The 288358-nt window shown below is 35.0% G+C and overlaps 1 long non-coding RNA gene across 1 annotated transcript; it reads right to left on the bottom strand.

Moving 5' to 3' along the window:
* Positions 1–182333: 182333 nt before the first annotated feature.
* Positions 182334–182940, bottom strand: LOC131574753 (uncharacterized). The gene is made up of 3 exons (XR_009276571.1): positions 182832–182940; positions 182668–182750; positions 182334–182565 (listed from the first exon to the last, which is right to left on the bottom strand). It is a non-coding gene; the product is annotated as an uncharacterized LOC131574753 (long non-coding RNA).
* Between the last annotated feature and the right edge of the window lie 105418 nt (positions 182941–288358).

Here is a 288358-nt window from a genome sequence, read left to right as displayed (position 1 = left end):
TCAATGCTGAGCTGAAAGTCGTAAGACATGTAAGGCCCAGGTTCAAAGTGATGCTTGTAACCTGACATGGTATATGAAACACGGCCCATAAACTGTAAATAGGCTGATTTCTTAATATCCTCATATATTTAATATCCATGTAATGTTTTATGCTGGAGCATAAACAATTTAATTTTGAAGATCAGCTGTATAAAATTAAACATTTAAAGCTCAGGAATGGGTCATTCACTTCTGAACATTTTGAATTTTCTGAACATTTGTATATTTTTTTTCTTTATGATTCTTTTAGAAAGAATCTTTATATTAATTTTATAAATTCTTATAAAAAGAGTCCTTAACTAGCTATTCCCTTCTAATTGTTGAAGTTTGCAGTTCAATCTGTCACCTGTTGAAATAGGCAAGTATGTCTGGGGCAACAACAGGCATCTCATTAAGGAGATTAAATGAAAAATTAGAAATAACCTTTAAAGAAAGAAAGACAAGTTTAACACCTTTTTTCCCTCTGCTCCCCATGACTATAATTCATACTCATTTCCTTAAGGTACCAGTCGGTATTTTATGAGAAGTGCCTTGACAGAGAGAAAGATATCATGTGTCAGGTCACCTTTGTTTTCTTCCTTTGCCACTTCCTTTTCACCCACTCTGCTCTATATGGCTCAATTAAAATTTATGAGACTTAGCTGTATCAAGAGAAGGAAAACTAGAAGCAACTTTCATTTGTAATTTCTGTAAGGCATTATGTATTCTGAAAACTGTAAGTGGAAGCGTGTGTTGCTGTGAAGGTTTGCCCTCTATTTGAAGAGTATGACAAGCCTCCTGTCAGAAGCTTAGTCCGACAATCACTGAAATAAATGGGACTGTTATTTTTTATTTAACCAAGTGTATGTTCAGACTCCAGCAATGAAATGTAGAGCACCACAGTTCAGTTTCTGATTGTAGAAATGCTTTTTAATCAGCACTGATCCACAGCTACCTTCTCATCCTTCTTCAGATGTTCAGTATTCACATTTCACATTGCTCAGTATCACTGTCAGATTCTTTCCTCAGAATCAGCTCCAGTTCAAGCACTTCATCAAAGCTTCAAACCTTTGAATTTACAGTTTTCTTCAGAAGCATGGTGCAGTTGCAGTGATAGGACTGAAAACTTGGGCAAAGGTATTTTCTAGGTGTTAGAGATGAAATGTGTAACCTGTATGTCCTGCTGTCCTCTGGAGGTCAAATAGTAGGGTTATAGGATGGAAAGGGCCTGGAAATAATCTACTTCAAACCCTATGAACTGTAGGTACATGTCCTGTACAGGGTCTACATCTATTTCATGTGACCTTGTATATCACAGACCACATAACACTTTCTACCATCCTGTGGCAAACTGAAGATTTATGGTAAAGGATCAAAACTCAAAACTCTCAAACATACAGTACTTCAGCTAGAAGGCAGAATCTGTATCTGTGCCATGATTCCTGCAGTCAGAGGATATCTGAGAGACAAAATCTTCACCATGGCCTTTTACCCAAATATATAACCTACACATAGCATTTCTAATACATGAGTTCTCCAGTTAGTATTTGTCTTGAGGTGACCTGTTATTTAGACAGTGTATGAGGAAAGTACTCCTTTTGGATAGGGAAAGAAGTTTCCTTCATAGAAAACATTACTTTATGCCTCCCAAATGTGTAAGAAAAGTGAAAAACAAGAGCTCATTTGAGTCAGGACTTATGTCTTAGTGAGCTTATCAGTTCACTGAATGAAGAGTTGTCTGCTCTGCATTTCTTCAGTTTCACATAATGTACAGACACAAAAACCCCAGTAAACTAAAATGGAACTTGTTAAGCTTTTCATGGCAAATAGCATAAAGAGAAGGATACAATAACATTTTTAATATTATTAAATATCTGATTTTTTAAAGAATCACAGTTTCGCTTTTTAACATTCAGTGCCATTTGAATGTTTTTGCAGGAGGGAATTTTAAACGAAAGGTAGGACTATTTTTCTTTGTCAGCTTAAAAAATGAAACCTGTGTACTACAGATGTCAGCTATGAAGTGAATCTGTCATTCTAAATCGACTTGAGGTGGGTTCTTTTTGCTAGTCTTTTGATAGGAGACAGTAATAATACAGTAATTGTTTGAAGAAATATGAGTAATATATGTCATATTGATTTAGGAAACCGTTAAAGAACACAGAAACCTTTTTTTGAAGTGATTTTCACACTTGTATGTAGGGCAAGCCCTTAACTGAAAATATGATTGACAGCTGATTAACAAGGAATATCACTCTCTCGGTGTTAAAATGGCTAAGCTACGAGAGTCAGACAACTTATTGAATTAGAAAAATAATTTTAAATAGGACTTTAACTCTCTGCACAAAATTCTTTCATGCTACAAGAAACTTGTAGACTAAATCAGCTGATTAATACTGATTCCTCCAGTAGTCTATTAAGTGTGGACAGGTATAACTATGTTCAAATGTTGATATGTCATCATTTGCACATGAAGAGGAGGAGTAGGTTGGCAAAATTTTCCCAAAGCACCTCTAACTTACATAAAATCTGTAATTAAAGAAGCATCTCTAGACCTCAAGATTTGTATCTTAACAGGAAAAATAAAACCTTAATTTTAAAATTCCTTCCTTATGATACATAAAATATACCAGTTTGGGTTAGAATACAACTATGGGATTAATCCTGCTAAAGAAAAAAAAAAAAAAAGCAAGAAATTGACACTCTAATGCTTCCTTACTTAATCTTCATATATAATTTATTCATCATACACTGCAATTGCTAAATCATTTAAGAATAAATTTTCAGTGTAAGAGGAGCATCACTGTAGTTAGATCATTATGTATTTCCAAGAAAATGCATTACTCTAGAAAGAAGGAAATATTTTTAGCTTTCTTATCCTCAGTTTTTTTGAGCTATCTTGTTTTTTCTCTCTTATGTATAACCTTCATCTTTTAAGCTTTAATTCAGAAAAGGCTTCCAAATTGCTAAGTTTAAGCATGCATTTAAAGATTATGAGACTGAAAGTTGTGTTTTTTGAACATGGTTAATGATTTTACTAAACAGCTATTATTTTTACAAGTTAAGGACATACAGAGCTCTGTATGCTTGCTGTCCTTGGATTAAAAGTCAGTCATTATACCTTTCTTGAATCTCTGTGACAGTATAAGTTTTCTGCAACGTAGATGGGCAGACCTGTACTAACTGTTCTCCAGATAGCATAATTACTAAAAAAGTCACATGACTAAACACCCCACCTATTAGACTTTGCGTGTTTTAGTTTCTGCCTCTGGTAATACTCTTACCTAATTTAAATCACTAAGAAAGTTGTCTACTTAGTTTAAACTTGACAGCTGTGTGGAATTCAATTCCCAAATCATTGAGTCTAATGACATTTTAAGTATTTTGGTATGCCCTGTGGTATGCTTTCAGCAACAGCTCCAAAGGGGTCTTTTCAGTTGTGTCTGCCAACCCAATCTTCATGTCTCATGTCCTACAACACTTAAAACAGAGAATCCCTGTTTTGAGGAAACTGAATTTATCTTGGCATCTTCAAAGGAGATAAATTGCTTTCTGGAAGTGTTTTCTGTTTCCAAGGGATAGTTAGAGCTTGGGACTACTACTTTGGAAATGGTGACTAAATATTAGGTGACTGAAATTAAGTGAAAAAAATTTCCTTCTATTCCTTGCATACACCTGGGTTAATAATCAATCTCTACTCTGAGACATAATTATATGTTCTATATAATTATATATTCTAATAATACTGAAAATTGTATGAAATACAGTGCACTAAAACCTTCAGTAAGGTATATAAAATATTAATGTGAAGAATTGTGTGTATAATACTATAATCTTTTATTTGAATGCAAGCTAGAGGTTAATTTTAGTCTTCAGCTTCTAATGGCTATATTTTGTTGTCCAGTTTACTGGCTTATAAATATGGCACTTGCTCTAAATCTATGTTTCTCAACTTCCTCTAAGTAAAATATGAAAAACTTAGGCATGAGATTTACATTAGAAATTATATCAATTTCCTGTGATGATAATGTATTTTTTATATGTATGTTCTAAGAACATTAGAGAGAATATTTCAAAAGCTAGGGAAAGAAGAATAGAACAACACAAAGTTATAATTTCTTTTTGCTTAAAGTTGCAATATTCTTTCCAGTAATTTATAGTATCTATATTTTAACATTATGTTTTTGCAGTAATACAAAATTGTGGTTTAGTTCTTAGTAGGTGATCAGGACCTAAAATTAGAGGTCAATACCTGGCATTTCAGCTATACCTGAAAGCTACCTGACCAAGAGTAAGAGAAAGGAAAAATGGAGGAGTTGGTACTTTGCATAAGAATGTTAGAGTTTCTAGTTTTCAGATTTTATTAATTTTATTTTAAAATGCTACAGTTTCCCAACTTTCAAATTTTTTACTTCTTGCAGAATGTTCTAATAAAATCTTTTTCTAAAGTAATGGAGAGACATATCTGAAAATTTGTGTCAATGAATTTTAAGGGATTTTTCTTCTTTTTTTTTTATTTTGTAAGAGAAAACTTAATCTTATATATCTGTTTATTCCCAACTCTGTCTTTTAAAATATTCTCAGGTAGGCAGATCCTGAGACAGCCTGTTTTTGCTGAGTACCTGGTAAACAAAGGCTCTCACAGCAGCCCAACTTCTGGGAACCTTTCAAGCTTTACTTCTTCCCTGGAATTGGTAGATCTGTCTAGTCCTGTAAATATCATAAACTCTTCAGTCCTCAGTGACAACAGAAGAATAAATCACATTTGCTTTTTCTGCAACATGCTGTTTTGGGGATATGCTGTTCTGAAATACATTAAGATAATGTAAAATGCAAATTACTACTGCTTTTCCACCATTTTCATAAATGCCTTGTCCAATTACCCTCAAACTTTCTACGGGAAAAAAGAAGTCATCTTCTTTTCGAGTATCACACAAGAGAAATTTCTAATAGAACAGTCTGAAGTTAAAATTAGATGTAAAGGCCCAACTGAGCTTATAATAGAAAGTATTACATACAACCTTAGCCATGGAATGACTACCACAGCTCAGTAATACCATCCATTTCAGAAAATCATAAAGCTTTAGAGACAGACTACCTGACAGATTATTTGGGAATGGAGAGCAAAAGTACTAGCCAAAAAAGGTCTGTGTTTATCACCATGGTGATATTGCCTTATATTGTATATTAGGAAAAAATCTTATGCTGACTAACTAAACATTGCCCTATTTGTGTTGAAAATCTAGAAAGCCGGGTACTTTGGGGACTGTTTACTGAAGTCAGATGAGCAATTCCAGGTTTTCAATTATATAACATATGACAAAATACTATAAGGATCTAGCTATAATTCACATATTAACACAGTAATTTTTCAGTTTTTGGCTAAGGTGCCACCACTTTTCTCACCTTGGTCAGCTCCATATTAATCACACTTATGGTTTGTAACACATCTGAATATCTTGGACAAAAATTTGCCTGTGGGAGTAAACAGCTTTCCTCCTACACTTATATGCCTCAAGTTTGGCCTTAAGAGACCATTTTTATGCAGTTAACCAGGCCTGCATGAATTTCACTTAAATTTAGATATTTAACTTAAGTGGCTAAATTGTGATTGGCACTGCTACAGGTCATTCAGATCTCCACTGACTGTGTGAGGAGCTGACAGGAATAGGGCTTGGTTCAGTACCTAAAACTATCTGGGATAAGTATTATTCAGTGTGCCCAGTCCTCCCAAGTCAGGTGACATGTGAATAGGAAGAAAGCAGTGTTGACTCCAGTCCTCAATGCAATATCCAAGACAGCTCTGTTTTATAAATAGAATTACCTTTCACTGCTGGATTAAACCTGCCTAGATTTACTATATTTATCCCACTGACAGGCTGAGTAGCGCAGGTATGCATCTGAAAGCATCTCTCTCTTAGCATCTCTCAGTTACTGACTGATGGACACAGTGCTTCTTTCTCAGTTTTAAATTAAATCTTTAGTCATGTGAAATTTTTGTTTTGTTTTCTCTGCCATATTTTTAAGACAGGTGGAATTGAGGACAGAGGCAGTCTGTGGAATTTTAGGAACTTGTGGAGTAGCAATCAGTGGATGTATGTCCAAGTGGAGACCAGTGACGAATGGGCTCCTCAGGGGTCAATGGCATGGACAGCGGGATTGAGTGCACCCTCACCAAGTTTCATGATGACACTGAACTGTGTGGTGCAGTTAACATGCTGGAGGGAAGGGATAACATCCACAGGGACCTGGACAGGCTTGGATTATGCAAACTTCATGAAGTTCAACAAGACCAAGTATGAAGTCATTAACATGAGTAGAGGCAATCCCAAGCACAAATGCATCAAAAGCAGCACGACCAGCAGGTCAAGGGACATGATTCTTGTCGTCTACTGCACTCTCATTAGAGGGACACATCTCCCATTGGCCAAATGGCTTTAAACTGAAAAAGGGTAGACTTAGTTATGTGCTGTAATTATAAGGAAGATATTCTTTACTGTGAGGGTAGTGGGACACTGGAACAGGTTGCCCAGAGAAGTTGTGGATGTCCCATTCTTGGAGGTGTTCAAGGCCAGGTGGGATGGGATTCTGGGCAACCTGGCCTAGTGGAAGATTGGTCTCCATGGCAGGGAGCTGGAACTAGGTGATCCTTATGGTCCCTTTCAATGGAAACCACATTCAAATTTTCTATGATATGTTGGAGGCTATGCATTTTGCTCTTTAAATATGTACGCAGTGGTACCTGTGATGGTGTCTCTGTTGTAGCTGAGCATTGCTAGCAGGTACATGTAGTGCTTGTGAATGACTGAACAAAATGAGGGTTTAAATTAGCTAGTTGTTCTATTTTGTTGAGGCACCAAACTCTTCCTACAGTAGTACAGATTTAGTGGTCCTTGGATTTCATTAATTTTCTGGTTTATATTTCAATATTCTTTTGTTTTCTTAAGCATTCATGGAGTTTTAATCTTATTTTCGTACCCTTAATGGCATCAATACAACAACTTTCAGTCTATAAAACTATAGATCTTTCTGTTTTCTTCAATGCCAAGTGGGATCCTACTGTTCAAAAATACAGTAGATTCCAGGTTACCATGAGACATTATAGATCTTTATGTCATGAAAGTAATTTTTGAGGTAATTTCTGTCTATACAGATATCACTTCTGAAGTTGCACCGAATTTGAGGTGATGACAAAGACAGATGTTTAAAAATGTTTTTTTCTTAAATATAATGCATTTATTATTAATAAGTAGATTTCTCTTCTTGTAGGGATTCAAAGCACATATCTATTGCAGTTAATGGAACAAGAAGAATGTTAGAATTTGAGATAATTTTAGTAATAATAACAGATACTTAAACTTGACAGGAAATAAAAAAAGTTTGGAAATTTTAGGATGCCATTTTGAGAATAGAAATATTGGAATCTCTTTGGCTGGAAGTACAGTGATTATTTTTGTTATGCTCATTATATTGTACATCTACCCATGCCACAGCACTCTCAGCATGAGTCTTTTCTCAGCCTTGTTGTTCTGCTCTTAGGTAATTCACTCTTTCTTTAATTTTGCTGACTCCCATTTCTGAACCCACCAGACTAATTTATCTCTGGATATGGCGCTATATGTTTTGCTATGACAAAAAAAGAGGAATTACTGATGGTCACAGCTGGTAGCTTTCTATAGCAGGAAGACTGAGAGATTAATTCAGATCTAGAGGAAGCAAATACAGCTTTGAAATGTATTGAAAGCTATTGACCTGTACTAAATAAACAATAGTACACACATTACTGATGCCTTTTCCACTTGGAACTTAAAATTAAATAGTTAAAATTAAGGCCAATCTATGTAGTGCTCAATAAAGCTTTACTATATGTTTTGCTATACAAACTATCTGTGCAGATAGATTTTTAAGTCATTTTTACTTCTCCTTGATTCTGTCATACATGTTATTTCAGTTTTATTCTATGTTACATAGACCACCACCACCAAGTGGTGCACTTGAGAATTTCAGGCCTTGACTATATGAATAATCTGAGTGAAAATCATATTTTTTTTCTGAGGCTGGCAATTTAGAATCAATGAAAAGTGGTTTGGGTTGCCAAAATGTTGACTTTTTAATCATTTGTATCAAGATTGTGGTACTTTAATGCAAAATAATAATTATTTTATAATTTATATGATACATATATATATGTTTATATGACTACATCATGCTGCCCTGTAGGAAGTATTCAAAGGCATTATGACACTGAATTGTGGTTTATCTACAACCATCCTGAATAAGAAGGGATATAAGACTGGATTTTGTTAGTATCTGTAGCATCCACTTTTTCTCTCCATCAGCTAGGCTTACCTAGAATGACTCAGAATAGCTCAACAGCCTATTCAGATAATTTACCTGCACTCTGACACACTTAAGTAAGACATGCGATTGTCAGTAATTTACCTGCCAGTGTAATTAGTTTGCTGTATTAACTATAAATATGGCTCACAGTGTATTCACTGTAGCACACTGCATTTAACTCTTCCATGGTCAGCTATTCTTATGGTCCTGACCTGAAATTAAACATACTGCTGATCATAAACACCTGTCTTACAACAGATGCCTGTTTCTCTCTATCAACCATTTGCCTGGTTATAATATTTATAATACATTTTCAAGTTACTCCCTCTCCCACTGGCTTAAGATTTGAGAATTTCAGGTTGTAGTAGACTGCAGTGATTCTTAATCATAGGTTAAGAAAAAAAAATACACAGTACAATAGATAGCAATTGTGCTGTGATAATACTTTATGCTTCTTCATCTGTTTTTTTTAACTAGTCTTATACATTATTTCTAAAACTCTTATCTGCAGCATAATCATGCCTGGACACTTTCTATTCCCTCCATCCCTCCTTCTAAAAGACTTTCTTTCAACTTTTGCCACAGCCAAAATGCACAGTGCCTCTCTACTTCCATACAAAGATGTCAATGGAGAAGCTCCACTGGACCAACATGCACCTGCAGAACACCAGGCAGTAACACCTGAAGGAACTTGCCCAGGAATTTGAACTCTGAACACATGTTCTTGTGTTTGTTTCCTGCAATCACCAGGTCTCTCTCCATGATTGTATTTATACGCACACATATAAATATCAGACCAGTAACAAATGGACTAAGAAGCTCCTTTAATTTTAATAAGTAAATCTCAGAAATTTTAGTATCAAAAGAAATAAAAGTATTTTTTTTTCCTTTTTTCCCTCTTATATCAGTGAAAACCCCTTTCAGTATATGCTAAAGATGACATTTCAGTTTTCAAAATTTGGACCTTCATTGGCATTGTGATTATTTAATTATATTCAGTATGCATTCAGTCACTGGCATGAGAAAGAAAACATCTTTTAGAAAGTGTTGAGTACATTACCACAATATTTGTATCATCAAGGACTTTGAAGCACAGACAAAATACATGAAACAGAGGAACATTCGCTATTCACTGAAGAAGCACAAAGGAAAATATCTATGCTTGCTCCGTAAGTAAGGTCAAAATAAGCAGAAGGTAGAGGGAATTCACTGTCAAGTCTGATGTGCAGAAAATGGAAATTGTTTTTCTAAAGTGCTAGTTGTTATTTCTAAAAAAATTAGTTTCTTTTACAGATGCATTTTGTAGAATTCTCGTAGTTAATAAACAGATGGCTACATAACAGATTTCAGCTGGAGAGTACCCATCAAGGGACAGAAGAGTGGAGATATGACCTTGCATTTTGAGGCAGGAGTGGGAGAAAAAAACAGTGTGCATCCATTCTAAGTACCTGTCTGGAAGCCTGCAAAGTCAACTTGCTTCAGTGAGCATTAGAGAAACAATAAGTGATTCAAGGAGTCTTCAGGTGACTAAATATAGAAGGTACCTTAATATCAACCAAGGAACTCTCATCATTAATATAATTTTTTGCCATTATTTTAAACTCTAAAATAAATAAATAAAGCCCTTTGCTTCATTTTTGCAACAGACTGCATTGTTATATTTCACAGCTGTGCTGAGATTGACAGTAATATCACAGGAAAAATTAATATGGGTTTGATTTGGGAATGCAGATACATAAATGTCCGTGATAAGGCTTCAGAAAGGAAAACAGTGGTAGGTGTTTGCAACAATGCTGTACCAAGGGTTGTGCCTTTCTTAATCAAGGGGGTCAGATGAAAAAAAAAAAAAATTAATATTAAAAATACTGATTTAAGAGTCTGTCAGCATCTTGAAGTACTTTTCAGCAAGTATGTTCCATTATGAAAACAGCATTCATTGAAAGAATATGAGAAAATATTTTTTATTCAATATAAGTGGTAGCAAGAATGACCAACCAATAAAATCCTATTGATATATTGCATTACTATAAAATAATTTACTCTATAAAACATTCTTATACATTCTGATAACAAAGTGGAAGTTTCATTCTCCACTCACTGTTTCAGAAAGCCTTGTGTTTTTGTCTCATGAAAGCACAGAAGCATGGCATTTTAAAAGGCAAAGATGTTGACACTTGGTCAGATAAAAAAGGATTTCTCTTCAACAGCAATAGTTTTCACACTTTTCAAAGCTTTTCTTGAGGAACTTCAGAAAAAAATCCAATGTGTATCATAATCAAGTAGAAATTTAAACAATTGAATCTTCAGTATTCGTCATCTTTCTGAAGGCACACTTAAAAATTTACTACTTTTTTCCCAACTTAATAGTTACAAGAAAAAAAGAGCAAAACAATTCTGTAGCGATGGTTTAGATATTGATGATAAAAAAAGGGTGATTTAAGCTATTAAAGCAGGAGTGTTTGCCATCTGGAAGAGCTATATACTATATAACATCTGTTGATCTCAGTCTCCAGAACATCACTAACGTACTCACAATTAACAAAAGCAGTGACTATGTATAAACATAGGTGACCATTACTGGAAGAAACACTCTACAACAGATGTAATTTTGATACCATGTAATTCAACAATGCTCCATGCAATATTAATGGCCCTTCACAACTTATTCTAATTTTAAAATTCATTACTAAATTATTCAACAATATATAAAACAGATGTGTGGCACTGCAGCATCCAAGTTGCTGTAGCTGTTATAAAACCATGTTTTTACAGTCTGCATGCAATTTGTCCTTCAAGTTTCATACAGAATCAACAGATCTTTCCAGGTGCTATGACTCACCTTCAGTTTCCTTATTCCCCTGAAAGGTTTCACTTGTGCTCCCTTATTATCTCTTTCAACACTAAATGTCAAGCTTTTATGGTTAGTTTAATTGGTACTGTTGCTCAAAGCTTGATAGGCGTATATTATAGGAAAACAGAAAACAGAGAAAATGTTTTATTTTTCTTGCAATACCTATTTGCATTTGCTAGACGTTAGAACTGACTTCTTTGTCCAAGCTTCCTTTGTCTTTCTCTCAGAAAATATATGAACAAGGAACAAACCTTACACTTTTGAAGACTAATCCAGATTTCTCCTATAGGTGATAACATGCTCTTGGATGCTTTTTGCACCTTCATCTCCCATGAATGTTGTGGAAAATATTTGGAGCAAATTACATGACCTGGTTTATAATTCTCTATGACAGTTTTGGTAGCAGTAGAGGAGAGGTGTTTTTTTCCCCCATTGTGTGTGAATTGATGACAGGATGACATGACAGAAAGTTTGGTTGAGCTGTTTGTCTTAATACATAGAATAAAAAAAGATGGAGAGATATTTGTCCAATTATAGTAGCTGAAACATGAAAGCTGATGAAGTAAAACATGCAAAGCATAAGGCCGCAGGATAAGGCTGTCCAAAGTACAACATTGTATACCAGAAAAGAAGGAAAATGAGTTTTGGTTTGAAATTATATATTCATGTAACTTCCTTTAAAATCCAAGCTCTGCACCATAACCAAATGCAAAAAAACTCTAAACAAACAATCTGAATATATATGCCTAAATATGGTCAGGTTGCCACTTTACTTAGTTTGTTCCTAAACATGTATTCATTCATGTGTGGGTTTGGTCTATTCAATTTCAAAGTCTGTTGAGCACGAGATCAGACTCTAAGTATGCCTAATGAAATCGCAACAGAGATGCAAATCCATTTTCTTCTGAAGTGCTTAGGTTTGATCTCTATATTGACTACTAAGATGGAAATCTTACTACACTAGTCTCATGTAGTTACCCTGTTGTAGGTATCATCAGTAGTGACAGTTCCAAGTTAGCTGCTTTGGACTGGGTCTGGCTTAAACTGCTTTGCATAGTTTAAAGGCAGTACAGACATAATGCTGTTTAAAAATGTGTTTGAATGTTTTTTGTTGATCAAGTAAACACTTCCATTGTTATGCTCTAGACATGAAGCAAGACTTCTGCAACATGGGAGTTAGCTAGAGTGCCTTGTGATACACAGCTGCTGTGCAGTAACTGTGCCACAGCACAGGTTTGACCCAGTTGGCAGTGTGCACCTAGAGTAAAAATATGCCCAATGCAAGATTCATTCTGTATAATTTCAGAGAAACATCAGTTCTGTGTCTAAAGCTGAATGAATTACCCCTCCCCATTGTCATTAGGTAGAAACTGGAACCCTCAGGAGACTTTTTTTTTTTCTGATTTATCTTAGATATCATTGGGTAGGATGAACTTCGTCTTAGAGCTGTTTGCAAAGAAATAGAGGTTGACTAGGACAGACATAGAGTGAAGATGCCTAAGTTAGTGCTAATAAATTCTATTCCTGTTGCAACCCTTCCCCACCCAACCCCATCCCTCATAATCAGAATTATTCAAATATTTAAACTTCCTCCAGTAAGTCTATATGAAGCTTGGTATGCTTCTATCATATAAACCCTAATTTTGAAGTGCCTTGAGAAATGTTACCTTGCTTTACTAAATTGTTACTATTCTTGTAGGAACCCTGAGGTCCCTGCCAGTGGCATAGCATTAGAAATAACATCAAGTAACTTATTTACTTTTTTTTTTTTCCCACCTAGTACATTAGGAGTGAGAAAGATTTCTCTGGAGAAAAAAAAAAAAAAAATAAACCTGTCCAAAATGTGGACAGGTGAGGAAAATATTACATAACATCTACAAAATCTACCTTTTTCTTTTTCCTTTAATAGGCAATATAGGGAAAATTGCTCAGCTATAGAGTTAAATAGGAGTAATCCCAAGTGGTGGGAAGAAGGGCACTTCATAATGACATAATCAACTGAAAGAGCATTTAGAAAGAACAGACAGCTGGCCCAGTCCAAACATCAACAGCCAAGTGGGAGAGTTTGTCATTCTGTAAATGGCAAAATAACAAACACCTGACCTGAAGATAATAGGTTAATTGCTTTAATATTACATTTTGCATTGATGTTTGTTTTAACGTTGTGATGGATGAAAAGAGGTCATTTTTAAAAAAATTCAAGCCTTCCAGATCTGCAAATGCCTGCCCAGTGGCCTGAGGAAAAAAAATCTCTTAGGTGACAAAATGAGTTGCATGCAAATGACAAGTAGGCTTGATGTGCCCTGAAAGCATTCAGCTTGGAGTGACCTGTGATCATAAATTACTGGCATGCTGCATCAGATCCTAGACTTGTAATTTCATCAAGATCAACAAGATGCAATCTTGAAAACTGTTTGCATGATGTGAGGACGAATTGATGCCCTTGTCCTTCCAGACTGCTGGATCTGATGCTCAGGAGCCTGACTACTTTGTGTCTCTAAGTAGCAGTATAGAGCCATTGTAAATAATTAAGTAGAAATTTGTTACCCTTTTGTCAAATGTATTTCTGATGTTACTCTTCATTCACCTCCATTAAGAAATCCCTTGATTAAATTTTAAAATCTTAAACAATTTAAAGGGCTGAGAGCACAGGACACAAACTATAATCTGAATGTTTTGCACAGGAAAGTCATATTCTCTCTGGGAGAGAAGAAAATAATGTCAAGTATTTAATATGCAATCCCATAATTCTCTTTCAAGACTTTCAAGATTTGATTACCAACTCAGTGGCTGGTGCTTGTAGGTCATTTATTTTCTCATTTATTTGCTTTTAGAGATGCAGAATTTCCTCCTCAATTTACTTACAAATGTTTCTATGCAAATAGAATGTATGGCTGAGAACTTAATCCCATGCAGTTGTATAAAGAGAATGCATATAGAGTAGTCCATAAAATCTGGATTCTTCAGAATGCATGTTGCTGTTCCTAACTTCAAATCCTGAATTCTATCAATAAACATATGCTAAGTTTTCTGAAAAGTTTAAGAGACATAGCATTCTTAATAACAAATGGTAAAATTAATTACCTTTGTCTTGTTTTCTGCATCTGGAGAAGTGATTGGTGTTGCTTTTTTAATGATACACCTCTTCAAATATATATATGTATATATATACACATTTATGAAGTACACATTATCATACATGTCTTGAAGTAGATATATAATATTAATAGTAGCAAAAGTCACTTACCGTGCCTTGAATAAAAATTTAAATAATAAATAATTCCCTCCAGGAGGAAAAAAAAAAATTATCAGGACTAGCGAGTATTCCCACAGTAGAGTTTAATTTTGGAACAGAGGACACATCATTGATGTTAACCTAAGGACCAAAAAATATTGCTGTGCAGACCTAACTGTTCTCACAAAAATCAGTTGTTTAGAGATGATGAGTAGGAGGGATAAAATGATTATATGGGATGGAGTAACCCTGATATGAGGAAGGGCTAAGAGAATTGGGATTGTTCAGTCTGGAGTAGGCTTTGGGGTCACCTAAATGTGGCCTTCCTGAAGGAAGCCTACTGGAAAGATGGAGACAGGGTTTTTACAAGGGCATGTAATGACAGGGCAAGGGGGAGTGACTTCAGACTGTAAGAGAGTAGGTTTAGATTAGATATTAGGAAGGAATTTGTTGCTCAGAGCATGATGAAGCCCTGGAACAGGTTGCCCAGAGAAGCTGTGGATACCCCACCACTGGAGGTATTCAGGGCCAGGTTGGATGGGGCTCTGAGCAACCCAGTCTAGTAAGAAGTGCTCCTACCCATGGCAGAGAGTTGGATCTAGATGATCTAAGGTCCCTTCCAACCCAAACCACTACATTATTTTATGGTTCTATGAAATAGATAATTGTTTTATTTTGTTTCTGATTTCCTTAAGTTTATACACTCAGTCATAAATAACACCATCCCTTAAAGGTACATAATTTCTTTTACCTCAGTCCAGTGAAGCAATAAAAAACATTCTAGTACAGTACAACACTTAAAAAACTCTCCCATGAATAGCAGCTCCTCAGTCATTATACCACATTTACACTCCCTAACTAAAATGCTGTGAAAAATGACAACTCCCTTTCATAGAACTGTTTACTCCCTCAGTAATATCTGAGCACCCATTTAGAAGATTTGTGTCATTAATATATATTTCAGACAATGTATGCACTCCTTAGACCTTATATTTGAAATACATGTGCACTGAGTATTTGCATACAGGAAATGATCACTCATCCAGTTTTCACATCAAACAGATCTAATTACATCTCACAGAATTATTTTCCTAATTGCATGCTCTCATTTCAATATTTTATGATGTTGGGTGAGATGCTTTCCCCCAGTTAAACTTTATAAAACTCTCCATAAGACAAGTTTCTCTGCTTCTCCTCTGCCAACATTTCATTTTTCCCTAAGCTTGATCCACACTGTCCCTCCAGCTAAGTGCATATAGTTTATTCTGAAAATATAGGCTGTTTCTAAGAAAACCTCAAGTAAACCTACTTATGTAGCACTCTAGGTATATCTACATCTTCTAAATAAATGAGCTGACTACACAGACAACATTTTCAACGTCTGTCAGAGGGCAAGCCAGGCTTCTATACTGAGCTTCAAAAACATGTTCAGCAACTGTTAGTGGCTGCAGGCTGTGTAATGACTACCACAGAGAACATTAGAAACCACAAGCTGAGAAAAGCTACAGGCACGATGGACTACATTATGTTGTCCAAAGTATGGTAGACATAATAGCTCAGTAACAGAAAAAAAACAGCCTTGTATGTTACTGTCAGAGTTGTGCTCCAGCAGCAGATCTTACTTTTTTAGTTCCTCCACAGGGAAGTCTACAGTTCTTCAGAGCTGCAATTGCATAAAAATATTGGTTTAAAAAAAACTTCAACAAACTTATGATATCTGAGGTCCAGTTTCTACTCTGGACACTGCTGATCTAAATTTGGCAAGCTCCGTTGAAGTCAGTGATTATTTTTGACAGAAAAGTGGGCCTGTGTTATGCAATAGTTCACTAGTTGTCCAAAGAACTTAAAAAATCAAGGGAGTGATGCCTCTTGAATGGGATGATATAGAAAAATGAATTATTTTAGGGCATTTGGTATTCTCTTTGTTTAGAATCTTTAACTCACTTACAGTAATTTATATTGTAATGTTGAACGTACAAATAAATATTTCCCAGAAGAACTTTTAAAATAATCTTTTTGATCCAGTTTCATAAAATTTTAATGCACAGATCTTCAAGTTGCTTTGCAGTTTCAGTATTGGAATAGTCTATAAAGTACCCGCAAAAATTGTAAGCAGATACCGTAATCCCAATACAGCTCTGTGAGCTGTAAGTAAGTTTGCCAGTTTGTAGCCACAGAGATCTATACCCTTGACTCATAATTGGGGTGTGGCTGAGCCAAATTCCAGGTCATGTAACTGCTTTCTGCCCCCTGAAGTACATCTGCTAATTTTAGCTAAATAAAGCATTAATCTTCCTTTTTGCTCCAGACAGCTGGTTTGCTAAGTGTTTTCAATTATGTCCTAGAATCCTTGTCAGAGGTGGCTGGGCCTTGCTTGTTTTGATTTGTTTATGCATGTACTATTCTACCATGGCTAATAATTTCCAGAGTAATACTGCCTCTTACTTTGTTTGAGCCTCTGCTGTTATTCACTTATTTATAAAGCAAAGCCCTTACTCTTTGCCAGTTATTAGCAAGCTGTGGTATGTGCACTGCTGAGAGATAAGGAAACCTTGATGTCATAGGCACTGATTACTGGAAAAATGTGACATAATTGATCACTGGTCTACCTCTGTTGCCTAGTTACTGTGAAATAGAAGTTCTTTTGGGCAGAATGTGCTGTCCAGCGCTCATTTTAAAAAGAAAGAACAAAATAAAACAGATGTGTGAACATGATTTGTTGGCATACACGGTTGTGGAATATCCTTTTTTAAGTATATGGAGTCACAGAAGAATATGAATATGTATATGTATAAGTATATGTATATGTATACACACACACATATATACACACACACAGAGACATATTTTTCACTCATTCATACATGCATACATACATACATACATATATATATATTTATATACATGAGAAATGTGTATGTAATCACAAGCATGTTGGCCTGTGACTGTGCCACCGGTTCTTGGTAACTTCTTGGTACCTTCTATTACCTCTCTTAGTGGAACCATTCATTGAGGGTGATATTGAGAATATTTTAGATGAGTTTATCCCAGCAGCCTGACTTCCACTGATACTACACTGTGAAAGCTTTCTCACTGTGCACTCAATCCTTATTTCAGTGGTAGTTTCTCACATTCTGGCATAGGCATTCTCTGCTTATAAGCATTTCTTTATATAAGTAAGTAACAGATATATTTTCTTCGCTATTTCTGGCTGGCTGCAACACTTGTAAATGCATTATCATAAATCTCTGCATGTATATGTAAATACTATCTTAAAAACAAGAAGAAAAATCCTACTAAGGACTCAGCTCCTTTAAAATCTGAGCAAGGATGGGTCTCAGTTAAATTTACAATATTTAGAACGCGAGGTTGTATTTTTTTTTCTATTTATAATTATACCTTTGTGAAAACCTTGCTGCTTTTAAAAACATTGTAAAATTTTTTTATTTTTTTTAAGTGTTTAAATATTTTACTTGGTTTAATCTCAGAATGAGTCCATTAATTTACATAGCCTAGTTTGGAACCCTGTTTCCAATCTGAATGGAAGAGGTTTTTTTGCCTTTAGAAAAGCAAAACCAGAAAAGAATATTTAGAAAAGTAGAATAAAATAAGATTGTCTTGTTGTTTGGTAGGTGATTTAACATTTGAGCCTCTGTTATTTGCATATCAAAATAAGACATAAAAGCAGCTTGAAAACAACTGCAAAGCAGTAACAAGAAGCTGTCTACCAAAACTCATATATAACTCCGACTGGGATAGACTGATCTATTGTATATATTTATGTTATTTTTGGAAGCACACAAAAAAAAAAAAAAACCTCGCGTTGGAAACACCTGAGATTGCAGCTCATTGTAACTGCATTTGCTCAATACTGATTTTTTTTTTTTTTTGCATAGAATTTTCTGCTCTTGAGTTTCAGTTCCTCTAGAGTTTTCTGAGCTGTTTTCTGCAAACATTTTTTTTTTCTTTCTTTTTTCTCTTCACTTGCCTTTTAAACTCAGTTGAAAACTGCTCTTCCTTCTCCTGGGGACATAACTGCCCTTTCTGGGTATTGTTTAGAAATGCAACTCTTTTAACAAATATAAAGGCAACATTAGGCTGTACATTTTGTTTCTAAACTGAAACAACATATGCAGCTAACTCTAATTTGCTATCATTAAAGAAGAATGAAATAAGTGGAACAAAGAACTCTGTATACAAATCATAGAAATTCACTTCCACCTAGACACATAGTCACATAGACCAGCTGGTATAAATTGATATTTCCTTCAATAGACCTCTATCAGGTGACACTAGGCGAGCATCTGGCATCTATTTAGAGGATAAAATATGAAATCCATTTGCTGTTTCAATATACATCTCTGCTTTCAATGGATAGAGGGGTTGTTTGAGTGGGAATATCAATCTTCATGTTATTAGTCAGCAGATTAAAGCTAATCTGAGAAGCACTGTTGATTACATACATATTTGGATTTTAACAGGTTCATGGTTTTGCAAAACTGTGATTAATTATATGCCTGGCTGGGTGAAATGGGATTAAATAAGTCAATAATTTATTATGGGAATTTTCATCGATTTAGTGTGCAAATCATCAGTAATAGCACTCACTGTGCCAAAGAGTGAGTCAAGCTGAGCTCATTGAAAAGTCTCATATAAAACTCGACTCTTTAGGATAGTTCAGACACATGATTGACAACACTTGAAATTCATATAGCTCATCATTTTGCTCTGCCCTAGTAAGATATTGGCCTTTTTGCTATGAAGTCAGAGAATTATTACCCACACATTTTCCCAGAGATGACTCCTCTGTTCCATACTTACACTTGTGGTATTCTTTTAATTTTCATTTGCTTAGATTTTCAAGTCTTAATTGCTGGAAAAGAGTAATTGACATTCTTTTAACTCTCAACAAAAGTGGTGATGTTTTGGGGTTATGTCTTTGTCAATGTATGATTCCCATTTGTGTTTTGTGAATAGGCTGTTGTGTTTTACACTTCATTTCAAAGGTAACATTTAGTGCAGCTTAAAGCATTAATTTTAAAGCAGGAAGTTGGCAGGTAGAGGAAAGATTGTAGCTGGGAAGCCTTGACAGAGCAATCAAGGGCCATCAACACTTAATGGCTCTACACCAGTGGATCAATGTGCTTGCTAGCAGCAGGGCCATTGACTTTGAACAACTCTGCCCAGAAGTGGAAAGGGTGCATGTTCGTGTCAGAGCTGGAAAATTTGCAGCATAAGCCCAGGGGGTTGAAAGAGTCACAGAGTGTTTTAAAAGGGGAAAGCTTTTGGTGCAAATAGGGAAGTTTCTCCTTCAGTAGATGGGTACGCAGTTCAGCCAGGCCGGAGGGTTGTGGGTCTTGAAGACACAGCCTAAATCCTGAGTTCACTGTCTTGCAAAAGGAACAGGAATGGTAAATGCTCTCTGGGATATTGAATTTTAGGTACATTCATGCTTTAATACTGAAATATGAAAGTGCATATGCATATTTGAGAAATTGTATAGCTGAGTCAATGGTTCTTCCTTTCCCTGTGCATTGTGCTTGAATGTTACCATGAAGAAATCTGACTACACTGCCTCACAGAAAATTTTTCAAAAATTTCCAAGTCAAATTTTTCTAGCCAGCTGTGTCTCAAGGAGGCTCAGGCACAGGTTTTACAGTGTTATCAGAAGCACCATATGGTGTTCCATTACATAAAGAGGATCTGACTTGATTGTGCACTAAAAAAGTTTATCCGAGAAAGTTGCCTGGAATTTATGATCAGCCATTAGTTAGTGTTAGTAAATGTAGAAATGTATGGGATCCAGATTCAATCCAGACCTGATAGAGGGCAACTGAAATCTTGACAAGTCTGTGTATCAGAAGAGGGTATTTGGGTTTTATATTTACATGACAAAAAACCCAAACAGAAACAACAACAACAACAAAACCAAACCAAACCAAACCAAACCAAACAAAAAGCTCCAAGAAAAACAAAAGCTAAAAAAGTTTAGGAGGTTTAGGAGGTTGTGCACAGGTGCGTGCATTTTCTTCTGACTAGCAAAATTCAGTGGTGTGACAGTTGCTTAGGTAATTGAATATTTTATTTAAGAGCTGAAGAAACACCAGGCAAATGGACTATGAGGATGAAATTCACTACTTTGTGCAAAATGTCTGTGAAATTGATTGTCTGAAGGCATGTAATGGGTAAAAGGTACACTAGATCCACAGACAGAACATGCCTGGGAAAAAAGGTTGTTAATGGAATGTGGTCATTCGAGTGGGACTGTTTCAGGAGATAAGTATGTTTTCAGCACTGGATTTCAAATGATACATCACGGAAAAGTACAAAGATTGACTGCTCTTAAAAAAAAGAAACATTTATATAATACAGCCAAACCCTACAGCTTGTGGGCACTGATATCCCATCAACACATCACAAGCTTTTTATTTAATTGAGCGTGATTTAGGAAAAAGTATTTAGAACACAGTCTGCTCCATCACATCAAATCAATTTAAATTAACAGACCAATGTTTCAGCTGTAAACTGATCCTAATTGAGGACAAAATGCTAGAAGTTACAAGGCACCTCTTGCAAGCTTTAAAGAACTTTGATTTCTGTTTACTACAGAGGGAGCAGAGTCATGATCCACGTTTTACACAAAAAATTGGGATCTTTGTAGGTTTTTTTCAGGTTTTATGCAGTTACTCTCACCGTAAGGTCTGTGTTTGCTGCACTTGTAAGTAAATGTTTAACCAAGTCTTAGGTAAAAAATCTGAATAGGTATTGATTAGGTATGTGGTGAAATCAAGTGTGTTATTCAATGGATCATTATTTTTGGTGTTATTATCCAGTGACATTATTTAAAGGGATTTTTTCCTTTGAGATTGAGACAATTAAATATAGCTCCAGCAGAAGCAGTTATTATTGAAATCCTTTTGTAATATTTAATTCTCTAATGCTATTTGAATATTTAACAATAACAACAAGAAGGAAATTCCCAAATGATGAGTTAATCTCATTTTCTTATTTTTCTTTTTTTCTGTTTTTTTTTTTTTTTTTTCTTCCCTCCAGCTAAAATTCAGAGGAAGAAGCAGTTTGTTGGGTCAGATTTAACAAATGGATGTGCAGTCCCTGTTACCAGGGTTACAAATTATGGCCATCTTCTCTCAAAATCATAGAAACAAGACTACAACAAACATAAATTACCTATAATTTTCTTATTCCAATAATTTGAATTCACATTTCCATCACTGGGGATGAGTAAAGGAAAGTATGATTCATATTGCAGTGAAAAGCTATTAAGGTCTAAGATTACTTAGGCTTTGAGTGAAAGGTGCCTGTTACTATAAATGTGGAAAGCTAAAATAAAATACTTGGCTAGATTAGAAGATGCGTTTAAGATCTTTGCAGCTATTGGAATGGTAATGTGTGTTACTATTTGACATTTTACCATCTTCCTAAATTTTCTATTTTGTTATTAGAACATTGAAATCAGCCTCATTTTCAATCAGGTCTAAGTATTATGGGTGATAACCCCCCACAGAAAAAAAAATTAAAAATAATTAAAAAAATAATAAGAAAAAAGATTTAAATAATTCTTATACCTTCACTGACTTCCTGGTAGTGAGCTAGAAATTACCTTAAACATGAGCCATGCTGTTCACAAACTAGGGTGTCCTTTTTTGAGGATTTATATTCATTCCATGGAGAAATAAGAGCCAGGCTTTTCTATCCTGGTCTACCTTGAAGCAGAGGGAAGCGGTGTATTAAAGAGATACTTCCTGCAGCATTTTTACAGCTGTGTACTTAAGTGCATGGTGTGCCTTTAGCCAGTGGCCTAAAAATCAGGGAGTTTATCCTCACTCTGATATTTTAGAAAATAGAAATCTGTCTTCAGAGCTTCACGATATTCATGGCATTTCCTGCTGTGTTGAGCTGCTTCATCACTTCACACATGGGTCATGAGTGTGAAGGTCTTTGCCCATTCTAATGAAGTAATGAAGGCTTATGGCTTTGGTACAGCATGGCTCATTTTAATATCTTGAATAAAGGAAGGTGTTTTGAAGCTATGACTCCTCCTACCCAGGAGAGTTCATCTTTAATGTCTACACATCTGCATCTGAAATATCAGTGGACTACAGGCAAAGAAATTTAGAGTTTGAGTCCTTAAGCAGAAATCACATCACCTGGGCTCACATGAATCACAGTCTGAAGTTTTGTGGGATTTTTTTTCTGTTGACTATAAGGAGAGTATGGAGCAGCCAACTCAAACCAAGTATCTGAGTTTGATCTGACAGAACCAGCTGAGAAGACATCCCACTGTGTGATGGCACCCTCCACTGAGTTGCTGGAAATATCCTAGTCTTGGGTCAGGTCCAGAATCAAGACTAGATTCTTGACTAGATATATTAATATCCTATTTAATATTTTTTCAAACAAACCTGGCCTAAATATTTTAAATTGAATGGTCTTAAGTTTAAAGGCATTATGAATATAAAATATTTCATAATACTTAATCGCTAGTGATAAAACAATAAAAGAGGTGATTTAAGAGTAGATAGCCTTCAATATAAATTTATATACTTAAAAGTATTTACTGGCATGTGCATTAATAAATGCAAGAAATAATGTTTCAAGTGCTTTGATTTTTTAATGTTCTGTTTTTATGGTCTGGTTTTGACTGTTAATTTCAAACATTAGTATTTCTATTTCAGTTCAGATTTACTTCTTTTATCTTCAGGGAAGGAAGGGGGGAGGGAGGGAGGAAGGGAGGAAGGGAGGAAGGAAGGAAAGAAGGAAAGAAGGAAAGAAGGAAAGAAGGAAAGAAGGAAAGAAGGAAAGAAGGAAAGAAGGAAAGAAGGAAAGAAGGAAAGAAGGAAAGAAGGAAAGAAGGAAAGAAGGAAAGAAGGAAAGAAGGAAAGAAGGAAAGAAGGAAAGAAGGAAGAAAATCAGTTTCTAAAAAGTCCTAAATACTAGTTTTCCAGTACTATTCTACTGCTTCTTTCTCAAACAGATCAGATGAATTAGTTAAAATGCATTTAAATAAACAGAATACGTTTTTTTTTTTATTTCTTCCACCATCAAATAAAGAATAAATGTAAGAATTTGTGACTTTTATTCTAAATAATTAAGTAGTTTGGGATGCTGAGCATTAATCACTTCAGGACACTAAATAAAGGGAAGAGATATACTTCAGTGGTGGTTGTAATTTCATCAGTTTATTTTATGTCCCTTCCAGATGCTCAAGACATGAAAGAGCAAGAGAATATTTCTAGCTTTATGTCCTCATTCTGATTTGAAATTTATTAAACATATATTAATATATTTTAAAAAGTTCTAATTGCTTTTCCAGTAAGACAGTCTACAAATAGTGGACAAAGAGATTTAATTTCATAAATAAGTTCTTTTTTTTTTTTTTTTTTTGCCATACGTGGGCTTTTTTATTAAAGTATTTTCCATCATAAGTAAATTAAAAATAAAATGTGTCATTGGATAAATCTTTTCAGCTCCTGAATGCTGGTGAAAAGAAATGCAGTAAGCTGAAGTGTAAGAATTCTGGCTTGCAACATGAAATCCAGCTTCATTATAGTCGATGAAAAGCTCTGCTATTGATTTCTGTATTGTCCATATTTTTCCTTAGCACCATTTGCTAACAGGCACTTCCATAGCCAGGGGAATGTTTGCTGTCATCACAAGAGTAAGCAGAGCAGCAGTCTTGTCACTTGGGTGGGTGGAAGGAGCCTGAAGTATGGTTAAAGCTGAAAAGGGCCCAGACACTTCATGTGCACCTACTGACTGCAGCAAAAGATGAAGCAAAGTGAGGTTTGGATTTTCATTTTCTCTCTCTGACAATCATTATTTGACAGCTCAGACTCTCTGCAACTGCTGTTGAAAGCTGGATACCTTGTGCCGACCTTGGCTTTCAAAGCACTGAGCTTCTGTGTTCATGTACATTTTTATATCAAGTAGTATAAAGCAGTATCTTGAAGCACCTGACCTGTGGCTTTATTATTATTCCCTTGCAGCTCTGGGTGGAGGACTTGAAAATCTTTTCCTTTCTTAGCTTGCTTGCATCACACATTTAAAGAATAAATATAAGCAGAACTAGTTCTGGCTGCAATTGTGCATAGCTTACAACCCAAATTTGTCTAGCTATGCTCTGTTTTGTTTAAAGCAGCTTATGTTCTCCTCTTTTGGGAAATAAAAGCTTTTCTACGATGGGATAAAGGAGAAGACACTGTTAATTACTCATTTTAATTTTCAATATTTTTTTTCAAAAGAGCAGAGTAAGAACAACCCGTGTTTACAAAAGAAACAAAAGATATTTATTTTTAGCTTCAATTAACTGTAGCATGGACACCTTTTAAAAGTTCCCTTTTCAGGTACGAACAAACCTTTTAGACTGTCTTACAGGGAGATGAGAAAACTTGAGCTACAAATAAAACTTGACGTTACTAAAGACTTAAGGATCACGGTTCATTACTAGTTTGGAAAACATTTATACCAATATTTAACTTTAGTGGACGTCCTTGGGTTTTCTCAAAATGCTGGCAGTTTCCATTCCTAATTTAATCTTTCTGATGATATAGGAATCACTGTGTTATGAGTATTTTTCTCTGCTTTGTTTTACACTATATTCTGCTGATGGAATTCACATCCAGTGCAAGCCCTACAGTTTTATTCCCGAACTCTCTATCTGGGCTTGATCAAAGCTACTTTGTGACTTCTATGTGCCTGACTCTCCCCAGATGTAATCAAGAAAATTAGAAAGAGGAGAATGAATAACTGAGGAATTAAAAAAAATTATTGACCTCCTCTGGGTTGTACAAGGAGGCATTGGTTCAGAGGGCTTCTACCATATCCCTCACTTAGAGGTAGCTATTGATACTGTTTCAATAAATGCATAAGCTTGATCTGCTGGTAAAGAGCTTTGTAGGAAATTACAGTTCTGTGCCATATATTAAAAATGTGTAAAAATTTTGGTTGAAACATAGATTAGATTTTATTTTTCTGACTAGCTACTCAGGTAGTTGAACTGAAATGATGAAGTAATTAAAATTAAGTGATCAACGTAGTACCTTCAGAAATCTGTTTCCAAGGTCTTAAAATTTACTAAATGCAAGTGCAGGAACAACTACATTCCAGCTACAGTGATATTTTCCCAATGACTGAAAACACCTTTATGAACTGAAAATAAAAGAACTGTATTTTCTTCAATACAACAAGTATCTTGAATTGTTATACCAAGCTATTAGCTATTTTTAAATGTTAGGGAGAATGTCTGAGGCAACACAGAGCTCCATGAACTCCAAGACACTTGAGATATTTTTCTTTGTTTTAATAAATTTTGGAGTAGTTATTTATAAGTCTTCAAATTTCTAGTTTCTTCTTTAATACTAAAGCTGAAATTATTTTCTGGTGTAAAAGCCTTTAAAAAAACAAATACATATATATTTAAATTTCAGTTAAATTTATATTAAACAAATACATATATATTTAAATTTCAGTTATACTTCAAAGATACATGGAAAGAAAAAGATTTTCAAATAAATATCTAACTTATTGAACAACTAGTCACCAGCTTTATAGCACTTACACAAATTTTAAACAATTCAAGAAGTTGAATAGTATCAAAGTTATACCAGAGTATCACTTTAGAGACTGACATTCTAAACTTGCTCTAAGCACTCTAAAGTGACCAGCTAGTTTATGTTAATAAGAATCTTCAAAATCTGTTATTTTTCCCTTCTTCTTTACAGAGTATCTGGGTGGAAAAAAAAAGCAGTCTAAATGTTATGAAGCTTTGACTTCTGTCAGTAAGATGGCTTCAGAGCTTCCTTATGCTCAAAAAGTATAAAAGAAAGACAAAGAACTGAAGTTGGTATGGGCAAAATTCCAGAGTACTCAAGAAAACAGTGTCCTAATCAATCTGAAAGTGAAATATTGGTCAATTAATACAGAAAGCATATTTAATTAGGATGAATCATGTAAAAGGAAATGTTGGGTAGTCTTATTTTTGTAATAATTATATTTTCCCTTTTGTTATAGTTACAGTTCATAATATATAAGTAGTAAAGTTGTCTTATTTTCCATAAACATTATGAGTTGTTCTGCTAGTTAATTCTCAGTTCAATATGAGCAATGTTTGTTAATTAATAAGAGTCTAAATGTAGGACTAATGATAAAAAATCATTATATACAATAAGGTACATACACAAAACCTATTCAAACAGCTAATACCTAGGTGTCCTAATGTGAAAAAATAATAGGAAAAGGTTTTTTTTTTGTTTTTTATTTTGTCATACAATCATACTCCAAGCACTTGTTATCTAAACTCTTAGAGATACATAGTATATTTTCTTAAGAGACTAAAATACTAACAAGTAGTTGTTAGAAAATGAAAAATCTCTTCACATTTTATTCAATACATATTTAATAAAGTGCTTGCCTGTAAAATATATCTGTAGACAATATACAGAGTCTTTAGAAAAACACACTTTCTCCAATATGACACTTTAGATGGTATGACTTTGCCAGTGTGTCTCTTGACAGCTGATCAACAACTGACGTGAAAAAGTGTGCTGGAGACTAATTTTTAACCATTCTACCTTTCTTTGTTTGAAGGTGAGCAAATATTGACTGACTGTTTTCATAATCCATGGTGACCAGAGGTATACCTGCTACCAAAGGAGAATAATCATAATATTTTGTACATATGAAGGCACGGTAGCAAGAGACACAGTTTTAGCTTTGGTTTCTATGCCTGTATTTTAGAATTCTATAAAAAAGCATACAAAACTTTGAAAAAGACTATTTGGAAGGGAAAATAGCCAAAACAAAATAGAAAAAAAAAAACAGAGTTTCACTATGTAATGCTGTTAGCTAACAGCAGCTGTCATTTCAGGGCAAGCAGAGAGCAGGCTTTTGGCAGACCCATGCAGAGTTTGGACTTTGCAGATGGGGACAAGGACTTTTCCTCTACTGAAGAACTATATTATCCACCATAAAGAAAAGTGTGCTGGTGTGAGAAATCCTCATTAGCCTGCTCTGCATAGCAGGTGTGCTGCTGCCAGCTGTGCCAGCTGCAGCTTGGTGGTGGCCCTTAGAGTCAAGTGCACACACAGTCAAGGTAAAGCACAGCAGCAATCAGCTCTTTTGTGATAGGACTACAGACTTTCAGATAATCACCTGTAAAGTTTACTTTATGTAAATTATATTAATTTTTTTTTTTTTTACTAATATGCAATGCCCAAAAATAACAGAAATGTAGCTGGAAACAGTAATTCAATAAGAAGTTTTAAGCAGTCACAAAAATTCCAGGGAAATTATGCTAGATAATTAGCAGCAAAAGACAGCATATAGCATCACTAGCTTTCCAAGATGTAGAAGTTTTACTTCAGAAGTTTCATACTGCCAAAAAAAGTGTAGCTGAAGAAATGAAACTGCAGCTGATCTAAAATCACATTTGCAAGAACTAGAGAGGGAATCTTCTTAGTGGCTTATTGCTATTTATGTTGTTCCATCAGTCACTTTGCATTATTCCTCATGTCAAGGTGTTAGTGTCAAAAATTGCCTTTTACTCATGCATCCTTTTAGAAGGTAAGAAAGCTGATTAACTTATTTAGGAGGTAATTACCTATACAAGAATTTAGAGTTAGACTGTCGCTGGATGGTTCACGTATACTCAAAGGGAAAGAGAAAAAAATATGAACAGCCATTCTCGTTCAGTTGCTTCTTTTTAGGCACATATCCTTATCTCTACTATTAAAACCAAACATTTCTTCCACAAAATGTGCAATCTGAATATCAACATATGTCATCCATGACAACATTCTTAGAACAAATAAAACTTCTGCAGCTAGCAGTAGTCCTTTCCTTTCCTTTCCTTTCCTTTCCTTTCCTTTCCTTTCCTTTCCTTTCCTTTCCTTTCCTTTCCTTTCCTTTCCTTTCCTTTCCTTTCCTTTCCTTTCCTTTCCTTTCCTTTCCTTTCCTTTCCTTTCCTTTCCTTTCCTTTCCTTTCCTTTCCTTTCCTTTCCTTTCCTTTCCTTTCCTTTCCTTTCCTTTCCTCACCTTCCCACACCTTCCCTTCCCCCCTTTCGCTTATAAAGTGCCCATTTTTCTGGACCTGTGAGTTTTCTCATTTTTGTCATACAGATTCTCTCCTCATCCCACTGAAGACAGGTGGGATGAACAACAGAGTTGGGGCTGGGTTGCTGGCCAGGATCGACTCACCACATTTACTTACTGGTTTATGTTCCAAGCACAGCAAAGTACTAAACCTAAATGGGACACAGCCCATGCAATTGAATACTGGTGGCCATCTAGCTTATGTTTCCAAATCAGCTGAAGTTCTGCATTTTCTGTGAGACACAAAAATCTGATAGAAACTCAAAGATACTAGAGGATACAGAATTTACTAGAAGACTGCAGGCTGTGAAGTTCAACTGTATTTGAGAGGCCTCAGAACACGTGGAATTTAAGACCTGGTGCACTGATGACTAGATGAAGTAAGTGCTCTCAATGTCTGCATCTGGAGGGTAAAAGTACTCGTTGCACAATGGGTACAGTGATATACAACCAGATACAGAAGTAATATTGATTTCCTTAGGCAGGATTGTAGCTCCTATGGAACTTATTAGGACATGTCTTGTTTACTTTGTCTCTGATGATTCTGTATTGAATAATCAGAGCAGGGAATCAAGCTGACTTCAATGAGTCTTGGATTGGGTCCTGAAAGACTAAATAAGAAAGTTCCTTTTATTGAAAGTACACAATGAATCCTTCCTCCTGAATTCATTAGTTATTCTTTACACCACACCTGCTTCTCTAACAAAGATTGTCCTTGGTACAGTTAAAATGAGGAGAAAACAACAAACAAGCAACATCTTCATTCTTGGCATAGAAAGATGCTGTTTTGGGAGGTAAAAATAGCACCGAAGAGGATAGTGCTGCCTTTCTTACTGCTTACATTTATATTCACAGAAATACATAAGTGAAATATTCCATTTACTGCAATCTTTTTTAATGCAATGCAATCCATGTTTTGTATGAAATGTAATATCTATTCAGACACATTTTTACTAAATTTGGTGTAGGGAATAGGAGCTTAAAATCAATTTTTTTTTCCTCACCTTAAATCATATTGACAAACTTGTGTGGATATAGCTTTATGTTGTCAGCTGTCTGCTGGCACCTTATCAGGTGCAACCACGAAGATGCAACCAATTAAAAAATGCCTGTTCAAGTTCATCATGGTCTCCTCTTTTTTGCAGTGAGACACTCAGCTGTATGTAAATGTCCCATGATGGAATGAAGGCTGCAATGGATAGTTCTGTTACAATCCGTCTCACATCTTGGTTTCTCCAGCAGAAACTGGTGTAAAGATAAATGGTTAACTTAGTTTTCAAGGACATAAAATTAATTTTGTGGCCAGGCTCAATGCACAGTATACAAGTTTCGTATGTGAAACATCCATGTGTCAATATTATTTTTTAGGTAATTATGGGTATGTTGAGCAGGCCAAATCCTAGGAAACACTGAAGTATTTAACTCTGATTCAAGTCAGTAGAAGTCTTATGGCTAGATTTCAGCAGTGATCTAGGTCTCAGTCTCCCTGACTTAGATATAATTCATGCTTGATGAGTCAGTTTTGGCTTTCAGACAGAATGGCTGAGAGAACATCTCTTTACCCCACTGAGACACTCTTAAATATCTTGCCCTCATTAGTAGTTTCTGTTTTTCTTACTGTTCACTGCTGGGTAAGTAAACAACAGACACCATACTAAATTCACTGCTTTACTAAGAAATAAATAATTAAGACCCTTCAAAGAAACTGTTCAATACTTTTCAACACAGCTCTAAAAGTTTACAGAATATTTTCTTTTAGCAGAAGGAAAACCAGTAAGAGGCATAATCCATGATAGAGCACAATCATTTTTTTTTTCATAATCTTGTCAAGATTGACAGCTAAAATTTCAAGATAAAAGTCTAAACATTGTTGAGGAATTCCTTATTTCTTTGTGTCTCTTAGGACCTTGCTAAGCTAGTTTTCAATCACACTGATATCAATTATGGGCAATGTCTGTCTGAGAACAATCTAGGTTATGTAAGACAAGTTGAGCTTATCCCTGGTATGCACTCTAATCATCAATACCTGGAGCTGCTCAAGCCTTTTTACCCTTGGAGACATCTAAATTCACTTTTTCGACTTGAAAGGTGCAAAAGTTCATCAGATCATTGGATCTCTCTGCCTTCATTATAAATACCACAGAGACTTCTGGAAACCTCTGCCAAAGACAGGAAGTACTCCTTATTTCACTGGAAAGTTATCTATAAAGTTACTAGGCACTATATAGTTATTAGACACCAAAACTGCAACATGCACTGCTCATGTACTTTGCTGTTGTGTGTAGATAACCCAGTGAATACCACATGTTGTGAAAGGCTCAGGGTGCACTGAAGTCCAGTGGGGGTCATAGGTAGGTGATCAATATTTACTGTACTTCTGGGGCTCTTAACAAAGATTTGGGTGCATGCATGACTAGAAGTCTGTTCTCAGTCCTTCCCCTAGGCAAAGGTAAAAAACACTTCTTTTTCTGTGGTGGAAAAAAAGGGCCACTCTATCCTTTGTTGGACGTTACTGATACCTCCCCATTTCTACCAGTTAATAATATTTTTGGCCTCTCTCTAATAAATTTCAGAAAAAAAAAAATAAATCACTCTAGTCAACTTAAAATACCATAACCTATTTTATCTGCTAACTAATTAAGAGAGTTAACAAATGTTAGTAGGCAGAGAAACTCCTTAGTTGAATACTCACATCAGTGAATATGATTTGTTCCTGCATTTTGTCTTCTGAATTCTGATTAGCTCTAACAGAGATCTATCCTGCATTCTGGCTTCCAGAAGCAGTATGGAATTTCTGTTTTAATCCTGAAGTGGGGTGCCTAGCAGCTGGAGAGAATTACGTGATCAGATGTATACTCTGATATTCATGTTTTCTCAGTCTCTGTCTCCACCAGCCTCATGAAACAGATCATTAGGATCGCCTTTATAACTGTAATACTTCTTTGGACCCTATGTCCCTTTAGCAAGGAACATGATTCTGGAATATATGTATTTAAAATATAAGCTTTACAGCCCCAAATATGAAAATCAATAATTAGTTTTATCTGGCTAGATACATTTTAGCTGAACAACATCCTTTATTTTTCCCTTAAGCTTATAAAAGCTTTCGTAATTTTTATTTCTTCATACATAAATTTAGTGATAATAAGCACACCATTGGAAGTTCAGAATTTTTGCATTTTACTTTTCATTACTTGTATTTTATTGTTAATTCTGCTTCATCTATAACAGTAGATGTGCACCATTGTTTCATTTTAAATAAGGAAATGTTGCAGTTGCCTTAGTGTGATAGTTCACTTATGTTCAATTTTCCACTGCTTTGACAAAAAAATTCACCTGTATTAGGGGTGCTGCAGTTGTTCTTTTATCTTTATAGGGCTCACTGTAGCTGCCTGCAAACAGATCCAACTGACTGTATTAATTTTTACTTTTTTTAAATGCAAATTTTCTTAGCCTGTATGCATTTGGATAAAATTGATATACTGTTGATATTTCTGAGCTCTGAACTTTGCATTCAGTTGATACTGAGTACCTTTTCTTGTATTACATTAGGATTTTCAGTCAGAATATTTCTGTACTTTCTATAGATTGAATTATTGTTTATAATATAATTCTGCTTGAATAATTTCTAAGTGTTTTGTTAAGGGCTAATTTTAATTCAAGAATCTCTCAGATCCTTTTCTAGTACTTGATCAATTCTTATAACTGTTCAGAGATAAATGTTTTCTTTCATCTCTCAAGAGTTATGGCATCAAAAATTTTGTTACACTGTTTTTATTTCACAGTTTGAAACGCTGGTTCCCACGTGCTTAATTATATGGCGAATGCCAGACTTCTAAAATTTCTTGCTTATTAAAGAAGCCCTTATCTAATTTAATGAGAAAAAGAAAAGAAAGAAAAGGGCAACAAATGTAATGGGGCCTGTGATGATAAGACATAACATTTCTTCCTTTGTGTCCTGCACTGGTGCTAATTCACCTGGGTATCTTCTCCATTTTCATGGATTTTTCAGCACAGAGTTTTTAGCCTCTCATTTCTCTACTTCAGGCCACTTTGATGTTGGTAATTTATTAGGAACTCTCATTTCTTCTTCAGTTTTTACCCCATCCAACCAAAAATATTTAAAGGAACAATTTTCAATGCCGCAAAAGTGATAAGTACCTCCTAGAATTGATAATCTAGATTTATACAATAGAGCAAATTATGGAAAATAAATCAAGTTTAGCATATTCACCAAAATACAGGCTTCTTTGGGAATGTATTTTTAATGAGGCCTGCTGCAATAGGATATGGGATAGCATTTTTAAACTAATAGAGGGCAGATTCAGGATAGATATAAGGAAGGCATTTCTTATTCAGGAAAAGGATAGTTACAAGCAATACTGAATTTATGTATGCATGTTTCATCAAAAGTAGCAAATATTTTCCTTTTTAATTACATTCAAAGTCACAGGACTAAACTGCTTCAGCTATTATGGTATCTAAGTAGTTGGCAGCAGAAGCCGAAAAGATGAAATTTCAGCTGAAACTGTATCAAAGCCTTCCATGTTACTCAACTCATACTGTACAACTCGTACACATAGATAAATGCACAAAACTGTGTCGGCAGTCATAGCTCCTAGTTCCTGGGGCCCCATAATAATAAAAGAAAATAAGTCAGCTATTCGTAGACTACTCTATATTTAAATGTTAACAATAGTGTTTTTCCTCCTTCCTGCCTCTTATGCTCATGTCATTTTCACAGAGAATCACTTTTCAGGCCAAGTTGTTAAACAATTCTTGCCTCCAGCTGTCACAGGTAAGGGAAAGTCCATCCTTTGATGGATTCTTATTACTTATTAAATATTTAATAAGCTCTGAGACTAGTTCAAGGCTGTATTTCATTCTTGCCGAGTAATTTTGGTGCTTCTTGTCAAGGAAATAATGCAGGCTGAATGAAGGGCACACAGCACTAGTTAGCAGTTTGCATACATGTCAGTAACAATAACTTACCCATGTATAATCAGGTGAGGTTTTTCCATTTTAGCTTACAACAAGTTGCATTTTAAAGTATTACCCTGAGGGAAAAAAGTAAGATAGAATAGATGCAGGAAACAAAATCCAATAATATCTAACCACTGTGCTGAAAAATTGAATTTTAAAGGACTTTTTTTCCCTCTCTTTTTTTGTGATTGGTACAATTTTAGCATGTTAAGAGCAGTAAATAAGGTCACCAGGCTCAACAAGCAACCTCCTGTTGTTTGCCTTATCTTTATTTTCTTGATTTTCCTCTCCATTCTGTCAGCTCCTTGCCTAATAAGCATTGACTTTCTTATTTCAGAGTCTCTCTAATATTCTGAACCAAGGATTGTAATTTTGAAGGTCTTCTTTATCACCATGGCAAAGTGATAAAAAAAAACTTCTGAAAATGCACCCATTTTTAAAAGCATACTTTAGAGCTATTGAAATAATATTATAGGTGATTCAGAACATATGAAGGATTATTTTGTTTTATCCTGAAACTTTCGTAATTAACTTCAGTTTACTCAAAAAGTATCAATCTACAGTGCCACTCTGGTGCTCAAAACCATTGTCTAACCACAGTAGGGAGTGTGACCATTTTAATTAATTCAGTCAGAATCATCATAGTTAGACTAAATTACTTTTGTGCCTTGAAGAATAGTTATGGTCAATAGAAACATTAGCATAAAGATATAAAACAAACGTATTGAATAAAACATACAATATTTGTTGTCCATACAGCAAACATACAATGTTTGCTGTGGATGTTTTATAAATAAAATTTGTATTTTAAAATTCACACCTATTTAAATACAGACAATAAATGTGGCATTGAGTCTAACTAAGGAAAAGGATTCATAACAATGGTAATAGAAACTTTCAGTATGGATACATTTGTCATAGGATATTTACACTTTTGAGGAACTAAATCAAATAACAAAAAATATTATCAGGAAATAGAATATAGCGTTCATTTTTGGGCAGTTTATTTGACAATCTATGGGTTATCATTAGTAAAAGTTCTTTTAATTCCCTATTAACAGGTTAAAATTTCCTATTAAAAAGTATAGGGATAACAGAGTCAATTAGAGGAAAAAAAATGTTGAAATTGTAAGTGTCAATATATTATTTAATAACTGTCAAAACAGTTCTCTATTTCTCTTTTAGACAAAGTACCATACTATTTTTGTGAGAAAGTACATTTTTGCTCAATGTGAAATTGGATCAGAAATTCCTGTATTACAAATCTGAAGCATTGTAACCCAGTAAGAGCATTATTGCTACTGCATGTGACAGGCTGCAAACCTAGGACAGGAGTGCAAATGGAGACACAGTGATCACAGGGGTCTGGAAAATGCCAGCACCAGGTGACAGCAGACTCCAGTATCCTTAAGCCACTCACCACCATTCAGCAGCTTCCTCAAAGGAATGCAGCCTTGGGAGAGAGGGAAAAAGAACAGTTATAGGGGTGACAAAAAAAAGAATAAGTATCCATTACATATAAATCACCGCATATGCAGTAAATTCAGGGGTGTGGTGCACTTGAAGGTAAAAGGAAGATGTGGAATGTGACGATATATGTATGTCTTTGGTTACAACGCAAGATGTAACCAAAAATATGTATTCTATTACCAGCTGTTAAAACCAGGTGAGGCAGTGTTCTTTATGTCTTCCATGACCCATCCTCCCTCCAGGGCGATATCTTCTGTTACTGGGCCATTGAGTCAGTCACTGCATGACTGATAAAATTACATCATGCCATTGGGATATGCTCCACCCAGGGGGAGGAGCCAAGCATTCCCACCTGGGTAGAATCTGAGACTTGGAAGACCACAGTCAGCCTTTCTCCACTTCCCAGAGTAAGACCGTACTAATTTACACCACCAGACCTCTAGAAGAAAACTAAACCCTTCTACAGGATCATTGCTTCAACAGATCAACATCTGTCACTGCAGGAGGACTGCAGCCACCATTTAATTGGACTGCTACCAATGCCCTGAGCAACAGGGTGTCAGGTTATACTCTGACTCTGTCAGTGCTTTTATTTTTGTGCTACTCTATTTTTATTTTAATTTTCCTAGTAAAGGACAGTTATTCCTATTCCCATATCTTTGCCTGAGAGCCCCTTGTTTTCAAGATTATAGTAATTTGAGGATGGTGCTTACATTTTTTTTCATTTTAGTGGAGGTTCCTGTCTTCCCTAGCAAACACTTGTCTTTTCTGACCAAGACAATGTATGATAAACAAACCTAGGAGGATCCTAGAGTGAGGAGGAAAAAACTATTAATATCTAGCACCATATGTCCTCCATCATTGGTATATTGATGATTTAATACCTAAGACCCCCAAGAACTGAAGCAATTGATGATAGGATACAGAGTAGAAGGCTTAGCATAGTGCCAAAGGGGGAGTAGATTCTATAGAGCTTGTGTATACATCATTCTACTTGCATCTGATTTGACCTAGAAATGTTAAAATCAATGCAACTGGAGTAACAGTTCTTTGACTACACTGTTAATAGTTTTTTAATATTAATCAATTTCAGCTTTGCATATACAATGTATTTTTTTTTTTTTTTTGCCCATAACAAGGCTATTTCTGTTATTGGTGAGAATTCAAGTATTCCATAACCTGAATGTGACAAATTCAAAGGAGAAACATGTAACTAGGATTAAGTATTTTGTATTTTTATTTTGGTTTGTTTGTTTGTTTGGGGTTGTTTAATACTTATCAAATATGTGCTTGAAAAATATTCCAGCTGGGATATATTATTTTCCAAATATTTGTTACCATAATTTTTTTTTAAAGGAAAATAATTCCAGACTTCTGCTTCTCGTCTCAAACCTATTACTTCTGTCATCTTGTTCTCAGCTCCATAAATTTCAGTAAATTGAGACAAATTTTGAAAATGGACTCTGTTCTCTGCAGGTACACTTGGCACTCAGTGAGTCTGCCACCTCATTATATACCGGTAATTAGGCTGAATATGAAAAACAAAATAGCTTTATATTTTCTCCTATCATCCATGACTTTGTGGGTTTGCATGTAGGAGCCTCTCTGCTGAAACAGACTTCAGTGAATAACAATTGTGCTTGTGCTATATCCATCATTAGCTTCAAAATTCTATAATTTGTGTAAAGGGAAATTGAGAAAGTATAAAAAAGGAAGATTCAATGTAATATTCTAATAATGAACTCTGGTTTGTCAGCACAAAATACCTTGATCACAGTGGCCTAACCACATCTTCTGAAGTAAATGGAGAGAACTGTTTCTTTGAAGCTTTTCACATATCTTCAATTTCATGCATTATTTCTAGAACTATATCCATGAAAATATGTAATTATGTGGTTGTAACTGGGCATATCTGATCTGTTAATGTACTGCTTCTTCAAAAAGCATGGGGCAAGCCCACAGAAAGTAACATTCCTGCACTCTGGATCACATGGAAATGTCTGAAGAATCTGGTGTTTTCTGCCTGCTCCCAGTCCTGTTAGGCTCCTGCCCACCAGGGTGAGGCACCTGCAGCTAGAGACAGGATGACAGAGGCCAAAAAAGAGACCAAGTAACAGCTCCTGAGGTAAGAATGCAGTTCTTCTAAACAATAAATATCTCAGAAAAGCAGGGAACAGATGCATTACTGCTCCTTGTGGTGAAGGAAAAAAATATACTTTTTCTAGGAATTCAGAGATGATGCAGAGTTTGTCCTAACTCAGAAAGCCCCTGATTGGTTTCAAAATTGACAGCAAGACAGAGTGACATTGTTCAGAGGCTTAGATTGATAAGCGAATATCTGAAAACTTCTTGTGCTCTGATTTGAAGCTTTAATGGTCCCTCACTTTTTACAGATTGGGATTAAAAAGCATTCTGCTGTTTATATGTGTCTATACTTGCGACCTCTTTTTTTGCTGTCCCTGAAAAAGTGTTAAACTTAACTTGTTAGTCTCTTTGAATTAATATTTATAAATATGGGGAAGGGATCCAATGAAAATCAAAATGAAGTCTGCAAGCGAGCTTTGTCATGTGATGGCTTTGTAGGATCAAAAGTAAGCATAATGTATCACCAATAACTTTGAATTTTTAATTCTACTATTGTCCCTTTTTACATGAGACATCGAAAGCTTTCAGATGTTGTAGGTTAGTATAGTAAGGAGGACAACATGTTGAAAGGATGCAATGTTTTCTTTAGGTAATGCCTATAAAAACCCATGCATAATATGGACTTGATGACTAGTATAAAAATGAAATTACAAGAGAAAATTCTCTAGCTTACTGAAACAAGTTTTCTTCACTCATTATGCCCCAAAACCTTTGCAGTCCTTTCTCAGAACTACATTTAATCTGATGGTTAAATTGCTTCTTTCATTCTCCTCCCTCCATTTTTTTTCTGTTTTCTTGGCTTTTAATCCTTCTCAATTTTTTCTGACCCCTGTAATTTTACCATTGTATACCAGCGGCCTCCATTCAAAAAGCTCAGGTGGCTAGTGACTACAATTATTTTTCTTCCCTAATAAGTTTAATAATTTCTGCTGGGTTTGATAAAAAATTACAGTGTATCCTACTGAGTAGGAGAGGTTTAATCAATTTTCTCTACCATGTGCTCACAGAGTTTTTCTTTTGAAAAATTTCTTTTTCCAATTATTGTATGTGTACAAATAGAACAGTCTTCTGTGACTTGTGCTATTAAGCATTCTGCAGGGTTTTTGTTTTGTTTTTTTTTAAGCAGACTGGGCAACATCAGCCATGTAATGAATGATTAAAATGCCTTGGGTTTGTGTGCAATAATATAAGCAGAGGCTTTGGGTCTAAGTGAGATAATTTTCATATTCTGTATATTGTTGTTCCTTTAGTTTTAAGATCATTGAGGACATTGATCATGTGGAAATTCTGAGGTGAAAGCATCTGCTTCATGATTAAAAGAAATCCAAATGAATATACTCTAAAATAATTTCTAAGAAAACATATATAAAGTAATTAACCTCAGTAGAATTGCAGATATTCTGTCAGAGAAACTGTAATATATCCCTTGCATAAAGAGCTTGTATTGTAAGGTAGAGAGAGATTTACCCAGAAGCATTTGAGAAATGCAGGGAAACAGCACAGTTTTGGCTGCTAATTAAAAAGAACATATACAATAACAAAAAATTAAAAGTACAGTAAATTGTTAGGTATGATCAGTTATCACAGGCAAGGACAGATAAGCAAGTATTGAAAACCGATAGAATGAAAAGCAACAAACAGAATTTTTCATTGTATACAGGGGAAATATTAGTTGGTGAATGACCATCACTATGAAATGATGCCATTTGGATGAAAACAATGACTATTTGAATAAACATGCTAAAAAGGAAGGATTAAAAAATAAAATGTTTAAATATTTACTTTAATTAATAATTAAAATCATAAACAACTGGTGATAAGGAGAACTGTGGTGTTCAGGATTAGGAGCCGAACGCAATTTGACAAGAAAAATTTGTGAGAGAAAGGTAATGTTTACTCTTTTTTGTCTCTCGGATTCTGGAAGCATCTGAGGATTTTACACATTTGAAACCTTCACCATATCTCATGGGGACAGTTCATCTTTACTTTATACACATTTATTGTAAAAAGGGTCTGTGCTTCACAACCCTTATGTTGATTGTGCTTCAATCAACATAAAGCTTCACAATTATGTTAGATTACTTTGCCTATGTGTTCTGCACTAGCAATAAATGAGCACCAGGTGAAGGTGTCCAGGTGCTGATTTTCAGGGGTTGCAGGGAGGCCCCTGTGAGGAGCACAGGTGGTTTCAGCCACCTCCCAAGGCTGGAAGCAGCTCTCTGCAAAGCACAGCTGAGCCCCACAGCCAAGGTAGTGGTACCTTGGGGAAAACATGTTTTAGAAAGGGCAGAGCATAAAGGGGAATGAGGAAAAAACAGATGAGTCATCTGCAGGCACCAAAATGAGAGAAGGCAGAGAGGTGCTCCAGGTGCTGGAGAAGAGATTTTTCCCACAGCCTGTGGTGAAGACCATGGTGAGAGAGACTCCCCATCCTGCAGTCCCAGTTTTTGTGATTATGGGACAGTTTACAGGACACTTGCCTGTTGGTAACAGATAGGGTAAGCCTATCTCGCAGGGGAAAAGGATCCTCATACAGGAGTTAGTGGGGTAATTGAAAGATATTGAAGCCACTGTGCAGTGCAAAAATGATGACATAGTACCTATCAGTGAAATATGGTGGGACAACTTGCACAATAGGGGTGCTATAATGGATGGCTAAAAACTCTTCAGAATGGATAGGCAAGGAAGGAGAGGTGATTGGGCAGCCCTGTACATTAGGGAGTATTTTTGACTGTCTAGAGCCTAAGGATGGTTATAGTAGCATTGAGTGTTTATGGGTAAGAATCAGAGAGTAAGCCAACAAGGCAAATATCATGGTGGAATTCTGTTATAGATCACACAACCAGATAAAAGAGGCAGAAGCAATATTCTATAGAACCTAACCTGGCTACTGTGGTAAGATGAAATAAAAAAAAATATCTTTATTTATATATATTAGTAGTGAAAGGAGGACTAAGGAAAATCTCCATATTTTTGGGGTCCATGATGAAACATCATGTCAAAGGATAAGGAAAAGTCTGAAGCACTTAATGACTCCTTTGCCTCAGTCTTTAGTATTAAAACTCAGCTTTTATCTGGATACCCAGACCCCTGAGCTAGAAGACAGAGGTGGGAAGCAGAATGAAGTCCCATAATCCAGGAAAGAATGTTCAGAGGCCTGCTGCACGCACAGGTCTGTGGGACTGGATGAAAGCTGTGTAGAGGGATGTGGACAGGATGGATTGATGCTCCTATCCCAACCTTGGTAACAATACCATGCAGTACTGCAGGCTTGGGACACAGTGTCTGGAAAGCTGCCTAGTGCAAAAAGACATGGGGCTCCTGCGTAAGAGCTGGCTGAACACGAGCCAGTGTGTGTGCCCAGGTAGCCAAGAAGGCCAGTCGTATCCTGGCCTATACCAGCAATAGTGTGGCCAGCAGGACCATTGTCCTGCAGCAATTGTCTCCCTGTACTGGGCACTGGTGAGGCTGCACCTTGAACCCTGTGTTCAGTTCTGGGCCCCTCACTAGATAAAGACCTTACTGAGGTCCTGGATCATGTCCAGAAAAGGACAACAAAGTTTATGAAGTGCCTTATGAAAAGCAGCTGAGGAAGCTGGGGTTGTTTAGCAAGGAAGAGACTCAAGGGAGACTTTAAGGGTCCCTAACACTATGGGAAATGAAGTTGTAATGAGGTGGGGATTGGTCTGTTCTCACAAGCAGCAAGCAATAGAAGAAATGGTCTTAGTTGCACCATGAAAGGTTTAGATTGGGTATCAGAAAAAAATTCTCCACTGAAAGGGTTGTCAGGAAGCAGAATGGGCTGCCCAAGTAAGTGGTAGAGTCATCACCTCTGGAGGTATTTAAAGGACGTGTGGGTGTGGAGTTTGAGATTCTATTCTGTTCTATTTGTAACAGTTAATTTCAGGGAAGTAATGGAGGCAAGTCCTGCTATAAGAAAGAAAGTTTTCAGGAGTGTTGTGGGACAAAAAAATTACAAAAATTCAAGATACAGTGCACATATGAGATATAGAACAAACTTTTAAGCTGAAGTTGCTTTTTGATTAGTGCTTAAGCACGTAAATGTTAGACTAGAATTATTTTTTTTCCTAAGAACTAGGTACCCACAAATGAAATCAATGAATTCTAAACCTCTTTAAAATAGGTCTTCTTTTATTTACATGTCTACACTTGGATTTATCAAGTTAATAATTACATTGAAACAATTCACAAAAGTGTCAAACTCAGAACTGTTTCATTTCTATAGAACAATTATAAACAACGTTAAAGGGTTGTAGACTGTTACATCATATTTTTTCTGTGCCATAAACTAAAAAAATTTATCCAGCTCACTGAAGGATATTCTCACAGAGAGAATTCAGTGATGTAACGTGCACTTATCTCCCTCCTTAACCCACAGCAGAGTATACGGGACACCACTAGCAGCCTTGTGAATGATGCAGCTCATGAGAACATGAGCAGGAAAGCAAGTATTTTAAGCACATACAGAGATAATAATTTTTCATAGAGGTAGTGTGGTGTTCAGTCAAAAACTGAGACTGCCCAGTGTGTTTACTGTCAACCCTGTGTGTAGCAGTGGGCCTGTGCCACTCAAATCATCCCTGAGAACAGGTGTACGTGCTTCCTGAAGAGGATGTACCTCAGCGTCCCTCACACCCTCCACCCTGCTGTGGGTTGTGCCATCCACCTCTCTGTTCATTCTGTGTCATCCTTACATTTACAGGCAGCTGGTTAGGTGATGTTACTTGCCTCACACATTCTGCAAAGGTTTGACACTTTAAGATGTGAACACTGGCCTACATTAAACCACTGTAAGTTGTTGGATTTTTTTCCACCACACAGTCACTAGTCTATTTTCTAGCTAGCTCTTTTTACTTTTCTGTGATTAATCTGGATCTCTGAAGCTTGTAGTTTTAAGCTGAGGCCTGTCATGTAAAACTTGATCAAAGTCTTGCTACAAATCCAAATAAAATATATTATATGCACAGTCATTATCAACCTTGCCTGTAAAACGAAGATATAGGTACAAAAATCTTAGACTGTAGCAATGTATCTGCAAGCATTACAATGTGATCTGCTACAGAGGGCTATTCTTTTGATGTTTCACTTGTGGTATATATTGTTCCACAAATAAGGTAATCCTTAAAAATTTTTACTCTGCAAAGTGTAAAAAGAATGCCAGTGTAAGTCTAACATAAAGACATGCAGTTTCTCTTTAAAAACAGTAGTGTTTTGGGTTTTATTGTTATTGTTTGGGGGCTTTTGTTTATTTGCTTGATTCTGTGTATTTAAGATAAAGAGGTTTTTTTTTATTAATTTTTTGAGAAATATGACAATTAGAACTCTTGTGTACACTTGTGTGTTTTACAGTCTTGTTACTGTGAATAGTAAAAATTTTGGTTAGAGAACAATAGCATTGTTCTATGTATCAGGAAGCTTGTGAGAGGGATTTCTTTGGTACGTAAGTCAGTTGGAGTCTTTGCACAATTTTGAAATTATCTGTGTATTTTATCTGTGTATGTGCATTGTGTCAAAGAGACATGAAAAGAGTAAAAGAACAGCACAAGAAGAAACTCAGCTCCTCGCTGTTGTTTTTAAGCTTCTTATTGCTCCTGATCTCCTAGGTCCATTGTTCAGCAAACTGGCTCAAGGAAGAGCTTTTTGTCAAGGACTGAAAAGTGGCATTTTGGCTTTCACTGTTCAGCACGGCAGGGACAAGTGTGCTATTTGAGGTGGTACTAGAAAGGAAATTACCATTAGCACATTTCAGTTCTCCTACAGGTACAACTTTATAGTTCCTTTAAAGTGCCTTCTCCTTTAGGAAAGGATTTTTTGCTTTATTCCTGTCAGGATAGGACTACACCATTCTAGAAGTCGTAGGCTGGATCTCTGTACTGAGCCAATATCTCCTAATCATACTAAAACCACTGGCATAATAGACCTTGACATCTGTGAACTCTTTCACATTGATGTTAGTGGCTGATTGTGAATGAAGGCAAAAACTCTACCCTGCAAAAGAAAATCTTATTGACTGGTTCACCAGAGATTCATGGAAAATAAAAGAAAGGAAGAAGAAGAAGAAGAAAAAGTACCCAGCAATTGACATCTATGAATACTAATTATTTTTTCCCATAATTTCTAAACTTTCCCACAACTATCTAGAAATGGGATTGCTGGTTTTGTGCTCTCTATGCCTCTTTCCCAACATGTACTACAACTTACTGGTCTTGTTCTGCTACTGCAGGTGTCTGGAGATTTGGTTTGTGATTGGGCAGAACAACTTTGGCTAATTTGTTAGATTTTTCCACATCAAAAATTGCACATTATTGCCTCATAATAACCCTGGCTTACTTCTCTTGTTAATATTCTATATGACAGCACTGTAACACATCATAATTATATTCTATTAAGGTTTTATTCTAACAGTCAAATACATACAGGCAGATATGTGGAAGTTCTTGTTTTTATCAAAATTATTGCAAAAAATTTCTAAGTTCTCATATAGTGTGAGCTGACACACACTATATGAAACTAGGAAACTTGTTGTCTACAAATAAAAGAGCATGTATCAGTGATATTTTTGAGTGTTAGGAAGATAATTTGAAGAAGGTAAAAGGCATTTATGGGCACAGACTAGAGCATGCCCCAGTCCTGGAAATTATTGTTGGTTCTTCACCAGGGTCCCAAATTATTATACAAATATTTCCCTAACACAGGAAATATTAATGAAGAATTAAAATTCTTAAGATATCAAAAGATCTTAGACCTATTGATTGATAGCATCAATATTGTTAAACCTATATCATCAGCTCATGTTTTTATAAAGTAAAAAAAAATTAAACCAAATTTGGTTCACTCATTATTGTTTTTTTGTAATCATATATTCACTGTTAAATTTTAATACTTGGTGAATGTATGTGAGGGAACTTATACTTACAATAATGCTAATAGCTGACAATAGTAATCATTGTCAGTTTAGAAATAATGTAGTAAATTCATACTTAAATATGTGTCTCCTTTATACAGATAAATTCCAGTTTATAAACCAGAAGACAAAGAAACAGAATAATGAAGTGACCTTAACACTGTGTATGATAACAGCCAGCCTGTGATATAGCCTTTCTCTCCTGACTCAAAAGTCAGTGTTTTGTGCAGTCTATCATACTCCATGATATACTTAGAATTCTTGTTTCATTATTGTTAAAAAGAATTATTCAAACCAATACTTATCTTACTACATACCTCAGTTGTTAGCAGACTGAGTGTACCAAAAAAGATGATGAGTACAAGTACATTTCTTTGTAAATTTAAAACTCTTGGTTTCTGGACTCTGTCTTGAAAAAATATCATGGACAAAATGTCTTATAGTTTTCTGAAGATAGTTATCTCTCAAGAGGTAGGGTTCAGGGCAAATCTAGGAGATAAAGAAATCAGACATTTATAAATAGTATTGAATGGAATGTAATCTATATTTACATTGAATAACAAAAAACATTAAGTTTATATATATCTAAGTAGTGGGCTTTGTATTTTATAATATTCCAGAATTTGAAGTTCTATGATTTTGGATCTGAGAGATCAAGCTCTAAAGCCTCTAGATTTGGAGTTCCCAGTTTATAAGCCTGTATAAGACAATGTAGAATCATAGTTATACAGCTTCTTCTGTGCAGGAAGACCACATAATAAACTGTCATCTTTTCCATGCTGTGTAAGAACTTGCAAAGGAGCTTGCAAGACTGAGCAGTGATGACCCAGGTGAAGCCAGAAATTAATTGGTTTCAGGTCTATTGCTAATAAAAGGCGCTTTCTTATTATTCAGCCATTCTCATTTTTCAAAATTTCTTCAAAATAATTTAATCTGATCATATGGTATAACATGACGAGTCTCATCCATGTTATCAATTGCTCTTTCCTTATAGTTTCTTTATATCTAATTTTCAAATGGTGTGGCATATTAAAAAAATTGTGTTTAATCTTAGTGGTAGCTTAACCTAAATGAGTTTAGAATTCCTTTGGGAGTATAAAACAGTTCAGTTCTATCTTTTTTCAGGGAAGAACCTTGCTGATTTATTTATAAAATTCAAAACCAATTAAAATCTCCTCTAATTATTAGGAATTCTCTATCTTCTCTAAGGGAATTAAAAAAAAAATAATTAGATAACAGCAGAGAAATTGAGTATAAAGAATAACCATAGTAAATTTAAGACATTATTAGGCAAAAAAAAAAAACTTCTGGGAAATTTGCCCACAGTTTTGATGTCTTCAGGTTGCTAAAATTATCTGTATTTTCCATTTCGAAATACATCAGAAAGGAATCAAAAAAAAATGCTTATGATTTTTTCCCAAATAATACAGACTAGAGAATCTAAGAGAGAAAAAAATGCATGCTTTCTAGTTTATATTTATCTAAACTTTGTAAGAAGTACCACCTACACTGTAGCTACAGTACAGCATAGTTTAAAACTGTTATGTAAGAGTCAAGTTATTCAAATGAAAAATGAGTGGTTAAAAACTGTTTCTGTAATCTCTGCAATGTAATTACCCTCCCTGGATTATTAAAGTCTGGCAATATTTTCACGTATTCCTTTGGAATCAATTTATTAATTAAAAAATTAGGCCAGCTCCACTGACCTAATTAACTCTAATAAAACCAACTAGGTCACAATTAAGATTCTCCTTTCACATATGTATTTTCAGTCTCTTTAGTGCCATTTGTAATTTAAGTCTGGAGGGGTAGTATGATTAATTCTTTCACACTCTGTCTATTACTGTGTCACCTGAGCTGCTTATGTAAAATAATGTGAGTCCCACGGCTAACAAAATCAGGGGTAAAATATTTGAAATGCCAAATCATAGCATCTGTATTATTCATGGCATTTGTGGTCTCTGTGGGAGAATAAAATCTGTGCTAAATAATGTGAAGAATCTTATAATCCTCATTGCACTGTCACTGCATCTTCCAGGGAAACAGAAAGGTTACTGGTTAACAAGAATTGAGCTTCCAGAATTTGTCAGCTGTCAGGCTGGGAAGTTACTGGGTAAGTTTTCTGCACTGAACAGTCACATTTAAAAAAAAAACAAAACAAAAACAACTCTATCTGCACAACAGAAAACACACATCATGTTACTTCCTGATGAAATTAAAGCAGTATCTCTACCCAAGCATAAAGAGTTCCAGAGAAAGACCAGGTTAATATTTTAGTTTGGGTTTATATTTACAAAAATCTTGTTGGACCAGGATGCTGAGGTGTACAAATAGCACTCCACAGAAAACTCCAGGGTGTTTGCAGTAAGCTGTATTTGTCTTGTGTTCCTTTGCAGTTTGTTAATGGGGGAAGATAGGTCATGTAGGTGATCTGTTATCCAACTTAGGCATCTACTTTAAGAGGGGATAAGTATCTTTATTTATATGTTTATTTACCTTTTCTTTCTGAGAGATGTAAAGTAGCCTAGATGAGAAGGCTAATCTTCCAGATAGTTATTATAAATTAAGAAGGCTATAGGAAGTTAATCATTATAGTAAATTAATCATGCTTGTTATAATCTGATCATTTCTTGTTCAGAAGATATATATGATAAATAAAACAACAAAATAACCTTGAAATAACTCTTGAAGAGAGTGACCTAAGGGAAAACAGTCAATTCAGAAAGACTTAGCTAGAAAGCCTTAGTTGTAGAAAGAAATTTTGAGAAAGAATACTTTAGATTGCACAGGTGATGTCAAAATTCTTTCTGTCAAGTTGTTAGATGACTCAGGAAATTCCAAATAGCAAAATAGTGATCATCTGGTGATTTTGTCTGTATGACAGCAAAAATACCAGCAGAAATATGATCTCATGGGACATTTTACATAGGTCCTAAATGTTGCTGTTTCTAAAAGTTTTACTAGAAGAAACTGAAAAGGCATGGGAGTTGATTACAATGAAAAGTACTGCTGGTAACAATGTCACAAAATTCCTCACTTGGTCCAATATGACTGAAGCACTGCGGCAGTCGGGATCACCTTTTTATATGATGTAAACTTTGTAAACTATTTTCTTCTTCTAGCATTCATAAAGAGGATTGTCGTGCTGCATGTCGTTTCTTCTAAGGACACTTCATATAATTAAAACCTCCAATGTATGAACTGAACCTGATTTTGGCAGACTATTTCCAGTTGTTCCACATTCTTATCTGTTTATTTACATTTTTACTTATTTCAGACATGGGTGTTATAATTAAGTTCAAGATTATGCATGACTTAACAGCACTAGTTCACATAGTATATAATTATGAAAACAATTGGGAAAAAAATAGAAGATCAACCTTCCTTTTCATAAATCTAATAAAATATCACAAATCAATAATTTTATAATGAATTTCACTTCTCTGAAGAGTACTATGACAAGTTGAACATGAGCCAGCAGTGCCCTGCAGCCAGGAGGGGCAGCTGTGTCCTGGGGTGCACCAGTCACAGCAGGGATTGTCCTGCTCTGTGCTGGGGCGGCCTCACCAAGCCAGGTTCGAGAACAGTTTGGACAATGGTCTAATCACATGGTGTGATTTTTTGGGGTTGTTCTGTACAGGGCCATTAATTATTGAAAAGAAAATTCTGCTCTTCCTGCTGCTTCTTCTTCTTACGTACAGAGTTTAAACAGTAACCTGTTTTTTTCTGAAATAAGAGTGATGAATGTAATAGCTGAGTATTGCAATTAAGTAACTTACTCTAGTGTATCTAAGGAATTAAATATCACTAGAACCTTATATCTTAAATTTTCTGAATCCATAAACTAACCTTTACTAGTCACTACTCTGAGTTAGTGATCTGCGCAAGAACATTTGGGACTGGTGGTTTAACTGGAGATTTTTCTTTTTTGCTTTGCTTTTTATTCTTTTGCTAATTTCACACTGACTGAGACTACATAACATACTATTCTGCTTCTAGAGTAGGTGTCATTAATTTCAGCTCTCCAAATGTTAAAAGTAACACTTCTTTACTTTGTATTAAAGACTTACTGTTCCTCAGGAGGGCTACATGCAGACTGCCACAGTGAGGAGAACTATATCTGACAGAGAGTATGCTCATTTTACAATCAGTGAAGAGGAATAAAAAACTGAAGAACATGGATATAGCATCCTGACATGTACAATCAGCAGAGATCAGATTGACTCTTTATTAGAAAGTCTTCATTGACTATAAGAGTAATTTTTCAATATTTTGAAATAAATAAAGTATGATGCATAAAATTGCTGAGGAGGTTCAAGGCAGAAAGAAGAGCAATACAAATGTACTGCTGTAGACAAGATTTACTTTTCTATTACAAAGTGTATATGATACTGGTTAGGGATTTCTTTTTTTGTTAAAAGTCATATCTGGTTCCCATGAAACTATAAACCTGAAATAATATATTTCTATGCAGACAGTGGTTCTCAAAGTTTTGAAAATTAAATCCACCTTTGCAGTGTCACATGCTTTTATGTGCCACCTTCTGCATATAAATTCAAACTAATCACTTTTTTTCCTTCATGACCTTACGTTTTATTAACAAATCACTTAAGTATAAAATTAGTAATTTTATTTCTGGGAAAGATCTTACATTCACTTTTGCACTTATATAAAAGACTCAGTAACTGCCACCATATTACCATTTCTCAGATGAGATGACAGCAGATAGGCTCCTGCAGATGAGTGAAGAAACACAGCATTGCATAAGAACGCAAAATAAGAACCATTCAATGATTAAGAGCCATAAAAAGTAAGTTAAGAACCATGCAGTTTAATACTTCCTTGATAGCAGATAATAGATGCTATCAGAAAGAGTGTTGGAACACAAAGCTGTAGTGTAGGAAGCGCAAAATATCACTTCCTTTAACAAATCTTGCAATTCATGCCTGTTTTTCTTTTTTGAACTTATCTGATGACTTTTGTAGTTCATATGAGATTTTGCCATCTGCTACATTCTATAAAAATCGGTTCCACAGTTTAACAATGCATGGAGTGATAAGAATGTCCCTCTTCTTTGTTGTGTTGACGACTTGTCTGCAATATGTTGAAGGGATGACTTAAGTTGCTCACAAAGGCATTTATGCTTGGGAAGGGGAGAGAACACTGCTCCCCTTTCTGAAGCTGTTGGGTAAAAAAAAATTGTAGCTCTACAAACCATTCTTGTTATAATTTTAGGAGTTTCTCCATAAATAAAAAATATTACAATAGACATTGGAAAGTAGATATATTTGCCTAACATTTCCTTGAAAACAAATGCCTTTTCTTTCTTTCCTTAAGACCAGAGAGTAAAAAAAAAATCAAGAAATAAACATTCTTAAAATTTAAAGATGTCTTAATAAGTTTGTTCTCTTGTACAGATAATAGAAAATGTTATGGGTAATTGATGGAATAAAATGTAGAATGAAAGACTTATGAAACAAAATGCAGAAAATGCAGGAAGTACAGTACTTTCCTATGAGGAATACATTTAGAAATTACAATCACAGTAATCTGAAATCATCAATGTAAATGTGTAGAAGTAAATAATGCTGTTCAAATTTCAAGAAGGAATTTTTAATGCATGAAGTATATAAAGAATAGAGTTTTATTTTACCATTCCATCACTATTTTTTTTTGACAAAAAATATTCCTTTCAAGAATGATGTAAAAATATGTGCAATTTAATAGTTGTGATATTCAGTACCACAAAAGGAGAAAACACAGGTTGTTATTTAAAAATGTGAATGTATGGTGTGTTGTCACTTTGGCTGAAGCATTGGCAAAATAGCTTTGCTCTAGCACTTGCTTTTAATAAATTACTGGCATTATTATAGTGAAGTGAAAACAATGTTCATGCTTTTGCCCCTATTCACCCACCTTACAATACAGAAGCTGTAATTTTTTTTCCTCTTGTGCTGGGGCAGTTTTCCAAGTAGAAGAACTCTAAATCTTTGCTGTCCCATAAATATGTGAACATAAACAGTGATTTATTGCAATTTAGTTCCTGTTTTGGTGGAGGAGGTTTATGGTGCTGAGAAAACTCATTAATCTAATTCACAGCTCATAGTATAAACATAACCTTTACAATATATAACAGCAGGAATTATGTGTGGTTAAGATTTACTGTTTGTGTTTTTGAAGGAGAAAGAAGTGCAAACTTGCTTTGCCACTTCCGGTTTTAATACTCATTGATTAAGTTGAAGAATGAATATGAAACTGCTATAAATAACAATTTATGTGCATTTGGCTTTTGCTGGTTTCAATTTTAATATAAATACTAAAATTTAGAAGCTGTGAGAATAGCTTACTGGGAGTCAAACAAGCAACTTTAAAAGTGTAGCACAGACAGAATTGTTATTAACCTGTTCATTTTTTACAGCACTAAATCTACTTAAAATACAGATTTCTGAAGTTCTTTCCTGAATATTTATAAAACACAAGAAAAGGTAAGAGATTAAGTAACTGTATTGTAGTAGCGTTAAATTGCTCTTTAGGTCTTACATAGTTAGGTATGCATATTTTATTAGGATTCATACACTCACTGAAGTGGAAAACCTCAATTTTAAATCTTAAGAGGCTGTAATATAATAATTGTAATATATTCATATCATGTAATGCTATTATGAGTTTACCTATGCTTCCAGTGAATTTTAAGAGAGAGTTGTGATGCTTGAAAAATCAGCGTATTTTTTGTTAAGTGATCAAAAGAACTATCGAATTTTGGTGTTTCTATTTTCACTCAATATGCAGAAAATCTTGAATAGAGATCACACCTATAATTATGAAATCACAACATCTTTTTTTTATACAGGTTCTGTGATGTTAATGTGTTTCTTGTGTTTTAACTTATAATATTGTAGAGAATATTTTGCAAAATGTGTATGTGATGTCATTGGAATGTGGCATGGTTAGATATATTTAGTTGAAGTCTTGAATAAATTAAAATTTTATTAAGTTAAAAATATATTATCAAAACCTCTTAACCAATCAAAGCATAGTTCTTTTAAGGAGCCATCTTCCCTGTATAAGACATTATTTTAATAAAGAATTAATGAAAGTGGAGCTTATATAAAATATATGCTTTCATTAATAATCTTGATATACTGATATATTATTGTGACTAATAATCTTAAAATAATGTATTTTACTATTCAGAAATTATGAGAAAGCTCGGAATCATTACAGTGATAAAATATTGTGCAAAATGTGATTTTCATATTGTAAATGAAGCTTCAATTTAAATTCACTAAAATTACAATAGAAATTCCTATTGGGAAGATTTTATTATTGAAATATTATATGAATAAAAGGTAATTCATAAAACCTATAATTCCTTCAAATTGTAATCAAATGTTGCTGAATAGAGTCTATTTTATAAAGAATGTTGATCACTTATAGTTCATCTTTCTGCTAAGATCATTGGTGGTCTCCTTGTGATGAGAATTTATTTCTCAGTCACATCTTTGCATTTGTAAGATGTATGGAGGGAAATTATATTTCTTTACATACTGCTGCACAATTTTTCCTAATTATTTTCTTTTATATGGTGACAGTTTCTGCATCATACAAGAAAAAGTGTCTTATAATACATCATATGATAAATCTTTATATAATACAATATGAAGTGTCTGCTAGTGTAGTACATATTGAAGCAATGTAGCTATAATATATTATTTTATTTAAAATATGTACATTAATTTCTAACTTAGCTTTTATTGATACTCAACTTTCCTTCCAAGATCTGAAAGGAAGAAACAAATGAGAGCTATCTCTCAGCAGTTTTTAGGAAGAAAATACAGTGGTGTCTCTCATACCATGAAAAACAACAGTGATATTCTTCAAGAAAGTATTACTAAAAAAGGGGAAAAAAATAAAGGACAAAGACACAATTTTATAAATTATTTTGTGACTTATACATTTAAAATACTATTTTTTTATATGCCTACATATTAATGTCTTTTTGAGTACTTTTTGAGTGTATAGTATTCCAGAAGTTAAGCAGACGATGTTTGGATGACTCTGGGTAAAATTTCTACACATACAAGGACACTGATGACATATAATTATTACAAAATTAGAGTAACAAGATGATTTAACCTGAAATTCAGTAGAAGTTTTCAGTTACTTTCCTTAGAACCTACTTTAATTTTCCTTATTAAAGCTTCATATTGGAATACATAAACTCTTTTATTTGTATTAGTTAATTGTTTACAATATATTTAACTATCATAAAGTAATGATCAAAGGAGGCCTTTAAAAATATCATTACAGATATTCTACAATCTATCTCTGGGGATAAAATTTTTCATTAAGCAATGGCAGAAGAGCCCATTACCAATTCTGGATAAAAATATATTTAGTTTTGATGGACTGAGGTCACAGAGAACAGCTGACCACTTTGCAGAACTGTGAATCCTAACCGTGAAATGTTTGGCAATGTATTTTTCAGATTTAAAACATAAGGGCCTTGCACTGACCCTCAATTGTATAATCAATAATCACGTATGAGCTATGATGTAGTAATGTTGAGAGTCCTGCTAAGGAATTACAAGACCCTAAGTGAAGAAGTGTAGCTAACAAGAAATGTTTTCTTGAATGCCAAATCTACTGAGTGAACAATCAAAACTGAACACTGGCACATTTCAAAGAAATGTTTTATATAAAGAAAGCCAGTCTAAATCTAACAACTCAGTGAAGCATTCCAGTATTATAATAGCTATAAATCCATAAATTAACTCATATAGTGTTATACAAATCTGCAAGTAGGTTTCCCAAATACATGAAAATCAAAAGAACACAATTCACTTCTGCTTTGCTAAATCAGGCCCAGGCCTAATGATTCAAACCTGAAGATAAATTATTATGTTCAATGGAAGACATTTGTATGACAGGCAAGTACCATTTGATGTAATCCTACCCACATCTATTCCCATGGTTCACTAATTCATTAGTGAAAATATTCAAGCTGAAGAAAATTTAGAGCATATATGCCAATAATATGTTTCAATGTTATGTGCATCAATGTCTATCACATATATTGTCTCTCGCAATGTCCATCCGGACAAAATGTCCAGCATCAAGTTAGGCAAATCCATCATACATTGGGTGAACATTTGACTGATGGGTTGGACTCAAAACATTGTAGTAAATGGGGTTATGCCAGGCTGGCAACCAATCACCAGTGGGGTCTCCCAGGGCCCCATTATAGGGTCAGTGCTCCTTAATTTTTCATAAATGATCTGGTGAAGGAATCAAATATCTATTGAGTAAGTTTGCTAATGATAGTAACCTAGGAGGAGTTTGAGGATGGAGACGTCTTACAGAGAGATTTGGACAGACTAGAGAGCTGGGAAATCAGCCAATTTATGAAATTTCACAAGAGCAAGTGCTGAATTCTCCACCATACATACAAACTGGGAGACAAGAGGCTAGAGAACAGCCTTGCAGAAAGAGACCTGGGCAGATTGGGTTGTTGGGAAGTTGAATACATGTCAACAGCTGTCTGAGCAGAGAAAGGGCCCAGCTGTGTCCTGGGGTGCATTAAGGACAGTATAGCTGTCTGGTCAAAGAAAGCGATTGTTCCTCTCTACTCTGCATGCTTGCATTGCCACCTCCAGTACTTTGTGTGGTTTTGACCACCTCAAGCCCTCTGAGAAGCTATTGAGGGAGCTGAGGCTGTTTAGCCTGGAGAGACGGAGGCTCAGGAGTGACTTTATCACTTCCTGCAACTAACTGAAAGGAGGCTGTAGCCAGGAGGGGATTGGCCTCTTCTACCACGTAATAAGTGACAGGATGAGAGGAAATGTCTGCAAGTTGCAGTAGGGAAGGTTTGAAATGAAATATTATTTTTTCACTGAGAGGGTTACCAGGCATTGGAAGATACTCCTCAGAGAAGGGGTTTAAAAGATATTTAGTTATGGCACTTAGGAACATGGTTTAGTCATGGACTTCACACAGTTAGATTTACAGTTGGACTTGATGATCTTAGAGGTCTTTTCCAACCAAAAAAATTGATTAATATATGACGAGCTCTAACAGTTTGCAAAGACAGGTTTGCTTCTTTTAGGTCTAAAGAATACCTGAAATCAGTCTATTAGTTAATTTTTAATACATTTAATACATAATATCTCTGACGGTAAAAGAATCAGAGATAATAAAATTAAGACCATTTATGGTAATAAAATGAAGATCAAACTTCTAAGAAATAAAAATACAATTATATGAATCTTTATAAAGGACCACATTTTGAAAACTTTTCTTTATGAACAAACCCCATTCACTTTCCATGGATGATAATTTACTCTTTTGTTCCCTTTTTATTGAGTCCTGACACCTCTTTCCAAAGAACCATTAAAAAAGGTCTTTCCCTAAGTTATTTTCCTATGAGCAAACAAGAGCCCAGTGAACACTCATTCTGTCTAAAGTATGCTGATTTACTTTACTCTTTAACATTACACTGATTGTCACATATAAATATTTTCTATTAAAAGAAATATGGGCGTGTGACACTTATGCTACATCCACCCCTTACAAAAATTAAAATACTTGACAGCAGTTTTTGATGGATTCAAAATTTCCATCAAAGAAACATATCACCAGCATTCTTTTTTGGATCATGATATTCATATATCCTAAGAAAGGCATACTGTGGGTTTAATTGAACAGCATTTAAAAGTAATTCTAAGGGATCACCAACTGTGTCTTCACAACTCTAGTTCTAGGTGGGAACATCATGTAGGAGTATAGATTTATCTTTTAAAGGTGCCTAAGTTGCTTCACTAAATAAAGAGCCCAGATCTCTCCAGCTCTGAATATTCTCTAGAAACTGATACACTAGCAGTGTTACATCATTCCTCTTATGCCAAGATCAACAGGCAACAGGATATTCAGATTATTTACTCTTTGTAATATTGAGATAGTAATCAATGCTGGGTTTGTTTGGTCCCATTTCTGTCCTTTCTATATCTGAAGGCCACTTTTTATGCATTTTTCCTCTTCTAGAATTTAAGTCATATCTTTCAACAATTTGCTTGGAGTGAGATTAAGCTCATGTACTCCTAGACAGCTGAACATTGGTTTAAGCTAGTTGTGTAAACATTCCCAAGAGGGATAAGAGGGCCATTCATTCTAACTGAATGAATATATATGATGACTGGTTTTTTTCTGCATCTCTGTATCACAGTCCTGACCTTGAATTATAAAATTAATGCAGTTTCATTGAGCAGCTTCTATATACTTCAAATTAAATACTTAAAATCTTCTGACCTCCCACATTACTTTCTCATGTTTTTTTAGATCTTTTCTAAGCCAGTTTTATCCTCCTTGATTTTTCCAAGAAAAATTGGAAGAAAGGAGCAGAAAACCCCTTCTTATTTGTTTCTGGGTTTTTTGGGATTTATTTTGGGCTTTTTTTTTTTGGTGTGTGTTTTGGTTTTGTTTTGGTTTGGTTTTTTTTGGTTGCTTTGTTGCTTTTGTTTTGTTTTTTGGTTTTTTTTTTTTTTTATTAAAGTAAGCTGACAGGTTTTCCTTCTTTTGTTAATCAGAGATTCACCAGTATTTCAGGCTGAGCTGGATTTTTCCCTCACCCTCCCGCCAATAACTTCAATAGAAGATTCTGCAAAGCCTACATTCTGCTTGAGGTAGGCTCCTCTTCCTGTGCCATGTACCCAAGCTGAGAAGGCATAAATACAACTGACGACATTATATCTTGGAGAGAGACCATGGAAGGGACATTTTTGTCCCACTAATAATAGACTGGTTGATAATGACTAGTTGACTGGAGTTGATAAGGCTCCAGTGACTCTCAGCTGCTCTTGCACAGGATATATAAGACCTTTCTTTAACAGGTCAGAGTCATTTTAGAATAAAGTTCAGAAAGATATGTGTAGCCACTATTTCTACACTTTGTCTGAAAGAGCTCACAATGTACATATTTCTACACAATATGAACACAATAAGTCTATCTGAAATGATGATAATTCCATGTAAAGGCATTCCTCCTGGAAGTTGGAATCTTCTTTATGTTCCCATCCTAAATCCAAAAGCAGATGGAGCCTTGATCTAGGTTAGTACAGAGTTAAGAGTTAATAAGAGTTAGTATAGCAATAGGAATGACAGCTTCATACCTCTGTGTCTGTAATTTGGTAGGGATGATAATAACAAGGTGTATAAACTTGGTTGTGTCTGTTCCTTTAAATTCTTGGGTGCAAAGTCCTCCTTTTCATAGAGGAGAAGTGCTGTTTTCTTGTAAATAATCTGCTATCAACTGGAAAAGTTTCCAGACTTCTCAGCTCCATCTCTAAGGATAGCTTTGTGGGTTGACTCCTGCTGTTGTTTCTTGATTAAGGTTACAGTGTATCAGTAGATTTTTGTGTTGGAGACCAAGAAGCTAAAATGGACAATTGTCTACCTCTTTCCAAGGTCTCTGCTGTTGTCTTTGAAGAGAAAATCTGACTTCAAAAATAAATTCCTAGTACTCTCAAAATAATTTTCTGTTTCAGAAGTAGTGTTGGTAGCATTACTTGACACATGTAGCTAGTTGTTTACTCTTGACATTGTAGTCCTATGTACTGTTAATGGTAGAAAGCTGTGTATTGTAGGTCAGGTAATTTCTTCACCTGTCTACTTTTGTTTTCTTTCTCATCCATTATCTTTGTTTCTCCTCTTTTCACCCTTGGATAGCTGATCTCCACGAAGAGAGAAGCCCATATAGCTCATTATTTCACGTTTTCCTCCTCACAGATGGTAACCCCACCTGCAGATCTGCCCTTTTTATGCCATTGCTAACTTCATGCTCTGTTTAAACTCTGTTATGTTTGCAACCAGGTCACCTGCTGAGGGAATGGCTACTTCTGACAAGACCAAATCTCCTATTGAGCAAATGAGCTACAGACACAGAGGCCCAATTATTATTAAATGTTAGCATAATTGTAATTATAACTAGAGTGTTTCATTATAATACAGCTGTTGAGGCTTTAATGCATCCCTGTAATGTGCAATATTAATAAGCTGTATAGAACTGCTGACTTTACAATTTTCTGGATCACATTTATGATAACAAAAGAGGATATGAAAATGAATTCACTACAGGAGACCTACTGTGTTAGTTACTATGATTCACAAGTTTATTGTGGTAATAAAGCAACATGAGACAATAACGTTTGGAACTGAAATACACTAATGATGCTTCATATTGTTCCAAAAACATTATGCAAAAGTGGTAAAAAGTGTTATGTCTTGCAGATAGTCAAATGCAGCAGATGTCACATTGCTGAATAAAAGTGAGAAAGACAGTAATGTTAGCCCCTGAATCATTTGCTGCTTCCTTCCAGGTCTTCCAAAGTTAAGAGAATGATTAAGTTGGTTGGTTGGTTGGTTGGCAAAAAAAGGGAATTTTTATTAACTTTTACCAATTTATAAATCAATATTTGAGTGACAGACTATGTCTTCTTGTCTTCAGTAGAGATTTTCATATCACATATGTAAACTTTAGTTCTATAGACCTGTATAAAATGTACAGCAGAGTAGTAGTAAATAAGTCTTGCAGCAAAGCTATTCTGTGACTTGTAAAATATGTCATATTAGTGAAGACTGGAGAGTAAAATATGCATTAAGTGTGCTGAAGCATGAAAAGCATGATGAGAATCATAGAAAAATCCTAATTTAAGATTAAAAAAATTATAAAAATACACTATCTCAGAACACAAGGACACTATGGATATTTAATAATAGGCAACTTATGCAAAAATGCTGAAAAAAATACTTAATCATAAACTGTATTGAACAGTAGAAAATTTGCAAAGTCAAGAAAAGAAAAGAAATTTAAATGTAATATTTACCTGAAAATAGTGGTAGATGTAGAATCTGATGTCCCTATACGCCACTTAAAATATGAGGAAAAACAAAGTTCAAGTGTCCTGGGGAACTGCTTAAAACTGTAAGTTCTTTCATTCACTGGACATCTACTCAAGTAGCTAGTTTTCATTATTCTGAAAATGTCTTCTGTACTTAATTTTGTTTGCCAACACATTTGAAATGTGTTTTTTGTTTCTGAGATGGGCAATTTTTCTCTAATTGTAAAATTTAATATCAGACTACAGTTAGCTCTTAAAAAAGAATAAGGCTTCTACAAGCAAATTTGGAACTATCAATCCTGAATAATTAGGACTCAGTTGTATGTATTATTAATCAGGCTCTTTCCTTTGGTTGGTCTTGCAGTGTATACACACTGGACTTAACAGTGGCCTGATATGAAGTAGAAAATAGAACAAAATTCCATGCAATTGTGGTTGCAACCCACTTTTGATTTTATGGAAATGACTAAATCTTGCCACAAGAGCCTCTATGAGTGAATGCATAATGAAGTAGATTATTAGGCAAAATGTGCTTTTCTCCACTCTTGTATTGAAGAGGATTAGATAAACTGAGTTCCAAAAAGCTTGAGATGGAAATTTCTGGTAATTTTCCTGTAGGTCAAACAGTTCAATAATTGATCTAATTAACTGAGTTTCTTTTTGAAAAAAATATTGTTTGAAGATTTCTTATACATTGTAATGGTTTAACCACAGTCGGCAGCTCGACCTCACACACTCACTTACTAGCAGGACTGGGGAGAGAATCAGAAGACTAAAAGTGAGACAAATCATGGGTTCAGATAAAGACAGCTTAATAGGTAAAATACAAGCCATGTGCTCAAGCAAAACAAAACATGAAATAAATTCGCTGCTTCCCAAGGCCAGGAAGGCCTTCAGATATCTCCAGGCAAGCAGGGCTCTAAACATTCTTCTCTTTATCCTTCTTTCCCCATCTTTGTCTGCTGAGCATGATGCCACATGGTCTGGAATATCCCTTTGGTCAGTTGAAGTCTATGTCTTCTCCACAGTTCATGTGTACCTCCAGCCTCTTCACTGGTACGGTGGTACAAGAAGCAGAAAAGGCCTTGGCTATGTATAAGCCCTGCTCAGCAGGAACAAAAATGTCTATTATAAACACTGTTTTCAGTACAAATCCAAAACACAGCCCCATAGCAAGTAGTCTGAAGAAAATTATCTACTCTTCCCCAGCCAAAATCAGTACATATATTAAATGAAATTAAAGCTGCCTTATCTGGATGGACTGTTTGGCTGTTTGCTTGTCTTCAAAGGAGTTTTTCCTGTGACTCAACGAAGAATATTATGTTAGATAATCTGAATTACCTCCATGGGGCCAATTTACCTAAAATCTTGGTGAGGTAGTTTAACAACATGCCTAAACTAGGATGCCATAAAAGAATACAGTAGTTGAGTTGGAAGGAACCTTTAAAAGGTTCCTGCAATAAACAGGGGTATATTCAATTAGAACATGTTTTTCAAAGCCCCATCCAACCTGGCCTTAAATGTTTCCAGGAATGGGACAACTAATGTCTATGAAAAACCTGTTCTGGTGTTTGACAACTGTCGTTGTAAAAAAAGAGTCTTCCTTATATACTGTCTAAATCTGCCCTCTTTTATTTTAAAACCATTTCCCCTTATTCTAGTGTGGCAAGACATGACAAAAAAGTTTGTCCCCATTTTTCCTCATAAGTCCCCTCTAATCACTGAAAACCTGCATAGGTCCCTCCAAAGCCTTGTCCACTGATGTGGTCTTTCCATCATAAAAGGCCACTGAGTTGGTCAGGCAGGATTTGTCCTTGGTAAAGACATGCTGGCCTGTCTAAATTACAGCCTTGTGCCTTAGCATAGACTCCAGGAGTTGCTGTTCCCAAGAACAGAGGTGAGGTTGTCAGGATATTGCCCAAGTTCCTCCATTCCACTCTTATTAAAAAATGCATGCAATCTTGAATTAATTGTCAAATGAATGTTATAAGATGCAATAGCCCATCCTTCACAGTGCTGACCAGTTTGAAATCTGGTGAGCCTCAAAGGACCCTACCATTCTTAGACACTTCTTTCTTCATTGATTATAGAGCAATTCACAGCATCAAAAGAAAGATGAAATAAGAACTGGAAAAGAAGACTGAAGTCTTGAAAAATTTCACTAGACTCAAAAGTATTTGGAAATGTGGAAGATTTAAAGTTCACTTGAAATGCGTAATAAATGGGTGGCAGCAGAAAAGAAGACATTTAGAGGCAGTCATATTTCTAAAGCAGCTATTTCTGAAGCATTACCTGATTTTAATACTGCTCAGTTAATTCAAGCAGAGGAGGCTAATTCTATAACTATTAAAGATATGAGAGGTGCTTAGCTTCATGTAAAATAGATGGAAAGGTGCTTTTAATAGAGTTTATTAAAAGAAAAGCAGAGAGAAATTTGTAATGCATCTGTGAATGAGATCTCTTCTTGCTATTTGGGGGAATAATTGGAATCCCCTATTATAAAATAGAAATAGAAAAAAAAATAAAAATTGGACAAACAAACATTAAAAGAACCTGACTGAAAACAAATCTGAGATAACAAAATAAGCAGAATTAGCTAAGCAAAGGAAATTACCTGAAAAAAACTGAATATGGTGGAAAATTGAAAGGATTTTTAAACTGTTGGAGAATGTACTATGAAGAATGATATTAAAGTAGAAAGATATGGGAAATTAAAAACTGGAGCCCAGTCAGAACTGTGCACAGCAGAGAACAAAGCCAACTCATCACATTTTGGAAAAAAAAAAAAACACCAAGAAATTATTATGGCCATAAGAGATTGCAAGTATCAAAACAGAACGTGCCTTATTTACAAAGAGGATAAACTATCATTGATTTAGATGACCTATTCCTAAATTAATATAGCAATGAAAGAATGGATAAAAGCTATATAGGAACTGTACTAATTTGAGTGATACAAAAGGCACTGTGGTACCTGAACTAATTAAATTAGTACTGTTAAAGAAATCCATAAGTAACAAAAATGAGACAGGATAATTATTTGTATCTTAACTAGATTATTTTTTCCACAAATCTAATGATATGTTTGTATAAATATATGTGCCAGTGTATGGAAAAAAAAATATCTTTTTTCATTTGTCACTCATTTGACTTCAACATAAATCGAAAAAAGAAAACAAGAAAACTGCTGAATATGCAGATAGCACAGAGGAAAATTCTGGAAAAGTTCACCATACTATAAAGTAGAGTTTAAAAAGGACATTTTATTTTAATTTTGATACCAGAGATTGAAGAGAAAATGGGTAATAACTTGATATATTTTATTATTGTTGAACCATAGGAAAAATGCAAAACCATGGAGAAATTACTAAGAAAGCTAGGTACTTATGCTTATAAACTCAAGAAAGAAAATGCCTAAAAATTAGCTTTTTAAATTTAACTGCAATGGAAATAGTTTTTGAGAGTTGGCTGATATTTACTGACCCAGTCCTGGCATATGACCATATAAAACTAGAGCTCATATTTGTGCACACTGTATGGCTTCTTGGAAAGTGCCGTTTCCTCTGACTGCTGTCTGAGGTTCAGCTCTTGTTGCATATCACTGGGAAATGAAGAAGATTTATTTTATTGCATAGACACAGATAATTTTTGCACAGATGATATTTTGTTTTGAAAAGCATCAGTAAAGGAATGTGGCCTGGGACTCCAGCCAGTTTTGGAGAAAGCCATAGCTTCTGGACTTAATCTAAACAAAAAAAACCAACAACAACAAAAAACAAAAACAAAAACAAAAACAAAAAAAAACCACAAGGAAAAAAATTAAGGTTTTGTTATTGAAAATATACCTGTGAAGAAATTAAGATGTAAGAGAAGATGACAATTAAAGTGTTTTGATTCTCGGCATGTCTTCTATTGCAGAGAAGAAAGGAAAACCCCAGAGTGCTACAGTGCAAATTTGCCCAATAAAGATCATATACAAATTCTAATAAAGAATGTACATGAATATAATAAATTATAAAAAAATATTTATTTATACTATTTTATAGCATTACATAGCTTTTCAAAAATTAACTTTAGCTGTTTAGAACTGTTCTGATAAATGGAAATTACTGTATTCAAGTAAATGTATCTTTGCAACTTTTCTGGTGGCAGTTTAGTTGCCTGTGAATTTTTTGCAATATACCCAAATTTCTGCTTTGACTGCATTTCCTTATTCATAGTAATACATGCATTGTAAAAAACTTCTTTTTCATGATGGCTGCTCTAAATGCCATGGATTATTTAAACAACTACATTGTATTGTGATCATATAAAGAAGATAAATTTGTTCTTAGTGTTAGGTATGAAAATCTTTAATTCTAGGGGAAAACTGGTAACTCAAAGTCATTGTGAGCCACTTACTGAGATTCACTCCTGAATTTCTAAGTGTGTAGACAAATATCTTCCACTACAAATGTAAAGATTTCTACCCTAAATGTACAGATCAGACAGATTCTGCACTTCTAGATCCAATATCTGGAACAGTATTTTACTATTTTTTTTAAAAAACATGACAACCTAACCTTTCTGAAACAACAAAAAACCTCCTTGTACAGTTCTTGTTTTTCTTTCAGGATATTTGGTCATAGGCACACAAAAATGCAGTAAGGTTCCATTTATAATATTAATTTGTAATCTTTGAGGTAAGTAGTTGCATATTTTTCAGGGCATTTTTCAGATCACCTTTATATATCTTATCGCCTGAAAAGGAAGAATTCATTCATTAGGAGAAAGTCAAGATATTAAACAGAAATCATCAGGAGGTCACTGACCATTTCCCCTTTGATTATGGGAGCTTCATTGCCTTTGTGTTCCTGTTTTCCTGCTCAGGAAGCGGGGTAGCTGGAGAACAACTGGTGTTACTATTAAAGACCATGTCAAAAAAAACCATTTTCCTCATCCCTTACCACTGTCTTTTCCCACACTCCCAATAAGGGATGAAGATTCTGCTTTGTCCTCCTTTTACTACTAATCTATTTGTAGATTTTGTTTTTTTTATAGTCTTTCATAGCAGTTGCCAGATTAATTCCGATTTGAGCTTTGGCCCTTTCAATTTTTCTCCCTGCACAGCCTCATAATATCCTTGTAATCATCCTGAGCTGCTTGCCTGTTCTTCTGAAGGTTATAGATTTTCCCTTTTTGCCCTGAGTTCCAGCCAAAGGTCTCTGTTCAACCAGGTTTGTCTTCTCCATTGGATCGTCTTTTGGCACAAGGTGATGGCCTATTCCTGCCCCTTTAATATTTTCACTTTGAAGAATGTCCAGCCTCTCTGGATCTTCAAAACTGCCTCCCAAGGGACTCTCTCAACCAGTCTCCTAAGCGGTCCAAAACCTGCTCACCTGGAAGTTGAACACAGAAGTCCTGTTAGCACCCCTCCTTACTTCTAGAATAAAACACTCTCATTTCAGGATTGTTGTGCTCAGGACCATCATATCAAACACAAGTCCTTCTCTGTGTGTAAACAGTAGGTCCAGGAGAATGTCTTCCCTGGTTGGGTCTCCAGCCAGCTGTATCAACAAGCTATTTTCTACATATTCCAGACTATTTCCTCTCTACTCTATTGTATTTCAAACATAAAACTTGTATGTTGAGGTCCCTCATGAGAAGCAATAATGAGACTTCTTACATATGCTTATAGAATATTTTTTTCTGCCTCTTCATCCTGGTTGCCTCTACAATAGACTCTCACCATGATATCTGCCTTCTGGGCCTTCCCCCTGATTCTCACGCATAAACACTCAACCCTATTGTCACCATCATTAAGTAAATATTCTGAAATGCCTGACCTGAGTAAAGTCTTGGGGGAAAAAAGAGCTTTTCAAGACAGATGGGGCTCAACTGGAAAGAGTCTGGAGGTGAGTGATTTCTACATTAGAAAACACCATCTAGCAGGAAAAGCAGATCTGGAGATCTTTAAATGATTTGTCCTTTTTGATAATAAAGTATCAGTCAGATCCTTAATAATGGTGGTACTACATCACAGCACTCAGTATTTTTAAACTACAGGTTTTGTAAAAGAAAACACTTTTAAAATTTTAATGTTGTTGGTTACTGGTTAATATATGACTTAAAAGGTTGTTGTGAGAAATAATAACTGGTCCAGCATAGCTGGGCCATATTTTCCTTTCTGCAGAAACTCGTGTTGGGTACCAGTAGCCAAAGCTCATATACTGAGTAAGGTAGTCTGCTGAGAAACTTAGCTTCTAGTGATTTATAAACAAAAATTCATCATTTTTAAGGCTAAATAAATGTAAATATGAAGTTTAAAAGGTTAATTTCTAAAGATATTTAGGATTCAGTCTTGAGTTACAAAACTTATGACTCTAAATAATTTCTCCCTGTGAAACCAGGAGACCCAGGATGTTTAAGAAACCTTAACAAAATCATTTTATGTCAGTGCTTAAACAGCTGGATTGAAGTAAGAAGTTAGTTCTTACTTCAATCAGTATGAGTAATTCAGTATGAGTGCTGAAATGTCTTCTTCTGCCTGAGAAAAACAAACAAACCACTGAGACCTGTCAGAATTTTTGTTACAACAAAGGCAATGGTAAACTAATTATCTTAAACTAGTTATCTGCTCTATTATCTTGGCAATACATGAATAACTTTGTTGGAATCAAATTGCCTAGGAAAACAAAATAAATTTTAAAAAATCCTTACGATGTCCCCTTTGCTTCTTGAAGAGCAATTGTGATCTTTGATTCCTGCTTTACATATCAGATCCCTGACTTACGAGTCATGCAAGTGTGTCACAACATCCTACCATATGTTGAGCTACGTTGGGACTATGAGAGTGTGAATGATCAAGCACTCACTTGAGATGACTATAGAAGATGTGTTGTAGTGGCAGTATCTGTCAACTTGGTTTTCATTCCTGTCTGAAAAAAATAATTTACATTTTTAAAGGAACGATACTAAAGCACTGCTGGTTTTGAGGATTTTTTGAAATTTCTTTTTTTTTTCCCTTGGTTGTCAAAGAAAGTGGAAAATTACTATAAAAGGGAAGAATTACTAAAAGTGAAGAATCCAGGTTTTTGAATTTTTAAATATCATGGCATGATTATTCTAGTTGCAGAAACCATCTATAAATCTAAAATGACTGAAAATATCCTTCTTCCGTGTACATAAAAAGTCAAAACATTTACTTTCAATATATATGGGTTTTATATTTGATTAAGGAAAAAAATCCTCATCTAAGACCTCTCAGCTGGAAATTCTTGTCAGAAAAGGTCTTCAGTGGAAGTATTTAATGGTATTGTCTCAAAAGAAGTATCCAAACTGAAACTGGGAAGTTTGTCGTATCAAATGTATAGCTAATATTTCCCCCATTTGAAGAAAATAGAATATATTAGTACTATATCATAATAGCCAATAACAGAATTTAGTTAAAAAATATTTTTTTTTGGTTTTAAATTGTTGTCCTCTAGTTACCTTTTTTTTCAAATTAAACATTTTCATTTTACAAGCACTTTTTCTGTAGTAGGTGATTTTCCAGGTAGCAAAAACACACATATATTTAATTTCTGATCTCCAAAATGAGCAACTGTTATCATATGGAGAACAGCCTCTCTACATAAACATAATGATTCAGGATGAAAAGTGTCTTACTCTAACACACATTTCTGTAGAGGATAAAATTGCACACAATGACAGTAGCTAAGATGAAATTGCTGCTAATTATGAACATTTTTTGTGTGTTATAATTTAAAATTGAGAGTTAATAAGGCTGAGAACAACAGCACTGTGACCAGTATGAGAAAATCCCTAGAACTCTTGTTTATTTCAATAAACAACTAAAAGGGGCTAGGTAGTGATCTTGGGATTCAACTAATTTGAAGCATCTCAAAACCATTGATCTACTCAGATTTCTGAGAACCACATTTATTGGCTCAGTTTTGTTACACAGATTTTTTTTGGAGCACCAGGCAGGTTCCAGAAGTACAGTTTTAAACCTTATAGACATGTGATTTTATTCATCACTTCAGTCAGTGGTATCGAAATTTCATACTGAGAAGAGTCAGGCCAATAATTACTGCATTTCTTTGAGGATGTCTGTTAACTGTCCCAGTTGAAGACATAAATAGATGGATTAACTGCTTGTCTAGTTACTGTCATATATGCAACCACAGGGTTTAGAAAGGACAGTGATATAACACCTGGAATATTTGATCCTCAAAAGACAATGTCTTCAAGACTGGACCCTCAATTATTTATGGCTTATGTACTAAGCATATTTGGTGGTTTAATTTAAGGTTACTTTTCTGCTGGATGAAGAGGTGTGAAAAGAGAATAAGGAATGTCTCTTTTTTTTTTGCTCTTGTTCTGTCACAAGGCTTTTTCCTATAATGTATCTACTATCTAGCTCATAGAGTATGAGGAGAGGCAAGAATTCATTATTACAGTTTTACTACTCAATTGTAGACCACTCAGAACTTGCTTATAAAAACCAGGTGTATAAATAAAATAATGATACATATCTCCCTTTGGTGTTTCATACTCTTTGTCTTAATTTCTTCTAAACCAAGCCAATTTAGAAAGTAATAGAACTATCTTTAAAATATATTTGCATATAAATGGCAATATAGAAATATTAATTTCTTCAAGAATCAAGGAGAATGAGATTAAATCATTAATCAAAAATAACAATACACGTAATTTTATTTATTCCATTAAATATTCATTGAATTGTAACAGTTTATTGCTATTACTTAGCTAAATTAGATTCAAAGAGATGGCCAAGAGGTCATTGGCTTCAAAACCCATAATAATCCTTTCAAGCATTCATTCCATAGGAGCACTTAAAACTGAGCTTTAGTTTATTATTGTGATAAGATCATTTAAAGTTTTAGACAGCTAATGTGAAAGGAGCTGTAATAACCTCCTGGCATGTTTAAAGATCATATGCTAAGAATATTCTACAGCAGAGTACTGAAGAATTTTTCTATGATTTAATATAAAATTGAAAATCTGTTGAATATCTGTTTCTGAGACAAAGTATTTTCAATCTTCTGCTCTTTACTTTGTAGCTTTTTATTTGTCTAAACCACTGCCAGATTTCTTGGTTTTATCCAGCTTTAACTTCTATATTTTAACTGTAATCTCTTCGTTATTAGTATGTGGGCACATGTATGCAGCTTTCATTTTGGTCAAGGACTCAAACTACGTAAAAGGAAGGTTGAAAAAACTGATATTTCCTGTCTCTATCAACATAATGAATGAACTAGGTGCCCTGAATGACACCTTTTTCTTTTTTTTTTTCTTTTTTTTTTTTTTTTAAGAATGAGCTAAGAAAGCAATCCTATCCTAATGGGAAAAATACAAAATCCAAGCATTGTGAATTTGTGAATGACTGTTTGACTGTTTTATTGACCCATAACATATTCACTAACATTAACTAGGCCAAGTGTCATACAAAGCAGTCTCAAGCTTTCTGGCTTCTATACTCCTTTTTCACTTGTTACCCACCTCTGAGACTCAGAGCTCCCTTTGGAGGAGAGTGCTTGACTGTTGGAAGTATCCTCCTCATGAATCAGAAGCTATTCAAGACGCGGATGTTTAATATTCTGAGATCATCTCAAGCTGGCTCAATTTGTCTCAAGAGGGCTGTTAGTGTTTAAGATATCAGTGTCATAATGCCAAACTTGATCTAGGGAGGCACAGTGAGGTCAGAGCACCAGAGCAGTGGCATGAGTCATTACTGAAATGATGCCTACATGGCTGCTATGGTTAAATGTCCCACTTTTTGTGGATGTACAATGACTATCACAGTGCAAAATCCTACTTACACAGAAGAACATAACTATTTAATAAGCAGTGCTGCTGCTAATTTTTAAATAAGTGATTTAGGAGTACTAGGTTAGATTAAGAAGTTGTTCTTTCAACACCTTTGAGAGCATAATGGAGATAAAACTCTAACATGGGAAATGAGGTTACATAGATATATTGAGGGCTGGAAATGAGATATGAGATCTTAAATTGGTCTATAGTTTATGCTGTGTAGGTGGTTTTGTCATAGATGTCTTTTGTCTGAATTTTTCAAGTATTATGGATTTTCTTTTTCACAGTTCAGCAGTAGAAATATTTATGGATACTATGTTATATTCACATTTACATCTAGAAAAGCATTCAAAATTCTGTGTATTTCTATTAGAGAAAACAAAGATGTTACCTGTGTCTTGCAATTTGAGGAGATATGGAAAATTTTTCTTTTCCTGGGAGAGATGATTGTGCAGCCACTCAGCCTTCAGAAGAGTTACAAATGTTCTCATCAATTAGCCAAAGTAACTAAAACTTCTTAAGGCACATCAGATTTCTCATTCTAATTTGGTCACTGACTTTGCTTATATTGCTGTCTTAAACCTTGTCCTAAATTCCATGTTAGTGGATATGACATGGTGACAAAATATTAAAAAATTAGCATGTTCATATGGTCAGTTTTTTTCCTAGGTTTTCTCCAGGGCATTGGTCCATTGACTGTACAAATTACACTCATGTTGTCTTACTCCTGTGCTGAGAGAGCTAGCTTTCTCTGGAGTAAAATTTGAGCATGGTTTAAATGACAGCTTTCAATAGTAACTCATGGACATCATCTGTGTAACTGACAGATGTTAGATATACTGGGTATGTACCATGTTCTTCCTTTTGGCCTGGGAAAACCGCTACAGCTCTTTAAACACTACATACACATCCACTAGCTCTTCAATTTACATTGTAACTGGGAGGAAAACAAGATTCTATACCCCAGCTTTGTGTTTTCAGACAGAATAAAAAGAGCAAATTGAAACTTAATATTATTAGTTTTATATTGTTGTGCCTGACATGAGATAAATTGTAAAGAATAGTGAAAGGCATACCATAGAAACCAAGAAGACAGTGGAACAACTGTTTCGGCTGTATGAGCAGCTATTTAAATATGGTGTACTCCAGCAATTACTTTGAATACTGCATTCAAAACCTTATTATGGATTTACAGCATTTGAAAGATGAAACCTGATACATTCAAATAGAGAAAAGAATACTTATGAATAGCACTTTGGCAATTCAAGACATTTGGGAGCTGACAAACTTTATCTGGATTTGATAGGGTTTTTCTTTTCTCCTATTTCTATTACATTATTCTTGAGGGCTATTTGTAAGAGAAAAGAGCTGAAAAGATAAATTTAATACTGAATTTTTTTCGAGACCATTTATTCTGTATTAATGTGACCCCATGCTGCTGTCACGGCCAGAGAGACCTATTATCACATGCTGAATATTATTTGTAGAAGTTACAACTACCTGGGGGCAGCATTAATTATAGCACGCAGTTTAACCTCAGGAAAGATAAAAATCAATTGGTGAAGCTTGAATGGAAGCCACATGGCTGCTCTTTAATTCATATTAGAAAAACAGAATTTGTCTTCCTAGAACTGGCTACTAACTGTATGGTTTTAAAAGATAACTGTATGCTTTTAAAAGCTCTTTCTCTGTTTCTGAAACACTAAACAATGGCCAGAATCATTTATGAGGTGTTATGCACAAAAAGAATCTCTACCTTTGTAATCCCCACCCTGAGGGATGAGACACAGCCTTTGTAAGGTATCTTACTGCAATTCAGACCTAACTGTACTGCAACTGTTACTGTAGTTCCACTTCAATGATAAACTAATTGATTGTTTAACTGATTTAGAGAGTTAAGCTAAGGAGTGAAAGATAAGAAATAAATTGCCTTGCATTGGAATATAGTCTGTGTGCAGATGTTGAAAGACTAATCACCTGAAAGGATGCAAAAACATTTGTGGATAGCTACAAGAAGGATGGTTAATGCACTCCCTGAAGGTATGCAGTTTTTCGTAGAGGTCTTCAGTTGCCAGAGAGCCTAGCCAATCTAATTGTAATTATAAAAAATAACTCTTTACCAAAGAGCAAGGATAATTTGAAATATGGACCGCTGCATTGTTTCTTCCAGGTTTTAGAAGCTGCTGTGACTATATTGGCTATATTGAGCTTGGAAATGGTGCAAAATTGCTAACACTTCTTACTAATTTAGAGCAGGTTTTTGAACTAAATGAGTATTACTCAAGTGAGGGTTAAAGCGTAAGTGCAATATAAACATGTTTTCAGGTGAAATGAAGTAATTTATTTATTGCTAGCTTGTGCATTTGTCTTTGCCTGACCTCTAGCATGTCTCATATAGGTTGAAATTAATATTTCTATAATTTTGAGCCATGAAATACTAAAATCTTTCAAAGGAGCAAGCAAGTATATGTTGTCTCCCAGCTGGTTTAGAATTGCAGAGCTTAAAAAAAAATAAATTTAATATACATTAAATACATTAAATTTACACGACAACATTATAACATGACTTAGAATTTAATTAAATTACACAAAAATATCTTAGGGATTTAGGAAAGTAGTCAAGAGGAGTAGAAAAAATTCTATGCAAGATATACTCCTTCTAAATATATTTTAATATTTTTGAAGCGATTGATTCCAAGTTAGTGGAATTTTTTTCATTTTACATGTTTTTAAATTGCAACTTTACATTGTTTTTAAATTGCTCTAAATGTAATGATTTTGATCAATTTTAGTTTAGACAGGTGTAATTGAGATTTGAATAAGACCCAGATGTGCACCCATGATTGCTGCTGTATTTGGCAGTAAGTTTTTGTTATTTCTTGGTCAAGTTTAAACAATGAAGCCACCTCATTTCAAGACTGTGAAACACCTTTTTTGTTACTGTTTCCTCCAGGAGCTGTAGCAACACTGTATGACCTACCCTAATTGAGAAGATTAGAATTTTCCTGAAACATTGCACTTTCTATATGTCAAAATTGTTAGCTCTGGTAGAAAATTTTCTTCAGTTCTTGGGCTCTCATGCAATCAGGATCAAGGATCAGACAGCTGGAGTTAAATTATATTGTTCTCTTTTATATAAAGATTACAAAAATATGAAGAATAGGGACAAGTAATAGAACAGTATTACTTTGTGCTTATTTGTATATTTGTTTAGTGCTTGGAACCAGTCATTTCAAACCACGATATATTCCTGTGAAAATACCTTCCCATTGGTTTGGCTAGCATTTCAGATGTTTTGAAATAAATCTGAAAATAACATAAAAATTCACCCATTCTTTCATATTGATACCCATAAATACCCTCATCAAACTATGGTGACTGAAAGCATTGGAAGCCATCTGCTTACAATGAAGAGATACCTAATATAAAATCTGTTTTAGGTGGTGATTATAAAGGTTATTCCAAATGCTCTTTGTTGATTAGTTGAAGTCAAATCATTGTGTGAAAATAGGCATCAACACTTCTAAATAAAGTTTCTAATAAAGGTGGAAAGAGATTTCTTCAAATCCTTCAAAATGGTTTTACTTCAAAGTGTAAAAAGCCTCATATAATTCTAGTTTAGAAATAGCCTAGGATGTTCAACCTACCCTTAATGCAATAGGTGGTGAATCGATACTTCTCTTCCATGTACTTTCTTCAAAGGTGTCATGCTTTCAGATTGTTAATACCCTAATTGATGTTAATTGTTTAGATGTGAGTAGACTGTATGTTCTAGGCTTTCATAAAATATAATATTGACTATTCCATGTAGATATAATCTTATGGAAAAAAAACCCAGTAGAACACTTTGCCATTTCCAAGACTAAAATTATCTGTTTTCAGTGAGCTGTGACTTTGTTTTGTTATGTACTCCTTCAGCTGGTAAGGAATGACATCACTGTTCTTTAATATCTTTCATGCAGCTTTGTCTTTGCAACAAAGAGTTCTCTCGTGATGTCTGTTATATTAAGTTTCAGAGGGATAACATATCACATATCACAATTAACTGATTATTCCCATATATTGCCTCCTTTCTCTAGAGGGGTTACTGCAATTATTTCAAGTGTAAGACACACAGCAATTTGTCTTCCTGGTTGAAATGAAACATTACTTCACAGGTACCTATTTCCAACAGCAATGAACTTTCCTTCAATTAGTCTAGACTGAATAGTCTCTGATAACCCTACTGTGAAATTACTGAAAGAGCAGACAGATATCCAGCTTTATTTTCAACCTCATCTCTTCTAGTTGCAGAGAAATCCAAAGAGCATGCCATTTATCATATCCTAAATTAAACAGCTGGAGAGCTGCTATAATTTTTCAGTGGGCTGTGTTGTCATTTGCAAGGTTACTCAGAAATCCTTTGGTAAATGAACCACATGTGTATATGCTGCAACTTTGTTTCGCTGCAAAACCACACATTATCCAAAGTCTACTTCCAAGCTGATCTACCATTTTCATATTGTATCACAAAATGAAACACAGGAGGCTGCATGTCAGCAAGCAGTTTTTAACTGTGAGGGTGTGTCCTGGTTCTGGGCAGGACGGAGTTCATTTTTTCACACTAGCTGTGTGGGGGCAGAGCCTGGAAGCGTGTGGGCATTTCTACATTGTTATTCTATACCACCTCCCAAAACTGCCATGGGGTAGAATAAGTGACTCACTTATGAGAAGGTGAAAGGCATGGATTATGGCCAAGAAGAGAATGGTGGCCTGCTAAGGATCTGCTGCCATTTTGTCATTTTCTTGAGTGTTGCCTAGCACCAGGTTGGTCGGTGAGCATCTTTGCATGTAAATCACCCTGGTTTTGTAGGTTTTTGTTAATAATAATGATGGTGTTATTGTTCATTTTCTTATCTCACTGCTGTTTGCCATATAATTTTCTTACCCCTGCCTTTTGTATGTCTCACCAGAGGGAGTGGGAGGAAGGGAGCAGCTTGTGGTTTTCATTTTAGTGGAATCTGCAATTAGAAGGAGCTGGAATTATTAGAAAGAAGGACAGAACTGACAAGAGAGTAATGATGTGAAAAGTGAAGGCACTGGGTCCATAGGATGCAGCATGTACATTCACTGCTGTTTAGAAGCAGCTGAAAACTTCTGATTTGCAGTCAGCTATATTCTAGAAAAGTTTAGCTCTTTATGTCAGTGTAAGATAGTGTCAATATTTAGTCTGCTAATGAGAAGTATATCAATATATGAAATCTAGATTCCATTAAAGTCATCTAAATCTGTGCTCCCCTGAAGCATGTTTAACTTGAGTAGACTTGAATTTAATTACAGACATTTAATAAAAATGTAGGTAAAAATTAAATGTAACCTTGTTAGGCTTTGATGGTTGAAGCATTGAAATAATATAAATATTTGGTATTTCAAGAATAGTTTTCAACAGACAAGAGCAAAATCTTTTGCATATGTTAGTGCAGATAATGTAAAAGATCCACACATTGAAAGACATAATGAATAATACAGTAAAACAAAGTAACGCAATGTAACATAACATAATGTACTATTTCTAGAACTCAAGTATTCATTTGTTTTTCAATCAATAATAATCAATAAAAATTGAATAATAATCAACAAAAATGACCAGTCACGGCATAAACATTCTGAAGTTCACATGATAAATCTTTTATACCTGTAATAAAGTTTTTGTGGGGTTTTGGAATATTTAGAGCTGGAAACTATTAGTTTACACTCCACATTTTTTTCAGTAAACTCCTGGGGGATATATTTAGATTTGCTTGTACTTGGTTCAGCTCTACCATTTATAACTTTGGCTCACGCACCCCCTTTGGTCACAGATATAAGTCAGAGCTGATTCATATTTCAGATGAACTACGGATAAACAGCTTGCTATTCTGTTTTTGTAGGAGGTATTGGAAGTCCTGTTCACCTTGCCTTGACACTCAAGCTTCTGTGCCAGTGAGTCTGAAAGTTGCCTTTTTGCATTGCTGCAATTTTGAAGCCTAGAAAACAGTAGCCTCTGATTGTGATGAAATGTAATGCACATTTCTGTGTTATTTTTTATTTTCTCCTATTTATTCCACCTTTCTTGGGAGTCTGCTTCCAACTCATCACTACAGTGCTTCTTTGGTCACAGACACAAACAACCCCACAAATGTATTAATTTTATTTTCTGCTCATCCAGTTGCTAGGGGATCCAAGGTAACTTTATCCTGGATATATCTGCAATCTACCCATATTTCAGATCATCCTTTCTTTTGATTGCTGTGCAAACTATTGTTCCTTAAGGTGGAAATTTTCAACTTCAGCATGGTAGCCTTTCAGTTATGAAGTCTGCATATTCTGAAAATGTCTTTCTTATTGTTTGGGAAAGAAGTCTCTTATTCTTACAATTTTTTCTATGTTAGGCAAGAACACTGAACATCAAAAAATTTGTAATTATAGGTGTTGTACAGGAGAAACATTTCATGGTTGCTATGCCAGCAAAGTTGGAAAGATAAACATCATGTTTCAGAGGCTTGATTTAGTCAGAAAAAATTAGAAATTATTCTTTTTTACACCTACCTTAGATACCAGTAGTTTTCCTGTCCTACTAAAGAACCTTGTCAGAAGCCTTTCACAGTTTCTTCCTCGTTTATATTCTGTTGCATCCCCTTATTTACAGTTCCATTATTTTAATTCACCTTTCAAGCAGAAGTTCGGTTGCAAATATGTGTTCCAAATGCATCTTGTTGACCTTTCCAAGACTCATGAATAGATGATGCTGTCAGTCAGATATATTTTAATGATAAAGCTAGACAATTGGTCCTAGAAAACTCTACCAGGACAGGGGATCTTGACCGTTATGGAGCAGCATGATGCAAAATATTCCTAGGAAGTTTTTGGGTCTTACTGTTTGAAATAGGAATTCCAGTATAAATGGGAATTTCAGTATAGAAGTGTCTGGCAGCACACGTAATAGGAGTCCAATTTGTGACAGTTTGTTTGTTTGTGGTTATGTTTTGTTTTGTTTTGTTTTGTTTTGTTTTTTTTAATTAGTGTTTTGTAGAGGTCTAGTTACAAATAACTTGTACAATAATTAGTTCTGAAATATGACTTTTTATTTAGTCATCAGCCTCAGTACCAGATAGACATTGACCCTTTTTAACTCTCATATCTTTGGAAACACATGAACTAAAGAACACAATAGTTGAGGTATATTTTTTCCCCTTGCATGACAACTTATATTTGAAGAGTTTTCAACAAAGAGTTCTCTCGTGATGTCTAAACCTATCAAAATAAATTAATGAAGACATTTCTGAGCTCGCAAAGACTATTCTTTAAGAAACTACACAGTATTTAGACAAGATTTATTAAAACTTTGGTTGAAATGACAGCTCAACATCCGCTTCAAAGTAAGTTCAATTAAATTAGCATTCCATCACAGGATATTAGTTTCATGGTACAGAGAGAAATTACAGGCTGATATTTGCATATATGGAAATATATAAGAGGAAAGATGCATGTAGAAAGAGGAGCAAGCAGCAGTAATTATAACATTATGTTGTTGTTATAACTATCTGGCAAGATAAAATAGTTTTATAAGTGGTCTAAGTGAAAAATTTGATCTACTGAAAGATCAAAAATTGCCTTGCTGTAATTTTCCTCTGTCTGAGTTTTCTTAGGTTATTAATTTCTTGGTCAAAATGAAAAAAAACCCAAAAACATCCCAACCCATCACCTTCAAACAGAAATACAGCAAAAAGCCCCTAGAAGATAGAAAGCTATGAAGCTTTCAAGAAAACAAGAGTTTTGCAATTACTTCTATTAGTTTTTTCTAGAAAAAAGGAATGAAGCTAAAAAGTGTTGTGTTGTGTAATGACTTCAAAGTGTTTAAGTGGGATTTGTCTCACTAACTATAGAGTTTAGATGTGTCTATCTGAGCTTTTTATGCAAGTCTTCCCTCATAGTCAATAAAATCTTGTTGATATAAGTCAGTAGAGATTAGGACATGATTCATTTAGTTGTAAAACAGGCATTAAAACTGTCTAGCATATCTGCTTCTTTTTATTCACTGTTAAGAGACATTACATGACTAAACTGTTTTTTTAAACATATATTAAGGTTTGTATTCTAGGATGGGACTTGGACATCTGGATTTATCCCAGCAATTAGTATTGCTTGTTTCCTCTTTTTTGGTGCCTTGATGTTCTCACTTGTTAAAAGTATTTCTCATATTTATGTTTTTTAAACTCTCTAGGACAGATGGATGCAAAGTGCTACAGAACTGTCAAAGTTTGGCTTAGATTGGGAGCCATCAAATCATATGTATTATTTTTTAATTTACCAAATTAATTGGTAATATTAGGACCTGACTTTCCATTCCCAGAATATCTTCACAATATATTCTAAGATGGGCTCTCTAAACCAGCTTCCATTAAAAAAATATATGAAGACTGAATTGTCTACATCATGTCAAATCATCATCATGTCAATCATCTAGTCATATATAGAATTTTTTCAGGGAAATGAAATCGACATCTTCTGATACTTATATTTGGGGAATGTGCAACATGATAATAACAACGTAATAAGTCTAAGTACTCTTAGAACACCTCAAATATATGCAATAAAGTTTCTCATGGTGTGAAAATGTTCCCATTCTCATTTCTGTTTCCTCTTTGTAATTATTGAAAATCATGAGCTAATTTTTATCATCCTGGAAAAGGTTAATCCTATTCAGGTACTGAAAAATTGAGCTGACCAATAACAGAGACCTTATTCCTTTCTTTCACATTGTTTGCACTACATGCAACATAAAGATGAGGGAATTGCTGGGAGAAATAGGACTTAAGATATTAAAAAACAAAAATGTGGGAACACTCAAGGTCAGGTTAGGCAGAGTTTTGAAAAACTTGATCTAGTTGAAGATGTCCCAGAGTATTGCAGGGGAGGTTGGACTACATGACATTTAATGTTTCTTCCAAACAAAAGCATTCTATGATTCTATGAAAAACTAATAATTCAGCATAAAATTAATATAAAGTCACAAACCACTTGACTAATTTAATGTTTAGAGTATGGCATGTGGATATGATGAAAACTTTGGCATAAAATATATCATAAGAGTATATTCTGAACTGTATTTAAGAGAACCAATGATCATTTGCTCATGTCTAAAATCATCACTTAAGTCCCTAAGCTCCTGAAGGAATTTTAAATTTTAGATCTCTATCTGAGATGAATAAAAACATATCCTCTGCTGAGCTGTGGAAGTAGATGTGAGAAGGGGTCTGACAAATCCATTTTTATGTTTTATTACCATTTTATTACCAGGTTGACTGCTGTGAATTTCAGATCTCATCCAATATAAGTAGAGAGGAAGTATATAATTTAATGTTTGAATGTATTTCACTACTCATCAGACACATAACTTTTTAGGCCTTATATTTTAGAGTGACTTAGTGTTTATACAGCCTTTTTAATGGGGTCCAGTGCCTGTGTAACAATCTCAGAGCTCACATTCAAGGCTTCCGGTGACAACAGGTCACATCTTTGTGCTCAGTTGCAATGAAAAATAAGGGCATTTATCTATTTATTTGTCTGTTAATTTTTCTGTTTAGAAAAATGTAAGAAAATTATTCTGCTCTGAAGTAATGGGATGTATTACATGAGTGTGATATGGATTTGGCAGCAGTGTGAGTTACAGAGTTACTTCTTTTAGAATATTCCAGAAGCTTCCTCTATGACCAATAGAACTGCTAGCCAAAACTGAGCCAATCAGCCATAGCAGTAGCACTTCTGTGATAACATAGAAGGGGAAGAAAATCTTGTTCGTAACTTCAGCCAAAGGTGAGGAGTGAAAGTATGTGAGAAAAACAGTCCTGATGCCAAGGTCAGTGAAGAAGCAGGGGAAGGAGGTGCTCCAGGCGCTGGAGCTGAGGTTGCCCAGCTCATGGTGAAGACCATGGAGAGGCAGACTGTCTCCCTCCAGCTCATGAAGGGCCCCACACCAGAGCAGGTGGATACACAAAATGGAAACTTGGATCCCATGGAGCAGGCTGCTGGCAGGATCTGTGCCCTGTGGAGAGAGGAGTCCATACTGGAGCAGTTTTGCGGGTAGGACTCATGAGCCTACAGTGGATCCACACTGAAGCACTTTGTTCCTGAAGTTTGTTCCCTTCCCCATAGAAGGGAACCATGCTGGAGCATGTCATGAAAAACTGCAGCCCGTGAGAAGAACTCATGTTGGAGAAATTCATAGAGAAGTGTCTCCTGTGGGAGAGACATGGCAGAGACAACATGATGGCCACAGTTCCTGTGATGAACCCCCAGTCCCTGTCCCCTTGTGCCTCTGTGGTGGGAAGGAGGTAGAGAAATCCTGAGCTAAGTTGGGCCCATGAATAAGAGAGTAATGGAAAGGAGGATTTGGTTTGATTTCTGATTTGGTTTGGTTTCTGATTACCCTACTCTGACTTTTGATCTGTAATAAATTTAACTACTTTTCCCAATTTGAGTCTGTTTTGCTCATGATAGTAATTGCCGAGTGATCCCTCCCTGTCCAACGAGCTTGACCAATGAACCTCTTGTATTTTTCTGCTTGTCCAGCTGAGGAGTGGGAGTGATAGAGAAGTTTGAAGGGCACCTAGCATCTGGCCAAGGTCAACCCACCACATGTGGCTTACCTGCTACAGTCTAACTCTAATGCTGTGATCAAATTCCTAAAAACTGTCTACAGGTTCTCTTTTAAAACGTTTCCACTGTCCTAGATAATTACATTACATAAGTAAATGTGTTTTCTAGACTTTATTATCAAGTTTCAGGATGAACTATGTCTTGCTGAACCAGAAATTGACAGAATTCTGACATATATGTATTATTTTATATATGTAAATTTCTTTTATAGATATATATGTATGTATATGATCACAAGTAGCCAATCTGCTTTGACTCTGATAAAGGAAACTCTTTTACTGGAGATCTTTGTCGTCATGTTAGAGGATCTTTCATTGCAGCTGTTGCCTAAACCAACTTCCAGATCTGAGAATGCAACGATGTATCACTATAATTAGACCTATAAATACGTGGAAATTTTAGTGTCCTCATTTCTTTTCTGTGATAGAAGTTTGGGACTACAGTGTTTTTAAAATTAATTATTTGTTTCAGTTAAATGAGGAAAAAATGAGATTTTACAAGGTTTCAAATACACTGAGTTTCTGTGATATTCCAAAGTCTTGGTTCTGCTTTTAACAATATGTAGAATAGAAAAGTGTTTTTCACAGTTAATGTTATTTTGTATAATTTCATATTGCTGCTTTACCTTTAGAAAATTTGGAATTTGGAGAAGGAAAAGAGCAAAGCAGTAGCACTCATTGGAAAAGGTGGGAAATGCTTGATTTTTACTGTATGTTTCCGATGCCATTGAATAGCATAAAATGTAAAAGAGGGAGAGACAAGGAAACCTCTCTCTTTGTAAAGAGAGAAGGAAATTTCTCCGTCTTTGCATTCCAAAGTACTTAATTTAAGATTTTTATTATAAAATTTTTAATGAATGACTGTTTTTATATGCATTTTAAATTCAATCAGATTATTGATTAGTGCTAACATTAGAAACTTCCAGTAATGCTTCTAAAATTAATGTTTTCTTAATGAAAAGCTGGCACTGGGAATATTTGTGTGTTTATATCAAAGAAATTACTTTCACATCATTCACATACACTTTACAAGCAATATTAGCAACTTCAGGTGTGGATTAAAGAAACAGTTAATTGAAAAAAAACACCATCTTCACCCCCACCTCTCAATGTTTCTAAAAATTACTATAAACTAAGTATATGTTAGAAAAAGGTGTCTTAGTCAATGGCAGTTTTCTCTTTTTTAAAGATGGTTTAAAGCCCAGGCAAAGGAAGAAAAAAAAAAAAGAGCCTCTAACTTCTTTAGAGGGTCTGGATAATATTATTTGGTTTTGAGCCAGAATTGTTGTCTGTACTGTTGTGCAAATGTGTTGTGTTGTGCTCTTGCTTTTCCACCCATCTAGACTACAATGTATTGTTCTTTCTCTGTATCCACAAGTTTCCCTGCAAAGGAAACCTTAGTGCACATAAAGATGATGCATGCCCAGGTTTCTTTCTGGCATGCACCTAGGATGCTTCCAGATCATATAGGTTGCAGGATTGTAGAGCATGCCTGCCCTGTGGTGTTGATGTGGTCACTATTTATGAATTTTATGTAATTTGGATCAGGTTAATTTTTATCTCTCATTCAACTTTAATTCTTGATTAGTTTCAGAATAATGAATTTCAGAAGCACTGGGTAGCTGCAACTTACGGGAAAAAAAATAACTTCATACTTATCATGTATGGGCATGGACCAATACTTTCCACATATTTATATTTAATGATTTGCTAATAGAGACTACTCAAAAATTGGTCATGTATATTCCAGTTGTACTCAACTAGTATTACTTCATTCCTTTTTTGTTTGTTTGTTTTTTTGATGACTGGTTTCATTTAAAAGAAAAATTGGTTTGGGTTGTTCATATTTGCTTGCAGTGCTGGTTTGCATCTCATGAAATTGCTAGGCAAGATTTATATGAAAGAAGTTTTGGATTTGTCTTTGTGTAACACAGTAAACATGCCAGGGAAAACTGAGAAAGGATATGAGACCAATCCCATTTATGTGACAGAAGCTAGACAGGTTCAAGGTTAGGGGAAAGCAAGGACCCAGTAAAGCAGCAAGTGCTGCAGCCATATCATCCAAGAACAAAAAACAAAGAACTGGAAAAATGAAGAACCACTCACTGTGGGAGGAGATAAGGTTAAAAAATGGCTAAGAAACCTGAAGGAGCACAGATCCATGGCACTTGGCAAGATGCAGCTGTGGGTCCTAAGGGAACTGGCCGATGGAGTAGTTAAGGCACTATCTATCATATTTGGAAAATCATAGCAATCTGTTGACATTCAACTGACTAGAGAAGGGGACATGTAACCCCCATTCTTGTGATGAAATGAATTCAATTATGTTATTTATTTTAATTAATTAAAAGTAATTCTAAAATTAACTTTTTAATTAGGTGGGGGTTTTTTGTTTGTTTTTGTTGTTTTTTTTTCAAGAAATTAAAGGAAGACCCAGGGAATGACAAGCCAGTCAGTCTGGGCTGACAGCATACATTTCTGGGTCATGCCAAGTTTTTCATCCACCAGTAGTTCAATGTCTTCCTCCTCAGGGCTGCTTTCAATCCACTCATTGGCCAGCTTGTGTCTGTGTTTGGGATTGCCCTAATCCAGGTGCAGGATTTTACATTTGACCTTGTTGGAATGCATGAGGTTTTCTGACGTTTGAAATTCAGGCAAGGGAAGACAAAAATCCCTCTAACTTCTTTAGAGGGTTTGGATAAAATAATTTGGTTTTGAGCCAGAATCGTTGTCTGTAATGTTGAGTAAATATGCTCTGTTGTGCACTTGCTTTTCTACCCATCTAGACTAGACTGTATTTTATGTAGTTCTTTCTCTGTATCCACAAGTTTCCCTGCAAAGGGATCATGAAGCTCATTCTCCTGGCAATTTTGTTAAGGCACATGAAAAAGAATGAAGTGATTGTTGACAGTCAGTATGTCTTCACTAAGTGCAAATAATGCCTGAAAAATTTTGTGGTCTACCGAGATGGGGCTACAGTGTTAGGAAGAGCAATTGATGTCATGTACCTGGACTTGTGCAAAACACTTGACATTGGCTCACATAACATCCTTGTCTCTAAAACTGGAGAGATTTGGGCTTGATGGTTGGACCACTTGGTGGATAAGGTGTTGAAGTGATGGTTGTACTCAAAGAGTTGAGGTCTACAGCTCAGTGTCCGAGTGAAGGCAAGTGACAAGTGATCCTTCTCAGGGATCAATATTAGGACCAGCACTCCTTAATGACTCTGTTGGTGACATGGGCTGTGTCATTAAATACACTCTCAAGGAGTCTGCTGGCAACAGGAAGCTGGGTGCTGTGGTCAACACACTGGAGAGAAGGGATGGCATGGAGGGGGAACCTTGACAGACTAGAGAGGTAATCCTGTGCAAACCTCATGAATTCCAACAAGGTCAAATGTAAAATCCTGCACCTGGATTAGGGCCATCCCAAACACAGACACAAGCTGGCTAATGAGTGGATTGAAAGCAGCCCTGAGTAGGAGGACATTGGTGGATGAAAAACTTGGCATGACCCAGAAATGTGTGCTTGCAGACCAGAAAGCCACCCATACCCTGTGCTGCATGAAAAGCAGCGTGATCGACACACTGAAAGAGATAATTCTGCTCCTCTACTCTGCTCTCTGGTTCTCATCTCAGGTATACAGCCCTGGGACCCCCAAAACAGTAAGGACACTATTGGACCTGATGAAGGGAGTGCAGAGGAAGGCTATGAAGACGATCAGAGGGCTGGGTCAGCTTTACTAGGGAGACGTGTTGAGAGAGTCGGCGCTGTTCAGCCTGGAGACAAGAAGACTCCATGGAAACCCTATTGTGGCCTCTGATTACATAAAAAGAACCTACAAAAAAGCTCGAGAAGGACTTTTGACATGGGTATGTAGTCATAGAGCAAGGGAGAATAGCTTCAAACTGGAAAAGAGTAACTTTAAATTAGATAGGAAGAAAATCTGTACTGTGAGGGTGGTTAGGCAAAGGAACAGGTTTCCCAGAGAAGTTGCGGATGAAACTCCATTCACATTCCTGTAAGAGTTCAAACGCATGTTGCATGGGGTTCTGAGAAACCTGGTCTAGTGGAAGGTGTCCCTGTCCATGGCAGGGGGTTTGGAACTAGATGATCTTTGAAGTCCCTTCCAACCCAACCCATTCTACGATTCTGTGAACTTAAATAAATGAAGCAAGGTAAATTCTGAGTGGATTCCAATTTCTTACTGAGCACATCTGAGATCCATCATTGTAATTTAAATATCAGTATCAGTCTGTTTAGATCAGTAGACAGGTAAAGACAGCTGATAAAGGCATAATGTACTAGCTTTAATAGTGGCACAGAAATAGTGGCAATGAACTAGGGAAATTACTTCAGATGATCACCAATAATTTTAATTGATGAAGAAAACTCATCCAGTGGAAAAAGCTAATTGGCAAACTCACAAGTAAAAGTGATTTAATGTGTTCTATGGATCAGAAAATAGGACCTGGCATGGAGTATTGACTATTAGTGCAGCTGTTGTGAAGATGATCTGCACTGGAAAATTGAACTGAATAAACCACCAGAGAGTGAGAGTTTTGGGAAAAATATCACTGTATTTTCTGCAAAAAATTTAGGATTTTTGTCCTCCTGTAGTAACCACTACTCACATATCAAATCGTTGCAAAGGCAGTGTAAGAGTCAATAAGAACAGACAGGGATTTGTGAGAATTCAAAATATTAAACTAACTGCAAAAACATGAAAAGAAGATCCATCCTGTCTGACACTCAATCAAGACGTCTCTGTTCTCCTTTTGTTAAGTCACTAACAAGATGAAGTGATTGAAAAGGAGTAACTATACAGATGAATGAAAATAAATTAATTGAAAATGATCTTTATGATTTGTTTTATAGAAATCAGCGTCCAGCTGGGAAAAATAAGAAAGCCCAAGTCACAACATACTTGCATGTTTTCTAGGCCCATAATACACATAATACATAACAGGAGGCCATAAAGCAAAACTTTGAGATGTGACTGGAGTTGTTAACTTCCAGTGCAATAGATGTAAATGCTTCCTAAATATATTAATATCAGTAGCAGATAAAAATATTTATCCTTTTAACATTGTACAATAAGAAGTGGGACTCTTCTTATCCACATTCTGATATGCTAAAGTCAGGTGTCTAACACCTCTTTCTTCCTTGCTACAGGAAGATACTGAGCATACAGCGGATGTCTATCTAATTTTGATGCCTCAGCTTTATGTTAATAAAGCTAAAAGTGATGTATCCCACATTTGGTGTAACATTTTTGTGTAACTAAAGAAATTCTGGTATTCTTCATTGTTTGACAGGTTTTAGGAAGTGTGATGAATTCACTGGGTACATTTGACTAATATTTAGTAATGAAATGTGGCCTTATCTCTTCTTTTCCCTCTTGTGAGGTAAAACCTGAACATGATTGTTTAAAATATTAGACTACTCAAAATGGATCATAAACTATGAACTACTATCAAAGAATTCAAGTTTTATATTTTGTTGCTATGAGCTAGCTACCTGCTAATAATATTGCAAGTTGCTTAGAAGGAAACTTCATTTTTCAGCTATGATTATCACTTTATATTTTATGACTGAATTAATAAGTCAGATATGCTATTTTATGCAAAACTAGCCAAGGTTAACTGGCAACTGAAAAAATAAGCTGAGATTGTGCATGTATGCAGAATATCAGCACAATTTCTAATGTGTCAGGTTCTATGCTGGGCAGAGCACTTGGATGAAAGGGAAATGGATGGCTGATGACTAGCTTGGCATTTTAGCTGAGATTTAGAAAGTCCAGAGCAAGAACCAGTTTATAAATGCCAAAGTCACTTACAGTATAAGAACAAATGTATAAGTTCAAGTCAAATATTTTTCCTTCTACTGCTGACTCTGTGCTATAAACCTTTCACCCCACTAGGACTGATGAATAAATACAGTGTTTAATGAGACATACTATTCTAAAAACGATCTAGCATGTGTTCTGTGCAAAAGGAAGTAATTAAGGCCTGTATATTTTGAAACAGCTTACTGAATTTCAATTTAGACATTCTAATAATTAATTAGATATCTCCAATATGTTTATTGACATTCAGTACTTCACAGTTACTCGAAATGATGTAGCTGATTGATGACAAAAGTCAATTTCTGCCATCTTATATAAAATAGCATCTAATTTTAGTTCTGCCCCACTGAAAGACATCCTGTGGAGCAAATACTTGCCAATAAAGGTGTCAGGAGGTAACTCAATGTCTTTTTATTTGTTTAAAATGTGAGATTGGAGAGGATACAGGCATTTACTACTGGCTTTATATTCATCTGATCTGTTATACCTGTGGTTGGCTATCAGGTAAGCCAAGTCACTGTTTGGCTTTAAAATCCTCTGTTAAGTTGGCTTGATTTGATTTAATCTTGATTTATTTGAAAGATCATTGATTTTTCCTAACTGTGGGACTTTTGTCTCCAAACTCTACAGTGCTTTGATCTGGGTTTGCTGTTAAAAGCCCTTTTGTAAAATAAAGTTGTGGTTAAAAAAAAAAACCAAAACAAAATCAACATTGTATGGAGGTTACCTGGACACTTCCCAACATGACATTTTCTCTGTAAAAGTACTGTGTGAGAAGTAAACAGCAATACAAGAAGAAAAATGTCCTTTTAAAAAGCACAAGCCTGCTACACAAGATAAGCAGAGGGGATAATGAATGTTATAAACCCTGAAAATTACTGCTTATTTTAGAAAAGTTTATATGTCAGAGAGGAAAAAAAAAAAGCAGATTAAAAGAACAGAATGATTTGTGTACAGAAAACTATAGTCCTTTTCCCAGTTAAAAGAAGAACTAACTTGAATTTTATCAATTAACTTGTGTTTCTCTACAAAGAGGAACATTCTGGTATTGCTGTTCAGGCTACCAAGTACTACATATTGTCAGCTCATGAGGGATGTTACTTAATTACAGCACAAACTTGTTGGGGTCTTCAGCTAACCAGTAGGTAATACTGAGTGAATAGGTTTTAATTAGATTACCAGAATTCAATCTGTAGAAAGCAGGAATAATGGTATAAATTCAACTGGAGAAAAATATAGCTGTGAATGTACAGAAGAGGTGACTTATAGGATAAGAATGTTTGTTCAACTGCCTTTTGAATTTTGAATCCTTAACGTCTTTCTTGTCAGTGTCAAGGGTTTTCAGCGGTACGACACTTGGCCTCTAAGGCAAGTAATCCCGAACCCATTTCAAACACCACTGTCAGATACCAATGAATCAAATTTTCCAGTCCTTCATCAAACAACACTCCTTAGGTTTCTTCCAGAGTTTTTCCAGTCAATGGCAATGGATTTTGACCTCATAGACTAAAGTACTGGCTAAGGAAGTCAGCTGGTTTGTTTTGCTGTGTTTTAATTTTGTTTTTCACTAAATAATCTTCTTGTGTTAATGGGACATGACTTGTGCTGAACTGTGATCCTGCTTAGGTGCGTCCAGTCTCTGTACACATGTTCATATAATTTCAAAGGCTCACAAACTGAAAACTACTTATTTTGCGAGTTCAAACAGAATAAATTATGCATCTACATGTTCATGTCCACAGAAGGGCTATAATTGCACATAGAAGAGGCATTGTGAAAAACCAAATTTGTGTAGACCTTGAATTCTTATCTCAACAGTGACTTATTCTAAAAGCTTGTCCTGGAATTCTTCTTCCTGACTGTCTGAGTTTTTCTGCCTACTGTCAGAGAGAGAGAGAGGCTGCTGTTCTTTATTCTCAACACAGGAATGGAGACACATCTTTATGCAGACATTCTTTTGCCTCATCTTTGATTAGGTACTATAATATCCAGAAAAATTGTGAGTGCCAGCTCCTCTCTGATGACTATTCAGAGTATAAAAAGTTAGGCTGGATGTTTCATCTTAAGGAAGCTAAAAACATGTCAGATGATTCTAATCAAACTAATAATCAAATATATGTATCAAAAGAAAGCAAAATGAAACTCCCCTTGTATTTTATTTTCCTTTTAAAAGAAAAAGTTTTAAAGAGTAAACCTTTTTTACAGTGTTCAAATATTTTCCTTAGGCAGATGTCTGTGAGCCTAGATTATGACAAAATAAAGCATACAGACCTGTCTTGCACTCGTGGCAGAAGTGTCAGACCTGACTGAAAACTAAACTTCTACAAAAAAATAAGGATAAAATAAGCAGATGAACCCAACAACAGGGCAGATTAACAAGATGTATGATAGGCAGCTGTGGGACTTAAAGGTCATCCCTAAACATGAAGCACATTTACCCTTTTAACTACAGTGCTGTGGTCTTGTTCAGGCAACAAGCCCTTGAGATTTCACAGCTATCCGTCTACACTGAGTTACATTGCTAATTTAAATGCCTAGTGATTATGCTGTGTTATGATATCAATTGAAAGGTCAATGAATTCAGGAAATTGCTTTCTTATATCTTATATGACAGTCTTTTTGCGATTTTCAACAAAAATTGGACAGTTGATTATTTTCCATATCACATAAGACAACAATCAGAGAATGTAATGATAATATTCACAGAGACACATGATGTACTTGCTACAGGTTTTAAAAGCACAACGTTAATGGATGTAAACAAAAAATAATTGAGGCTCTCTTATAGTAAACATTAACTCAATTTCATATATAGAATAAGGCAGATAAAAAATACAAAATTGGTTTAAAAGCTCCCTGGTTCCTACATTTTACTTTCATCTGCATTTTAGAAAGCATAAAGGGGAAGATGTGAAGATGTATGTGAAGAAATATGGAGAAATGTGTTACTACAATGTTTACAAATATTTGTTTAAATCCAGATGGGTGTTTACTTGGTGTTTTCAACATGGGTTTTTTTGTTTTTCTTGGTTTCTTTTGGGTTTTTTTTGCAAGCTTTGAATAATTACAGGAACAAATTTTTCTTGTAGGGATGCTTGGGGAATACTGGTTTTTTTCTGTAGATACCTACCCATATGAGAAGAAAGACATTCACACATGGATGGATGTATTTGTTATTTGCTGTTTGCTATACTCTACTGCTCTTTTAGTGGTAAGCTATATTGAGTAGAAATATTACTATGTGATAGTGATGACTAGACATGCACAGAAAATTTTAAATAGCTATGGCAAGCAATCTGAAGGTTGCAATTTTTCATATTTATTGTCCACTGAACAATTAAAAATAAGAAATTTAGAGAAAACTAAATAATGAGAAAAACTATATGTGATGAAGGGAGATGGGGACAACTGACTCGATTATCAGAATCCAATTTTACTGTGGATTACATTCAAAGAAAACTAGTAATTTTTTACTACAGTGATTGAGTTAAACATCATACAAACATACAAACATATATATACATGTATATATATACATATATATATACATGTGTATTGCAATCTTCCCCCTGTCACCAGGATTGATTCAATCTTCTTGCAATCTTCAAAGCTCTGTTTGTTCTTGCAAAGGCATCCTGGCTATCAGATCTCTTATGTTAATCAAGTTCAAAGTACTTTCCAATTTCACCATAAAGAACTATTAGCAATCAATGGAAAAATAGGCTGTTGCCTGCCCTGATGATTTATTGATTTTAAAGAGCTTTTTGCAAACCAATTTGATTTTTTCATACAGTTTTTCTGATTTGGTCCTTTTAGAGCACTGCGTTTGGCAACCACTATGAAAAATTGTGACATTGTGAGTTCACATCAATTATTGTATGAAGGTCTACTTTGGAAATAATTTTATGTGGAAAGTGAATAATCTGTGATTTATTATTCTAGTTCACTTTTAGAGGTTAAAATTTATTTACTCATAAACTGATCCATTCTTCAGTTACAGTTCCTTTCTCAGAATTCCTATATAAAACAATTTGTTCACTTAAGAACTCAGAAGAAGCTAGGCTTTTAAGATCAGATCTAACTAAGCATTTAAATTATGTCCTTAATTTAAACATGAATAATGACTGGTTATCACTTTGCTGCACACAGATTTGAAATATTTTTCTTTCTTTCTCTCTTTTTTCCTTTTTCTTCCACAAAAATGCAATTCTAAATTTGCCATGGCTTTTTTATGATACTGAATTTGTGATTCTGCTTTTTGACCACTGTTTTCAGGATAGCCCTCTTAATGGTCTATGCTGCTATCGTTCTTTATAATCTGTATGTTATTGCACAGCAATTAAGATGAGGAAGCCTTCCTTTATGGGTTGTTCTGGTTTTTTATCCTGGTGGTTTTGTTCTCCATGCAACATCCATTTATCAGAAGGTGGAAGAAAGCATAAAAACAAATGTCCTCCCACAGGGGCAAAGCAAACATATATTGAAACAAGGACACAGTTGTGGATGCTAGCTTTGGAACAGGCTGCAGGGAGCTGCAGAAACTGCAGGCCCCATAGCTTTCTCAAGTCCAGCCTGAGAAAGTAGCCTGGGAAGTTTTAAGGAGGAATCAAAACAATTCTTAGAGACAGAAAACAACTGCCAGGTGCTGTTTCCCTGTCTCTTGTTGTCTTTGCAAGAGAAAGTCAGAGGGTGTCATTCACCACTGACCAATGATGGTGATGTAGCAGTTTACTAACCAATAAGAGTTTCCTTTCTGTATTTTCCACGAACCAGTCTATAAAAAACAAGGCTGAAGCAATAAACTAAGGAATTCTCCTGTTCTGACTCCATGAGAGTCTGTGTCATCTCTTCCCAGCCGTTCCTTAATAGAGCGACACATAGTGAAAAATAAGTAGTATGAAATTATGAGACAATCGAATTACATCTCTATTGATTTGGTTTGTCTCAGTTGTAAACTTCTTATTTTCTTTGATCTGATCCATTCACTTATGTACTTATGAGCTGAATTATATTCAAATCTGCAATGGTGAAGATGCCCCTCAAAGATGAAGGTATTTGACAAAGCTGACTCTCTCATCCAGTGTTTTTCACCTCCTAATTCTTAAATCCAAAGACATCCAATTTGAAGAGAGGGACGAACACTGAAGAAAACTGTGATTTTAAAACACTTTGTCAACAATTAGACCTTGAAGATTGTAATGTAAACTGTACCTCTTGATAGCAAGAATGAGTCATAAACGATGCATATATGTAATCGAGTAAATAAACACTCCAACATAAAGATCTCTCTTGAAATATTTCTTTCTCATTATCAACTCTCACTGTAGACTTTACTTCCTCAGTCAGTTAATAAAGTGTTTTGAGAAGAAAAAATAATTTTCCAGAGAGGCTGTACACATTTGCATGTGCCACCAGCGTATTTATCCAAGAGCTAATATAAGTCATAGAATGATAGAAATGTAATGCTATAAGAAATAGCAATTCTGACTGAAAAACAATAAACAGTTCTAAACTAATTTTATCTGGCTTATGTAAGTAATAATCAACAATTCATTATAATAATTCACTGAAAATGACTATCATTTGAAAGTGTGAAATATTTGTGGCACAGGATTACAAAATCAAAAGTAATTTGGTTTACAGTGGTAATTAATTTCAGTTGAACTTTATGTCAGGTAAGCTACCTGTTGAAAAGTAAAATTTGAGTTGCAAACAAAAGCTACAACAGCACAACTTTTATTGTTTTCTTTAAAGTGACATTGCTAGTATCTAATAGATGCTTTCATCCACCCACTGAAGATTACCAGACCTCTGCATTGCCTATACTAAACATTAAGATCATAGAACTATTTGTGAACCTGACTACATATTTGTGACTAATGAAACAAGAATACTGAATTCTGAGGGTATTCAAGGTATAGAATATAGAAACAAAGTGGTTTCCTTGAACTTTCTTGGGGTTGGCTGGATGTTTTAAGTGATCTTGCACCTGAAAGTGTCCTAGTCATTTCCAATACATGATCATGAGGTAGAGAAATCACACCTATTTCTATGCTGAACATTACAAATTCTCCATTAGCTCTCTCCAAAACATTAAAAGCCAGGCAGGGAGATGCCTGTCTGCCTCAGAGATATTATGATGACCGAATACACAAGTCTAATCGACCTGCACTGAGCCTCATCAGACAAATTAACCATCTGTCTGTCAGTCTTCTCCAGCCCTTATTTTCAGCATTGCTTTCATGGAGTACCAGTATTTTCTGCAGGCAGGATTTTTCACCCTCAGGCCAGTAAGCCATACAGTGCCTTGTGATTGCAGAAGTCTTGGTTCTACAGTATTTGGGGTGCTAGTACGTGTCAAAATAAGACTTAGAAACATCTTACAAGGCAAAATTATATCACTTTCTGTCCATAACATGGAACAGATCCATGGAACAATTTCTAGTAATATAGAATCTTGTAAAATTCAACTTTTGTGTCATGCAACATTTTGTAATGTCTTATGAATATACCATGATGGTGTTTAAATTTATATATAGGTGTTAAGATGACATTTGTTTTATCATAAACCATTCATTTATAACTCTTTAATCTGAACACAGGATCTTGGTTATACCTTTTAGTATAGGGAATCCTTCATGATTATTGTTAGAATAGTGCCCTGAAGGGCTCTTTTGAAAAGGTTAAGCACTTCCAACCAAGTTATAGCCTGTCTTGACTTCCAGATGTAACCATTTCTTTGAAATTAAGTAACCTACTCATTTTGTATTTTTAAAAATTTCTATGCTCTTTTAAAATCATAATTGCTACTTTGCTTAGTAAATTTTATTTGGTCATTAAATACTAAAATGAGTTAACGGCTTTCACTTTGATAAATCATCTTGTTATGAGTATATAGCTACATCAACTGGCATAGGCAAAAAGGTGATGGCAAGTAATATGAATACTTAAAAAGTACTTGCATAGTGAAATCCAGTTTTTAGAAAATCATATCTATTTTGCCAGAGGCAGCAGTGCAGAAAAAGAGAAAAAAATCATAAAAAGAAAAATTCTTGAAATAATCAACTGTGAATATTGGCATTTCTTTCACAATTGTTTATAGTACATTATGATCTGAAACAGTGATAACCATAGTAATTTTTACAAGGTCATGTTTCTTGTGAAAAAACAGCTTAAAATGTGAATGCTAACATGACAGGTAACTGGGTGCATATGTGTCTAAAAATACTGATAAAACTTGAACTGAACAAAAGCAGCATGTCCTGAATCCTCCAGTTGACAAGTGACGTAAGACAGAACTGCAAGTCCGGAAGACGACCTTGTACTGTGCCTCTATACACTGACTATTGAGATTTAGGAAGAAGTATTCTCTCAAAGTGGATAAATATCTTGATTGAAGGAAAAGTCTCGGACGTGGGTGAGTACCATGGAAATCAGAGTACTGTGTACAGACAAATGCCAGGGAATGGTCTGGGACTTTGTGAGATAAAACACTTTGTGAGGCTGCTCCCTGTGAGTAGCAGCATGGCAAGAGCCAACATGAATTTCTGCCCAACATTCCTGGACCAGCTGGGATGCCCCTGGCAGGAAAAATATGTCAAGACCTATTGAACATATGGCTGGAGGGGACTGACTAAGTGAGGGAGTGAAGGAGTGAGTAACACTAGAGTAAAAGCTCTAATCTTCTTGGTTCTTAAACAAATCCCAGGATCTTTAGCCACTGGGGGTTGCCATTTACTCTGTCCTTGTCCATGAAAAATCCTAGCTAACTAGACACGAACCTCATCATTATTTTCCATAGTCAGACTGCCGTGCCCAAATGTCCCTGTTTTGACTACTCAAAACAACAGGTTCAGATTATGTCTGATTCAAGACAAACTGGTTACACCCTTAGTGATATCATTAGTCATTCAAATATGTGAAATTCATGAGCTTTGAAGCACTGAAACTGCTCACAGACTGAAAGAGAAGTCATCTACCCCTTGCTGTAATTTATTAATTTCCATCTGAAATTAAAATTAAGAACTTTCCAGATATTTAATTCAAATAGGAATTTTCTGAAAAATCTGTGCCTGCCCAAAATACAAAACAATATTCTTGCAATTTGAAATATGGTGATACATACAAAGTCTGGACTTGGGGGTGCTGGTAGGCGGCAAATTGACCATGATTCATCAATATATATAGGGTAACATTTTACTCATTCAGAGCTTTCACTGGAGCTCAGGAGCTGGCTGCTGCATGAAGAGCTGCTTCTTTGTAAGAGGGAGCATTATGCGTCTTGGACCTGGTCCAAAAATGGTCTTGAAAGGAATAGTAATTTTTCCATTTATTTTGGTGAATTAACATTAGACTCTTAAGCAGTGCAGATTTTAATTCAATGTCCTGTTTAATTCTGTGTCCAATGAAGCATCTAAATGGGAATTCAGACTTGGTTTCGGGGTTTTAAAGAAGCAGTGTTGAGCTCTCAAGGCTCTCAGCTTTAACACTTCTCCTGTCTTGTTTCATTCCAGTCAGTTATGTAGATTACCAATATCAAAATTTCTCACTACTAGAATGTTCTTGCAAAACTCAAAGAGGAAAAAAGACAACATGTTGGCAAAAAATGGCGCTGATGACACAGTAAGTGGAACTTGAATTGCCAGGTGAGCACTAATTTAGAGAATACACATTATAAGACATTTCTTTGGGTATGTTTGTCCTTTATTGCAATGAAACAAGACTGTAACCATTGTTATTATCTTAAATGCATAAAGAAGGGTTAATTAAGGACTTGAGTCTAATTATGTATCAGGTGCTTCAGAGAGAAAACCTTTAAATACTGAATAAGTGAGAATAAATTGTGAACAGTATTGCTTCACTCTAACTTCTACAGCCGTTCCACTTGACCAGTTGTGCTCGGAGTCTAGAATAAGGCCCTTGGTTTTATCACAGAGACAGTTTTGTTCTGAAGGAACTAGCACACCAACTTCATTATGACCCAATGTAAGCTGCTTACTTGTTCTCTGAAATAAGAGAGTTAAGTTTCCTTACTTACAGTGACACTACACACTGGGAAAGTCCCTTCACACCACCTCAGGTAGGGCGCAATTCAGTGTAATTTGATGTGAAGTAATGCCGTACTTCAGTAAATACACAAAGTATACACAGTATACCTACTTCATATGCTTCTACTTTTGATTATTTTTGAAAAGTGTTTGTCATCTTCATGTTTAGAAACAGAAAATATTTTATTTTTTACAAAGTGGGGGATTAAGGATAACTACAAATATGCTGTGTGCTATTTCTCCATCTTTGGATGAAAATAGCACTAGTGTATTGTAAATTTTATAAAAGACAGTCAAAGATTTAAATTGTATTTTTGTTCTAACCTGAAGGTATGCACAGCAACATACAGCTTGATAATTGAAAACTGCACATGCTAAAGATTAAAATTAACATAGCAATACTTCTGTTTACTGAATGTGTGTGGCCAGCTCCAAGATATTGTGACAAAATCTCCTTGGTGCAGCTGGATGATCTCGATGACAGATCTTAGATTTGGAACATGGCAAAAACACTTCTCTTAAATTAATTAAATGTATTTGATTTTTTATGTTTTTAATTACTAGATCTGTCATGCATCAGTTTCATCAGTTCGGAGAACCTTTGAAACAGATCGCAAATACCTTCGACATGTTGTCATTACTATATGGAAAAACTGCCTTCTAAAGCTGATGAGGTGAATATGCATACTTCCTGTGTTCCAGTGTGATACAAATCTTCTGCATATCAGGAGTCCTGACTGACTGTTGGTGAACACTGAGAGAATCCACCTTTTCCTGAACTCTAATTTTGTAATCAGTTGCTGCAGGTACTGTATAGGCCCAATATATCCCTTTAGATACAGCAGAACAATTTACAAGGAAATATGATATTTGTTTCAAAGGTCCTGCCATATATAGAGAGATGAAAGAGATTACATATACATATTTTTCAGAAATAGTAACAGATGCTCACTTGTTGCAGAAATTTAAAAGTGAGGAAAAAGTACTACGTTCTCTCAGGGAGATGGTGTGATTCTTGTGGTTGTCCCGTGCAGGTTCAGGAGTTGATGATCCTTGTGGGGCCATTTCAAATCAGAAGAGTATATGATTCTATGGAATTCATAGCTAGCTATGCTGATACAGGTTGTATCTTCTTCTCTGAGGTAGAGTTCCCTTCTACTAACTTTAGACAGACATTGTTTTACTTTGCTGTTGACTATTCCATTTCTCTAACACCATCCCAGAAGAGAGGAAGAATACAGACAAGAAGTTATGACTGCTCTAATATTTTTAAAAAGTTTTCCTACTATCTGATTGTAAAGGATTCCTTCACGTTTCTTGTGACTGAGCTCTGTAGAACCACACAGTACAGTATAAAGTTTCCTCCTTACTTTCTCTTTTCATGAACATTCATAATGCAGATCTACTATATTTCATTATTTTGTAATTTGAGACAGTTTTCCTTTATTATTTTGAAAAAGGCTACATGCTCTATAAGGGGCAAATATTAAATTTGCATTCTAGTTTTTAGGGTCATTGCTTTTTTCTTTCCATGAGTATGATGTAAATGAAGCCAGATTGCAGAGATTTTGAAACTTAGAACAGAAACTTTAAGTTGAATAACATCCCTGTGACCTCATTCTACGCCTGTTGTAAGTTTCATGGAAGATCCATCAGGGAACCATATTACAATCATACATCCCCTTCAAATAATTTCCAACTGATAAATCATCCCAGAGCCCCAGACATGCAATCTGATCAGAACACAGCAGTGGAGTTTTAGAGCTGAGATTCTAAAAGGTCAGTGGAGTATAAGTGCAGTAATAGTGGTAGTTGCTAATATCATTAGTAAGTGAAGGTTTTTCAAATAACCTAATTTTAATATTTATCTAAACCAAACATCAGAAAATTGCATGGAGAAGTATAAATCATATTGTCTGATTTCCATTTTCTTACAAAAGGAAATACAATTTAAGATTCTATGAAAATTTTCTAAACAAAAGTAGACCCATTTTTATCTACTTCCATTAACAAGCATGGGTGGAAGAAAGGAAAAAAAAAAAAAAGCTGATTTTCTTAAAAAATAGAAATTTATTATGTATCACTTTGCCCCAAGAAGAATTTTAACAGCTTTTGTTACAGCATGCTGCTAGAGATTCACCACAATATATAGGTAGTACAAAAGGATGAGAAACTTGCTTTGTTTTATCCCTCTTTAGGCCAACATATGTCTGTTAATTTAGATGAGAACTCTATTAAGTTGAGTAAATTCATGTAGATCCAAGGCACACCTAACAATAGTGTTTTTGCAAAATTGCAGACAAGTAGGGTTGTGTGATAACAGAGCCTTCAGCTACAGTTTTCCACAAACTGTGCCCTTCTGGGGTAGCTTTGGCTCCAGAACTTCCAGAATGCAAGCACTTCGAGACACTGACTACAGGCTGACATCCTCTCAGTGAAGAGCAGATTACACAAGAGCTCATATAGAGAGGTGATATGAGCAGCTGAGTAGGTAACTAGCATAACTCAAGTTGTACTGGGTTTATATGACAAGGTTTTGGTAGCAGGCTGCAGGGGTAGCTTCTGTGAGATGATGCCAGAATGTTTCCCTGTTGTTTCCTCATTCCCAGAATGAGCCCTTGCCAGGTGACTCTAAGACATACCCGCTGGCCAAGGCCAAGGCCATCAGTGACTGTGATGCTGCCTCTAGGAAAACAGAGCTAAGAAGGAAGAAAAACTACTGTGCTACTGAACAGCAACTGCAAGAGAGGAGTGAGAATATGTGAGAGGAACTACTCTGCAGACACCAAGGTCAGTGAAGGAGTGGGAGGTGTTCCAGCACCAGACAGAGAATCCCCTGCAGCATGTGGTAAAGACCACGGTGAGTCAGCTGTGCCTCTGAAGCCCACGGAGGTCCACAGGGCAGCAGAGATCCACCCACAGCCTGTGGTGAAGAGCCCACGCTGGAGCTGTTGAGTTCCTGAAGGAGGCTGAGACTCCATTCAGCACCACAGCTGGAGCAGGCTCCTGGAGAGACCTGTGTACCCCTAGGGAAACAGGAGCCCATGGTGGGGAAGAGCATAACGAGTCCTCTCCCTGAAGAGGAAGCAGTCCCTCTGAGAGGCTGGGGGAGGAAGGAAGAAAACTGGAAAGAAGGAAGGGGTGGGTCAAAGTGCTTCAGAATGTGGGTTTATTTCTCATTACACTCCTCTAATTTGATTGGTAATGAATCAAATTAATTTCCCCAAGTGCAGTCAGTTTTGCTTGTGGTCATAAATGCTGAATGATCTCCCTGTCCTTATCTGAGCCCACAGAACATTTTGTCATATTTTTCTCCCCTGTCAAAATGAGGAGGTGGAACAATAGAGCCAGGGTCAACTCACCACATAATAAAGGAGGTATGTAGTCTTTTGGGACAAAAGCCAGAGTCAGTCTTTCCACAGAGCCAACACTTACCTTCTTTCCTGTCCTCTAACTACTGAAAAATTGTTCCCTCATGGAACTGAGTTGTTCAAAATAGTCTTCTCTCTTTCCCAAAATTCAAAATTGTGTTAGATAAGACAATCAAGTCTATACAAGTTCTATGGGTTAAATAATTTCCAACAAGTTTACAGACCTCTCACAAATAGTTTGGTGTAATATGAATCCCAAAACTTTTAAAATTAATGAAAGAATTCTTTGCAAGAGACAAAAATTACTGATCAACTCAGAATGAGCATCACATATTGTAAGACTTTTCAAAGAGACAGAAGAATGTATAATATCCGCTCTTTAAAAGATTAAACTCTTCCATGCAAAGATATTTTAATTAGAAAGTTTCTGGGATTGCTTTGTAAAATATCACTGCATAACTTGAAAATTTACAAAATAAATTAGGAGTGTGATTAGGAAGCAAAGTAGTATAAAAATTTCATAAAAGTAACTTGAAAGAAAAGCAATAAATTTTGGGTTTTATAAAAGAAAATGAGCAGGAACAATGTCAGAAGTTAGTGAATATGTGATATAATTCACCGTGGAGAGCAGAAGGGAAAAAAATAGGAATCCAAAGGGGAACACATATTGGATAACTTAAGACATTTGTGTCACAGTATCTACATTTGCTTTACTCATCTTACTCATGTAGAAAAACAATTCCAAATGCTTAAAAAATATATCTGCATGAGTGGAGATTTAGTCTTCTTAAAGCAGGCATCCATCTATACTGACTGATGGAGTACGGAGCAAAAAAAAAAAATGACAGATGCCTATGTAGCCTCAGGTTAGCTTAGCGTAACCTTATGTAGCCTCAGGTTAGCTTAGCGTAACCTTATTTAGAAGTCTGGTACTAAAGAGAACAAGTTGATTTTCAAAAAGGTGGTGGTAGGATTATGTCATACCTTTGCAGTAAGAAAGAGGTTTCTATGTATAGGGATAGGTTTCAGTTCCACATAAAATGACTCATAGCTTAGAGTATCCAAATCTGCATGGAAGTGAAAGGAGATACCCTGCTGTTGCTTCAGTTGTGTCCATTGATAGAGGCTATAGCACAGTTAATCTAAAGCAGTATTAGATATCTTTATTTAGACAGTTCTACTCTCTGTGTGAGTGACTCCCCATGGGTGGAGAGCTGAAAGTTTGTTTGGCTGCTACAGGCATATTGCATCATTGTAACACTGCTGAGCATCCTATTTAGACTATTGATGATGATACAAATGAATGGTTTTCTAGGCTGTCTGTTCCTTCTGATCTCTACCTGAACCAAAGGAATGTGTTGCATGACATCCAATACCCATATCTGTCAACTGAATCTCACTATAGATGCTTAAGTTCCCATTGACAGGACTGTAAATCCAGGGATCATTTCATTACTCCATTCATAGCTTTCTAAGGCAAATTAACATGTCCTTGGATATCTTACCTTGCTTCCATCTACCATATTGAAAATCATATTGGTTTTTGAAAGCTGTATGTTGAATCTACCATAATCTTGGCTGCCTTGGATGCCCTGAGGATGACTAAAATGCTCTGTGTCAATACCCAGGGCTGCTGAGTATGAGTATGAGCTGAATCAAGCTGCATTAATAATAAGAAAATGGGTATATGTACAGACTGGGGAATGAGACACTGGAGACCAGCACTGAGGAAAGGCAGCTGAGGGTCCCAGTTGACAGCAAGTTGAACATGAGCCAGCAGTGCCCTGGCAGCCAGGAGGGCCAATCCTGTCCTGGGGTGCATCAGGCACAGCATGGTCAGCCAGGCAAGGGAGGGGATTGTCCCGCTCTTCTTTGTACTGAGGCAGCCTCACCTGGAGCCTTTGTGTGTAGTTTTGGGCATGACAATATAAAAATATACAAAGCTATTAGAGAGTGTCCAAAGGAGGACTACAAAGATGTTAAAGGGTCTAGAAGAGAAGCTAGTCTGAGGTCATGTGGTCTGTTCAGGTTGGAGAAGAATAGGATGAGGGGAGACCTCATACCATGGATAGCCACATCATCCTCACAAGAAAAAGCAGGGGATCAGGCACCCATCTCTTCTGGTGACCAGTGGCAGGAAATTTTTCCACAGTGGCATGAAGCTGTGCTAGGAAGATTTAGATTGGATATTAGAAAGAAGTTTTCCATCCAGAGGGTGGCTGGCCAGTGAAACAGGTTCCCCAGGGAAGTGGTCACAGCTCCAAGCCTGAGTTCAAGAGGCATTCAGACAATGCTCTCAGGCCCACTGTGTGATTTTTGGGGTTGTCAGGTGTGGGGCCAGGAGTGGGACTTGATGATCCTTGTAGGTTCCTTCCTACAGGATATTCCATGGGTCCATTAGGGGGTGTATTGATGGTCTCTACATTGACAAAAAGAAGCCAGCTCTCAGCAGAGATTGTAAGAAGAGAAATTTTCATTTTGGGCCTCAGCAGGAAAATCTGGAGATGGGCTACTTGGAAAAAGAGGAAAGGCATGCAAGACAGTTTGCATCCTCACTGAACATGATTTGTGAGACATTTACAGAAGTGCAAGTGAGGAAGAAGAGCTTGACTGGGTTCAGTTCGGTTTCCTACAGAGACTACTGCTTCTGGACAGTCTGTAGAGGCCAGAAGCCTGGCTGCCAGCAACTTCTGCAGAAGGCCAAGGGTTTCCTGTAGCTCACAGAATCACAGAATTATAAAATGGTTTTGGTTGGAAGGCATCTCAAAGATCATCTAGTTCCAACCCCTCTGGTTGGATGGCAAGGATGCCACCCACTAGACCAGGTTGCTTAATGCCTCATTCAAACGGGCTTTCAACATTTATTTCCACTCATGAGTCATCTGCAAATTCTCTGGGCAAACTGTGGCAACCAGATCCTGTGACACAGAGGGCCTGTGCCTGTGTCGATTTCCACATGTCTCTGTTGTCTCAAATGAAGGTTTATGGTACCAGATCATCTTGGACCGAGAAAAAAGACAAGGTAATATTTTTGAATACATGGAAAAAGCTGCACTGTAGGCATTTACATCTGTGTGAGAAACAGTTTAAAATAGGTGAAGACAGAAAGCAAGTGTATATGTGAAGGATCTTTTGTAGTAATGAAGTGCTGAAAGATGATGGGTGAATAGGTCTTATATGTATCAGAAAAACAAGCCCAGGCTGAGAGGTAGGCATTAACACTTACAAAGTCAGGATTCTCCTGAAGCATCAGGTTCAGGATGGAGTGTCAGGCATTGTTAGGGCTGTGAGCAGGAAATTGACACATCACTGTGAGTGTCTAGAGAGAGAGAATTGACAAGATGAATTAATTTTAATAGCAGAAGGGGAAAGAATAGATTTAGAGGAGGTAATGAAGAACAAATTGTTTATGAGGAAAGATGGGGCAGACATTTCTATCCCACGAGATAAGAACTTTTGTCACTCATTAAAAAAAGCTTTATTCTTGGACTGAAAACTAAACGGTTGCCATGCTATTTCTGGCATTAATTCAGTGATTGGCAATGTCTGTTTTAGGTAGCGGTACCTCAGTTCCCTCTGGTCAGAACAGGAAATTATAATGCTTTAAATAATTTTACAACATATTCATGTAAAATATTACAGAAAATTTTCTAACTTCACTGACTGATTTTTGGCATATATATGCCAGTTAAATTCTGGAAGAGGCCAAACTGAACAGTATATATAAAGTTGCTAAACATTACTATTTGAAATGCTGAGAGGAGTAACAAGTAATAACCAAAACAAACAAAAAAACCCAAAACAAAACAAATGCCAAACAAACAACCACACAACCAGTTAAAATAACAGACTAAGCCTGTTTTAAACTGATTTAAAATTCAGTTCGAGGAACTAATCACACATAGACAGCCTGCGGTTGTGGCTTTTTAATCCAGTAGGTGTAAAATTGAAATCCTCACATTACTATGGGAGAACTATTTTAGGTAATTAGGGCAAAGCCTGTGTAAGATGTTCTAAACATAAAACATCCAGGGTAAAGAGCTGTGATCAAAATAGGATGTTATAAACTTTGCAGAGTAGAATATGATTTTAAGTGAACTACATTAGTTTTGGTCAGTTTTACGTCATGATTTATATGATTTTCTTTAGCACTAATACAGCAACACTTTTAGTCTTCAGTTTTTACTTTTTATGATTCCTTATCACTACAAACACCATCAACAGCAATCCTCAGCACTAATTGTGGATGCAACTTTGAATCTTGGTTTGCCCATCATATCCATGTAGAATCTGAACTTTGCTGTGGGTTACTGACAAGTTTTTGAGCTGCTAGCTTACTGTATACATCAAAACATTGAAAGAGTTAAATTGCATCCTTAAGGAACTTTTCCTTGTACTTGGGTATTGGGTTCAGCTTCCAAACTGTAGATTGCAGATGTTGATTGCAGTTAATTAAATTTATTTGTCTCAGCACACAATTTTACATGCATTTATGTTGTTATCATTGCAGTCAGTGATGATCTAGCAATAACTAGTGAAAGCAGTTTAGAAAGCAATTCAATTCACTAGAAAATAGATATTTTTGTTTATATGCAGTTTTCTAGTATCTATTAACTAAAACCCAGCCAGATGTATAAATTTTGATGTCTAAATATAATTATACAGTATCTTCCTCCGTGGTACTTAGATGTAGTTGCTTATTTCATCTCTCCATGTGGAAAAGTATCTTTCTAGAGGAAAGATGGTATTTTCTATAGGAAAAAATGTATGGGAAATGTGGGGGACTAAATGAAACAGCTTTCACCCCACCGGGAGACTTGATACTGCAGGACTGTGGGATAACTGCCCACAAAGCACTTACATAAAAACATATAGTGGGGGTACTACAGGTGGATGTGGATGAAAAATTCTATTGTCGTAGTAAAAACCCCTAACACATATTACAGATTATTATATTTAATAGATCCAAATGACAATTATGTAGTTAAAAGTCAGTAGAAAATGTTATTTTCCAAAATCAGAGAAGACTGTGAAAGGCTACCATGGCCTAAAACTGCTGATTATTTGTTTTTGTAGATGTTACATCCCTTTAAGGCTTCATAAGGCACCCAACCCATTGAGAAAAGGAGAACTTAAGTAACTCTCTGCATAAGCAAAGCTCAAAAGGAGAAGAGTAGCAGCATTATTGGTAGTTAGATTAAGCTGCTGTACTGATTTATTTTTTAGTAATGCAGTAGCAAGCTGACTCTGTCTTGGTGATGTATTCTGAGAACATATTCAGAGAGCTCAGCATTCATAAAGATTTATGAGCAAAAAGATGCAATTTAGGGAGAACTAGTACAGAAACCATTTAGTGACGGTAAAGAGGTCAGTAGACAGAGGACAATTGTTGCCTAGCACTAGAAAGGATAATGCAAGGTTCTCCAATACCACTGAACCAGATATTAAGGCCTGGCTTTTCATTTAAGTAGTTCAGGAATTCAAGGATAGATGCGTATAGACATCTCTGAGTAGCTGACCTTTCCTATTAGCAAAATTTCAAAGTGGTAAAAGTTTGAGTTTGCTAATGTAAAAATTTACAGTGATGATAATGAATAGATATTCTTCAATTATCATCAAAGTTCTTTCAGTATGAAATCAGAAATATCTTCTCAATTGCTTTTTTGAAAGAATTTTGTTCTTACAAAGCATATAGATTTAAACATTTTTAGTGTGACTATATCACATATTACAACTTCTTGTTTCTTATGTATGTTTTGTTTCATAACTAATTTAAACCATAGGAAACAATCAATTTGAAACTTGTGCAATCATAAGACCAAGAATGCTTACTGCTACCTTAAGCTGTAGGTCATGACAAGCACTTTCACAGACAGTTGCTTTGTAAAACATTTTATAACTGATCAACAAAATTATCTGTCATACAAAAACTTACAGTACTGAAAAGTCAGTCAGGTAAATTTATTTTCATACATGATTTCTTCATGGCTTACCAAAATTAGTAATTGATTTTGTTTTAATTTCAACTGATTTCTCTGGACTCAGAGGAGGAGGGAGGTACTTCTTGTCATGAGATCACTATGAGATATTTCAGTTCATGAAGAGATAAAATTTTGTTTTATAATCTATCTCTGTTTTAAAGATTAAGCAGCCTCTAGTCTATTGTTTGTTTAGGTATAGACAAATTAGTAGATGTCTGAATAGTGTAGAAAGGTTTCTATGAGCACAAAGAGTCTTGGGCTTTCAATATGTTTAGTTAACTGAAAAGTAGTCATATAATGGTTTGGTTGGAAGGGATTTCTAGTTGTATCTAGTAGAAAATTTACAGTTAAAATGAAAAAAAAATATCATTGCAAAATTAATATTTTTCCTAAAGAACTTGCTACAAAGGTGCAATAGCAGCTTTCAGATTTCTAGGTTATGTTTTTTTCTTTCAGAGGCACCTTGAACAGCATCTGTATGAGTAGTTTTATTTAATTTATGCTGATCTTTCTACAGATATGTACAGAGAGTGTAAAAGCAAGCCTTTTTTTCAGGAATGGGAAAAGGTTGCTTTTCTGTGAAGTAGAATCAGTAGATGAAGTAGAAAAAGTAGAATGGTTTGGGTTGGAAAGGACCTTAAAGGTTGTCTAGTTTCCATCCCGTCTCCCATTACAGGGACAACTTTTCACTAGACCAGAGCTCCATCCAGCCTGGCCTTGAGCCCTTCCAGGGGTGGGGCATCCACAACTTCTCTGGGAAACCCATTCCAGTGTCTCACCATCCTCATCATAAAGATTTCTTCCTAATATCTAACCTAAACCTACTCATTTTCTGTTTAAAGCCATTCCCCTTTGTCCTGTCACTATAGATTCCTATAAAAAGTTCCTCTACATCTTCCTTGTAGGCCATTGTCAAGGCACTGCAATTGTTCACTCTTATGGAACGGTTAAAGCAAAGCAGAAGGCTTCATTCTGTTTGCAACATTACTGCCAAATTATAGTAGCAATAATAATATATGCAAATACATATATGCACACGTACAGAGTGTGACATCTCCTTAAACTGAACTGTAGCTGACTACATAGAAAAAGGAACTTTATGTAATGAGGATTATTATATCACCAAGGCCAGGAGCTTGACAGGATTCAGAAAGTAATTTGTCACCAATGAGAAAATCTATAGGATTAAAAATAAAACCTAGTAATTTAGATAATTTAGATAGAATGCATATTCCTTAGGCCTCTTGTAAGAGAGTTAAAAAGACACTGCTTGGGGCAAAGAATTGGAGAATTTCTCAATTAATTTCTCAAGAATTTGCATAAAGAAGTAATGGGCATTGAAGAAGCTCCTATTAGAAGGGGTGCTGAAAAAGTGGAAATTTAAATCTTCTGGTGTGTTGTTCTCCTGTGCTCCTGATTTTAGTTTCAAACTCAAGTCCCATCTCAGCATGAGAAAATCATTGTATAAGACTTGCAGATCTCTTAATAGTCTAGAAGTGTTGTACTCTCTTGACACTCAAATACACCAAAAGGTGAAGACAACATAAATGACATCTTCTATATGAGCACTTACATTTTCTTAGTATTGGAGAACAAATGCTTCCTCTCTAAGAGAAGTTCAGTCAATCCCTGCATCATTACAAAGTTACAATATGAATAATAAAAATTTAAAGAACAGAGTCATGTGATTGATTTTTGGTTCTTTCAAGCACAAATAGAGCTGCACAGCACTATAAAGAAAAAAAAATAAAACCCAAACCCCCCTCCCCCACCCCAGCAGATCTAATACCTAAAGCCTGTCTTTCTGAATTCTGTCACAAACTGAAATGAGAACAGGAATATAAAATATAGAAAACAGGATGGCGACTTTTGGAGTTTGAATCTAACACGTTATTGTCCTCAAGCATGAGCCACACACACTGCTGTTTTATACAACTCTTTCGTGTGGAAATGCGAAATTCTACTAAAAAAACAACAGAGGGTGTGAATACAGTGACCACAGAAAACTCAGATTTTCCACACTGCTTTAATAATAATAATAATACAGCTCTGGGGGACCTTCAGGCACTAAGTGCTCACATTATCAGTGTCCATTGACAAAGCCCAACATAGTATTAGTCCTTAAACTACTTTTTCAATCACTGTGATCAGTGACATCATCCTTAATGCATAAATGGAAAAAAATGTGACAATATACATATAAATTTTTCAAAGCTTGCCGAAGAAGCCAAATCTCTCTAAAATCTAAAATTTTGTGAAAAGACTGAAACAGGAAAGCATTAAAAATTGTAGGCATTGTCTAAATGATAGTGGAAGGACAATAAAAGTAGCAGGACCTGAGTTTGAAATTTGCAACATATATCTTTGTTTCAGCTAGCTTTTCTGCTCTGACTAACAGAATTTCTTTAAGATTCAGACCTACATTTTCCAAGGGTACAAATTCCAATTTTTATTGCTATCAAGAAAATAAGGTTCTGAGCTGAGAGTGGGAAAAGAGAGACCTGGAGACTTAATAACTTAAGATATTGGAAAGTAGGATATAGGTAATTCCAACTTTCTGATATCAGTTTAAGGCACTTGCTACTGACTGCAAGTATTTGTCATTGGGTGGCTATTTCCTTCTTTTATGTGAAATAAAGTGATGACACTGTTTCAATGTCAGATTTTTCTTTATAGATGTTCACATCACAAAAAACTTATTTTCAGCAGTGCTCTTAGAGGGGGCTTTCTTTCCTAAATGGTCAAATTATTCACTCATTGTCATCTTGGTGTCCTCCAGGAAATCCAGATCCTTTCCTGGGAAGCAGGTTTTCATCTTTTTCTCCCCCAGCATGTACTGGTGGATGGAGATATTCCTCCTCAGGGGGAAGAATTTTTTGCCTTTGTTGAACTTTATAAAATTCTTTTCAATCAGCTTGTTCAGGTCCTTCTGAATGACAGCAAAACCATCTGGTGTATTAGCTAGTCCTCCCAGTTTTGTATTGTCCACAAAATTGCCACGGGTGCACTCTGTCTCATCTTCCCCATTTTTAATGAAGTTCTTAAGCAAACTCAGCATTGAGGCTTGAGTACAGCACCAGTGAGTCCATTCAGGCTGGACTTCACACCTCTATTCACAACCCTTTGGGCCCAGCATCTCTGACAGTTTTCAATCCACCTCACTTTCTGTGTATCTAGCCCATGCTTTGCCAGCTTGTCTGCTAGGCTATTATGAGTAAGGGTCAAGAGATCTAGTAAAGTCAAGATAAGCAACATCCAGTCCTCTCTTCATATCCATCACACCATTCCCCTGATCATAAGAAGTCTACCAGAGCGGTCACATTACTCTGTCTTTGGGAAGCCATGCTGATTCTTCGCAATCATCTTCTTAACCTTTGTGTGCCTGAAAACCGTTTCTGGGATTATTTTCTCTATCTCCTTGTTAGGGAACAGTGTGAGACTGACTGCCCTGTCGTACTCTAGATCTTCACTCTTGCCTTTCTTCAAGATAGATGTGGCATTTATGTTTCTCCTGTCCTTAGGATCCTCTTCCATTTGCCATAACCTTTTAAAGATAATCAAGACTGACCTTGTAATCGCATAAAACAGCTCCCTTGGCACTCATCAGTGCAGCCCACCAGATCCTATTGACTTCTACATGTCCATTTTTTTAAAATATGTTCCCTAACGTCTTCTCCTGAGAGTCTTTTTGCGTTTAGACTTTCCCATAGGCCTCATGGACCTGAGAATCCTGAACCCTTATATTACCAGAAAAGACTGAGGTACAGTGATAATGAATATGTCATTTTTTTCTTTATGTTTTATCACTAGGTTCTTCTCACAATTCAGTAGTGATATCACATTTTTCCAAGTCTTCCTTTTGTAAGTAGGAAAGCCTTCTTGTTGCCCTTTACCAGATTCAGCTTCAAGTAGGTTAGGTCTTTCCTATCTTCATCCCTGTTTGACCCATATGAGAATCCTCTGCCATTGGCAGGGATGCCATTCACTAGGTGATGTAGCTCAGAGCCCCACCCAACCTGGCCTTGAACACTCCCAGGGATGGGGCTACCACAACTTCTCCAGGCCACTTGTTCCGGTGCTTTGCCATCTCTATTCTGATGCCTAATCTAATCCTAGTCTCAGTTTAAAGCTATCTCTTGTTCTGTCCTACATGAGCATTTAAGTAATGTCTCTCCATCTTTCATGTATGTCCCTTCAGGTTCTGGAAGGCTTCAGTTAAGTCACGACAAACCACCTCTTCTCCATGCTGAACAGCCCCATGTCTCTCTGCCTCTTTTTGTAGGAGAGTTGCTCCATTCGTCTGATCACCTTTGCAGCCCTTCCCTGAACTCTCTCTAATAGGACAAATCATTCTTGTGTTGATACCCTCACCTCTACTCTGTCCTCATGAGAATCACCTCTCTTGACCCGACAGACACACTTCTTTTGATGCAACCCAGGATGCAGCTGGCCTTCAAGGCTGTGAGCACACACTGCTGCACTGTTGATCTATCTTCTTGGCAGTTCTTTAATTCTCTGCTTAACTGGTTGTATTTCAGGAGTCCTCTGACTTTCTTGAATGTTTTTGTGATTCCTCATAATTGTAAGGCTTGTATACTGATGAAAAAATCAATGCTCCATAAATACTTTATCATCTTCTGGTTTCTCCATGACCTTTCCCCTCTTCTGAGACTGTTGTCTTCTTTTCCAACTGTTGCTCCTTGATGACAGAGTTGCTTGTTTTACATAACTCTGGCCCTGAATGTTGTGTTCTAATCCTGTCTTTCTAATGGTTTAATTCTTTTTTTTTTTTTTTTTTATGTTTTAATGACCTGAAGTTAGAATAAAAAATAGGTTCCACTTGAGAGGGTTCTAGGTCAATAAAGATGGAGTTGAAATAATACAGGTTTTCTACCTAGAATATTAATTACAAATGCCTTGAAACTGGTGCATTCTTTTATATTTCTGCACAGTCTGCTGAATAAGTAATACAATGTGTCTGAAGCTGTATCCTGCAAGAACTCTGCTGCTTCTAAAATATTAGGTCAAAGATCAGAAGTCAGGCAGTGCAAACCATAATGATGAACATGCTATTAGTTCATAAAACAGGTTAATTAATGTTAAACACTTATTTTGGCCTCATTTTAATCAGTTTTTCCTGTCACAAATCATCAGACTATATCTTTCCCTGTGAAACAACTCAAGGTTTGTTTTGCTGAAAATATTGGTGTTTGAAAGTAGCATAGTCAAGACTGTAACTTTTTTAAATTTCTGTGTTTCAGACTCCAACAAAGACTATTTATTTTATTTAAAGATTTTTCTTAAAATGTCACATTTACTCAGAAATATTTTAAATAAACACATATTAAATAAGGGACATTAAATTTAAAAGCTTTAATTATGTATGAATAGTCCTATAAAAATTTTGATAAAACATTTCATTGTCTGTCTTAATGTTAGTTAAAGTTTACAACTTTAACTTCTACCTCTATCAAAAATGTTTCAGTGTCTTAAATTTCATATAATTCTTATTAACTATTCATTTATTTTAGAAGAAACATAATATGGAATGACATAATCTGGTAATAGAGTATGCATACTGTTCTAGGAAGTTGCCCTATGTAATACAGTAAATGACAGTTTCTGAATAATAGAATGAATCCATGAAATAAATTGCATCTCAATAACATGAAGGAATTATTACCATTAAAGAAATATTAAAGAAATAATCAGGGACACTTCATTTGTTAGTAGCTTTCAGAGAATCCAAAGCAGTTTAGAGGTCAATGAGGTAAACCATACTTTTTTCCTTCTTCTCTTCTGGATTCTAGATGGTCATATTTCCTCCCTTCAAACTTATAAATTGATGGAAAACTTATTTTTATCCTTTTGCATATATCCAAAATGGCTGTGCAAGCAGTCATGGATCAATCTGTTAGCCTGAACCTCAGTTTTATTTATAAACTAGACAAACTATGTATGCATTATAGGAACACACAGATATAAACGTATAGATGACCCAGTATCATGCCTACTAAATCTTAATGGGATTGAGCCTTTCATAAAAGGCAGTTGTAGATGAAATATGTAAGAAATATGTAATAAACACTAAACACTCACAGGAAGATTTTTCAGTTTCAAAAGAATTACACTATCAATGGGCCTGAAGGCTGAACTAGAATAAGATTCTCCCTGCCTACAGATCTTCCAGTTATGCAGTGATGAATTTCATAGGTCTGTGATGGGAATGAAAGCCATGGTCTCATTCATCAGCATACTTAGTCTGCTCTGCTTGGAAAGGGTAACTATGCACTGCAGGCGCTGTTCGTGTTTTATATTATACAGTCACTGGATGAAAACCAGAGCTAAACCTGATTCACAGGTCTACAATTCAGATCTTAGGCAGTAGAGCATTTCTTATGTGAAGATGATAAAATCATATAAGTATTTTATAAAAGATAAGCAACTTATTTCCTTTACACATAACTTTGTACCATTGGAAAAATACTCTGGCATTATTAAGTATTTCAGAAAAATGTGGTTAATAAGTTATATTTTGCATAATAATTTTCACTTGTTCTTGCATGGTTATCTAGAAACTAAGGGGCCAATCAACGTATATAACTTCCCCATTATTTTGAATAGAGGAGTGCAAAAATTTGGAAATGGGGATGGGGGGAGTAGAAGGATGGACTTTTCTTATGCCAGGAATTTTTTTTTAGGACTTAAAATGTGCTTTAGAAATGTCATTTACAGAACATGACTGGAAGTGAGATTGCAGTGCCAGATATCACTAAGCATAAAAGCATATTATATAACTTTTATAGCTCTCTTTTGTGCAATGCCTTTCTATGCTGATTAACTAGAAAATTCTATCATTGTCATTTTGTGGCCCAGAGTGCAATGTGATGTTATTTAATAAGATGTATAACCTTCCTGACTGCCTAATCTGGTCAGTGCTGTTAAATGGGGTGTATATACATCATCATGATTGTGGCAATGTTTTTTTGATGATCTAGTTATGCTTTCTAAAACATTTCAATGAAAGACATGTTGATGTTGTTAAAAAGAAAAAGAAAAAAAAATCAAAAGAGAAAGAAGAGAAATGTATTTAACATTAGTTTCATACCTCTCTTTCCATAACTTTATAGTACATTTACTGAGTCAGGAAAGAGAAGGATAGCCTTTAAAACTACCCAGGAATTAAAATCAGAGAAGCCAGTCACAAGCTATAGCATTCTTCAATTAAATTTTAGGGAAATGTAGCAACCATAATAACTGTCAGAACCTGGAAGGATTGATGTCTCAAGACTCTCTGGGATGTCTGTGTGTGTGGGAGGGGGTACATCAGGCCTTGTTCACTGAACTACCCCATACCCCCACTAGAGACTGTCTCCCCATCCTGCAGAGCTTCCAATCATTGAATCATTGGTGCTCCTGATGCAGAGCTCCACTCTGGCCTAACTCAGCTCCTGAGTAGCCCAATGACTGAAAGTCCCTCCCAGGGGGATGGCCCAGGAAGACCCAGAGGCATTTTAAGGCTGAGCATGAGACAGGAATATGTCATGACTCTCTACAACTTCTTGGAATTTCTGTCTAAATGCTGCTGGAACTCAGGAATTAGTAGGTATATTTATACTTTTCCATACATTTTCTGTCTTCTAATGCTCACTTCTTGGAACATTTGGATTAACTAATATCCACCATGTTTAAAGTAACAACGTCAAACAGGTTTAAATTTTGTTAAGTTGAATGGGCCAAGTTATTACTCTGAGAAGTGTTTGATGCTGATTGTATGTTGTACTAAACCCTTTGCCAAAGTTCCTTGATTTTCTGTAGTTTGCTAGTAAAGGGATTTTGACCTCTTGAGACTATGTAGTTGGTGTTTGTCCTGTGTGCCTTACCCAGAGTACTGGAGCCTCTGTCAGCCCTCTTCAGTGAATTGTCTGAGGAGTCTTACAGTCCCAGAATGGCTGGGAGGGATGTTTGGAGACTATCTAGTGCAGGTGGTTTTGGAATATCTTTAGAGAAGGAAACTCCCCAATGTATCTGGGCAGCCTGCTCCAGTGCTCTGTCACTCTCACATTAAAGAAATTTTTCTTCATATTAAGGAATGGTACAGTTAATGAATGTTTTCTTTCTAGTAAGGTATGAGGTAATTTCCTGTGATTGAGTTTGTGCCCATTGACTTCTGTCCTGTCACTGGGAAGAACCATTGAGAAGAGTCTGGGCCCATCCTCTTATCACACCTGCCCTTAAGACATTTGTATTCATTGATAAGGTCCCCTCTCAATCCAGGCTAAACAACCCAAGCTCTTTCAGCTTTCTCTTCCCTTATGAGATAGGTGCTCCAGTCCCCTAATCATCTTTGCAGCCCTCTGTTGGAATCTCTCCAGTAGTTTCTTGTCTTTCCTGAACTGGGGGTAGAACTGAACACAGTACTACAGATGAGGCCTCACAAGGGCTGAGTAAAGGGCAGCCTCGACCTGCTGGTAATGCTCTCCCTAAGGCATCCCAGAGTTCTGTTGGTCTACTTGGCCACAAGGGAACACTGCTGGCTCATTAACTGCTTGTTGTTCACTAGGATCTCCAGGTCCTTTTCCACAGAACTGCTTTCCAGCAGGTTGGCCCCCAGTTTATAGCGGTCCAGGGGGTTATTTCTTCCCAGATGCAGGATCCTACACTTGCTGTTGTTGCACTTCATTACATTTCTCTGCCCAGCTCTCCTACCTGTCCAAACATGCTAAGGATACACCCTGTCCCTTGATCCAGGTTATGGATAACTTGAACAAGACTGACCCCTGGGAAGCACTGTTTGCTACATGCCTCCAGCTAGACTCTAACTGATCATTACACTCGGAGCTCTGGCATTCAACCAGTTCTCAGTCCACCTCACGGTTCACCTAAGCCACACTTCCTGAGTTTTCTATCAGGATATTATGGGTGACAGTGTCTAAACCCTTGCTGAAATACAGGTAGACAATATCCATGTCTCATCTACCCAACCAGTCATGCCATCATAAAGACTATCAGATTGGTCAAGCATGTCTTTTCCTTGGTGAATCCATGTTGACTACTCCTGATAACATTTTTTTCCTGCGCATACCCAATCTTGTATGTTGATGTGCAGGTTGAGCTGCTCCATCACCTTTCCAGGGATGGAAGTAAGGCTGACTGGCCTGTAGATTCCTGAGTCCTCCTTTGCCCTTTTTGATGGCTGGAATGACATTGGCTTTCCTCCAATCCTCAGGCATATCTCTTGTTCTCTGTGACCTTTCAAATATGAGGGAGACTGGCTTGGCAATAACATCTGCCAGCTCCCTCAGCACTGGTAGGTTATCCCACCAGGGCCCTTGGATTTGTGGGTGTCAGATTTTCCTATTTATTCTCTAACCTGATTTTCCTCAAACGAGGGGAAAGGCCTTTCTTCTGATTTTACCTCTTGTCTCCAGGGTCTGGGATTCCTGAGAGCTGGCCTTAGCAGCTAAGAGCAAAGCAAAGAGGATATTCAGTAACTCCTCTTTTTCTGTCTCCTCCATCACCTTATTCAGTAGCAGGCCCACAATTTCCCTAGTCTTCCTTTTGCTACTGACATACTTGAAGAAGCTCTTCTTGTTGTCGTTGCCATCCTTTGCTGGAGTTAATTTCAGGTAGCTTTCCTTGTTGCATCCCTGTACACTCTGGTAACATTCCTGTATTTCTCCCAAGTGTCCTTTCCCATTTTCCACATTCCATAGTCCCACATTTTCATTTTCCACATTGCCACTTTATTCTTTTATGTTTTTTGCAGAATTTCCCTGGTCATCCATCCATGCTTATCCCATCCCTTTTGCTTGATGTTTTACTCGTGGGAATGCACCAATACTGAGCTTGAAGGAAGTGATGTTTGAATATTAACCAGCTCTCTGGGGCACACTTACCTTCTAGAGTCCTAATTAATGGCATACCATTAGTATTAATGGCATATATTATATCCTATATATAGCATATATTATATATCATATGGTATATATGGCATATATTATATCCATTATATCCTATTAATGGCATACCACCACATAGGCCCTTGACAAGGTCAGAGTTTTCTCTCCTGAAGTGGTGCTATGTACTCCCCTAATTCCACCATCTCATAGTCCTGGCAGGCAAGATTGCTCCCAGCCTTCACATCCGCAACCAGTCTGTCTTTGTTAGTACAACAAGCCTTTCCTCATTGGCTTCTCCACCAGCTGTGTCAAAAGTTATGGACAGTGCTCTGGATGAAACTCCTGGGCTGTGTGTTCTTGGCTGTGCTGTCTTTCCAACAATTACCAAGGTGAAGTTCCCTGTGAGACCCAGTGCCTGGGAGCATGAGGCTGTTTCCAGAAGTCTTTAGGAAGCCTCATCAACTTCCTCTTCCTGATCAGGGGCCTGTACACCCCTAACAGTGTAACCGTGTTAGGCTGGACTTTAATTCTTGTCCATAAGCTTTTGACTCATTCTTCATCCTCATTTTATGTCTTCTACTTACTGCTTCATTGCTCATTTGTAAAAACAAACATTTGCCATGAAGACATAACTGCCAATTTAGGCTAACTAAGACAAATGAGATAATGAGGCCAGTGGCAGCTTTGAGTTGACAGATCCAGCTGAGTGCCCAGCTCCAAGCAGGAAGCTTTCTTTTCCTGCCAGAAGGTCTATATGCTAATTTTAACTAATTTGCTAACCTTGGCCCTACAGTGTTTGATAACAGAGGAGCAAACCATTTTGTTACAGATGTGACATTAATTTGGATGTAAACTAAAGCTGGAACAGATAATCTATGCGATCACGAAGCAGTCACCAAAAACATAAACCCATGCCTAGTATACATAAATACAAAAATATTTAAGTGTGAAGGACAGATTATTTAAATATAAGTGATAATGAATGAATGACAAAGTTGACAGTAAATATGAAAGAAGTAAAGCCACTCTATTCTGTACCTTCTTATACCCCTTTGGTTGAATGTTGATACCCTAGCATTAGAAAAAGAAACAAAGGACTTTCCCACATTTCAGTCACAACACAGAAGACCAGTTTGACCTGATACTCATTTAAAGGACTGTACAAAGACAAAACTTCACTTTATTTTGAAACACCTTCTCTAATCAATTTCCTTCACTATTATTTTTGATCAAGTTTTTTTTCTTTAAGAAATTTTTTTTTTCTTATCCCTTTCTCAAGCTTTATAAAGAAAACAAGTGGCAGGAATATTGTTGGGGATTACAGTTAGGAATAATATTTGGGGTTTTTAAAAATATTTTTATTGTTTTTAAAAGTTTTCTTAATAAATGTTTTAATGACAGAAACTGCATTTGTAAGTTCATTCCAGATACAAGGATGAGAACAATTGGTGAGAAATGCATTTTCTAAGCGTCATGTACATCATAGTACATGAAATAACAAATTCCTCATTAATTTGTTTTGCTGGTGTTGATTGACAATTGGCTAAACATGAGACAGCAGTGCCCAGGTTGCTAAGAAGGCCAATGGCATCTTGACCTGGATCATCAATAATGTGGCCATCAGGAAGGGATTGATCCTCCCTACTTGACATTGGTGAGGCCACACCTGAAGTCCTGTGTTCAGTTTTGTGTCTCTTGCTACCAGGAAGACATTGAGGGGCTGGAGAAAGCCCAGAGAAGGACAACAAAGGTGCTTAAGGGTCTGGAGCACAAGTTGGATGAGGGAATTGTTTAGCCTGGAGAAAAGGAGGCTCAGGGAAACATTACTTTATAAAACTACCTGGAAGGAGATTGTAGTGAGGTAGATGTCAATCTCTTCTCCCAGGTAACAAGATAAAAAGAAATGGCCCCCAGCTGTGTCAGGGGACAGTTTAGATTAGGTATGAGGGAAATTTCACAGAAAATATTGTAAAACCATTGAGCCAGATTGCCCAGGGGAATGGTGCAGTTATTATTCCTGGAAATGTTTAAAACTATGTGGATACAGCACTTGAAGACATGGTTTCATGGTGAACATGGTAGTGGTGCTAGGTTGATGGTTGGACTTGATGATCTTAAAACGTCTTTTTCAAACGTAAAGATTTTACTTTTTTAGGCTATCAAAAAGATAAGAGGCATATTATCAACATTTTTTTATCCCCTGTGCATTACAACACAGCTGATGTGCAACATTACTTAAAATGTTAGAAACAAAGCTGTCTATTGCTCCTAGTCACAGTGGAGCTGCGAGTGAGAAGTTGTGTATATTGATCAAAGACATTGTCAGGCCTTAAACTAGGGCACCTCAAAAAAAAACCAAAACAACTATTACTTGTATAATTGTTCAGACTTCTTTCAAAGAATTATCCACACAGATAATTTAAATATCTAGAAATGTAATGTCATTTGACTTCTACTTTTAATGTGGCCATTACAAAGCTCTTCTAATGTAGATCATTAGAATTAATCATTTTCTATAACTAATGCACTTGAAACATATATGTGGCTTTATGCTGTTTTGCTAAATGAGCCACAAAAAATATGAGTTTTCCTTAATGAATAAAACCCCAAACATTATATCAGGTAATTATATATCTGTCCAGCTATTTAAAGAGAACTTCTTTATATTTTAGAATTTGGTAGTTTTGATTAGTTTTCCATAGTTTTGCCCTAATCTACTGTATTTTAAAAGTTTTATAAACTCAATAGTGAAAGAAATTATTGATGTTCATCCCAGTGTGCAACAAAAAGAAGAATGAATTCTGTATTTTAAATAACAAAGTTCACTAATGCAATGTGGTTTCTGAAGTATTTCCTGCAATGTCTTATCTTCTGAGAAGTTTAAATGATTATTTAATGTTATAGAATGAAAATCAGTATCCGTTATTCAGATTTCTAAATTAGATGAATACAATATTCCTCTGCAAACCTTTCAGTACTCTTGCCCTCTTGCTTGAAAAACATGGAAAACTCAGTCATTTACTGTGGGAGAATAGTTTTCCTAGGTGTCCACAATTCATATGAATGTTTGATTCCAACACTAGCTCTTGAGGGAATAATTGTGAATTCTACTAGCTTAACATTTGTGAACTGTACTGATTTCTGTTTTGTTGCTGTTGTTGTGGAAGTTGCTAAATCTTTGTAGTTTTAAACAATTGCATTAATAGCTTGTAATTATTATGTACATGCTGTTACCATCATTATAGCTCATATCAGAAACACTACTGTCAAATAGTGATTATTGAATACTGAGACGTGCAAAGTTCAATCAGAAGACCTCCAACTGTCCTTTAAGGACAAGGAAACCTCTCATTACAGTGGGAAGGACTGAATGGAAAATGCTTATCAACTAGCATTTCATGTTGTGCAGTGACTTATCTCACAAACAGGATTAATCTGGTACAGCTGTTGCCTAGTAACTTGAGAGGAAGTTATATGTATAAATACATATGTATATAAAAAAAATTTAACTGCAGAAGTCACACTACTCAAGGTGTATATATGATGTGTCTTTATATATCAGATAAGAAAAACTTTAAGATAACAATTATCCAAATACTTAAAGTTTTGAAATGAAATAGTACAATGATTTTTACAGTGATTGGAAATGAGCACATCACAAAACAAATATTACAACTGCTTTGAGAAGGATGACTGTTGATGTCATGTTGTGTTTAGCATGGTAAAGAAGAGCAGATTATTCAAGAGTGACTACACAGCACAGTACAATGATATAGGTAGTTTAATTTGTAATTCAGTGTGATGATTTGGAAGACAGTATACTCCAACTTTGAAAAGGGAGGTGAGGTTCTATCAGTGTAACTTTGTGTTTTATATTTACTGTTCTTTAAATTCTATGGATAATTTTGTCAATCTTACATGTCTCTTGTAATATTTTTGATAATTTCTTTTCTCAGTACAATTAAAAAAAATAGTAGGCTAGCACTGGGAAAAGATTACTACATCATTCTTGGAGAAACAGTTGATTTGTTGATAATTTTCTATTTAGTTATGGTTAAAGTTCTAAGTTAGGGAATTTCAGTACTTTTAAAATATACCGCATGAATTGTGTGTATAGTTTAAATTGTAATAACATGATCACTTATGTTGGGCATTATCATAGTTCAAGTAAATAATATCAGTGTATTGGATGCCAATTTACTCATAATTATGTAAAAAAGAGATGTGGCATATCTAATTTCTGATTTTTTTTTTTAGTACACTCTTTACCACCAATAATTACAGAAATCACAGTTAGATTTGTAATGAAGAATTAGTCTGCTGGGTTTGTTTTATGCTCTGCTTGTGGACAGTGCAGTACAATTTTAAATCTTTGTTTCTTACAGGAAACAAAATTGGAATAAAAACTCTTAAAATGCTGACACATTCCTAACTTCTACTTTTTAAAATCCAAATGAACTTTGGATTCCCCTAAATGCAAACTGACAAGAGCCTCTGATATTTTCAAACAGCTGAATAATGCCTTGTGACAGATATCTGTTTTTCTTCTGTTCTTGAAAGAAGTACAGTAGAGAGAAGATAGAAAGCATCTCTTACCTTCCCTGTAGCAGTGCTATTTTGTACAGGGAGGAAACTGCAGAGATAATAATCATGAAATCCTAAGGTATTTGTCTCCATAACAGCAGAGATTAGCATTCAGTTCAGACTAATTTGTGTATTGGCTGTTTTTTTGTGGTAAAGATTAGTAGATGTGTTAGAAACTAGAAAGTAGTAAAAAAGTTTGGAAAATATCTTACTAAATTAAGACTGGCTGATCTGAGTGATTAGCTAGCAAACAGCTGACTATGTTAAATTTCTGCATTTGGATGAATGAACACTTAACTGTAAATTTGTCTTTCACTCTGAATAATCTTGAAGAAACAAAATAAATATTGTGTGGAAGTGATCAGAAAATGGAGTAGAACAACTCCCTTAAGACAGAAAAGCACAAGCTGGTAATATATGACCTGAAAAATGAAGGTGGGAAAGATTCATAAAATTATAGAATGGCTTGGGTTGGAAGGGATCATACAGATCATTCTAATCCCTCTCCTAAGGATAGGGACAGTTTCCACTAGATCAGGTTGCTCAGAGTCCCATTTAACCTAGCCTTGAACAGTTCCAGGGAAGGGGCATTCCATTCTCTGAGCAATATGTGCCATTGCCTCAACAACTTCACAGGAAAGAATTTTTTCCTAATATCTGATGTAAACCTACTTCTGTCCAGTTTGGAGCCATGTCCCCTTGTTCTGTCACTACCTGACCATATAGAAAGGTCCTTCTCCATCTTCGTTGGGGGTTAGGTGTTCCTCCTTTTGTTCCTTCTCACCTATAAAATTTTCCCCATTAGTTGTGGGAAAACTTAACTGCTGGTACTTGGTGGGTGCTTGAGAAAAAGAGTTTGTCTGGGCCCAGGGGGAAGGGGGGCAGGTAAAAAGGGAGGGCCAGAGTAGCTGTAGGCTGGCTGGCTTCTTTGGCTTCCGAGCAGGACACACTCGGAGCTGCTGTTGCTTGGGGAAAGGAATTCACCATCACCCAGACGGAGCTGCTGCTTCCCTCTTTGTTGGTGGCCTCGCACCCCCTGTCCTGCCGGGACGTGTGGCAGTGCCAGGCACCACCATGGAGCTGCTGATCCACCTCATCCACCAGCCCAGGATCTCAGCTCGTCCCTGCTGTTCCAGCTGACTGTTTCCTTGGAGCCCTGCAGGAGCACTGGGACTGACTGCCCGAGGGGTTTGTGAAAACAAAGCCTCTCCTCCATCCCGTCTCAGCCGAGAAAGCTGTCACGGGGTCCCTGGTTCTGTTTTCTTGTTGATGCTGTAGTTATTGTTGTTTGTTTGCCTTGTTATACATGCTACTAAATCTTGTTATTCCTATCCCCATATCTTTGCCTGATTAATTTCAAAATTATAATTTGGAGGGAGTTTACATTTTTCATTCCAAGGGAGGCTCCTGCCTTCCCTAGCAGACACCCGTCTTTCAAGCAAAGACAATCTTTCTTGTAGGTTCTTTGTAGATTGAAGGATAATTTGTTATATTACTAATGGGAAAAAATAAAACAATCCAAATTTAGAGCATGATTTGCCACAAATTATTTTATAAACCTTCTATACAGATCATATCATTAGCGCAGATGAACCAAGGTCTCTTTATCATTTGTGAAGAGAAATATAATTCTCCAGGGTTCATTTCAAAGGAGTAATTTTATATGCCTATTTTAAAATTAATTGTGTTACTGCCTCTAACTGCACCTTTCTCATTATTGTCAATAAATGAAATCTAGGCTCAGATGTAGGTATCAAATATCATGTAATGTCTAGCTATCTGAAGACAGGATGTACCCCTGCCTGGTTCATATTACTCATTTGGAATATTAGAAAATATATGCTTCTGGAATCAACAGACTTATTGAAAATGAGGAACTTATTCTAATTGCAAGCCCCTATTTACTTTGGATAACTTCACTTGTTCCATATTTTCTTGTTCAGAACTGAGCAAAAATAGCAGAATCAAAAGAAATGAAGTTAAATTTCTAGTTTTCAAAGGGGGTACATATATAATTACCTTGTTAGGAAAACATAAAATTTTATGAAGCAGAAGAGTTCGGATGAATGAATGCCTGTGTACATTTTGGTTATATGTGAGGATGATAGTACTAACAGTTTTTTAGGCTATCTACTCCTACTTTTGGTAGAGCTTATAGCTCTAACAAATTTTTGCTGTTCAGTTGGATGTTTCAAGCTGAGTGAAAGACTTGGAGATATTAGTGGCCTCTGTAAAAAGGCACCTCTGATGACTTGCCAGAAAACATCTGTGCAAGAATCCATAGGGGTTATCACCATATACATGTTGCTGGTAGGGTTTGATTTAAGCTCCTGCTGCTCTCTTGATTGCCATTATTACTGTTTGATGGCTTCTGACCAGGGGATATCACTGTGCCAGACGTGTAGTTTTGTGTTCCCTCTGCCTTACTGGTTGACCACATCTACAAAGACTTCGTCCCCTGCTAGCACTCCTTGATGTTAACCAACTAACCTGGAAAAAAAATACGGCCTTTTTCTTATTTTAATATTGTATCTTCATACTTGTAATAAGTGTAATGTTAAGTGATGTAGAAGTGGCAGCCTTCTGTACTTTTTCTTTTTCTGTTTTTAAAATTTTCATGAATAGAGGGGTGTCTTTAGCCAGTACTCAGCTTCCTAAGCAATTAACTCCAGCATTTGGTGTATACTGATCTTGAACAAAGGTGTGTGTGAAAATGAGTAAAAAGAAATTATCTGAGAATTATACCTACAGAATAGTTTTTTCTAACACCTAAGACAGACTTACATTAAAAACCCATGTTGTTCTGAAATTGTTTTTATCAAAGGAATATATTTAATCTTGAAAAATCATCTTTCAACAATTTTTTTTCTTGACATTTCAAAATGAAGTGAGGGCTGCTATCTCACATAACACTCTAAGGTTTCATGCTGGAGTAGAGGTGTAGACAAACTAAAGCTGTACCATTCATATTTTGGCCAGGCTGCCTTTAATTCTAATCAACTGTGTGCATTGTAAATGGATGTGTAAAATGTAAAAGGAATTGTTGTCTTGCTTGACAAGAGCTAGGCAATATCATAGGTTATGATTTTAGTGTAGAGATTTCCTTTGCTATATGTATTTCTTTTCTCCATAAGTTATGTTTAATTCGTTTTTGAGATATATTTTTCTTACATGAAGCAAGTGTTCAGGACCAAGTGTAAATTATTTGACATATATATTTTTAGTACTGTGTAGTGGCACAGCTGTGTTACTGCTGTCCTGCTCATGAAGATCTTATTCTGCTCATGTTCACACATTTGCTCATACTTGAACTATTTCATGGAATCATGAAAAAGCAGAATTTCTCAATGCTTATAATACTAAACAATTTAGGAAAGAACCTTCTTTTTTTTTAAGGACTATAACGAGGTCCTTAATGCTTCAAGTCCATGACTCATAAAATTTGGCTTTGCATGTATTTCTGCATAAAACTTAGAAAAAAATTGTTTTCATTGGTGGTTATGAAACAAACATGGTTTTTCTGTAAAAAAAATGTTTAGTTTTATTTGAACCTTTCCTAGTGAAGTAGGTAAATAACATATCCTTTTTATGTTGTGGTTTGTTGGGTTTTTTTGTTTGCAGTTTTTATAATTATTAATTCAACAATAAGCTATTCAGAGCAAAGATTTACTTTCATAAATGTTTACTACAATTGTATCCATCAAATTGTCATCATTACTGTGGTGCTGTAATATAGTACTTGTACCAAGTTGCCTGTGTGCTTCCCAGAGACCATCAGAGTTTCACTGTTTCCAATGCTATCATATTTAGTATCACGCATTTCTCCTAAATTTTCTTTTGAAATTTGCACCTAACAAAGAAAACACCTATCTTTTGGCATTTCACACCATGAAATGAAGCGAGGTGCTTCTTTCTTCCCCAGTCCTGCCCACAATATACAAGCATGCACTTAATAGAAATTAAACAGATTAACAGTTTGTCTCTATGTTACAAATCACCAGATGCATTTCTTCATTGAAGCATCAGTAATCTCTGTCGAAAAATGTTAATTCAAGGTATTCAAAATAACAGTTTGGTACTTGGGCTGATACTGCTCAACATCTTTGTTAGCAGCATGGACAGTGTGTTTGAGTGCACCCTCAGCAACTTTGCTGACAACCCCTGTGGTGCAGTTGACATGCTGGAGGGAAGGGATGCCATGACACATGTGAGATGGGCCCACATGCACCTTCTGAAGTTCAGCAGAGCAAAGTGCAAGGTTCTACACTTGGATCACAGAAGTCCCAGGCATACCTACAGGTTGGGAGAAGTGGCTGAGCGCAGCCGTGTGGAAAAGGACTTGGAGGTAACGGTTGAAAACATGAAGATGAGCCAGCACTCTATGCTCATAGCCCACAGAATATGTCGTAAGGAGAGTGGCCAGCAGGTGGAAGGAGGTGATTCTGCCCCTCTACTGTGCTCTTCTGAGATGCTACCTTGAGTACTGCATACAGTTCTTCTGCTCCCAGCATAAGAAGGACATGTAACTGATGGAGCAAGTTCAGAGGCTGGCCAAAAGTGTATTAGAAGGTTGGATCACTTCCTCTGTGAAGACAGGCTGAGGGAGCTGGAGCTATTCAGCCTTGAGGAAGGGTGCATGGGGACCTCATATAAACACTTCAGTATCTGAAGGGGACCTACAAGGAAGACAAAGAGGGACTCTTCATCAGGAACTGTAGTCATAGAAAAAGGAAGAATGGATACAAACTGAAAGAGGAGAAAAGGAGAGGTTAGATATTAGGAAGGAATTCTTTACTGTGAAGGTAGTAATTCACTGGAACTGAGGAGGCTGTGGACATCCTAACCATGCCAGTGTTCATGGGGAAGGCTCGATGAGGTATTAAGCACCCTGGTCTAGTGGGAGATGCCCCTGCCCAGGGCAGGAGATGCTGAGATTAGATGATCTTTAAGGTCCCTTCAAATTCTTAACATTCTATGAGTCTATAACTCTATGAAACCACCAGGACAAATAATTAGACTGTAGCCCTGTTTCCAAATATTTTTGGAGCCTACTGAGTGAGCCATTGTTCAGCATTTTGCCTCCAACCCAGTTCTTCATAGAACACTAGAAATCTGATTTAAAACAATGAGAATGCCAGAAGTAGGCCATTTCTAACTACTGTGTATTGAATATTTTTTTGTAAATACTACATTTGGTATAATTTCTCTTTGTGTAGCAACCAATTAAATATTTCTATACAGAGGCACTAGTTAGATATTCTTGTGGATCACTACTGAGTGTGGACCTAGAGCTGCATTATGAATTCTTCAGACTGATGAGAAAATACACATGGAAGTAAAAAACTAGTCTCAGAACCAGGCTAGGGAAAGGAGAGAGGGCCATATCTGTATGCAACCATTTATCTCCTAAAATAAAATCTATAATTTCTTATCAACTGTTAAACTTCCATGTACATTTTAGGGAAAAAATTCAACCTTTGGAAACATTATTTCCATTATTCAACACAGTAAGTAGGGAAACACATAAATTACCCAATAGAAAATAGCAGAAGGAACTCAGGCATTTTCTTCACTGCCCAAAATTCACTTATTATTTAAGATGGCAATTCACAGGGTGAAATTTTCTCCTTTTAGGCTGACAATCTTTCTTTGGAAAACTAGATTTTTCCCTCCCCTCTGTCTCCTTTTAAATGTCTGGAAGTGTTAGACTTGTCCACCTTTCATATGATAGCCTAGAGCACACATTCAAGATGTAACAGATCTCATTTCTGTGGCTTCCTCACCCTGAGGCAGTTCAAACCTGGATTTCCCAGGAGAGTGACTTAACTAGTGGAAAGGGAGGCAGATTTCTCCCCAGCTCTTCTGACAGAGCTTTGACACTACAGCTAAGAATTGAAGATTTATGGGATGAGAGAGATAAGAAGTTTCTAGACTCTTAACATGGTGATGGGACTATTCTTCAAAGAGAATGACTTTCTATTTGTACTTTATTTGTATATTAAGAAATGGGAAACACATAAGCAGAAACCAGATTTAATGATCTTCTTGTTCCCAAATTAGAAGTTCAGTTATATGGTTACTATGTCTTGACCCCTCTTCTATCTTCCATATGATTCTGAAGGATTTCATATCTGTCTGTGTGATTCTATAGATTTAGCAATTGTACAGAACATGCATTCCTTCTTTCCCAGATGGATGGTTAAATTCTTCTCATGGGAAAGCAAATAATAAGATTTGAATACAGGGGAAGTATTTAGAGACTTAGGAGAACACAAAAGCTAGGATTTTTCCACCTTGAACGTAAACTCTAATCACTAATCTGTTATGCAAAACAGAGCACAAAAATTTACTATATATGTATTACTGCCCCTATATATTACCAGGTGTTATTCCGCCAGAGATTTTTAAAAAAAAAATAAATTATGTGACTAGTGCTCTGAGCATAATTAGCTCTTATAGCATGAGTTAGCTCTGGTCAAAAACTGGTTCAAACACTTGTAGACTACAAATTACTTTGTGTAAAGTAGTGATAAGCAGAAGAGAGCTTTGGCAATTCTAGTCATAACCAGGCACAACTCTGGGCCTGTAGCACATTTTATATCTCTACCTGTTTGCCAAGTACCTGCAGAATTAGGAAGGGTTTTCTGCTTACCACGTTTGTGGCCATCAGATAATGGTTGCAGAATAATGTCAACTATAAATTAAAATAAAAAGGAAGTCTGCATATTGACTGGTTCTTCAAAATTATATTCATGTTTCTAACAATGTACATTTAGAAAGCTGTTTCAGAGCCAAACAGGCTGAAACTAAGGATGTACTAATTAAGGTATACAATTGAAATATTAGATAGATAGATCAGAGAGAAGTGGATGGAAAAAGTGTGTTCCTTAAACCTTGTAAGGAGGTTGTGTTATATATTTTTTTTTACAGTAAAATTATATAAAATTCTACCAGATCACTTACTAAGGCTCTCTCAGAGACAAAAGTTGGAGCCAAAAATGTGTTACTTAAAAAGAGTGCAACAGAAAGATGAATTAAATCTTTATGGTGAGGGAAATGGAAGTTAAAGAGACGTCCTTCAGTATCAGGAATCCATCTATGGGAAGATAGTGTTCTAAAAGAGAAAACAAGCTTCAATGTTTCCAACAGGAACCCCTCAGATATGATATCCACATTAACAATGTCCATCTTTTGTGTTCTTAATGGCAGAGTGATCACACTGTGCTTACTTCTGAGAAGTCTTTATCTCTTTGTTCCAACTATCAGATGTTCCTGAGGAGGGGATGTTACAAGTCAGACTGAGTGCTTGAATTCTGAGAGTTGAGCTGAACCATGGGAGCTGCCTTCTGAGGCAGAATACAATGTGGTGAAACCTTGCTCAGAATGTGAGAGCTAACTGCTCCAAGAGATGCAGCAGATACTGTGAAGTACAGAAAATCTAACTGAGCATAATATAAAAAAATCATACTGTATGCAGATCTGTTTTTTATCACAGATTTGTGATTTTGGTTAAAACTTAGTTTATCAATAAAAATGTTGCTGTGGTTTTAAAGCAGTAACTAAAAAAATTACTTATTTCTTGCTGTGAGATATGGATTAGAACAAGAGCAAAACAGGCTTAAAACTTAAAAGGAATAAAGAAAGTTTATTAACAAAGCTACAAGAATAAAAACACCAGAATAAACTTCCAGAAAATCCCCACTACCTAACCATTCTCTTGTAGACATGACAACATAGAGACAAAAAAACTTTGGAACTTTGGTGGTTAAAACAGTCTCAATTCCTGCTAGAGTCTTTTCATCAGCCTTTGTAGAGAAACAGAAGTCTTCTTCTGCTAATCTATGGAGTTTCTCATGAGAAAACTATTTTTGTTATAGTTTTCTATTTCCCCGATGCTAGCTGCCTGGAAATCTGCCATCCGTTCACTCCTCCCATTTCCCATCACTCCGAGGTGTGTATGGGCCACGAGTCTAGGGATGTCATTTTTAAGGATGAGTTATTCAAAGGCAAAAGTTCTCTTCATCTGTTTCTGTGAGCTTCCTTGGAAACAGTTTTCTCATTGCCCTCAAGGCCTCAAATCTTCGCCTCACTCTGTTCCAGCACCTCACTGTATCACAATTACTCTCTCTTTTGCTCAAAATCCACACTTTGAACACTCTATTCCTCCCAATACACTCTGTCATGAATTAAAGGAGTCTTTTCAAAACACTATTGTCCATCTCCATAGCTTTAACAGAAAAATATTTCAGCTTATAAAGCATCTCCTTATTCTCTCTTCTCCATCTAAAACTTAACTTTTTTCCTCACTGTCTTTGATGGTTTTATGATGTCTTCTTCATGTTGATTCTCTCTCTGTCTCTCTGGGAAAAAGGAGTAATCTGTGTGTTTTATCCAGGTAGTAAAAGAATTGAAGTCTTAGAAAAGCTGCAAGAGTTCATAGTGTCAGGTTTCAGTCCAGCAGCAGAAACTGAAACCTAAGCCCGGCTGGCCGGCTCTGCTTCTCCCCCCTCCCCGCCCTCTGCAGCCTTGTCCGGCCTGGAGCGGGGGGAGAAGGAGGCCAAGACAGAGCCTTGTTACCTCTTCAGAAGCCAGAAACCAAAGAGAAAAAGAGAGCTCTGACTTTACATCTTAAGGTGGGGTTCACAAGTTGATCTCACTTTTTAATGGTCAAAACTGCCGTCAATTCTTAGAAATGACTGATAATTGGTCAGGAGAAAAGACTCCCATCAGCCACCAGCAGCTTCAACTTCCTTAGCTCCCAAAACCTTAAAGGTAAAGTCACTCCATGACAAATGTGTAAATAAGAGAGAGCATTTTCTATAAATGGGAATATTTGGGTCACAATTTATTACAGTTGGTCTGCTTGATCTGTATTATCAATAATTATATTTTCTCATTCAAGTACTTAAACTTTTGTAGAAGAAAATAGTCTCTGCTTTCTTTAATCAATTAATTATTTAGATTTTATATATTGACATATCATAGTCCCAGCAATATCAAAAATATCCTGACAGTTTAACTGTTGTGCTACCTACATGGTATAAAAAGATAAGGAGAATGAAATATCAACTTTGAAATATCAACTTTGTCTTTTTAAATTATATTTCTTCAGGGACTATATTACAAGCAGATTCTGCATGACTCCTTTCTTACATACAAATATAAAATGGAAATTGATGCATAAGCTTTACCAAAAAATAAAAATGAATATTTTAAGACAGCTTATATTGTGCACATTTTTCTGACTGACCGTTCATATTCTTAAAGCATAAATTAATTTCAGTAACTATCTTCCCTAAAGCACTCTAAACTGCCAGCTCATGGTGATCCAAGTTATTTGCTCTGAATAATTTATCTCCACATAATGCTAACATAAAATTTGGTCTAGCAATTAGCATGACAGGGTTGTTGTTGTCAGATACTCCTCCTGTACACTGAGACTGATATACTCACTGAGGATGTGATGGACTGTTTAACAAGTCTATCTGCCACTGACAGAAGCCTGCTCTGGTACCGTTCTGTGAATTATATAGGTCAATGTCTTGTACAGCTTGCTTAATACCTTGAAAACTGTCTTTATGTACTTGCTTAAATAGGAGATGGAAGTATGCTTAAGCTGAGTTTGCATCCCCTTTGTGCTAGATGTCTGTAAATATTTCATTGAATAATCTTATTGGCAGGATGTTCATGAAAGCAAATTTTAAGCCTGCATTAAGGAATATGAAATTTGGACTTTAAAATATGAGTATTTGTTCCTTGCATTCAGTTCTCAGAATTATACATCTAATTATGAAATAGACGTCATCAGACTAAAGTAGACATAAAAATGAGGAAGATACTTTATGAAAATAGTCTATATTTTACTATTTTCACTATTTCTCTGTGTTTTGTAATTTTTCAGCACTCTCAGTCAAGTCAGAAAAAGTAAGGAAAAACAATATGAATAAAAGCAGAATGAAAACAATATTAACGAACATGTTAAATACTCTTCACTTTAATTTGAGTCTGGTATAATTTATCTTTTAATTTTAAATACCAAAAGTCAAAACACATGAATTTTTTTCCAACTCCTCCATGTTAGGAAACTGAATCGCCAAAGATATCTCTATTCACTTTACTGTGAAGCAGAAAAGAAACATGACATTTCCTTGAAAACAAGATACAGACTACTGGGGCAAAAGAGAAGTTTGAGGTCACTCTTGCATGTATCACATGACAAAATAACATGACTTTCAATATTGTTTCTGGGGAGAAATTTGTGTGGGTATGTGTGTGTGTGTGCAGTTGCATGGGTCAGTTGTAACTGCATATTACTGATGCCTTGGCATATGTTTTAACTAGATAAAGCACCACTACTTTTAAGATCAGAAGACACAATTGTAGCAAATTGGGAAGGAGATTTATATGCTATTGAACTTCTACAGATTAACTCAGCTCCAAAAAATGCTGAAATAAGATTAATACCTAACTGAGAGGAAATACAGAAAAGGATATCTTTTGCAAGAAGATCATTATTTAATGTTCCAGTACTTGATTCCACACACAGTTTCTTCAGTCTGAAATAACAAATTGGCAAAAAGTGATGCGATATATTACTATCTATGTTTTGTTTTATATAAAGTATTACTTTATTCTAGGTGTAAGCAACTATGTTTGTTGCTGTTCATGTGTGCTGTTTGTATTTTCTGAACACAGAAGCTGTGTGCACATAAGAATTTCACAGCCTACTAGAAGAATTCCAAGTGCAGCCACAGAAGAAAGAATATAATTAATAGATGCCTGCACTGTTCCTTAACATCTGGCTCTGCATATTTCCCTGATTACAGCAGGGGATTTCCAGGAGGTAAGCTGTGCAGAATGGATTTGAAATTTTTTGTTTGAAGGCAACACATCTCCACTATGACTCAGACTGCTTTTATTACCATGTCTGGAACTTGTCATTAGAGCTTTGATTAAGTTCCCATTTCTAGGAGAATGAGAAGAGTGTGGAATGACAGTAACTCAAGATTTCTAGAATCATTAGCCTTTTTTTTCACTTCAGCTAGTGAGATTGCATGCCAAGAGATGAAGTACAGAATGCACTGACTGCATCTATTAGTGACCTCTTCCTGACAAAAAAAGCAAGCCAAAGCAAATCAGAAGCCCTGTTGGTATATAACTTCACCAATCAAAGAAACAATATGTAACCCATTCTTTAGATCTGTTGATAAACATTCATTCTTTAATTTGCAAGCTCAGGTTGTTTCTGTAGTCAAGTGATAATAGATGACTTCTTTTCTTGCAAGATTTTACTTCCTTTTTAAAGGAAAACAATGAAAGAAGGCTGTTTAAAAATTTCAAGAAAGATTATTTCTATTCCAATATCAAGTATGCTGAATTTAAACTAATTTTCATCCTTTGGACTCAGTAAAATTATCAGTGATTTATTTTTCTGAAAAAGAGATCTAAATGTGAGTCCAAACTTCAGGCAGTTTCAATTCATGAAAGGCTATTAATCAAAAGATTACAGCTATTCCATAAAGATAATTATGGTTTTCAGTTAGGTCATGACATGTCATAAAACAACATCAAGGGAGATATTACCCCTTATACAAATTACCCTTTTGTTCCTTTCAGAAGGATCACTGATGACATTTAAGAGTTGCAAGTGAATTCGATATTGTTCTGCTGCATGTAAATATGTGAAAGTTGCTAACAGTGTGCTTGCAAATGGAGAAGAATGAAAAATATGAATAATACATGGCAAGCCCAATGCAAGTGTAGAGTTATGTTGTCTTTTAAATGGAATCTATTCAGATTTAAATATCTTCAATAGATCATAAATGCTTTTTGTAGCCAACTAAATTTAACAATTTCCTGGGACCAAATGGTTAACTAGCCTTATGTATGCGGCATATTTCTTTCCTGTGTATAAAGCAATCATTCTGCATGTGACTGTTGAAAATTAAACCCGCAATTAAAGTCTGTTCTCAGTGTTACATGTTGCTATGGTCCTAGTCACTTTAATAACACTTCAGAGAACTTTCTGCAGGCTTCTGATGTAAGAACTACTCTAACAAAATTGGGGAAACCTCATTTACTTATTGAATTTGCTTTCATGTAAAGATTTTTTATACCTTTAAATATAGTGACTTCTTATCTGCAAGTTTTCTGCATGAAGGAATCAGTAATATTTTGAAGGAATCAGTAATATTTATTAGACCTCTTGATATTCCAAGATGAAAGATACTATAAAAATGAAAGGTGTTATTGCTATCGTTCTCTAATTTAAAACCATTGAGTCCTTCATGCTTTGACTGACTTATATGTGAATTCCACATTTTTTTGTCATTTAGCAATTATGCTATAAAAATTAAAGACTTGGAACTAATTTTTTTCATTAGCATAAGTGTTTTGATATGAATATTTTGCCAATACAGTTAAGCTTAATACAAGAAATTAGAATCTAGAAATTATTAAGCCGTTTTGACTATCCATACTTTGTGTAATTTGAAATAGAGTTTACTTGACACATAATTGCTTTCTTGTTGCCATTATATGAGTTTAAAGGAAGGTCATGAATAGTTTTGGGCTATTAGTGTTCTAGTTCTCAAAATCTTTTGGGTAGTGTATCTTTTAAGGTGTCAAAAAAACTAACAAACAAACAAGCCCCAAACAAAACAAAAAACAACAAAAAAACCCCAAAAACCCAAAAACCAAAAATTAAACAAAGCAAAAAACAAAACCAAGCAAAAAACCCTCCACAAAAAAAAAAAGAAAGGAACCACAAAACAACCACCACCAACAAAAAAAACCCCACAAAACCAAAAGGAAAATAAGTGAAATCTAAATACAAACTAACCCAAAAGTACACTGAAAAAGTCAGTTGCCCTGAGCTGTGTGCTTCTGAATAACCTTGATAAGGGTGAATAACTCAGTGCTGTTTTGGTACTTAAATCCAAAGAGAATTTTGGAGTAGGTTTTTCACCTTCACTTTCACCAGGCCTGGAATTAGCAAGGGAGGTTCCTTCTGTGGCCTTGACAAAGTTTGAGACAGGCCACTGTGCTCTTTAAGTCCTTACAATTTACTGACTGCAGAGTCATAACAGTAACAGTTGTGCTGTAAATATATTTATAATTTTTAACAAGCTGTTGGTCATCCATGTTGTCTGAACCAAGATATATGCATTTCAAGACTGATTTTACTAACTTCACATAAATCTAAGCAGATTTCTATTTGAAACATTTATAGCAAAACATGAGTCTTAAAATGATCTGGTGAACTGGACCTTTAGAGACCCTGTTTATCTCACCTGTTTATTTCAAATGTAAATGCATGCCAGACTGCCACTTCATGTACAAGCATTGAAAATAGTAGACATAAGTTAAGCCCTCCCACTCTGTAGGGAAGGTTTCAGGGTATTTCAGAAACTGAAAAATGTGTCTTACAGAGAGATTTGAGAATCACTGAATCACAGAAATCTTGAGATTGAAGGGATCATAAAGATTTTCTAGTTCCAACCTCTCAGCCATGGGCAGAGACATTTTTCACTATATCAAAGTTATTCAGAGCCCCATCCAGCCTGGCCTTGGAACACCTCCAGGGATGGGACACACAGCTTCTCAGAGCAACCTGTTCCAGTGTCTCACCACCTTCACTGTAAAGAATGTCTTCCTAATCTCTAATCTAAACCTGAACTCTTTCAGTTTGAATCCATTGTCCCCTGTCCTGTCCCTACATGCTCTTATAAATAGCCTCTATAAATAGCATCTTTGTTGTAGACTCTGAATCTTATTCATCTTATTAAAGAGAGGTCAGGAAGTAATCTAATGCACCTTTTAAAGTCACCCAAAGAAAGGATTTAATTTATTAAATATTTCCATAAAATATGAAAGCAGAGCAAGGGCTACTACTTATAAGATGAATGCACACTGCAGTTAATTGTTGTAGTATCTCAGGGTGCATCCTCTTAATCCTTGAAGACTTTCAATTGAATGCAAGAAAACCCAGTGTGACACAGAGAATAAGAATCTCTGTAAACTGTATTTCATGCAAGGTCAGTTGATGCTAGAAGTCCATTTTAATTATTAAAACCTATTAATATGTAATTAGCATTATTTGTTACATGGCTGCTGCTGGGGAATAATCCCTTGGACTATACTTGTTACTTGTTTCTGTAATTATATCCATTAAGCAGTCCTCATAATTTCTGTGCTTTCTAATCTGACAGATGGTCAAGCCTTAAAAACTATGCCATGTTTTAATTTTTACTTTAAAATTCATTTTACAAACATAGTGTTTTATCGCTGTTAACAAAACCCAAACCACCTTAATGGTGTTTTATATGATATTGACCAAATAATTTTATCTGAAGAATTTGCTTGGTTTCTTTGTGTTAGTCACTGATAACATAAAAGGAGACAGATGTCTCACAGATGTGGAAGAATAAGGGCTCATTAATAATTAAGATGTTCACTTTCATAATTGCATATGATAAGTACCTCATAAGGAATGTTTTCTACCACATAGAACTGTATAGAAACAAGACATTAAAACCAACTTTTTTTCTCTGTTACATTTTGCATATGCAAATTCTAACTGCAGACCTCTGTGTGTCTGTGCATTTTTTTCTTTTCTGTTTATTTTCTTTTAACAGAAGTCGCTGAAATCTCTGGCTACTTTGATCATGTAATTTTGACAAGTAGCTGTTGTTTGTTCCCCCACTCCTCCAGGCCCACGTTCTTGGCTGTCATATGTCACTACTGGTTCTGTCAATCACACATCTCCACAACAAGTGCTGTTAGAGAAGAGCAGAGAGTGATAGTTAAAATGTCTAACCAATTTAAAAACATATGTTATTAAACTATAACACTAAAACCCACATAATTGTGGCATTATAGATGTGTTTAAGACCAGCATGTGCATTCTAGTCAAATTGCATACATAATGGAGATTTACAAGAATTATATGTATTCTGAAGGTTTTTGCAAAGGCTGTATCTATTCCTTTATATGATAAGTTTTGAAATTAGAATATGGCTATTTTCTACAGCTCAAAAATTTTCAGTAATATCTGGTGGATGGAAAGGAAGTGAGAAGAAAAGTAATATTCTGAGGAAAAAAAAAATAGAGGAGAGTGAAGGACATTGTGCTTACAAAGAAAAGGCAATCATGGATTGTTTTGTATTATTTTGCTGTAAAAAAGTTCCACTAAGATTAGAAATTTTAGATGAAGAAAGAAGTGTGCCATATTACCCCTCATGAATTTTGCAAACTGGATGTACTGGCTTTGTCAGGGGTAGAGTTAACTTTCTTCAGAGTACCTGTTATGGGACTCTGTTTTGGATTTGTACTGAAAACAGAGTTGATGACAGAGGGATGTTTTAGGTATTGCTGAGCAGTGCTTACACAGAGCCAATGCCTTTTCTTACCCCACACATCCAGCAAGTAGGCTGGGAGTGTATAAGAAGTTGACAGGGGACACGGCCAGGAGAGACAGACAGACCCCAACTGACCAAAGGGATATTGCAGACTATGTGGTGTCATGCTCAACATACCAAGCTGGAGGAAGAAGAGGAAGGTAGGAAGGGGAGTGATGGCACTTTTTATTCCCAGGTCATTACTACACATGGTGGAGTGGAGCCGTGCTTTCCTGGAGATGGCTGAACACTTGCCTGCCCATTGGAAGTGGTGAATAAATTCCTTGTTTTGCTTTGCTTGCATGTGCTGCTTTTGCTTTCCCTATTAAACTGTGTTTATCTCAACCCACAATTTTTCTAACTTTTACCCTGCTGGTTCTCTCCCCCATCCCACCATGGAGAAGTGAGTGAGTAGCTTCATGGACCTGAGTTTCTGCTTGGGGTTAAACCACAACCCTGGAAAACCTATAAAACTGCCAACAAAATCCTAATATTGGCACTAGAAACGCATATTACATTGATTTGCGGTAAGGCACAGCAAGGTAGCACTAAACTTTTGAGTGGTCTCTGCAGTATATTTTCTTGTTTGGGGTGAATGGAATGTACACAGCGGCTGTTGTAGTACATCACTAGAATTAGTTTCTTGGGATTAGCATAATGCTATTCTATGAATCCTCCTTTCCATTTTATGGCTTCTGTGTGGCTGTTTGTTTATAGAAAATCCTATCAATCACATGGATTCATTAGAAGTCTGCCTGAACAGCACAGTTCTGTATAATTTTCTTTACCATTATTTTTAAAACTGTGTATTGGAAAACAGAGTCTATGCAATTTTTTATTCAGTATAACACTGTCCTTTGAGAGGTAGTCTAGATTTACATCAAGGCTGATTACACCTAGATACGATCTAACTGCTAAAAAAAGTATGTAAAATATCCACAGTTTCCATTAAAAAGGATCATTTTGATATAAGAAAGTTGTTTAGTCTGGGATAGCAGGGAAAAGGTTTTGCTAATGCTATTCCAGAATAATGATATTCAGGCACTGCCTAAAAACCCATTTCAACATAAAGGTTAGGAAACTCTAGAGAAACCTACTTCTGTAGATACAGATTTAAAAACAGCTTTGAAACTTTTTTCCAGTAAAGTCAGGTCTACTGTGGGGAAAACTTCCTTTTCCTCACCTTATTTTCTTTCCTCTGCTCCTCACCCAAGTGATATTAAGAATGTAATTAGCTGAAGAAATCTTCTGTATGCAACATTACATAAGTCTTTTAGCTACTTGCACTGAAAGTTACATGGTTGTAGGAATTCAACTAATGTAGAAGAGACTTTAAATACTGAATACATAATTAACTATTTTCATGTTGGAACAGGAAGGATGTTGTTCTTATGACTTTGTGGGGGAATTATTACAAGTTGTCTTTTGCTGTTTTTTTTTTTTTAATATGTGTGAGGGAGTGAATCTGTGAGTTCATTATATCCAATGGAAAAAAAAAAAAAACTTGCTGAAAGGGCCCAAAATGGCATTTTATGTTCTTCATTGGATTATGAATTGGTTCATTGGAATAGTCTTTCTCAAAGCTTTTTAATTTTCACAGCTCATTATGAGTTAACTGTTTACCTTGGTATAGTAGTTACTTGTTTTCCACGTATCTTCCAAACCTTGCTGTCTTTCTCACTTTACTGTTACAGTTTCAACCTTTGGATATGTATTTATTTAGTCACATTCTCCTACATATTATAAAAAAAGGCACAAAAGATAAATAGCATTTATTCCTTCTGTACTGTGCAAATATGTAAATCCTTTGACATAACTAAAGCCTCTATAAAATTTCTGCTCCATGGACAAAATGCAGAAGTTTTCCCCCTCATTCAAATACAACTCCAAACCATCTTTGAAGTAACATTTCTAGTAAAAATGAAAACTAGAAGAGGGCAATTAACCATGTGAATTGACCTCAGAGAATCAACATGAAGATATGAGTTGCATATTGCAAAGTCTCTTTTTTTCTCTAAGATTTAGTGGAGAAAGAGCTGTCATTTATGGAGTCTGAATAGAAAAGCTAAGTTTCTTCTTGTTTTTGTGTGTTTTAGTCAGGTTAATATATTTTACTTTGCTTATTTTTTTCATGTATTTAATGAAATTTCACTTTAAATAAGTTAGTTTGACAAAGTTCTTTTATACTGAAGTCTTTTGGTTCATCTGTATTTAGCCTTTAGATGGAAAAAACTGTTACACAAATGGATCTATTCAAAACAGGGGCAATACCTACTGAAAATAAATTGCTTTAAACTCTTCAATACTGATCCTAAAGGATGAAATACACTATTCACTGTTATTTACCCCAGTATTTCAGTGGCTTTTAGGTCATTCTGTGCAAATTCAGTGAGCTGTATACTGAGACATCTTCTGGAGTAATTTAGTTAGAGGAAGGACATGATGTTAAACATAATGCTTAGTTTACTTCATGCTTGAATATGCTGCCCCAGTTTCTTTCCCTTTCTTATCATTCATTACTTATACTGAGATGACATCTCTTAGGCATACTTGCCCTCATATGTGTTGTGCAAAAATAGGAAAGAGAAGTTTTCTGCCCTGAGAAGGAAGAGAAGCTGCCTTGATTTTGTTATTCCAAAAGTACTGAAGGGGAGTCTGAGTAAGCAAGCGACAAAGGGGTTTAACCCTTTCTGTCCATTTTCTGAGTGATCAGAGGTCAGGGTCATGCTCTGTGATTAAGTTTCCAAAGCACACAAGTAGTTCAAGCTGAAATCTTTACATATGAAGCTTGTTTTCCAAACTGTACAATCAAACCAACTCTTCAACTGGAATAGAAAGAAAATACACATTGGATCTTAAGACTCAAGGTTTTCTTAATTATAATTATGGCATGGAGCAGTACAAATAGTGTTGGGTGGATCTATCATCAGAACAGGAGAGTAACAGCAACAGTTCTGCCAGAATCTCAGCAGAATACCTGGTTTCTGTCAATGCATCTAATATATACTTTAGGGTAGAATTTGTGATCAACAGCTTTCAAACATTTCCCCTATTCATTGTTTTAATCTTACCTTGCATGCAAGAACAGCAACTGAAAGGGCTGGTCATAATAAAACCTATTTGAGATTTCATCAGTAATTCTTGCTGTAGTTTGTTGAGTTTCTATCAATCAAATGTATATAAGTTTAAGGGAAATTTATTAAAATTTTACACATCTCAGTGATATTGTTCCTTGCTATTGTGATTAATAAAACTGTCCACATGGGATCAAGTATCTAGTCAACATACTATTGCAAATATAACTGAAATTTCTTTATTGTTTTCAAAAGTTTTATTTGACTTTAGATAAGGGGAAAGTAAATGCAGAGAGAAAAAATAGTATTCCAGTAATACCAGTTACACACTGATTTTTTTAAATTTGATTCACAGGAAAGAAAGTTTATATGAATTATTGCATTCCCCTTCCCTTCCCTTCCCTTCCCTTCCCTTCCCTTCCCTTCCCTTCCCTTCCCTTCCCTTCCCTTCCCTTCCCTTCCCTTCCCTTCCCTTCCCTTCCCTTCCCTTCCCTTCCCTTCCCTTCCCTTCCCTTCCCTTCCCTTCCCTTCCCTTCCCTTCCCTTCCCTTCCCTTCCCTTCCCTTCCCTTCCCTTCCCTTCCCTTCCCTTCCCTTCCCTTCCCTTCCCTTCCCTTCCCTTCCCTTCCCTTCCCTTCCCTTCCCTTCCCGCGCCTTCCCGCGCCTTCCCTTCCCTTCTCGCGCCTTCCCGCGCCTTCCCTTCCCTTCCCGCGCCTTCCCTTCCCGCGCCTTCCCTTCCCGCGCCTTCCCTTCCCTTCCCGCACCTTCCCTTCCCTTCCCGCACCTTCCCTTCCCGCACCTTCCCTTCCCTTCCCTTTATTCTGCAAACTTATTCCTTCTTTGGCATTTGTTGAACAGTTACTGCTGTTGAATCTGAGCTTTATTTCCCATTTTATTGATTGTAAAGAAATGTTCAAATGGGCAGTCAGCTACCAAAAAAATCAAACTATTTGTTTTATTGACTATAATTTGCTAGCAGAATAAATTATAAATAATGTGAGCTTTCAAATCCTGGACAGGTGCTAAATGGTACAGAAGGTGAAAGAAAATTAGTGTGAAAATACACTCTATTCATATTTGAAGAAAATATCGCTTTGAAATGAGGCTGAGTGAAACATTGTGAAGTGAGATGATTGTAGTTTCTACTGGTTCACTGTTCTGCCAAAACACATACAATTGAATTGGGACACTATTTATTTGTCTGGGACACATTTGGCAAGAAGTATTTTGCAGGTCAGAATTTGTTTTTTCCTTCTTTCAATCTAGTGAATGGCTGTTATTGCCATTGTGACCCACCACAGCAGGTGCCTGGCTTTGCTTGGACCTTATTGCCTCATCTACTCTCAGAGTTAAAAGTTCAGTGAAGAGCGCAGTCACTTTGACTTCACCACTAGGTTGCCAGATTCCCCGGTGTGAGAACACTGTTCTTCCCCTGATACAACAGCCAAAGAGTGTGTCATCTGCCACAAGCTGGCACTAGTGACCGGTGTGACTGGTTTCCCTTACACAGATTCCTGTGTAAAAATAGTTACCTTCCTAACACGGGTTTAAGGAACTTTATCAGCTCTCAGATAAAAAATTGTGTCCATCTTTCGTAAACTTTGATGTATACCATTGTCTTGATGAGCAACTGCCAGTCTTTGTTGGACAGATTGAGTGGGGCTGTTCAGCCTGGATTACAGGAGATACCTTTCAGTGTATAAAAGGGGCTTATGGAGATGGAGAAAGACTTTTTACCAGGGTCTCTAGTGATAGAATGAGGGGCAACAGCTATAAACTAAAGAGGATAGATTTAGATCGGACATAAGGAAAAGTATTTTTATGAAAGTAGTAGTGAGACCAGAGAAGTTGTGGATACTCCATCCCTGTAAGTTTTCAAGGTAAGGCTGGATGTGGCTTTGAATAACTTGGTCTAGTAAAAAATGACCATGCCCATGTCAGAAGGGTTGCACTAGATGATCTTCATAGATTTCTTCTAATCCAAACAATTCTGTGGTTCTATCACAAGTCTTCTGTTGTGCCATAGCCTTCAATCATGGACCATTCAACCAGCTTACAGTTTTCTTCAGTCATCTAATAGTTATATACTTTTATAGTGGAATTTCTTATATTCATTAAAGTTCAGATAGCAATTTTTCTCTTATTGTCTTGTTATGCCAACACATATTGATTACTAAGCACCAGTTCTGACTCAATGAGACCTGTGCATAGTTCCTATCCAAATGAGCTCTCCCGTGATTGCTTTACCTGTATCTTGCATACATATAAATGGTGGTGACTGATGAACTGCAAGCCCTCAGTGTCACTAATTTTTTGATTCTCAGTGTTTCCTGTTCATTTCAGTCAGGTACGCACAGATTTACCTCTCCCATGGGTTTACCCAGCTGAAATGGCCTTGTGGTTTTCCTGGAGGTGACTTCACTTTCTGTGTCCTACTCTACTCTTTCAAGAAGTGCCTACATTAAAATACCTGTGATCGTCTTGAGATGAATAAGTAATGCTTGAACAGCTTCATTCAAGAGTGAAGAAACATTATTTAAACTTAAATGCAATTTACTGGAAGTACGTGTATTTACACTAAGGAAGAAATTTTATTTCCCAAAAATAATTACCTATTACCATCTATGTGTTTCAGGAAAATCTCAGTCTGAGAAATAAATCTTGGTTTGGATCAAATCAGGCACTCTTGAAAATTACATCAGTATAATCTAAGTGAGTTATCCATGGACCAGTCTAAACTGTAAGGGATTTTACATTTCTGCGCTGCAGGTTTTACTTTATGGTAAGTTATTATACTGTAAGTGCACAAGAGACAACCTGATGCGATTTCAAAGACTAATCTTGGCAGATGCTCAGAGTTGAGATTACTTGTGAATTCAACAGAACATGTAGTTTGCTGTGCAATGCTATTGTTCATGAACTGCCTTTCATTTTATTGAAAATATGCATATACATAACTCAAACACAGTTTTAAAAATGAAAACATGCCAAAAAACTGAACTGTTGTGCCAATTGTAAACTAACAGATAATGACAAAGAGAAAAGTTGGTTTGGATGAATGGCAATAGCAGAAAAAGCCCTCCCTCTTACCTCATTTTATTCTGTGTATAAATTAAATGTTTTAAACATTCAATTAGTTCTAACCGCACGTCGTTATGTCATAATACAGCAGCCATACAGGTAGGTGAACCGCTGTGTATATCACTGCGGTGTAGATAAAGCAGTAGGGGATGTGTTATTGCCTCTTGTATTTATTTCATTCTACAGAGCATACATAGCAAATAAATAATAATTAATCCAGATTGTCAGATAATTTAATTATCAGTATTCAAAATATTTGTGGCTTTTAAATACCATGTAAACACGGTGCAGTTTGCACAAAGAAAGTTACAAATTCCATTATAATTTAAAAGAATCATTTCCTTATACTACTTGTAGTGGTCTAAATGAAAACAATAAATTTTAACTTAACTAAATGAAATAACGATGTCTGATACTATTTTCTAAAATTCTTCTCTAAAGGGTTTAGACCTCAACTACTGAACTGTGTTTCTTGTGCTACATCACTAAAAATGGGATGATGACCTGATAAGATAGCTTTCTTTTAATTATTTTCAACATTTTATAGCAACCTTGAAGACAATTAGAAATGTCTAACAGGCTTCCATAAATCTCCTACCTCCTTTCCTCAAAATACCTTGAGTTGACTGCAATTACAGTGCCTTATGTACTGGTCACACATTTACTACCCAACAATTTTCTGAGCAATTTAGTGGAATATTAGTGAAATAACAAACATCACCTGTAAGCACCTCTTAGCTATAGGCTTATAATGGAGAGCCTCTCAAATTTTTGTTGTCCAATGACAACAGCCTGCTGCATTATATTTCATTTTTACAGCTGTATTTCAATTAATAGAATATTAATAGAAATCTGGATTTCGATTTCATTATTTAAATATTGTTATTCAAATAAACTGATATCTTTTATTTTAATGGAACTTTTTTTTTTCTCCTGCTGCCAAAGAGGCCAGATCGGTAAAGAGATAGGATGCAGACAAGTAAATTAAATAAATTATCTGAGAGATGTGGACATTTTTAAGGACTTGGTACTTTCTTTGCTTACTTTACTTTCTAGAATGTGATCAAAATAGTTCTGTGAAAAAACAAGAAACCTCACTTTTCAAAGACATTAATGAATTTCAAAGACAGAGTGGGCCAGAAAAAGTAATATCTTCCATTGAAGTTTTATTAACTGAAAAAGCAGAGAATATTTGGGTTACAAATTAATTCATCAGCCAATCCAATCCAGTTCATGGAGAAAAAAACCAAAATCAAAAACACAGTGCTTTTTTTAATGTGAAAGGTAAGTCAGCTCTACTATATTACTTATTCATAAGTTAACAAAGGCTGTGAAACTGTTCTTGTGAATGTTACAGGATCCCTGCCTTTGTATTGCCACCCCTAGATCAGAGAAATTTCTTTTGTAACAATCAGAAAAATATAAAATAGGGGAGTAAGACTTGTGAGCAACTTGGAGAGCAGTCAACAGCTAAGTAACCATCAGAAGTGGCTAAAATATGGACGAACTTCTTTCAGACTAGTAAGAAGCAAAGCAGATGGCAAAAAAAAGCACCATAAAGAACATTTGAGAGGGAGGGTTTAGAAACAAGGGCTGAGAAGTTGAATTTTTTTTATTTTATTTTTAAAGTAATGCTGAGGTGTTAGAGCATGATCAAAAAAAGATGTAAAAGTGAAAAACACTTGTGGTTTACTGATTAGATGGAATAAATTACACAGTCAAAGTAACGATAGAAAGCTTATAGCACCATAAGATTTAATGTTTCTCAAAGCTCAATAAAAGAAGTCAAGCATTTCTCAAGGGCAAATAGGCAGTATTCCAGGTACATGTAAACTACCAAGACAAACTTCTCTTTTTCAGAGGTAGATACTGAAGTGACTCAGTGTTTTTCTTTTGACTGGGAGGTTCTGAAGAAAATCCTGCAGTGAATTAAAGAATTTTTTTTTTTTTTCTCCCAGATTTCCCTTAATACTTATAAAATGAAAACTTTTAAGTCTCTTACAGTTGTAGACATTTTTCTGGAATATGAACATCCATTGCTGCCAGAATATTAAAAATTGTAACTTGGATAAAATAGAAAGTAAAACTTGGTGATATATATGACAGTTCTTTCAAGGTCACATTAGCAGTAAAGATATTCAGAGAAATTCTAGAACTCACTCTGCAATGACCTGAATCAGAAATATAAAGATTCAAATGTAACTTCTGAGAAGGCCATTGTGACATGAAAATGAAGGAGCAGGACAGCATTCCTGGATTTTTCACGAACAGGACATTTGGCTTTTAGCAGAAAGCATAATGTTTTAGGAGAACCAAGACTTTTACAGCTCTTACTGATGGTCCATTTGAAATGGTGAGAGAGAACAAATCCCATTGGCATCTTAATTTTTAAAAATATCTGGGAATATTCATTGCATCTCTTCAGACTGCATATTTTGCCATTTTTTCGATTTCAAAAGAAAATAACTGGATATGGACTAAATAAGACCTGCAGGATTTGGCATATAATGAAAGCTTAAAATAATTAAAGTGAAGAATATATTGAGCCCAATTTTACTTGCATTTCTGCCTAAAAAAATAAAATTGTGACATTTTCAGATATATTTTATTTGGGTCACAGTGTCTGCAAATCCATTTGACAGATTATAGCCCAAGGAGAACTGTAACCGGATAGGAAATGATGAGCAAGCCTTTTCCTCCCGACAGGGGCAATGTATGCTGTTTTAGAAAACACCAACTCTCAACCATCTTCCTTATTGAGATAGGCCTTTTTCCTTACCCCTCAACTTGTTCTATCATTTTCCTGCCCTAGGTTGAGGTACATAAAGCTTACAGGTCTCTCTGCCTCAGCTGGATTATCCTTTTTGAGACAATAGATTGAAACAAGCTAAGGATGACTCACTGTCCTCTTTTAAATGCCTAAGGGGAGGTGGCAGGTCTCTGTAGATACTGATCTTTCTCCACAGACAATGAAAAACCCTGGAGTGATTAGCTCAAGCATGCATGCCTAGTGGGTGACTAGAAACAAAGGCAGATTTATCCTACCCTTATTTGTTGGCAGTCCCTAGAAGTCTTGACATCCCTATATCTCAGTGAATATTTTAAGACAGGAAATACATTCAATTAACTTAATCTGTCTCTCATTTCTAGTCATAAGAAGTCTTTTATGTTCTACTCTAAAATAAAAAAAACCCACATTATTTAGAACATATTGCTTAGTCTATAGATGCAATATGACTTTCCAGTCCATAAAACTGTATAAATTAATTTTTATTGGATATTAACCTTAAACTCAGTTTGTGTTACTACCTCACTAATTTCCTCAAAAAATTCAGGTGTTTATTTTCCCTATTCATCCATTTCACTGTTTATGGGAGTATGAAAAGTATTTTGAAATATTTTTTTACTCACTGTTCTACTCTGATTTGGTTGGTGGTATATTCAATTATTTCTGCCAAGTCGAGACTGTTTAGCCTGCAATGGTAATTGGTAATTCTCCCTGCTCTTATCTTGATCTATGAGCCTTCAATCATAATTTTCTCCCCTGTTCAGTTGAGGAGGAGAGTGGCTTTGGTGGGAACCTGTTATCCAGACCAGGTCAACCCACCACAATATATTACATGCATACATACATTAATATCTGTTTTCTTCCCTCCATTTCTTCCACACTGGTTGGGAATTTGGCCACTTACCGTGTTATTTCTTAGAACAATTTTGATTGATGTCTAGTTTTGATGTGGCCCCAGATATTTTCTAGTCCAGAGTTTTTTTAGTAGACCGATCTTTTTCACCAGAGTAATAAAATGTGTTTAGAAAAAACTATCAAATTAATGAAGCCCCACAACTTAAAGTAAGAGGTCAAGTAAGTGGTATTGTTTAGTTTGGTAAAATATGTAAATGTGCAAATTAGAAAGTGGGAATATTTTGTGCGTGTGTGACCACTCATGTTATATTACATTGATTTCATTCATTTTGAGGGCCTATTTGACTCTGTTTTTTGCAAGTGAAATATTAGTATTGAACTCTATTGTATTTTAAGTGGCATATGTGGTTATTGTTGTCAGCATCAGCCTTATTCCTGAGGGCTAATGCTGTGATATTGTGTTCCATATTTCCTCTGGTGTTTTGATAAATGTTAAGGGAATACTGCAGAGAGAAAGTGCAATTATTGCTCAGGAAGAAAAGAAAATGTGACTATGTAGACGGTCGATGTGTTTATATTGTACTGTAAGTCAGCAGTGTTTCTGGGTCAAAGATCAAGTCAGTGACATGCCTCTATGGAATTGCTTGAAAGCCTCTGCAATTCCACTTTGTTTCGTTTTGGGCTTTTACCCTTTGAAACACTTGATGGCCAGTCACTTTGATATTTTATTTATTTTATTTTATTTTATTTTTACTTTTATTGACACTTTTCATGGATGGAGGCAACTTTAATTAAAGTACTTAATGAGTTCTAATTGTCTCTGATGAGTAAAAGTAAGACAAAGGTAGGGCTTGAAGGGACATCAGAAACCGTTTACTATTCAATCCAATTCTGTATTGAAATAGGATCAGGTGCACTGCTGTTGTCTCTGACATGAATCTCTCTAGGTTGTTCTATAAAGCCTTCAATGAAAGGGATTCTGCAGTGTCCCTAAGAACATTGTTCCAGTGTTTTACAATACCCATATGACAGTAAAAATTATATTAGAAAAATGTCATCAATGAAAAGGATATAGAACATGAAAGCTCTTTCAAGGGGCAAAGTAACTTTGCCCAGTGAATACTCTAGTTTCAGCCATAATGTGAAAAGCAAAAAAAAAAAAAACCTCTAAACCCTCTTCTCACCACCTTTACTGAAATGAGATATACAATAATATGTAAGTCTGCAGGAGATGACTTTGCAAGGAGGACAAGACAAATATATGCAATTGTACTTTCTTTGGCCAGAAATAGTGAAGTCAAGTTCTTAGAACTAATTTTTCATCTGAAATATCATCCTTATAACTGCAGAGTGCCCCTTATAAGCAGAGACGCTGATTCAGTGTTGAATCAGAGGAGAAAATATTGCCTACTAAATCACTAGTACTATTTCCTGTACCATCTAGCTTTTTCTTGGAAGCTTTCCACTTGAGCTGACCACAGCCTTTCTAAGAAACAAACACCAGTCAAGATAGCAGTAAAGCCAATATAAGTAGAGGACTTGTGAACATAAATTAACATAAATTACAATAATTATGTGCAATTAATTATTTGTTAATGATTATCAATATTGTAATTCATTATCCACAGAAATGTTTGGAAATAAATGTGTTAATTACTTCTGTGAATTTGAGTTAAAATTCAAAATCAATGTAGAACAACTTTGCTTCTTGCATCTCTTTTTGATAGGTATGAGACACAGTATTGAAGATGACAGATTACTGACTAGTTGGTCTGGAGATTTGGAATGGATTCAGAAACACTCTGGTGGTTTCTAAAATAAGCAGGGTTGAAATTTTGTTGCTTAAATCTAGGAGGTCATGCAAACTGTCTACATTATAGGGTCTTTGCAAAAGGTTTGGAAAAATTATGTGAATTTGAAATACTAAGTACTTAAAACTGGAAGTTTGGTGTTGGGGCCAAATCCTACCAAGTTCAAGAGTTGTATCTGAGCTAGAATTTAAGTCAGCATTTCCTTGCAAAAGAAACAGGAAGAGGTCAACTCTTCTCATTTATTTTATTGTATTTCACTGTCTTCATTTTTTCTCTCCAGTTAAGTTCTATTTAGGCTTCCAGTTTTCTGGAAAAAGCTTGATGCCAGTGTCAACTGCCTAACATTTAAAGAATTCAGTGATTTTAACTAGAGTGTAATTTCTTCTTGACTAGTAGAGCTCTCTAGCAATCAAATGCACTCAGCAGATTTAACTTAGTGGATGTCTGACCTATGTAACTTTGACATGAATTAGAGACAAATATTAAAAGCACATTTGCAACCCTATGAATGATGTTCAGACACATAATTTTTAGGAGATAGGAAGCCAAATGTTGAAACTACCTTCAAATGTCACTCTAGCTCGATTAAAAGGAATGGTAATGTTCCATAGTTACTCTCTCAATTGAAACTGGATGACCTAGAATCCCTATCTATAATTTCATACAGATGGACAGTCTTTTTTTTTTTTTTTCTTCCAGATTCTTACTATTGCCTGATTTATATGAGAATAACCACTCTTAGCTAATTTTTTCTACTTTATCTAAAATTCATGCAGTTACTTAAATGTAAAAATTGCCTATTAAAACTGAATACCAGTTAAAGTTGTTTATGGAACTTGCAGTCCTACTAATTTTGATGAGTTATTAATGATACTTTAACATTTAAAATATTGATTTGAGCTTTTAAAATACTTTATAGGAGAAATTGTTTTTTTAATATTAATATCTTAAAACTTTTCTAAACTTTGGGATATTGAAAGTAAGTGCTGATACTGATAAAGACTTTAGTTTTTTCTCTAAAAAAATGTTTTAGTGTGTGCTTTGAAAGAACTTAAATATATAGAGCATTCTTTACTTTCCTTGACATTGTATAGTTCATATGTCTTTTCAACAGAGCATAAATAAACATATCATAAATTTGAATGCACTTTAACTTGAAATGTTGTGATATTTGAACACAGATTTCTGATGTATCATGTCCTTAGTTTACATATTAGACATCCCCTGTCACTATGAAACTGATCTACTGATGTAATACTAAAGTATGGACAAAATTTACTGCGGGGAGTTAAGGAGATTAAATTTCTCTTTTGAATCAACACAAAGACAGTTTTCAGTTTCACAATATTTAGACAAGAGTACCAATATCTCTTTGAATACTGTTATGCATTGCAGTGGCCACTGCAAAGGCTGAAACATATGCAAGAAACACTGAGTCAGATTTTCTAGCCTAAAGATTAGCACCCACACAGAAGCTTTTCAATACAGCACTAACAGGATTGCTGGACACCCACAAAGTTGTTTGTTTGTTTTAAACCTCAAACATCAGAGCAAGGCCCAGTTCTGCCTTTCCTTTCAGTTCTTCCACTGTTATCTCTTCATGTCTGGAAGTCGGCTGGCTGTGCTTTAGACTCCAAACCTCCGCTGCCACAGATACTACCATGACTTAACCACATGTATTCTCTCCAACAGTTTCCAATTTTGTGTGCCTATTCTGGACCTCATGATATAAGACAGAATCTGCTCTACTAGATTTGCTGACCAAGACAAAATTTAAGAGGAATAAAATAATCTGGAATTATGAAAGAGTGCTCTGTTGCCTTAGGTTGCTTTGTCTGCCATAGATTTTCTAATGTCATTGTTGTCCTCTTAGGAATCCTGGCACATGGATTTAATTTTAATTTTTGTTATTGTTTATGCTAGAAAGAAGGAACTGATTTTCTAGAACAACATGGTTGTTCTATGTTCATAACATCGAAACAAAAAAGTTTACATTATGGACACATATTTTTTCCTCAGATTTAAATTTTTCTTCTACTGATACAATTATTCTGTTTACTGATATGGAGCACTTTAGGAATGAACTGTACTTACCAAAGTGTGGCAATATGTTTATGAAGTTTCCCAACTTTTTCACATATGGCAGTTCTGTATGAAAAACATTTTCACAAGATCAATCTTTTGATGCATGACATTTCTCCTCCACTTTTCATCTTACATGACAATGAGTATAGTCTTGGCAGTTTAAACCTAATGAATGTGTTTCATATTTATTATGCATTTATACTAGAGTTTATACTGTTATATTGGAAAGACTCAACAGAATGAATTTTCCCTCTGGATATCATACTAGAAATGAAGAGAATTTCAAAGAAATGAGAAAATATGCTATTTTTTTTGTTGTCCCATCATTTATATAAATACCAATTTTTTTGTTGTTGTTGGACTCTCATAGTCAGTTCTTGAAAAAAAAATAAATTATTAGGTTCATAATACCCTCTCTTTGTTGATGAGAGACTTTAATTTGAGTTTCCATTTTTATCCTGTTGATTTAGATCTGTTTTGTTAAAACCTAGATTATAATTTGGTTTATATTTCTCAGTTTAGTTTACCTATTCTAGCCATATTTTAAAGAATTTTATTTTCTAATTTCCTTTGATAATTTTATCTGGACTTCAAATTATGGATCACTTGGATTATTCCCTCTGAGGATGAACAATTATTACTTGCTACATAAATCTGAGTGCATGGAGTTTGTGCCTTCTATGTTCCTTTTGGGGGTTTATTCCTTCTAAATTCCTTTGAAGACTGAATATGTTACAAAGCCTGGAGGAAAGAAGGAATGAAGGTTCAGGTTTCTTTTCAGTTTGTTTCATTCATTTAGACAGGACAAGACTGTAGAGGACATACTCTTGTTTCAGAGTATTGTAAGAGCATTTGGATTTATACATGTAGTATAAATTATGTCTTGACCTTTTTTTGAGACTATGTAAAAATTAGGTGCTTTTACTTAGATCTGAAGCTGTTTTATGCTGCCAAGGTAACACCAGAAGTGTTTTCATGATCAAAGCAGAATGAACACCTTATAAAGAATATAGAAAGAACAACATGGAAGCAAACCTCTTCTTATCTTACCAGAGAACTAGATGTTTCTGTGAGAATTTTTAGAGAAGATTAATACTGAGAAGGAAGCTGAACACCCTGCCAGAATTTATGGCTTTACACCTGACAGCTCAGGATGGATGGAGCGATTCAAGGGATCCTTGCATCTCTTTTAACCACAGGGGCCATACAGGCTGTATGTCTTTCTATGTGTCTGATGTAATCTGGAAATATTGGATCTCTTTGTGGAAGAAGGAAAGGAATAAATTTCTGACATCTTGAGGCCCCTTGTCACAAAAAAAAAAAGTACAGAATTGCCTTAGGAGAGGACTCTGTGGGAAGACCAAAGGATATGTATTCTCTGTATCCTTTGCTGTGTATCCACCTTATTTTCCTCCACATTTCCACTGAAAGTATCAGAGCACACTTACCTATTTCCCTGTACAAAAAATGTAGTACATTAAGGTACATCATGTACATGTGCTCATACAGTTTTCCCCTCTCATTTCTGTCTTTACCCTCCCATAAACACTTGTACTTTCATTTGTCTTCAATGGGCTTTCCACTTATTTTCTCTGATTCATCCATATCTTGTTTGTTTTGTCAGAAAAGCAAAAGGTGGGTATCTCTGTCAAATGGAAGTGGAATAGATCTCATTCAGAGTTATCAGATTGAATGAAATGCCATCGCACTGTGACTTGAGTCTGTACTGGCAGCTGTGATCCATCTAGGTCAAACCAACTTAATTCAGAATTAAAATGTCTTTGGTAGTTGGGTTTTGATTTAGGTTCTTCTCCACATGAAAGACAGGATTATTTAATCACTCATTCTCCTTCCTGTTTATTAGGTGTTTCACAAGATAGTTATTTGCCAGATCATGAATCTAAGGAGTTTTTTACTCCAGTCTCACCTTTTTGATTCTTTGTGTATGCATTTGGAAAAATACTGTGTCAGTCCACATGATCCTGACCATACTTTTCCCTTTTTGTCACAAAATTTATATTATATGTATATTAGGTACACAAGGGTTGATTTTAAGAATGTTTAGCACTTGTGTTTGTTCTCTTTCTCTGCAACCTTAAAATTTTGGAAAACTAACATTTTAAGAATGTGAGTCATCTGATGAAATATGGATGTCTAATCTAGGATGAAACCAACTGTTCTCTAAAAGTTAATCCTTCTCTTTCAATTGAATATAAAAAGAACTGAAGATGTCTAGTTCAAATGTACATATTTATCGTGTAAGATTCACATTCAGCCAAATTAATTCACAGTTGTAGAGACAGTCTACATTTGAGAAAGTAGTTTAGATTCTGTACTGTCAAATACAATTTGATTCCCCCAGGTATATGAAATTGGTGGGCTCTTCCCATTTGTAATGCTTCAACATTATTAGTTATTTCTTTACTAAATACACACACACACACACACACACACATATATATATATGTACACAGAAATTCCAGAAATAAAGGTCAAAAACACATGTCTTACTTTGCCAAAATCAGTTGTTAATCATGAGGAAAGGAATCAATCACCTTTCTGCTCTGACTCATCCCTTCCTGATTAAAATATTGTCCAGTTTCAATGTGAGGGTGAGAGAACTTTAAAACAGCAGCAAGCTGAAAATGAAGAAAAAGAAATAATTCTTCATCTAACATGTATTTAAACTGTCAGATTTATTACCAGAAAATGCTGTGAAGGCCAAAATTATAAATGGGTTCAAATACATAAAAAATAAAGGAATTCAAGCAAAGCTTAGACACATTCACAAATTTGAAGTTCATTAAAGGCTGTTAGACACAGTGAGGTGGATATTGTGATAATGATGTGGGCAACTGAACTCTGAAGTCCTAGAGCTGTAGTTTTTTAAAAGTTTGGAGAACTATCATTTACACTCGCTTTTTAAAAAATTTTTGTTCTGACCATTGTTTTACTCAATTTATACGGAGAGTATTTAATTTGAAAATATTGTCAAACTCAGTTCTCCAAGTGAAGGTGACATGGACATTAGAACCATGTAAATTCTGGTGTAATAAATGGGAAGTAAAAGAAAAAGAGATCAAGGTGAAGACAGAAGTTCAAAAATCATCAGCGAGTAGATGCAAAGCATTCCAATAGTTCAAGTGCTATTGAAAGGCATTTAAAGAACAATGCAGTCAACATGCACAGTCAACACCTGTTCACAAGAGAAAGTAATAGAATACCCTGAATCATAGAACATCCTCAGCTGAAAAGGACCCACCAGAATCATTGAAGTCTGTTGCCGCTGGTGCTGAATAGATCACACGGACACAGCTCGACGTGTGGTGAAAGGAAGAAAAAGAGTTTATTTCTTCTCCCAGGATTTATAGGTTTCTGACCATGGCCAGGTATTGGATGGTCAGGATAACACTTTCCCAACCGCACTGGCCGTGAGAGATGTCCATCACAAGATGTGTAACAGAAGAAATGTATACATATCTCTATGTTCACAGTTACTGTCCTGGGAAAGTCTTAGAAAACTATGTCAGCAAGCTCAGAAGCTGAGTTTTCAGGGTGACATCTCACCCTTCTTGGTTTTAACAAAAAGAAAAGGAAAAAGAAAAATGAACAAAGAAACTAGCAAGATTATAAACAATCAAAAGGAAAAATAATAAGAAAATACAATACTCCATACAATCAGAAGGCTATAATTTCAGGGTGATAGAAGTCCAGCTCCTGATGTCCTAGCTAATTAATTTCATATCCTTGTATGATAACGTCACCCATCTAGCAAATGAAGGAGAGGTAGTGGATGTAGTTTTTCTGGATTTTAGTAAGACTTTTGATACTGTTTCTCACAGAAATCTTCTGAACAAGTTGTCCTACTCTTGAGATGGAGAAGTACATGGATTGGGTGTCTTCTGTTGGGTGAAGAGCTGTGTGAATGACAAGGCTCAGTGTTGCAGCAAATAGAGCTGCATCTAGCTGGAGACCAGCAGTGTTTCCCAGGGCTCAGTTCTAGTGCCTGTCCTGTTCAATACATTTATTAATTATCTGCAGGCAGGAGGAATGCCATGCGAGCAAGTTTACAGCTGATACCAAACTGGAAGGTGCTGTTGACACTTGTGATGAACAGGAGGCCTCGCAGAAGGATATGGATAAATTGAAATACTGGAATATCATCAGTAGGATGAAGTCTAAGAATTCAAAATGCTGGACGGAATAATGCTAGGCACAATTATATATCAGGAGAAGGGCAGATGGGAAGCATCCCAAGAAAGGGATCTATGGGTGCTGGTTGACATGAGGTTAAATATGAACCAGCAATGTGCTCTGGTAGTTGAGAGAGCAAATCACATCCTGGGGCATATCAAACACAGCATCACTAGGCAATCAGGAGACAGGATTGCCCCACTGTATTCAGCATGGTGTGGCCTCACTTGGAGTGCTGTGTGCAGTTCTGGTCCCCACAATTTAAGAAGAATGTGAAGGTCCTTGAGTGTGTCCATGAGAATGCACCAAACCTGGTGAAAGGGCTGGCAGGAATGTCCTATGAGGAGTGGATAAAGATTTTGGGGTTTTCAGGTTTGAGGAAAAGGAGGCTGAGGGGAAACCACATCGCTCTCTACAGCTTCCTGAGAAAGTGAAGAGGGAGAGGCTGATCTCTTCTCCCAGGTATCCAGAGACTGGATATGGGGAATGGCTGAGAGCTGCATCAGGGGAAGACAGTGTAATTTTATGTCATCATATATCTGTCATTCCAAACTGAACTTTCTACATTATCTTAAAGGTAAAATGATTATATGGGTCTAGGGGTCTATTCATCTAATATGCTTTGTCTGTCTTAACTTTCTCTTCTCCAATTTTTGCTGACCATTGCCATGACAAAGATTAAAATTGGAAAAGCAGGAATGCATCTGTTTATTTATGTAATACTGTAAAGATTTCTTATGGAAGCCTAGTTTACGACCTTCATAGAAATGTGTACCAGTGTTATTGACAAGAGGATTAATTTTTTTTTTTTTTTTACTGTATGTGAAAAATATTCTCCTTTCTAAGTGTTGGAGGTCTTAATAGTGTGTTTTCAAATGCTGCTGGAGAAGGAAGTTGAGCAAATATAATTTTCCACAAGAGTAATGAGATCTGATTAACAAAGTTGCAAAGCTGCCACTAGGAAGCCAAAAGAAAAACTGTCAAAAAATTGATTTCATGTCTGTGTTCCTACCTCCTGTTGACTGGATTAGACTATGGTCTTGTAATTAACTTTGGAGACATAATTTAATTAAAGAAGTTCATTCCTTCTGGGTAGCGCCATCCTTGGAGCAACATCTAATACATCATCAGCTGTTGATGATCACTAATGATGAATCACACTAATATGTCATTAACTCTGTCACACAGGTGGCTTTGCAGATTAATTTCTTCAGAGAGGTGACCTGTGCTGCTGATGTATTACTCAATAGATAATTTTGGTAAAAATGGGTCTTACATAATTTTAAATTCAAATGTTATTTAATTTACCTAAAGCTTAATTAGTATACCTTCAAATAAAATAATTGACTGACCAAAGCAAGTCTTCTCCTGGAAAAATGAACCAGGATTATCTTACATAGTTAAGATGAAAAACTATCTTAAAGTACACAAGCTCTAACTGTGAAAGTAGTGAAATGCAAATTTTCTTAAAAGTACTAAAATTTACTAAAAGTAGTTGTGCCACTTTAAAAAAGTGTTAGAACCATGTTGACCAATAGTGTTAGTTGAACCACAAAAAGTTAAATTCTGTAATGCAAATACAAAAACTTTACAGTGAAATAGAATGCTTACCACTACAATTTCCCTTATTTTTTTTAACTGCGATTGCTTAAGGAAATTTTAGAAAAGCAAAGAAAACTGCTTATTTTCTTAAACTTTTTCCTCGTACTTCTTATATATCTTATGGAAGAAAGAAATTTTACAGTTTGGAGAAAGATTACTTAATTAATAGGATCATTTTCTGCTAGCCTGTTTTTCCATGCACCTATCCTTTGATCTTCATCAAGAGGGACTTATTAACTTTCATCTCACAAGTAAAAATACATATTTTCCAGACAGGTGTTAGTTTTTTTTAACTTCATTATCCTGGTACAAAGCATCCATGATACCTCCACATCTCAAGTGTTGTGTTCAGTTCTGGTCATCCCCTCTTCAAAGAGGAAACCAGAAAAAGGATGAGAGAAAGTCAGTTTTATGATAACTTCTGTATGGGGAGAGTCTTAAGAGGCTTAACTGCACTTATGAGGACATCTAGAATGGAAGGAGTGTTTGAAAAGCTGATAATAAAATTATCCAATACTTTTCCCCATTGAGAAAGAGATGAAATTCTCAAGCACTACATTTAAAACAAAGATAAAAAGTCATACTTTTCCTTACAAAACAGTTCATACATATCCTTCTATGATAAGCTCACCCACCTAGAGCTGTAAGTGAACACCACAGAACGCTATGGAGACCCAAAACTCCAAACCATACAGGAGTTCACACAGAGGAGTTAAGAAGAGTTAAACAAACTGAAACTGAATTCAGGTTTTGGCTCCAGAAGTCTCTAATCTACTATGGTGGTTAGTAATTGCTCAATACAAAATGGTCCCTGTGAGGAATTTTTCTTGTAGGTAAATAACTGTTGGTTTGGTCTTTTAAAAATTCATTAATTTTCAAAAATTAATGTGTAAATTCAACAGAAATCATAGATTATCTACAAAATTTTATTTTCTCTCTAAGCTTCATACAGAAGAAAAAGTTCTACCATTATAACAGAACAGCTCAAACAAATGAAATCATGGAATTTCTTCTTCATCTTTTGAGAGATAAAGATTAAACTTAATCACTTCTCAGACAAGAAACTCTGCTACTACCAGCTTTCATGATATGACACGGAATGTACTTCCACAGAGAAGGTCAGAGAATCATTATTACAATCCCATGTGCAGATTATGACCAGAGTGGCACAAATTCAGCTGTTTTCATTGTTTTAGTGTTGTTTCTGAAGTGTCTGTTTTCTACTAAAAAAAATATATTAAGGTTTCTTCTCTCCACTCTGCCCTCTCCCTTACTAAACTGAGTGTCTAGGCTGAAATGCAAGAGTTTGTATGAATATACAAATGAATACACGGTATAGTTTACACTCTTTCGGGAAGAATCAAACCTGAGAAAGAAATACTGCAGTAGGAGCTGCATACTTGTGGGGGCTAAAACTTAATGGTGTTGGTTTTGTTGTTGTTTGTCTCTTTCCCCAGGAATTTAATGTAGTTATTCTGCTTTCTTATAATGCTATATAAAAGAATATGTTAGTGGATTAAATTTTCTGTGTACAGGTCATATTACCTTTCAATAGTGGGATGTGTCATCATTCTCTGCAATATTATTATACCAATACTGGTTTAGATCCATTAATTCCATTATGAGGAAGAGAATCATGTCTCTATCTCAGAGAAGACATTTATTTCCAAATGTAGTATCTGTGAGAGAATGAACTGGTGGCCAAAATACATATGATATCTAACCATCCAAATTAGTCATCCTGTAAAGTTTCAGTTCTTTGGTAGAGAAAGAATTTGAAACGGCTCATATGTAATACATTAGTCATTTCAAAGTCTTAATATATGATAATTAAAGATTATTATAAGAATATCTAACAGGAAAAAAACTTGAATTGTGATCACTGATAGTAAAGATTAAAGTCATCTGACTTGTTTAGCTTCAGCTGATGCATAATTTAAGGAAAATAAATAGAATCCTCATCTGATGCATAAAAGTGCACTGGTAAAGAAGCTATAGCAGCAGAGAAAGAAACACACATCACTGACCTTATCTCACCTGCATCTCCTGAAGTTTAACTTAATTTTGCTTAATTAGTTCAACCTAATTATATGTGTTTCTTTTGCACTGAAGGACAAGTATTTATTTCAGTAAGCTATTATTCCTGCCTGAAGACAAGTAGTAAAATTGATTCTTTGAAAACTGGAATATCTGTTAATATGGTAAGAACTAGGCTACCAGTCTAGACAAGCAAACTGTTTTTTTCATGGCTAAAATTAGGTAAAATAGATCACAGTGTTTGTCTGGTGAGCTGTTGCATATTCTTGATAACTAACTGAGGGGCCCTAAAGACAGGTGTCTTGGGAGATGACGGATGCATGGGAGCTAAATGCCAAAGACAGGAGGTCCTGTCAATATAGGAAGTATAACTGATCATTGATCAGAGGTTGCTTTTCAAGCCCCAAAATGGGAACTTAGAGCTCTAGGTTACATGCAAACACTTGTCCTTAGGCCCCCTCAATTAGTTATCAAGAACGTGCAGCATTTTACCAGCCAAACACTGTGATTTATTTTACCTAATTTTTGCCATGAAAAAAATAGTTTTTTATACATGGGGCCAATTCAGCTGCTGAAATGCAGCATTGGAGCATGGAAATGCCATTGGAGACATCAAAAAGTATCCTCCACACTGGTCTGTCATACACAGAGCAGGTCCTAAAGGAGATCCTTGGCCTTCTGGAACAAAAGCTGGATATTAAGTGAGAATGATAGATTATTATATGTCAAAAAACCCAGTAAAAATCATGAGAAGGATGACTCTTGTTACCTGTTTCTGACTTTTTTTGTGTGTGGTATCTGTGAGAGATACAGATTCTGTTTTCATGAGCTCTAACTAGTGCATGCTAATTTTGACTGTAAAGCAAACTGCAGACAGACATCTTTTCTAAAACCAAAAAAATTGAATCATGTATTTGCCTCCCACTTTTTCAACTGCATCCTCTTTCCTGCTGACTGTGCAGTCTGACTGAAATACATAAATACAAAACAAACTGCATGAAAATGAAATTCTTGCTGGATATTTGATAGACTAAAAAAGTAGAAAATTCTGATATTAAATTAAGCCTTGCTGAGTCTCAAGAACAGCTTTCCAAACATTTTAAACTGGACTGCTTTGGTAGGATTATAGGTCAGGGAAAGTTTTCCTGACTGGAGATCAGTAACCAGCTCTAGTATATGACTTCAGCTAGACTAAATAAAATAAGAAGGGATGTTGCAGAGCAATTTGGAATAATCTCAAGGAGTATAACCCATGAGATAAACGACATATTTTAAAATCCCTTACCTTTTACTGAACATCTATCAAAGTTCCTCTTTTGTCAGGGAGCTGACTTTTTTGAGTAACAGAAAATTAAGTTTTTTGTCCCTTTCTTCCCTTCATCTTGTAGAAGATTTTATGGTTTTATCTCATAAAGATAAAAAGATTAGAAGAAGCCTTCATGCTTAAAAGTAAATTTCATTGAAACTCAGCAGACAGGTTTTGGGTGTCTCCTTGCCATACTGAAGCATAATCTCAAAGATTTTCTGATAAAATCTAATATCCTGTTTGACATAGGAAACAAACAATGATTGAAAATTTATTTATAAAACCTTTACTACTACAATATACCTCAAAGTCAATAAAAGGTACAAAATAGGGTTAGGCATCTACTTGCTCTCTTTATCAGGAAGATCAAAATCTATTTAAAACTCTTTCTAAGGTATATGGTCCTCCTTGTAGAAAGACTTAGGAGGTTACAGAACAGAAGTAAGTCTGTGGCTCTTGATGAATTTGATGAAGAAGAGATCTGTCTATCATTCACCATTGATAAATAACCATGTAATTCTTAGAGAATTCTTTTTCTTTCAAGTGACCACAGTCAGTCCCATCCTCCCTTCTGGTTTTCTCATTAAAAGGCTCCAACATATTCAGTTTTTGGTTTTTTTTAAAGAAGGGTTTCTGCATCACTAGCAGTCAGAATGAAAGCAGATGTTTTTGCAACTGTAGTAAAGGTATAAAATATACTCCTATGCCTTTCTATGTCTTGGTCTTTGTCCCCAAACAACTATTTTAAACAATATGTAGAAATAGGAAGCTAAACATCATACGCTGGGTATTTCAAAGGAGACACCTCTTCAAAAGTATCTGGAAAACTAAAATCATAGAATCATTTAGGCTGTGGGATTAAATCTCTAAGATCATTCAGTCCAACCATTAACCTAGCACTGCCAAGTGCAAATCTATAGGAAGCAGTTTAATCTGAGGGCATTATCACTTCACCGTGGTGTGTCAGCCTCATAACCTTACAATGAACAGACTTTTGTGATTTAGAATGCTTAAAGGGATATCTTCTATGATAGGAGGTTATCAGCAGAATCCTGATAAAATTTAGACATCTACTGTGAAGAAACCTATATCTGAATAAGGATATATTAATTTATATTATTAATATTATAATATATTAATATAATAATATTATATATTTAATGACTGATTAAATAAAAAATAATTGTCTTCTTTGCTCAGTTGAGTGTGTAGCTGCATACTAACATACCGAAGTCGTAGTGTGCTGGTATAGTTTGTGCACAATACTTTCCCATCCCATGAAGGCACATGGTTTCATGGTTGGTTTTTTGATTTGTTTTCCTTTGTTTAGGGGGTGTTGGGGTATTTTTTGTTTGTTTTTTGTTTGTTTTTTGTTTGGTTGGTTTGTTTTGATGGAAATTCTTCAAGCTATAACCAACTCTGAAGACAGTATTCACATCTTAATGTTCTGATTATGGAATATAGCTATGATCAGGCCTCTGTCGTAATTATATTATGGGAATAGAAGTCCTTGAGAACCATCCAACAACAGAAGATGCCACAGAGTTAAAGTGACTAAATGAATCAACATTTTAATTAAATCTTAATGAGAAGGATTTTGTCATTTTTGGATGTAAAACTTAGAGTAACTCTTTAATTCATTTGAAACAAATAACCCTTTAACATATAGATGCTTTTTCTCTGAAGGGGGCTAATTGTTTAGTCTAGCCCAACATGAAATATTCATCATTTTGAGAATTTTGCTTATGCTGGAGCTAGGCTCTGTGGGAACCTCCTGTAGCTGTGACAATGTTGACTTTTTTCGTAATATTGATTAAGAAGATGATTAAAGATATTTTCTGCAAAGGGAAATTAAAAGAGCCTAGACGTTACATTTTTCATAAATCAAAACTAATCATGCAATGCATTTCAATTAAAAATACAACAAATTTTCCAAACTTAAAGCTTCACTAGGCAGGATAAGGGTATGTGAGTACTTAAGGGACTTTTTGTTTGTTTCTTTGTTTAATTCTATTTGATTTATTGAGTATGGGACACCATGCTTCTGAATGTATTTCTAATGTGATTGCATTTTTTTCCTAAATGCTTACTAAACTGATCAATGGAAATACCAAATATTTATATGTTTCCCTGCTTATTTGTTTCAATGGGAAAACATTATTCAGATAGAGCTGGAAGTACAAGGATTATTTAACTGAAATTATTATGGTTTACTTTTTTTAAGATTCCTGACACATAACTTTTATAGCTGCTATGACTGCATCAGTAATGCACACAGGAATAGTTGTTAACTGTCAAGAATACAATGTATTTCTAATCATATTCCATCAATGACATGTGTTTTACATTGTTAAATCATTTTGTCTGAAAAACAGAGGCTCAGAATGGAATATAAAAAGCCCATTCTTTCAGTTTCTTTGCATTATTCATAAATGCAGTACCTTGTCAGCACTTAGAGTGTAATCAAAACATAAATGTTGTACGAATATTTTGTGTTCTAACTGCATGTAGGATGTTCCTAAGTTACACAATACATTGCATTGTCTTCTTTTATAGTCAGTATAAAATTTTAACTATGTGTGTCATAAGTTCTGTAAAAGCAAGGCTGTCTACTGTTTTCTTTTTGTTCACTGTTTCAAAAGAATGAGTTGAAATTGAAAAAAAATCATAAAAAACCCTCAAGAAAATCAACAGCCTGTTTTTATCCTTTACCATTGAATCTCATTTACACTGATTATGCTATTGCATGGTATAACTTAATATAATTTTCAAACTAACTCTTTGGAGCACTGGTTTGAGTGTTTCAGAGATAAATAACATTGTGAATAAATAAAAAAATACCATCATGACAGTCTTTCTTTTTTTCGTGCAGTGAATAAAAGGATAATGAAAAGTGACTTCTGTGTTCTAGCAGCTTGGAGTCTCTCACTATGCACTGAAAACTGAAAAAAAAGTAAGTTTAAATTCCTGAAAAACTTTGGAGCAGAGAAGCTAAAATTTAACATACTCTAATTCTACAAAAAGAAAAAAAAAAAAGCAGAAAAGGGGATGCAGTGATTTACAATTGAAGATGTGGGAAGTGAAGGTAAAAGTATTTTCATTGTCATCTCTGATGAACAGACTACAGAGAACTTTTCCTCCTTTTTAGTAAAATGTCTTTCTTGTTACCTTCCAAAATTTCAGCAGTAATATATAAATAGCATCTTGCTTTCAATATTTTCTTTAATTTTGTTTAGGAACAGTTTAATACAATTAAATAAAACGAGAAAACTTAGAAAAAACCCTCAATTTTAGCTGAAGGTACAACAGAACATTGATTATCGGAAGAAAATTTGCCCTATACATAAATTTAACAGAATGAAAAAATTTTGTGGAATATTTTGCTTCATTGGATTATGAGAATCCATCTTTCTTAATGGGCCCCTTTATATATTGAAAGGCATCCCCAGCACCTTCTCATTTTCAGGCTGAACAAACACAACTGTCTCAGCCTTTCTTCACAGAAGAGGCAGGTCCGTGTCCTTCCTTTGTCAGGGGCCCCAAAGCTGAGTGCAGTACTCCAGGTAGGGTCTTAAGAGAATGGAGTAGAGGATCACTCCCTTGCTGTCCATGCTTCTATCTTTGCAACTCGGAATACAATTCTTTTTTCTGGGCTGCAAGGCCAGCTTATGTGTAATTTCTCATCCACCAATATCCCTAAATTCCTTTACATAAGACAGCATTCAATACATTCATTCCACAGCCTGCACTGATGCTGTGGACTTCCCCAAACCAGATGCTGGACCTTGCACTTACCCTTCTTGAATTTAATGGTTTTCATATGGGTCTACTCCTCAAGCCTGTCGCAGAACCCTCAGGATGGCATTCCATCCCTCTAGTGAGACAACTGCATCACTAAGCTTGGTGTTATCTGCAGACCTGTGGGTGCTCTCAATGCCACTGCCCATGTAACTGATGAAGGTATGACCTAATGTTTATCCTGGTATAGACCTTGAAGGACAACACTCATGGTTTCCACTGGATGCTGAACAATTTTCTGGAACTCGCTGGACTCAGTCATCCAGCTGGTTCCTTACCCATTTAACAGTCCCTTTTTTCAATCCCATTTCTCTCCAATGCAGCAGCAAGAATATTGCGGGGAAAGTGTATCAAAGGCTTTGCAGAAGTCTGGGTAGATGACATCCATAGCTCTTCCCTTGCCCACTGATATATTAGAAGGACATTGGATTAGTCAGGCACAACTTGTACTTGGTGAAACCACATTGGCTGTCTGTAATCACTTTTGTGGCTTCCATATGTTGACACATGTATTCCAGAGGGATCCACTCCGTTATCTTATGGGTCATGGAGGTGAGATTAGTGCTGCAAGGCTGAAAGCCCCCCCTCATATTGGTGAGATGAGTGCCAGAGTAGTCTGTAAAAGTGGTCCAACCATATAACAAATAACAAAAGTCTGTAATAACAAGTCTGTTTGATATCAGGATCACCAAGGCATTTTAAAGAAAAGAAGCCAGCTGTACTTCATCAAGTGCCTTTCTTCAGAGAAAAGCTAGACAGTCTCCCAAAAAGCCACAGGTGCCTAACTTCCACCATTTCTCTGCTTAGCCAGTGAAGAATGATAATCATCCAAGACAGTAGCTCCAGCTGAAAGAATGTTGTCATTGATTTTCCAAGATCTGGTACTGGGAGACTTCAATTGTTGCACTAAGGCAAGATGCCCAACACCTGTGCTTAACTGGGGTGTCTAGATTGTGGATTTCAGTCAAATACAGTCAATATACTTACTCACCTGAGTTACTTTTCAATATTAAACAATGAGTTTCATAGTGCTCTCTACAGAACCGCTGGAGTGTCCTAGGCATTCATAAAAGTCTGGGAAATACGGGAAAGCCACGTCTCTCTAAGCCAGCACACAGAAGTCAGGAAAGACATGTCAAGACATCACAATTATTATTAGAAATATTGGTCTATGTAATTGAATGAAGTGCTATTTTTTTTAAATTCTTTAACCATCCTGTATTATTTTGATGATATGTATTTGTTGTTATTTTATTATTTTATTTTTAGTTTTTTATTTTCAATATTTTTATTTTCATTTTTTTAGTTTTCACTATCTGCCTTTGCTTGCCCCTATATAATACCAGATATGTTAGTAGGCTGAATCTCCACAGAGCTGGCTCCAGTATTCTGGGAGTTACTGTATCTTTTTACATGACTTCTGCTCCAAATAAATGTAGCAGTACAACTTTCCTTTTACATCCATCATTGAAATGAGTCAGACTGTGCTTTTGCCATATCTCTGTGTAGTGTGTGGTATATACCCATGTATATATCTAGAAATGTACATGTACTGAAGTTAGCCAAAATCTGTAATTTTCAGACTAATATCAACAATATTGGGATATTTTTTTGTTTTGTTTTTTAGGAGTTATGAAAACTATTTGAAAAATCCCACCTGGGCTATGAGTATTCCATCACAAAAGGTGTGTTAAACCTTCTGTTCTACTAATGACTAATTGCTAAAGCCAGCACAAGAAGTTTAAGCTAACACTGCAGTGTCAATGTTTTTCTTAAGTGAAACAGATGAGGCCTAGAGTTTCCATCTAACAGACTAAACTAGAAAATCTGTAGTAAAATAAAGCCTGGAATGAAAGAAAGTGAATATAAAATGGTTAAGCTATTTAAAATGAGAAAAGCTCTATCTCAAACACATTGTAAAGACTTTAAAGTATAAATAAAATTCTAATATATTTAATTATATGCAATTAAAATAGATTTCAAACCCCAAGGAACATTTGCTTTAAAACACTACTTACAGAGACATAAAAAATGGTAATGACTACTAAATAGTCCAGTGGTATAATTTAAAAACAATGCAGTGAATTTATTAAATTTGACATGGAAGATAAATATAATTAAATAGGAAAATGCTCATTTTTATTTGAGACCTTCTTTCAGAAGTCATGCATCACTGGTGCAGGACAATTTTTTTTTTAGCATATTTACAGGAAAAGTACAAATGTATGTGATAGCAATGGCATCAGTTTCATTTATATAGTTTCAAACCTAACACATTTAGTATTAGCTAGTCAAAGTAAGCTAATTGTTCCTACTCTATTTCTTATTTGAAATTCATTAAGGAACAGGAAAAAATGATGAACAATATGTAACAATGTGTAGAAACAGATTCAGAATAATCCTGGACCTAGTGGTACCCATTTTAAGGAACATATTGTCAGTTATGCAGAATTTGTCTCCTGTGTAGAACACAGGAATAATTTTGAAATCACAGTGAATTATAGAATCATAGAACAGCCAAGGTTTGAAGGGACCTCGAAAAATCATCTGGTTCAACCTTTGATGTGAAAGAGATCCTCAATGAGATTACCTAGAAGTAATGGACGTCTTGGACATCTCTAAGAAGGTTTGTCCTCTGATTGATTCTTCTTACTGGGGAAAAAAAAAAAAAAACATCTCCAGGAGCAGCTTTTACTCACTGCCCCTTGTCTTTGTGTGACTTATTCAGAAAAGAGTGCTTCCATCCTCTTTGTACCTGCCCTCTAAGTACTGAAATACTGTGATGAGGTCCTTTTGAGCCTTCTTTTTTCCCTCAACTCCCTTCCTTTAACTCCCTCAATCTTTCATCATAAAGCAGGCTTTACAGACATTTGATTATTTTGTGTCTTTCCTCTGAAGTCGCTCCAGTCTACCTGTGCCTTTTTTGAATTGTGGGGCCAGAAGTGGCCGTATGTGATATGTTAGGAATGGAAGGAAAGAATATAAAAATCAAAATATCCTGGAAATGTAGAGATTTTGTTTTAATAAAATTTGAGGACTTGATTTACTAATATACAGAGTCAATGTTATTCCTGTCTACTGAACTATTCAACTTGCGATGCAAGAAGTTGTGAGTGTTATAGTGCACCCTGAAGCAATGTCTTTACATCTACAGAATGACACAACATAAAATGAAGTGTTACACAGTTCAGCAGGATGTGCTGTAATTCTCCTGTGGTGTTTTAAAAACAATGCAAATAAATGTTCATGTGAGGAAATTGTTAACTAGTCATTGTTTGAACTGTGTGCCTGTTCCTTAGAACTGTTTGCATTTAATACAATCAAATAAAATTTATTCAGTTAAGTAGTTTGCCACCTTGTATTCAATATTTAATGGTAAGGGTAAACAAATGCTTATATTTATCCTTCCCATCTATACATAGATATGTAGATCTGTAAATTTACAGACACACACATAAATATCTGAGATTATTTGATATTAAATATTGATTTTCTTAAAATTCTGATGTTTGCACACTTGGGGTCTTTCAGGAAAAAATAGGTGTAATTAACTTTCTAATTAATTAATTAATATTTAGTAAATAAACTACCGTAAATAATTTCTTTAATCTTTTTTATAGTGGATTCCTGAGGGTACTTTATAAAGTTAGATAAATTACATTTACTTCTGTATGAGTTTAATCTTAAGTAAGCCAACATAAATTCACTGTTCTAGTTTGAATATTTTTTCCTGAGTCTCTCCATGTAGCCAGATCCAAGAGCATATCTATAGTAAACTGAGGAACACTTTACATATGGATTGGGATAACTGTTCTGGTTTTAACCCAAGGAACATAAGAAGTACTCAGCTATATTTTTTTCCTGCAAAATATGAATAAAATTGTCTAAATGTATAGTACATTACAATTTTGGTTTCAATGGAATAATTTACTGAGAAATTTCAAAGGTAATACTATAATGTCATTGTAAAATGAGTATTAAATTCAGTTTTATTAAAATTTTACACAAGAAAAGTATTATATATTCTAAATTTGTTTCATATTTGAAGTACAATGGTCAAAATAATTTTAAATTTTGCATCCTTAAAATGTTATTTAACATTTCTACGGATCTGATACATTTAACCATAGCATTCATAATGTGAACATTTCAAGTTTTTCATATCATAAATCCACTACAACTTCGTCAAAGATTAAAAAGAAGAACCACATGAAAATTCTTTTTTATCAAGAAAAAAAAACCAACTAGTTTTCCCCAGTTACTTTAGTAAATCCAGTTAGCCAGTGATGTTTGCATGTTTTTCATTCATGTACATTATTGAAACTGATTATTATTTACAAATGTTGCCTAGACAGGATACTGTTCTAAAAATAGGTAAAGGAAGTTAAGCTGCTTCTGTTATGGGGTCTGTGCCTGTCTTGGGAGATAATTTTTGTAGATTTCCATTTTCTGCACTCTGATTCAATCATATTTTCTCAATAGTTATTTGTCTATCAAAATCCCCATGCTTCTAATGCTTCTCAAAGAAAGGTCCCAACCTTTCTTTTCCCTGCTTCCTGGGTGATACCTATTTTGTGTAAGAAGAGTTTCCATTCTGGCCTTTTTTTATCCCCTATATTGAGTGCTTGAACTTTTCTTAATTTTCAGCATTATTTGGCTGCCATTGATTATTATATCTGACCTCTAGCTGCTGGTTGAAAAGGTGAAGCTCTCCTACATCCCGTGCATCTGATTTACCAAGTGGTATGGATGTCTTGTAAGCTCAAAAAAATTTCATATGACAATAGATGAACATATTTGAACAGCTAAGTATATCCCCTGGAAAATCAGATTATCCCATCAGTTTAGACACAAATTTTAGAATGACACAGAAAATTTATGAGCTAATTTATGCTTATATTAGCTCAGGAACTGCATATGCCCATTTTTGTTTATTGACTGCAATATGAGATTAGGGTGGCTTCCTGAGATTTTGACCTCCAACTTTAGGTGCTTAAGATTTCGTGTATGAATTCAGATCCACTTTCAAAATGAATGCTGAACTAATTTAGCTACTTTGAAATAGCTTTCAAAATAGACATTGAAATATACTAGGATATTCAGAAAGCCAAAATACTATTCTCAAGGTGACATAGTTATTAACCTGAATTTGTCACACTGCTCACATTGTTTATAAGGCTTTACATTGTTATCTTTTGTGTTATTCAGTATTGTGACAAAAACCTGCAGAAAAAAAACCTCAAAGCACCACCAAAAAAAAAAAAAAAAAAAAAAGTAAAGGCTTCAGGGAATTATAGCATTATAATGGAATAATAATCACAAGATCTTTCTGACTCTTCACTGACTTTTTTTTGTTGAGTTAACATACAAGTTATTTATGATGGTGTAATATGGTGCATTTTGGGTAGGAGTTGAGATGTGTGACACAAAGCAATCAGATTCATGAAGCTGGTTTTGCTACCTCTACAGGAGTATTAGTGCAAAAGTAGAACTTCTCTGATGAAACAGAGAATATCTGACAGTATCCACCCAAGGGTGCTAAGAGAGCTGGCTGATATCATTGTGAGGCTACTCTCCATAATCTTTGAGAAGTCATGGAGAAATCCCAGAAAATATTACCTCCATCTACAAGAAGGCCTTAAAGATGGATCCAGGAAATTATGAGGCTCAGCACTCTCACTTAACTCCTTGGGAAGACTGGTAGAAAACCTCCCAGGGGCTGTCACAAGGCATGTGAAGCACGATAGAGCCTGCATGAATTCACCAATGAAGATTGTGCTTGACAAACTAGATCATCTTCTATGACAAAGTAATCTGATTGGTTGATGTTATGTGAGCACTGGACATTATCTGCATGGATTTCTTTAAGGTTTTTAATAGGTTTTCCCACAACCTCTTCCTGAAGAAATGGATCTGCTATGGTCTAGACAAGTGTCTGTGTGGTGGTTGGGGAGCTGTCTGTCAGGCTGTACCCAGAGGGTGGTGGTAAATTGTTGTTTTTCAAGCTGTCAGCCTGTCACACGTAGGGCCTCCTAGGGACCAATATTCGGCCCAATGCTTTTTAGTATCTGTAAATGATCTGGATGATAGGATCAGATGTCCGTAGGGATGTTATATGAAATCATTCTCTTCATCACACAGCAGACAAATCTTTAAGATTCACTGTGTTATACCATGGAAGGAGAGAGAGAAAAAGATGGATGAAAGTAAGGTGTTTTTTTATTTGGGCCTACTCTGATAACAGAAAAGTTGGAACTTAGGTGTATGGAGCTTCTTCTGGACACAATAACAATACTGTATTATTTACAGCAGATGATCACTTTAAATGTTTAGATTTTTTATTTTCCTATTTTTTTTTTCCAGTATAAAAGCTATGAATATCTACCTTAGCAAATATGCTTCAAATTCTATTCTGCTTCTTGCAATCATTTATGACCATGGCCAGCCTACAAACCCATTTGTTTAACTGATTTTAGCTTTTCTGGCAGCAGTGGCATGTCTGGATTCAAGATTATGCAATATTACAACCACTTTTTCTTTTTGAGATGAGCTTTGGTTTAATTAAGATTCTACTAGATAAACTAATGTAGCTCTGTCTTCCTTTTATTGATTAAATCTCCTGGCCTTTCTTGGAAGAGGAAGAGAGACTTCTACAAGGACTTGTAGTGATCAGATGAGGGGCGATGGTTTTACATGGAAAGATTTAAACTAGATATAAGGAGGAAATATTTTATGGGGAGGACAGTGGAACTTGTTTCCCAGAGAAGTTGTGGATTCCCATTCTTGGAATTGTTAAAGTCCAGGTTGGATGGAACTTTGGGCAAACTGGTCTAGTGAAGGATGTCCCTGCCCATGGCAGGAGGGTTGGAACTAAATGGTCTTTAAAGGTCCATTCTAACACAAACAACTCCATGATCTTGTAATTCCATATTGTAAATATCTCCTGTCTTAAACATTTCAGAAAGCAATTCCGCTCATATTGTCTCATATAGGTTTTAATTTGTGTGGGTGTTTGTATCTGGAGGTACGTATGTTAAAACATAATTTTATGGACTTGGTGATGAATTCCTAGCAATATCCTAGCAATGTCCTACTCATTTGGATCAAGTTTTTAGTTTACATTTAATATTTTTGTAGGAACTTATAAGAACTTCAATAACTGTGTATAGTTGAGTAGAACAAGTTGTTCAGTGATATTTTAAACCACAAGATCAAATTCCTCTTCCTGTTGTTAAAGGCAAAGGGTGCCTTTAACTGCGTGGAACTCTGCCTAGGGACAGGAGCTGAGCCAGCTGAGAGCTGGTGAGTAAGGATTAGAGGGCACTCTAACACATCATTGTGCATGTGTGCTTACAGACAATGAAGACCAGGTAGATGACGCCTCCTTCAGATGATGAGAGGGATATCTGCTGGAGGGAAAAAACAACAGGATACTTATTTCAACTGCTTGACTCAGATGGTCAAGGAGCTAATGCAGGGAGATATTCTGGACCTCATTTTTACTAACAAGAGATGAGAAGAAAGCAATCAGCTTTGTCTGAAGCTACCATGAGCTTGTGTTTCTAATCTTGAAAGGAGGGAGCAGGATCTCAGTCCTGAATGTCTTAAGACCAGACTTTTGCCTATTCATATATCTGTTTGGAAGAATCCCAAGGAATATGGTGATGAAAAGATGGGAGATAGAAGACCACTGGTTACTTTTCATGATCAAGAACAATCCATCCTGATGAGAAGCAGCTCAAAGGAAGTCAGCAGGATGTCTGGATAGATGAACAAGTACTAAGCTTAAACATAAAAGGGAAGCATAAAAAATATGAACTTAGGTACAGGTGACCAGGCAGAAAAATAGAGACAACCTCTTAGTAGCTGGAGTGCTGTTGAAACAGAGCTTCCTTTTCTTTTCTTTTTTCTTTTCTTTTCTTTTCTTTTCTTTTCTTTTCTTTTCTTTTCTTTTCTTTTCTTTTCTTTTCTTTTCTTTTCTTTTCTTTTCTTTTCTTTTCTTTTCTTTTCTTTTCTTTTCTTTTCTTTTTTCTTTTCTCTTCTCTTCTCTTCTCTTCTCTTCTCTTCTCTTCTCTTCTCTTCTCTTCTCTTCTCTTCTCTTCTCTTCTCTTCTCTTCTCTTCTCTTCTCTTCTCCTCTCCTCTCCTCTCCTCTCCTCTCCTCTCCTCTCCTCTCCTCTCCTCTCCTCTCCTCTCCTCTCCTCTCCTCTCCTCTCCTCTCCTCTCCTCTCCTCTCCTCTCCTCTCCTCTCCTCTCCTCTCCTCTCCTCTCCTCTCCTCTCCTCTCCTCTCCTCTCCTCTCCTCTCCTCTCCTCTCCTCTCCTCTCCTCTCCTCTCCTCTCCTCTCCTCTCCTCTCCTCTCCTCTCCTCTCCTCTCCTCTCCTCTCCTCTCCTCTCCTCTCCTCTCCTCTCCTCTCCTCTCCTCTCCTCTCCTCTCCTCTCCTCTCCTCTCCTCTCCTCTCCTCTCCTCTCCTCTCCTCTCCTCTCCTCTCCTCTCCTCTCCTCTCCTCTTCTCTTCTCTTCTCTTCTCTTCTCTTCTCTTCTCTTCTCTTCTCTTCTCTTCTCTTCTCTTCTCTTCTCTTCTCTTCTCTTCTCTTCTCTTCTCTTCTCTTCTCTTCTCTTCTCTTCTCTTCTCTTCTCTTCTCTTCTCTTCTCTCTCTTCCAGGTACTGTGATATTTTCCAGTCTTAATACATAATAGTATTTTCTTCAAAATTAAATTAATACAGAAAAAATGAGAGAGAAATTAAAATAAGAACATGTGAATATGAGTTGTCAGATTTCATGCTGGAAAACACAGAATAAGGTCAACAAAACTGCCAAGGTCTGGTAAGTTTCTGAGTTATTAAGAATGATAAATTGCTGACCATATTGCATTTTATTGGATATGTGACACCCAGTAGGAAACTTCTGCTCCACCACATGCAAAATGAAACTGATATAATTGTATTGTTCCCTCCTGTGTTGAAAATCTAATCTATTCATCTTCAGCCAAATTCCACCCACTGTGTAACAGTTTTTAACAAACTCCTCCTTTTTTTTTCTTCCTCCTGATTCTGAGGTCCTCACAGTTTTAATGTATTTTACCACTTTTAGAAATCTGTTACTGAGGTCCTTAGGCAAAATTCTGCATTTCCAGTTGAACTATGATTCTAAAGTCAGGCTTTCCAAGCAAATTCTTTGAGCCTGCAGGCAGAAATATGAATGTCTGCACAAAACAAAAAAGACCAAATGCAATGATAAAGGGTTGACATTTGGTCCAGCTTTCCAAAATTGGCCAGAGACACATCTTCTGGCATGGCACACTGGGCTTCGAATAGAGGGGTTACAACTCTGAGAACCAAGGTGTGCTCTCAAAGGTCTTAGTGTAAGTGGTCCTTCTGGAGAGGTAGGTAACCAGTCTAGATATAATTTTGTATAGATTGACATGTGCAGAAGAAATTCCCTGTCATTCAAATGTCAAGAAAGCTATGGAATTTGGTGGCATGCCTCAAGCCTTGAGTACCCTTTTGAGCTCAGACAGTCCTTAATTCGTGTCTTGTTGTTACTTAAAGCTTTTTTATTCAGGATACCTGTTTGTCACTTTATTTAGTGCTACTGTACTTTAATAAGGAGTCTGTGGGGAATGCATAAATATAATATTTATTTTTTTCCAAAGTAACAGTTATACATGGATGTAAATTGTAAATCTATTAGTTTGGTTTGTTTTTTGGGTTTTTTTCTGTTCTGATTAACATTGTTTTAGATTTGACACTTTTTTCTTCCTATTAAATACATGTTTTGTTTCTAGATCTGTAAGAATAAATATTTCATAGCTTGCAACAAAAAAAGATACCACCTCTGTTTTTACAACAAATGCCCGTGCCATTGAGCAAATGTATTGATTTCTTCAGAGCTTTCTGTAATTTTTTTTATCCTATTCCATATTTAACTCTGTTTCCAGTCAATTTCTGCATAAAAATAAGCTTGTTAAAAAAAAATAAAAATTGAGTAATACAGACTATATTATTAGCAGTTATTACAGATAACTGAGTGATTAAGTTGGTCTGACAGTTATTGGTAAGCCCTCTCTAAAATTATAATAAATAATTTTTTCTTTCAAATAAAAATCAACAAAATATTAAAAATCAAACTAAATATAAAAATCAAACAAAATATTTATATCAATCAATGCTACAGTCACTAGTGATTTATATGAAAATTACTAAAATATATAACTGAGATCAGAGTCTAGGATTTCAATTTTAACTTCTTTCTCAACCCTTGCCTTGTGAGTTTTGTGGATTTAGTAAATATGTTATGGATATACATATAAATATAGGGATAGTAAAAGTAAGTTCAGCTTTGAAATTATATTTTTGTGTAATTTGTAAATTAATTCCTGATTTGAATTTTTAATAGAACTATGCCATGATTATTAAAGCCATTTTTCAAGTTAAAAATCTAAATATGGATTGTATTTTAGAAATGGAATTGCAGACTGGTGAGACATTTCATTTATAAAAGTGCTAACAGAAATATACCTCTGGCAGTCTGTAAACCTTTGCTATATTATGGTATTCTGTACTTTGAACAAGAAAATGGTCAGATTTTTTTTTTTTTTTTAAATCTCATGTAGCAGTGTTGCTCTCTGTCTACTTCCTTAGTTTTTTTTTTACTGGATCATATTTATTAGGTCAGACTATATTTCTTGAGAAAAATTCAGTAATATTAGCCTGCATGTTATAAGTGGTATTAGATTAGGATGTTAAAAAAAAAAAAAAAAGGCAGTTTAGTGATAAATACATTGACACACTCATTTAAGTTGTGGTTGTAAATTTTATGGATGTCGTAAGAGCTAGCATAGATAGCCAGCGCAATATTGGGGGTGGAGGCAGAAACACAGAGAAAGAAGAAGAGGACGAGATGGGAGACATTAGAGACTGGATATTGGCGTTCCTGAGCCTTCATAAACTGGAGGCATGTTCAAAGCTCTGCCTCTGCCACTGTTCATTACTGACATCTTGGGAACCTGAACATACTTTTAGGACTGGCTGAGGTGTCATGGTATGGAAGCTCTTCGTTCTGAAATTTAAATGAAAATTCAACTTGTGGATCTAAAATTCTAAATTGTAGGTACTGCAGCACCAGGTTTGATTGATTTTTGAATATGCTGATACCTGTCTTAAGTTCAAATTTTTAGATGGTCATGTCTAAAGATTGCATTTATCTGAATATGAAAGGAGGTAACCAGATTTCTTTTAGCTCCTCACTCCTGAATATCTAGACCTGTTAGAGTATCTACCCTGAATGACCTTGAGCATTACTCAGAGCTGCCAGCTGCCAACCTAACCTAACCTGGTGTCCTAAAGCTGTGAGAATGTCATGGATGACTTGGATCGTCTTCCTAAGGCTGAGATGTTTGTGAATAAGCAATTGAAGTGAGTCTCCAGCAGGTGTGCCATTTCCTCTTGCAGCAACCTAAATATAGGTGAGTGCTGAACGAACATCATGGTGTAATTACTCGTTAATCCGTAGGTGTCTAATGTGGGAGATGTGCTCTATTGGCTGCGCTGCCTGAAGGCCTGCCACCACTTCTGACAAAGGCACTGCACCACCACAAAGGCACAGCCCTGAGTAGATGCCTCTTGTAACATAAAATGTTCACACGGGCAGCAATGCCGGTTTTTGGCCAATTGTCTAATTTTGCAGTGTCTAATTTTAGGTGAGGATAGTTGTACAGACTCCATTGGGTAGAATTTGCTGTGTAAGAATCCTAGATTCTGATCTAGTATTTCCTATGAAAATATGAGTGTAGATATTTGGTGTTAAGTATATAAAATCTACGGTTCAAATCTACCTCTTTGATTTTCAATCTATCTACAAACTTCCAGGACAGCTGCTTGGATACCTCTGAAGATTCTATTTCACATGTAAATACATGCAAATAAAATTGGAATAAAACCTTATTGAAAAATAACCCCAAATGAAAAAAAGTAAACTGCTCTTATTTTTATATTTTTGTTTTTAATTGCATTTATTTTTATTGTGATTTTAGTAAATTCTAGAGATACAATCCTTAATTAAAAGCCAAAAAAAACAAACAGCCACAACTAAACTCCAGACTGAACAAAACTTCATTATCTGCAACTGTAGTTTACTGTTTGTTGTTAAGAAGCATTTTTCTTTCTGAACTGTATCATGTTTCACTTGTTTGCTGTGCTTATCACAAGTAAAACATTAGGAATTGCATATTGCATAAAAATATGTTTAAACACAGCAAACATGATAATGAATACTCAGTCTGGGGGAACAAATGAAGAGAGTTTTCATTACATAAAAATCTTTGTTTAAGTCAAATTCTGGTGCCACCAGTTTTATTAATTTTTGGTTTATAGTATTTGTATTGACTATTAGATGATACTGTAGACAATAGTAGCTAACAGTGTCTTAAAATAATTGGATAGTTTTTGTAAAAAAAGAATTTCAAACATATAATTTCAAATTAGTTCAAGCTAAATTATTAATGTATCTTTATTAGATAATTATGTCTCAATTCCCTTTTGGTTCTTAGAAATGCTGCTGTCTGGTATTATTCCTGTCTGGTTTTGTGTTCTTTTCACTTTTCCTCTTTTCCTTCTCTTCTTCTTCCCTTTGTTAATTTTCCATTTTAATTTTCATTTATACTTTGATCCTTCCTTCCTTTACTTCCTTTACTTCCTTTCCTTCCTTCCTTCCTTCCTCCCTCGCAGACACACACCCTTTTTTATTTGTCTGTTGATAGTTACTCCACACAAACATGAACAGTGTTGTTTATTAGCTATGTCTTAGTTGCTAAATATCTGAAACATTATCTCTGAAACATTATTTCTGAAATCCTTAAATATTTGTAATGTTATTTATAGTGAGCAGTTTACTAATCCAGTCTTGTGGACTGGATGCAGTATTTGCACTTATAAATCTTTAAGAATGTCACTTCATTGAGTGCAAGGTGGCACTATGGCATAGCATTGTTTTAACACAATGGAAATTTTAGACATTTGAGAGCTTCTGAAATTAATTTATTTGATTTATTTTTTCAATTTAAAATCAGTTTCCCTTTGTAACAGCATTTCCAAATGAACTAAAATGAAGATATAATATTCTGTAATATATAGTCACTGATACCTTGGGTAAGTCAGAATCTAGCTCAGCTTAAAATGCCTCCTGATTTCCACAGAGTCATCCCACCAGAGCTTCAGCAAGGATCAGAACAGTAGTTATCTTTTAGCATTCTATGTGTTAGTCAGTGGTGATGCAGAAACATCTTTTTGATTGTCAGCGGTGACAACCAGAAGAAACTTGCCTGGGCTTACCACTTTTATCTACTCCAATTCCCTAGCAAAGAAGTGTTTGAGACGTGCCTTCCTGACTTCTTTAGTAGTGTGGCCTGAAATGGAGATCAGGTGCTTTGTATTAGTGAGAATAAATGTTGACAAACTGAGATTCGCTTGGGAAATTTATTAGGAGCACATGAAATCTTACATTGTTTATATATATATATATGCATATATATTTATAACTTTATACATAACTATTATGCATAACAAATTTTTATATTTAGCTTCAAATTTATATGTATCTCCTACAGTTACATATGTATATGTACACACCTCTTGGTATAACTTTACTGCCTCTTGCCTGTGTTTGCCCCAGATACAGAGAAAGCAAATAGGACTTGACATGCATATGAGGCATAGCGAATTTCAAGATACTCTAAGGATGCAGATTTTTAGAATACTTAAGTTTTTTTTTTCAACTGCAAGCCCTATTTGCTCATAACTATAATGACATTGGTGCTCTGCTATAATATCTCATTGGTTGTGTGAGGCTTAGAGTATTGGTATAATCCCAGATTTCAGAATTTGTCTACTCTGTGTCTGCTGGCTCTAAGGAAACTGACCGATGCTGAGTTGTATTTCTGATTTTAGTCTTACCCTGGAATTGAATTTACTCTTCATCCTGAGTTTTATTACTGTATTGCAAACCACATTTATTTCCAGTAAAGATGTGCAAGGCAAGGTGTGCATGTGTGGTAGATAGCTGGGGATGGGTAAAGAAATGGAGGAAATTATTTTTGTAATGGTTTCTGAATGTCAGGCTGCTTCTTCTAATATGGCTGTATTTAGTTTCTGCTGAAGTTCACTAGAAAACAATTTACTTGAAAGAGTTTTGTCCAATGCTTTCCACATTACTATAATGTAAACTTAAGTGTCTTTTATAAATTTTAGGGTTAACTGAATTTCTAGCAATTGAAAAGAGAGTACTTAATACAAAACTGCTCATCTATGAGTACTTGTCAAGGCAAGTACGTGTTATCCTTGGTAATATTTTCCAGCTCAAGATGTTAGCGTTCAGGAACACACATAACCACAAATGGTTATATGAAGGTGCTTTATTTAAAGAGCTCTGTGTGTCAGGGGTACACATACCCAAATCTGACCCAATTTGGGTTTTCGAGTTGAACATATTTTATACTCTATCGTTATGCAACTTACATATTAATTATTAAACTTACATTGTTCTATTGTATGCATTGTTTTTAGCCAAGCATGAATTTCTCATGATCCCCCCTAGCCCCTTAACATGGTTCCCCATGTTCTCTAAACAATAATTATATCTAATCACATCTAACAATTGTATCATTTATCATATACTGACTACACAGGTGCAGCTTGACCTGGTCTTTAGCAAGCACAAGGCCTAACATTTCCCAGGGCCTGCTTTTCCCAGGGCTTTCCAAACCTAAGTCCCCGAATTTTCTAAGATTTTAAGACCTTTTACTATCAAAGACGTTTTGCCATGTGTTTAGACACCTTGTGTTTGGTGCTGATGTATAACAGTAGGCATGACACAACACTGCTTGTTTGCTGCATTATCTGTTAAGTGATTTGCTAGACTGAGTCTGTCTCTCTTACTAACATTATTCCACTGCTCAATTAGAAATAAAGTACAATTCTTGTGATCTTTGAAAGTAACAACAGGTCTGTTTTTTCTCTCAGGGGCAGGTTTCCTCAAATAACTCTGCCTTCTAAACTACAAAGCTCATAATTTTGTTTTCTTTCCTCATCAATATCTAAGTCTTTATCACCTTTATCTTGTAAAAGGAGAATAGAAATTTTCTTATATTTGTGAGGTTTACAAATTGAAATCAAATATAGTATTTGAGTGGGGCTTTTTGCCACCTGGTTTTATCCCTCAAAATTTTACTTCTGGCCAAAGAAACAAATCATCATATTTGCAATTCAGGGTCCTAATAGAACAGCTGTTAAGAAAGGAGATAAGAAGCAGGAATTATTAAATTAATTGTTTAATCCTTAAGTAATCTATTAAGTAATTAATTGTTAAATCCTTACATTTGGGGGGGTGTGGGTTTTGAACAAAAAGAGTGCTATTGTCCTTACCTAAGTTCTTTGTTTTATTGTTCAGAAAACAACTCTTTCAAATTACATATGAAAAAGAAAAAAGTGAGTTTGTTTCAGTGAAAATGCAGGACATCTCATTCTAATTTTACCTAAATTCAGTTTTATTCTGTTTTCACATTTGCTCTCAAAGTGTTTCTGTTCAAGACTTTTTTCTTACTGGAACAGATTTCAGTGCTCATTAAAAAATTATTATTTGAAAAGTTATTTTGAATGAATGAAAACCAGTAAATATTAGAAAAGGAGAAGTTAATCTGAACAGTCAACTTCAGTCAAACCAAGGAAGACTTTTTATCAAACAGATATAGGAACTTGATTAGGTCATAATCTAAGGCTTTGCTTTTTTATGAAGCTCTAATCAAGCAAACTTTTAAAACACGCTATAAGACATGTGCGAAAAGTTCAAATCCAAACAGGTAAATATTCTGGCAAGTTATTTTCACCATGTTGTTTATAATAGATGTACCATTGGCCCAACATGTCTATTTCAGACCCTTTGACATTATAAAATATATAAGAGGTCATTTCCTATAACCCTGGACAGCATTTTATCTTCCCAATTCAACCACTGAAAAGTAAGGGTGTATTTCAAGGCAATTCCCTGCCTTTCAGAGGTCAGTGTGGTTCAGCAGCATTAGACTTCTGTTTCTGAAGTGCTTTGAAGTACTTCAGGAAATAAGTAGAAAAAAAATCACTGTTAGGTGTTGTGGTTTGTGCTGTGAATTTTTTTTTTGTTTTGGTTTGGCTTGTATTTTTCTTCTGAACTGAAATCATTAGAAAAGAAAAAGTCTTTGCTGTCTTTGTGAAAGATCCATCTGTTGTCTTACTAGCACAGTATGAACTACAGTCCAGTCACATATATATAGGTGGAAAACACAGACATATATACACACCAAAATATACATAAATTGGACTAGGATGACTAATTAACACCAAAACATTTTGCTGAAGAAGAAGTGGTGTTGAATTTACATTTTCTGGTGGAACTGCTATTAAAGATGTTTGGAGAAAACTATATGTAATATTTCCAAGTGTCACATTGGATTTGACACAGGTTCAACCAACTTTAATTGATTCATAATGAAAACTGTAGCCTCTTGAAAAGAATACAGCTGCACATTTTCAGCAATCAAACTTTTGTTATTGTCTATGAACTTCAGTTAATTAAGTGTGCATAATATCAGAGATTTCCATTTTAAGATTTTATGTGCTTTGGGAAATAGAAACAGAAAATAAGATGGTAAATCCTGGTTCCCTTTAAGTCTCATTCTTATATGAACTGGAGTTATATGAACTTAAAATAGCTGGAAGTTAACTAGAGTGTATTTGTTGTTCTAATAAGGTTTAAACAAAACACAGTTTTAGTTTTTATCATGTTAAATACTTTAAATTTTTACTTTAGACTTTTATTTGTTTTGTCCATACAAATGAAAATAGACAATTATATGGAATATAATGTGGAAACAATATCTAGTGATATATCTGTGTGACACAACTTTTTCTGTTATCCATTGCCAAGTAAAACTACTCCTAACATTGACAATAGACAACATATTACTTATTTCCCATGCTGAATCATAAACAGTGCTATCTCAGAATGTATAAAATATGACACTAGGATTTTTTTTTATCAGTTCTAAAGAACAATTAATAGAACATATAATTTACTCTAAAATAGTCTAAATTCTGTGTCTGCTCCTGTCTCATTCATTGCTTCTCAGGAAGTTGAGGAAATTAGGCTGGAATGTCCCATTTTTAAATAATGATTTAAAACAGGTCTGACTTGTACTATCTATCTCCTTTCTTTGCTTCCTCTTATAATAAAATATTCTTGTCCTATGCTTATTAATTTTATATGTGGGCATAATTGAGATAGTTGTATGAAACTTGACACCTGCATGAACTCTTCTGTATTTTTGAGTCATGATGCAGCTGAAGACATCATCAAGAAATATCCCTTCTTTTCCTTAGCCTCTGGCAGATTTAATAAATATCCTCTTTACCTGAACCAAGATCACCTTTTTTCCATCATGTATGGAATTAACTACCAGTGATCATCTGATCATCCCAGGACTCTAGCTCATTAAAAAGCACAAGTATCATGAGATGTCTGATCAAGTTATTACTCTAATACCAGAGTGGGCTTAGCAATAAACATCATACTACTGTTTTAGGTAAAAATGCATCTCACCAGATGTCTGTTGACCAGAATGTAAGTTAATAAATGCAGAGATAAATTCTATTCTATCTATTTTATACTATTCAAAAATTTAAATTCCAAGATATGATTTGAGGACTTTTTGGTTTCAGAGAAATATGTTAAGAAAGTACATAGAACTCAACCAAAGCATTCATTTCTGCTTACAGTTTTTTGGAAATTATTCATTGTGCTGAATTTAAAGCTAATATCTTAATATCTAAGAAAATTAATCACAGCTTTTTTCAGTCTGACTGTTTTTTTCTGACTGTTGGCCACAAACAAAGACTGCAGGAGGCTTCTATAAAATTTTTCTCTTTCTGAGATTTATTATAATCTTCAGCATTTATAAAAACCTTTCTGTTAAGCCCTCAAACAATACGCTGTCTCTTGGCAGGAAACCAGCAAGTTATGATAGCTGCCTGATATTAATTAATAATTTAGCCTTTACAATTGTCCTGGCTTTTATCCTAGAAGTGCTTTTTTTTGTGAGCCTTGGAAGTTTGTTAGCAGATGCACTGCAGGCAATTAGAAGATGTCATCTTCATGTGGCTTTACTGCCCGTTCACCTATTTAATAAAGCATTTTTATTGCTTGCATTTGACTTTGTTGGAACAGGTAAAAAATATTTGCATCTTAAGTAAGATATAAATGCTTTAAATTGGCTTTCTTGCCATAGGAACTATATGTATTGGAGCAACTTTATTTAATGGGAATACTAGACGTGAAGGAAGAGATTAAATCTTTATTTGACTTCTGTAACACGTTAAGACTTAGAGTCAAAAGAGGTTGCCCGTGACAGCCTGTTCATTTATCTATCCTTTTGAATAAAACAATTTGAAAATTATTTTGTTAAAATAGCTTCAATTGTTTTAGGTTTTAGTTAGTAGTGGGTGTTCTGGATATTTTTCTCATCTCTTTCTTTTATGTCTATTATCTGAAAGATGAGAGAACAAGCCACAATATAGTAAGTTGAGATGTATTTATCATATATAAAGAGCTAAGAGAAATATTTGCAGATTCCTTAATAGTCCAAGCATTCCAAGTGTTCAGATGAATTTTAAACATGTTTTGAAAATTTTTATTTTACATTAATTTAGAATACTTACTGTTTAAATTTGATTGTATATTATGTTTCCCACAGAGGACATTTCCATTCCATTTTTAGGAAGGCATTTGGGGCAAAATCTTATTGACATGAGTTAGGGTATATTGTAAACAGAAAGTGTAGTTTGCAATTCTTGATACAAAACTTAATGATTTACAGCTGCGTAATATGCATTACAATACAGAGTATTTTTAACTGTTACTCTCAAAATCCACCTTTTTAAGTGTGATCCATCCATATTATATATGTGTATATATAATATATGTATACTATTTATACATAAATGCAAAATCAACAATTGTTTAACAGTTGACAAACTTGTAAAGTTTTGACATAACACAGCCTCAAATACAGTCAAAAATACAGTTTTACAATAACTTGTCAAAATACAGTTTTAAGATAAAATAGCAAAAGTAAAAATTAAATTTTTATTTAAAATTAAAAAAAACAAAAACCCCCTCTAAAGTCCTACAATCCTATCTAATGTACGCAAATATAAATGCAATCAAGATGTACTGAAGGGTGATTCTAGAAACTGATATTGAATGCTTGCTTTAAAATACTTCGCCAAATAACAAACAAAAAAATTCTTAACCTTATATTTTAGTGATCTGCAGAGGTGATTTTATGGAGGAAAACTGAAACATTTGTTGCATAACTAGCTCGGGTAGTAAAAAAACATCCACACAGATTTTCTTCTATATTCATTCTATAAGAATGCTTTACAATTTCATAATTGTAGAGTCTTACGAAAATTACTCTAGCTCTAATTTTTTCAGAACATATGAAAATTACAGTTTAATGTATGCCAGTGACCTCACAGTGAAAACTGAGTAAGCAGAGAGCAGTAACTTGGATTTGCTAAAGAAATTGTTAGTGGCAATTGAGCTTCAGGATGAGTATAAAGCTTGCAAAGACAACAAATGCATTTTTATTTATGTATTCAAGACAGGAGAAGTGAAGAAAAATACTATTTCATAGTATTCTCTTTGGATCAACAGTGGAAGCTAGATGAAACTACTTATAATACCTGAAAATGTAAGCATAAGATCTTTCATCTGGAGAAATCATTACTTGGTTGGTACATACTCCCTTCTGAGTAAATCAAGAGAGGGAACTTTCCACACCTACTTGTAGAGGAGTTCTTGGTCCATTGTCTTTCACTTCTGTTACTATGGGACCAAATAAAGGAACTTGACATGAAAACTTGCTTCATCTTCAGGAATTTCTGCAGTTTTACCTGGACAGGATACAGTAAGAACTAAATTTGACCTAGTTTTAAATCAATAATATTTATTGTTTTCAGGAGTAATGGTTAACAGGATTCAGTACACATTGGATTAATATTTTTTCCTCTTAGGTTTTGAAGTATCAAAAATCTCTGCATTTGTTGCAATATTCTATGTCAGAAAAAAAAAAAAAAGCCCTTTCATGTTTCACTTATTAAGGAAACAGACTGAATAGAAATACATTGAATCAGCTACCAACATTTTGAATATTTTCATTACAATATATTTTCTTGACTAATAAGTTTGTCAGTGTCACATCACTTCTTAGTGGTTCTTCTTAGTCCTATTCTTTCTGCCATGATAAATGACAACTGTTCCTGACATACAGAGTATGCAAAAAGAAAAAGTCACATGTTTAGATTGCTGATTTTTTTTTTCAGGATATAAAAAAATGATGAAAATAAAAAATACCAAACCTATGTGTATTGTTCTTTGTTTTGGAGAATAACAGTCCATTCAAGCGCATACAAAGATGAATCTATCTTCCAGCTCTCATGATTTGAAAATTAGTTATCTAGTGTAATCTGATTATAAAATTGTATGCACAAAACTAAGAGAAAATAAAGAAAAATGCATTACAATTAAGAAATAAAAAAACAGTGAGAATTATTCTGAATTAGATGCAGTCACTGGATTTTTCCCATGTAGTCTAAAAAAGCATTGTTATATGAAAAACATGCAAAGTGGAAACAAAAGCAGCAGGGTAAGAAACTCAAGCAAATCCAGCTGTAGGCCAGTAAATATGATGTAAAAAACATACATGACAGTAATGGCCAGTTTGCTTGAGGCTGCTCTCCTACCTATAAGCGGTAGTTGTTCCACACAGTTGCCAGATAAAATATAAAACTTGAGTTCACTAATTTTTAAGACTCGTCCTTGAATGATGAGTCCAGCAGAGAAATGAAGTAATAATTGGGAAGAAATAATTTTGTAATGCTTCAATTCCCTTACTGAAAATCAAGGAATGGAAAAAATAAAAAAAATATGAACAGAGGGAAATCTTCTGACTGTTACTGCAGAATAATCTTTGCATGGATTAATTGAATTCTTGTGTTGAAACTGCAGCTAAGAAAATGTTGCTTGGTGACTCAATAGAGAATTTTTTTTCTCTGTTTATTTGGTGTATGTACATATGTAAAAACTACAATGGCAGAACAAAACCAGTTATTACAGCTTTCTTTATTTTATAAAAGCTGTTCATAGAATCAATGGAAAAGGCCTTTGGAAGTTATTAATAATAAAATATGAAATAAGTTATTCTATAAAATTAATCTTTTTCTTCTTGTTCCCCCATCATAGCCAGATAACTAAAATAATTAGAAACATGTAATCCCTTTTTTGTCAACATATTGTTCATTGCACTGCTCAAATATAATTTAGTGTCTTCTTCTAGGAATACAGAAATATATAAGTGAAAGTAGACTTTAGCATGGCTATCCTATGGTATTTTTGGTCATTTGCTACAACTTAAACATCACATGGCTAAATTTCCAATTTGGTCAGCCATTCAAAATCTTCAAAACCACAATAATCAGAGGTACTAATTTGATTTATTATTTGTTTCAGCAATATGGAAAGAGCAGTCAACCTCCTGTTTATAGTAATTTGCACTGAGAATTATATGCCTGTACCTTTGTCTACAATTATCAGGGTGCTTGGTAGGGTTTTGGATAATAAAATCACTTTGATGCTCTCTCAAGTAGCAGGTTGGAAAATGTTGGCTTTAATTTGCTCAAAGGCCTCAATAAAAAAAAAAAAAAAGTTGGACCATCATAACTTCATAACTCCACTTTATGCAGAAGATAAACAAATACAGATATATATTACATGGATAAATTCTGTCACACCATTTAAATTGTCATATTATCAGGTACTGTTTCAGTTGTGTGGAGAAAATCTTGCAAATTTGAAATTAATTGATCCAAACTAATGAAGAAATCTCAGAATAAATCTCCACAAGGAAAACTCTCAAATAAACTGAAGTATTATCTTTGTGGGAGAATAATATTTATAAAACTATGTATTTATAAACATATGAAAGCTAATAACAAAAATGAAAGTTGGAGATGGACCTTAGAAAGGAGAGGAACATAATTAATCATCTCCTTTGACAAGGATGAGGGCTTTTCAGTCATTCAGTCTCTAAATACAAAAAAAAAAAAAAAAAAAAAAGACAGTAAGATTAGCGGGAGCAGAACCTATAATGAGAAAAAAGATTGTTCACTTCTATCGCATTGCCTAGAGGTGAGCTGGATCACTAACACTGGAATAACGCTCCAAAAAGAAAAAAAAAAGACATTCAGTTCACTGTTGTGAAGGAAATCAGCGAATTGTTTAATAAGTCATCATTTGTGTAGAGACTATTATATAATAGTAAGACCCCAGGGCAAAGCTTACTAATTAGCTACCAGTTTTCCTGCAATATTTTAAGTGAAAGGGGTTTTTTTGTTGTTGTTTTTATTTTTATTTTTTTTTGTCAGGAGCAGATAAGAGCTGGTAATGTTTTATTTTGATGAAGGCAAGATGCTCAATATCCTCTGTCAGGAAGCCTGTTTTATTCTTGATTGTGGCAATGAGCTATATTACTGAGGAAATGCTCTGTCCTTATACATTTGTAGATAGATGACTTTAGATAATAGCAGGCTATCTGAGTGAAAGGTTAACAGAACTGTCTGTGTAACAGGTAGTGCAATTCTCATTCACTTAGTAAGTGGCTCAGGAAGTTGTCTGTCTACTGAGAAAAAGACTCATCTGGCCTCTTAAGAGTAAGAGAAATTTCAAGGAGTAATGTGGATTAATTATCAGGAAAATACTTACTCTTCTGGCTGATGAAAAGTTAAGATGAAAAAGGAAGAAACCTGAAAAATATCAGGAATGCAATTCATATGCATATGCTTGAGACTTTTAAAATTTTACATAAAGTATTTGAATGTTTCTGCTCAGCTCCATTGGCTGGTTTTCACAAAATGCTAGATATGTTCAATCACATACTTTCTGCTTGTTGTATTTTTATTATTTCTTTAAGGAAAGATAAAAGACATTTTTTTTTCCATTGTTGCACTGTTGAGATCTTAAATGGGAAATTGAGAAGATTTTTAATATTAAAAGTATGTACATTTTGCTTGACACACAGTAGAAGCAGTGGCTGCTTCTTACCTAATGAAATTCTCCAATACGGACAAAACAAAGCAGACGTCCCCTCTGCTTGGGGAAGACAATATAAGAGAGGAAAAAATTAATTAATTTAAACTGTGATGCTAACAAAGCCTCCTCTCTTCTGTGAAACCCATAACTCTTTCCTTTGAAAATAAACGTCTTCCTCTGAAATTTGAAGAGTATATTATATTAATTTTTGTAGTGTAGACAGCTCAATGAGTCAGTATGGGTGAGATTCAGGACAAAGATAAAACAAGTTACACTTTCATTTAGGTGCCTGTCACCATTCCAGATGTTTGAGAGTAGTAGAGACATCCCAGTAGAAAAAGCAGCGTGATACACAACTGGAAAACAGGTGTAGTTTGTGAGGACAAAAATCTCAGGTGGTATTACACACTGATACGTAGCAAATGAGCCACAGGTACCTGAATTCCTTTTGCAGCGAGTGGTTGGCTGAAGGCTTGGTACAGTTGCCTGAGGTATTCTAAAGTTGCGTCTGACCTTCAGGGGCTGATTTAGGGTATCACTGACCTCTTAATGGGTCGGTTTTTTAACCAAAAAAAGAGAAAAAAGTAGCTCATTATGGGTTCTGGTAAAATGTATTTAACTAGCTTCATAACCGTGCAATTAAGTCAAGTTTTATATTGACCCTGTGGTCTTCTAGAGCAGTGATTGAAGGCAACTCACTGTCAAAGAAGTTCATAATCAATGTGGTTATGTGATATGAACATTATGTAAGCATCATTCCTGCTTTTTATGTTTTATATAAAAATGTGTATGTATATTCATGGTAGTTACAAACAATTATATGAAAGAGCAAGAAATTATGTCTTCAAGTAATTAATATCTCCTTAGGAGAATAAAACCAAATATACAGTAGTCCTCCAAGACTCATAAAATTTCGTCTTTTCTAGAGGAAACTGCTCCTCAGACGTTGACTTAGGAAATAAAAAATTACATCAATACTGCAATCAGAAAATTAAAGCCTAACGTACGATAAGGAAATTTATTTGATATGTTTTATTTCTTTTTATTCTCTGTTAATAATGCCTTCTATTTTCTAATGACTGTGCTAAACTATTAGTACTCTATTAATAGAATTCATTGAATAATTCTAACAAGTCTTTGAAACATTTTATGATTAAGTTATTAAAGAAATACAGTTAGCTTTAAATGCAATTGGTTAACTCTCTGGTAATTTATTAATGTTTGAAGAAGAAATATCTAGGATATTTTATAAACAGTTTATAAGTCCCTGTTTTCTGGAAGTGTTGAGGAAAAGCAAGAGATTAACAAGGAATATGGTGAATTATATTATTTATGTGACTATTTAGATGATCTTGGACAATATTTTAGCTTTAACAGAAGGCTGAGTAGACTTCAACTTTTTCCTTTTTCGGATCAGACTGGGTGCATATTGGGTGACAAAGGTTTTCCCCATCCACTGTGTTTCCAAGTTTAAAAAGTATTCTAAAATGTATTGAGCTGCATTTATTCTCTGGGGACACACCTGCCTCTACCTGATTAAAATATTGAGTGTATTTGTAAAGAAATGTCAAGACTCTATCAGTTTCAACTGATATGGTGATGGTATTAATGGCCATTTTAGGACATTGATTAATCTTCCATTTTTAAAGCACTTTCCCCTCTCCCCAGTCCAATACATGCATCCCTGTCCCTTCCTGAGGACAATGAAAAAGATGCTGGGTTACTTGTTTCAGCTCTATAGTTCTCTCTACATTTTTCACAAACAGAAATGCATACAATTAAATTAAAAACTACACACTGTCCAGATCCAGTAGTTTGTTTGGTATAAGAAACCCTGCTAAAGATAATTAACCCAAAAGTTTAAAGGAAGAAAGAACATACAAACAATCTTAAGGAAAATGCTCTTAAAAGTGAATAAGCAAAGAATAAACTGTACATAATTAATTACTTTACAGCTGTTTGCTTCAAATGTTCTTTTAATATATTCAAAATAGTTTGAAAATACGGTCTTCTGAGGAAATGATAAGACTTAATGAATGGAATTACTCTCAAAGGGAACTAGTGTTCAGGTCTGACATTTTATTAGAGAGCTGAGATTAACTTCTGACAAAAAAGAAATGGACAGAAGCAGGGATTAAAGTATAGGGTAACATTGACAGAAAAATGTAGATAGACATACATAAGACCATTTAAAACTTCAAATGAGACCCATATTTATTTACAGTGTAGTTTATATATACTGAAAACATTAAGGGGTTTCACATTGGTCTGGAAAGAGAAAAAATTAAAATTTATTACTGCCTGCAAAATGAGAGGAGAATATTATCATATCTGTGTTATTCAACTTTGCTAACAATGAGGAAGAGAAGGTATATAGCAAGGAGGTGTCTGCCTTCTCTGTATGCATTTAGAGACAGTGATGAATGAACAGTGTATTCTGTGTTTCTGTTTGGATGGAAAAATCATCTTAGATCATTGTTATTTACTCTGTGGACACCTGGAGAATAGGTCAAAGCAAAGTCATCCACTAGTTCTCCTAGTAGAACAGGGTGTCATTTCTACTTCCATAAATAGCTTTGATCCGTGGCTCAAACCTCTTGTGAAATGAATCAGAGCTTTGTATTTTAAATGTCACTAAAAAATGTCAGCCCCCCAACCCAATCTTCCTTCTTTCCAGTCCAGCATAAGGTACAGATTCAAACAAGATCTATTCAAAGATACCCAACCTCAAAACAGGCTCTCATCTTTCCAGTTGTCCAGCTAATCCACTGAATCTGGACATCATCTTTAAATTTGCTATTCAAGATAGCAGCACAGTCCCAGCTGTGCATGGGGTGTGGTAAAATCCCCCTTGTAAGGAATTTCTATGTAAATAAAGATTTTTCGTCTGGGGCTTTGATATACCATTTTCACAGGATCAGTCTCTGAAACAAAAATAAAAACCAGGGCTTGTCTAAATTTTATTCATCTGCCTATTATCTGTACAGCCTGTCTAATCAGTTAGAATTTACCAGATACAGTCACTTCTGGGAAAAATCATATTCCTGCTCTAAAGAGCAATATCTTCTGAGAGCATTTATTTTTTTATCACTTGTGGGAGAGGAGGAGTAGTGAGGGAAAGCAGCAGCTGCTGCAGATAACACACAAGAAATAAGACACCATGCAGAGGTAGTAGCTAGCTCTGTTTGGTGGCCCTGCTTGGTAAAGTACATACTTCTGGCTTGATACACTCCAGCTTACCTCTTTATTGCTCAGTAGGGTGCACAGCCTTCCAACTGAGAGCTGCAGTAGAATGGCCTTAGCAGTCAGCACAAGATGCTGACAAAAATGTTGAGTTTAGGCCTCCTTGAACTGGTAGTCCTCTCCAAGTGAGATCTGTGATAGTTCAGGCTCTGTTTTTCCATAATTTTATCTCTCCTTTCTCTTGATTTGTCATAGATGGGTGTTTTCTTCCATATTCTTTGTTAGTTTTCCCTTCGTAATCCATCCAAAATATTTACAGCATCTTTCCATGAAAATATAAAAAAAAAAAAATGACAGCAGTGAAAATCAGGTTGGATGTTCCCTAGTGAATGAACTGTAAGCATTGACTCTGCTCCAAACATTAACAGTGACTGCTTAAAACTGTATTAAAAACCCCAAAAAAACAATACTATAGTCAGAAAAAGAAAAGCCCTCGTCCTATTCCTTGAGGAGAAAATCTATACAATGTTAGGTGAGTGCAACAGAGTAATTATTAAACCAAAAGAAAAAAAAGACTGTAGCAAGCCTGGTCAGCAGAGACTACATAAATGAGTCTAACAGGGAGTTCTCGAACATGATTCATCAGAAGGAACTTATGGCTCCACAAGTTTTTCATCCTGGAACTCAGATATAAAATAAAAATCCTTCTCTGAAAACTTCTGCAAAAAAGCACAAGTACATTTCAAATGCTTCCCATGAGCCACTAAAGGAGGAAAGAAACAACTCAGCGGGAGTTGTTACAAATAGTCATGATATTCTAACCCTTCTAACCCTTCAGGATTTATAAAAATACATCTTTCTCTCAGGTAGGTATATTTCCCAACATCTAAGTTCCCAACTTCCCAACATAAACCAACAGCTTGGTCCCAGGAAGAGTTATCCTGTATACCAATAACTCATCCCAGAGTGGCATAATGACATGTCTTAAATGCCATTAAGAGTATGGTCAGTTCTCACAATCCAGGATCAAACATACTGCCCTGTTTATATGAAGTATTTCTTATTCCTTCATAGAAAGGAAATACATGGCTGAAAAAACTAGTTTTGCTCTCTAATAAAATCACAAATCATAGTTGTCACAATAAACTTTTTTTGTCAAAACAACCAAATTGTGTAGATCAATAGGTCTTAGGATAAATCTAAAAATTTGGTTCAAATTAAGGAACTGGACTAAAAGCAGTAATTCTTCCAGAATATGAGAATCTTGGACTCTGGAAAGATGCTGGTTTTATATAATATTGTGTTTTTCCAGTGACTTCCTGCACATTTCTTATGATTCACAAGTTATTATTTCATCAGTTTCATTGTTTCTAACCATTAATTTTCTTACTAATTTTCTGCACTATAGGTGCTAAAAGTCTTTTTACATGTAAAATGCTTTTGGCAAGATGAAATCATTTACCTCTCATTTTTTACTTTTATCTATGTATTTGTTTCATATTTGTGGTTCAGAGCTTATGGGATACCTCATCAAGTTTATATAAGCATTTTAAGTTTTGTTTCTGCCTTGAATGTACTAACTTACATTACTTTCATTCTTACTGACTGATCAGAGATTTCTGTCATATGTCTTAGAGTTGTTTTAGCATATTTGGTTCTGCTGCCTTATTCATTTTAGCTCCTTTATCAACATTTTAATGCATAGCTCAGTTTTCTCTTTTCCTGCCCTTATTTATTGATATGATTGAAGAGCTTTCACTACTTGTTTGAATTTTCTTTCTAAGTTTCAACTCAACTATGTTTTTGTCCATTCTTGTTTTATTTTCGCCCTTTTTGACCTCTGAGACAGGGCTCTCCTTGCTGATCAATCCCTCTTTTTATTCCTTTTATGTTCTTTACTCACTCTTCATATCCTATGTGAGCTGTTTCTTCCTCCAGAGAAGTCTTTGGCTCTTTCCTGCTAAGACTTTTTTTTTGCACTTTCTTGCAATACAAACTTCAGATAGCATTTGTACCTTTGACTTAATTCCATGCTGCCACTAGGTTCGAATCCTTGAATTATCCGGTTCAGTAAACCCTAATAACTAATTTCTTAGTTTCCTGAAGTTTGTTCCTCTAAAACCTCAGAATTCAGCCATGTATTTTTGTTTGTGTTGCAATTCAGAGTGAACTGAATCATTATTACTCAGGATAAGCTAATTTTTTACAACCAGCCCCTGTACTTCTCCTCCCTTGTGCTTACTTAAGGTAACTCTATACTCTTTGTTACTTCATAAATGATGTTTTACATAAATTTATCATTCTCATAGAGATCACTGCTGCAATCCAATCCTGGATGTTGGGGGCTAGATGAAGGTCCCATTAGTATGGTTTCTAAACATACTTCTCCAGAGCGACTTCTTTATTGGGGGATTCTGTTTCATAACTCTGGAGGAAAAAAAAAAATTATTAGTCAAGAACTCTGTGTGGTTTTTTTGTTTTAATTTTTTTTCTCTTGTTTCTGTCCTGAAATTGAAATCTTTATTATTTTAATTTATTGTCCAACTTGCTTGAATTATTAGTTAGGCATTTTAGTTGTTTGGGTTTAGTTTGAACAGCTGCAATGCATCTGAAATACCATGCCTATTGCTTACATTCTAGTTTTGTTTTTGCTTTTAAAATCCTCATGTCTTCATTTTTCTCCATTCATAAATATATATATATATCTTTTTCATGTTTCCATGTATATGAGAATTTGTAGGATTTCACTGACTACTTCCTAGGTTAATATTCCATGTTTGTTAAAGTTAGCATGAATCCTGAAATGTTGCTAGGCTATGTAAGCAAATTTTATTATTTGATAAGGGTAACCTCTCATGTCTGAGTATTAAAATTCCTGAAATGTTCCTGTTAGTACCAGTCCCTGTGGTACATGTCAGTCCTCACAGATTTTACTGCATTTCCCACTTTCTTGAAGAAATAGTGTAATTTCCTGAAATTCCATTTCCCATCAAGTCTTCTTTTTATATCCTGTGCATAATCAGTCTCAGTTCACATCAGTGAGAACTTGATGGTACCATTTATTCTTCCAGTATGAAGGATAATATGTATCTTCTTCCTTACTACAAAAAGCAGCAATCTGGATCTGGCATTCTTTTTCAAAGGCAAATCCAGATTCTGTGATTCTTTGCAAATTAGGCAGTCCAAAGGAATCACAAAGGGAAGAATGAATGTTACTCTTAACATTTTTGTGATTTAATATTTCAAGGATGTAATTTCAGAAACACCATTTTGATATTATGTTTAAATTGACTGATGAGGCCATGTCTGTCATTTTTGGATTTTAGGTTACAAATATATTTCATAAAAGCATAATGCCATCTGAAATTACTAAACCAAAAATAGTCTCAGATTTTGAAGTACTTCAGCCCATGTAGACATGTCTATATTATCCTGAAGAAATTAACAAAATGATAAAATGTTATGTTGCATAAATTTTTTACAAAGTCATATCTGTACTTCTAGCTCAGAACTGAGAGAGCTCTATAAATCTAATGGAACACAGAGTTCGGAATTAAACATTGTCATTAGCTGGCCGTTTTACATAAAGTTGAGTAATGCAAAAACCTTCACAGTTCTCCTAAAATCAATAATTTAGAGCTAAGTTGGAATTTAAAATGTTCATGTTCCCTTGATATAAACACTCCTGTGAAATCAAATTTGGTTAAAATGTATAAGTTGTCAAGATATGCAAATGTAATCTGTGTATGTAAATGCAAAAGCAATGATCAGGATGATACATATATGCAGCATGGCTGCTTTTGCTTGAAACCTGTTTTAAAGTCCTGTTACCTGTAACTACATGAAACTTCAGTATATAAATTTTATTAAAAGGTCCACGATATTATCCAAACATGTCCTCCACATTTGAATATTTAGTTATGTTCATGCTAGATAATATTCTAATCATTAATGGGAATGCACACAGGAAATAGAAAGAAAAACTCCACCAACTTTCTGCCTGGAAAAGTTTTAGTTTGTTTATTTTAAGACAATTTTCTCAAAGGAGTCATGTCTCAGGAAAATAATTCCACAGTTTTCATAGCATTTTAATCAGATGTGGCTGGTACTAGATTTGTTGATATTATGCCCAGGTTTTGATTCTCTAAAAGAGTTACTGAGAATTCTGAGAATCTTATAAAACATTTTAATCTATTAGACAACAAAATTCAGTGCACAGGATATTTTATGAGGTGAATTCTGATAATGCCCTGGATTATGGTAGATCCAACATAAATCAAACATTTAGCAATCTATACAAATATAAATTAAGCCTTTAAAATCAGTACATTTTTTCTATTAATTAAAACAAAAAAAAAAACAAAACCAAAAATGACAAACAAAACAAGGTTTTGTTTCACTTTATAGTTAAATTCAAAACTGCCTATGCCTTACTGGTATACCCATTTAGAGTTCTTTTTCTCATGGAAGCTTTAGTAGTCTTTTTAAAACATAGATTGCATTCAATACCTTGTCCAAAAAGATCACATAAATTAACATATCCACATTTACCATGTTTAGATCTAGAGAAATGAGATTTCAAACCTGGTTTCTGTCCCAAACTGATGTTTAAATGTTTATACAGGAGAAAAAAATCCAATAAGAGAAAGTGAGGCATAACTGAATTAGAAGTAGAACCCCATGTGAATGCATCTAATGAGCAATCTCGAAAAATTTACAATGTATATCCAAACTCTATATCCAAACACAGAAAAATATAACACATTATTCTGCTTTGCAGCTGAGGTAGTGTAACACTGAGAAATTAAAGACTGAATCCACCAAAGACTTTAGATGCTGTACTGTCTAGTGATTTTTAAAACAGTCTGCTTAACCCATATGCACTCCATGAATCTTGATCAGGTAGATAAGATAAAATGAAGACTGGGCTGCTGAGACCTGCAAGAGGGAAAAAAGTCCTGGATGTATTCAGAAGCAGAACTTAGATATTTGGGAAATATTTGTGGTTATCTTAATAGAGTTTCTAAGGATTTATATTTTGAATTTATTTTTTTATTTTATTTTTCTTATTTGCATAACAGAATGACCATATTTATTTTAGGATTTGAACCTAATAAACTTTTCCAGGGTCAGACAGGACATTTATGATAAAGCTGTCAAAAAGCTAGGAATCCCTTGGGTCCAAGATCAATGCATTACGCACAATATTGCCTTCTCTCACTGGAAATCAGACTCAGATGTGGTCTTGCAAGCTGCCTTAATTACCACTATTGCTTACATAAACTTTAGAGTGTGGGGAACATTCTTATAGTTGAGTGCAACATCTGCAATTAATTTTGATGTTAATTTGCAGGTCATCACATTGTGCAAGATTTGCTGATACTAAAAAGCTTCGCTATATTTCTACTAAAAAAAATAATAATAAAAAAAGATAGACCAGTCAAATCCAGCCTTCACTATATATGCTTGAATGATGCTTGAAACTTTACAAAGTCATTAGCGTCAACCTGATACTACCTGCTAAATATTCCTGTGTATCAACAAACACCTTTCTTTCTGATCATGTCTTGGAATATTACCTATTTCACTGCATTGAATGAAATAAATCGATATACTTCTGGTTTTATATCATTATGACTGAGGATAATCTCATAACTAAAAATTAAATAATAAACTCTAGAAATACTTAATAGTATTTTTTTTCAATTTTAAATTTGCTGCAGCTTTATTAAAAATAGGCTCTTTTACTAAGTTCTGAAGAACTGAAGCATTTCAGTTGGATTCAGTATTTCCTTTTTATTCCACTTATTTTCTTTAAATCCCTCCTACTCCCAATATGCTCAGAAATTGTTTTACCAAGGCCTGCTTGATGTCAACACTATTCATTTTACAGCAGCTTTGCAATATGAATGTCCATGTTGTTCTGGATATTTTTATTGAAAAAATCCCCCATACTTTTTCAAAAACTCACGGCCAGTAAACAGCAAATCAGGCCTTTCTCACACATAGAACAGAATGATAATGAAGCATTCTGAGTAGGGAGGTATTTTAAGATACAGTGTTCAGGAAATAACTTGTTTTTTCTTTATGTGATCTGCCAATGATGTAAGCTGTGTAAATGCATATGAATGGAATCATAAGTCTGTCACTTTAACATGATAAAATAGGGGCTTTCGATCTTCAAACTATCAAACTTGACATGCCTATAGTACCTCTTGAGTTCATCATGAGGGAACCATAGGAGAATGTCTTCACAGTGTTGAGAGAATTTACAGATTTAATAAATAAGAAAATCAGGTACTGGGTTATTCTATTAATTTAAAACCAGTCTTTTCCAGTTTTAGATGTTTGGCCTCATATACCAATCCAGATCTTAAAGAGTGTGAAGCTTATTCAGAGGCTTCCTCTCCCTACCAGATTTCTTTCACCCAGAATTAAGCTTTTTACTTGGAAATGGAAGAAAGTTTTTTCATTTGTTAGTTAGTTATATAGATAAATCCTTATGTGCTATGGGGAAATCTCTTCATTGTCTCCAAAAAACTGTAAATGAATCCTACAACAGAGATTTTTGAAGATACAGTCCTAACTGTGTTTATTAATAGAAATCTTGTGTCTTAATGAATTTTCTAAATGCAATGACACCCCATTATCTGGAAATTTGTCACTTAGAGTCTAATCCAAAGGGATTTTAGATAACTGCTAAACCATATCAAAATACAGGCCAGCAGTTTTGACATGCACAATCTGCTATTTTTTCCCATATACTCAGTTTTGTGTCCTGACAGGTCATCCCTTTGTGGATTAGTTAGCAACCTTGCCAGGAGAATATTTTGACACAAATTAAGTATATGTTTTTACTTGAAACAAATAGAACTATTTATGTACCCATTCAATGTGAGATTCTGCACTAAACCCAGATAGATCGTCAGTTTCTAGACATTTCTTGATTTATGACATCAGATGCAGCTGCCATCTTTTTACCAATCACTTAGTGCAAATGGCTTTCTGCCACAACTACTAAACCTAGATAAAGGCTTCTAACTCTAGAATGCTTTGGGGATAAAACAAGGCTTTTAAAACTGTAAGCAATTAGCTGAAATGTTTATCAAAGAAAGAAAAGTAAGTGTGCTAAACTTTTTTTAACTGAAGTATTTACATTTTTTAACTGACAAAGCTCTTTAATACATTTTTTGTGAGTGTGTGGGTGTACCAGCTGTTCTATATGTAAAGTAATACTAAGAGTTTTCTGTGGCTGTTAACCATTACGGAAATTCTCTCTCGGAAGGAACTGTGCCTTATGGTATAAAGTCTGTCAGAAAGTTTGTCTTTTTAATACATGGTGTAATTTTTCACACTATCTAACTTCAAGTACCTCATTTGCATGCCTAAATTAGAAAACAGTCTCCTCCAGGCTCTTAAGCTTACCCTTGACCACTTAAGCCAGACACTTGAGAGGAGTGACCCATTAACTGCAAATGGCTGAGAGGAACTAAGTGTGTAGATGGTAGTATCTCAGCTTTATGTAAATCATAATATTTGATAGATGGATAGATAGATAGATAGATAGATAGATAGATAGATAGATAGATAGATAGATAGATAGATAGATAGATGGATGGATGCCACAACTGGAAGATTTTTAGTTAATGTTTGTAGGTAATCAAAGCATCATAATAAGGAAAACTGTAACTATGTAATATGACATGCCAAAAAAAAAAGTGGGCTTGAGAAAAATCCTATGTAGGCTCTACTGACTTAAAGAACACAGAAAACAAATGTAGTAACATCAGGAATTTGTGTAAGAGACCTCAAATACATACTCAGATTGAGTATGTATTGCCTGTATATACTACCAGGGTTTGCAATCTTCTTTAAAGAGTGCAATCTGTATTTTCAGTGACCATTTTCAACACGAAAAGAAAATGCTACTGACAAGAAACAAACAAATGCTAATTGAAAAAATTAGTTACAGTATTTTTTTATTCCTTTGTGGAGGAAAACTTTTCGATTAGTTGTTTCCAGGTGTGTGCTTTAGCATTATTGCTTTGAGAATTTAACTGATAATAGCAACAAAAAGTGTGTAGAATGAGTGGCTGTATAATTTGTTATAGCAGTCAAGCACTCCTAGGTGTTCAGTAGCACATCTCAATTGCAGTGTTATGCCAAATGCTGCGTTCTTTCGACCTCCAGAATAATGTGTCTAGGTGTGCTATAAATATTAATAGCCCCTTTAGTTTCCCATGTAATTATTTGAATCTTGAATGGATACACAGTAAAGGGCTGATGAAAATATTGGGGAACAATAAAGACATAGTACAAATTATTTTAATTATAAAACAAATTTAGTTTATTCCGAGTGGATAAATTATAATCTCAGAGCTATTAGCAAGGGAGTCTCAGACATTCACTCTCCTATATTATCTGCAAAAGTCCTGGATTCATCCAGAATGCTAAGAAGGCTGAGGTAAATGGATGATTGAAAGTAATGTGCTTTTATTTAAGCTAAAAGCCTAACTGATACAGCTAACAGTGAGATCTTTCTTTCCCCAGATTGCCTGAAGATGTGGGAAAGCTGGGTACACCAAAGCGTTTGGCTTCTTCTGTACTAAAGGGAAAAAGAAAAGAATGGTGTCTTGCAATTCCCTGAGCACCAATCTGAAGGCAGGTTTCCACACTGATGAGCATTGTGGTTGTGTGGCTTGTTCTTCCACTTGGCTCATGACCTCTTTCCTCTAGTGAGTTAAAATCAGGAATCTTGATCCTCTGGAAAAAAAAAAAAAAAGAGGCTGTGGCAACCAAAGATTGACCTGGAAACTGCTATCCTAGGAGGATGATTTTATTTAAGTATCATTTGCTGCATGCAGTCAGTCATAAAGTATGAACTACCTAAGCTGGATTTTTATGCTGCTCTGAAACCACACTTTTCATGTAATTACTCTTAATTCATCTGCATGCAAGTAGCACAAGGATCTTTTCCTTGCTATTTGTTAAATACAAAATTCTAATACTTGTCCAATTATTTGGGTTTTCCTTTTGGTTTAGATTTTATGTACTATAACTGTCAATACGTATATTCTGTGAAGAATAAAGCTGTTTGATAACCTTTCTATATCTTTTTAAATCTGTTTCCCTTTCAACTGCACATATTCATCATCAATTTAACCATAAAAAAAAGATTGAGGTAAAACCTGGGGGGTTTTTTCCCATTTAATCAAACTTATATAACACCTGCAGTCAGCTGGATATATATTGAATTATTTTGAAAATACTTTCTTAAATATCATTTGAGAATGCCAGGCTAAAAAAGAAAAGGCTAAAATTTATCAGAGAACCTAATTCTTGAAATCACAGGATGATTTTCATTGGAAGGGAATTTAAATATCACTTAGTTCCAATCCCCTGCCATGGGCAGGGACACCTTCCTTTAGATCAGGTTGCTCTAAGCCCCATCCAAACTCAAACACCTCCAGGGACATGGCATCTGATGATTCTCTGAGAAACCTGTTTTGGTGCCTCACCACCCTCTAAATAAATAACTTCTTCCTAATATCTAATCTAAACCTACCCTCCTTCAATTTATAGCCATTCTCCCTTGTACTATCACTGCATAGCCTTGTCAAAAATCCTTCTCCAGTTCTTTCTCCTGTTGGCCCCTATAGGTATGGGAAGGTTGGTATAAGTCTCTCTGGAGTCTTCTCCAGATTGAATAATTTCAATTCTCTCAGCCTGTCTTCAAGGAGAGATGCTCTAGCCCTCTGATAATCTTCATGGCTCTCTTCTGGATTCACTCGGACAAGTCCATGTCCTTCTTATATTGGTTTCCCTAGAGCTGGATGCAGTATTCCAGGTGCAGTTTCACAAGAGAACAATAGAGGAGTTGAATCCCCTCCCTCACTCTGCTGGCCATGTTGCTCTTGCTTGGACACAATTGTTTTTCTGTCTGCGAGTGCACAATGCCAGCTCAGGCTGAGCTTCTCATCAACCAGCACCCCCAAGCCCTGTAGAGCTTTCCTCAGTATATTTTTCCCCAGCCTGTACTTGTGCTTGGGATTGCCCTGACCCAGGTTCAGGATCATTGTGTCCTAGAATCCTAGAACTCTGTGAGTTAAAAGGAACCCACGAGGACCATCAAAGTCAAACTCCTGACCCTGCACAAAACATCCCCAACTGAACTCTATCAGGCTTGGTGCCATGAGCATCTTCCTGGGGAGTCTGTTCCAGTGCCCAACAATTGCTATCCAATCTAAACGTTTCTCTCTAACCTAGTCTAAACAGCTGTTCCCTCAGATCCTGACATTTTAGTCTCAGGGAAGAGATGATCTTGAACTTGGCTTTATTGAACTTCATGAGGTTCACATAGGTTCCCCTCTCAATCCTGAAAAGATCCCTCTGGATAGCTTTCCTTCTTTCCAGCACGTCAACTGCACCACATAGCCTCTTGTATGACATATTTGCCAAAAAAACCCCCAAAACCAAACAACCAAACCCCAAAACTCTATAAAACACAGGAAAATATGTTATTAAACTTTGCAAAAGTTAATTTCTTTCTCCGGAGTACCACCTGTATTATTGGGACACATACATTAAAGCACTGACAGCAAATTTCGATTGCTAATGTCTGAAACTGAGTTGACTCCTTTCTAGTATTTAGATCTACTGAAGCAATTTCCAGGCTTATATTGATGATACTGTAAGGCTAATATTGAATATATTCTACTGATTTAAGATTAAATTTATTAATCCATGCCCATTCATAAGGAAAAAAGAGAGTTGACCTAATATCTTTTCCCTAGTTTAGTAATTTTTGTCCCTACACTCTAGTTCTAGATATACAGTAAAACTGGTGTATTCTGTTACAATTAATTAAATGAATCACAGGAATCTGGGTAGTCACTCTGAGTTGTTTTTTGTCTAACTTTTCCTTTTACAATAAAAGCAAAAAAGAAAGCCAGAAATCCTTTCAGGGTTGAAACACCATGACTCAGCTGTCGCTACTCCTTCCGCAGTGCATCATTTCCAAAATCTCAGAGAAGAGGAGGCCGTGCCCCCTGCCAGAGATCGGTATGAACAGAGAAAGTGGAATAGGTAATGTTAAAGTCAATGCAAAGAGAACCTGATAACCTGAAAAGCCAGTTGCTACACTGACAGCTACATTGCTCCTGATGAATAAAGGGGTCTTTGGTACTAACAATACTGCAAAGCAAAGTGGCACGAACTGGCTCATATTTACAGTGCCAAAGAGCTACCCCCTGCCTCTCATGAGAGCAGATTAATAATTGAGCAGAGTGCTCAAAGTGGGAAAGTGTCCAGCATCTGAGCTCACCTCCTGCCTTTCTATCACTGCAATGTAGATAGTGCATCTGAAGCCAGAGCCAAAACTGTAAGGAAAGACCAAAGTTCCATATCCTGGCTGGGTATCTGTGCCAAGGATTTGAAAAAAAAAATCAACCCAGAACTAATTGAAACAAGATACAATCCAGTCCACTCAGGAATTATATGCTCTCCAGAAAAGGTACATTTTATCAATGTTGGCCAGACGAAGGTAATCAGTGTAAAAATCTTGCTACAATACAAGTCACTGACTGGAATATAGGATCTTCCTTGCTCAGTGTTTTGTAGGCTGCCATACTCTCAGGTATCAAAATACGTGAAAATAGATGTAAAATCCACAGAAACTCATTTACACTGGAAGATTTCTACACTTAGAAAGGATGAGGGAAATTTACAGGAATGGAAGCTGGACACAACAGTTTCAATAGAAAAGCTAAATGTTTCTGAAGACCTGGTACTGGCTTTTCTAAATGGGTAAATAAGTACCCGCACAGGTTATCTCCAAAACCTTTCCAGTTTTCTGGATCTGATGTATAATATAATATGTCTAATTTCATTATTGGGAAGTCAATTAAAATTTTTGGTATTGCAATTTCCTATTGGAAGTTTCAGCTGTAAATTTCTAGTTGAGGAACTTTGAACAACCCTCTCGATCAGATTTAATCTGTTGAATAATGAGGTTATTTACTTCTCTTATGTACATCATGGTGAGGTTGTGCCAGCTATCCCCTTGTTTGGAGTGTCAGTTTGACTTAGTAGTTAATCTTCATCTCTCTGAACAAGAGGGTTTTGTTTCATATTGTATTAGCTGATAGCCATGATGATATTGCAGATGACTGGTAATGAGGTTCAGCGGTTGGACGTCATGAAGGTGCTATCTTTAGAGTGAGATCTTACTCCACATTTTCATTTGCAAGTCTCTGAGTATTTTTTTCAGACATATGTTAAAAATCCCATAGCACTTTGGGATTTGGTCAACTTTTCTTATCTAAAGTAATACCATCACAGACTTAATTAACATGAATATAAATATTCACAGTTGTTTGTATGATAGATCTGAATCTAAAATGCTGTGTTTGCATAAACTGTTACATTACCACCTAAAATTTATTGCTTTCTTAGGGGAATGCAACTGACATAAAAGCAACCAAATGTAAAATGAAATTAAACAACAGATACGTTTTAAAAATTGCATTATTGATCGTATAGCAGTGCTATCATTTGTGTTAGTGAGAAGCTTTTTCTAGATACAGAAAAAGAAAAGATGCAATATTTTTGCTTACTGTGCACACATGATGAGATATTGTTGCTGTTATTATTTAAAATACCTAGGAAAAAAATACAACTTTCCTCTAGTAGCAAAATGATTACTAGTTGTTTGGAAAATACCCTTTTTACAGAAAAGTCTTCTATGTATTTCCTGCATTTACTTGAAGTTTCCTTTCCTTAAAAAAAATAATAAAAAAAATACTTCTTTAAGGGAAAACAAAGAGTAGAAATAAACAAAACAACAAGAGCCAAGCAAGGATAATCACTTTGTGGATTATCTGTAGGATTTACAACCAAACAAAAAATTAACAATGTTAGATTAGATTTTTCCCATTATCTCAAGCTTAAAACTTGCAAAATTTCTGGTCATAGCAATATTAATTTCAAGTTTTTCTGAATCTGAAATGAGGAAAGGTAATATTTTGGGACAATTTGTGTACAAGGACTTTAGGCAGTAAGGAAGGAATACGTAAAAACTATTGTAATTTAAAAGTGATAGGAAAAAAAAAGTGCTTTTCATCTGCAGTTGCTGGAAAGATTACCAAAGGGAAAGCAGAGTTAGAAACACTTAACCAAACAAATCATAACAAAAAAGCAATATTGAGAAAGAAAACCCAAACCCTCAGAAGGCAAACCTACATGCTAAATCATAATTTTATGTTTTTGGAGCAAGCTAATACAGCTGGTATAATTCTATTAAATTATTTTTGCCTCAGACACTTCATACAGTGAATGGATAGTAGTTCTCAAACAGGCAGTAATTCAGTAATTTTTTCTCTTCATTATTAAATATTGTAGTCATGTATTTACAACCAAATATTCAAACTTACTTTCAAAGATAGGTTTGTTATATTTAGGTATCATTGTCATGGACTTTCCTGTAATGCATATGCTTCTAGAATCTGAATGATTCAATAATTAATTTATCTCCATACACTCCATAGTGAGGGAGAGATTGTCTTAATTGAGGAACTTAGACGGAGACTGAAAAGATGCACTGATATGTGATGTCAAACTTGACTCATGTAAGTCTTGATTTTAAAGGGAAATCAGCTTCCTAAAGGATTTTTTGTTCATAGCACAGATCTAGTGACTTTAATTGCAACTGGGAATACTTAATATTGGTGCAAACGAGACTAAAACCCGAAAAACCAAAACCAAAATCCAACTCCAAAATAACATTTGTTTCAAAGTCTCAGCAAGCTGAAAACAAAATATGTAAAGTATGCAGGTTTTGCCACACAAATCAAACACCTTAACCACAGAATCCTTTTTTTCTCCTCTTGAAAAATTTTTGCTCATACAGCTTGACATGCCTTCAGATAATTTGGTAGAAGGTTTAGGGATTCTTTCATCCCTTCATTACACTGTCTGTAATACAAGCATATTCTCTCTCCACAGTAAATGGAATAAAATTCCTGCCAAAAGCATGGTTAAACTCTGCATAGGGACATGGACTTAAAATCATGCTTTTTATGAAGAACCTTCTATTATTTTCTTAATTTGTATTTGCCATTTTACTGCTTGATTTTTGACCATTAATAATTTCTGAACATGAATTTTTGATGTGTAACATGCTTTTATTTATTAAGAAGTTAATTCAAATCATTACTATAAATTGTGTACTTTGGTACCACAACCAAAAATGTCTCACACTGCAGCTTGAGCTGATTGAATACCAAGGATGTTCTCTCTAAACCAACACCCACAATGGAGATCACCACCAGCAGATTTCGCAGGTGTTTGCTGTCATTTGCATTCCCTTAAAACATTGGAGGCAATCATATTTTAGCAAGACAAGTTCTGTTTTTCTATTTTCTTCAGATATGCCTATTGGCATATATAGCCTGTATGGTTAAACTGTTATGCCTGTTTCTCAAAACTCTAGTTTTATCATCTAAATTTTCATTCCAACTGCATCTTCCTAATATGGAGAACTCTAGAATCCCCTCCCTATATTAATTTACTGTGATATCTCTTGCCTTAACTACCAATGCCATTTTTTTAGTAGCTCCCACTTATTCTAATACTGCCCTAGTTCCTACTTCATTCTCTTTATTCAGACAGTTCTTATTCTTGATGTTTTGTTCTTAATATAATCTGTCTCTCCTACCTTCCTTTATTTACTTTTTTTAGTGACTTCCACTCCCATCCTTATTCTTTGGGTTTCCATCCAGCCATCTAAAAAACTTCTTAATTATTTTCCCTTCCTCCCCCCCCTCCTCCCTCCCTCCCTCCCTCCCTCCCTCCCCCCCTCCCTCCCCCTCCCTCCTTCCCTCCCTCCCCCCCTCCCCCTTTCCTTCCTTCCTTCCTTCCTTCCTTCCTTCCTTCCTTCCTTCCTTCCTTCCTTCCTTCCTTCCTTCCTTCCTTCCTTCCTTCCTTCCTTCCTTCCTTCCTTCCTTCCTTCCTTCCTTCCTTCCTTCCTTCCTTCCTTCCTTCCTTCCTTCCTTCCTTCCTTCCTTCCTTCCTTCCTTCCTTCCTTCCTTCCTTCCTTCCTTCCTTCCTTCCTTCCTTCCTTCCTTCCTTCCTTCCTTCCTTCCTTCCTTCCTTCCTTCCTTCCTTCCTTCCTTCCTTCCTTCCTCCCTCCCTCCCTCCCTCCCTCCCTCCCTCTCTCCCTCCCTCCCTCCCGCCCCTCCTTCCCTCCTGCCTTCCTGCCATTTTATACCAGCTCCTGCTAAGAATCATTGGGTGGTCCCTTCCCTTTCCACTTACCCTTTTCCTCCACCCCTTTTCTTTTTTTCTTTGCATTTATTTATCAAACTGCATCTAATACTTTTTTTTCAATTACTTTACCTTTCTTTCCCAGGAACTGGTCCCTCTTTTTCTCCCTGTTTCAGACAATATTGTTCCCATCTTTGACTCTTTGTCTTGTAGCCTACATGTCTTATTCTAATGATCTGCCCCTGAGTCAGTCAGAAAGCTTCCTTTTCTGTGCTGATTAAATCTTTCCCCAAGATAAGATGCTGGTCTGAGTGGCACAAGAATGACAGAGTTCAAGTACTTATGTTTCTTTCCACAGAATAAAATGATAGCTTTGGTCCTAATTTATAAAGGGTACAGCTTTTGACGCAATTAATGAAAGAATGGGAATGCTATTAATTTCACTTGTTATTACTTGTAATGCAGATTTTGGAATAAAAGGATAAGCCCCTAGAAAATCTTGAAAGTTCTCTAGCAGTTTTAACCACTGTTTTAATTAATAATGAGCTAAGGCTATCTCACTGATCACAAAAGAGAAATGCACATATTAAAACCAACTTGGAAATAAGGTTTCATAGTGATTCTCTGATGACATGGGATATACATTACATCCGTACAAGAGGCAAAACATATTTGGTCAAGAGAGGGACCCATCTGCACTATATCATATTATTTTACTCAGGATAAAAAACTATGCTATCATAATTACTGCATTATGAAATGGGCAACCAAAAATTGTACTATGTTGAGAGAAAAGGAAAAAGACAATTATTAGATTTTGTGCTATAGATTCTCTTTTCTGTCCCACAGCTTGCCCTGCATATATTCAATTATAAAAATAAGTTGATATGCCTAAGATCAGCTTGATGGAACTCCTAGAAAATAGATACACATACACTGTGCCTTCATTCATTCATTTATTTTCCCTCATTGTTGCATCTACTTGAAATATTTTTCATAGAGATACCCATATTAAGAATTCAATAACCAGACTTTTTTCCCTGTAGGCAGCATACACAGCATCATAATCATAGTTATGAGCATCATCTCACTTCATTTTAGCCACCTAAATGTTAGGGGACAGTTTAGCCAGGTGTCTAATGTATATGGTAATAACTGTGTTGCTGAGGAAAAAAAAATATATCCCTCCAGAAAAATTTTCAGCCCAACTATGTCATATGTCAGCTGCCTCCTCTCTTAGGAGAGAGTTAAGTCTCTCTCTACAGCCTTAATTGGCATGAAAATTCATCTCTGAGATGCAATTTATAGTGGAAACTAGGTTCCTCCACTGGAAAGAGTTGAGACAATCATATTAATTAAACAAATGACCACACCTAATCTTTAACCTTGTAAACAACTGGTAACAAGAAGGTGGCAATGTACCTTATGTCCTTTCTCCTCTAGTCAGAGACACAAGCATAATTTATAACATTTAGTATAGATGCTTACCTACTGCAGTTAAAACAATAAAGGATACCATATTGTTATTAAAAATCAAATATTTCAGTTCATACTTATCTGTCTAAACTTTACAAACCTGGGTATGAAGTTCTGGCTCTCATTACATCAGGTGTTTTGAGTTTCACTGGTGTCTTCAGGGAACTTAGATTTCACAGATCAGATCTTCATATGGTACACAAACTATGTTCTTTCTAAACAAGGTTTTGCAGAAAGAATGTGTGAATTATTTAACATTCCTGTCTTTTCTAAATAAGGTAACAAATTATTTTTGCCCTCTTGTATTTGAAACGCTTATTGCCTGTAACCAATACCTGAGGTGAAGTCATAAAAGTGGTTCAGCAACACATTTAGTATCACTTGTGATGTTGACATGTCTAGAATCCCTTAGAGTTAACAGAAGCTGTTAATTATACTGTAGTAGCTGTTACTTATTGAGTAAACAGACTTCAATCAACTATAAGACTTTCCAGGCTCATTAAGGATCATATAAAAAAAAAAAAAAAGACTGTTGACTGTTTTGAAAGGTAGATTGACTTTATAAATCTCATTGCGATAAGGCACATCAATCTTTAACTGCAAGACATCAATGTAATTGTGCTTTTAAGATATATACATTTAAATACATGTAAAGAAAAAAAAAAAAAGTCAATTTTCAGGGCAAAAGTATATCTATTGAAATCTGCCACAGACTTCTAGTTGAATGCAAGTTCTCAATTTTGTGAATGTTGCAGGTTATATCACAGTTTATGTTTTACCAATGTTGATAAACCAATACTTTTAATCTGTAATTAATTTTAAAAGAGATGCATGAGTTTTGAAGTGGATTTGCATTAAATGTTGAGGTAGTTTGAGAAAGTTATGATTTTTTTCATTTTAAATACTGAGTCTTTTTGAAAATTCAGAAACTGAGTCTGGAAAAGACTTTAAATCTAACAATAAAAATAAAAATAAACAAAAGCAAGGGAGATATAAGTAGTTATGTGTTTAATTTTTGGAACGGAAGTAATTTTGAATATGACATATGCTTAGACAGGCTACCTTATTTCAAAAATATTTCTGTACTAACAATCTGTCACTAAATGCACAAAATGTGCTTATATTTCATAGTAAGGCTTCCTATTGTCTGGGACCTATTAATGAACCATAACTATAGGTTTTTGAACCTATAGGAGGTATACTGAAATAGGCAAGAGCACCCAACCTGTGGGAAGATACCCAAGATATCCATTTTACTCATATTAAAATAATGTAACTGACTCAGCATAAGCCTTAGAAATATCTTAGTCTAGGGACCATTAGGAAATGGAAATAATTTCACCACTTAAAATATGTGAATGTGGGTAACATGCAATATTAATATTTTCTGTTTCTTAATCTTCCTTTCTGTTTCTTAATCTTCAAGGTATTTCATTCTGGTGATAAAAAATACTTCATTTTAGAAGTGGATAGTCCTCTCAAATGCTAGGCTTATGTGTCTTACTCATATCTTAATTACATCTTATGTTTGAATATCAGGTATATTTTTCTGATTATCCTGAACTCATATTGCAAAGGTCATTAAACACACACATGTAATTAATAGTTGTATATTCTTGTGATATTCTTCAAGCAATAATGTTCATGTACAGAAATTGGGACATATAAACTAGTTTATTTGAAATCCATAGTGTTGCTTATGATAAGCATACAATGAAAAAAATCAAAATGGCATTTTAAACTCTGAAGAAGGATATTCAAGATTAATTCAATCTACTTATATGTAAAAAGTGTGCCTTTAACTGATGACTTTAATTTATTATCTCAGTGTAGCCCCTTTGCTCTGTCAATGCGTTGTGAGCTGGAAAAAAACCAAACTGGAACTGGAGTAAATTTCAGATAGTTGTAGCTGTGAACCTGTGCGAATAGAAAGTGTTTCTTCATATGACTCTAGAGAAATTGCTACATACTCTCAAAATGAAAACCAAAGTCATAATTGAACCTGAGGGCAACATCTATAGTAACAGACAAAATGCAGCAGGGGATAGGCACAGCCCATAGTATGCAATTATCTCTTTCTTTTTTTCTCTGTTTTGTATGCTCCCTAGATCGGCTACAGCTGGTGCAAAACAGATTTCCCCTGTCTATTCCGATTCATGATCTGAGAGGTAGCACAGCTGAGGGAATATTTAAGGGGACTATAGGAATAAAACACTCTTTCTGAAGAGAATAGAAAGTTTTAGTTGTGTGAACACAGGCTGCATCACTTACCTCGAGGACCAATGAACAAGGCCTTGTCATTGTATTCAATAGCATGAGAAGGACATAAACTTGTTGGGGATTTTTCAGTGGAGGGCCATAAAGATGAACAGAACACCTCTTCTGTGAAGACAGATTTAAAAAAGTTCTGAAGAAAACATGAAGTACTAGAGGGTCTTGTAGATGATAATCAACAAGAAAATAGATGTTACTATTACAACACTTAAAATCTCAGTTTCTTTCCCCCTCAAAACTTTAGCACTACATTGGAACACGGAGAAAAACTATTATTCAGTACTAGTATGACAATTCCTTTTCCTTGTGATCCTGTGTGATCACTGAACAGATTTAAAGCATATCTAGATTACTAAAACTGCGCATTCTGCGAGGACCAACTGGAAGAATCACACTTGTTCAGCCTAAACAGGGGAGTTGAGGGGACCTGGTAGCAGCCTTGCAATACTTGGAAGTAGGTTGCTGAGTAGATGAAGCCAGAGTCTTTACTGAGCTGCATAACAGCACAAAGAGGGAAAAAGATATGTAAATTCAGACAAATGTGGTTCTGAATAGATATTAAGAAAATAAACCACTATGAGGACAATTAAGCATACAAACAGGTTATCCACAAAGGCTGTGAAGTCTGTTCTTTGAAGTCTTTGAGACTTGATGGTAGAAGACCTTTGCAAAACCTGGTCTGAGTTCAGCATTGACCTCTTCTGAGCAGGAGGTAAAATTGACTGACCATCTGAGATTCCTTTCAGACTGAGTGATTCCTTGATTATTTATACACATAAAATCAAACCAAGCCAAACAAACAAAAAAAAAAGACAAAAAAAGGTCCAAACAAGAAAATCCCCCCACACATTAAAAAATCCCCAAACGCTCCATCCCCCCCTAAAAAAATCCCAAAGACTGAAATAATAATATCCTATTTAAAGGACTTTTGACACTACCAAAATAACAACTTTTCCATAATAAAGAAGCACAAAAATAATACTACACTATATACTATATATACTATGTCTTTTTTTTTTTTCTGTCTAGTCCTTTTCTAATAGACAACCTTGAAATGTTATTATAAACTGCTAATGTTCCACATGGATGTAATTTTGCTATCCTGGCATATTTGTCTTAAAATTCTCTCCCAGATATGGATTCAGCTAAAGATTTGAAATTGACAGTACTGAAGAGTGTATGAATTTGGATAGAAAGATGATGTAGGAATTTATTGGAATTGAATATGCAAAAGGTAACTGGAGTTTTTTAAGGTAAAAGAAACAAGCAAACTAAAGAGTAAGTATCTTTCAACTCAAGTGGGTCAAAAGCTTTCTTGTAGTAGGCACCCCTTTACAATATTTACTGACTAAAATGTCAAAGAGATAATTTGTCTAGGGGAAACCTGGCATCTGAGCCCAGAAGGGATAAAAAAAGTGTTATCCATTAAAAAAAAAACAAAACATTAGGACTTACTTTGAGTTATCCTAAGGAATGCTGATTTTTTTTTTGTTGAGTTTTAGGAAGCAATGTGAAATTCAAGGGTCTTTGTAACTTTTCTTTTTGTACATGTGGTGTGAACCGTGACAGAATCATAGTCTGGATGAGGCTAGCAGAGACCTCTGGAAAACTGCTTAATCAATCTGTCTTTCTCAGTGCAAAGCCCTTAACCAGTTGAGTTTTGATTATCTCCAAGGATATATACTCCACAGTTCTTCCTGGGAAACTTATTCTGGCGTTAGACCCAATCACAGTAAAAAATATTTCTCTTATGATGAAATTAATTTTCTTGCATTTCAATTTGTGTCTCTTGACTCGTTCTGTCTCTGGGTACCACTGGAAGACTCTGTACCTATCTTCTTTACTTTTGCCTATCAGAAATTTATGCACATGGATAAAATTCCCTTGAGCTCACTTTTCTCAAAGCTGGAAAGTCCCAACTTTCTATGCCTCTCCCTTTTACTGTCATTAAATCATTGTAGTACATAAATTTCCTGAAAACCTAAATTTGTCTGCCTTCTTAACAGCAACAAAATGTATCAGGCTTAACAGATTGACATTCCCCTAAAATTAATTATTTTCATAACCAAAATGTTACAGTTATTTAGAGTGGACAGACATTGTTTCTGTTCCGGGAGCCCTCCTTCAATTTCTCCCATCCTGAAAATATTGTTCTGTATCTGCAAAACCTACATTAATTTATTCGAAATTATTTCTTCTACAGCTGAGACTAATACCTAAGAAAAATATTGCAGACTTCTAATTGACAGAAACATAAAAGGTTTAAATATGTTTTTTTCTTTTCTTACATATATTAGCTTTCATAGAATAATTTACCATTAGAAATATAATTAGGAAGTACTGATAATTCCATGAGCTTTTGGTCTGTATTGAAATTTGAGAAAGCAAAACTATATAAAACCATCAGGGATTTCACTGTAATGTTGCTTCTTGAAGATATGTTTTCACATATGCTCATTTGCTTTTTTAGTATGTTTACCTCTGGATAATGACTCAATTTATTTTTTTTTTTCAAAAGGACCCAAACTAGGGGCTTGCCTTAAAAGGGAAAATGTGGTCTGACCAAAATGTTTCTTGCAATGGATTTTTTTCCTAAGATCTGGTAAAATGAAGTTGCTTGTTGAACAGCTAAACTTTGTTCACACTGCCTTTGTTACTCCTTAATACAGCTAATGTCCTCTCTGCTAAAAATAGATGAGAAATATAGTTAAGAAATTATTTCATATCATAATTTAGGTGCATTTTATTCTAGCTACTAAAAGGATACATATTCAACTTGTCTTTAAAAACTTGTAGCAGTAACCTGTCTTTCCAAAAAAAGAATCTGCTCACTTTTACATTATTTTTCCTTAGAACTCTGCTTTAGGAGTTATGTCCATTTTTATAGACTAATGGTTAGTGTCTGTCGCAAAGAGCCAACACATAAGATTATGATAGGTAAAAGAGTAATCAGGTTTTGTAATAATAGGCATGTTTCCATATCAGAATAGAGTAATGAGTTTCTAATAATATTATTGCTTATTATTGCTTAATATTTAATACTTCCAAGAAAATATACTATTTATTCAAATTAAAGAAAATTGCTAACACTAAGTGGATTTATTCATAAGATATTAAATAGGAGTCACCAGATGGTGCTGTAACACCTAATTTTATGAAGTCCTTTGTCTGAACAAACAACAGGCTCTCTATTTGGCCACAGGAAAAATTATATTCTTTCTTGTTCAATGATGCACTTCATTTTAGGGAGAGCTCTTGAAAGCAACTAAAATATGTGCTTTCTAGCTTGGTTTCATTCATCAATCATATCTGTTGAGATAAGTAAATTTTTTGTGTTTGGGCTGAGAATACTAAAGCAGATGAATTTTCTGCATGCAATGTGTCTCTGTGAGAAAAAAAGTAGGTGGTGTAAAATTAACACCTCAGGAACATAAGGTAAACTGTTAATTTCATTCTCAAGATTGACTATCCCTTCACAGAAGACTAACAGTTTATCCATGCTACATAAAAAAAGAAAAAGAAAAAAAAAAAAAATCTCTCATCCTTGTTTAGTTATCCAGCAAAGAAAACATCATTTTTTGGAGCACCTTAACATCAGTCTTGGTCAGTAGGAGAAGGAACACTGAAACCCATGATGAGTTACATAGGCTTCAGAATTCATGGCATCTGACTCGTCACAACTTTAATCTGTGTACTTAGATACAAACTTTAAACAAAACTATCTATAATTATCCATTTTAAATCTAAGATATTCTCAGTTAAGACACATGCTGCCCAGTACCATTGCTGCATTCTGTTATGCTTCTGATTGCTTTGACCAAAAAGAAAACTTGCTCCTTGGAAAAAACATTAAGAAAAGAAGCTATTGGGCAATACGTATATATATATATATATATATATATATATATATATATATATATATTTAATCTGAAACCAAAAAGATAGTTGGAACTTCATTCTTCTGTTTTGATTATATTTCTTCCGTCTGTATTTCAGTCGACCTTTCCCCTCCATACTTGCTTACTCACTTCATCTTGTACAGAAGAGGCAATGAAAAGCCTCTTTCTATCAGCTGGAAAGGAGCATGAAATATTTTGTTCATATATGCCAGAAAGTGAAAATTATGTATTCTCCCTAAAACTTGAACCAAAGTCTTCCAAGTTCAGATTCATGCTAAGAACAGACTGCAATAAATATCAAAGCCAGCATGAGAAACATAGGAGAACACATGCAGGAGCTCATATTCCAGTAAGGCTTAAAAGTAATAGTACAATAGAACATGTTCTGATTACTTTTAGAAGTTTTTCATGATTAATTAGCTGATCAAATGCTACTCCCGTTTGATTGTCTCTCTTCAGGTCAGAGGACTATACTCTTGAGCTGAAGCACTTGAAAAAGAATTTGCAAAAGATAGAAAAACATTACATATGTAAAGAAGAAAACAAAAAAAAAATAGCGAGAAAAAAATAAGGAATTATTAGAATAAAAAAATACATCATTGAGTGTTTGACTATAAACAAGTTCTAATCTCTATTTGTGTATATTTTACTCTAGATAATTTCAGCCTTAAAAAAAAACAACAAAGGCTTTCAAAATACAATTAATTCTAATGTAAAACCTCCAAGATGTCTATTGGTTATTTATTTATTTAAATACATAATTAAGCTAGCATTTAAAAAACATATATTTTATAGTTTGAATTTATCTTGTTTAAGCTTGATATATAGTCTCAGGCTGAAACATAACTGGATGACTGTGACTACAGATTATAACAGTTTTTTATAATATGTGTCACTGTAGAATATCTGAGGGAAAAAAAAAGTTGATCAAGGTCTCTTCAGCTCTCTTAAAGATGAAACACCACCTTTTATTATATTTGCCTCAGTGAAACTTGCAAGCATTCACTAATACAGAGTAATATTACTGAATTTAAGCTAAGCTATATGGTGTATGCCTTAAACAATCTTATTGACTAATTCTTAAATTAATTACATATACATGTAGAGGAGGACAGTAGAAGTCCTACATTCAGTTTTATAGATGGAAGGTATGATGCCAGCTAAAATTACCTTCAGAGTTCCAGAAATTCAAAGAAGCTCTCTGCAAATTTAATTCTGTTGAAAAAAATAATCTTTGCTTTATCTTTGTCATTTTCCTAAGCAGTAATTCTCAAATCCTATTAAATTGCTATTCTCCACTAAAGAGCTTTAAGAAAGATCAGAAATATTTCTCCATGGTTATTGTTGTAGTGCTTGATTGTTGTATTTATGTCAGGAGCACAGATGCTTTTTTGTTAATCGCTAGTAAGGTTTAGTTCCATTAGAAGTTTCACACCCACTTATTGCAAGACATAGATGGAGTAGCCATCTGTGTAAATCTAAAAACTATTTTGAGAGTCCAAATTATTAATTTATACATTTAAAGGAGTCTATTTTTAGTCCTTGGCAAATCTGTTTAGACCTGCATTTCATATATCTGTGCATTTTCATTTTTACCATTCAGGTAATCAAATCATTTGGTTAGATACCATTTATTCTGAATAAACTTGTGTATGCCAGAGTTCAGTCATCTCTTTTCTAGCATTATATGAACTTTCTACAATAGAATCTCATACTGTCAGAAAATCCCTTTTTTTAAAATTACATTTTCAGTCTATAATTTTTAGCATGACATTAATATGTATTATCTTTTGAGATATGATGTTGATAATGATTTATAGTGTGATCATACAATAGTTTCACCTATGCATTGGTCCAACAATAAAACCAGGAAAATTATGCAATTTCGAAAATCCTTGAAGGAATAAATGTTTATTGTAGCAAATATAATGATTAATGTTTAAGAATTGTAGTGATGTAAGAACTTAGAAAAGATTTTGAAAGGATTTTTCTGCATATGAAAATGTTCTGTTGTACCAATCTCCTAAATATACTGCTGTATAAATATCTTATAACCCATTATAATTGGAACGATTATTTCTAAGCTACATTTGGGAACAATATCTGTCAGGGACCCTATAATTAGTCCGAATACACAGCCATGAGCTTTAAAATACAAAACATACAGAAGAAACAATCACCAAAACTTATCTGCCACTCAATTGTCTCCATCAGTGTATTTGAAGTTAATTCCTCATGTTTTAATTCACCACTGGAAGCCCTGAATGTCTGAATGTCAAATGATTTTTGACACTTAAAAACTTATTCCTCTAGGATGGGATTCACCTCAGAGGATGTCCTAGTGAGTCTAAGCTTAGACTCACTCTCTACTTGAAATACACAGTCAGATAAAATGCCTTGTCTTATTCAAGGCAGGCACATTCCTTATTACTAAAGCAAGATGTATATTTCTCACAGTTTGCATGGGTAAGACTTCTCCCATCAATGCTGTATTTAGAGGCAAGTTGTGTTTAGTACCAGACAGATTTTTTTTATTCCTTCGGTCCATCACCTTCTTTGAATAGAGACAGCAAAATTTGTTTTTTACTGTCACTGTGAGCCAAGAATAGCAGTGATGAACTTGGCACTAAGGAGCTGCAAAGATGCAGCAATACCACATGTGTAAACATTCAGAATGAATCTGATCACTTAAATGAGGAAGTACGACTTGTCATGCTGCATTACTACAAACAGAGCATGATTGATTGATTATACCCTGTCATAAGAGGTTCCCTCGGAGTAAAGGAATTAATTTAGATAAATACAAGGTAGTAATACACTTAGGAAAATGTCATATCACTAGGATGCACAAAACTAGTAAGATCTGACTAGGAAATTGATAGTACTGCAGATCTCAAAGCTGCGTGATACTGCACAAAATGTTTACTTTGTATAAATAGGTGGCTCATACAGCAGAAAAAGAAATACAGTCTTAGTAACATTTAACCCTGAAGTAAATTTTGTAATTAGATTAAAATTGAGTAAGGAAAAATACACCCCTAAAACTTACTATCTGGGATTCATTAATGCTCGTGAATATCTACTGAAAAAGGGGACAAAAAGAAAGTTTATTGTTTATCGACTGAGATACAAGAGATGCCTGTGAATGAGTTAAGGAATAATTTAAGCTTTAAAAATCAGTGAGAAGATCAGCACGGAATGGTCCACAAAGTATAAGAATATTTGAGACTCCAACAGATTTTCTGAATGATTTCCAATTACAGTGCATATAATTTGACAGAGAAGACTTAATACCGGAGGCCCAACTACAGAGAATTTGACTGTAAATATAAAAAAAATTACCAACTTGGTTTTATTTTTAATATTTTTTCACATATTTCTCAAATCCTTTACAGATTGCTATTACTTTTTGGGTAATCTGATAGTAGTTCCAAATAGGAGTTATTTCACCTCTCAAAAACATTTGACATGCACCTAAAGTTTTTTGTCTATTAATACATTTGGATCATTGAGACACTAAAGGAGGACTTCAGGTGGTAAAAACTCAGCCCCTTTTCCAGACTCAATTTCTGTGTATTAGGGTTCTGCTAATTAGGGTTTAGATTTAGATGTATGGTGATCCTTCTTGCTGTTTCACATATCCATCTCACATACTAGCAAAATTCACCTCCTTGATTAAGTATGCTAGTGTCCTCCCAGGCATTACATAATGAATTTCTTTCATGGTTCCCTGTAATTTCCTTCCCTATAACTTTAAATTGACCTCAGATAGTACCTGCTTTTCTCAAGTAGTTGAGCTCTGAAAGGTGATGAATAAGCAGAGAGCCATGAGGTGCTTTATCTTCCATTCCATGTGAAAGGATCTGTGTCTGCCTTGAGTGTCTGTATCAGGACCATTCTTGGAATGTGGTGCACATGGTTTTGCTTTCATAACCAACACAGTAGCCCATGAGGCTTTGTATCAAGGAGTGGTCCCACACCTTCAGCAGAGTATGTGCACCTAGTACACGCTACACTACACTAGTAGTGATTTTAGGCTTTCTGGCTATCATGGTTTTGTTCTGGAAAATAGAAGCCTTCATTTTCAGCAAAGCCTTTATGGAAATACTCTTCTTTATCGGCTGCCATATGTTCTGGGAGTTTATAATTCATGTTTGCAATGTATTTTTCATAAATTCATCTGTACATATGTGGTGAGGAAGAAGATGTAGCAGACAAGATAAAAGAGTAACATACAGTCTGAAGTCTGCCCAGCCTTTCATTCTTAACAGTCTAAAATGATTTGCTGGGAATTGTAAAGGTTTTGAACAAAAGTTGTATCACAAATAGAAGACTGACATATATTTTGGAGTAATTATAATTTATCTAATTAGCTTAGAAAGCCTAAGTGAATCAGTCTTAATTAATGCTGCAGCAAATCTGAAATTAGGATTTGAGTCTAAACTAAGCACCTCAGACAATTGATGGAAGGAGATAGGCATTTTAAGGACATCTCCAATGAAAAGTCTAAAAATGGGCAGATGCTAATACTTTCATACTTCCCCTCAAAAACTCACTAGCTGGTAAAGCTGCTTCTTAATTTAGCTGTAGTGAAGCTGCCAGCAGAAAATATTCATGGCACCTCCCTCTCTTTCACAGCTATATTAGGGTAGGAGTCAGTTCAGAATTACTGGTTTACTAGGCTTCAGTGTTGGAGCAATTCCATCAGATTCAAAATGTAGTTAAATCCAGTGGGTAAAGTTAGCACTGGGAATTGTGAGAACTGAAACAATTTTCAGCATCTTCTGTATGTTATGTTTTTGACCCAAAACAAATTATTTAGGGTGATGTTTCTTTCTTCTGACATCCCATTAATGAAGAACAAATCCTGTGTAAGCTTACTGATCACCGCTACATTAAGGACTTCTTTGCCACCTCCAGGACATTTTCCTGTACTTCTTTTCTATTAATTTGGTTGTAGTTTTCTACATTGTATCCTATTATCCTACTTTAATTTCTTTCAACACTAATTGTCATCAGGAAATACGGAATAACTAGTGAAAAACAGAAATATATACATTAAATTTAAGGAAGAGAAGGCTATTATATCATATTAAATACTACCAATTAATTTTGCCTGGTTATTCTTACACTGAAGGCAATAATCTTTGTTATACTGTAGTTTATGCTCAGTAAGAATATCACAGTAGGTTAACAGCACTTTGGTAGGACTGTCTATGAGGATGATGCATGGGCTAGGGCCTGGGAGCTGGGGGACTCCCCAGGGCCTGGCTGCCAGGGTCACTCTTACCAAACAACCAGGAGCAGGACAGCTGGGGGGCACTGGGAAGCCCCAGAGATCAGGCTGGGGCACAGGCTGAGACAAGATCAGCAAGCAAACCCAGAGGTGGTGTCAACTTGGGATCCATGGCTGGGCAGAGCAGGGTTGTGGGGAGCTGGAAACTGTCCCTACTATGGTGTCACTGGGACAAGAGCTGACTGATTCCAGGGAACTGAGAAGGCCATTGGCAAGGCGGGGAGAACTGGTCAGGGGCAGTCAAGCCTGTTAGTGCCGGCATGGCCCTGGATGAGATATTCCTGCTATAGACACCTAAATTATTTTCTGCATCTACAGACCTGACATAGAACTGGTAACTTCCTGTAGAGCAACTGACTACATGGCTAAAACGACCAACAGCAGTGATTTAGTCTACTCTAAAGCATAACAATGGAATAAAAGTTTAAGCTAAAGCATTACACAGGTGTCCATTCATTTGAAATGCCTTGGGACACTCTCTCTGGTCCAGTACAGTGGTTTCAGTATAGCAAAGGTCTTCTCTAAGTCCTTATATTAAACCTACTCTATCCATATAGATCTCTTGTCTTTGGGGCACCACATGTGGTAGCTCAAACCTATCCTTAAATAAAAGAACCAAATCCCTACAGACTTCCCTATCCATATTTGCTGCATCTCCCTTGACTTCATGTAAACATGTAACTTATATGTCAATATCTGGGCATTGGTTCACTTTCCTAAGTATAAAAGTTTAGTGTCATTTGAAACGATCTGTGTTTTCTTCCATATGGTTTTGGTGACTATAAAACAGGGAGACCATCACCTTTTTTCAGTGGAATAAATAGCCAGATAACTTGTACCAGGTTGGTTACTTTTTTCAACTGGTATTAAAAGTCTTAAAGTTAGAGATGAAATTGTAATTATATCCATTGGGATATTTTCCCTATTTCACTAAGGGCAACATAATTCAGCCATTAAAATTCCCAGAACTTTTGCTGTTACTGCAATATAATCTGTTGCTTCCTCACCTGTATATTTGAAGATTACTGAATTGTAGGACTTCAGACACAGTCTTAAATGATGATATTTAATTTTATCATGCTGCTTTTCCAATTGGTAAGGGTAATTTTCACTTCTAATCCTGTCTTTTGACTATTGCATTGTCCAAATCATTATTATTAGGTCGAATTGACTGCTAAGTAGACTCCTGAAAAAACTGATACTTCCTAGTTATTTGGCAAGGCTCATTAGTAATAGCAACACATAAAAAGACTTTTTAAAATCAAGATATGGAAAATCTACAGCATCTCCTTTATCTACAATGTTTTCAACCTTTTCATACTTAGGAAAAAAAAATAAAAAGAAGATTGTTTGACAGGAGTTGCTCTTAGAATGTTTCTGTTATTTTTCTACTTCTTTTCAGTGTACTTGCAAATTTTATTTATTATTTTTATGGTATTTTTCTGCAAAATCAAGTTGACCAGCTGGTCAGCACTTTTTCTGTTCTCACTTATGTCCCCATTCTTTGCTATATTAAGACAGACATCTTGTCTTTTTGTTTTGTTTTTTGTTCTTAGTCTTGAGGACTTCATCCATTTTTTGTGAGTTCCCAAAGACAAATGCTGACAGTGTATCTGTAAAGCAGACTTTCAGCAAATGCCCTTAACTGTTATGATTCATAGAGTAGCACTGCCTAAGACTTAGAAACCTTCCTCCAAGAATGAAATTCAGAGTAGTGAGGTAACTATCTAAAGGGTGATATTTGTAGAAGAGAAGAAATGGGATTCACAGCAGTTAACACCCTCAGTGCTGGGTATATATATATATATATATACATACACACCATATAAAAAAATGAACTGACCTTTGCAATTGCAACATTCTCAAACTCATTATTTAGCAAAAAGCTGAATCCGTATTCAAGAGCTGAAGTACCCTCTAAAGGTATAAGCATGACTAATAAGAATAAAGCCTCTTTTCTTTCCCAAGTAAATGGGATAATACCCAAATCATTAAACAAAGAATTCACTAATAGCTTCAAAAAACAAAATAAGCACAGTCTAAACATGCTTGGAGACTTGTACCTTTCTGGGAAGGGATACAATCTTCCTCGATCTTTTTCTTCAATATCACTTCTCAGTTATTTTCTTGGTAGCTAATTAGCAATTTTAATGAAAAAGTTCAGTCTTGATATTTTTTGCTAAGGAACTCCTCTTCAGAGTGATGCAACCATTATATTCATCTTTCTTCTTATATAATCAAATTAGGTTTTCTTAGCAACAGTGCTTCTGATTGTATATTCTTACATGCATTTTAATGTTCAATGTACTCTTTATCCTACTGGTTTTTATTTGTCCTCTGACATCTGATCTAGTTGCCGTTTTTGGTATAAATCTTTCAGATCATGTAGGTGAAAGGCTTATGATTATGAGAAATTAACTTCTACTTTATTTCCTCTCCTCCTGCACATGCTTGAATTTCTAGTTTGAAATGATCTGTCCTTAAGATTCATCTATGACATAAAATACAAAAGAAATATTATATAACATAGTAATATCCACAGTAGTAACTATTTTACTCTATACAGTGTATGTCCGAGGTATGGAGAAAGGCCATAATCTGTGGCTGAGAAAATGTTCATAATTTTATGAAGGTCAGGGAATCATTACTGAACCCAGTCCTGTTTAATATCTTTATTGATGATCTGGATAAGGGGATCAAGTCTACCCTTAGTAAATTTGCAGAAAATACCAGTTTGTGTGGGACTATCGATCTGCTGGAGGAAAGGGAAGCTCTGCAGAGGAATCTGTACAGCCTGAATCAGTGGGCTGAGGCTAATGGTATGAGGTTCAACAAGATCAAGTGCTAGTTTCTGCACTTTGGCCAGGATAACCCCATGCAGTGTACAGTGCCCAGAAGAAAAGCACCTGGGGGTGCTGATTAACAGTTGGTTGAACATGAACCATCCTGCACTCAGGTAGCCAAGAAGGCCAATGGCATCCTGGCCTGTATCAGCAAGAGTGTGGCCAGCAGGGCCAGAGTAGTCACTGTCCCCACTTGGCACTGGTGAGGCTGCACCTCTAATGCTGGGTCCAGCTCTGGACACCCCAATTCAGGAAGGACAGTGAAGTGCTGGAGTGAGTCCAGAGAAGATCAGCTGAGGTGGTGAAGGGTCTGGAGCACAAGTCCTATGAAGAGCAGCTGAGGAAGCTGAGGTTGTTTAGTCTGGAGGTTGTTTAGCCTAGGGGAGGTACAGGGGAGACTTTATCACTGTTTACAGCTGCCTGAAAGGAGGCTGTGGCCAGGTGGGGGTTGGTCTCCTCTCTCATGCAGCTAATGATAGGACAAGTGGACTTAGTATTAACCTGCATCAGGGGAGCTTTAGGTGGGACGTTAGGTAGAAAATTTTCACAGAAAGAGTGATCAGACATTGAAATGAACTGCTCAAGGGGAGTGGAGTCATCTTGCCTGGAACTGTTTAAGGAAGTACTGGGTAAGGCACTTAATGCCATAGTCTAGATGACATGGTGATGTTAGGTCCTGGGTTGGATTCAATGATCTCAGAGCTCTTTTACAGCCTCATTGATTTTAATTCTAGTTCTCAAAACTTTCATATCAATTCCCTCTAGTAAGACAAATTGACTTTTAAAAAAACTGTTTATATCTTTTGGACTGAATGTTTAACAGCCATTAATGTGTTTAAGAGGTAGCTGGCTGTATGCTAGAGCACCTATTTGTGTCTGTTCCTCTGCTTCATTCCTGATGTCTTACACTTGCATGAGTCTAGTTCCTAGCTCTCTTTTAGCACTTCCCTTTAATTCCTAAACAATTTTTAATTCTCTGTTCTTGATATTGACTCTTCACCTCTTTACCTTTTCATACATCTCCAGAGTCTGTTTTCTCCCAGAGGTCTTTTGCTTGATTTTCACTATTGTGCTGGACCTTTTACAGATCCAGAGCTACTAAATATCTACAACTTTATGCGGGTTATTAAAAAAAAATCCTATTTTTTTTTAATAGCCACATCAAAAAGTCCATTTACATAATCTTGATTACTGGGATTTTGTGTCTATGTTCCGTTGTCACCGAAAAACAATAACCAGTCTCCCAGATTCTGTTTTTGTGTGCCGCTTTTCACAATATAGCATTACACTTCTTTAGATTGTGACTTTCATAAAATTTCTTCCGTATATTTTTGTCATTTCTTAGTACTTTATTTTCTGTTCAACACAGCATAAAACATCTTTAAGTTCATTAAATCTTTAACTGTGAAAATAAGAATGCATAACAGGAATAACCTTTCTCTTTACATACAGTGTAAACCTTTTGAATTTAATTTAATTCTAGTCAATGTCTAACAGTGAAATTCATTTCTGTAGTGTGGGTTAATTTCTGCATTGCAAGCAACACAATTTCACTATAGCTTCCATGTGGCAGTGATCGTGGCTTATAAAGTTCCTGTTACATTCCTTGGATATTTGGTTTGAGTCATCCTAATGAAAGTAGCCATATAAGATAGACTAGTGTATCTGTGACTTTCATATTTGATTGATAGAAGCTGCATAGGACCTGTGGGAGATTTGTGTGACACTTCATAAGAAGGTGAAAACCCAGTGGGATGTGTGTTGACATGATAATGAACTCACTGAATCAAACCCTTAGTTCATATTAGAATGTCAATATTTAGGCAGAAGATTTAATTGCAAGCATGGAATGAGTACCTATTCTTATTTTTGTATATTAAGTCATTAACTGGAAAAAAAGAAATTATCTGAATACATATTTTATTTTCTTATAATTTCCTTCATTGTTGTGAAGACTGTAATTCTTTACAATTCATTGTAACTCATTAACAGATTTTATACAACTTAATTAGTATGTGTTCAAAGCAGTGCACATACAGCTCTCTCTCCTTACATTCTTAAATTTGTTCCATTCTTGATGTTCCACATACATTGGCTTTTGTAATTTCTAAAGTGTTAACTTTTCCACTTAAAATTGCTTACACTAACTAGTGCTTTGTCTCACAATGTACTTAATATTAATTTGTTAAATGTAAAATTAACTAATCAGTTTTCAACTCAGTGGTTGACAGCAAAAAGGACTTCCACCTGAAAAAAAGAGCATGTAGATAATTTAGTCTTGGGTAAATAGTAAATGATTCTTTCAATAGAAGAGTATTAGCTTACTGGAAAATATTCCTGGAGGGGCTTCCTGGACTAAAAGTCAACTATTTAACTAAGTCTTCTAAAGACTGTGAATGAAAAGCATTTACATGCTTGTTAATAAGCATGAAATCAGTTTTTGGGTTAGGCATGGAAGAATGAGAAGTGGTTTATTGAAAAAAAAAAAAAAGAATATAAAATTTTAAAGCTGATCTCTTCAAAGTTTAGACAGGAAAAAACCACAACCCAACCCAAACACCACCACAAACCCCACAGCAATTTAGTAGATCTTAAAGGGCTTCAACGTCATTTGTATGGTTAGTTGCCAACAGACCAAAAATTTTATATAAGCTTATAGCTCTGGTGTTATTAGTGAAAATTATTATTATTACCACTGTATTGCAAGATATGAAATGACCTTGAAGTACTTAGGCCAGCTTCTAATGTAGGTCTACAATACCAAAATTATGACGACAAATAGAGTGGTTGAGCTAAAACTAAAGCTAAACTTTTAACAAGTGAGACAAAACAGAACACCTTAAGATCTTCGTTAAGAAGATACATGCACAGTTACTCTTTGTGGTACATACACTCTGTGATTAACATTATCACCCCAGAGCTGTCTTTTAATACAACTATAAAGAGGATATAATAAGAAATCTTGCCAAATGTTTCTGTTAGAAAAATATTTTATTACTTGCAATGATACAAATTATTTTCACTCCTATACCAGTGTTTTAGAAATGGAAATAAAATGCTATGGCTCCAGAATACTTTGAAATGTAATTCAAAATTTGATCATAATCAAATCTTGAAATTATTTCTTTAATAGTTAATTTTAATTTCTAGTGATTTTAGTGCATTAGCTTCACCCTTTGGTGGGTCATGGGAGCTGAATAAGTCTATACATATGTAATTTTGTGTTTAAGTGATCAAAGGCAGTTTCCAGTCAGATCATATTGAAACATGGTGTCTTATTTTCTAGATCAAACTATGTCTGTTCAGTAATGAGAATATTTATTTCAGCTTCAAATAAGAATTAAATCAAATAGGAGTTTTTTGAACTTACCTTCAAATTGACATTCTTGCATTTTGATCATCTATTCAACAATAAATTGACAGTATAAATACATGCATAGGAAAACAGCAGGCATCCTTCATGAACAACTTTTCAGTAGATTAGACTAAAGTAAAAGTATCCTTTTTCTAACAAAGTGTCTTGCAATTATGGTAGCAGAGCAATCTGTGGAGAAAAAAATTATTTACAAGATGTTCTAGAGTATTTATCTATGATTAAAATATTAATAAAATAGAATCTTTTTCCTGAATTTGAGACAAACCAACACATCATGTTCCTGTCTGTTCAACTAAAGTCTGTTATTTACCTACCCTGCTCCACATCTGGAAACATGTATGGACTTTTGGGAATAGTCCATGTCCTTGTGCTAATGTCTGAATTGTCCTCAGCTGTTCATGTAGAAAGTTACTTGGCCCAATCAGAACTGTGATAAGAATCACTCTAAATATATTAGTACAGATAACCATGTTTCCATCTTTATCAAAATTTATGTTCTCTGTCACGGTTTGATTTATAACTACAAATATAAACATTGAGAATTGTTTGATAAATTATGTATCTTTGGCTTTTCTTAAGCATTAACTAATTTTGTGAATTCTGACTTCCTAAATATTTCATCCTCCACAATTCTACTCTCTAGAAGGCAAAGACATCTTCACAAATACAAAGATGAAGTTCAGTCCCTAAGTCATTGATAAGCTCCAGAAACTGCATTTGTGTTAAATGTTCAGAACAGTACGCAGGATTGTGTTTGGGTACAGGGCTATACCCAAGGCAGAGAGGTAAACAGAGAGGAAGGAAGGATGATGCTTAATTTTAATTTCAAGAAACTTGTGTGTTGGATTGTTCAGATTCACTGCAGGCAGGAGTAACTCTTGAGTTGAAGAAATTGGTTATTATGCAATTCTCTCAAAATTAGTCTCTGCAAAGAGCCTTTTGTAGGGAAAGTGGTCAACCGCATGCTTCAAAGATTGGTCATCCATGAGGACATCAGTACATCATTCATTTGTCATCAGGACAAAGCCATTGCTGAACCCTCTCAGATCACCACAATGTGTTTTGGATTATATTCAAAACTGTATCCAAACTCAACAGCTGACCATGTTCTCTATAAGAAGAATTAAACCCCTATATTTTGAATTGTTCAAAATACAAATACAAATCTTGTTATTCTGCCTTTCACTTGATATCCATAAAAACAACTTTGATGTAATTGCAGACCAAGAGATTCCCATAAATGCTGGTCAGTTACTCTTTCTTTTCTAAACTTAATGTATCTTTCTTATTGCTCTTTGTAAAAACTCTGGAAACTCAGGTGACCCCCAGGATCTCACAAAATACCCTCTTTTGATTTAGACTGGCATATTACCTTTATGGTATTGTGTATATCTGTGAGACTGACACAAATCAATGGTTGAAAATAAACCAGTGTCTGCTTCTGAAGGGATAAACAGACACATATTTTGAAATCTAAGGTATAATGCACAATGAAGTGTGGGAAATGGGCACCTAGTCACAACAGCAATGGGAAGGAGGAAAGATGTTAAATGCACATTGCTGGAGTCAATACTGCATTCCCATTGTTTCAGCTTGCTTCTCATAAAAAAAGAAAATATTGAAGATATTTGTCAAAAGGTACCAAATTTTTATATGATTCACCAAAATTCTTTCTGGTTGCTGAATGAAAGATCCTTTTTTGTCTGAAGAGTAGTGAATTTCAGTTATCTCAGCACTACTAGTACTAGGTCTGTTGCCAGTGGAATCGTGGGATAACTTGCAGCATCACTGTCTGTTTCCAGGAACCTACTGCATTGAGACAGCAGTAGTGAGGGACAGAGGCTTCATGCATAGGCACAAGTAGAACAGGACAGTTCTCTCTACCATGGACTTAGGGCCAAGGATGTGAAAACCAAGAAAAAGAACTAACAATTCTGAACGAGTGCTTGTGTCTCTCTTAGCTATGAATTTCTTAGGTCCAAAGCTAGGGAGTTGAGTTTGCAGGGCTCATGAATCTTGCTTTCTTGACAGTGACAGAGCTTCACATGAGATGAAAATGGTATTCCCATTTTCTTTCCTCCCTCTTATTTCCTGCTTTTCTCCCTTATGCTTATGTAGTGATTAGGGTATACTTCTCAAGGGAGAGAGAAAAAAAAAAGTGATTTTAGCCTGAAATCCTTTAGATTAAGGATACTGAACTCCAATCCCCCAGTGATTTCTTTAACCAGGAGTCTGTCATACAAAACATGAGCAATGCCTCCCCTCATCACCTTTCTATCACTGCTCTGTTTTAAAAGCAAAGCAATTGAAACAGAATTTTATAGATGGCTCAATAACTGTCAAGCAGTGTCACATTATAAGTTTCAGAACTTCAGTCCTACCATATTGGTCTTCTTAGGAAATTTATTAATTCTGTCTGGAGATAGTTGAGGGTTGTGCATCCTCAAAAGGAGACAAGAACAATTCTAAGCATAAGCAAAAATGGAATTTCAGGCAATTAAGAAAATTATAAGTCAAATGCAGGCTAGAAATTTTTTTCTGTTTGTTCAGCATAGGTATTTTGAATGGCAATTAATCTGTGAGAGGTGCTAACTTGACCTACAATTTTAAAGGCATCTATATTCTTTTAAAAGTATGTACTTTATCCTAGTTTATATTTAACTACTAGAATTATTTCTATCATCTACCATTCTTTCTAATTTTTTTTCTGAAATATTGACTCTCTTTTTATGTATTGGAAATATATGCTGATTTTCTCTTTACTGCTGATATCAATTTTATCGCTTTTTCTTATTAGCTGTACATGTAAATTCGATATAATTATTGTAGAAGTCTTTGACTCTATCTTTCCAAACTTCCTAGGCTGAATTTTTACTGGTTTGTACCTGAAGACATTAATATCTGGGTTAGTGTTATCATTAGTACATTACCTCTTGGTAAGTAGAAAGATTAGGGAATTTTACTAGAGATAGCTTGGCTTGTTAATTAGGCCTAACTTGTCACTGTTCTGGCTTGTCAAAAAATTGAAACAAAATGGATGATAGTATGGCTAATAGGCCATAAAATATGAGGACATAACTTTATCAGCTTATTCAAATATTGTTTGAGGACAATTTTCATTTTCTACATTTTCATGATCAAATGTATGAGATCTGGTTCCATTTCTCTCCCCAACAGTTGATGTAATTTGGGACATTTGACTCAAGGATATGTCTAAAATAGAGATACTAAGACCACAGAAAAGTTAAACCTGATGTTCAGAACCTAGTGTCAAAAAAGTCAAGTGAGAAAAATTTCATAAAACCTAAATCAATCAAAATAAGCAAGAGGCTAATGTAAATAACTCATTCAGATTCCCTCTCACTGCTTTCATTGTAACAAAGAATTGCCTTCTCATGTTGACATTATTTTCTGACTGCAAGTGTCTTTCTGTTACTTGGGGGTTTTTTCCAACTTTTTTTTTCCTTTACTGAGGCATTTTAGATATCAGTGTTAGACTGAATGTCTGACTTCAGATAAGTCAATTCAGGTAAGACAAATCTCAGGTTGGTTTTCTGAGTGAGTAAAAAAGGCTGAACAGTATGTGACTAGAGGTCATTTACACAATAACCTATTACAATTTTGTGGTTGAGAGTCAGAAAATATTATTACATTGATTGATCTACCTGACACAGCTTTTGTGAAAATGATTACTCTTTGTGTAGATAGAAATAAATCCAAAAGATAAAATTTTACCTTCTCTAGTCCAACTAAACTGTATATAACATTTCTCATCAGTTTATGTTATAAATAAGATTAATCAAAGCTTTTGGTAGAGGAAATTTGCTCTCCTATCTGGTTTCAACAGTAACACAATGAAGCAGAAGACAAAAGTCTCCAATTTCCCTCATATTTTCTTATCTGAATAAGACCCATATTTATTGCCTACAAACAAAATCTTCCAGTAATTGAAGGACAATTATCTATTTTTCTGCATTTATATTTGTTTATTTACTGAATGCAGAATTTCACAAGGTCTGAAGATGACAAAATGCACTATCTCATCTTTTTAACCATTGAAATGGGCAAAACTCTAATTGTGAATTCAAACTTATCACAAACTTATTTTACTGCTTCCAGGTTGTGCCTCAATAGAGAAAAACACATATCAAATTATCTGATCAATTTTCAGACAATCATAGAATCATTTAAATTGGAAAATACCTCCAAGATCATAGAAACCAACCTTTGACCGACCTTGTCCACTAAAGCATAGCCCTAAGTACCAGAGTCAGTCTTCTCTTGAGAACCACCATGGATGGTGCATCCACCACCTCCCTGTGTAGTCCATACCAGTGCTTGACAACCCTTTCTGTGAAGAAATTCTTCCTGATGTCCAAACTGAACTTCCTGTGGTGCAGATTTAGGCCATGTCCTAAATGTCTGTCACTAGGTCCCTAGGAGAAGAGTCTGACCACCACTACTTTCAGCTACTACTTTCAGCCTCCTTTCAGGCAGCTGCAGACAGTGATAAGGTCTCCTCTCAGTCTCCTCTTCCCCAGGCTAAGGAGCCCCAGCTCCCTCAGCCACTCCGCATAGGACTGACTCTCTCTAGACTTTCACCGGCTCTGTTGCCCTTCTCTGGACTTGTTCCAGTACCTCAATGCCTTTCTTGCAGTGAGGGGCCCAAAACTGTACAAAACACCCGAGGTATGGCCTCAACAGTGCCCAGTACTGAGGAGCAGTCACTGCCCTGGTCCTTCTGGCCACACTAGTTTTATTATATAGGTCAAAATGTCATTGGCCTTTTTGGCTACCTGGGCACACTGATGACTTGTGTTTGTAGCCTTTCATCACATCTGTCCCATGAAGTTGTATTTGACACCTTAGGACATCTCAAATGACATTAAGCAGTGATGATCAGGCAATAGAATTGAGTCTCTTGTCAAAACAGTCTGAAGTGCTTTTAAACCTCTGAGAGCATCAATTTTCTGTGATCTAAAGCCTAATTTTAATGCAACACAGTGGCATAATCTTGGCTCACGCATCCAAGAAAATTGCCAGAACTTTGGGAAAGAATGCTGACAAAACTGCACAGGCTAGCACCATGAAAGGTAACAAAGGTAAGACTGCAGAAAAAGTAAGAGAGAGTTGTTCAAGGATTCTGCAAGAATAAGAGGTGAGAAAAATCTTAAGGGGAAAATAAAAAAAAAAAAAGAAAAACTTTTAGTCCCAGTAATCACTTGTATAATATTAAGCAAGAAATATTTTACATTTTTAGTTTTGCATAATTTGTGATTATTATCCATGTGTAGAATATATACAGTTATTTGATATTCATGTTCGTTTTCTCCTGCTGCCTTGTCTCTTCATTTTCTTCTTCAAATATTTAAGTTCCAGAGTGAGAGGGCAATAGGTTTTTTGATCAAGGTTTTATATTAAAGAAAATAGTTTTTAAAAATTCACAAAGACAATTTTATCTGTTTTATAATTTTGCAAAATAAAGACTGAAATCCTGCTCCCTGTCAGTAGAAAGCAGGATAAGTGTGGTAGTTATTGTTAAATACATTACAACAAATTTCTGGTGTAAAACTGAAGCAAGTCTGAATTCTGAAGTCTTTCAAAATCACATTGCTGTAGTGCATTCTGGACACCTTATTTCCAAGGAGCTAACAAGAGTTTTCTCAGGGTATATGTTTAGGAACAAAGAGACAGTGGAGTGATGGTAAAATAAAATATATTAAATAATTTTCAGGAGACAAGGAAGAAAAAGGTCTTGCTCTCCCTCCTATTTACTTATTAATAATAATTATTAATTAATAATTATCAATTATGTAATAATAAATAAACTATTCCACTTAATTTTATCACACTTGAACACATAAAAGGAAGTAAAAGAAGCCCTTTTATCTGGAGGGGTATGAAGAAAAATAGATCCAGAATTCAATCCAAAGAATGTGTTGAATTACCTAAAAAATATTCTACCCTCTCTCAAGGCCTATCCTAAATAATTTGAGAACAGAGATGACATTTAAAAGCAGAAGGGAAGGTGGGCAGGAAGATCACAGCAGAAAAGATGAATTTCTTGTGCTGCTATATAACACCATCATTTTTCTTAATTATTCTTGACATTTCACCTATTATTCTGTGAGCTCCCTCAGAGCATAGAAGGGAAAAAATGCCAGTTGCCTTTCAGAATAAAATGTGAAGAGGTACTTACTGTCAGCTTTTATGGCTGAAGTCTGCCCTTTGATACACAGAATCATAGCACCACCTATCTGGTAACATTAGCTGCTATATTTGCAGATGTGCAACCCATGGCAGAGTATGCAAAATGGGGGGTCTGGAGAATATTTGTGTGGAAGGAGGCCACTAGGCTAAACGTGACTTTATGCTAATAGAGGAATGCTGAAGCAAAGTAATGCTTAAGTGCTGAATTAACCCTCTAAGAATCTTTTTCAAAATTTGTCTATGAAAATAAATAATATGCATCTGCATGACACATTTAAATTTAATGTATTGTCTAAACCAAAGGAACAAAATTATCTATCACAATGAATGAAATGTTAACTTCACCTGCTCCTCTAGGTTGTTGTTGTAAAACAAGAATTGAGAATTGTTCATCAATGTGAAATGGATATAGGGGTCATACTTAGAAACCTAAAGTCTGCATGGAAAAACAGAAAACAAAGCACTGGTGGTATAAAATTTTATATTCTTAATAGGAGATTTTAATTTCATTGGGTTTTTAAATTTATATATTATACTTCAATGAATCATGATGTATATGTAAGAAATTAATTGTTAGCTCACAAGATTGCATCAATCAAGATAATTGATTAATAATAAAAATAATAAAGACAACCAACTTAATTATGTTAATGCAATTAAAAGTATATGCTAGGGAGTCAGTAAACAGAAGTCACAACAAATAATTTCACAAAGCAAAACACACATATGACAGAAGGCTGTCGTCAATGTCAGAATGTGTTTATCCATCTATTTATTTATGCATTTATTTATTTATTTAAGGGAATACTGACCTCTTCCTGGATGTGCAGTCTCAAAATGAAAATCCATTTTACTCCCATAAGACTTCTTGGAAATTTGATACATTTTGCAGATAAACATCTCTTTCTCAAATATTTCCCATTTCTAATAAGATTCATGAATGTAAGATAATGAAACTACATTAGCTGAAATCTGTAGAATCTCAGTACCTTCCCCTCTATTACATTTCATTCCAGGAAAGAAAATCTTCCCTGTCAATCCACTATGAATAGTCAATTCTTCAGTATGCTTTTTGGCCTTTCTTCTCATAAAATCTTCTCTCCTTTCCAATAGTAGGATTTCTCTTGAGCTTCAGCATCCTACCAACTAGCACTTAAAGAGAAAAAAATAACAATTTTCAGTGCCTGATGGATAGTAATATATTTAAGAAATCATACTTGCAAAGCACCAAGCATTAAAGCACTTCGATTCCATAACCCACCGTTATGATTTATGTTTGATGCCATTTAAATATATTATATTCTGAATAATGTAGAGGTGTGGTGGGTTGACCTTGGCTGGATGCCAGGTGACCACCAAGCTATTCTATCATTCTCCTTTCCAGCTGGACAGGGGAGAAAAGATGGAAAACAACTCATAGGTTGAGATAAGGTGTTTTACTAAAGCAAAAGAGAAAATTTGTGTTCATAAGCAAAGACAAAAAAATAAAAGTTTTTTCTCTACTTGCCATCAGCAAGGCATGTCCAGCCACTTCCCAGGAAGCAGGGCTTCATGACACATAGTGGTTGCTTTGGAAGGCAAGCACTGTAAAAAAGAAATGTACCCCATTCCTCCTCCTTCCCTTAGCTTTATATCTGAGCTGGCATCATGTGATACCCCTTCACATGACCCGTTCAATTTGGGTCAGCTGGCCTAGGTGGGTCCCCTCCCAGGATCTTGCTCACGCCCACCTCTTGATGTGGGGTGAATGTTGAGAGACAGAGTTGATGCTGTGCCAGTGCTGCTCAGCCAGAGCCAAAACTGGTGTGTTACCAACACCTTTCCTGCTACCAGTGCAAAACACAGCACTGTGAGGGCTGCTGTGGGGAAATGAACTTGGTCTCAGCTAGACTCAGTACAATCTCCAGCCCTTATTCCATGCTATTTGATCATACTTAGATGTCATATAATTTATATATCTTCTAACTGTTCCATTGTATTTATTTACCATTACTGAAATATCTTCTTACTAACACCACAACTTAAACTACATCCTTAAACCATCTCTATATCCAACATACAGATTTGTACATTTTCCTTAACTACTATCTCCTGTCATTTCACAAATAGATATTATTTTCTCATTTAATGGGCTTCCTTCCCCCCCTCCAGATCCTTGACTTGGGCTTAAAATTAATTTTTCCTCAGTCTGTGTCACTCCTGCCACCTTACTTGTAACATATATTACAGATTATTTTTCCCCCGAGGTTAAACCACTGGGTCTCCCTGTCCTTCTGCATTACCCACAAAGTACACCCTGTGTACTTTTGCAACGACAATCCCACAAAAGGATTTTCCTTTTCTCGTGGGAGGAGATATCCACACACACTTCCCCAGCCACTTCCCCATGTCTAGTACCTTCTCTCATCCCTCAGTGTGTAGACGGGTTAATTTGGGCAGGAACAGGATAGTTTGCAGATTCCCTAGGGCCCACCAGCCAAGTGGCTTCTGCTGAATTTACACCCCAATGCTTCCATGTCACATTACCTAACATTCTTAAAACAGATTTCAGCAGTCTATTATACCTCTTAGTCTTCCCAGAGGCTTGTGGGCAATGAGGAATGCAATATATCCACTCAATGCCATGCTTCTTTGCCCAAGAGTTTAGAAGGTAATTTCAAAAATAAGTCCTATTGTAAGATTCAATTCTCCTTGGGGTACCCTGTTGCCACAAAATGTGTCTCTCCAGGCCTAATATGTTTTATTGAGCAGTGGAATGGTTTAAAGGAAAAAACCTGGGGCAGCTGATTCCAGGTTTACTGGACACCCCTCCAGTGAAAGCAAACTGTGTCCTGCACTTTGCTTCCAGAGGGACTGAGAAAAATGCGTTAGTGATATCAGTTGTGGCATACCATTTGGCTGCCTTTGACTCCAGATCATACTGAAGTTCCAACATGTCTGGTATGGAATTAAGATTAAATTCCTACTTTGCATCCATGGTCATACATTGCATTTTATCTTGTAAAAATCACCTAGTTCTATAAAAGCTCTAAAACCTGAGAAAGAAGGAATTCTATACTGTTGAAGATGGATGGATGGATGGATGGATAGATAGATAGATAGACAGATAGATAGACAGACAGATAGATAGATAGATAGATAGATAGATAGATGTATTCTGTGTAATGAGAAAAGTAAGGTAATTATGACAGCTTGCCCTTGACGTCCTTCAACAAAAATAATCTGATGTAAATATTTAACAGAAGCGTGACACAGAGAATTCACACTCTCCCTTTATGTTTTTTATATGTTATTAATTTTTAAATTATTGGATGTCTACATTTTTTCATAGCAAAGTCTTATAACTTGAGGGAGGCGTTGCCTCAGGCAAAGCACTGCTGTGTGATTTATCTTCTGCACTCTTCTTGCTTTAACAATATGAACTTTTTTTCAGAGAAGTGCAAAGCTGTGTTTGACCCCACAGGGAAAAAGTTTTCTTTTTTAAGAAATGCATACAAAGTACTTAATAAGTTATGTCACTCAGTTTTACTGTATATTATTTTTTCAGTGACTACACTTAAATTTCTAAATCCCCAGATCCCAACATTTTAATAAAAACAAGACATTTTTAACAAAATGTCAGCAGCGAAGTGATCAAAGTGCTATGGGAGCAGTTAGGCAACAGTTTGAGCTTTGAATTTCCTATTCGCTTTCCAAAACATTCACTTAAAAAGCGTTTATTGAAGCTGAACTGCCTTTATCAGCCTGATCAGAGCTCCATAAAGAGCATGCATGATTCAACTGCCTTTCCAAGCTTTAAAAATATAGCTTTGATATATGCCTCACAAGTACAGCACAATAGTTTTCATGCTCACGTTTGTTAAGATTTAGTGCAGCGATTAAAGAACAGAAGGGCTCTTTGGTGGCAATTCTCAGACATACCAAATATCCCAAAGCACAACCTTCTACAAATCAGAGATTAAGGTAGTGACAAAAATTTCCACTTGATTGCAGTTTTTTCCCCTTAAACTTGTGTAAGGAGTGACTATCTTTTGGATCAAATCTCTGAGGGTGGTGATTTTTTTTTTTTTTTTAATTTTTATTTTTTTTTACTCTGTGAGAAAAATATCAACTCAGAGATAAAAAGTGACATTTTATGTGCCTTGTCCAGAAGTCAGTTGATTTATTTGAAAAACTTTGTATGTGCCTGACCTATACATGAAGTTTGTGACATGTCTCTTGTCAAGTATTGATCATTTAAGACTTTTCTGTTTGCTTACTGTAATGTAGCTAATAATCTCTTTTTATTTAGTTTTGTGGCTTTGAATTCTTATCATGACCCACCTGATTTCTTTGGGATATTCTTGCCTCAGCTGGGTAAATGGGCATGGAAATTAAGCCTACTAAACACTTTCCCTGGGCAAACAGACTTTGTTTTCCAACAGTTCACACTGCAAGTGGTTTGCATGCAGATAGATACATTTGGAAGCAGCAGATGCCATCAATCTTTATGACTTTCCGACACACACCATTTCACCTCTACCTCTTGTAAGGCATGGCTGAGCAATCATGCTATATTCTCCTTGAATGACGTAGAACTTTCTCATACAGCTCACCTCAGCATTTTGTGGTAATTGCTAGGACTACACAAAAGGTAGGACTTTCATCAAGTCTCTTCTTGGTGTCTTTCAGATGGCATTCCAATCTGCCAGACCTTCTCTGTCAACACTTTAGTTATGCTGTCATTCTTTCCATTGCTTCTCAATTCAGGATGCAATTACATCTTATTTCCTTAATGTACCCAGACTATTTTTATACAGACTCAAAATGAGAACAAAGACATTATTCCTAGGTTCACTGCTAAATCTTGTATGAAACTGGGAAAAGCCAGTAATATGAGAAAAAAATCTCTTACCTTTAGGAAATATGTATATATCTCAACAGAGAAAAAGGATGGTCTTCAGCAAAGTATTTTAATTCTGTCTTCTTAAGAACTGTAGATGTTGCCACCCCAAAGAATTATGTGATGGAGTTTCTGAAGCTGACACCCAAGTAATTCGCAATGCAATGGTTCATTCTCTGTAAATTTCAAATGTAATGAAATGAACAATATTTCAGACTTATATTCAGCATTAATTAGGCACAGCTGTCTGCAACAGCTCTTTCAACTAAATCTTAAAATCTACAGGTGGTTTCAAGTATCTGTTTGAACTGGCATGGGGGAAAAATGTAACAGACTTTGACTTGAAATTCCTCAATCATAATGGCAACACCCAGCTGCATCAGCCAGAAATACAACCTCATTTGTCAGATTAATTTCAAAAACACCCAAAACACTCCCTCCAGATTGTGTAACTTACAATAAAAACAGAGTGAAAATTACAAACTCAGCATAAAATCTGTGGTTCTAAAATTACTATTTTAACTTTAACATTTTACTTTAAAATTTTTAAATTCCTATTTTTTGGCTGTGCCTAGAACAGTGTCAGTTTTACTACAGCTCAGCAGTTCAGAGATTACTTTGTAACTCAGATCAATCAAAACACAAAGCAAGAAATTCCTCTTCCAAAATATTGCTGTCAGATATGAAAATATTTTTCCCCCTTAGCTTAGCATGGTGACAGAAGTGGACAGCTAACAAATATTTTTCTGATGTTATTTTCGTTAAACTAAGCTGGAAGAAAGCATTCTCATTTCTGTAAGAATGAGACAGTTAAAAGAGCTGCCAAGCTGGTAGAAGGGGCAAATTCAATTCCTTTCCTCACTTAATATCATTTAAAATCACATTCCGTATGGGAATAGGTTAACCATCTGGCTATATCTGTTTTATCTGACTAGGGAATGGTTGGAAAATCTTGCTGGGAAAGGAAAAGTCTTGAACTGTTATGCATGTTTTAAATAGTTATTCTGAAATTTACTTATAGAGACACTAACAGAAAGTTTGGCCATTTCTAAAACAGGTATTTATTTTTTTTTTATTCCCTTTTTCAGGTGACATCTTAGTCCCTTGCATGCAAAATTATGTTTTTTTTCTCTACTTCACTGAGTCTTACATTCTTTTCTGCACAACTTCAGCAGAAGAGTAAGAAGACACTGAACATATAGTATAGTGAGGACTGCAATCTGCTGGTGCAGAAGCTCTTCTGGGAGAAACAATTGAATCTAATTCTGTCCATACATGACAATATTTGAACAGGTTGGCAACTGTGTGAAAAGGTCAACTCCCTCAAATTTAGACATGATTTCAAAGAAAGCACAAGTGTAAAGCAACAAATTAAGAAGCTCTCTGCTCTCAAGAAGTCTTTTGGAAGTTCTCAAAGTGCTTAGCAGCTGAACATTGACTTCTTAAAGTCTGGCAAGAAATGAAAGTGTAATTTTGGGGTTGTATATATACATATATATATATATTTTCTAGCAAGCTATGCAGTAATGGCAACTTTTTTCAAGTTCTGCCTTGGTTCATTGGGCATAATTTCACTCACTTGCAAAATTCTTCCACCCTCAGATGCTACAGTACATATTTGGAATGGTTGCTAGACTGTGTTACCCAAGAAACTATGCCTGAATAAAAGTCTAACAAACTGAAGTCAAAACTATGCAATAAAACATGTTAACAATTAAATATCATACATACCAAGGCATGAGTAGTAGAGCTCATGTTGTGATCCTGATAAATTTACTAGCGCAGCTCTGTCAACTAGTTAAACGTGAGAGTAATTTTAAAAGTCTGTTATTAGTTTTGGCTTCCATGATGTCTCTCTATACAGCACTTTCTGTGATTTTATTCAAGCACTGTTGAACTCACATTTCAGGTCTTTTAGAAAAGGAACACTTACAGACTTTTCTCTTCTACTTGGTTACCCTTTACCATGAAGCTTGAGGAACTCAGTATATCTGAGATTACTGACCTTTTGTCAAATACAGTTGAAATTAATTTTCTTCAGAAGCATTTGAGGATAACCAACAATCTGACATAACACACTCACACACTAACTTAATGCAATCCTAGTTTGACCAGAAAATAAGGCTAAAATTAAATTTAAAAATATACCAAAATTGAGATGCTTTTCTTAAGGAGTAACTCCATCTTTTTAGATCTGTATATCAAACTGCATGCTGACTGACTCTCTCTGACACCTGGTGATTTCTTTCTTGATGCCTGATGCTTAACTTCTAGCTCTTGCTGCCTTTCACTTGAGTTGAAGTTTGATCTCCTGGCACCTGAAAATCCTGACTCCTAGAATGTTGATAAAGAACATTATTTTTAGAGGTACGAAAGAGTGAAAGTGAAGAGGCTTGGAATTCTTTTGACTAGAAGTAATACCAGGAAATGAAAAGTTAATGGTTTCCCCAGAAGTTGAATTAAAATTTCTCCTTTCTCCGCGTGATTTAAAAAATAGATTCTAAAGTATTACTTATCTGTTATTTCAACATCACAGACTAAAAGTCCAAGGTAATCACACTATGTCTCTAATAGAAGAAAAACCCAAATAATATAAAAATTAAAATGGGGGAGAACTTGAAATGAAAAGCAGAACTTAAGGCTTTATTCTCATAATCAACATATTAGTGATAAAAATGTTGTAATAGGAAAAAAAAAAAAAGATCCTAATCATATGAGGTAGATTCTAGCTATTTTTGTAGTGATTTGACATAATAACAAACAATTCAGAATGACAAATAATACCTGGAGGAATGAAAGACCTCATTTACTGCTGATTTTCCCTGGTGAAGCTTATTTTTTTAACTGTAAAATTACATAAACACAGAATTATGCTCCTAACCTTGCCAAGGCGTTCTTCTGCCTTATGGAGTGTTGTGATACATAAACCTAAATCCAGTTGAGACTGAGAAATTATTCTTTGTTTGGCTCTGCTCCCTGAGGCAGCTGTTAGAGTTGGCATTCTCAAACATGCCTGACAGACACACTCTGAAAATGTATAGCAATCTCCAAATTTATGCAGATGTCCAGATGCTAGTATCCTGATTGAGACATGGATGATGATGGTTTAGTTTCGTGATCCTTCCTGAAAGTAGGAAGTTTAAATCTTAATTTCCCACTTCCATTCAAAAGACATTAACCTTGAGGATATACATTTCTGCTGTAAAAGATCACTGACTAGCTCTATTACTGAAATCATATTTCAATTCAGAAGATTCATTTAGTGAGAAAATGCACACAAAACAATGTACTTCATTAATCTGTTAGATTATAATGATTTGAGTATTACTAGAAATGTGTCTTTTGTGTAATATAATAGTATTTAATATAATAGTATTTAAAGTGGGTGATAGAGATCACCTTCATATGCTACATTCACAATAATGCTCTTCCTTTCTGCTTTAATAGTTTGTTTGCAAAAAAAGAGCACATCTTCAACAGGTAGGTGGATAAAGCGGTGCAATTTAAAATACAAATTGATGTCCCTCCCAACAAAAGGTCTTTGAAGGCATAAATAAAATAAAATAAATAAATAAAGGAAAAAAAAAAAAAAACAAACCCCAAAAACAATAAAAGGGAGTGGAAATGGTACCAAGGCATATTTGAAGATAAAATCATTAAACTGGTTTCAAGATTCACCCTGTGTTTAACATTTCCAATTGGCCACTGTAGAGAATGTGTTGGATATATTATATGCTGAGATGTCTTTTTCTATGTTTATATTAATAAATTAAACTATTCTAGGGAATGTATATCTCCTCTGGAACTTTAGCATCTATTCAATTTAATTTTATATATTTTTAGTGAGCTTTGACAATTTGTCTTGAGTAGCACTCTCCCAAATAATTTCTGATTACAGTTCAGGAGCTATGGCATGCTACAAACATTCTTAATTATCATTTTGGGTCTGTTTTCCTGGTTTGGAAGATGAAAGAATTCAATGATAGGGACAGACACGCACAGGACATTTAATATCTGTCAGCTTAAATTTCAGCTATTGGTTCTGGAAAAATTCAAGATGGTTGTATAGATGTAGCTTAAAGTTACTGATATAATCTTTAGGGTACTCAGGTTTTTGTTTCCATTGCACTACCTGTCAGGTCTTAAGAGAATTTTTGCCTGTGATCTTCTTTGGAACTGATCCTAAGAAACTTGCCCAAATTGACCCAAGATGTCCATTTGTAGATAAAAGAAGACAAGGAAGTCTGTCATCCTTCAAATGAAGAAAAGATCTGTCTTTCTGATTTTTCAGCAGAGGTGTGCAAGAGAAGAAAGACTTTATTTAGTGGATGGGAAGTGGAAAATTATTTCATACTAAAGTAAAAACCACCAGCACAGAATTGTCTGAAAGGAACAAAAGATTCAAAAACATTCATAAGGTGAAGAACAGGTGGACACTCAGAGCATATTCAAGAAAAGAATTGATATACATGACATAGATGATATACATAAATTAATATTATGGAGAATCTGACTATACATAAATGTGATTAAGATGGTGATCAAAAATTTAGAGGACACCAAGTTAATGTTAATTTTGGAGAAAAGAGTGATATATTTCGCTTTAATACTTGCAAAAAATGGACAAAGGATGGTGAAGAAGCTGTATGGGAGGAGGCTGGAGCTGTCAAGTCAATAGATAACAAATAAATAGACCAGAGTATTGGCTGGGAGAACAAGAACAGGAGAGGCATTTTACACTGAAGAATGAGTGACAAGACTTTGACAGAGCTAGCTGAATACTGGAAGTCTTGAATTGGAGCTCAAATAAACAAGAGCTAATATCAGTGTGCTTTCCTCGAGACAAGTCTTCCATGCATGGTGGTAGTGTCAGTCAGTTCAGTCAGTCCCTCTGTGTCTATATGTGTATGTCAAACATCTAGTCAACAAATGCAGATTTTTAATTCTGAAAGTATTGGATTTTAAATCTTTTGTCCATGTACACAAAGATTTGTAAATATAGACATCTTGCGGAGTACTTGTATCACAATAGAAATTTTTCTTCATGAGATTTTTTTTTAATATAAAAAAGAAGGAAATCTAAATGAAATTTTGGCAATCCAGTCTATCAAAGAAAAAAAAATACTCTGTTTAGTTACTAATGTATTTAATGCCAATTTCATTTTCACAATATCATGTTTATTGTAGAACATGACGAACTTGAATCCTAATGTTTGTTGTTTCATTTTCCTTTTTTTTTTTTGGTTGGGTTTTTGTTGGGTTGTTTTGTTAGCTGTAGAATGTTTTCTGGTATTTAATTAAATGGAAAAAAACAAAACCAAAACCTGACCAACACCAGTGTATGATGAAACCATTTGCATGGAGTTATATGTTTCACTATAGAATGATGGTTTTCCTTTCCTTGCTTCTCTTGTCTGAGCCATTTCTTACCAGTGGAAGATTTTTTCATTATTTCTGAAATAATTCTGTTCTGCAGGTTTACCAAGAAACTCCATTCATGACTCAGGGTCCCATTCTGTCACCAGCTAAACAAATATGGAACAGTCAGTTCCCACTTGAAAAATGTGAGACTGATGCATGAAGATCCAGACAAAGACATCACTGTGAGGAAAGGGACCAAGAAAAATTGAGATTAATATGGTTAAAGCTTAAAGATGTAGTCAGAGTTTCTCACTACACAGTTTTTATCCCACTTCATTTAGGCCATAGATTTAGGTTCAGTGAAAGGTGTAAAGAATGAGAGTGAGGTGGCTTTGTTGCTGCACACATGTACAGCCAGAGGTCTGTGGAATCAGTCATCTAAGTACTTATTTGAAAAATTAGAGCATGGGTGGAAAGGTAGTCATTTTAATTTGAGTGGAGGAAGAAAACAACGTTTCAATACTTTAAGAGAGCCAATAAATTAGAATGAAAAATTTATACAAAGATGCTGGAAAGATGGTCCAATAGAAAGCTGCAAAGAAAACGACATAAGGTAACTTCTTCCAAGTAGAATGGTCATTACAGATTTGAATTTCTTATAACCCTTCAATCAGACTTCATCTGGAATCAAATAGGCAGGCTAATCTCAATTTTTTCTTTTACAGGCTTAAAACCTTATACATAAACCCTGGAAAACATACTTTCTGGTGAATAATCAGCTTTTATTTTTTCCACATAAAGAGTTTGACTTAACAAAGAATATGTTATTTGAGGGATAAAAGGCAAATGTAAGAAGGAGCATATGCAGGATAGCATACAGCTCCTAACTTCTATACTTACCATGGGCCTCTCTAATAATAAGGTAATTCCTAAGTCAACTATTTATTTCTCTGCCTTCACAACATGTACCTCACAGTTGGGAATGTTCAGTCTTGCTGGGTAGTAAAGTCCTACTGCTGACCTTATGGTGATGTGACCTGCATTGTTCATCTTGACAATCCCTCACTGCTCACTGTTATTACCTGCTCATCATTTTTCTCCCCACTTTCTTCTTCTAGCAGCTTTACTAGCTATTCCCCTTGTTTATAAATTCTTACAAAAAATCAATAAGCATTACCAAAAAATGGTCTTGAAAAATACAAGTTATTCTTAATTGCACTATTTTTTTTTCCTCAAGTTAAAAATAACTCTTAAACTCACTGTCTTGTAAAAATTTTTTTTTTCTTTTTTTCTTTTATTTTATAAAGGTACTTTTTGGACTCTGTTACAGGAACCTATTTTCTTAGGTTAAATGTCCACTCGGTTTGCACACATTTAAATGAAAATTATTCCTATAGAATGTTGCAATCAGAAATGTCTCTTTACATTAGGGTATTAGCAGAAGCAGTTTCCAAACACAAAAAATAATATATGCAAACAAATAAGCTGAAAGTTGGCTTGCTGGAGCATTCTATTTGTCTTTTCTTTCCACCAGATGTCAATAGAGTGCTCTTCCTTTTTGGGCTCTTACCACTTGAAAACTTGGAACAAAGAATAGCAGGGCTTTGAATTTTGCTTTATCCCTGAACCACAAAGCTTACATCCCTATATATCCCTGAAATGATATACAAAGAGAATGAGGAACAAGAGGTCTGTTGCTAAGGTAATGTTTTTTGTTTACCAGATCAAGATTAGACTCTGTGGGTGCTGAATTGAAATAAAATTTCTTTTAAATAGAGCCCTGAGAAATCAATTGTAACCAGCAGTTAATGGCCAGTTTGGAACAGCTTGAGGGAAAGCCAAAGGCAGTTAAAGCTTCAGCAAATTGGTTATTAAGTGTGCTAATTAATGGTATTGCAGAGATTATTGCTATCATAAACTGTAATCAATCAGGTTTATCATCATGTATAAAAAGTTTGCAAGTAACAATATCTTCTGGATGCATCTCTGCACTTCCAGTTTTAATTGATACGATAATCTGAGTATTCCAAGATGCTAAATTATAATTTCCCTTCCCAGGAAAATGTGATCATGCATATGACCCACAATAATAAGTACCTCTTGATAAAATGTGGTCAGATGAAATGATAAATACAATGGTCAAGGCATCAGGGGCTCATCATGATTTATAGGGAGACCATACAAATAAAGAGGACTAACTGTGGCTGAATTCACTCATGTTTTTTTCCTAGTGACACAAAGTTGTAAATTTGAGTAATTCATGGCTGTTTTGTTGATTCAGTTTTGAAAATTTCAGTGTATATGTAACTCCTGCTTACACAGGGCTTTGTTGAGTACTGCATCTCTGCTCTCAAGTGCAGTAATTCTCTCTTCGCCCCAAGTGATGCACTGGCTACTTTTTACCATGAGGGAGGTTTGTGCACTCTTGCTCTAGCAACTGGTCTGCTAACTACATGGTTTCTGGAAGAAGAAGACTTAGTTTGCCATGGGTTTGGGTTCTTTTTTTCAGTTTGTTTGATTTTTTCTCCAAATGAGAACCTTATCCAAAGCCTATCCCATTATAAGTGGCTTGCAGCGTAATGGCCCTGTGCGAGAAATATGGACAGTAATACTGATGAAGTAGGGACTCAACTGTATGGATAGAGGTACCAGTAAAGTTACTGTAGGTTTACATTATTAAGTATATCCATATTTTCAAGTATATTCAACATGTCTTTTGCTTTGGGTCCTATATTTCTGTTGGCTTCTGTTGCATATACAGTACTGATGTGAGTCTCCGGTGTTGCAGTGTGGAAGATGGATGCAAATGAAAATTGGGACAGTATACACCCCCCTTCACAGAAATAACACCACAGACATGAGCTGGCTGCTTCAGTTGGGCACCTCACAAGCACAAGTCAGACATAGGTGTTTCACCTTATTCTGAAGACAATCAATAGTGATTCAGGGACTGCTTCTTGTCCCCGAAGACTAGGGATAAAAGCTGTCTTGCTGTCACACTACTGAGATCCATCTGTTTTTACAAAATTTTCACAGACTTGCTTCTGATCATGTGTTTCTGGACCTTTGCTGGACCTAGCGGCTGAGCCTGTGGTCCAGAGATGTAATTGTGATTTTATTTTTTTTTAATCACAGGTCATAACTTCTAAAATAATGATGAATGGTGTTCTTCAGCATGACTTTTAGGGTAGCTGTTACCTGTACAAGTACAAGAATATTTCAGGAGGGAAAATGAGAGTGCAAAACCCTTAGGATGTTATTGGAATATTGTTCTGGACAGAGGAAGTCATCCCTGTCCAGTCATATCCATAGTGCCATTTGACAGCAGTTTATAGAGCAATGACTGCCTTGAGATCTGCCTGAGGATACCTCTAGAGACATCCAGGTGGAGTGTGCACAGATGAGACAATTATGTAAATTAAGTAATATAGAGGTACCATCTTTGATATTGCTTCCTGGCTCTCCCTTTATTTAGCAACACAGATGTAGGTCATTCAGTCTGGCCTTGAACATGTTCCCAGCTCTGTTGATTATGTAGCTTACTTCTAGTTTAAATTAAAATTACAGATATGGATTAAAACTGAAATGTTAATAAAGAATGGAAAACAATGGCATAATTATTGTAGAGATGCTCTTGCTGCTTTTTCTAATTGGATTTTAGATCAAATCCATATTAAACAAAACTATCAGCACTGGCACTTAAAATCTCCAACCAGTTAAAGTATTTTATGAATTATAAAATATATGGGATAATTCAAATTAGTATTAATCTTGGTAAATACATGCTTATGAAAAGTCATGCAAACCCTAAATGAGCAATGATAACTAAGCCCCAAATGGGTGCGTATGTGTAAGCGAGGTTACATAATTTGTTAGCATTTTTTTTACTTCCTTAGCAGGAAAAATATGGATTATGGCCATGGCTCATAAACTGTGAAGCGTTAGCATTACTGGATGAAATGAACACTAAAGAGATGTTAAATGGTTTAGAACAGAACAAAGAAAATAGAAGTAACAAGATTTGTGTTAGTCACCAACCTCACTATTTGTGTGCCTTTTAAAACAGCTTTTCATTACTGCTTTTCTCAATGTGTTTAATTATACTGATATCTGGTAGATATCTATTCAAATTCTTCTGTCACAGAAGCTTGCTGAAACTGATCTTTTATCACTTGCAGTCTCTAAATCACCTTAATGTCTCCTTTTGTTCCTAGCTATTTCATAGATCTACTACATCTCTCAAAGATTTCCTAATTCTGATATTATTAGATACATTTTCTTGTTTGGTTATATGGTTGTTCTTGTTATTTTTCCTTTCAGAAATTTCAAATGCTTTAAGAATAATCAGGAGATTGAAATAAGCAAGATCTGCTAAAGAAGTTTGGACTATAAAATTATTATTTACAATGGAGGCTAGAGTTTGATCTTGATTATTTCTTCTTCTGGCAAAATAAAGATTTTAATACGAAGGAAATTGTCCATAACCTAATTTCATCATCAATTCACTTTTCGCAATAAATTGAAAAGTAAAAGCAATAGAACAAGCTGTTGAAATAAGCCAATGAGCTAGCACATTGAACATTTTTTTTATAATTAAAAATAATTTATCGTAGTTTATAATGCACTTACATTAACTTGTAGGACATGTATTTTGTAAATATCTTAGTAAGAATTTGACTTTTAATGGATGAATTGAGTGTAATATTAATATAATGGATAAATTTTCCTTATGCTTAAACTGAAATAAATCCATACTAAGCTATTCTACCAATGTTATGCTAGTAATTTTTTAGGTAAAATGAAGGCAGTGTTTTCCCTACTGATCTAATATCTCTTACTAATAAAAGGTAGAATATTTAATGACATAAAAAAAAAACAAAAATAGATTTTTATGCATATGTACAGTAAAATTTTTTTGCAAGAAACCGCCCTGGCAGATAAACTTTATGTATCAAGACTTAAAATATAGTAATTAATATATATTGTTTAACATACAATACTATTCTCAGAATTCATTTGAGTCTGGGTTCAAAAGGTTTAAACCTTTAGTCATGAGATAGTTTGGGGTTTTTTGTTATTGTTGCTGGTTTTTTTTCTAAATTAAGTTTTCGTCTTCAAAGACTTACAGAACCACAGAATGAGGTGGAAGGAACCCTCAGGAACATCAAGTTCAACTCCTGGCTGTGCACAGAACCCTCCCCAAGAGTCACACCATGTCCCTGAGAGCATTGTCCAAACACTCCTAGAACTCTGTCAGGCTGGTGCAGTGACCACTTCCCCGAGGAGCCTCTTCCAGCGCCCAACCACCCTTGGGGTAAAACACCTTTTTCTGATATCCAACCTAAACCACCCCTGACACAACTTCAGGCCATTCCCTCAGATCCTGCCAGAGATCACCACAGAGAATATATCAGTGCCTGCCTCTGCTCCTCCCCTGGTAAGGAAGTTGTAACTGCAATGAGGTCTCCCATCAGTCTCCTCCAGGCTGAACAGACCAAGTGACCTCAGCCACAGCGCATACAGCTTCCCCTCATAGGGCCCTTTGCCATTCTAACTAACTTCAATCTAAATATTTTAAGTTTTAAAAAGTTACCTACGGAATTAATTTAAAATATAAGGGGGATTGTGTTCTGAAAATATCCAGGCTTTTTTTCTGTGTATTTCAGTAGTTTGTGAAGATTTTTATCATCCAGAATGTCTGCTTTAGAATGAATGGTTTTTTTTTATTCTGAATGATTCATTTGGTCTCCTCTAGGATTTGATATTTATTAATTATAAGGCATACAGTTTCAGTTTTCCAGCAAATTCCTTTGTTACACAGTGGTTGGATACCTTCCAAACTGGTTTATGTGATACTAATTCAAACATTCACTATGTTGAAATAATTTAGCCTTAGAGTTTTTAAAGAAATTACCTGTGGTGGTGTTCTTTGAATCACAGAAGCAGGCCTAAACATTTTAAGACTGAAGATTTACTTTACTACATGAAGTGTTTGTATACCTTTTTTCAAATTATAACTTTATACATGTAATTTATTTATACTTTGAAATGTTTGTTCAGTACTTATTGTCCCAACCATAACTAAATATCTAACCAAAACAGAATCTTCCAATTAATATGTTATAATGATTGGGTTAAATGCCAAGAATTTAGAGCCTCATATAAATATGATAGTTTTTGCCAACAGAAGAAGGTGCAGGGCAGAAGAAAGTCTGTTGAAGGTGAAAAATGAGGGAGGGGAAAGAAGGAATAGGATTGAAATTGATAGAGCGAGAGGATGTTGGACAAGTGCCAATTCTGCTGAAGTCACAAGAAAGACACTCATTGATTTCCTGGGCATTTGGATCAGACCCATTGTCTGATGTTACTGCATTTTTTATATTTAGTAAGTGGGAGTTATAGCCAAATTTTCAAACTGATAAATTTGACACCTTCTCATTTTCTGACACTCCTTGGTTTGTCCCAGTGCATAATTCAGACCTTCTGACTAGCTGCCCTCCTAGCATACAGCAAATTTGGGGTTTATATATAGCCTCACTGAAAGCTGTTGGGAAAGAAAGCAACTGTGCATTTCCCAGTAGTTCTCTCCTGCATGGATCATTCTTGCAGCTGTTGATCACTGTTGCTTTGCAGGTGTTGGCTTGCTGCTCCAGCTGGTACTGATGAAAGGGCAACAATTCTTATCCCCTGTTTTCCCAACTCAGAATAGCTGGGATTGAGGGGACCAGGGGCCACTTAGAATATAGAAATACTTCACGTATGTAATATATGGCAGGAAAATGGTGTATCTGGTTTGGTTAAGATGCAGCATAATATTTCTAATTCAGAATTTCTAATTCTACACAAAATTGTCTTTTTTTTTTTTTTTTTTTTTTTTTTTTTTTTTTTTTTTTTTTTTAATCGCCTGGCATTTGCCATTGTTTACAATTTTTACTTTCAGGTCTCAATTTTCACAGCTTGCCCTGCTGGAAATGCCTCATTTTAAGGTTCATTCTCTCATACTCTCCCCACATCTGCAGAACTGCATCTCTCTTTTGAATCAGTGCAGAAAGCTGCATTTCTTACATTTCAGATTGGAGAGAGCAGCTGTTACAATCTTCTCTTCTCATGTAAGGATTTTTTCTGTGTTTTTTTTTTGTTTGCTTGTTTGTTTGTGATTTTTGGGAGTTTTTTTTGGGGTTTTTTTAAAGTATTTTTAAAAATTTAAAATTTGTAAATATTTTGAATAATATTTATCCACATTTATTGATTAAGTAGAATTTCAATAAGCCTATTATAACTTATTACTTAGTTCCATTGATTTCCTTAGTTCCAAGGACTTCTTATCAAAATAAAGGCTATTGAATTCTTGAGCCTCTCTCAGGAAGGTTATCTTCAAAACAGAAGGGCAAGACATATAATAACTTTATTTATGTAGAAAATGTAATAGCTCTAAGAAGCCTTTAATGGGACCTCAGATGCTGCAAGCAACAATGTAGAGTGTTAACTGTGCAATGGAAAGATGTTTCTGTGCTGTAGGCTCAGTAAGTCCTAGATGAAGTCTGTTGTGGATACACTAATTATGAAAATTATTCAGCAAGCTTCCTCTGTACTGGAAGCTACTCTATGGAATGTGACAGGAGACACTACTATCCACAGCTATCATAGCTGTATAAAACTCTGAGTCTTTGGTACATTTCAAAATAAGAAAGACAATAATTCTGCACATGTATAGGTTCAGAGGATGAATTGAATATGAAAGGAAAGATGAGAACTCAGTGAGCTATGAAGATGTGTGACTGTCTATAAATTTATTATGTGTATTCTTTAGCCTACAGTAGTTTGATCAAATGAATAATATACTTGTGAATCAGATAACTGAATTATCTGTGTTCTCAATGGAAATTTTAAATCTCTCCTAAAGAAATAAACTGTTTCACCCAATCTAGGTCTTATTTCATTCAAGCAGTTTTACTCAGAGAATACAGGCTCAGGGGTGCATACACAGAAGTGATTTCATATGTGGCTCCTATTTGTATCTATTTTTCACAGCAAGAAAATTGCTTGTTTTGTATGACTAGTAATTTGGTTTTACTCACACAGCCATTTCTGTAAATAGGAGGTGAAATTCTGTCCCAATTGGGAGGTTTCTGAGTATCTGTTGTCAGCTGCTGAATATTTTGAACTCTTGACTGATGTTGTGGTATCTCAGCAGCATACGAGAGCAACTCATTGCCTCATAAAAAAGGGCTTTAACCAGAAAAAAATACATCAGCATGTTAGTTTGAAAGTTAAAACTGCCTCTAGGGCAGTGAAAGATAGAGACTTAAATTGTTTCAGGGAACAGAGTAACTTTACTGTGAACACTTTCTCACATTTTGCCTCCTTTATAAGAGAATCCTGATCTTAGCTGCAACCACCCTATTCTGTGTAGAAGTTGGATGTGCTTGGGTGCATGATGGCAATGGCTGCTCATCAAGCAGGCATACGTAAATATTTTCATTTCCAAGGACTCTGATTACCACAGACTGAGACAAAGCCAAAACACAGAACTGTTGGCTTGCAGGAGATTTTTCAGGTAAAAAAATGCAACATGCTATATGATTTAAAGCAGCTCAAGGTATAGATGTCCAGCATTCATCTGCAGGGAAATTTTTAATGATAATATTAGATTGTTTTTCAAGATTTACTAAATGTAATTTTTATTGAAAAATCTGGGAAAGTGCAGAAACATATTTATGGATATTAAAGAGTCTGAAGTGAAGTAGCAAGTTCTTCTAAATAAGTAGGTCCAGTGGGGTGCAGATGAGAAGGGATTTTCAGCATTTCAATGGATATAGTCTTCCTGTTTACCTTTATATCCCAATTTATCAGCTTAGATCCCTTCCAGGATTTTAAGAAGTTGTGTTCTTCATAGTCGATTCACTAATAACTTAGCTAACTAAACATATATCTCTTTTATCAGAGCTATGCTTCATTGCTTAGCTCTGTGCATGAGTATCTGTAAGTGTAACATGGTTTGCCATGGATCTACTCATTTAGGCAAGCAAGGACTACAACCCATTCATTCTAGCAGTCATAGGAAATGCACAAATGTTATATACTTTAATTATTAAAATTCTTTAGGTATCAAGTTGTCAGAATTATAACTTTCAATAAAAATAGATATTTTTTCTCTTTATTAGCTGGAAACAGCATTGTAACATAAAGCCTATTTTTAGCATCTTCCTATTTTGCAATTGTCTGCATTTTCCAGTATGTTTATACAAACAATTTATAAATTATTTGACTTAGAATTATTGTCCATATTGTACAATTAATTTAGTTTATCAATAGTTTCCATTGTACTCACTCTCAGAAGAGCCTTAAACTATCTGCAAGAAATGCTTCCTTAGAAGTATCTCTTCTAACACACATCTATGTGTGCCATACTTTCTAGAATATCTTGTGCAGGATACCACAAAGTCCTGGTATTAATCTTTGTGCTGGATGCAAACAAGCTCAGCTGCATGTGCTATTTGTACCTCAGTGAATGTGAAGGAATGTTTTCCCCCAGGAGGCAGATATTTGAAGTCAATACTCCTCCTTTTGGAAATTCTTATTCACCTCATCAAAGGTCAGTATTTCCTCAGTGGATTGATAAAACTAAATTAATCTGGTCTAACTTTAGCCTTACTGTAACAAATGTGAATATTATTATTTCTAATATTGTTTTTTTCAGAAATTGATTTCAATATTCTTGCATAATGTAGTTATGATACAAGGAAAGAGTAATAAAATGTAACCTTGTTAAGCAATATTTTTAATATATTGTGGTGCAGTGCAAAGTTAGTATAAAACACATTAGTTACTACAACTTCATTTTAGTGGATCTTAATTAATGTAGAGTACTTCAAGTTAAAATTTTTATCCACACTATTAATGAGACATTACATCTCACCTTGTACATCCACACATGCAAAGAAACAATCATACATTAATTAACTCAAATTTTTATTAATCCCAAAGACTGAGAGTACCTTCAGTGTACTGAAGGTGGGGCATAAGAAAGCTTAGAAAAATTAAATAAACAAGGATGCAGAAGTTTGTTAGAACTGATCATGGGTTGTATATGTATATAGTCACTCCATTAAGTTAGAGAATGATGAATGCTGCCATGTACTCAGAAAGTGAAGAATTTTAAAATCACATTTAAATAAAGTAAGTTTAGGATTTTACTAATTCTTGAAGGATTTTAAAAAAACCAAACCAACTACACAAAAACAAACATGAGTGTGTTGTGGTTTTAAACTAGTAACAAAAATTACTTATTTTTGTTGTGAGATATGGATTAAAATAAGAGCAAAGCAGGCTTAAAACTTAAAAGGAATAAAGACAGTTTATTAACAGACTATTAGAATAAGAAATAAACTTTCAGAAAACCCTTTTACTTCTTACTACTCGATTATTTCTTTGTACACATAACAACATAGAGACAAAAAAATAGTTTTACAATCTTGGTGGTCAAAAACAGTCTCAATTGTTAGAGTCTTTTCATCAGCCCCCGTAGAGAAACAGAAGTCTCTTCCTGCTAATCCATGGAGTTTCTAGAGTCCACTCCTCCCATCTCACACTATTCTGAGGTGTGCAATGGGTCAAATTGAATTTAGGGATGTTTTTTTTAAGGATAAGTGATTCAAAGGTAGAAATCTTCTTCAGTTGTTTCTGTGAGCCTTCCTGGAAAACAGCCATCTCTTTGGCTCCTTTAAGGCTTTAAAATCTTCACTTCACTCGCAAGTTCCAGCAACTCACAGCATCACAACCATCCTTCTTTTCTTTAAAGTCCACACTTTGACTACTCTATTCTTCCCATACTCTAGCTATGAATTAGAGTCTTTAAACTACTGTCCATCTCCATAGCTGTAACAGAAAGACTTTTCAGCAACAAGCATCTTCTTTTTTCTCTTTTTCTTATTTAAACTTAACTCTTTTCTTCACTGTTTTTGGTAGTTTTATGATGTCTTACATGTTAATTGTCTCTCTTTCTCTGTCTGTTCTAAGAAAAAGAGTAATCTGTACGTTTATCAGGTAGTAAAAAAAATTAAAGCCTTAGAAAGCTGCAAGAGTTCATGGTGTCAGGTTTCAGTTTAGCAGCAGCAGTAACTGAGCAGCTCTGTTTTCTTCTCCTTCCCCCCCCTCTCTGCGGCCTTGTCCCGGGCCTGGGGGGGGGGGGGGGGGGGGGGGGGGAAGCCAAGACGGAGCTTGTTACCTCTTAAAAGCCGGAAACCCAAACAGAACGAGATAGCTCTGAGTGTACTTCTTAAGGGGGTGTTTACAAGTTGAATTCACTTTTTAATGGTTAGATCTGCTGTCAATTCTTGAAAATGACTGATAATTGGTCAGGAAGAAAAAACTCCCATCAGTTACCAGTAGCTTCAACTTCCCCTTTTTTTTACTCGGTCTTAAAGGTGAAGCTAACCCATGACAGGGTGGAAATGTTGTTGTTATCTGAAAAATTCTTATACAGAAATCAGAAACTACGTAACCTTTTTGTACTCTAGAAAGACTTTGTCTGTATGATCCTGTGTGCATTGGAAAATCCTATTTTCAGTATGTCTGTTGCAATCAGAAAGTACCAGAAATCATTCTTGTCATTCAGATGAATGAAAGTAAGAAAAGTAAGAAGAAACAATATTTGCATGTAACCACACCTTTCCCAAACCTCTTGCTTCTAATCTACTTTAACTAAACCTTGGGGTTTTTTCACATTTGTTTTTGCTCTTGTCTTATTAAATAGAAAAACAGCATAGCAGAATAATCCCACTGTAAAATATCAAATTTTTCTTTAGCAAAAAAATAATAAGAATTCTATTTGATGGAATCAAGTGATTTATAACTTCTCATCCCATTATGTCTCTCTCTTTTAATTAAATAGGCTCCCTGCATACTTGAAAATTACTAAATGAGGATTTCACTAGTTTTTTTCACCTACAGCCTTTGCAATCAAAGCTTTTTTAAAAAGACAAATGCTCATTTCCTGAAAAGAACTACAGCATAATAGTGGAATATGGTTTGTATCACATACTGTGCAGCAGTTTCAGTAGGGAAAGAATAGGATTGGGAATGCAGGTAGCAAATTAGATTGATGTGCTGTCCTCGACATACTGGCATTTTCATTTCTGAAGCCTACCAAGCCCAAAACAAAACCATTTTTTATACTTGTTCAAAATCTCTAGAGAAATGACTTCAGGTGGTCTCAGCCCAGTTTTTCATGTACAAGAGGACACATCAAAAAGCTGTCATGGTTGATAGTAATTCATCACTTTCGTCTGTGGAAAGCCATGGGATTACAAGCATGGAGAAAATAAAAGTACTGCTAGCTACATTTTTTTCCTGCCAACTATATGTGTCTGGCCCATTTTGTATGAATACACGAGCAGACATGTCAAGGGAGACAATGTAGATCATGTCTTTATGATTATCAGGGATTGTTTTTTAACTCACCTTCCTACACCTTGTCTCTGACTGAATCTAAATATAATTAAGCAAAGTCTCAAAGTATGGAAGGTAAAACAACAGGAGCTATAACTTTAAGAAGAATAGATAATGAAAAATGTAAGTCACTAAAGAACACTGATGAGATGTTAAAAATGTAATCAAGCAGCATGTCATTGTGTACACTTTAATTCCTTTATCTCCTAAAGTGACCTTGGGAAAATTAGAACACTTGAAAATGCTGCATCTTCAATAACTTTCTCCCTCAAGTTTAATGGATGACACAAATTATTATATTCAAGTATAAAGAAGTCTCTAATAAATACCTATTTCAAGAACACTGATCAGTTTTCAATGGTCACACCACAAAGAGCAAAATTGGTTTGAATGGCTGTTTGTATAATTTCTACTCTTTCAGTCCTCCAGAACTCATTCCATATAACCCCAGTGAGGAGTCATCATACTGACAAGAATACACAAGTTGTGGGAATGTGAATGTCTTTTGTCTCTTTTGTATTCTTCCTTTGAGACATACAAGTGACTAGCATAGACAAAAGTGAAACAATATAACAATTCATTATATATCTATTGGACAAAATGAGCTCAACTAGTAATAATACAACAAATGCTTAGAAAAAAGATAAGTATTCTATAGCAAGCCCTTGAAAATATTTATTCTGACAGAGTCTAAGTTTAGAAACAGTGCAATCCTCTTCTGAAGTAGTTGACTATGTGTAAAACAAAGTAATTAATATCCTATTTACTAAACATTGTTTCCAATAATCATGATAGTGGCAGACATCCTAAATCATATGTTTAAATATCAAAGTTTGAGGTTGTATTTTTTGCTTATCACCAAATATGCAATTTTCATGTTAGATAGGAAAGAAATATATAGATTTAGTGTGCAACAGACACTGACAGAAAAAGTAGATGTTTTTCAGACAGCTATAATTTGGAGGGTATGTACCATGTGACTCTCATTATTGTTATTATGATTATTAATGTGTAATTTGTAACATCAAAAAAAGAATATGAAAGCCCAGTTTATCTGGTGACTGGATATTCTGTGGTAATAAGAAAAATATAATTTATATTTATATATAATATTTATTATTAATATGTATATTTATAAATATAACATTTATTGCTATAATATGGTAAATTAATATTCTTCTTAGGTCCCCATACCTAAATTAGTAGAAAAATATGTTAGTCTGTGCAAATTTTTCTAGTAGAGACATTTTCAATAGATCCAGTGGTATTTCACTCTTATCACTTAGAGTGTTTAGATGTGATCATGAACCTGAGAGACCCAGCAATTCTGCTTGCAGTTGAGTTTGATTTTCAGAATTCTCAAGTCAGTTGCTATTTCTAAACATTTTGACTTTATTTGGTTTTCATGGGCTACATGAAGAACTTATACTCTGGAGTAAAACATTAATATTAGAGGTTCACAACAACCACCAATTCCTGGTACTGCTGCTGTTGCTTTGGAAAACCCATAATAATAACAACGTTTAAAACAATCTATGACTTCATAGGGATATTGGGTGGCTAAATGTTAGCTTTTTTGCTATTTTTTATTAAAATTATTATGGTTAATTATTATTAGTAATAACTTATATGATCTGTATTGAAAGTAGCCTCCTACCTTGTCTCTCCCCTTGAGCAGTGCTTATATTAATGTTTTCTGTGCTCTGATTTCCTTTGCATCCCACAGACAACATATTATAGCACTGTAAATGAATCTGTAGAGAACTGCACTACTTTAAGTAGTGAATAAAGGCCGGGAGAAAGAGGGCAAAGAATGTTCTAAATTCAGTTGTCTTTATTGCTGAGAGCTGTGTGGTTGTATAACTCACCCAAAAATCTCTAAGGAAACAGGTAGACATTCTGTTACACCCATTCATAAAAGGAGGCACCTGGACTCCACCTGGGTTCCCTTGTTCTAGTTTCTAAATACCATTCTGAAAAACTTCTGCCATTTCTCAAAAAATCTCCAAACCAAATACCAAAAAACCCCATTAAGTTATTCACATGACTACAAAAGCAAAAAAGTTTTCACAAAAAATATCTTCTTCATGAAGTCAATACAATGAGATGACCATACCTGCTATATAAAAAATGTACTATTCTCTGATAGACAGTACGTTTCCATGAATTGATGTCCTAGATTTACTATCTGTGATAGTAAATAATGAGTAATGTTATTTATACTGATCAATGTAACTTGTTTTGTTTGATATCTATATTTCAGTACAGTTGGAATACAAGCAAGGATTTTCAATAAGAAAAAAAAGAAGACAAGCAAGCCTAATAACTTCTTTGTGTCTATCAAAATACATTTGATCTTATGGGTATGATCTTCCACAACAGTAGTCATATGCTGTTGTATGAATAGGCATACAATTGGATATTTTAAATTGAAAATCCCCATATAAGAATAAGATACAGAGACCAAGAGTCTAGAACAGTGGGAAGTGAGATATAATATTTTTAAGTGAAGAAACTCATTCTATAATCTGAATTCTAATTAAAATATCCAGTCCCCTTCAACTTGTTTACACCCAGAGTAAACAAGTAGGTTTACAAGAGTTAACAAACAAGAGTAAACAAATAGGACATTTATACTGCAGCTGTACCGCTATATACACTTTTCAAATGTCTTTAGCTTACTTTTCCAGTAGAAAAAATAAAATGGAATGTCCAATTTCTGATTAAGACCCTGTTCAACAGGTTCAACATATTGTAGTCTCTTACATTACTTTTCAGGAGTCATTTAGACTCATTCAACATTATCCAAGGATAGATGTTATAAAGGAAGAGTCTTTGGTTCAACGGGAGGAGTTAAAATTATGCTTTGTGACTATCAAAGAGAATTGATATGAATTGTCCAGTTGTAAAATTTGGCCCAGAGAGGAGAAAAGGCGTATGAGTCATTTGAGTAATAATTCTCTTGAGGCCTGTAGCCACACAGAGGATGCAATGTCCAAGTGACCTGAATTAATATATTTCATTGTGTCATTTCATTTTGTTCTTATAAAAGATGAAAAACATGTTGACAGAAAACCAGACCTCATGTCATATAAAATACAATCTTGATTAAAGAAAAAAAAAGGAATGATTGAATGATAATTCTACACCATACTAAAGTGTTTGAAGTCCTACAATATCACAAAAATATCTGACCTCAAGAGCAGTTTATTTCAACAGGCAAGAAATAAGGCAAAAATGCCATGAGCTAGAGGTGACTGAAATGAATGCTCCTAACAAAAGCCAAACATTAAAAGGAAGTACACCTTCAAGTTCTGCCCTTCAGCCAAATTTCTGGAGGAAGACCCAATGCACCTGAAAACCCCTTCCCACAGCTGGGCAACTTGTACAGAAGAATGCTGTGGACATATCCTGGGGTGACTTTATGATACTGATATTCCCAATCACCTGCTTTATATATATTAAGTTCTGCACATTTAAGATTAGCTTTGGGAGCTAAGGAAGTTGAAACTGCTGGAGGCTGATGGGACTTTTATCTCCTAGCCAACAGCTGGCCATTTCTAAGAATCAACAGTAGTTTTAACTATTGAAAAGTGACATCAGCCTGTGAACATCTACCTTAAGATGTAAGCCCGGGAATTTCTGGCTCTCTTTGGTTTCTGGCTTCTGAAGAGGTAACAAGGCTCTGTCTCGGCCTCCTCCCCCCACTCCAGGCCGGACAAGGCTGCAGAGGGCGGGGGGAAAGAAACGGAGCCGGTCAGCCTGGTTTAGTTTGTAGTTTCTGCTGCTGAACTGAAACCTGACACCATGAACATCTGCAGCTTTTCAAAACTTCAACTCTTTTACTACCTGGATGAGACTTGCAGATTAATCCTTTTTTCCCAGAGAGAGGGGAAGAGAGAGAGGGAGTGATCAACACGTAAGGAGATACCATAAACTATCAAAAACAGTGAAGAAAGGAATTAAGTTTTAGAGGGGAAGAGAAAATAAAGAGATGCTTTTATAAGCTGAAATATTTTTCTGTTAAAGCTATGGAGATGGACAGTAGTGTTCTGAAAAAACTCCTCTAATTCATGACAGAGTATATTAAGAGGGAGTGTTTCAAAGTGTAGATTTTGAGCAAATGGTGAAGTAGTTATGATCCTGTGAGATGCTAGAACAGGGGGTGGAGAAGTAATAGTTGAAGATTTGTGGCCTTTAAGAAGCAAAGAGAAAACTTCTGTTTCCAGAGAGGCTCACAGAGACAGATGAAGAAAACTTTTGCCTTTGAATCATTCATCCTTAAAAATTATATCCCTAGACTCATTGACCCATACACACCTCAGAGTGATGTGAAATGGGAGGAGTGAACTCTGATGACAGGATTTCCGGGCAGCTGGCATCAGAGAAATAGAAAGCTATAAAAGAAATAGTTTTCTTGTGAAAAACTCCATAGATTAGCAGAAGACTTCATTTTCTCTACAAAGACTGATAAAAGGACTATAGCAAGAATTGGGACTGTTTTAACCACCAAAGTTTTTTTTGTCTCTATGTTGTCATGTGAACAAGGGAATCGTTGGGTAGTTGGGGAGAAAAAAGGGTTTCTGGAAGTTTTATTCTAGTTTCTTATTCTTGTACTTTTTGTTAATAAACTTTCTTTGTTCCTTTTAAGTTTTAAGCCTGTTTTGCTCTTGTTCTAATCCATATCTCACAGCAAGAAATAAGTAAGTTTTCTAGTGATTTTTTTTAGGTTTTTTTTAGTTCTTCTTTTTTTAGTACTGCTTTAAAACCACGACATTTATTTGGTGCATTGGCTGGGAAACAAAATTGGCAAATCTAAACTACTACAGGACAGTACCAAAATTCTTACTAAAATCCACATAAGAATACATCTACTACTCTCTGTGAGCCTGATCCATTCCTATTCAGGATCTTCAATAATGATCTGGAAGATGGGACAGAATGTAACTTCAGAACGTTTGCTGATGACACCAAACTTGGCTGATATGCTAGAAGGTTATGTTGGCATCCAGAAAGACATCAATAGGTTGGAGAAATGGCTGACAGGAATCTCATGAAGTTCCACAAGAAATGCAAAATGCTGTACCTGGGGGGAGAGGGGATCAATCTCAGTCACCATATTTTGTTGAGCAGAGGTCTAGAAAGGAGATTTAGATATTTTGAGAGGTAGATAAGTTGAACAGGAGCCAACGCTGTGCCCTTTTTGTAAAGAAGGCTGATGATGTCTGAGGCTGTATTAAGCAAAGCATTTCCAGCAGGCTCAGGGAAGTGGTTCTTCCACTCAGTTCTGATGGAGCCATAGCTGAAGTACTGTAACAAAAAAAGAGTGCTATGAACATACTGGAGAGACCCCAAGGAAGGGACACAGAGATAATAAAGGTTCTAAAGCAAATGTTTTATAAGGAAACACTGAAAGAGCTTGAGTTCTTGAGAAGAGAGAAGAGAGAGAGGGGCATTTGGTATATAAATACTTGAAGGAAAGGTGAAGATAGGACAGAACCAGACCTTCTCTGCAGTTCCCAGTGACATGACCAGACACAATGAATACAAACTGAATCACAGAATGTTCCTTCTGAACATCAGGAAGTACTTTTCATTGTAAGAGTGACTTAGCACTGAAACAGGTTGCCCAGAGAGGTTATGGAGTCACCAGCCTTGAAGATATTCCAAAGCTGTTTAGAAATTGTCCTGGGAAACTGGCTTCAGATAGCCTTGCTTGAGCAGGGCAGCTAAACCAGATGGCTTCCAGAGGTCACTTCTTCCTCAGTATTTTCTGTGATTAAATGAAAATGCTTTGTGATTTACTTTTTTGTGCTTGTACATCAGGTGAATGAATGACTGTGAACCCTTCCTCTGCACCTAAATTCTCTAGAACAAAAATTCGTTTGGCACTTAACCTTGGTTATAAAATGCCTTTAAGCATTTGGTTTACCAACATATATCCCTCTTAGAATTATTTCAGAGAAGTCTTGAATCTTGTAATTTATATTTTTTAAATAATTCAGGAAACAAAAGGACTTCTTCAAAGCTAACCCAGCACTTTCATGTGAGTGGAATTAAAGAACATGGGGTCTGGTCACATCTAGTTAACTCTGAGCAAGTATGTTATTGCAGTGCCTAGAAGCTGAAAACAGTAGAAGAATCCTTCTGAAAGGCCTGGTAAATTACAGTTGTGTCAACATCCTTGGTATCAAAAATTGCATGGCCCCTGGAAGATAAACAATCAACAGGATTTAGCTGTACAGTTGAAAATATTGTCAAAATATGTCTAAGCATAGTTCACTATGAAAAGAGTGGAGTTGCTGAAAATACCTCTCAGAATTCAACCTAATTTCAGACCACTGTGAAAGAAAACTGAAGGAAAAACAGTGAAAATAAAAACCTGCTTGTAACTCGTTAGACTGTCCACAGTTCCAGTGGATGGTATTTCAAGTCAACCCAAATATTGGTGTATATCTTCTAATGTTTGACCTCTTTCTAATTTGTTGATGTGTTATTTCATTTTCAAGTGTGTTTCATCACTATCTGAAAAAAGAACTTGATTTCCCTCAAAGACATTTCATTTATTATCAAATGCATTTTTATTAACAGATATTTCTTGAATGTTGTAGACAAATAGCTATGTAGCTATGACAGATCTTTGCATAGACAATATTTACTGCAAAGCATTTAGTTTTGACTGCATTTCTTCTTAAACAGACTATAGATCAAAAGTCTAATGTAATGTCTAAAAGTAATGTTGCTTATGCTGCACATTTCCAAATGTTTGCTGTTCGTTTACTCCTATGTCATCACCTGGTTTTCCTTACTGTTCAGTGACTTGGTTAAAATTTCAAAATTTTTGTACAATGATGAAAAATTCACACTCTATTTATTTTTTTTTTTTGTGTCACTAATGTGAATTCAACAAGAAAAAATAAATGTTTTTAATCTTTTGCTTCACATAGAGAAGTTATAAAAAATATTGCAAGGACATAGGCAATTGCAAAGGTATAGTCAGGCATCTAGTGGCACTTAGCATACAGACTTTAGTGGTCTACTGCTCCTAAGATTTTCACTTCACAAATCTTTACTCCTAAAGATAAGTAATTAATTGCTGAAAGAACTCATGATCTCTGTTGTTTTTTCTTTTTCCTCCTGTGGTAGCACATAATAAATGGCTTATTTTTTATTTACACAGTCCCCATGCTAGTCCAATTAATACATCAGATTTATATCTGGGATGTCATTTCTGATTACTCATTCTGCACTAATTGGATTTCAGGGCCCTCTACTGTTCAATCACTTTTTCCTTGTGTCATCTTCTGAAAAGTCTTAAGTATGTGATTCCCCAGTTGGTCAGGAAACTCTAAATGCTTTCTCTAAACTGCCATTGTAGCAAAAAAGAAATCTAATAGTTGAGATGAGCTAACTTCTATCTACTTTATGAAATATTGTTGCAGGAAATATTTTCTTTTATTTTTTTCTTTATCCTTCTAAAGATACAAAAAAAGAGGAAAAGAAATAGACTATCTAGTTTGTGATACTAAATTCATCTTACATATTGTCAACAATGTGATTCAGTTCACGTGTGCTGCAGTGAACATAGCTGGTGATATAGACGGTATTACAGAGTCAGAGGGTTGGAGGTATTTTTGGTGGTTGTTGGGTTTGTGGTTTTTTGGTTTGTTTTTTGATTGACACTAGAAAAATTACTAGCTTCACATTGTCTGAGGAACTTAAGTTCCTCAGTGATCAAGAAGCCATTTAAGATATATTTATCATTCTGCAGTTTAACAAATTTACAGAATTAAGTTTTTGCATGACTTCATCCTTTGAAACTTGTACCAGAAAGTCAAAGTGTATTAACATTAGCTTCTGTAAAGAATAAGCCATTATGAATTTGCTCATTGCTATTGAAATATGCTTGGCTTCTAGGATATTACTGTTCTGGCTTCTATGACTATGAGTTGTCTGTTTTATCCTTGCAACAAACCAAATTTTGAAGTCCTTACTCTAGCACAGAGTTTATTGCAGCTACTGGGAGACTTTGCAGAATGCATAAATCTTCATGATTTATACAGCAATGTTGCTTGCTTCAAAAGATTTAAATTTCAACTCAGGTGCAGGTATATAGGTACTATTGATCTAGTATGAGGATATTGCTTATCTGACATTAGAATTTGATCCTGACTGTCTGCTTCTGAAACCCAGGCTCTGATATAAAGTTTACAGATCCTTACATCTGATTATATAGTTCTTAGTGAAGCTCCCTGAATTCATCTAAGTAAGCAGATGGTTATCTGTTATAATAATATATTATTGCCATACTCATCGAGCTTTTCAAATCAGCAAGGTTGAAATTTCTCAAGAGAGTCACTATGGTCTTGTCATTTTTCTGTGTTCTGATATAACACAGAGATGGCTGTCTTCTGGTATAGACTTTAAAAGGAAAACTAGGTTCATATTTAAATTTAATCCTATTTGGGTCAGATTTATGAACAAATTATTACAGATTGTTTAAGAAATGTGTGTTTATGCAGATAAATTAACCTAATGTGCTTGAAAACAAAAAGTGACAATGTTTTTAGGGGGTTTTTAGACATAAAGTCTTTTAAGGAGAAAAAGTGTTGTGAAATGTTATTCTTATGGTGAAAAGAATGGAAGTTAAGGCTAGGGATGAATGACCAGATTTCATACTAGAAATTTTACCTGAGTATTTTCTGCTGGGAGTTTTTACTGTATTCATAAATTACCTGAGGGAAATAAAAGCCATATAATCCAACAAAAAACCCAACAACTCTTAACCCTGCCAATACTGCAATAATGAAGTGGGTCAATCCCTCTCACCTCTTTTTTCCCTCTCTTTCTCTCTCTCAATCTCTGTCTCTCTCTTTTTCTTTGTTGACTCAAGATCTGGAACATTTATACAGCAGAATCAACATGGACCTAAAGACCAGCGATCCTTTCTTGTCTTTCTCCCTTTCCTGCCTTCATTTATCTCACTTTTTTCTTGGCAAAGTGCAGCTGTCATATTCTACCCTTACTCTGTACTGAGATTTGTTGTGAAGACCAGGGGCTTGTTGAAGTGTGTTGTAAAAATAAAGGTCTTGTTATATTGAGACTAAACAGTGGGCTGCTTGCTGGAGTTAAGGAGACTATATAGTAAGAGCATAGGAATTCCCTGAGTTGTGGACTGGAGTCTTCATTCAGCCTGATGAGAACATATAATGGACTCTCTACTGAGTGGATTGTGAGAAAGATCCCTCCAAAACCAAACTATTTAATGATTTTATGATTTAGAAAGAGAAATTCTGATTGGTAAAGGCAAAACTGCTATAGGAATTGTTGCTTTATGGAATCAAGACAACTGCAGAGGACAAAATAATAATAGATTATTTTTTCCACTATTTACTATGTTGTTACCATAGAAGCAGACCAAAATATAACAACCTGTAAGCAGTTTGAAACCTCACACTGGTGTTTATGACACTGGTTCACTAATTGAAAAAATGGAATAAATCACTAGGTAGGTGCTGTTTTTAAGTGGGGCAATTGAGATCTTGTCAGCTCTTATTGCTTTCTCTCTCACTTTCCTCAAGGCTACTCACTTTCAGAGAGTTAATGCCTTTGGATTAGTCCTCACTGACTTTTAAACACACATGGCCAACACAGGATGGGTCATCTCAATATTTTTATATTTGACAAGGCTATATAATCACCCTAGTTTCTAATTTTCTTAACCACAGCTTCTTTTCAATATGCTATTAACATTCTGTGCCAGCATAAAAGATTTTCCATGGTTACCATTTTTAGCTAAACAAGTTTAGATGTAACTTAAAAGTATTCTATTATGTCAAATGCTTTTAACTACTTTCCTTAGTATCGCTTTTCAATACTTTCATGGACCAAATAACAGGCTAAGTGGCCTTCTCATATCAAGTTTACCTAAAATTAGCCAGATGACCAACAAATATAAAAAGAATCTATACTTTCTATCTATGCCAGTACTTTGGAGTAACTTGACCTTTTCATTATATAATATATAGAGTGTAGTAATGATGTGTTTTGGCTCGACTTATGTTCTCATTTAAGATACTCCTTTCAGTTTGGATCATTAGTTTTATATCTCCTACAAACTGTTTCCAGAATAGTGTAAAAGTTTTGAGCATGCCAGGCTTCATCATATTAAAGTAAAATTAAGGAAGAATTAAAATATGAAAATTTAAATTGGACAAAGCCATCATGAGCTACCAGCTTTTTCCTATCTGCTGTAGTTATAATGAATAGTAACGTCAACTTAGCAAATTCCCTAGCTTTTTGCCTTACTTGCCAGTGAAACCAACTCATGTTCAATAGAAGTTTCAGATCCATTTTTCTTTTTTGCTAAATTAATTTCTTTTCCATTTCCTGGGGTTTTTTTGTTTTGTTTATTTTTGTGGATTTTAAGGACTCTTAAAAACATTAACTATTAAAATTTCAGTATTTAATTAGTACAGTAAAATTTTTTAAGTGAATAAAAATAATGTAAACTCAGTAACTTTGAAAATAAAAGTTTCTAAGAAAAAAAGGTGTGACAAACTTTTTGAAGATTTTATAGGTTTTCAATGAGGTAAAAATAAAAAAATTGTGAAATCGCTTTCCATGAAAAAAAACTTCAAAAATTTCATGGCTGGAGAATGAGGATATGTATAGATCATCTGTGGATGTATTTTCATTCTTGATAAGTAGATTTTAATATTTTTTTTCATTTTATTAAAGTTTAGAATTTGAAGTCCTATGAAATGGGTTTTGTGGTGAGTTTATTTAAATAAAATTTCTATTACAATCCAAGTTGAGAAAGGGTTTCATTTCTATTGCAGTTACAGTATCTTTTTCTATATATTCTATTGATACAATGACTGATAGCACAAAAGTGCATCTTACTCCTGAGAGCTTTCCAGAACTGATTTCCTGAGAATTTCAAGACCATATTCCATACTAACATTTTCATACACTTAAATATTTTAATTTTTTTTTTTTTTTTTTTTTTCTGGAGACGGGAGATGATCAAGTTCCATGCTAAAGTGTCATGAAATCAATAATTGGTTTCAAGTTCATTTTAAGTTTTTCTAAACAAAATCACTCTGAATTTCAGTCTAGCAAAGATAACACAAAATCAGTAGGATTTCTACATGGCTTTGGAAATTCTGCTGCAGACATCCAGCATAATTGTTGTGTTAACGGGGTCTTTTGAAAGACACCTCTGCTTTTATCCTCACTAAATACAGTGACTGAAATATTATCCCTGGGAATGGTGGGTGTGGGAGGGGAAGCCTTCCCTGGGAAGCGTCCCTGGATGGCACTCAGAGATCTCCTGGCACTGAGTGCCCTCACAGCAACCCAATATGAGCGTGATTTTGCTTAAAGTCCCTGAGTGATCCTTCAGCTTGGGTGGCATGATCTGCTGCTACCTCTGACTAAGAAGCTTCGATGTGTGAAATCCCCTGAGATTAGCTCAGATGGTTAGAGCATGGTGCTTATAATGCCAAGGCTGTTTTAATTACAGTATAGGCTATTCACTAGAGATAATCCTTGTTGGTCCTTTGCCACTCAGAATATTCTGTGATTTCCTTGTGAGTGCTCACTTTGGATCATCATCCCTGTCCATGTAGTAATGATCTCTACAACAGGCACAGTGTAAATATTATTGGAGGTGATAGTTTTGGCAGTGGTTTTGGTTGTGAATTAAAATTTGTCCGAGGTTGTTATCTGAATGAAGCTTCTTTCATGGACCAACATGACACCTTCTCTGAATATAACTGCTGGAATAGAAATAGTATTTATATGTTTTAGCCCATTACTTATTTCTAGGAGTTACTATATCTGTAATTTTAATTACTAGTGTTTGAAACCACTGAAATTTGCTGAAAGGGCCTCCTGAATGTGTTGATTCCCAAGAATTATTTTAAGTAGTATGGCTGCTTTTTTCTAGTCTATACTAATATCAAACCCTAACACATGCCTGAGTAGCATTTTTTTTCTTTAACAAAAATTTTCAGTATTCGTTCTCACTCTGAATTCTGTTTTTAACATTTTTATTCATTTGGGTGATATCAGTGGATGTTAGGATCAAAATATATTTTAAAGTTGTATTATAAGCGATTTTCCAGTCACGAAAGAAATTTGAGGTAGAAGTGAAGCTCAGATTCAGATATCAAATTTTACATCCATTTCCAAAATGTTTGGTTGTTCCTGATGTATTACACCCAAGCATTTAACTCTGTGGTCTTGGAACACTAGATGTTGTAAGAAGTTACATAGATTAGATGGAATATATTAGAATTTTAAGTAATAAGAAAATGATTCATAAGTAGGAATAGATTTATGTTTCAGACCACCTGCAAATTACAGTCTGCCAGACTCTGTGAGCAAAGACATGAAACATACTCTTTGGGTAAAACTGTTCACATGCAAATGTATATTATTCTAGTCAAGTTGTATGTCAGAGGTTATCTGCTTGTAATTAACATTTTTCTAGGTTCAAAGAGCATTTTGTAGTGATGATATATTTTAAGTGAGAGGAAAAGCAAAATAAACCATCTATCTAGGGAAACATATTTTCATTCAGTGTTGAATAAATGGGACATGAAATGCCAGAAGAGATATTGGTCTCAGTCCTCGTTCTATATCAGCTTGATTAGAAGTTACCAGGTAACAGAAGAAGCCAACACTTTAAAAAAGTCAAAGGGCTCTGACAGAACAATGGAAATGATTTCCTGAAGAAGAAGACCTTTTTAGCCTTGAAAATCTGTGATGAGAGCACAAGGAGAAATGCCAAAACCAGGATAGATGGCAAATGTAAGTAATAAAAAATCTCTAAATTCATAGATTTTTCTTTTAACGTATTCATCATAATACATTAATAAACAGTGAATTTTTTTTTATGCTATCCGTTAAGAATAAGACATTAAGAGGAAAAATGGAGCAAAAGGGAGGCAAAAAGCATTTCAGTTTAAAACACTACATAATAAATATATTGATGAGGAGTCATTAGATAATGTGTGAAAGAAACAGAATTCTACTTCTCATGCATATTCATAATACCTTGATATGTAATTTCACAATGTCTTAATTTTATATGTACATGGGAAATCTCAGATGAAATGGATTTTCTCTGAAATGTGCTTGAAAACTCAAAATACAGTCTCTGAGGAAGAATGTTTTACTGAAAGTGAGAAGGTGTCTGTAAAGACTGCTGTCAACAGGAATTCTTCAGAGGCTGTCCTTTTTTCCTTCCATTTTATTAATAACAGTGTTTATTAACCAGCTATCTAAGCTGCACCAGCAATCTCAGTATTAAGGGGGAAAGTAAGCCATCCAAGTCTTAAAAATAACCAGTGGAAGCAGAAGCAATGGCGAAAATGTGGAACAGAAATGAAGAAGACAGTCAAAATTAAGGAGGAACTAAAGAAAGCAGCTAGTATTAAAAAACAAGAACAGTTCAGGGCCAATCAACTTATCATCAAGGACAAACCTGCAAGTATACTTAAAGAACATCCCTTTAGAAGTGTATTTCACACACTAGCTTTAGCACAATGTAATACTGAATTATAAAGATTTCCATTCAAATACATCCCTTCATCTACCTGAGTACAAAAGAAAGAAAGGAGTACTGTGATGATAAAATTTATGCCACTGCCAGTGTTTACCTGTTGCAGAGAATAACAGAATTATTTTTTATAGGGGAAGTCATTATTCCTTTAGACAAGGTTTTATAAAGCATATTAGCTTGTGACAGCCATACAAATTGAAATTATTTTCTTATCGCCACAAGCAGATACATCTGCAGTCACTTATCCACTGGTACTAACTCATGTATCTCAACTCTTGTCCGTGGGGGCTGCCACTAAAGATGAGAATGCAATTGCATCTTCATGTCAATCTTTATTCTGTTATCAGAGATTGCCAGTGAACACCAGGTGTTTTGATGATTTTTCAGTTACAGATGCTTGTCCATTGGGATTTGACTCCTGCTGGTGACTTGGACTGAACCTTTAGAGCAGCTGCCAGATGGTGACCCTTCAGTCCCTTATCACCCTCTGTTGTATTCTAGCCCATGACTTGGGCTATCGTCCTATGAACCATTGCAGTCTTCACAGTATACTAATTTTTTTTAGTATCTCATTCAATTTTATGCATTGCTGTAAGCTATGAGAAGGAAAAGGTAAAAACAAGGCATAAAATACAACAAAAATGCAGGCATTGATGAAAAAACACTTTTTAAAATTTTTTATCTTTTTTTAAATTTCCCAGTAATAAACTTTCATGAAAGTTTTTATTCAAGAAAATATTTTTGTAGGTTTACTTATTCACTGAAGACTGGAGGTAGTACATTATGTTTTGGATATGTCTGAACTTACCTAATCAGCTTGGAAACAACCCCAGCTACTTTGGAAAGGAAAATGGGTCAGCAGGAGACATAAAAACCCTCTTGAACAGCAAAGGAATTTGCTATCTTTATATGATGTGAGATCACTATCTCATATGGATACATATATCTACAGACTTAGATAAATGAATGTATAAAGAATAGAAAATGTAAAAGAAAATTAAAAATTTAGAAAATATTTTAAGACCTCTTAAGGACTTAGAATATTATGTGCAACTGAATTCGACAAAAGATTTAACCATCTTGTCTCTTTAAAGTGTTTAATGGTGTAAGAAATGAAGTTTACAAACAAGATGATCAAATATATGAACTACTAAGAGTTTAAATACAGCAAAGATTATGAGAAAATAGGTTGGGTTATTTTATATCAGTGGTTCACAAAACAGGAAAAAAAATCATTGTCTTAAAAAGAAAAGTTATATCATAAAACTATACGAGTGATTTTTTTCATTTGTCACCTAATAGTTTGGCAGAGATTAATCTTTCACAATTTTAGATGTTTGTATTTGGGATAATTACTTTATACTTCCTCCACAATCAGTTGAAAGCAATAGCTATTTTTTAGGTAATGATTCATCCATATGCAGAAGCCTAAAATAGTTTTGGCTTACATCATTAAAAAAAATATAAATATTTGTTTCTGTTTTGTTTAGGATGTCTGCAGTGAATAGCTCAAATATTAAAGAAAAAATAAATTAATTGGACATCATCATTTGTGCATTTCTGAATGACCAAGAAATACACAGCAGACCGTGCTTCGAAAAATGCAGTAACATCACTGAAATTGGAGCAGGAGTAACAATACCCCACGTTACCCCTACACTTTCCTTAGCATTCCCAATTGTGTAGTACTTTAGGGGCCATCAATATTGCAGCTTCAAGGGCTGTTTTCAATTATACTCACAATCAATATTGCTTTCTCTGCAAGTGAATCATAATCATATGTGAAGACTTTTAAAAGAGAAAGGAGAAGATTCTGGTAAACACCTGGCCTGTTGGGTGAATATACATGATACCAGGTACATTTTCTTAACAGGGTAAGAAATATAGTATAAAGCTGAAAGTTATGTCTTTATTCCAGATATTGGCAGAGAGACAATACAATTTTCCTTTGCTCTTTTTCCAGTTTGCCAAGCATAGAGATACTTAATTTCATTGCTAAGCAGAAAATGCCCCAGTTATTAATATTGAATCTAATCTTGAATTTAATATTTGTGTTTGTTAAAAATTGTATATATTTTAAACTGTTAAATATATTGCAGAATTCAAACACCAACAGGTAGAAACCTAAATAAAAGTTCAAATATATTTATTTAGAACTATAACATAATTTCAAAGATTTTTTTCCTGAAAGGCATTTTAATCAAATTGAAATATATCATAGGATTAAGCTGATTTTTTAAAATTAGATTTAGCTCAGTCCTGAGAACTGAATGCCTGTAAATATGAAGAATTTACTCCTTTAAGATTTTTTTGTTTAATTTAATGTAAAAGGGAATTTTTGTACACTGTATGGCTTAACTGAAATAAAAATATGTTTTAGTTTAAATAAAACACAATATATTTAAGTTTATATTGTACTTTTTAGGAGAAATGTATGTTAATTGTACATATTTACAATTTACAAGTTTTGCAGTTACTGGTGCCTCAAATTTTATCAGTATAAAAGAGCATTTATGTATGCATATAAACGACGAAAAAGGAGAAACACCAGAAAAAAGGTGTGCAATAAGCATTGTTGTAATAATTTTCTTTTTCTCAAACAGCAAAATTTTAAAGTTGATAAAGTTCACATGTACATTTAGCCAATATTTTTTCCTGTCTGAAAATAATACTATCTATCTATCTATCTATCTATCTATCTATCTATCTATCTATCTATCTATCTATCTATCTTTTCAAAACGTGTGTTTTTAATTTGCTAAGGAAGTATAGTTCTGTGTCATTTATTTTCACTTTTCTGAATTAGTACTGCAATAGAACTTATCAGGAAAGAGAGTGAATTATAAATTAGTTTTACCAATCCGGTCATTCAGCGTATTTCTTTTTTTTTTTTAATTTAGAAGTTTGTATTGTTTAGTTATGTTGGAAAAAGTGAGAACTGTTTTGTCACTTTTACTCAAAATGATATGCTGCAGTGCCATGCCATTTCTGGATCCCAGACACAATGTGGTCTTTCTAGCGAAATGAGGTGAAAGTTATGATAAGAGCATGATGCAAAGGTGATTTGAGTATTACTGTTTTACTGCCAAGTTACAATTTCTTAAATGGAATTCTTACACCCTTAGCCATCTCCAAGAGGTATAAATTTAGTTCTAAAAAAAGATTGTATCATTGTAAAGTATCATCTCAAAGAAAACCTTCTTACAAATCCAATGCTGAAAACTTATTATGAAGATTATTTTTCCATAACATTTACCTTTTCTTGTAAATGTATTATACCTGACAGGCAAGCCTGTCAAGATTTTGAAAACTTTTCTCATTTACTGTGAAATCAGCAGCACTTAAGAACATTTTTAATATGATAACGTGTATTAAAGGTATGGAACTAATGATGCTGTAAAACTCATGCTTGAGATAGAAAGCACAGAAACATTAAAGGTCATTTTAAATACTGATGAATAGATAGAAAATAGAATTTGTCACTCTGATCTTTTACTTCACAAAGTAGAAAGAAATGAGGGATTTTACAAAAATATTTATCAGTTTTAATATGTAGAGAGAAGTAAACTGATTAAAAAAAAAAAATAAAAGAAAAAGGAAAAAGTATCAGCTTACCAAAAAACAATGTTAAATTTTTCAACTGAAAACTGAAAAAAAATGTACTCACACTTACATATGTGGATATATATGGATATTTAAACAACAATTAAGGAATCACAGATCCATGTAATAAAACTATTTAGAAAACTGATAAAGCAATCCAATTTTAAAATTTGAAACCAAAATTTAGTAGACAAGCAGTTAGTCTTTAATAAGTATATTCCAAATTAGCTGTGAGTGTGCAATGCCACAAAGCTTATACTGTTAATGACGACAGTGATATTCACTGATGATGTAAGTTTTTGAGGTGAAGGTGGTCAAGGTTTAGTTTTTTTTAGTGGAAACATGGAAACTGGAATCAAAATTGGTTTCATCACTTCCACTTTTATGAGTGCAAAAGGTCTTTGCTTTGGTCATGTTAATCAGCCTCATTTTCCTCCTTGACCAGGGTAACTTGCCTGGGGGTAAGTGAAAACGTAGGGTATGATCTTTCTTAGCATCATGTAGTGGGTGGACCCTGGCTTGATTGTAGAAACCTACCCAAGTTGCTCTATCACTCCCCTTCATAAGTGGACAGAAGAGAGGAAATACATTAAAAGATCCATGAGTTGAGAAAAGAATAGGGAGAGGTCCCTCACCAAACACCGTCAGGAGTGAAAGAGACACCTTAATTGAATTTATAAGTAAAAAAATCAAAGCAGGACAATGAGAAGTAAAATAAATGTCAAAAACACCTTCACCCCCACCCCTACCTCCTTCCCAAGCTCTCCTCCCCCTCCTTCTCCACTGACCTTGGTGTCTGCATTGATATTCCTCTCACATGCCCTACTCAGCTCTCCTCTAGCTGCCTTTACTTCTGTGCAATAGCGTTGTTCTCCTTAAATCACAGAGGTGTTGCTGTCATTCCTGACTGACTCAGCCTTGGCTTGAGTTGCTCTGTCTTGAAGCCATCTGGCATTGGCTCGAAGAATCTTCTAGTAGCTTCTCACAGAAGCTGCCCCTGTAGCACCATAATTAGCAAAGCCTGGAAGATAATACAGAGAGTCAATAATAGACTGTTATAAGGGCAGTATTATGACTCAAAATATGCATCTTATAGATTTTATCTGAAATTATTAAAATAGTAAATAAAAGGGGAAAGTGTTGTACTTAGAAAGAAAAATCCAAATGAATAGGTTGCAAATATTCATTAATATGTCAGTCAATAGAAATAAACCAGGAAGGTGTTAGGATCTTCTGCAGAGAATATTCAAAAAAAGAAAGAAAATAAAATAAAATAAAAAAGAAGAAAGAGAAAGTAAAAGAAAAAAGAAAAAAAGAAAAAGAAAAAAATAGATTTCACTGGAAAGGGAAATTTTCACAGAATGTGTTACCTGCAGTGTTGATTGTAAAATGATACAGAAGTTCTCCCCAAAGGGCTTGTGTTTGCTTGCTTGTTTCCTCTGATTTTGATGATCGTGTAGACAAACCAGAGCAAACTGAAATATGAGCAATGAAAATCATATAAAAAGAATTTGACAGTATGTTGATAGCATTGTTTTCTTGATCTAGAAGAGGGAAGCAGGTTGTGGTATCTAATAATGGTTTTCCAAGTATAGCATTATTGGGGGAAAAAAAAAAAGTGATAATTTTTGTGTAGGCTTGAAGACATGGCAATAGATTTAATATCTGTGGAAGTCATTTTCTATTCTTAAATTTCTGTATTATAAGGTTTTGTTTTCTCTTTTCTTGGACATGACTAGCCAAATCTAGCCCAGGTCTCTGCATCCTGGTTTTCTACTGGTTTTTCAAGTCTGACAATTTTATTCTAGGAATCAACCCATTTTTTTGCTGTTGCAATTTTTGTGATAAGAAAGACAAGTGTGAAAATATTCTTGTGAAAATAGCAGAGTAAACCAGAATTTTTTTCCATGCACTTGTCCACAGTATTTATATTTTAACAGGCAATCATCTGCAAATTATTTCTGGTATTTTAGTGCTACTTTTGTGTTGTTTCTACAGTAAGTAGGCTCTCATAGAATGGCTCTCTTCTATAAAATAGGTAAAGTTCATAAGATGGTTCTGATTAAAAAAAAAATAAATCCTACATTATACTAATCTATACCTGTGTGTATCTTAGCTTTGTCTACTCATTAAAGATGTTTTCTTGTGATGTCTAGACAGACAGAAGTGTTAAAAAGCCCCAAGATCGCCTGGAGGTTATGCTGCCATTCAGTTGAAATAATTCTGTGCCTAACTTAAGGATTTTGAACTCTGTGTGCATTATTTTATAATTGTCAGCAAAACTCTGCAGTTTCAGTTATTGTTTGGTGTGAGTTCACAGAATTTCCTTCATCCTTACATAAGTTTGTACTACTGTATCAGAAATTAAAGTTCATTGTTCCTCATTGTTTCTCCAATTAATTTTATTTTGCTTAGAAACTATATTGAAAAAAATAGAGTATTGAACAATAATTAGCACACAGAAAATACATCCTAAAGCAATTTTCCTCTTTCACCAAGCTTATTGAAGTTGAAAAACTCCTCTATCTATTGGTATTGCAATACAAATTTTTACAAATTCATTGACCATGTGTAAGCAGGTGAGAAAAATTCCACAATTTTCAAAATCCTATGGTTTCAGATTAGTGTGAAATTAATTGCATTCTTTAGGAATCAGTTTGATATATATGCACATCATCAATTTCTTTTATCCTCACAAAAAGTAAATTGGATGATGAATTAAAATCTATACAATAATCTATATGGCCTAAAATCTCCATAAAAGACATTGAAAGATATCTAGGATGTATACTACATGTTGTACATGGGTCTTCCTCTCTATGTTACATTTAATATTCTCATAGTTGGCTTCAAGAATAAAGCTGAAAATACCAGACACCTTTTATATATTAATAATACGCTAGTTGTTTTCAATAAATTCTTAGAATTTTTAGAGATATTTTTCTTGCCATGACACCTACATATTACTCCTGCAATCATTGCACAATATTTCATACTGAGGGAAAATTTTCATTGTGTGTTAAAATGTCTTTTTTTTTTTATTATTATTATTCAGACAAAAATTCGGACAAAATGTGTAAATAATGGCAAAATTGCTGGAATAGGTTGAAAATATTTTGATATACATGGAAAATATGTGTGTATACTGATGTTCTGAATCTGGGTATAGTTTTGCAAAAGAAAAGGGAAGTAGCTTCTTTATCAACTTGGGCTATATCTGATGGACACTGACTTTTTTTACCATTGTCACTAGGAAAATGGTGTACATTAGAAAACTTCCATGTGAGCAATTAGGAATTCTGATGGAATCTAGTCAGAGGAAATTGATTCTATTTTTTTCTGGTTTTTTCTGGAATAGTTAATTTTCTTCATAGTAGCTGGTATGAGGATGTGTCTCAGAGATTTGCTGAAAACTGTGTTAACGCATGGATGTTTTAGTTATTGCTGAGCCGTGCTTACACAGGGCCAAGCCTTCTTCTGCCTCTCACCCCACCCCACCAGCAAGGAGGATAGGGGTGCACAAGACTTTGGAGGGGACACAGAAGAGACAGCTGACCCCAAATGACCAAAGGGACATCCCATAGAACGTGGCATCATGCTCAGCGCATGAAGCGGGGGAAGAAGAAGGAAGGGGGAGAATATTTGGAGTGATGGTGTTTGCCGTCCCAAGTCAGTGTTACATGTGATGAAGCCCTGATTTCCTGGAGATAGCTGCCCATGGGAAGTTATGATTGAATTTCATGCTTTGTTTTGCCTGTGCACACAGTTTTTGCTGTACCTATTAAATTGGATTTGTCTCAACCCATGAGTTTTCTTACTGTTTCCTTCTGATTCTTTTTCCCATTCCACTTTAGGGAGTAAGGGAGTGACTTTGTAAGACTGAGCTGTCACCTGTAGCTAAACCACAAAACTAATACTTATATAGGTCAAAGAAAACACTTTTTAATATTTGAAATCCAAAGTCTTGTAAGCCTTAGCATACAACACTATCTCCTATTATCAACTTTATTACAAGTGAGAAATGTATGAGTATTTGACCACAACTATTTGTATCTTACTGTGCTCTAATTCTGGTATCTTTTTTCTTTTTTTTTTTCTTTTTCTTTTTCTTTTTTTTTGGTGTTTAAATAAAAATCTCAATCTGTAGTGTTAAAAGGTGACTTGGAGTATCCTGTATCACTCCAAAGAGGAAGAAGGCTTTGGAAAAGTTCAAAGAAATTAAGAAATTGATTTGAGAAGTGACAGTACTGTAAGCTTAGGAAATCTGGTGAACTTGGCATACATCTATACATCTCTATATAATTGACAGTAGATCTGTAATTCTGCAATTATAATATCTTTCCTATGTAAAGATAACAGGAAGATTGATGTTACTTAGTGTAGAAAAAGGCCAAAGCAGCTTTTAAAGTAGTGGTTCTTGGCCAGTATATATTTTCATTGCTAATGTTTTACAGTATTGCTTGTGGTTTTTAATTTTATACATCATATGAAGACCTTGAATCTACCATATTGGGATGATCAATATTTTGTTTTACTTGTAGGTGGGAAGACAAGTTCTGGATAAACCAGATTTGTAGTCATAATGTATGGATTTTTTTAATTCAAACAACCTGCTTAAGTCATTATGAGAAGAAACATTTAACTTAGGTACTGCAACATCAAAATATTAAACATTTAATAATGTTTATGAATAATAATGAAACAATCTACAAAAGATTTCTACAGGGCTTTTTTTGGTGTAAATCTCTGAGTATCTGAGGTTTCTATGTAGTGCAATCTAGATCTATATTAAGAAGACTGAAAATTAGCAGGCAGGCAAATGTTAACATAGTTAAGAGTGTATTTTAGCTCTTTCTTCTGAAGTTTAGTAATATTGAATTCTCTTCTGGGAACTGCTACTTACTGAAAAAGGAGGAGAAGGTAATTTTAGCATTACGCCCTAGTGGATGGGCATTTGGTTTCAAAGTGTAAACCATTTTCCTTACATGATTGAAAAAGTAATAAACCAAACTGCTTTTATTTAAACCAGCTAGTTCTCCCTGAAACAAAGGCTCTGTGGAAAATATATTTAATTAATGTTTAATTCATTACAGAGTTCAGTAAGCTTTTAGGCAGTGGAAACTCTGGCGAACTGACACTCAATCCATATGTCATATCAGATATGATTTCAGCATCCAGTTTCTGTAACCCAAATATATACAGTTTAGGGCCATGTATCCAAAAGAAATTCTCTGACCATCCAGTATGTCTGGCACACAATCAGCCACCCATGGAAGGGGCATTCTGCATGGATGTGTGTCATGCTATATTACCTGGCCTTGGAAGCCAGGAATTGCTCTTTGAAGCACAGCATTTAACAATGAAGAGGCGACCCAGAACACTTAAGCACTGTTATATAAGATGATCCAGACTACCACTCCTAGGTAATTGTAAACAGATTTCAAAAGATCTGAAGTTTTACCCTTGAAAAGCCTTACTGGAAACTTCACTCTAAGTGACTTGCCTATAGCTGCATATTTTTTTTTACAGATAAGAGTTAAAACCATCTGTTATCCCACCAGTCTGTGTGAATGGTATTTTTTTAAACAATATTTCTTAAAAGGATGGAACAACTTGTAAGGCAAGTTCAGTATGTACACAGAAAAGTAAAATGGCACAGATGGAAATGTAATTACTGCTCACCTGCTGTAAAACAACATCAAAAATATCAGTACAAGCAACATTTGCATTCCATTTATCCCAAATTCAGCAGTGAAATGAGCTATTCATACATATAAAAATAACCTCAAAGAAAATAATATCCAAAAGAAACCCTACAAAAATTCCTCTTTAAACTCATTTCTGTTTCTTTGTACAGTATCTGTATATAAAAAAAAAAATCCCCCACAATCAGAGATACTTCACATTTTCTTCTATATTTATTGATTCTCTGTCTTCCCAAAAGATATCAATAAAACAAATTTTGAGTAAGTTTTATTAAATAGTTGAACTTTACATCTGGCTTACAGTTACAATAGCTTTTATGTGACGATGATAATAACCATATATGTAGAAATTTCACAAAGGTGGTAACAAAACATACAGATGTCAGTATTTACCCACATTAATCGTGTTCTTAAATTTATATTCCAACTTTATGGCTTCCTCATAATATTTTGTATTCAGGAAGAATTGAATCCAATTCATAATGTAAATTCTTTTATTTGAAGACTCATCTTTGCAACTTTATTCACTTAAATTCAGAAAGAGGAGGTGACTGTGGCATGAAAACCTGAATTTAGGGAAACTGGACAGAGTGTACATGTGATATGTAAAGTTCTGTATAGCTTCATATGCTTCTTTATGGCTGGGATGGTTAATTTCCTTCCCAGTGGCTGGTATGGGGCTGTGTTTTAGATTTTTGCTGAACACAGGTCTGATAATACAAAGATGTTTCTGTCATTGCTGAGCAGGGCTTACACAGAGCCAAGGCCTTTTCTGCCTTTCATGTTGCCACACTGGCAAGGAAATTGAGGATGCATGGAAGGCTGGGAGGAGACACAGCCAGGACACCTGACCCAAACTGACCAAAGGGACATTTCGGACCAAATGGTGTCATCCTCAGGATATAAAGTGGGGGGAAAAAAAGGATATATATTCTCAGGATATAAAGTGGGACACTTAGAGTGATAGCATTTGTCTTCCCAAGTCACCGTTATGTGTGATGGGGCCCTGCTCTCCTGGAGATGGCTGAACACCTGCATGTCCATGGGAAGCACTGAATTAATTCCTTGTTTTGCTTTGCTTGTGTGCATGGATTTTGCTTTCCCTATTAAACTGTCTTTATCTTAAGCCAGGAATTTTCTACCTCTTTCCCTCCTGATACTCACCCTGATCTGACTGGTGGGGAAGTGAGCAAGCAGCTGGGTAGTGCTTGTTTTTTTTGCTGGGCTTAAACCACCATGAGGTGGCCTAAATCACCTCGTGAACTAGGAAAACTATAAGTAATAGGAAGATTCTTAAAGGGATGGCCTTTCATTTAAGAAGGCCTAAGCCTGAATAATTTTAATGCCTTCAAAACTGTTTCTGGAGAAGTCAAAAATGAGAAATGTCATCAACAAGAGTTAAACCAAATGTATCAGTTTATATTTAATTTCTTTTCCATAGGGTTTTTATGGTGGATTTTATTACTGAAGGTGAAACAGAGATATTTTTATGTAACTATTAAAAGCTTTTTTAATTTCCAGGTCATTAGGGAAAATATTGTTATTGTAGCTGCCAAATATCTAGTCAGATCTTAGTTTTAATTAAGGAATGTAGGGAGAAACTTCAGAACATGCCTTTGGTTAACTGTAAGAATTTAAGTACAGTGGTTAAGGAGAATGTTTCTGAGCACTTTTTTTGCGTATCACTAAGTCTTTTAAGAAAACTTTTTGGCCTAAATACAGGGGAAAAAATATTGTCTGCCCAGTACACACACATGATGTACTATTGCATAGGTGCTAGAATCTAGCAGTGAGACTTTAATGAAATGTCACATTCTTGTTTTTTTCACTTTGTTGTGTTTTTCTTAACAGTAGAGTTTGTGGAGGCATCAGGATATTGAGATATAGGTACATATATACAAACCCACACCACCCTCTATCTTTGACCAATCTGTCAAGCTATCTATCCATCTATGTATCTAAACACTTGCATAGTCATATGTAATACTTTTGTTTAGTTATATGATGTACCTTGATACATCACAAAATTTAACAAGAAGAGTCTTCAGAGCCCTGTAGCACTACATCAACCATGTTTTTTAAAGCAGATACCAAAAATTACTCATTTAATTACTAACAACTTATTTTGTGCATGATGAACCTAGTAAAAGTTGCAGAAAGAAAATTCGTACTTTTTTGAGCTTCAAAAGTCCTTTTTTGCTATTATATCTATTATAATTGTAATCTACATCTTGGACTCATTTTGAATGTAATATATTATTCCTTTCTGGATTTGTAAATGTAAGATTGTGTTGATACTGAAAGGCTAGTAAACAAAGAAAGCTGGTGAAAACCAGAGAGGACATTGGTATCATTAGGTTTCCAAGATGTTAGCAGTGTGAATAAATTAGATGTGACTTAGAGTCTACGTTTGCTTCAGTGTTGCATTATAACCTATAGAACAGTATTTCACTGCTGCATGAATAAAAATATAATTATTGTATCTGTAAATGAAATCTGAAAGTAAACAGGTATTATTTCAAAACATGCTTAGTGCTTAATTGAGCTTTTTTCTTGTTTACCTATAATACCATCTGTATACATTAATGCATCAATATTTCTTAAAATGCAGTTATGCTGAGAACTGAATGCCATGCATTAGTACTAGCTAAGATGTATCTACAATGCAAAATAAATTTTTAAATAAAACTGCATGCAAACAAAGTTACAAAAATATGAAGATGTTATTATCATTTTTCTACTTGAACTTTTCATTTAAAGCAGTACAGAAAAAAGAACATCTTCATGGATTTCTTAATTCAGCTAATGAAACTAATCATGTGTAAAAATCCTCTCTCCTCTCCTCTCCTCTCCTCTCCTCCCCTCCCCTCCCCTCCCCGAGTCTCCTCCCGTCTCCTCCCGAATGTTTGTTTTTTTTAACTTAAAAACTATGTCCTTAGAACCCCATACTTTCAGGCCAAAGGCACTATTATGATAAAGTGGTTATTTCTGGTTGCATAGTATGTTTAGTAAATGCCATCAGAATTGTGTCAGCTGATGACCTTGGATTACCTTTTAGAACCATGCCATATCTTGATTCAAATACGTCCAAGACTTCAAAATTCATAATATACATAATGACTACGTACAATTAAAAAAAAATGTGTTCTGCAATACATATTTTTAGCACAACTCACATTGAAGTGATAATCACAATTGATCATGGTTAGGATTATGTTAATCAATAAAAGTTGCTGTCTTTAGCATTTCAGAATTTTGCATTATCTAATTATATCAGCCATAATCATCACAGGGCTCTGTTGAATGCTTAGTCCAGTGGTAAAAAGTGGAGCAGAATTTTTAAGCAAAATTATGTTGTTCAAAGAACAACCTGAGTCAGTCTTGGTTTTTCCATTTGTTATTTGTAGAAAAGCAGTTATTAAATGGGAAAAAAAATTGTATAATATAAAATGTGGTTTTTTTGTATATGATCTTTCTTCTCTGAAGTCCAAGTAAAGAAGCAAACACAGACATTAACAAACTAAAGGAATTTTTTAAATTTTTAGTGTTTCACAATGAATTTCTAAACTGATGAAACTCCTCTCTATAGTTTACACTCAGGTAACTGAGAGGCTTAATATAAAAACTATATGTCTTTAAAATATTAACATGAAATACTGAAAAATTCATTGAGAGGCAATTCAAAAATCAGTTTTCTTTTTGAATAAAAAAAAAGCCAAAACAACAAAATCCCCAAACTCAAACAACAACAGTAGCAAATAAGATAAAATAAGATAATTCATAAATTTAAGCTAAAGTTGTGTCTATTTTAATTTAACTTTTTCTTGAAGGCAAGTGATCTGCATTGTGAAGGAAAATGTGTTTTCCTTTATAAAAGAGGATGGCTTATACTATTGCTTATAAATCAGTGTATCAAAATAAAAAGAGTGTGTGTCAGTAGCTGGTACAATGAATGAAAACATTTAATAGTATATGTTTTTCAGTTTTCCATACGTTCAGATGTAGCAACTTAGACTTCACAACACTTTAGGCACTACTATAAAAGATTATAAGTAAGGTGGTATTTTATTTTTGACTTAGCAAACCCTGTTTTTCTGAGAATTCCTAATGAATAAAAGATAAAAATGTAAAGAAATTGACTTCAGTCAATCTTCATGTATTATTCAGTAGTCTTCTGTGTGCGTGCAGTATCTAGATACTTTTAATTAGCTACCTTGGGCAGAGAAGACCCAGTTTAGAATCTTGAAGCTAATAGGTTTCAGAGCACAATTAAAGGTAAATACAGGATTAGGTTTCCTAGTGCAAGATGACAAACAACTGGCATCATTTCAGTTATAGTTCTACACATTATTTAATTGAGATGGAAGATAGCAAACAATCCAGAGCTGAACTAAATTCTTTAAACTGAGTTTTCGTTTCCTAATTCTGTGGGAAATAAATACGCCAGAGCAATGAATCTTCTCTCCACAAATAAAAACACCTCTCCACCAATAAAACTCTTTTTTTATCTGAGTTACTAATGGAAGAAAAGAAGAGAAAAACCGTCAATTGACATAGAGTTGTGTCTGAGTTGAAGATTCATCCTCTGTGACTGACCAAAGTTGTTGCATACAACAGAACAAAAATATCCAAGTTCCAAACTTACAATGAAAACTCCAGTCTCTAAGCCATATTCTGATCCTTCTTTCTTTTTTACTTTCTGTTAGATATTTACTGTAAACAAGCAACAATTTTAATGTTATGTTTTTTTCTAGATGATGGAAATTTCATTAATAAAAAGTGACTACTTTCCTGATTGCCCTTAATATAGAGGCAGAGATTGACAGAGAGAGTAGAGATCAAGAGATATGGATAAATGTGACACACATGGAGTACAGATGGCCAGAATGCAAACTCGTGATGATGGCTGATTGTCTTCAAATGCTCACAGCTGCTCTCCACACCAGCTGAGAATGATCACAGTTATTTGTGTATTATTATTGATCTTTACCTGTATCTTTTTGACAAAAGATACATCTATATGTACGTACTGATGGTTTAGATGCGCTCTAACTTGAACCTTATATTCTTTGCAATGAAATCAGATTTAAGTAATATCTATGTGGTTCATTGTTTTTCAAAGTGATACACCTGAAAAGTGAAAAGACAGTATGAACTCCCATTCAAGAGGCATACACAAAGTACCTATTTAAGTAGTTCTACCAGTTTTCCATACTATGTTTTGCTTCCACTTATATTTTGGGGCTTTTTATTTTTTCTCTTAATTTCCTGTCAAAATATGATATTTAAAGACTATTTTATTTTTGCTACTGCAAAAAATGTTATTTCTTTTTTATAGAAAAAAAATTAATATTTATTCCCCATATGACTAATAGTTGTGATATCAGTCTAGGAGATACTTCATTACATTTGTGAGAAGCTTGACTATAATTTAACAGTTTCCTAGTGAATATCCCCATGTCGTTCTGAACCATGATGATTATAGATTGAAATTAATACTTTAGGATTCAGACATGTACTTTATTATATAAAACATATGTTTTAGGAGACAAAACTGTTATGTTGATATTCATTTCTATAGACTTTTCCTGAATGATTTCTCAGATGTCTAAAATTAATGTTATAATTACCAGAAAATGAGAGGGTATAAACACTGGAATAACATCAAGCATTTAAGTGCTACATGGCAACGTTGTGGATATTGTGTAATGCACAAATAAAAATGAGTGTTGCACCAGCAAAAAATATATATAATTTGCTGTCTTTGCCAACCTCTGTGAAACTGACCAATTCAAGGACAAATGTAAGGATAACAAATTGTTTTCTGACTACTTTAATCATTCATAATATTGCAAGAAGAAGGCATTTCCATCATATTCCCCAAGAAGAATTGGTTCATTTAGCCAGGCTAAAAAAACAAAATAAATTTTAAACCAATATGGATCATGAAGGCAAATGAAGATTTAAATGGGGAAAAAAACAAAAACCCAAAACCAAAAAAAAACCCACAACCAAATAAAACCCCTACAGTTGTCTTTCAAAAATGCACACCTCAGAAAAAAAAGCTAAGACCATAAAATCAGGCATCAAACGTCATGTGAATTATCTGTGACTAAAAATGAGATGGTGCTAAAGGCAAATAAATGATGGCAGTATTTTCTATGAAGTGAAAAAATGAGCAAAGTGTAGGTACAGATATTTTATTTGTTTGTTTAAATGCATGTCAAGATCTGCACTTGTAGTTCCTAAATGGAACCAATAATTATTATCTTTTTAAGAATTCTGTAAGCAGAATTCCCCAATTTCAGTGAGCTGGAGCAACAGATGAGAGGTAAACAAATGTCTGAGATACAGCCTTCTGTGATATCTGAGTTTGTTCCTCTGAAAACAGTTAATAAAATGTAAAAACAAAAGAGCACTCCAGAAATTCTTATTCCAGTATTGCTAATTACTTCTTCATTTTTTTTCAGAGGTTAAAGTGAGTAAATAAAAGTGAATTTTACAAAATGGATGCTTATATTTGAATTAGTGGCCCTACAATTCTTTATGGTCTCTGTAGAGAATTGGCCATTTCTAAACAGGATAAGATGAACTGTCCTGAAACATACCTTTTTTTCTCAATTGTGCAAGCACTAAGGATGTCTAGCTCAAATATAAATAGTTATCTACTGTCCAATTTTAGGTGGGGTGATATCCACTTTAAATTGTCTCTGGTATTTAAAAAAAACTGAAAAACAAATCAGGTTAAAAAGATCACTGGTATCATCTAGTCTGTTTTCTTCCACAAGTCCTGAAGTCTTTCTTAAAAGGAACCTGAATTTGGGACTGTATTTTGTGAAGAATAAAAACCAATTTAGAATTATGTGAAAAATTATTACTTTGAAAATGCAGAAAGAAGTCAGATCCAATGCCTCATTTACTGCTTCCTACTGCAGTACTCTAAATCCCTCATTTATTGAAAAACACAAAAAATACATTAATTGAAAATGTATTTCAGTTTAAAAAAAAAGTTTTAGGGTAATATTTTAATTTAGATTTTGCATATAATCACCTAATTAAGGCCCTAAATAGATACAGAATAGATTTGTTACACTTAATCTATCAAAACATGGAAAAACTGAAACTATCTGTTCAGTATATCTAGATTTTTCTATTTGGTAATCCATATTTCCACCATGGTAAACATACAAAAACAATTTCTTTTTTTTTTTGTAGCTTTAGTAACATATTTTTAGCATTGTTTCAATGCAAAATATTCTGCATAGTCATTTATATGTGGTTGTCAACCTTAAATTGTCAGACTATCTGATTACATACTATTGTATGTTTTTTAAATATATACAATTACTACAGGACACTAGGAAAAACATTATGTATTTGCTGCATTATCTGCATAGAGTGTGAAACAAACAGAGAGAATATTTTAAGTACAATCTTCATTTGCCACTTTTACCATTTCTAGTAAGCATAATATTTCCACACCATGTTTTGTTCTCAATTTATGTCTTCAATTATATATTTTCCTTAACTTAATTAACACTTATTATCCTTATTCTGCTTTTCACATTCATAAGTAATATTATTTTTGTTTAAATTATTGAGAAAAATGTACAGAAAGTAGTGAAATAGTGCATCATCTGTCCTCACCCTCCTCAGAAATTAAAAAAAAAAATAAAATTCATCTTTCCTGCCAGCAGGGAATAATATAAGAGATTCTCTATTGTCAGTATGCAGAAAATAGTGAAATGCCTGTTCATTTCTCTAATTCAAATTCACTACAATAATCCCACTAAAGAACATGGTGTAATTTATTGTGGAATATTAAACAGAATGGGAGTTTCATGGGATGTAAATAAAACTCTGATACTGGTAATTTGCCTAGAGAAATGAATGCTATTAGCAATATACATAGTTTTTTCCGTATATTTTTTTATGTCTTGCCTTGTTGACAAGAATCAACAATTTACTTGTCCCCTTTTGAATATGTATTTAGTATTTGAAATCCTATAAAACAGCAGTGCAAGATATTGTAATAGTGTGCAATGAACTGTGTAAGTGTCATTTTAATTTATTGCTGAGGTTTTGTCTTAAAAATCTGTTTTGAAACAAATTATTATAATCTTCTCTTGAAAAGAATTCCTCTCTAATCAAAACACAAAGAAAATTAAGTGCTCACAGGGAGCCCATTTTATTCTTTGTCCTTTTTTAACCCAGACAAATTTCAGCAAAGCAGGGCAGCACAAAGATAAGGGCAGTTTTAGGGAGCCATGGAAATTTAAAGCATTATCAAGTTCTTGCATATGGAATAGACAATTACTATTTCAAGTGCCATAATTGAACAAACATAAATAAATTCATAAATAACATAATGAGAGTGAGAGAGAGTGAGGGATAACCTCACACCAAAACCAAACCCTGTTCTGAATGATCTGGATATCTCAGAAGCTAAACTAATTTAATAACTGGGACCATGGGTATAGGCTCACAATGGATATAATGTGATGTATGACATGTTTAATGTACTCTTTCTGATAATAAATTCAATACCAAGCACGCACAAATCCATAGCTTCTTCTCTTCTGTCTAGCTGAGATATCATGTTTTTCGGCAACCTTGCACAACTTCACACTCACTGCAAAGCATTTATTGACTTCAGAGCACCAAGTCCCATACTAGGTGCTCTTGTGTGGGCCATACAGTCCATACAGTACGATCATGACAAGTGAAACTGAAGGCACTGGAAAGATTAGAAAATAGCAATAATGAACCCATAGGATCTGCATGCTGGACTCAGAGGAAACCTATAATGTACAAGGCTGTGAATACAACCTGCCTGTCCCAGTATGCCACATACTAAAGCAATGAGGACATAAAATATTACAGATCACTTGGCTTAATATTACAGATCATTTCCTGGGATCAGTGTCTCAGGAGCGTAGGTGAGTTTTTCAGTTCCTTTCTGTAGGCTGCCCTTAGCATCTTTGAGGGTTTCTGGAAATGATACCAGTCACCTCTGCTAGGAAGTTTAATGCTTTTGAAAAATTGCCTCTGAAAAGATCTGCAGCATTCAAAGTGCATAATCTTACAAACTTCTGCTCCAGGTGGCAGAATCTGATGAAACTCAGGGTTTTCAGTGGACATTAGCTTCTCCCTTATAATTACTACTTATCCACTCCTGCTCATAAAAAGAAACCAGAACAGAATTAAAACCAGTTCTTCAGTACGTGGGACCATTGTCAGAAAGATCGTTTAAGAACTGAGTAGTTTATTAATTTTGGTAGATTGAGTTATATATAAATCACATTTCATGCACATTAAAAATAATTTGTTTTTATGGAAAATTTGGTTTTTTGGAAAGTGATTTGTTTCTTCATTACTAAGCACCTCTGTCTTCATTTTTTTGGTATGTTTTCATGCAGTTTTAGTAGCACATTAATTTTTTCCAGATGTCCCTTATATCTGAAATAAGGTTTGTTCAATTTGAAAAAGCTGAGAAGTTTGTCAAGCTTCGTCAACTACTGTAAGCTACTGGAGAAAAAAGTCAACATTTTTTCCTCTTTTGAATTTATTTTTTATCTGTGAGAATTTGTTCTGTGATGAGCTCAAACAGAAACCATTTGCTTGCAGAGTCTCAGCCCAGAGTGCACATTAGAACATACACCTGAGTGAAAATGTTCAAAACCCTCTGACCCTTTATTTAGTTCAATCAAACACAAAATGCAATTAAAAAAAAAAAATTAATCCAAGGCCCAGATTCTCAGCTAGTGAAAACCTGTGAAAATCCATTTACACGGATGAGTAATTATATGTAAAAATCTATATTGAAACTTAGGATCATTTATGTTAGGCAAGAAAAATAGTGCTACAGGTACTGCATAGGACCCCAATAAAATTTGTAAGTTGACTTTGAGACAACCTGGATGTTTTCCTCATTGGATATTGTTTCATAGGCATGGGCTTAAAATAAAATATTGATAAATTGTGTTAGACTAACGTCATGTTTCTGCTGGAAAATGTGAAAGGCTGCTTGATAATCAATATGTTCTTTAACCAGCAGTCTGAGCAAAGATTTCAAAAAGAGTGAAATATGCTTGGATTGTCTCTTTTAGAAGAGAAACCTGGCGACTGCATCCTGAACCAGCTGGAGTTTGTGCAGCATCCTATTGGGCAAGCAGCCAACAGGGAATTGGAAGAATCTAATTTTGAAATAACAAAAGCGTGAATGACCATTTCAAGGTCTGACTGTGAAAGACATTCCTGCTACACAGCAGTTCTTTAAGTAACAGAATGGTAGCATGCCCTGGAGTTTGTATGTTTTTTAAAAGATAGGAGAATGAAAGTATCTGAAAGTTTCTTACTGCTATAGGAAAAAATGTAGTTTTGTTAAATAAGACATTAAAGTAATCTAAAGATGTCTATGCTTCATATACCATAAGATGTTTATGCCTAAAATTTACTAACCAGACTGATGTAATTACAATGAAGATAAAACCAAAATTGCTTGTGTTCCCTGTGTTTTATTCATATCAGCACTTACTATGGTAAGGCAGATTCCTGTCAATTGTCAAAACTGTACTCATTTTAATACTGTTTGTCTAGCCAAATAGCTAGATGAAAATTACAACGTACAATTGCATTATATTGCATTCAATATGTAAAATTTAGGTGAAAAAGCCCCAAACTGAGGTACACATCTTTTTGCTAATTTAGAAATCATTTACTGACAGATATAAATGCACTTATTACTGCTGTAATAAACTTCTGTTAGACAGTAGAAATAAATATTTCAAAGTTAAAACTTTCTAGTTAGGTCCACTTTGCTATTCAGTTCATAGCTGTGATATTTTAAATGCAGATTTGAGCTATGTGCCAGTTGCTTGTAAGCTTTAATGCCTTTAAGTACACTCTCAAATTATTGCCTCAGATACTGTAGAGCCTCTCAAATAATGCAGTATGTTACTTTGTAAGCAATTGAATTGAAACTTTAATACATTCATGTTCAGAAATGTAAGAGTGATGTGTACAAATTGTCCACCCAAGCTACGCATCTTTAAAAGGACCTCAGTGGATCACTGAGACCAATTGCACTGTGAGGTACGAAAAAGCAGGAAATTCTCTGAATTACCTAATAATAATTAGGAAATTATTTTTCAGTGCATCTTTCCTATAGTCTCCTTTGGTTGAAGAGCTCTAAATATTTCAAGGAACACTACTTTTTGCATATGATATAACAAGTTTCTTCCATATCATACCATAAGCTCACTTTTTCAAGAGACTTTGAGCCATACACTTGATCTTTCCAGTCCCTTTGAACCTGGACTGCTCCATGATTCTAAGATTTTTCTCCATTTTTTGTACTAAAAATTGTCTGAAGATAATGTAATTCAGCTTTTTCTATTAATATACTTTTGTTTGATTAATATATTCTGCAGCTAAATAAACAACAGACTTTCAGAATATGGCTTTTCACAAGAGGATATTTAAATTTTATGTAAACTTAGAAGTAGGTAAAAGTATTGTCTGCATATTTAAGAACTTCATATAAAGTATACTGAAGTCTGTATGATATTTTTAAAGGGATGTGTGTGTGTGTGTGTGTTTGTTTGTTTTTTCTGGTCAAGATACTGCTTCTTAAGCAGGTGCGTTTTCAGCTAACATTGTATCCATATTTTCTTTCTGCAAAATTCTATGCATTTTCTTGACTGTGCAATAAAGTGAATGATAAAACTCTGGCTATTTCCTTTAGTCTATCTGTATTAGAATGGGAAAAGAATAAGGGGAAGAATTTAACATTTTCTCCAAAAATGGTTTCAATACAAAGACATATGATACCTAACAAATGTTAATGTGAAAGACAAAGCTTTTAGATAACTCTGAAGACCAAAAATATAAAGTTAAAGGGAATCTTGTAGGTCACATGTAATTATAGATTATACAGCAAATACACTTTGTTCAGAATAAAGGCATTTCTGTGCTGTGGAAGAATATGCATAGTTTTTGTTAGAACGTCTAGGCCTGCGTGTTTCTGCTCTATCTGGTTTCTCAGGCACAAACATTTACTCATAATGTGCCCATGTCCCTGCCAAACTGTTTAAATCTTCTTAGATTCTATAAAGTCCATGCAGTAATCATCAAATGAACAAACACCCACAGCATTTCTTCCTAAAATGGTGTGATGTCCTCTGCCACAAGGCATTGAGGGAGTGGCAGCTGTTTGTGCTATTCTATCTTGCTACTATGTGAGTATGCAGCAAGTTGGGTACTTAGAGCTTTGTAAAATAAATCTGCAAAAGTATTATATAAAGTCACTGAGCCTTTGGAAAAACTTAAAATGGCTCTAAATATTTAAGATGTGCTCCTTAGGTGGTTAAAAAATGACCTAGTAATTTCATTCTAGTGCTCATATGTATTCTCTAGGCTAAGTGGATAGGTAATTGCTTGAATGTAGTGAGTTACAGAGATATGTTATTACACATAAAAATTACACATTTTTTTAAAAGGGAGAATCTTTTTGGCCAAGCTTGGAATTGAAAACAACAAAAGAAAGGGAGCAGGGGAGAAACTAAAACTGTTGTCTTTCCCCCCAAAACATGATGAGAAGATTAAAATAGCACTTTGTGATGATTAAAATAATATTTTGTGATTAACAAAGCCTTCCAAATTGAATCTCATATGGGTCACTGACACTTGAGCATAAATGCAGAGAGATACTTCTTTTCCTTAAGACTGCAGAACTAATCATGGATTTAAAAGTCCCAATAAAGAAAAAATATATCATAGGAAGTTTTAAACATTATGTGGGGAATAGCTTCCCAAAAAAATGAAATGTATTTTTTAGCTTTTACCATTAAACTGTGGTTTAGACTTTTGTTCCTGACAAAGAGACCATCAGAGTACCTTATCTGCTATAGAGATTATGTCTTTGATAAGGCAGAGTGATGGACAGCTGGGTCAAGTCATAATAACTCAAAATTCCAGAATTTAAGGATTTTTTTTTTGTTTAGATTATTCAAGTAGAATAAGATGTCTTAGTTATGACAAAGATGCAAAAGACAAAACGACGAAGACATCTTGACGTGGACATTGCCAATTTGTTCTAAAATGATGGTGCTGCTAACTCAGATTTGTTCAAAATGCCTATTCCATGTTCCATACGTACAGTAAAAAAGTATATAAAACAATTTTAAAGAAATAAATAATTAAGAAGCTTTAAAGAAGCGTATAAAACTTGCTCTCTATTTGTATCTACTGCAATATATTTACCACTGAAACAACAGGTCCTAACTTTACTCATAGGTAACTTTAATCAGTCTGCCAATCAAATAGCTATTATTTTTTAAGGGAAAGCTTCAACAAACAGATGGGCTTTGCAGCAAGTCTTCAAGGTCACCAAATACTGACTGCAGTGAAATTAGAAGTAAGATCCATCATGAAGGACATCTTTTTTCAAGTGGGAAACAGCTTTCATACAAGTGATCCTGAATGTCATGGTAACACAAGAAGAAAACTAGTTCTGAGAAAGACAACTGTTCTTGCAAAGTGGGAGTTGATTCTGTAGCTGTCACTAATACCTGCACAGATTGTGCCCTGTGAACTACAGGGTTTCAGTGATCTCTGGGAGAATGATATCAAAGAAAAACTAAATGGAAAGAAATTAAGCAAGATGTTCTTTGACTAACAAAAGCCACAGTCTTTGAGATATAGCAGTAGGTTTTCAGGTAAAATCTATCTGAAAAATCCATACAGTGGCAGGGTTCATATATCCAGCTGCTTCATCTGCTAAGAAGCTTGGGGCTGTTCCAGTTTGGTTTCTAGGGACAAGTCCAGAGACAAGGCAGTCTGCGATAAATTCTTTGGATGATTCCTACTACTAAGATGAATGTAAAATTTCTTCACTGTGGTATTTTGCATGGTTATTCAAATGGCCTTAGAAAAGCCCATTTTTAACTTCTATATCTGTACAAACGGTATGTATTTCCTTTTTGGAGCAATGGTGGGTACTCTGTTGCAATAAGCAGAATATTTCAGAGATATGGGATGAAATTTGTGCTCTGAAGCTGCAGAGCTTGATCAAACCTGAGGAGAGACCATATAAATATAATTTTAAATTACTCAATGTAATACATATGTATATGTGTTTCTTTTCAAATCACTTATTATTTTTTCCCTCCTACCCATCTAGAAAAGAAATTAAGTCAAATTTTGGGAGTAGAAAGGGTTAAAGAAAACAAACATGCATACATATGGGTGCATCTAAATCTACATCCACATCTACATCTACATCATCTACATCTACATCATCTATATCTACATTCTTCATCTGCATCTCCATAAAATAATCCAAGCATTATTTCATTGTTGCAATGCTAAGAAGCACTTGAAGCACGTAGAAATTGAAAAATTTTGGTAAAATATATCCATTATTGGAACTGGTAAAATGTATTAATTGAAGACACTGAATGAAGAAAGATTTTTATTTTTTTTTTGCAATCTGACCTGAAAATATCTACAGTTTTGATAAACATGTTTCCTTGAAACATAATTTTACAGATTATCTCAGACAAAGAAATATGCTTTAGACAAAGAAGAATGTCTAAAGGAGATTTACACCATTAGTCTCAGAATAATTTCAGAAGGATCAATAATATTTTATAAAATTCTATATGTTTAATATATGTTTTATACATGACAATGCTAACTAAGGATGAAGGAAAATTGCAGTTATGGTGAATCCATGTAAGGAAACTACAAAGCTATGGAAGCCCCATATTGCCTGAACATGGACAGTTAAGTCTCTTTCTGCATCAATATTCTACCTGTGCATATAGTATATATAAAATGGACAGCAGCAGTCTATGTTACCTTAGAAAATTAACTAACTAGTCAAAAGTGCAAAAAGAAAACCAAGTTGCAGCCAAAATTTTAGCGAGAACTTTGTAATCATTATATAAGATCCGTTTTACCATAAGAGGTACACAATTTCCTCCAGCTTAAAATACAGGATTATTCTATTAATTTCAATGGAATACACATGCTCCAAAATAAGCACATACCAAAAAATGCTGATGAACCTCATAAGGAACTGTCCAAAGTATTTCTATACATCTGCTCTATCCATCTACTATTCCTAGTGAAAAGAAAGGGGAATATATTTGAGTCTTCACTGTTGTTTTGCTTTGAGTATTGGTGTGACATTCAAATGCAGAGAAACATTCAATTAGAACTGTTCCCAGTGTGATCTACACTTGTTTTCCTGTTCAAGAAGCTCCAAAATACTGGGGAAAGACCCTCAGCTAGTGAAGCATCATACTCCAGTTACTTCAGGACAGAAATGACAGTTTACACCACGTGAGGATCTGTTCTATGGCATATTTTCTTTTCCTGTTCTTATCTGTAGATTTCACATTGGCTTGAATACAGAGACTGCAGCTGTATTGTTCTCAACATGGCAGCATTTGCTGGAGAGACTGACGACGGTACTGAGACTTCTGGTGTTTGTTGTTGACGTTTTCCTACCAAACAGAGCAGGCCATTTTGTAGGAAAACCCCTAAAAATTTACCCTGTGTACATTTATAATACAGACTCCTTAGGAACTGTGTATTTATACGCCAAAATGATAGGAACCTGATTTTTGGTACATAAAAGAAAAATGTTATTTATTATGAATTAGAATTTAGTAATTTTTACACTCTTGGTTAAGCTCCAGAAAAAGTTCATGCCCTTATGAAGTAGAAGGCCAGCTCTTTCTTTTTAAAGGCTTTTCTTATTAACTACAAAAAAGTGATAACTTTCATTATCATTGTTTATAAGATTGTGTTGGAATGATTTCCTGTTCTTTTAGCAGATCACACTTATAAATAAGAATGATGTTTACTTCTAAAACAGACAGAAAAATAACAACGAAAATTCAAGGGGAACTCAGGTTTCCAGATTTTATGCGAGATAATTTGTTTACTGCTCATGGTTCTTTAGACTCTTTAAAGTTCAGTCTGCATTCCTTTAAGTTAAACTAGAAATGAGGAAGAAATAAATGGATTCTTGGAAATTGAAAATGCAAATTTATGGATTTTCTTTGTTCAAATATGTCTAAAAATAAAGTACATAAAAGCTGGCATTTTGGAATAGAGAGTTGAGAATAATTAATATTATTTATGAAGATACAGGGGCTAAACAAATGTGGTTTGGTATATGATTTGATTTTGGATTTACATGTTTGAAAAAGATGGCCACTGTGGCATGTATGTCCTGGTCTATACAAAAACAGTCCATAAGGCACATTTCTCCCAATAAAATGAAGCTATCAAATGTTATTGAATATTCTTCTGTATGACTAATATTAAATTAATTATTAAAAATATAATGGAGTCCATTATCAGGGTCTTGGTTAATCCCAACCAACTTTATATTTTAATGTACAGCATGTAAATTTAGGAGTATTTTTATGTTAGGTCTCATAGTAGTAAATGGAGAGGGGTTAATACCTTCAGATGGTATTTCAGGTTTTAAACTGGCAGAGCTTATAAAAGTTCCTGTGTCCCCACATATAGAACAAAACTAAAATGGCTGGTGAT

Source organism: Poecile atricapillus, chromosome 1 (genome assembly GCF_030490865.1).
Source record: "Poecile atricapillus isolate bPoeAtr1 chromosome 1, bPoeAtr1.hap1, whole genome shotgun sequence".
In the NCBI taxonomy this organism is placed as follows: Eukaryota; Metazoa; Chordata; class Aves; order Passeriformes; family Paridae; genus Poecile; species Poecile atricapillus.
Note: the sequence above shows the minus strand (reverse complement) of the source record. Positions and strands in the feature narration are given on the sequence as shown.